This window comes from Neolamprologus multifasciatus, chromosome 14, assembly GCF_963576455.1.
Source record: "Neolamprologus multifasciatus chromosome 14, fNeoMul1.2, whole genome shotgun sequence".
Classification (NCBI taxonomy): domain Eukaryota; kingdom Metazoa; phylum Chordata; class Actinopteri; order Cichliformes; family Cichlidae; genus Neolamprologus; species Neolamprologus multifasciatus.
In genome coordinates, this window is record NC_140452.1 from 39666042 (window position 1) to 39922859 (window position 256818).

Here is a 256818-nt window from a genome sequence, read left to right on the forward strand (position 1 = left end):
GTGTTAAACATGAAACAGGAAGTGTTGATCTGAAATATGCTCAGAATGCAGGCGTGTCACAGGTTCATCTGGCTGGACTGTCAAAGTGACAGTGTAGCATGCGCGGACTAACATCCAATCTGAGTGCAGATAACATAAAGTGTGAGCTGTAGTTAGGCTGACAATCCTCACATCACAGAAAGGTTTATGTGAAGAATAATAACGATGCCAAGAAGATTTACTGAACAGTTTCATGTTGGCAAAATTATGAGTGCAGACACCTGTCTGGTGGGTTAGGATTAGCGGGAGTTCAAAGCAGCCACTCCACTGCAAAAGATCAGCGACTCCATCTATTCATTTTCTGCTATTTATTTGTGTTGTGGGCTTCGACAAAGATAACCTTTCAGAAATCTCAACTAAATCTGGTAAAAGCAACAAAAATTATTAGTCACTACAACTTCTCTCATCTAGATGATCTGCATCACTCCAGAAATTTATCTTGAATGAGTACTGAAATTCCTCTGTATGAGACGGTCCACAAACAAGTTTGATTCTTTTCTTTTATTTAAACAAATTAAAATAAAAGGCACATAAAACATTGGAAATATGTTTACATAATTATTCTCAATGGACATACATTTAAAAAAATGTAGGAATGTTTTACCTTTCTGCTAATCAGAAAGCCTAATCTTCATATATACAAAAATTACCACTGTTAATGTTCTAATACAAAAAGGATTTATAAAAGTTTTTTTTCCTTGTGTGTCATAACTAACATGTCTTCTGAACTAAATGGTTTATACAAAGATATACATTCATTTGCCTTCACATCTGCCAAATTACAAACTTCACCAAAAAACAAAGCAAAATGAAACGCAAATAATTATTTGGCCAAACAAATTGTTTTTCCTATTAGGCTGGATTACAAAGTGAAACCACACAGAGAAATGTCAATGATACGTTAACAGGAGCATGCGCTTTTAAAGATCAATCACTTTGTGTTTCAAGATTAGTCCTTAAGTAGAAAACATTAAGTTCATTATTGTTAGCTTTAAAGAACAAAGCCAAAAACTGGCCATGCAGGACCCTAGGCCGTTTGAACTAATGAAGGATTCCTTCACAAGGCTATTCTCTTGCACAGCTTAACTAGAAGAGGAAGTATCAATGTGTGAGAAAAGTCTTGTAAAGTATTTTAGGCACACTTGTTAACCAGCCACTAAAGAAGGACAAATGACACCACATACTAAGCTTTCATCCTGTATTTTTTTTTTTTTTTTTAGTGTTTTTGTTTTTATAAAAAGTCTTCACCCTTCTAATTACCTTCTAATCAACTCATCATCCACAGGCAACATAAAACAAACAAACAAAAGAACCAGGAAATATATTTTCAACAAATAATGCCATTCAAAATTAAAAGCACCTTCCCTTGTGGACTGTTAGCATACATAAAATGAAATTAATGAGCTAAACAACTGAGTTGCCAACATACAGATGAGCCAGGTGAAGTGGGACTGACAGTCATTGTCCAGTTGAACCAAACTGGAATGCCGCTCTATGTACCATTGTCCTGTAGTCCCTATATCTTACCATTTACTGCAGGTGCTACGGAGTTCCTACACTGTAAAAGGGTGAAAAACTACAAAATCCAAGTATCAAAAAACTGTATATTCATGTTGCTCAAGACACTCACAGCCAGGAAACATGTTCACCCTTTCAAACAATCAAGCAGACATCTCCAGATGTAATGTGCTCTGTAAACCTATTCCTGCTCAAGAGAGCAGCAGAATATGTGCAAGCTCACAAGTCTTAACTGAAGGGGGCACAAATGAAAATGAAATGGCTGAAACAGCAGGAAAAGGTATGTAAACATTTAGAGTCATGAGCCTGTAACTTCTAAGGGCAACTTAGTGGATGCTGCATGCACATGGTTGCAAATTGTCAAAACCACTAAGTAATAACATCAGTAACACAACACCCATCCTTTAGCATCTTGATCTTTTAGTTACACCTAGGCAAATGTTCTTTATTAATTATCCCAATTATCTAGGTTGCTAGAGTGACAAGAAAACAATAACAACAACAATAAAATAAATAAAATAAGGAAGCATATGAAACCTACAGAGAAAACTCTGCTTTTGCACAGAATAAGGCTGTAGTTTATTTCTCTCTTTCTAGCAACAGATAACTTTCCTAAACAAATTACAAACATCAAGAACATTTCTCTGCTGACAGGTTTGATCTGTGCTGCTATAGTTTGATATTACTAACACTGTGCCACAGCTAATGGAAATACAAGCAAGACCTAATGTCCTACTATACTATTGCACTGAGGATTATTCTAGAAGTAATTAATGGCTTCATGTTCAATCTCTAATTAGTAGCACCATTTGGAGTGGACAACATGTAGATAACTTTGTACTATGACCATTTTCTTATTTTGGTAATCTTAGAGGACAGACAACACTCAGTATTCAGTATTGGAGGGATAAGGTCTAGTTAAAGCCACAAGCATTTGAATAACGTTTTTATTATGTTGTGCTTAAAGCACCACACTGGCAATTTTAATTTTGAAACCAAAAAATTAAAAACCAATATAATTAAATTAGAAAAATAACCAAGATGTGATTAAGATGCACATTTTCTGCCTTAAGTCAATAGTTTAGCAAAAGTATTGCTTTATTTACTAATGTTTAGCAACGGTAATAAAAATGATTATCTTTTGCAGTCAATGACTGCTGGAAGTCTTCAACCCATGGACATCACCAAGATGTGGACATCTGCCTAGGTCTCCAGTTTTGTCTTTACTAACTGAAAATATGAATTGACACCAGGTGACTGGTTTGGCCAATGAACATATCTCACTTCTTTTTCTCTTGGACTGGTTTTGCAGTCTACCTTGCAACATTATCTATTTGCCATTAATAGAAACAAAGTATAGTTGTACACTTCAGAATTCATCCTACTAATCCTATCAGAAGCCACGTCATCAATAAACATTTGTGGAAGCCATACATGCCCGTGCCAAGGCTTTGTTTGACAAATTATGTAGTATGCTTCGGATCTCTTCCTACTATTCTGGTAAATGAAAACATTGGTTTTATTTATCCAAGACAAAACCAAAATGTTTTCTAACCTGGTCTTCTTTTTCTTGAGTGTAACCAATGGTTTGACTCCCACTCATATTGAGGTTAATAACTACCACATGCAAATTCAACATTTGTAATGATGTCCAGATAATTTACCAGCTAAAAATAATAAAAGAAGAGGTGTCACTTTGCCATGAAACTGTTTGTCAGCTGTCTAATTGGGGCCTGTAAAAAAGCTGCTGTAATTCATAATAGTTAATACAGAATTTATGTAAAACCTCTTAAATTAAAATTGAAAGTCTGCATTTTAATCACATCCTAATTATTTGTCTTAAAATCCAGTGAGATGGTGTACAAATGTTTTTGGACATTTGCGGCTGTATAAAAACTGCAGCAAGTAAAACATGTTTTCCTTTTTAGTGGGATTTTTCTCATAATAAAAATAAAGTGACACCAGGCTTATGTATAAGACTCCTTATTCTCCTTTCTCTCCAGGCTGGACGGCCACATCAGTGTTGATGAAGGTTTTGCACCAATAACATGTAGTTAATAGAAAGGCTTTATCTACCGTGGGTAAAGGCAATAAAATAGTGTTTTACATTATTGGTTTGAAAGAAAAAAAAAGAAAAAGAAAAAAAGGTCAGTGTAAAATGTCTGACATGTTGACACAAATGATGGACAGTGATGGGATCCACTATCTGCTAAATTAAAAATCTAACCAACTGAACACACCACAGAAACTTTGGGACTGCGCCACTTAAATTTAATGTCTTCTCTTTTGGCTTTCACGTTTAAAAAGTCTTAAAAAAAGCTAAATTTAATGTTTGACTTTTGATAATACCAGGATTTTAACAGGCAAAGCCTAAGTGACATTTTTCAGGAAGCAATACTTTCACCTGTCACGTTCAAATACAAAATAATACAACCCCCCCAAACTTAGTTCCACATAAACTTGTCTCCAGCAGTAAGGAATGATTGTGCTTCCAGCAACTTTAACTGTAGAAATTCTGCTGGGGAGGGGCGCAAAATTTATCAAAACATACTCTAAATAAACATATCTTGTTTTAACTTTAAAACATATCAAATATAAAATACTGAGAAGTCCACTAAAATAAAAATCAGCTAAAAAGGACAAAAAAAACATTTCCTTAAGAAGAAGCAACACAAATATTAAGACATTTCCTAAATATCAGTATAGCATCACACATTATCCATATTTTAAGATGTCCAGTTGCACAATATAATTTTTACTTCTCACTCTGATAAGATCAACAGTGTCTTGTCAAATAACTTGACAATAACGATCTTAAATGGTTTGTCTCCCTACAGTATATTGCGTTTACGGTAAAGACTCCTGCACTGAGTTTGCTCAATGTCAACCATTACAGCAAAATTATACATATTTGTAAAAGGGTAAAATGCAAATACAAAGTAGTTTAACATAGAACAGCTGGAAGTGTAATAACTGCCCAATAATTTAAAACCATGTTTAAGTGAAAGAACCTACTTTTTGGTTCGAGTCTATTGGTGTAATTAAAACTGTTCACATGATCAACTGTGAGTAATACAATTGACTAATAGATCAATATTAGCATTATCAAACATTAAAATGGTACAAAAAGTAGAATTCATATTTGAGCAATATATTGGGTCCTGGAAACATTTGAGCGTAATCGTGTGATGACCAGGACACGTTAGCATCTACTGTGTTCGTCTCTTTAAAGGCAACAATTTATTCTCTCTGGTTTTCAGATGAAAAAAAAAATCTCCATACTGGTTAAAAGATTTCCCCCCTTCTTTCTGAAAATATCATTCATGGGCAAAATTACATTTATAAAATTCTTTGGCTTAAACCTATTTCCACTTCTCCCAAACTATGAAATCACATGTTATCTGGTTAAATGATGACGATGTAACAAATTGGAATTACCTGAGCATGAGAGCTCATTCGTGACGTTGAAAGCAAGCAATGACAGCTCTTTAAAACATGGACATGTAAGACTGGCTCTGCCTTCAGGGATCCAACTAATAGGTTTGACAACTATTTATCAATATTATTGGACATATTATTGGATTTACAGATTTTGCATCAATATGATGTAGGACTGTGGTTTTTCAGGTTCACTGAATTAGGCAAAAAAAACAAAAACAACTCACAATCAACAAAGTCTTCCCCTATTAAAACATTTCTACTAATGTCCTAAGGTAAAATGCATAAAACAAAATGCATATATATTCTATAAAAGAACAATTTATGTACATGCTAGTACTCTAATTAATTAATTTCTGACCATTGCTAAGTTACAAAAATATGTATTTTCTGTATTAACTAAAAATAAAATTCATAATTACCACATAATGTTGTAATAATGTTGACCTCTGTAAGTAACAATCATTGGTTACCATCTACGTGACACATTAGTTCACCTTTTTATGCCCAGTACACTATCAACTCATTTAGAGGGAGATTTTACTAATATCTAATGGCTTTGTCCGTTATTAGGCAGTTAAAACATCACTAACTGTTACATGAGGAACAAACGTTCTACCAAGGAGGGGAGGATGGCAGAACCTGGGAAAGAAAAGGCATAGACTCCATGGGCCTCATAGCAATATTGAGTGGCCCAGTTATATTCATGGGCATAGGAGTGGTGATAGCTACCGGGTGGGCAATATTCATGTGTGCTGTTGTAGGGATTCCAACAGAGGTCAGGTTCACAGGGCCAGTGATGGTGACAGGGTGCTGCAGGTTAACTGGCGATGTAATGTTAACGGTGCTGGTGGCAGTATTAATCTGAGCTGTGATGGTAACAGCATTGCTGGAATTGACAATGCGGTTCATAGCAGAGGTGTTGGCTGCAGAGTTGGTGACAGGTGTCGTAGCCGCAGAGCTGTTGTGTAAGTTGTTGGCATCTGTATTAGAAAAGAAAAAAAACAAACAAACAACACATTTAGGGCTGGTCAGCCTTATAGATACATATTACCCTTTCAAAACAAGGAGACAACAGCCCTCTCAGCTCCTCGGCTGTGGGTGACTGAAAATATCAATACATCATTATCACATAGTGTCAACTGTGGTAATATATTTGAAGAAACCTACCTTTATGAGAGTTGTCAATTAGGACTTGGAAGGAGTTATTTAAAATCTCTCCTACCGTCAACTCACCTGAGGGGTAAATTCAAAAAGCAGGATCAATAGACTAACCAGTTAATTATTGTTAATGGTATAATTAAAAAATTGAAACAGAAACATATTAAGGACATCTTAAGTTCTGCATATTCTTAAGGTTGGACACACACTGCAGTGTAGGTCTTAGATCAGTAAGCTTAGGATCACTGACTAGTTTCACTCTTGCCCACAGATAACTGGCACATTGCTGGGTCATTTGTGATCCATTCTCAAAAAGAAAATCTAAATTTCAAAGTCCAGACAGAAATGACAGCTCGGTAATAGCAGATGGCCTGTGATGAAATGTAAAGGAGTGCACATCTACCCCGAGTGCTATGGTCCTTTTTGTGGTTAATTTAATTGATCTACTGATCCTGCTTCATGAAATTTAACCTTACATTAGCAAAATATCTATTATCTACACATGAGAATAGCCTCAACTGTACCAGTGCTTCAAGAAAAAAAAAATCTCTTTGTACTTAGGTGACATGGTACAACATGAATTAAAACTGGCCACTAATGCTTTGCAGAGGTTATGCTTAAATAATTAGGGATTTCTGCTATTTCTGCTACGGGATTACCTTTTCGTGGCCCTGAGTGGTTCCACTGCCAGTCACTTATGCCTATTCAGAAATACAGACACATATTGGGTTACATAAACAAGGGGAGCACTGCCATTATTCTTGGAGTCAACTTGATCAATTAGTCAAGTTGTGTGTAGGTGGGAATGGGGTACAACACCTCGACCAGGGTTTTAGCCTTTCTAGTATAAAATAAAACCAAAATGTCAGTCTCTCAAATTAAACTTTGTGTGTGTGTTTTTTTCTATTAGGGTAAGCAAGGCCAAATATATGATTTTCAAATAAATTATAAATGTCTGGGTCTTAGGGTGATGGATTAGCTAGGGCTAAAGAGGCTAACATTCCTCCATCTTGGCCTGTGCTTCGAGGATTCTGACAGTATGACTCATGGGTATAAAGTTAAATATGTTGCAAGAATGTCAGTGCTTCTAGAATAAAATTTGGAAACATGTACAAAACATTTATATTTACTTGTAATTTTTTTCCACACTTGTGTTTTAAATTTACAGTTACAGAACAAAAATATTGACAAATGTGTAGGTTGACATTTAAATCATGGCTTCTCTCTCATTTGACTCAGTTACTTTAAACCTACACTGAATTTTGTTACTACAATACACACATGGTGCATGCTTGTACACCTTTAATCTGTCTATAGAAAGTAGAAGTAAAGAAAGTTTTTCCACACTTAAGCTTTAAGTTCCTTTCTATGGCGTTATTTTTGTGCCACTATTCTGAGCGCACGTAAAAAAAATTTGAGCGCGCGTAAAAGAGGTTTGCAGGTGCAAGTGTTGTATTTCGAGAAGAAATTTATTTTGAAGAAAAGCTGAATTTGAGTAAACAAAATTCATTGCTGCGTGCCAAAAATGTATTACCGTGTTTGCTATTATCCACACAAACACACACACACACACACACACAATAGCAGCCCCTCTCGCTCAGTTTTTGCATTTGCGCTCGCTCGCAATGTGTTGCTCACGCTCTCAACATTTCTGCCCGTGCGCGCTCAACTCTTTCTCTACACCGTTATATTTGCGCCACAAAACCAGCCAATCACAGACTTGGATGCAAAAAAAAACTCTGATTGGCTGTTCTGGTCTCCAATCAGCTCGAAATGAAGAAATGCAATATCCCAGAATCCATTTCGTCCAAAACTCAAACGAGGCAGTGGCGGAGGAACACAGAGTGGTGGAGTTTGAAACATTACTCTGTCTGGGTCACAAAATAAACTTTTAAGATATTTTCATGCAAGAATGGTGCTGTGTAAACTTCTAATACCTGCTCGATTTATGAAGATATCACATATTTGCATAAGTGCTCCAACGTTTTTGGAGATGCCGGTTACCCACCAGCTGACCGGGTGGTCACTCGGGTTAAACATAATATATAAAGCTGAACTGACAAAAAAATCACCGACTACACCACCAGGTGTTATAGGAAAAACCATAAAGCCTTTGAACTAAAACAAACGCTGTTGTGACAGTGACGTACAGTCTTGTTGGTATATATGTATGATTTGTATCACCTTCATGTTTCCAAACCGATATCATGAGCAGCAGCTTTTACGGCTGTGGCTCCAGCAAACATCAGCTGATACTAGATATTAATTTTAAATAAATTCTAACAACAGCTGATCAAGCTTGAACGTGCTGCTGTTGTTGTTTAGCGCGACATCCGCTGGTTTCGTTTCTGGCGCAAAGTGGGAGATAAACAAACAAGAGAGATTGAAGTAGCAACAGGAGAGGGAGGGGGAGAATGAGGGGAGAAGAGGCAGCTGTGCAACGTAAAGACAGAATAACTCCAGCTTTGTGTCTTTTTTTTCATCGTTGCTGAAGTTTGGGACGAATAGCAATCCTTTTCCTCTCAATACGGATGTATTGTAATTGGTCCAGCCCAGAGTTGATCATGACCAATTGGCTAATCTACCACCTTTCATTGTTTATACCGTAACAAAAACAAACAAACATAAAAATGAAAAATCACCATCGGCCCACCGGGCAAATGCCCAATGACCAGTCCAGCTATGCGGTCAGCTGGTGGGTAACAGGCATCTCCGAAAACGTCAGAGCAGTTATGCAAATATGTGATTTCTTCATAAATCGAGCAGGTATTAGAAGTTTACACAGCACCATTCTCGCATGAAAATATCTTAAAAGTTTATTTTGTGACCCAGACAGAGTAATTTTCAAACTCCGCCACTCTGTGCTGTGTGTGTGTGGATAATAGCAAACACTGAAATACATTTTTTGCACGAAACAGTGAATTTTGTTCACTCAAATTCAGCTTTTCTTCGCTCAAAATAAATTTCTCCTCAAAATGCAACACTTGCACCTGCAAACCTTTTTTACGTGCGCTCAGAATAGTGGCACAGAAATAACGCCATACCTTTCTTGCCCTTTTTATATCCCGTCTCTGGAAATCAAACCATGTTCCACCATTACTGGACAGTATGAAGTGAAAAACAAATTATTAATATATATACTCATTATTTACAAAAACCATTATTTCAGACATGCCCTTGTTTTGACTGTACAACATGGTAACAGCCACAGTTTCTAAATGGATCAGTAAGTATTTAAAAGTGCAATGGAAGTCAGAGCCTTCACCTTTCAGGCTCCTCTTCTGTGGAACCAGTTTAATTTGGATTTGGGAGACAGACAGTCTCTACTTTTAAGATTTGGCTTCAAACATTCCCTTTTGCTAAAGCATATAATTAGGTCTAGATCAGGAGACCCTAAATCCTCCCTTAGTTATGCTGCAATAGGCCAATGGTGCTGGAGACCAGGACCATTTCTTCTTCACTCACCTTTTTCACTCAGCATTCTGCATTAAATTAGTAGTTATCAATAATGTCTGTCTCTCTTCCACAGTGTGTCTTTATGTTGTTTTCCTCCCATCACACCCAACTGGTCATGGAGGTTTCTGCCCTTTCCTTCCCACTGTTGACAAATGTTCACTCAAAGAGGTAATTTAATTGCTGGGTCCATTAAGCGTCTTTACCTTATAATATAAAGCGCTTGAGGCTGATTTGGCCCTATATAAATAAAATTTAATTAACTAACAGTCCTCTTTAACTGACAATGCTGGTAGAAACTAAGTGAGAAGACACTGCTGGCATGTGGACTGAACGCTTGTCAAATATCTGAGCAAATACTAATGTCACAGAAGCATACTGGTCACTGCATTTATGCTGGATAACTCGTTAGCAGTTGCAGATATACAAAATTCTCTTTCAACTTCATTTTTGCTGGTTGAAAGAATGAGGGATTTTGTGTTTGCAGTGATTTGCTCATAAATCACAGGTGCTTTGTGGTTACAAATCCATGTGGTGGACAGAGGACAGCTGAGAATGAGACATCTTGGTCCTCTGCTTTGTAATAAACTGCTCGTTCAGCGGGTTTTGCAACATGTTTACCACAAAAAAATATTTTTTATTTTTACTTTTAGGTAACTGTAAATTTAAAACACAAGTGAAAACATCTTAAAAGTAAAAATGTGAAAATACAAGGTCAAATTTTTATCCTAAAAACTTTCCCATTATGTAACATTTCTCAATTGGTGTTGATACATTTACACTAACATTTTCTTCTCCTGGAAGCAGGTTTCTTTGAGACACTTCGTTGGTCTACGAGCAGACAGTCTTTGGGATAGGATTTTGGAAATCTGGGTGGTCACATTTTGGAAGCTTTAATAAATACTATAAATATCTAGAAATGAAACCTACCATCTAAGGTTAGAGATATGCTATTTCCCCTAATAAGACCAGGTTTTCCTCTGAAAGCTTTTCTCTATAATCCACACGCTTTGTAGACATCACCTAAACAGACCAACTTCTAACATTTTCCCTTTCATGTGATGTGTGCAGTTTAGTAGTTAGGGATTACTTATAAGAAATATGTAAACAAACAAACACACAAAAAAAAGGTGATCTCAAATTCCACCAGTACTTAAACCTGCACAACCACAGTAAGAAAATATAATTATAACATGATATTGTACAGTTCTGTGGAGTCCATTATCTCACAAGAAAACAAAAAAATCATTAAAGACTATTTCAAGTATACAGTACAGTGCAAATGTCTTGAGCCAGCTTTCATTTCTTTATGACTTTCCAGGAAAACTGAAAATGGGTGTAGTCATTTTTTAATGCAAGAAAATAAATGGAAATGCAGTATATAAGGGGAAAATTGAGTTTTTACAATTTTAACAGGCTTGAAAGTCAATATACAAGTCAATATTGCTACCTTTACAGTTTAACACAGCCTGAACTCTCTTAGGCAAGCTTTCTTTAAATTACTTTAAGTAGTCTTCAGGAATATTGTTGGCCGTTGGCTGCCTTTTGTTCTTTTCTCTGTCAAGATGATACCACAGTCAAATTAAAGTTGAGGTCCAGGCTCTGGGGAGGTCAATCCATAACTGTGTCCGTTTTTCAATTGAAGTATGCTTAAGCAATGATGCCAAAAGGACTGGCTATTTTGGCATCATTGTTGAAGAATAAGAGAAGCCATTTCCAATCAAATACGTTTTTAGATGGTAATGCACGGTGGATCGAAATCTCTCAGTACTTTTCAACATTTATAATTCTCTTCATTTTGATAAGATCCCCAATACCAATGGCTGAAATGGAGCTGCAAACCATAACAGTGCCTCCACCTTGTGGTACAGATTGCATTAGACTATCACTCCTGACCTCCACTCTACATACTGATGACAAATTAAACCAAAAATCTGAAATTGTGTATCACTTCATAAGACCTGATGTCACTAATTATTAGTCCAGTTCTTGTGTAATTTAGCATACCTCCACCTTTCCCGTTTCCCCTTTCTTAAGAATAGTTTTTTGAAAGTTACCCTTCAAATTAGACCATTTCTGATGAAGCTTCAGTGAATAATAGATGGATAGATGGAATGATCAGCTGAAGAGTCAGATGCATTTTTCAGGTCTCGTGTTAGGTAATAATCTTATAATGATGCATTTTTAAGTAAGTATGTAATAAAAAAGAAAAGAAAAAAATAGTATCTTCTAGCTGTTTAATTGCTATGTTTGGCATTTTCCAAAGATTCAACTGGAGAACTGGGAACAAATTATGTGTTTTTGTCACAGGCTACTAAGGGTGGGTGGTATAAACGGTATACGGTAGAAATTATATAAATTTGGCCAACGGTAGAGATTTTGACTATACCGCTCTATCGCGATAACGCATGTTGATGGTGTCATCAAGCTGCGCCTGTTTTGGTCGAAAGCATTGCAGCGGCTGCAAACAACATCATCTGCAAATTATGCTGGGCGACAGTCATAGCAAAGAGTCAAAGCACTTTTGGAATATGGGGAAAGCCAAAAACTGTGCTTCCTCCACTTCCGTACCATTGATTCATTAATGCTGAATTCTTTCGCAGCTGCTCTATTCCCATGTTGTTGCAGTATATTAATGACTAACCTCGTATTGTGGATGGATTACCTCAGTTGTTCTCCTGACTGAATTTTGGTCCGTTTATAGCATAGGTGTCAAACTCTGGCCCGCGGGCCAATTTTGGTCATGTTTTTTCAGCAAAACGTGTTTGAGTCCATAAGAAAAGATTCATTCTTATATCTGGAGGAATAAATATATTTCAATAAATATTAACGTTAGCCCGCGACTTTGTTCCAGTTTTGAATTTTGGCCCACTGTGTATTTGAGTTTGACACCCCTGGTTTATAGCATCCTGCCATGCAATTGCATTTGTCCCTGACCACCAGAAACCCTCACGTTAACTTTTATCGAGTAAAAAAAAGTTTGCGTTCATCCTCCAGCTTCACTGTGCTAATGTTATGCTAACATAGCTGTTTTGCTAGCAATCACGTAGGACATCATTGTATACCAGCTAGTCAAACTTCAGTAACCCTACAAACGTCACTGCTGTTTAGTTTTCTGTCTTCATTCCACTTCATGTTGGAAGTGATAGCAGAGCTGTACGTTTTAATTTTTTCAGAAATCTCTCAGTCAGAACATGCTATATCATGTTTAGGTGGAAACTAGCGAGCTAACTTCCTGCTAACTTCTAACTCTGTTGAATTTAATAAATTCTGTTTTCATGGATGCCTGGATGTTAAACTTAATTGTTACACCTGGTAAAGCAGCAACGCTGATAATTTTATTAAAGATGAAAGAATTTAGACAGTTGTTAACTATCAGTAATGCCGTAGTGTTTGTTTGACTTTGGGACCTGAAGCCGACAGAGTTTTGGACCCAGATTACTCCGCAAGGCTCCTGACTATGGCAGCTGTAATGCTCCGACAATCCATCAAGCGGTGCGCCTTCATAGCTTACCAAAGTCGTACTAAAGACAGATTTCTGTGCACACTGTCAATTTTTGAAAAAAATTAAAGGATTTTAAGTGTGCCTACGAGATATGAGATGTGACAATATCGTTTATATGATATAGTCTATGTTACGTTATAATTATACTTGTGGAACTGCAAGTTTGCCTCTCTTTCGTCCACTTTTATCTCTACGCAACGTTACTCTGCCTCGGCTCTCTCCTTCACTGAACACAACTCCCACTCCCCCATCGCTTCACATGCAGGCAACGACAAGATGGACACAGCAGCTATCAAAGAGGAGCTGGTTGGTAAAAAGAAAACATTTGGAGATTACCATTTTAGTGCTGTCAGCGTGATGTTAACGCCATAGCTGCATTAACGGGGCAAATCTCCGTTAACGAGTTACCGCAGATGACCCCGTGCGTAGGGCTGGAGGCATCAACGAGCTGCGCTAATGCGTTGACGCCTAAAATCCTTTAATTTTCTCAAAAATCGACAGTGTGCCATATGTATGAATTCTGGTTGTGCTTACTGACCGCGAACCGATTTTATGTGGTACACAGCGCTCAGAAACCTTTCATAAAATGTTTTGGTACGACTTTGGTAAGCTACGAAGCTGCACTGCTTGATGGATTGTCGGAGCATTACGGCTACCGAGGAGCCTCGTGGAGTGATACGTGCTCTGCTTCAACGTAATATTACCGTACTGTGTGTGTATAAGGACCACAAATGGCACCTGTAAGAGACATGGTTACAAAAAGGATTTCAAACTCTATGGGCTCAAATTGTGGTCATAAATATTTTGTACTTGTAAATCAGGATTTGTATGTGTAAAAATAATTTTTGTGCTTGTAAAAAAGATTTGTGTGTGGACTTGTGAGCCCAAAAATACGTGTGAAACTCTGCACTCAAGTTTCAAGTTACAAGTACAAATTTTGACCCTGTTTTTCTTCCTTTCATCTGATTGGCCAATGTCATGTCAATCACAAATTTAACTATCCAATCAGAGAACAGATGGGTTTGAAATGAAATAAACATTTCATTGTTTGTAATGATTATCTTCTCTGTGATTACAGATGCTGCCCTGAGATTCAGACCTCAGCACCCCCAAGTGGCAACAAATGATCCTATATATTCACTCTTTGTAGTAACTCCAAAATTAACTGATGAAAACAGTACTAAGACTAAAAAGTACCACATGAGATGCTGTCAGTGAAAGCTGCAGCCGTTTTATTGATAAAAGTCTAACATCCAGGTGACTGGTTTCACTATACAGGAGCATAAACAGTAACTCAGCAGAAACCTGCTGATCTCAGACCTGCACAGCCTCTGCTTTTAACACAGACTGTAGTCAGCTGCATGAAAAGGACATGATTTGGAACATCAAAGGTCTTTACTTGTATATTGAACTAAAAACTTTCACACTGTGTTTTGCTAATAGTGTGTTATTTATCATAAATTAATTAAGAGCCATTCATACAAGAGTAACAAGAGACAATAATATGTATTTTAAATTTTAATATCTTTCTACTGGACTGAATACAACATTGTTATGTCAAAGTCCAGGTCCTCTGTGCTTTATCTGAGGATGATGTGCACTACTGCTAACATTACACAAGGCAAAGGTCGCCATCACATTGTTTATGAAGTGCTGGGTTTAAAGATGTTCTGTGATGGGTCTACGATGGAGATCTGAAGAAGATATCCCTCTGAGGGAGCTGCTAGTGAAGATAATGAGTCCTGCTTCATTCCTCCTGATGTTTCTGAAATAATGTCTCTCTCAGTGGGACAACCGAAAATCTGGCATAGGACAGCAGTGATGAAAGAAAGGGAGAAAGTTTCTGGAAACCTCTGGCTCCACAACACCTAGCTTGGTCCTGATGGTATCCTTCACTCATTTTCCCCAGGTGAAATGTGTCTGTGAATAATAAGGTGAACTCTGGATCCTGGTATTAAATGAAAAGAACAAATTACACTTCCACTGCTGTGTTTTTGAATCTAATATTTTATTTTAAAGTTTCCATGTTACCAGACTGCAGAGTGCTCTGTGAGTGCTATGGATCTAAAACTGCTTAAATCTTCATTTTTATATCATCCTCAGGCTTACGTTAAAATCTCAAAGGACAATATTTAAAAATCTAAGTAGTGCTGTATCATTCAAACCAAGTCTATGAAAGTAACATAGGCGTGTAGCATCACTAACTAGCTAGCAACAAGCCTCTAACACGGTGCATACACTAAAGGCTAATCTAGCTAACACATTAACAATAGGGGCTACAGAGTGATGCCAGATGTTGTAGAACTATAAGATGTTAAGCTGTGTCTTTTTTAAATTATAGCAACATGGTTGTATTCACCTTCATTTAACGAACCATCAGTCGTGGTAAACCCATCAGCAGATATCCTCAAAATTGGGGCAGCTGGGCTATATAAAAAGTGTAGGTGGGTTTGTTCGCGGTTACGTCCAGCGGGTGTGTGGGTGGGAGTGTGATGCAGCAACTCCACTTGAAGTCACTACTGTTCATACTTGGGCTCCAAAAGTGCAATATGGCAGCCCCCACAAAAAGGTCATTTTGACTTCATTTTGAGAGGAATTGGAGCCACGTTGTCCGTCTAAACGCTCCACATCTGTAATCATTACCGCAGCAATATTATTACAAATGCAAAAGTGAGCAAATAAGGGAAGGAGATATGCGCCTACCTTTATTGTTACATGGGCTGTTGAAGCTAGCTTGCCCATGGGTCTTGAGGTGACTTGTGATGTAGGCGGCACTTAGCATTTTGCCACAGATGTTGCAGGTCACTTTGCCTTCATGTCTGATCATGTGAGATCGCAGGCGGTCTTTGGTAGCAAAAGCAGACGTACAAGCCTGAGAAAAATGAAAAATCAGGAAATCAATTTTTCTTTTTCAACTTGTATTGTAGTTTCACTTCATTAACAAAACACTTTGCAAAAAGGGCACTCTAGATAACTAGTGCAGCTTGTGCTGCATTGGTTGCTATTTTCTGTGATCAACCTCAAGATCGTTCATGTTACTTTCATGAGCAGCATGACTGATCAGAAATGTGTTTTGCCAAAAACCATGGACTACCAGCCACTACATTTCAGAAAATGCATATTTGAAGCACAGAGAACTCAGTTATTATAATATACAAAGTAACCATAAGACATGATACAAATGGAAATTAACAGTTTCTGAGTGGCAGATAATCTCTAAACAAAACTGCCCTTTATTGGCCTGTGATGAAGACACATGACCAAAATGTAAACTTAAAGTAAACATGAAAGCAAGAGACCCAGTCACAACTCTTACCGTTACTTGGCACTTAAATGGCCTCTCTGAGGAATGGACGTGCTTGACATGACAGCTTAGATGATCAGGTCTGAAAGGTGAGATATATACATACCAATTTAAGGCTGGGTAATGTGGTAGTTACAGTAACTGAAAAATCCAGGCTAAGTTTTAACACAAGAATCCCTTATACTATTAGATTTCCCTTTATATAAAACCCAAATAACACAAAACAGATCACAAAAACAATTCCAAACATTATTTTGCTTGTCAGGAGGCCAGAAATATAGATGCATGGTTTTCTATGAAGAAGGTAACACAAACTTAATATCTATCTTGGACGAATCACCTAATTTTATTGAGAAGTTTTATCATTTAATTAAAATTAGTAAAATACTCACACAATGAAATATTATGTAATTTAGGATTGAGAAATGCTACACTGCATAAATAGGTAGATACTTATGGAACGCCAGGACTGCCATAATGAATTAATTAAATACACCATTAAATAATTAATTAAATGTGGCAATAATTAATTAAATGTGGCAATAATTAATTAAATGTGGCAATAATTAATTAAAATCAGAAATAATTAATTACATAAATATTTATGCAATTAATTAATTAATGACACATTTAATTAATTATTTATTTCACATTTTAATTAATTATTGCCACATTTAAATATTTATTTAATGGTGTATTTAATTAATTCATTTTGGCACAGTTGACTCCTTCAGGTCTCACCATGAAATAATTTTATCTGTCAACCTCACCCATCAAACTCAGGGGGCGTGGTTAACGCTGGTCGAGTCAAAATCATTGCTTTGGCCTGGTGGCCATTGTTTTTAGCACACAACAACCGGCATGTGGAAACTAACAGAACTGAACTTTGAAAAGCCCTGTTTGTGTGTCACCAAATACAGTTTTAATATTTTTTTAGCCGAGAATGTAGTGGTTTAATCTTCATATGTCTGGTCGGTTTCTCAAGATAGAGCCTCTTCGCAAAAGTGCTTCGATGATTTCGGAGATGTCTGCCCAGTCTCACGGCAAAGCGTGGGATAGACCCGCGCGCCTCGCAAACAATCGAGCTGTTATTACCACCGACAAAGCGTACACAGCTGTAATAACCCCCGCTGACACTGACTTCTTTTACTGAGGTTATATTTATCGGGTTTTTATTTCCTGATGTTCTTATGTGTCCTACGTGTTTCAGTCGCCAATTCTGAATTATAACTAACATTAAAAACATGTTTAAGGAGGAGAGAGAGCAAATAAATTCGATTAACAGCTGATCTTTGGGTTTTGTTCAGTAATCAGCGTGACCTGCGTATAAACGCATAAAAGAGATAACGTTGGTGTTTCCGTCATGTAGTAACTGCTGGCTTTAACTGTACAAAGGTTGTTCGACACTATGAAACACATGCAGACTTCATGATGTTCGGCTAATATTTTTATTGTGAATATTAATCATGAGGGTAAACGGACCTGTACACCACGGAGCAAGATCAGCATATCCACGAGATCTTCAGCTCTATGAGTTGACACGGAGTTTCCCAGCTGACTAATCTTACGGTCATCTACGAATATGTCACGGGTCATATCGATATGATTTTACAGAAAATCATCCTTATTACTGCCAACTATTCCAGAGACGTGAAAATCTACAGCATAAAGAACAAGAAAATATAGCAGTCTAACGCAACACTGTAACAGAGATGAACCGTCAGTTCGTCGCAGATCAAAGTGAAATGAAAGTGATTGGTTGAACAGGTGTTCGTGATCTGTGTTTTCATCAGCGTAAGAGACTCAACAGCAGATTAGAATAACATTTATACATTTAATAAATCACCAAATGAATTTTTTGAGTCATTTTTTGAGTTTGTATTCCCTCAGCTGCAGACTCGCTGCTGTTTAAATGTTTGAGAGGAAGATTAGATATAAAGCAAACGTCAAACATAGACTCAGTCTGCGTTCACATTTGATATGAGGCCAGGACGGATTATTGCTGTGTCCTGTTTTAAGATCATACATGTAGAATTGTTGTCTGACCTGCGTCGATCCAGCCTCTCAGAGTCCGTTGTTACCATGGTTACTGCATAAGCAGCTGTAATGTAAACAGCTGGCACAGCGGGAACCTACCGGGAGCATGGGTGTTTATGTTTTTCATTCCAAAAGAACTGTCTGAATGAACAGTCAGAACTGTCTGACTGTCTGAATGGTTATCTGACGTTAACTTGGATAAATTATAGTTAAGGAGTATCACAGATAACGCCCACGTGAGCTGTGTGACTGTTCACCACTACACTGAAATAAGTAGGCTATTACTGAAATACACGTGCGATATCATAAACTATGATATAAATAGGGAGGTCCTATTAACATGTTTAGTTTTAAAGGACACCTTCCTGCCTTTAGTCTTAGGAAATGCGCCTTCTCTTTCCTTTTTGTATAAAACATTTTAAAAGTCAGTTTAATCTCAAATTAAATCTAAAACACACCAGATAAAGAAAAGCGAATGGTTCAGTCTAACACATGTGCCAGTGAACCATTAAACGTCTCAGTTATGAAACGTAACTTTAACCTCAGCCAAACCGATTTGCTCAGTTGTAAATAAAACAGCAAAGTAAACGTGACCCGACAGACAAAACCTGAGTGAATTAAGTCCAGCGTTTAACACTGAGAGCTAAAACTCAGGTGAGGTTTCAAAGCTGTGTGCCGGTGATTGGACATCAGACGTGGGCGTGTTTCTTGAATTAGCAGCAGGTGTTAAACAACCGCTGACAGGTGAGGAGGAGGATGCATGCAGGTAAACTGAGGGCCTGTTGAGCTGATTGCTGGTGTCGTGAGAAAAATGTCAGCTCGTTCTTTATGTTACAGAAGCAAAGAGACACAAGACCAGTCGGTGAAAATGAGAATCTGCAAATGTGGAACACGGAGAGTGGAATATGTAAACAACCCGGTTAACGTTAACAACTAACAAACAAACTAAAAAACAAAACAAAAACCAAAACAGTTAAGCTGGAACACCGGGGCTGTGAGCTCGGTGCACTCTGTCAGCTGACTGTTAGCAGAGCTAGTGAAATCTCTGAAAACACCTGAGCACTTTTGCAAACATGTTCTATGTCGACAACCTGACCAGACATGTGAAGATTATGCCGCAACATTCGCGGCTAAAACACTATTAAAAGTGTAGTTGGTGACAGAAAAATGGGGTATTTTAAGTTTTATGGGGTAAAACTTTACACCACCACCATTGCTGCCTGTGATCTGAAATGCATTCTGGGATACCTGGCTGCCCCAAGTCCACACAAGCAATCGATTATCTAGGATTGACCTGTCTTGACTTACTTTGCATGGCAACCAGTCAAATGTTAGAGAAGCTGCATGGGCAGCGTTAACCCCGCCCACTTAATTTGATGGGTGAGGCTGGCAGATAAAATTATTTCAAGGAGAGAGATGAAGGGGACAAAAGTGCCAAAATGAATTAAATAAATCAATCATTAAATAATTAATTAAAACTGTCAATAATTATTTAAATGTGTTATTAATAATTTAATTAAATGTGTCAATAATGAATTAAATGTGTCAATAATTAATTACATGCATCGTAAATATTTATGTAATTAATTATTTCTGTGTAATTATTTATAATTAATGAATTATTTAATGGTGTATTTAATTAATTCATTATGGCAGCCCTGGCGTTCCATAGATACTGGTAGTGTTACAGGCCATTTATAACTTCTGACAGCAGTGTCAGAGAACCTCAGAGCTGAGCTTATGAAGTCATCACACTAGTTTTGGTCAGTTTTCGTTTTTAAACCACAATTAAACTAATTAAACCACATTTATTTTATACAAACAAACAAAGCCTTTGATGTTTTGTGACAACATCTTGCAAGGCTGAGATTAGGGCTGAAACAATTCATTTTATTAGAATAACTATTATAAAAAGTCTTCGACACAAATGTTTTGCTTTCATGCTTCATTTATAACATGGCTCAGTAGCACTCAGTTGTTACCAAGTAAATTCAAGTGTTTCACCCACATTTGCAACTAAAAATATACCTGCAATAAAAAAAATATTTAGGAGCAGGCATGTGAATAAAAAGCATGACAACATTAAGCCCACGCAGCCCCAGTATTTCAAAGAAAAGACTGATAACACAACAGCTGATGATGATGTTGTTATTGTTTCATGTGGAGTCGGTCTGCACACAGCAAAGAGCAAAGAGGTGAAGCCATTATAGATAGGGATGGGTATTGATAAGATTTTCACGATTCCGATTCCATTTTCGATTCTGTTTAACGATTCGATTCTTTATCGATTCTCTTATCGATTCTTTTTTTTTAAAAAAAAAAGGAGAACATTAAGTTCGATTAGCTTAGAACTTTGTTTTATATCTTCTCTTTGAACAAGATAGAAATTTAGGAGTAACATGGCCTTACAAACCCAACAGTGAGATCTTAAGAGATCCACAGCCTACGGCTCTTCAATGGGGCGTCACAGGGTCCCCAGGAAAAAAAACTGTAAATGTAAAATAATAAAATAAATATTCTCCTGTAGCAATAACAAAGTATAACATAAATTATTCTGTAGCAATTACACAAGAATATCCAGTAATGTCCCTGCCTACAATTAAACACATTCACTTACTGAAAATCATCTGCTGTGGCAAACAGCTGCAAACCTTTGACCACAAACTGAGTCACTGCTCGGTGACATTCGTCTATCCTGCCTGAAAGGAGACGCTACGGTAGACTGCAGCGAGAACTGCCAGCATCTGAGCCAGACTCTGTCTCTCTCATCATGGTCATCTAAACGCACAGTAATGGCAGGTTTGTAATAAGGCAGATCGCGCTAACATAATCTGCACTGTTGTTGATTATTTACCTGCCGCATTAACGGGAGAGGACGTGCAAACGTTACCGCTGCTGCTGGGTTGAGATTCACGAGTCCGGAGCAGAATTAAAAACACGACATTCATTTAAGGTCATCGCGTGTTTTGTGAGCAAATGCTTTTGCATATTCGTAGAGTTTCCTTCCTTAAATGAAATCTCTACTTTGCAAGTATTGCAAGTTGTCCTGTTGTCATCCGTTCTCGTAAAGTATAACCAAACTTTTGAGCGTTTGAGCCGCTTACGCGCCATGCTTCCTGCCAGGTAAATGACGCTCCGCAACGTGGTGACGTCATTCGGGGCGACTGGAATCGATAAGGGAATCGTTTGCAAAAATGGCAAACAATTCCAAGGAATTGAAACAGTGGGAACCGGTTCTCAACAAGAACCGGTTTTCGATACCCACCCCTAATTATAGACATGGTGACCTTGGATAGAGTGAAAGAAAACGTTTTTTCCAGTGTCATCCGTTCCTAACAGGAACAGCATCCTCTCCATAAGCTCGAGAGCAGTACCATCACCGAGGCCTGGGAGAGAGCATTGGCGTTTGTAGGGTTACTAAAGTTGGGCTAACTGGTATATAATGATGTGCTACACAGCTATGGTTAACATAAAAAACATAAACAGTGAAGATGGAGGATGAACGCTAACTGACCTCTGAGCCCAGTGTTCTTCCAGTGGTGCTAGTTTCAGTCATTATGTAAATGTAATGTTTTTTAAGATTGGGGAAACCTGCAGTCACCTGAGACTGAAGACCTGGATTAGTGACAAAACATTTCTTCCACTGAAAACGCTACATCCAGATGAACAGAATCAACCTTTGGGGAGTTATTCTTTGATGAGAATTATTATTATTATTTTTTTTTTAACCTTGATGGTCCTGATGGTTTTCCAACATTATTGGCATGACAAGCACCTGAGATGTTTTCTATGCACCACAGTGGAGGAGGCGCCATAATAGTCTGGGGTGCTTTTTCCTTCAGTGGAACAATGGAGCTTCAGGGGCGTCAAACGGCCACAGGCTATGTCCACTGGGTTTTTCCAACAGGACGACACTACAGTACACAATGCCCGCAAGACAAGGGACTTCTTCCAGGAGAATACGATCACTCTTTTGGATCACCATCCTGCGTGTTCCCCTGATCTAAATCCAATTGAGAACCTTAGGGGATAGACGGCAAGGGAAGTTTACAAAAATGGACAACAGTTCCAGACAGTAGATGCCTTTCGTGCAGCCGTCTTCACCACTTGGAGAAATGTTTCCACTCACCTCATGGAAACGCTTGCATCAGGCATGCCAAAATGAATTTTTGAAGTGATCAACAATAAGGTTGGAGCTACTCATTACTGAGTTCATGTTTGAAACTCTAATTTCTGTGGGGGTTTTTTTTTGGAGGTGTGGTCCTAAATTTTTGATCAGCAGTTTCAGTCTTGTTTTCAATAAATTGCATGCTCCTAAAAATGTTTTGTCTCACTCCCATTTCTTCTTGTTGCATGTTGGAGCTCAACTTGGAACTAGAGCAGGGCCAAAAATATTTATCACGATATATATTTGAAAATTTGCAATAACGATATAACTGATGATATAATTGATGCGAGACAAAATACAACTCCACAACTTTACTAGTGCACAAAACCCCCCCATTCATTTATTTTCACTTAAACAAGCAGCTGTTTTTATGTGTATTAAAGCTATATAAAAATGTAACAGTGCAAATGCAAATTCCTTGCTCAAAGTTTAACCAAAAGGCATTTCCAGTAGAAATGGGCTGATATATCCTGAGCATAACTATGTATAATATCCACTGAAGTTAAAAAGAGGTGCTTTGCAACATTAAACTGCAGTGTGCCAAATGAAAAAAGTCAAATACGCATTTTTCGGACCATAAGGTGCACAGGATTATAAGGCACATTAAGCGAAACACAGCAGTCAGATAAATAAAACTTTATTCAACTCATTCTTCTTGCTTCCTCCACTTCTGTACCATTGATTTATTAATGCTGTATTCTATCACAGCTGCTCTATTCTCATGTTGTTGCAGTATATTAATGCCTAACCTCGTATTGTGGATTGATTATCTCAGTTGTTCTTCTAACTGAAGTTTGGTCCGTTTACAGCATCCTGCCATGAGATTGCATTTGTCTCTAACCATCAGGAACCGTCATGTTAAGTTTTATCGAGTGGAAAAGTGTTAGCGTTCATCCTCCAGCTTCACTGTGTTTGTTATGCTAACATAGCTGTGTCGCTAGCGATCACGTAGCACATCATTATATACACCACCTAGCCCAACTTCAGTAACCCTACAAATGTCACTGCTGTTTAGTTTCCTGTCTTCATTTATGTTGGAAGTGATAGCAGAGCTGTACGTTTGAATTTTTTCAGAAATCTCTCAGTCAGAACATCGTATATCATGCTTAGGTAACTAGCGAAACTAGCGAGCTAACTTCTGGTAACTTCCTGCTAACTTCTAACTCCGTTAAATGTAATAAATTCTGTTTTCATGGATGCCTGGATGTTAAACTTCATAGTTACACCTGGTAAAGCAGCAATGCTGATCATTTTATTAAAGATGAAAGAATTTAGACAGTTTTTAAACTCTCAGTGATGCTGCAGTGTTCGTTTGACTTTGGGACCTGAAGAAGACGGAGTTTAGGACCCAGATTACTCCCAGATTGACGAGCACCTTAGTCTGACAAATACGGCAATAACAACGCCCGCTTGCATGTTCTACAAAAAAAAAAGGGGAAAAAAAGTGCTTTGGTGGGTATCTGATGGACAAACGCCAAACCAGTTCCACATCACTGAAGTGGCACCATTTTTACAAACCAATTCTGGTTCATCCGTTTCACTCAACGATCTGCTTTCTCCCTTCTCATTCTCCGTTGCCACCATGCGTTTTCGTTCATGTGTGTATGAAAACAAAGGCACTGCGCATGCGCGTTTACCCATATTCTATCGCGATATTTCATTTTCTTATCGTTGCCTAACATTGTACCGGTATTTCTGTGAACGGTATAATATGGCCCAGCACTAGATTGGAACCATGTTAAGATCTAACCATGCAAATTATTATTTTTTTGGCCATTTTCAAGTAGTTTTAAACTGGTATTCGGGACTGTATATCCTCCAAGATGACAATGCTCGTCCACACAAAACAGGGCTTATCAGAGAATTTTGAGTTGGAGAGGCTGGAATAGCCTGTTTGCAGTGCTGACCTCAACCCCACTGAACACTTGTGGAATGAGCTTGGATGTGCTGTTCATGCGAGTGTAACATACACAACAATGTTGACTGACTTGTGAAAAATTCTGGTTGAAGAATGAGATGCCATCCCCAAGCAGGAACTAAGCTGATGACAAGAATGAAGAGGTGGTGCCAGGCTGTTATGGATATATTATGGTTCTTCCACATGCTTCTGACCATTGTTTGTTAAATGAATAAATTGTTAAATTGCCAATATGTCTTTCTTTAGACTTCAATTATTCAATCCAAGAAATGACACCAAAGAAGAGTCCATAGCAGAATAGGTTGTTTAGCATTGGCAGTGGAGATCTGTTAATGTTTTTTTTTTTTTGTGCGCAACCCACATACTCAACTCTGCTTCTTAACCCACAAATGTATTTTCCTTACAAATGTGGCACCATTTAAGGGGAAATAAATATGCTTTTCTTGCCAAGAAGCATTGTCACAACTAAGAAATTATCAGCCATATACAAAATCTTACTTTCTGTGCCAAGTTTAGTTTGAGTCCTTACTGAGGAAACACCAAAGGCACAAGTGCTAAACTGGCATCCAACATCTGTCAGCAAGATGTCAGGCCCTTGCTGACTCCTGACCCCTGCAGAAGTGGTCAAGTTGACCTCTCCCCCTCCTCTCCCACACACCACTGGAAGTTGCGTCCCTTCCTTGGGATGTAGGTACTTATTGGTTCCATGTGCCGGATGTCTTTGCATGGTTGTTGCCCTGTTCCCTTGGAGGTTGTAGTTTGGTGTGGCTTGTAGTGATGGGAATTCCGGCTCTTTTTAGAGAACTGGCTCTTTCGGCTCCATTCACTAAAAAGAGCAGAGTCTTTTGGATCCCAACCGGCTCTTCAGGTTTTGTTGCTTTGTTAATTCATTTATTATCAGCAACAATATAAAGTTATGCACAAAATGAATTACTAATGTAAAAAAAAATTGTTTTTTTTTTATTTATATATGTTTATACATAAATATGCTTTTATTTATCCCTTTAAGACCTACCATAGAGCCAAGTCCGCCAGAGCTTATTTTTATGTTTTTACATGCTCTAGTACCATTTTTGGGAGCATTTCAAGTTGCTAAACATCAATACAATTGTTATATCCCAAATGTTAATAATATGTATGCATTAAGTCTATAGTAACTACATAAATTACAAGAAAGTGCAATTACCTACAAAAAAAACTGAAAATCTTTTTTTTTTTTTTTAAACATATATTTCTAGTTAGAGAAATTTAAGTGGTTTATCCCTCAAAACTGTAAATACAAAAAAGTTACAAAACATAGTTTCCCACCACAGGAAATTTATTTTGAGTGTCTTCATAGTTTTATTTTTGAGACACATCAACTTTAATATACTGCAGGAAAATCAAAAATAAATATTATAATGTAAATTTGCAAAAAAAAACCCAAAAAACAAAACAAAAACCAGCATGTGCATCAAAATAAACTATTTCCAGCAGTGCAATTTGAGTTCTAAGCATCCCAGAAACGATACAGAAAAGCATAAAGTCAACATGATTTAAAAGCACCAGTATAGGCTTATGCGGCCCTGAAGGTAAGAAACTACATTTTCTGCGATAATTACATTTACATAACTTCAGGTTTTGGGCAGGCAATGGCGGACATGCGATAGTTCACACTGATGTCTATTCCAACGTAGGAAGTGTTATGAACAGCTGATTGGATCGGCAAAGCATGTTTCTAGAATATTATGTTTTTGTTGCTGCAAATGCTTTTTAGAAAACTTTTGCAAGGCCATATGTGGAAGGAAACCATGACTTGGGACAAGGTGATGGCATGAAATGTAAGTACAATTCCTCCGGTTTCATATGCCAAAAAAATTATTGCTCTAGCTTAGTGGTTGCTGTTTTACAGGGATTTAAAAATAGTTGCGCAAAATGAAAAGTGCCCGCTCTGACCCGTCACTCCACATAAAATGTAAAAAATTAATTATAAAATACAAAAAACAACTATTTACATTTCAACTTTTAACTATTTAAATTTTCAGCTTTTTCCTTTTAAACAAATTTAAAGTGAAACAACACAAAACACTGCAAACCACAACACAATAAAATATAAATTAAAATATGCAAAACAAAAAGAAGATGCACGTTCTCTATCATATAGGCCTGGGATGATTTTTTTGGAAGAGTGTTTTCCTGCTTGGAATTGCACACATAGGATTCCCTGCATGAATAAACTTTCTGAATCCTTTATCATCCACAACTGAAAATAGTTGTGGATGATACAACTAGTTGTGGATTACTATACCTTTCTAATGTGATGATGTTGTCTCTCGTTGCTGCCCCTGGCTCTCTTTCTCTCTCTCTCTCTCTCTCCCACCTGCTCTGTTCCTCCCCCCATTTTTTGGGGGGCTAGCTATTAGTGTGATCCCTCAAAAACAGTGTAGTGTAACAATTATGATTCCTTATATTGTACAAATTTAGAAGAACTATAATAATAGAGAAATCAGATCCACATACCTAGAGAAGCCCTTCCCACAGACCGAACAGATGTAGGGCTTGTGAACTCCCCCATCATGGGAGCGGACATGGTATGTCATGCGATCCTTCCTTTTAAACCTCTGCTGACAGATGGGACATTCAAACGGCTTTTCGTCTGAGTGTGACAGCTTGTGGCGATTGAGGTGATACACATCTCTGAAGGCCTTACCACACATGTCACAACCATGGTTCTTTTTCACTGGCTTGGGAGGCTTTTTAGGGATGCTCTGTAGTTGTTGGTGTTGCATTGGGGTCATGCTGCTAGTGCCTGTGGATGCTGATGTTGTTGCTGTAGTCAGGACACCTGTGGCTACAGTAGTTATGTATGACGGATTTCCACTATTCTCACGTGGTACAGTGGATATGAGTGGCACCATGGTAGGAGCAGTCTGAGCCTTCTTAGGCCGTGACACCATCTTAACGCCAGTGTGGCAAGACTCGTGCCGCCGTAGATGGTAGCTGTCCCGGAAAGCTTTGTTGCAGTAGCCACAGATAAAGGGAGTCTTTGACTTAGGTTCCTTTTTAACCACAGCAACTGGAGCCACTTCACCACCTCCTCCAACAGCCCCAGTAGCCACATTGTCTTTAAGAAGTTCTATAGCACTGACAGGTGGTTTCTGGTCCAACGGGATTGGCAACACTGGTTTCTGATCAGGTGGCTCTGTCCCAGAATTAAGAAGAGGCAACAGGCTGTTTCCAGCTACTTGATGTTGGTGATGCAGAGCCTCATTGGCCTGCTGTAATAACAAAATAAAACAAAATAAAAATCAAGAAGAGGACCTTTGAAAATTATGTTAATAGATACACATATCATCAAGGATTAGTAAAGTTAAGAAAGTACTGTGAATCTACTCTAATGGTCATGAGGATCATAGAAATGCTACAAATTAAAAAACATTAATAAATAGAATTTCAAAAAATAAAAAAAATACTGATGACCACCAGTGCTACCCTATAGCCTCCTTGTAGACATACCTATTGGTATTCATTTCAAAATCCTACGCTGCCTTGTTCTCGAGTTATCACATTCACGAGATTCTCAGAAAATGTGACTTCTAACCTTAACTTTGGGGTCAAGGTCACCGGGATTCGAATTCATTTGAGACTTAGTAAATGCAGCAATGGCAGGGGTGGGCAACTCCAGGCCTCAAGGGATGGTGTCCTGCAGGTTTTAGATGTGTCCTTGATCCAACACATGAACTAATCATGTGATTCGGGTGTGTTGATCCAGGGTGATATCTAAAGCCTGCAGGACACTGGCCCTCGAGGCCTGGAGTTGCCCACCCCTGACATATGGTGAAAAACCTAGGTGACTTCATTCTTGAGTATTCGCATTCACAAACTTGGGTGCTCATGCCGCCCGCCTAGTAGGGCGACGACAATACCCCATCAGTCTTTTACGGCTGAGGAGTAAAAGGTTCATTAAATATGTTTGTGGTTTTCACAGTAAAAGACTTTTTTTACTACTTTACTACTACTGATTTTTAAGGTGACATATTAATACAGTATGTGGGGAAAAACAAACAAAAACAAAAGCCATACATGTGCCATTGTACTGAAATAAAGGACACCAGGGGGTAATTTTAAATTGGGTTGGAGTTTTTTTTAGAGACAGGAAGGAGTTTGTGAAATTAAATGGTTGTTGCTCCTTATGTATGGACATTGCTTGTGTTGTACTGCAGGGGTGAGTTTTAGGCCCCATAATCTTAAACTTATACATTAATGACATTTGTAAAGTGTTCAAAGCGGTAAAAATGGTACCATTTGCTGATGATACAAACATTTTCTGCTTTGGTAATTATCTGCAGCACTTATGGGATGAGATGACAAATGAAATAATTAAACTGAAGCTTCAAAAGTGCAACATGGCAGCTTCCACAAACAGGACATTTTGGCTTCATTTTTGTATAATGGGAAGAAGTGCAACCAAGTCGGCAATCTTTTCTACAGTCACTGGTACATATTTGCCACAGGTTTCAGGTTTTTCTAATTAGGTCATAGTACCTGGTACGAGGTACAAAAATAGTACCTGCTCGAATGGGTGTTCCAAGCAATCTGAGCAGGTACTAAAATGTGATGTAGGGCTGCCACGATTAGTCGACTAGTCATGATTACGTCGACTATCAAAATCGTCGACGACTGATTTAATAGTCGACGCGTCGTTTGAAGCTTTGTACGATCACAAAAGACGCAGGAATAAGTAGTAGGATTTAAGAGTGTAATAACGGACTGAAACAGCAGATGGCAGCACTACATGTACAAGGATGCCAGCTGCCGTTACACCCCGAAGAAGAAGCAGTGTCCCAGAATTCATAGCGCGGCCCTGCTCAGTTTCCAACAATGGCGGCAGCTAGTTAGTTTTAATATTACTCTTATTATTCTTCCTGGGTCACAAAATAAACGTTTAACATATTTCAGGCGAGAATGTAACTGTGTAAACCTCAAATATCTGCTCAGTTTATCAAGACACCACATATTTTCAAAAGCGCTCCGACGTCTGTTACCCACTAGCTCAGGGGTGTCGGACTCCAGGCCTCGAGGGCCAGTGTCCTGCAGGTTTTAGATTTCACCCTGGGTCAACACACCTGAATAAAAGGATTAGTTCATTACCAGGCCTCTGCAGAACTTCAAGACATGCTGAGGAGGTAATTTAGGCATTTAAATCAGCTGTGTTGGATCAAGGACACATCTAAAACCTGCAGAACACCGGCCCTCGAGGCCTGGAGTTTGACACATGTGCATTAGCTCGATAGCTAGCTGGGGGCAAAGCTCACTAGACCCGCTGAGAACACCGGACTCCGGGCAAATCGTTTTCAAACCCACCGCCATCTTTCGCTGCTCAGGTTAAACATATACAAGTCACTTAGATAACTTAAAAATGTTATTGTTTGTTTGTTTTTTAGTATTTTATTTATTCCTGAGTAAATCGGTTTGGCTGAGATTAAAGTTATAGTTTTTACACAGCTGAATGAACCTCAAGCAGACAACTGATTATCAGAAGTGTGAGTTGCTCGAGAATATACTCCTTGTTATCTAAAAACGGGACACCGGAGTTTATTAAAATCCACCGAAACAATCTGCAAATTTCATTAAAATTTAATAAACTATCATCTTGTCTTTATTTTTAGTTAGCACATACCTTAAACACTTAAAGCTGTAAGCTAATGATAGTTATATAAGAGCAGATGCATGCTGATGCAATAAGCTGTACGTTTTATGTCCAATGGATGATGATCTGATTAGTCGACTAATCGCAAAAATAATCGGTGACTAGTCGACTATCAAAATAATCGTTTGTGGCAGCCCTAGTTGTCAGACTGCATGCCCTGCACTGGTGTGCCTAACTTTTTTTTCTTAGGTGCACCCAAATTTTTCAACTGCATCGTTTAACACCGTAGATTTAAATGTACACTTTTTTTTTTTTAAATTGCTGTCCATAGAGGCAATATTGACTTGTATATGATTAACTAACAATCTTGTCAACAAACTTCTTTATTTGGAGCATATTTTTACAAGAAAGATAAGTTACCATATTTTTTGGATCATAAGGCGCATTAAGCAAAACCAAACAGTCAGATAAGTCAAACTTTACTCAACTCATTCTTCTTGCTTCCTCCACTTCCGTACCATTGATTCATTAATGTTGAATTCTCTTGCAGCTGCTCTATTCCCATGTTCTAATGCGTGACTGATAGAGTTTGAAATCCGCTTTGTAAGCATGTCTCTTAAAAGGTGCCATTTTGGGGTCCTTACATACACACAATACAGTAATTAGAGCAGGGAGATATGGCCAAAAATATTTATCACTATATACATTTGAAAATTTGCGATAACGATATAACTGACGATATAATTAATGCGAGACAAAATACAAAATGTAACTCCACAACTTTACTAGCGCAAAACCCCCCCAAAAAAAACATCAATTTATTTTCACTTAAACAAGCAGCTGTTTTTTTGTTTTTTTTTTATGTGCAAATGCAAATTCCTTGCTCAAAGTTTAACCAAAAGGCATTTCTAGTGGAAATGGGCTGAAATATCCTGAGCATAACCATGTATAATATCCACTAAAGTTAAAAAGAGGTGCTTTGCAACATTAAACTGCAGTGTGCCAAATAAAAAAGTATTTTTCGGACCATAAAGTGCACGGCAGATTAAGCGAAACAAAGCAGTCAGATAAGTCCAACTTTATTCAACTCATTCTTCTTCCTTCCTGCACTTCTGTACCATTGATTCATTAATGCTATATTCTATCACAGCTGCTCTATTCCCGTGTTGTTTCTGACGGACAGACACCAAACCAGTTTCACATCACTGAAGTTGCACCATTTTTACAAACCAATTCTGGGTCATCTGTTTCACTCAACAATCCGCTTTTCCCCTTCTCATTCTCCGTTGCCACCATACTTTTTTGGCAATGTGCGTATGAAAACAAAGGCACTGCGCATTTTATTTTCTTATCGTTGTGTATCATTGTACTGGTATTACCGTGAACGGTATAATATGTCCCAGCCCTAATGGTAATATTATGTTGAGGCACAGTACATATTACTCTGTGAGACTACTGTAGCCATAATGCGTGAACAACCCATCAAGTGGTGCGGTTTCAAAGCTTACCAAAGTCGCATTTAAAACATTTTGACAGATTTTTGAGTGCCGATTACCACATAAAATCATTTCGCGGTTAGTAAGCACAACCGGAATTCATACATAAAGACACATTTGTATGAAGTCTGTATTTTAAGTGCACCTTACAGTCCAAAAAAATATGGTACTGAAAAAGTTCCTGTGATTAAAGTTCTTTGCTGAGCTGAAATTTTAACTTAAAATATGATATGATATAATGTGTCTGTTGTTGACCACACAGAGACTTTCAGAGTTGCGGAGATTTTTTCTTTTTTACTCGAACGGCTGGTTGCACTGGCGCTCCCAGCCATGTTTTTTTTTTTTTTTTTTACAAAAAAGGAAGGAACCATCAACACTGACATTTCGACCCTGTGTCAAGCTTATAAAGCACAGATGTTTTGAAACACTGTTCCAAAGTGCGGTCCAAAACCCCACATCATGTGATTACAGCTAACTCAGATTTTGGTGCAATTCATCCCGGTGGCTTACCTGCTGCTTCGTGGCTGTTTTTGACAATGTAGAGCAAAACCTGATGACACTGCAAACTCACAGAAAGCCAACCCAGCCTGAAAGCAACTTGAAAACTAATATTTTTCTATACAAACATTTACATATGACAAATATAGCCATTGATACTTTTCTTATTCATTTTAAATTTCTGTAAGCATTATCAGCATCAAACATCTTCCACACTGATTGCTGTGGCCTATGCTTAACTTACCTAATAAAGTAGGCAACATTCAAATCCTCAAAACTTATCAAAATATAAATAGAAATTAGCAACCTTTTCTCAATATATTTTATTTTATGAACTGGATGCACTGAATTAATTAACACAATACGAGGGGGTAGTATTGGCATTACATTATTTAACTATTTTAACTCTTTCAATATTTGAACACTTTTCTTACTGTGCTGTATATACATACATTGATCATAATTATTGATATTGAAAAAGCAGGTTCAAATTATCTTTATTCTACAAGCCATCAGATTTCTCAACATGACCAACAAGTTGCCAAGTTTGGGGGGGGGGGGGGGGGAGGGGGGGGGGGAGCTGTAGCTCAGGAGGTAGAGCCGGTCATCAATGATGCCTGGCTCCTACAGTCTGCATGCCAAATATCCTTGGGAAAGTTACTAACCCAAAGTTGGTCTCCGATGCATCCCTCAGAGTATGTGTGTAAATGTTAGCTAATAAGAACTAAAAGCAAAGAACAAAGTGCAATGAAGGATGCAAGTGTCTGCATATTGTGTGCTCATGTTTTTTATGTTGATGTGATTTTGTTGTGGTGTGAACGAATGTCAGGTGACTTCTGCTGCAACCCTGGTATAGTATATAGCTTTGTTTAGAATTTTGCAATGCTCACCAAATATAATTTTCAATATGTGATCATAGCCACAATGGCCAGCAGGTGTCCATGTCAAGATGGCTGTAGAACCGATTTAAAACCTTGGCACAATTGCAGCGTAATTGCTTTGACTATTTCAGTGATTCACAAAGGCTCACTTTACCTATCATGACTATTTAGTACTGCATTTGTATTAGCATTTTAGTAATTGGCATGGGTCGGCCAAATTCCTCCTTTCGGAGCAACAACAAGTAGAGTAGACTGCTGGATAGTGTAGTGGTAAGACTACACACCTTTGGAGCGGGATTCCCTCCCAGTATCCAGTAAGGGTCCTGGATAGACCCATGCTAAAACCAAGCCCTACGTCTGCAGCCTGTCCGCAGCTCGGACAAAAGCATTTCACTACGTGTTGTACTCTGTATGATTGTGTATGTGACAAATAAAGCTTGCTTGCCAGCTGCTCTATCATATGCTGCTCAAAAAAAAAAAAATTTATTCAAATCTTCTAAGCTAAACATCATTAAATAAGATAATGAAAAAAAAATTGTACAACTGCTACTGTTAATGCAATGTATAGATTAATTACGGTAAGACTCCTATTTGACAAACTGTTGGCATGTCTACAAATCTTATATCGATGCAGGTAAATATTGTCTTGCTGTTTATATTCAGATCTCATGAAAAGACTAGAAAAAAAAATCAGGTTATGGCGCAGGGTTTCTTAAGGTTTTGCAGTTAAGATGTACACAAAGTGTAGATTTAATACCAGTTGTTCAGAGAACATGAGACACTATAAAAAAAAAAAATAGTGTGTGTCAGTTATACTTAAACAGATACAAAGTTGACTGCGGACAGTAAAAATTAAGCAAAAATTAAATACGGACCTTCTATAATATGGGATTATATCATAAAACTTAATTTATTCGGCATATAGACTATATACAATTTACAACCTCCTTTTCGTTTCTCAAAACAAGATTAAATGATCAAACGGCATGTGAATGGATTCTGATTCTGAACTTACTTACAAAACTAATGAACCAGATGACTATATAGTTTATTTTTCTAGTTTGTATGTCGTGGCTATTGATAAGATAAAGGGTAACGTTTGGAGCCTTGGATGTGATTTAATCACTTCTCTTAGCGTGCTAAGTAGCCCCTTAGTTATAGTGCTAGGGTTAGCTAACTTCTTGTTAACGGAGCCAGTCAAGAGCTTAAGCTCCCCACCGCTTTCTTGCTTTGTTAACCCTCTGTACTGTTGCAATAGCCACGGTGCACACGGGAAAAGTGTGTGGTTAGCGAATCCGTTAGCCTATTAGCTTAGCTTACCTATATACAATAGCAAAAGCTTTGCTTAAAGCTAATTTGATAGCGCGCGCATCACCAACATCCGAGCTACAAATTAGCTTTATAGTCACATAATGCTTTATAGTCACATTAAGCTGTAAATGGTACAAATTGCAAATCATGAACCGACACAGATTTCTGGCTATTTAACTGATACCAAGACTATACCGTATCTAAGTTGGCAACACAAAGTCCGGAGCTCTCGACAAAGCTAGTTAGCAGTTCGTTACAGGAAACCACTCAGCGGAGCTATCTAGCAGGGTATCGCTAACACCTTTGTTTTTCTTGGCTAACTCTTAGTAATTTCAGAAACGGATAAAACCCATTTAGCAAACAATATTTACGCTTTATGGCAAACGTTTATGGAGACTGTGCCACTTACTTGAAATAAAAACGTACTCCAGCTCGGTTCCATTGCAACACTTGGGCTAAAATCTGAAGGAAGCCTATAAGGAATCTACAACAAAGCAGCTAAATATGGCAGCGACAACTTCCTGTAACCCCAAGGACTAAATCAAGTCCAATATACTTTTTTTTAAACTTTACTTTAAATATTTCCCCTTTCATATAGTTCACATATATTTTGTCACTAGAGACTGAAAAAAATGTTACAAGACAGATGTACTTAAACATGTAACATATGTGCTGCTGAATCAAACTGTGCTGTTTGTACTATTTCGTTATATCTCTCTCTCCTTCTCTCTCAGTTAGTCAGTCTTTATATGTACTGTTAATAGTAACAAATAACAAGTTATCTATCCCTTATCTATCCCTTATTTATATAATCCAATATCTCTGTCCCCTGCACAACTGCACCATAAACATAAATATGCAATATATGTTTCTATTGTAAATATTGTCTGTTTTCTATTATGTTACATTGAGAACTAATAAGTAACCAGGTCAGTATCAGCTTTACTGACCATAAATATCTACACATATTCTTGGTCGGTAAAGCTAGTTCTGATAGATGTTGAGGGCAATTTTCTTTTTTATTCCTAAAAAATTCCCAAGTGAGTGAAGTAGGTAATTCACTCACTTGGGAATTGAGTGAACCCAGAATCTTCATTTCTAGCTTTTCTTGTTTACAAGCATCAGGACCAACTCATCTTGATTGATGTTGACTTCATTCTTTTTTTCACAGTGCGTTTTTTGAGGATCAACTTTTCACAAAAGCGCGACATTCAGCGACGGATTCAGATCCAGAAAATTTGGAAGTTCATGTTGTTTTTTTGTTACACACTCAGTGTGTAAAGGCCTTTAATCCAAAATTGATAGTTGAGTCTGAAATCAAACATGGCACAAATTCCTCCAATTAATCAACCATTTACTTGCCAAATGCTAAAAACTTATAAAAGTTCTTTGCACTGCACTCCAAAGGCCATTAAAGGCCAAGAGTGTTGCGAAAAAGCGATACAAAATTCATAATTTTCCAGATCTGAACTTACTGTGTAACGTATATACAGAACTTAAGTCATTCTGTGATTTACTATAATAAATCACAGAATGCTCACTTACATGTTTAGCTTTTTTCACAGGACTCACAGAGAGTAACCGGTCTCAGAGCAGTGAAATCAGAAACAACCCAATAGATCCAAACCCAGGATTTTCATGTGAGGCAGCAGTGCTGACCACCTCACCAACAAATCAGCCAAATTTAAATCAGGCAATCTTCTGTTTTATTAGCTATAAGGTCACTTATCAAAAAATTATTTTTGAATAAATGTACTCAGTTCATTTTATTTTACTTTGATTTATCATGTTGTTCACATTTAGCTAACTGGGTATTTTAGTTTTATCCTGCTTTGCTGAAGCTAAATCAGGCTTTTTCTAAATCGGTATAAAATCGTAAGTTAGTAACAAATTTGAGAACAAGACATAATTCATCGGAGAAGCTGCTCCTAAACACTTCTCCAGCACAATTATTTCTGCTGTTAAGGCCCATGTGACAAGAGAAGAGAGTCTGTGTTATGATCTACAGAGTCTGGGACTTGATTACATATGCAAAAACCAAAACATTTTTTTCCCTTTTGAACTCCGCTGCTGCATGCTATCAAAGGATACAACAGATGTGAACATACTGACTCCAGCTGAAACCTGCTATAGTCTAGAAAGTAACAAAATTTGTCTGTAACTTGTACTGTTCGAGGTGGTTCAAGCAGAGCCTTTGCAAAGACCTGCATTATGTTTACTTTCCAGCCTGTTCCATATGCTTTTTGTTTTACAGTTCCCGGGTGTTCAGAAAATGAGCCCACTCATTGTGCTTTGTTGTATTGTACATTGCCAGCCTTTTTGTAAAATAGCACAATGTCAGCTTCAGATAGACTGGCTTAATGTGTGTGATCGGTCTATTCTCTCTTTCCACACTCAGCGGGATTCAATTCATCAACATTTTAAATCAAAAATAGCCATGCAAATGGTGCAGTAAAGGCTACATTATGAGGATTTATGCTGCAAACCTTAAGGTTAGGTGAGTTCAAATGGGATTCTTTTGAGTTCAAATGCTGCTTTTTCATGGTTGTATTTTTTAACACTTCTCCGAGTCTACTAAAAATGCACTACAAAGTATGTTATTGTCCAGGAAGAAAATTGAAAATGACCAAAATTTGGGTATCCTAAGGTAAAGTTTTCTCTATATGATTTGTTGTTATTCATATAAAGATTTTCAGTGAGACCTTTCAGTAGATTATAAATAATTTAAACATTTTAGAAAAAAATAACCACCATCAGAGTTAAGATAAATATGTAAATAGCTTTTTCTACAATAATGATAATGAGCTAAATACTGTAAAAATAAATAAATAAATAAATAAAAAAGAAAACTGAAATGAGTTCCTGTAAAATCCACTGTTTTAGGGTTGAGAATGGACCTCTTGATATATTTCTTTTGAAGGGGGGGGGGGGGGGGGGGGTTAGCACCATTACTATACAACAATAATATTACCAGTGTCAGACATTAGGTTTCACAATACTTCATTTGCTATAATGCTTTATTGATTTGCCTGAGCATGCATGATCAGTAATGTGGTTAAGCTGCTGAATACGCTGAATGAACCAGTCCTATATTTTAACAAGTAAAAAGTGTTTTGGGTGAAGATGTAAAACAGATAAAACAAAAACCTTTGGCCATTTGATTTTATTTTAAATTTTTGTCTGTTTGTACATTTTAATTTCCAAAAACCCCTAACCCTAGCCCTAAACTAATAAAACTGAGAGTTTTATACAAAGATTCTAGGTTTGACAGCCGCAGTTAAGAGCAAAGATGATAGACAGAAAATTGTAAAATATAAAACAATAGTCACATCACTGAGATCAATGAAAAATACTCCCAGGTACTATATTCATCACATAAAAGTTGGGGAATGAAACAGTTCAGTGTCCCACTTGCAAAACGGAATAAAAAATACAGTCCAAATTTCAACAGGGAACAGCAGTTGTCCCCCCAGACTCAACACCCTGTACGTAATAGGCTTACAGTCACCAATATTAATTATATATTTCACAGAATAACAGCAAATGCTTACTATAAACTGTTTTAATCTAAACCATCTTGAGTCTGGGGCACATACCTGCAGACAGAAAAATATGACAGCACTGTTTTCAGTGTGGAATATAAACAGTGTAGATTATGAGTACAGTCAGATACACCTGCCCTCAATTAACTCAAGCCAATCACAGCGATTGACTGACCAATTGTGAAACACACAAAGCCATTTCCCACAGCAAATATGGAGATGAGTTTATGAAGGTGAGTTACTATATAGGCTGCACTGTAGTCGACCATGTTACAAGAGAAATGGACAACATTTCCCTCTGAAATGAAGTGCAGCAGAAGTAGAAATTAACACATTAAGTACATATTTAAGACGTATTTAGATATTTTCATATTTAAGTGTAAGTTCTTCAAATTTGTACCTAAATGCAGTTTTCAATAAATGAACTTAGTTACGGTGACAAACCACTCAGAACTGTTGAAAGGTCTCTTTCTGCTCTCTAAAACAGTTAGATGTTTCTAAAAGCATAATTGTGATCCTGAGATGCTTCAACAAACTTGACTGTAACAAATATATTTATATATTTTAATTGTTAAGTGATAACAAAAAAGTGTTTTTACATGGCAAATGCTTTATTGTATATCTAATGTATTTAAAATGTAATATATAATATATTATAATGTAATATATACAGTAGTGAGTTAATATAAGTTTATATATTTTCCAGAGTTTTCAGCTACATATCAGAGTCTTCATCAGTGAGTAATATTACTGCTTATCATTTTACCAAGAAATTGGCAATAGGTTTAAGCTAGTATATATTACTTCAGTCAGTTGAGCCTAGTCTGAGTACACCCTAAGTTGTCCTATTATTAATAGCCCCTTTTACTTTCTGTCTAAGATTAAGCCATGGGTGACTGGTCCATACTTGGTCGCTTTCTGTCTGAGGTCCAGAACCACTCTACAGTGATAGGCAAGATCTGGCTCACTATGCTGCTCATTTTCCGTATTCTGCTGGTAGCCTTGGTGGGTGATGCTGTCTACAGTGACGAGCAGTCCAAATTCACCTGTAACACCCAACAGCCTGGATGCAACAACGTCTGTTATGACACATTTGCTCCTGTTTCACATCTACGGTTCTGGGTCTTCCAAATTGTACTTGTCTCTACTCCATCTATTTTCTACATAGTTTTTGTACTGCATAAGATTGCCAAGGATGAGAAGCTTGATGGCCAGAGGACACAGCTGCTATCCCAGAGAGTTCCCAAACAAAGGTCCGGGGAAATTAGGAAAGATGGCATGGAAGCACTAAAGGTCAACATCCCCACTTACTACCCTCATTACAGTGGGGAATGGAATACAAGTGAGAGGGAAGATGTAAAGAAAAGCCTTCTGGAAGAAGCTTATGAAGAAATGGGAGAGGACCCCACCCAGCAGTCCAACCAGGTTCTTCTTATTTACATTCTTCATGTATTACTACGATCTGTACTGGAGATCACCTTCCTGGTCGGCCAGTACTTCTTGTTTGGGTTTGAAGTGCCTCACCTGTATCGCTGTGACTCGTATCCTTGCCCTACTCGTACAGACTGCTTTGTATCACGTGCCACTGAGAAGACCATCTTCCTGAACTTTATGTTCAGCATCAGCTTGGGCTGTTTCATCCTTAACATTGCAGAGCTCCACTACCTGGGGTGGATTTATATTTTTCGCATACTCTGCTCAGCTTGCTCCACCTGCTGCCGTCAGGAGCAGAATCCTGTCAAATTATACTCAAACCATAACCCCCTGATGCTGCAACTCAGGCATTCTGTGAGGGGTCAGGTGTTTCTGCAGACTCAAACAACCATGGCCCAGGAAAAGAAAGGAAGCCTACTTGGACATGCCCCAGCTATCTCGTTTGAAACAGACTCAACTGTGGAATGCACCTCCAAGAGAAGTCCAGACAGCAAAGACAAAGTAAAAGTTAAACTGGCTAATATGGCCAGGCTGGGATGGACTAGGAAGTCTTGGCTATGAGAGAGAAATTTTTTGTATTTGTATTATCTTTGTAAAAAAAAAAAAAAAAAAAAAACAGACTGAAAAGGGAACTAAGGCCTAGCGTACCCCTGTTTTTAAAAATTGCTTTTCATTTAAACAATTGAATATATTATGGGAGGGACTTTCTGTGTGGGGCTCTACTATTAGTTTTAGCTATTGTGAAATCTAGTGCTCTAAAGTAACCCGGCTAATACCTCTTAAACACCAAAAGTACATCATTATGCAAAGAACACTTTGTTTGGAAACCTGGAGTCATGGAATGATATTACTAGACATGTAATAACTCATAACTGGACCAGGGAAATTTCATTTGCAGTATCTTGTATCTAAAACTTTATTATTTTAACATTTTGAGATCCAAGAGTTCAAAAACTATGAAAAAAAAAATAATCACAATGCAAATGATTCAATCACTATATACAATTGACAGTTGCAAGTTTCACAAAGACATGTATAAAAAGTTAAAAATTTGAAATTTGGTGAATTGCTAATGCTAATTTAAATCTGTATGTACAACTTTGCTCCACTTTGGCTTTAAAGCGTGTGTAGATTTTTATTATTGGAGTGTATAGTAGGTGAATGTTGAGGGGGCTGTAATCTGCATTGTCAGTGGGCTTCTTAGAATTGTTATAGATTGCCTTGTGTTGCTCCTTATATGTATTTATTTAAGTATGTTTCTGTTGCGCTATCCAGTGAAACGTCACTTATTCCTTTTGCACTTTGTAAACCTTGACAATCACCAGAAATAAAATGTTGCTTTATGTTACTTCTGTCTTCAGTGTCCTGCATTTGGGTGCACAATTAAACCCTACATTCCACACAACAGTTCATGTCAATATCTAATGGTTGTCTAATTTGGGCCTTCAGGCACTACTGCATTACACACATGCATCTGAACTGAAATTCACTATCGTAACTCAGGAACACCTAAAAATTGTGGTCAGTGTAATAGTTTGTTGCTGCATGTAGAAATTTAATTTTAAAATTTAAAAAAATAACTTTTAGCTGCTCCCTTTTGACAGTGGGTTGCCACAGAAGGTAGTGTCACATGCTAGATTTTCTTTTTTAGACGAAATGCCCTTCCTGACAAACATGGACTGAAGTACTGTGGCAGTCCAGATGAGTCATGAAATAAAGAGTTTTGTGCTTTCATCATGAATTGTACAATAAAGTACATTAGTAAATTCATTTAAATTCAAAATTAATCTCTTAATTTTTTATTTTTCTAATTTTTTATTAAAAAGCTGATTTTCAAAGTCTTTTGAAAATGCAATTTAAAAAGAGAAAATAATAAATGGATATAAAAAAATTAAATCATGAATACAGATTTATTTCTGACATTTAAAATGGGGATTTCACTTCTCATTTTCAAAACCATTTCCTTACTGCATTTTCCTTTCTTGTTAGCTCGTTATGTTAGCTAATGTATAGCTTTGAGATCAATTAGGATTAGCTAACAGATTACCTATCAGATTAGCTAAACTATTTAGAATTTCTGTAGTTCTTTTGGTCCCTAGAAAAAAACTAATGCAAATTAAGGAGCTCTCTGACGGGTTAGAAAGACACACTGCCTGTATTTTTCTACAGTGCTGTTTGTGCCGATAGTTTTACAATGTTAAGAAGTGTGTGGGCTTTTACAAAGGGTATTTTGTCTCAATGTTCACACTTTGTCCAACACAAATATATCAGAATCAGAATCAGACAGACTTCATTAATCCCTGAGGGAAGTTGAGTTGTCAAAGCAGCATACATACAACAAAAGTCAAGAACCCCTATAAAATGAAGTAATAAAACATTTATCAATAGATAAATGTTATAAACTGGACTGGACTCATAATTCAGACGCCTTCTACAGGCAAGGGCAGAGCAGGCTGTACCTGCTGCGGAGACTCAGGTCTTTTGGAGTGAAGGGCCCTCTCCTGAAGACCTTCTATTACTCTGTGGTGACCTCAGCCATCTTTTACGGTGTGGTCTGCTGGGGCAGCAGTATTTCTGCTGGGGACAGGAAGAGACTGAACAGGCTGATCAGAAGGACCAGCTCTGTTCTAGGATGCCCTCTGGACCCAGTGGAGGTGGTGAGTGACAGGAGAATGGTGGCTAAGCTGTCATCCCTGTTGGACAACATCTCCCACCCCATGCAGGAGACTCTGACAGCACTGGGCAGCTCCTTCAGTGGCTGCAGCACCCACGATGTGGGACGGAGAGATTTCGCAGGTCTTTCCTCCCCACTGCTGTCAGACTCCACAACAAAGACTTTAACTGATCAAACACACACATCCACACTAAGTGCAATACTCTTTTCTGGCATCGTTGTATTATACTCAATTGTATATAGCATTTATTCAAATGTATATAGTATTTTATCTTATTCTATTCTATTGTGTACAGTTGTGTACAGTATCTTATTGATATCTTATTCCAATGTTTTTTTCCCCTAATTTTTCTATGTAACTTTGCACTGTCCACTGCTGTAACAAAACAAATTTCTTAAGATAAATATAGATATAGTTAACCTTCCTGTCGTGTTCGGGTCAAATCTGACTGATTTACAAATGAAAAAACTCATAAATATTGTGTTTTACATCCGATTACCTCGAGTCCTTATGACATCCTCCACACTATGCACTTGAACATATAAAAGTGATGAGCACCTCTTTCGTTGAATTCGGAATGGCTAACCGAAGCCCGGACGGTCCTGATCCCCAAGAACCTCCGGAAGGGGCCCATCCAACTACCGGCCACTAACCTGCCTCAGTACAATATGGAAGCTCCTGTCAGGCATCATAGGAGCTAAGATGAACTTGCACATGGTTCAATACATGAGCGGGGCACAGAAAGGAATTGCCAATACCAGCTACTGGTAGACTGAGCAGTCAGCTGAGACTACAAGACTAGACTGACCAACCTGTGCACTGCTTGGATTGATTACAATTCAATTCAATTCAATTCAATTCAATTCAATTCAATTCAATTCAATTCAATTCAATTTATATAGCGCCAAATCACAATAACAGCCGCCTCAAGGCGCTTTATATTGTACAGTAGATTGTACAATAATAGATACAGAGAACAACCCAACAATCATGTGACCCCCTATGATCAAGCACTTTGGCGACAGTGGGAAGGAAAAACTCACTTTTAACAAGAAGAAACGTCGGGCAGAACCAGGCTCAGGGAGGGGCGGCCATCTGCTGCGACCGGTTGGGGTGAGAGAAGGAAAACAGGATAAAGACATGCTGTGTTTAATGCACATATTAAACAAATATGTAAGACTGCGTTCTTCCATTTGCGCAACATCTGTAAAATTAGACATATCCTGTCTCAGAGTGATGCTGAATAACTAGTTCATGCATTTATTACTTCCAGGCTGGACGACTGTAATTCATTATTATCAGGATGTCCTAAAAACTCCCTGAAAAGCCTTCAATTAATCCAAAATGCTGCAGCAAGAGTACTGACAGGGACTAGAAAGAGAGAGCAGATTTCTCCTGTTTTGGCTTCCCTTCATTCGCTTCTTGTTAAATCCAGAATTGAATTTAAAATCCTGCTCCTCAAATACAAGGTCTTAAATAATCAAATAATCTTATCTTAATGACCTTGTAGTACCATATCACCCTATTAGAGCACTTCGCTCTCGCTCTGCAGGCCTACTTGTTGTTCCTAGAGTATTTAAAAGTAGAATGGGAGGGAGAGCCTTCAGTTTTCAGGCCCCTCTTCTGTGGAACCAGCTTCCAGTTTGGATTCAGGAGACAGACACTATCTCTACTTTTAAGATTAGGCTTAAAACTTTCCTTTTTGCTAACGCATATAGTTAGGGCTGGACCAGGTGACCCTGAATCCTCCCTTAGTTATGCTGTAATAGACGTAGGCCGCCGGGGGATTCCCATGATGCATTGAGTTTTTCCTTTCCAGTCACCTTTCTCACTCACTATGTGTTAACAGACCTCTCTGTATTGAATCATATCTGTTATTAATCTCTGTCTCTCTTCCACAGCATGTCTTTTATCCTGTCTTCCTTCTCTCACCCCAACCGGTCGCAGCAGATGGCCCCGCCCCTCCTGAGCCTGGTTCTGATGGAGGTTTCTTCCTGTTAAAAGGGAGTTTTTCCTTCCCACTGTCGCCAAAGTGCTTGCTCATAGGGGATCATATGATTGTCGGGTTGTTCTCTGTATCTATTATTGTATGATCTACTGTACAATATAAAGCGCCCCGAGGCGACTGTTGTTGTGATTTGGCGCTATATAAATAAAATTGAATTGAATTGTGAGATTAATAACAAGTATGATTCAGTGCAGAGAGGTCTATTAACACATAGTGAGTGAGAAAGGTAAATTCATTCAGTAAAAGGTTTCAATGTTACAATCCTTGATAATGCATTGCTTTAAATGGAGAAAATCTTGATGGATGGCTGTTATGAGGAAAGGCAGCCCAGAAACTTTACCAGTGGAAGAAGGCCTATGACTCGATGCCCCACACCTGGATCCTGGAATGCCTAGACCTATACAAGCTCAACAGGACCCTAAGAACCTTCATCAGGAACTCAATGGAGAAATGGTGTACAACACCAGAGGCCAACTTCAAGCCAATAGCACAAGTCACCATTAAGTGTGGGATCAACCAAGAAGATGCTCTGCCCCCACTGCAGTGCTGCATAGGTCTGAACCCCTCAGTGAGATCGTTGACAAGACTGGCTACGGATACCGACTACGGAATGGAGCAATTCTCAGCCACGTCGATGCAGTTCCTCCGGTACCAACACCAGAGGTGGTGGGAGTCCTCCAAATCACTGGCAATGCAGGGGAGGATCAGCATTGAGTCACGGATATTAACCTCCTAGGACCTGGCATCCACCTATGTGGACATCACATTTTGGGCCTGGTACCCACTTACGAGGACGTCATACTGCCACTGTTCTATCAAAATTTAAAATGAATGTCCTCATATGTGGATCTATTTTTTCTCAGGAACAAAAATCAGGTAAAAAAAAATCAGGTAATTCTTTGTTTTTACATTCATCAGGTCCCAATCAGACGAATTGGCAAATAGAAATTAAAAATGAACCGAGAGATGGCACCATATTGCACTTTTAAATATTACCAATACTTTTGGAAAAGCTAGCTTGTCATTTTTCATATTGTCCCTGCTCAACCTGATGTTTATCCATTTTCATGTGATCAGTGACTTGTGGTACATCCTGACATTTGATTTTCACCCAGGTGTCATCCATGTACCCAAACCAATGCTTTTTTTGGTTTTCTAGAATAGGACAACAGAGCCCTGTTTTCCACTGAGAAGCTGAACAGGTATATCTAATAAAGTGGCTATTGGTTTTTGTTTTGTTTTTTTGTTTTTGTTTTGTTTTTGGTTTGATATGTTTATTGATTAGCATTCAAATATCTCAGTGAAGACAGAACAAAGATTTACCACAAAGCAAGAAAGCATGAGACAAGGCTAATCAAAAGGTATTGGCTGAAGCATTTGCTTATTACGCCAACCCTTTTAACAAAAGATCTTTTAGCATGCAGCTCCTGTACACAGGGCTCGAAGCAAATAATAAAATTCAATTCAATTCAATTTCATTTATATAGTGCCAAATCACAACAAATGTCGCCTCAAGGCGCTTCATAGATACAGAGAGAAAAGCCCAACAATCATATGACCCCCTATGAGCAAGCACTTTGGCGACAGTGGGAAGGAAAAACTCCCTTTTAACAGGAAGAAACCTCCGGCAGAACCCGGCTCAAGGAGGGGCGGCCATCTGCTGCGACCGGTTGGGGTGAGAGAAGGCAAACAAGGCAAAAACAAAACAAACAAACAAACAAACAAGAAAAAACACCACCACCTTAGTAAGTAACTACATCAAAGCAAAAGAATCAAGAGGTTTTCTGTTTTTGGTTTTTGGTTTTTTTGTTTGTTTTTTTTTGCTCTTTTCATTCTTGATATATATATTTTTCTAATACTCTATTTTTAAACATATTTTTAAACAAGGAAAATGAACTACACCTTTTTAAATCACTGTCATAACTATTCCACAGGTTAACTCCTCTAACAGAAACACATCTCTGCTTTATATTTGTCCTTATCTTGTTTTTTTTTAAGAAATCTGTTCCCCTTAAGTCATATTGACTCTCTCTGACTTTGAACAGCTTCTGAGTACTGGGGCAAAGCAAGCTATTTTGTGCGTTATACATTATCTGTGCCATTTTATATTCAACTAAATCATAAAATTTCAGGGTATTCAGATTAATAAACAAAATGTTAGTTGGTTCTATATAGTTTGATTGGTTTATAATTCTTATAGCTCTTTTTTGCAACTTGAAAATAGGAAGAGTGTTCGTTTTATATGCATTACCCCATATCTCCAGACAGTAAGTCATATATGGAAGCAACAGAGTACAATAGAGTGTGTATAATGATTTTTTGTTCAGGACATGCTTTGTTTTATAGAGAATAGCAATGGTTTTTGACATTTTTGTTTTCACATGGTTTATATGAGACTTCCAACTCAGCTTATCATCAATTATCACTCCAAGAAATTTATTTTCGTACACTCTTTCAATTTCAATTCCATTAACCCTGATTTTAGATACATTTTTCATTTGTCTAGTGCCAAAAATAATCAATTTTGTTTTCTTTATATTTAATGATAACTTATTTACATCAAACCAGTTTTTTAATATATTTAACTCCTTTTCCGCTGTAGTCAGAAGCTGTTCCAGGTTTTTACCTGAGCAAGTTTATATCAGGCTAAAACCAGCAGTAGTTTACAAACAGTGGACAAACATTCTATGTCCCCAAATAAAGACAGGTCCGGCCAAGTGAGTGCGTGAAGTTCAAACTGTTTTCCTTTTTCAGTCTGTACATCCTCGATTTCTTTCCTTGTAACTTGTCCCTCTCCTCGAGGTTTGGAAGGTGCAAAGAAGACATAAGAAACGGGCAGAGTTAACAGGAATTAATGCCATCCTTTTGTTGCAGCTAAATTATGTCAAAAGAAGAATGGCACAGCTGCATTAAAACTATTGCATTGTTTCTCTGCATTTCGTGTTTTTTGGCATAACTGAACTGATGATATGATTTATTTTAAGGGCAACTTTTAATTAAATTCTCAGTGTAGTACCATCTTACAAAAGACCACACACACTTTCTCTCACACACAAAATGAAGGCCAAAGTTTAAAGGCAGTTGATCATCTTAACAACCAAAACAACTTATGATAAAGTAGCTGTTGGCATAGTTCTCCCGAATTCGAGCTGTAAGACTATTTTATATATTTAAAGTTATTGTGCATACTCGCTTCCTCCTCTGTCCACGTGATGCTTGTAGGTATTGAGGCATCATTCAACATGTTACGCAGAAATTAATTTCCAGGTCAGCAAGAAGGCAAGATAGATGAGGTGCAAACCACAAAAACTAAAAAAAAACTTGGGAAATTTCAGATCAGAAAAGTTCAAAACTATTACAAAAATTTCACAACAATTCTACATGTTATAACAATGTGTTTTATTGCCAGACATAAGACCTCTAAATACTTATATAACATTCTTTTCTGTTTTAGTTTTTTTGTAACTTTTCACCTGCACTGACATATGTTTTATAGTGCCATTGAATCTTTAATGGCAACATGCTGCCGCTGGTCCAGTGAGCAATGGGCTTTCAAGAAATCAAAAACAGACATAATTGTTGGGTGTCAGAGACAGCGCAAAAACAGAAATAAATTGATCATAACAGCTGGTAAGAGAGAAAATATGCAGTTCAAATGATTCTTGAGCTACTGTGATCTATGAATTTTTATCTTCTGTTGTCTTCGTTGTGTCAGTCCCAGCGGACTGCTGCTCTGACAACATGTCTGTCAGTTTCAGGCCAAGCACAGGATCCCTGGACTCGGCCAAAACCTGCAGAATAAAAGCAACACAATGATAATGAATATGCAATAATCAAAACAAAACTGTGTTTGTACTTGTTGTGAATTAGTAACCAGATTTATTCTCTCTCTCTCTCACTCACTCTCTCTCTCTCTCTCTCTCTCTCTCTCACTCACGAAAAAAAAAAAGTATTTATGTGACACCCAAAATAGGTGTGACAAGCTTGTAGCATCATAGATCATACTGTGATTGTTTCCAAGGGTGCTTCAACAAAGTATTGAGCAAAGCTGTGAATACTTGTTTTTATTTTTTAATAAAAAAAAGGGTGTAAGGGTACATTTGTCACCATCTTACAACGTAAAGCGTAGGGTAGCTGTTATGTATTATTATTGTTGTATAACAGCTTAAGAATTTATTTGTCTAGACAGTGTTTCTAGTTAAAAATGGCAACAGTATTAGAAGCTTCAAGGTGAAGGAATATTAAATCCCATGGAAGGTGGGTAATCGGGACCGTGTGAGACTAAAAACAATATTAATATTAATACTGATATTATATCCAATATAACTATATAATATCAGCCAAGGTTGTGTTCACAGTCACTAAGAGAATTCATTAGGTGAAAGGTAAGAGAACAGGGAAATACATTTAGTACACATGTAGTAGGGAAGAAGTCCTCCCTTCTAAGTGCTGTTCCCCAGGGTTGGATGAGACAGTGCTGAGAGGCTGGAACCAGCTTGGGGTACCAACGAAGGGAGAATTATGTCAAACTATTAGTTTCAATCAATTAAACAGATGCAGTCTCATATAAAACTTTGTATACTGTTAAGTTGAGGTACTTTTTTGTTTTTGAAAGATTGACTGCAGCAAACTGTTTTACAGCCAGGGGTGCACATAAGTGGTCCGCAGGTGCGCATTCGCTGTCAAAATTAAAGACGCGCACCAGATAAGAAGTTGCAACGCGTGTTTGCGTACATAAGATTCCCTGGAGGAGGACAGACTCTTGTTTAGAACTCTTAAAGATGTCGAAGAAGCAAACTCCTTTAAGCAATTACTTTGGTGTTCCTCCAACTCCAAAGAAATGTCAGGAGTCCAAACCGCAAAAAAGTGCGTATTCTCGGAAAAGTGGTTGCAGGAGGTGAGCTGGCTTCAAACAAATGATGAACGCACAGAGATGTGGTGCAGAATATGCCGTGAAAATCCCACTCTAGCGGACAAAAACAGTGCCTTTTATATGTACGCGAACGTGCGTTGCAACTTCTTATCAAGTGTTTTGACTGGTGATTTTTCAAAGTAGATAAACAAACACATTATCATAACAGAGGACTCTTTTCCACTTCTTCTATGCACAAGTTAGCCTCAATGTGTGAAACTCGGGAACCCATTGCACACCCATTTTTCTGCTGTAGCATTGACCCGTATACATGAATTATATGGAATGAAGACACAGTTCCAAGAGCAAACACACTTGGCCAGTGCTGACAGTGGTCATCCCATAATCTCTGACAAACTATCCCCACTGCTTCACTGAATGGAACACAAGTAAGAGATGTAACATGTGAGACCATTGTTTAATCTGCCTCCATAGTGACATCTCTCACCTTCTCAACAAAATCCAAACTGTTCTGGATGTGGTGTTCAGAGCTGCCTACCAATGGGTTGAGGATCGAAGCCAGAAACGTGATTTTATAGGTGACCCAGCTGATCATACAGACAATTGGTCTTAAAGGCACACCCTGTTTAACCTTCTTCAGTAAACAATACAGACTTGGTGTAGCTTCCCCTGGGTGTAGCCTGTGGTAGGAGGTCTGGTCAAGGGGTTTGTCTTGTTGTAACTGCTTCAGACAATCTCTCACCCTCTTCTTGTAGTCACTTCCTGGGTATCATTTCAGGGGCTCCTAAGCATTTTTTTTCACCAAGCATGGACAAAATTGTCCATAACCTCTTTAAGATCACCATTTAATATTGTGAACAGCAGATGAGACAGTGACATTTTACTCTGATTAATTTATCCTCAGCAGCAGAGGTGACTCTTGGTTGTCCTTGGTTGTCCTTTCGTGAGCCAGTTTTGTCGTAGCGCTTGATGGCTTTTGCGACTGCACTTGGGGACACGTTCAAAGTTTTAGCAATTTTCCAGACTGACTGACCTTCAGTTCTTAAAGTAATGATGGACTGTCATTTCTCTTTACTTAGAATTCATATTATGGAAAGAACCAATCAGCTAACAGTTGTCAAATAGGGCTCTAAGCTGTGTACGACCCTGACCTCTGCACAACACAACTGATGGTCCCAACCCCATTAAGAAGGCAAGAAATTCCAAAAATGAACACTGACAAGGCACATCTGTGAAGTGAAAACCATTTCAGGTGACTACATCATGAAGCTCATTGAGAAAATGCCAGGGGTTTGCAGCAACGCCAACAAAGAGTGGCTGCTTTCAGGAATCTAAAATATACCACATATTTAGAGTTATTTATCCTTTTCCCCTTTGCTCCATAATTCTATATATCTTGCTTCATATATTTGATTTCTTTAGTATGTTTCTAAAATGTAAAAGTGGTAAAAATAAAGAAAAACTATTAAATGAGATGGTGTGACCAAACTTTTGACTGGTTAGATGAATCTTTGGATGTACTTGGCACCTTTTTCTTAAGTAAAACCTTTCGTTTTCACACGACTACATAATTTAGCTGACTGGCATAACATAGTTTGCAGCTTGCAAAAATGTGACCATGTCAAAACAGGACAAACAACATTTTTGTAGGATCCCAAAGTAATAATTATAACAAGAGTCTTACAGGAGGAGCTCCTCGCCTTCTCAGGATGATACCTTCTTTAAGTAAAGCCTTCCCAGTCTCTTCAAACAAAGAGGAGTTATCCAGCATGCCATGGCTTTCTAACTCTCTGTACTTGTCAACAAACCTGCGGGATTAAAAAGATAAGAGGAAGAGTGTGAAAATTGCCTGTCAAACTGTTATCATTGTATTTTTCATAGATTTAACTTAACTTTTGAATGGTAGGTGTATGTGTAGTAAAAATGATTCATGGCGTTACTTCCATTTGCTTTTGACACAGTTGCAATGTATGCTAAAACTGGTTCTTCACACTACTGAATTCCTCTGACCCTTCTTTTCAACAATGTCCTTGTCTTTGAGCCTTGTTTGTTGGGGTCTCATATTCAGTAACGTCACTCAAGTATTCCTTAAAAGTTTCTGTTGTCATTTTGTCTTTTATTGTCCTCACATTCCTAATGTACTGATGTGTACAACTGCAGTAGCCTAAGATTTAACACATGCTCTGCTGGTGGCTGCCCCCTTCTAAGATCTGTGTATCAACCTAACATGATGTGATCAAACTTTATTCCAACTACATGATTGCTTTGGCATTGTGCTATTTTCATTGTCACTGGTTTGTTGTGTTCTCTGTCAAAACATGGATGTCGAATTTCTACTGGCCATGAACCATTTGTCACCAAGCTCTACTTGAATGAGTCATAGATTATTGATAAATTGCTAAACAAAAATGCAAGTACTAGATTGAAAATGAGTTTAAAAGCATCTAATATCCAGAGACAATTTTTTAAAAGGTTTTCAGAAAGACTGGAGTACTGTGTGTGTTATTCTGAACTAGGGGTGGGCGATATAAATGGTATACGGTAGAAACGATATAAATTTGGCCAACAATAGAGATTTTGATTATACCGCTCTACCGCGATGGCGCATGTTGATGGTGTCATCAAGCTATCAACTATTTGGGTCGAAAGCATTGCCGCGGCTGCAAACAACATCATCATCTGCAAATTATGGCGGGCGACAGTAATAGCAAAGAGATGAAGCACTTTTTGGAAGATGGGGAAAGCCAAAAACTGCCTTCCCTACCATTGATTCATTAATGCTGAATTCTCTTGCAGCTGCTCTATTCCCATGTTGTTGCAGTATATTAATAACTAACCTCGTATTGTGGATGGATTATCTCAGTTGTTCTCCTGACTGACGTTTGGTCCGTTTATAGCATCCTGCCATGCAATAGCATTTGTCCCTGACCACCAGAAACCCTCACGTTAACGTTTATCGAGTGGAAAAGGGTTAGCGGCCATCCTTCAGCTTCACTGTGCTAATGTTATGCTAACGTAGCTGTTTTGGTAGCAATCACGTAGCACATCATTATATACCAGCTAGCTCAACTTCAGTGACCCTACAAACGTCACTGCTGTTTAGTTTTCTGTCTTCATTTATGTTGGAAGTGATAGCAGAGCTGTACGTTTTAATTTTTTCAGAAATCTCTCAGTCAGAACATGGTATATCATGTTTAGGTGGAAACTAGCGAGCTAACTTCCTGCTAACTTCTAACTCTGTTGAATTTAATAAATTCTGTTTTCATGAATGCCTGGATGTTAAACTTAATCGTTACACCTGGTGAAGCAGCAACGCTGATCATTTTATTAAAGATGAAAGAATTTAGACACTTTTTAACTCTCAGTGATGCTGCAGTGTTCGTTTGACTTTGGGACCTGAAGGGGAAGGAGTTTTGGACCCAGATTCCTCCGCGAGGCTCCTGACTACGGCAGCGTAATGCTCCGGCAATCCATCAAGCGGTGCGGCTTCATAGCTTACTACTATGAAGCCGCACGTCGTACTAAAGCATTTTTGACAGATTTCTGCGCGCCATGTACTGCATAAAATCAGTTTGAGGTCAGTAAGCACAACCAGAAGTCACACATAAGGCGCACTGTCAATTTTTGAGAAAATTAAAGGATTTTAAGTGTGCCTTATAGTGTGTAAAATACGTTATACAGAAGAAAAGAATATATCGCGATATATATCGTTACCGCATATGCTTCAAATTATACCGTGATATGGATTTTAGGCCATATCGCCCAGCCCTATTCTGAACACAGTCAAACATACCTCTGACATGTAGAAACAAAGTTTGATTTGGAGAGATCAAGAGCCCGCAAACCTCTCCCATACTGCTCATAGAATCCCCTAGCAAAAACAAAAATCAAACAAAAAAAAACAAAAACAACACAAGTTAGAAGTTAGCGAAGCCTACAAAAATATTTCATTTAGTATCAACACTTAGTTATCACTGTTTAAAATGTAAAATTGTTCCAAACCAAGACTAAATCCCCAAAACATGTGTCCAATCTGTGCTGATCAGAATTATGGTTTTGGTAGAAAAAAAAGGAAGAAGAATATGCAAACTACATGTATTTTGTCTATATTCCTGTATTTATATAAGAAAAAAAAATCTGGGTTAACATCTGAAGAATATTTCTCCCATTTCTGTGTAGTGCTATTTATTTAGGAAACAAAGTGGACCTATGGCATATTCATATTCATTTTTTGTGACAAATAACCATTCATTTCTCCTCTCTCAGTCGAGACATTTAACATTTTATTTTACAGAACAGAGTTTTTTTTTCTTCTTTTTTACAGTGCCCATTCAAAAGGCAACAAGTAGGTATTAGCAATGTTTCAGGTGATTTTTTTCCCTTTCTTGTTGCATAATTTGATGACTTATCAATCTTCAGTGAACTGGCTCATCTAGCACTTGAAGGAGCTATATATAATCAAAATGAAATAAATTTTTAATTATAATAATATAAATGAACCTAGCCTATGGTCCAAGTTGCATATGGAATAATGTAACATGCATTTCAGGATAATGTATGAAGTATAATACTTTGCATGTTGTTACTGTGAACTGAAACCTATTTTCAAAAAATTCAAATAGAGTATCTGAATACCAGTCTCTTAGATGCTCTTTTAACTTTTAAATGACAGAATGCTATCAATCTGAGAGACTGATAAAGCCAGAAATGTATATTATGTGTGTGCTAAGGTGCCGTTTTCACAATATTTATAAAGGAGCCTTCAGATATAGGGAAAAAAGTTATTTTCGTTGCCATGAGTGTGCCATGAACTTACGTTCTAATTTTATCCTCACTGTAGAAGATTTCAGGCACAATTTCCTGTTTCTTAGCAGAACGGCTGGTAACTGGTTTCACATGAAGTGGGGCCCTCTTTGGTGGAAAAGTCTTGTACACATCATACCAGAGAGGTTTTTCCTTTGGCTTTATGACTCCAGAGCGTATCAGGTCTCTAACCCTGTTGATAATGTGAAAACACACAATTCCTTATCATTAACTGTACAGGAAAATGCTTTACAAAGGATGGCATTACAACTTCTAAAACTGAAACTCTTTTTGCACAAGTTGTTTATGCTTTAAAAATAAAATAAAATAAAGTCAGATATTTTTTACCAAGTCATCTCTCACATCCCATGATTTTTAATGTTTGCTGCTTGTGACTGGCTACAGGACTTTGACTGGCAGGCCCCAGTCCATCAGGATTGGCAACAGGACTAAAGCCAGCATTATTACAAACACTGGCATTCCACAAGGTTGCGTCCTCAGTCTCATCCTCTACACCCTGTACACCCACGACTTTGTCACCTCCAACAAAGTAACATCATTTTGAAGTTCGCAGACAACACTGCAGTGATCAGTCGCATCACTGGGGGGGACGAAGCGGCTTACAGGAGAGACACCGGTCTGATGTCATGGTGTGAGGACAACAACCTCACACTCAACACTGACAAGACAAAGGAGATAATAGTGGACACGGGGAAGAAGAGGAGGCCTCACCAGCCGCTGTTTATCCAGGGCCTTGAAGTGGAGAGGGTGAGCAGCTTTAGGTACCTGGGCGTCTACATCGCTGAGGACCTCACCTGGTCACTGAACACCACACAGCTGGTCAAGAAGGCTCAGCAGCGGCTGTATTTCCTGAGAAGGCTGAGGAATTTTGGTATGTTGGCCAAGATCCTCAGCAGGTTCTACAGCTGCATTGTAGAGAGCATACTGACCAGCTGCATCATTGCATGGTATGGCAGCACTACTGCTATGGACCACAAATGCCTGCAGAGAGTGATAACAACTGCGGAGAAGATCATCAGGACTCCGCTGTCCTGTCTGCAGAGCATCTACCATCGCAGAGTCCAGAGGAGAGCTGCCTCCATCCTCAAAGACCCCACACACCCCCAACACAGACTGTTCACACTTCTGCCCTCAGGGCGGAGGTTCAGAAGTGAAAGATCCAGAACATCCAGACTCAACAACTCCTTGTTCCCCACTGCCATCAGACTCCCGAACAGCTGACCTATTTTTGACAGTAATAATAACAATAATAATAATAATTATTATATTTTTTTTCTTTTTTTTTGCACATCAGGTCATCCTACATATTAAGCCAGCATAATAAATTATAGCTCGTTTGCACACATCCCTGTTTCAAATCTCCATATTTTGTCTCCCTTTCTGTCTTCATTTATTTATTTGTATTTGTTATTTTGTTTGTTTTTTATTTGTTAAAATACTCAAACTCCCACATTATTATTTAATGATCACATTATTTCAAGAATGTAATAAATATGTTTGTAAGAATTTCAACGCTAACTAGGTACACGTATTTGCAGTATTTATCAGGATCCAGCAAGCGCTGTTTCGGCGCATCAGATAGAGAGCAGAGCTTTTAATGTCGCAAAACTGGTCGCATGCCGATGACGTCACCACATCGCCCCTTTTTTAAAAACCTTTAACCTTCAGTACGTTCTCGCTTTTTTTTTTTTTTTTTTTTTTTTTGGGGGGGGGGGGGTGTTTACGTATGATAGCAATTGTCTTTATCATGACAGTTCCCGTGACTAATGTTTCTTAATTAATTAAATTATTTTAATAGTTGTAAACCCCTGTGTTGCCTGAATAAAACACGTATTACTGCCCAAGGCTAGCACCAACTAACGACTCTTTGTAGTGCCGGAAATAGTATCACCATCATTGACATTGTGGATACAGCTAAAAGCCACATTAGCTTCATCATTACTTGAATAAAAAGCGTAAACATTGGTCTTACCTTGTGAATACCGTTCCAAATCTCTCTAGTCTACTACCTGCCATGTGGAGCTTTTCGTCGACAGCTCTAGCTATATAATCCCCCTTTTCTAGCAAAAATCTGCATTAAAGTTGACCATTGTTTGCAACACTGTCGAAACAACCCATTCGGATGCTGTCATGTGATTATAGTACGGGTGCTTTGAATGGTCAAATTGTGCGCATTGATACTGAAATATTGGTTCTTCCGATGCCAGACATTTATGTTCCAGAATCGACTTTCGTATTACATTATCGATATTATACTAATTTAGGGTAAATTTGTAGCTTATAATTTACAAGAACACAGGGGAAAGTAAACTATATTATCGGATTGTCTGAATAGGAACTACTTCTTCTGCCGATCACAGTGAGTTGGGAAATACGACTGTATAAATGCATCACGGCTCACGTGTGCGCGCTAGTTCAGTTTTCTATCATAAGCAGAGTTACGTATGGGGCTATTTGAGCTCCACAAAAAGCAAAGATGCGGTTTGTGACACATGTGGCAAGGCCACAAACCTTGTCAAACACAAACAACAGTAAATTGTAACAGAATATGATAAGGCGAACTGGAGGAGGAGGAGAGACTGTGTCTAGGCTTTGTGTTCAAATGACGAGAATTCGCCGCATTCTTAAAACTGCAGAATCCCATTTGTTTAAATTGCAGAGTATTTACAGTGTATTATATAGACTAGGTATATATATATAAATAAAATATACAGTAAAACGGCCATTGTATGCTTTAAAAAACTAGAATAGACAATGACATGTATCTATAATGTTTTTCTCAGCTTTACTATTTTCAATCAGTCACATTTGTTTTGGAATGGAAAGGGAATATTTAAAATGTAGGTATAGATTTCAGGGGGTTTTTTTTGTTGGTTTTTTTTTACTTCTTGTGTGAGTTCTTCATAATTAAACAAGAAGAACAATAGTCTGATGTCTTGTAGTCATTATACAGTTGTATTTCCGAATACAGTTTGAAATACACTACTTTTCCTTTTTATTTACCAAACACATCAAGTTTTTACACAAATGGTAAATGACCTGAATTTGTATAGCGCACTTAGGCCCTATGGACCCCAAAGCGCTTTACACTACATACAGCCATCCACCCATTCACACACTGGTGTTGTAGCCACAGCTACCCTGGGGCGCACTGACAGAGGCGAGGCTGCCGGAGACTGGGGCCACCGGGCCCCCTGACCAATGCCAACAACTCTATCGAAAACGTTGTACTTATGCAAAGTATCTGTATCGATACCAGCCTGAATTTTACTTGGTATTGGATCCCAACAATGCTGGATCATTTTCCAACCTGATCTCTCTAACTGTGGAGGTATTGTACAGACGACACAGGAGCTGTAACTTTCCATTCCGACTTTATTCATCTCCAAACTACAACTGGACACATTGCGCTAAAAACCAGCAGAACCCCTCCCTCCGACCTGGGTGTGAGTGGAGCCCTCTGCTGGGCCACCACACAACCATTCATTATGGAGGTGGATGCCTTGGATCCTGGGGTCAGGGCTGTGGTTTCTCAGCAGTCTGAAGGTAAAATACATCTGTGTGCTCCAGAAGGAAACTATGATTTTGGTAAACAGGAATATCTCTCTATTTAGCTGGCAATGGAAGAATTGAGGCATTGGTTGGAGGGGACAGGGTATCCACTGGTTGTTTGGACAGACACAAAATTCTCTCTTAACTGTTGCCAGAGAAGAAAGAAACCGTCCTCTTCCATTATTATGTACATGGTGGTAAGGTGTCTTGTGGGAACTGATGAATTGAAACAAAGGAGTGTGCTGTGTGCACAACAGTGTGACAAACATTACCTGTCCTTTTATTAACTGCAATAGTGGTGATCATTAGCCCCTAACTAACTGGGTAAGGGTGTCATGGGCCTGTAGCACTGTCCACTGTTTTAGGGAACATATTTAGTTTTACAGTAAGATACGGGGCTGTTCCCTGCCTTTCTGGGGGGCTTATATTTCACTCTTAACAATAACAACAACAAACAAACTATCCAGAATGAATTTTGACATAATTATGGATTATTATAATAATGATATTTAAAAACAGCACAGTTTAAAAAAAAAAAAATATTAAGATGCCGATTAAATATATTAGATTTATATTTCAAATATGATAAAAATGCTGATTTTACAGCAGCAAAATTATTGTATCTCTACAGTTTAAATGTGTAATAAGCTCACCCATCTGCCTTGCACAGAGTGGATAGTGAAACTAATTGAATCATTATAAATACAGTATTTTATATTTATTACTTAAAAAAATTCTCATTACTTAATTATTATAGCACTAGGAATAAATAATAAGGGAAGGATGTGGATCAGCGCTATGATGCCAACCTGTGGCCATACATATAGTCTTCTGGAGAAGGGAAAAATGTCATTGTGTGTGCATGTGTGTGTGTGTTATGTATATAGATTTTTAAAAAATTATTACTCATTGACCAGATATGCCCTGTAAGGACAGGAGGAGGAAACAGCTACAAAAGGAGCTATGTGAGGCTCCTAAAGGTATTGGATCCCTCACCAGCTGGATTAAAATAGCACAGGTAACATTAACACATGTACCAGTTGTTGAATTGCAGAGGTATTCAAAAATGAAATCATTAATAAACACAACTGCAATGTTATGGTTCTATAACATGTTTCTATCATTACTTTATTAAGGATTAGGTGCAAGAGTCGTTAAGTGTGGACAATTAAATAATAGATTAATGCAACAGCAAATTGTGCCTTGTTCTCAGATGGACCACAAGTGGAGAGTGATAGATCAGACGAGGAGATGGAAGGAGGAAGAGAGTGAGTCACAGGCAGAGGCAAGTTTATTTTTCACAGTTTTTTTCATCAGTTTCATCACCATATGGTTCCAAGTGCTGTCACCAATCTTTGCATTATATATATATATTTTTTTATCTCATAACACTTGTTTAATCAGCTACCATCTGTCCTATGGACTTTTTAGTGTCTACAGTCTCAGATCAACACAGTCCCGCCCTCCAGCACTATCAGCATGAGCACCACCAGCAACCCTTTAACAGCAACATTGTATGCCATCAGCTAAAACATAGGCTAGGTTTGCTTTGCATTGTCTCCATGTGATCACAAAGATATAGTATGATGCGATTCCATATTAGACTCTTCATGCATGTTGGTTGTTGTTATTCAGCCTGGTTCTATGTGCCCCTTTTTAACTTTTGAGCACCTTTCACCCTTCAAACATCTCTGCACGACCCTTGCCACTCCTGTATGGTCCTTCCAAGGTCAGAGGAAAGTGATTCACTGGGCTCATACTGCCAGATTCACTTGCTATCAGGTTGAGAATCTAACTGCTTCTTTCATGCAACATTGGTTTTGGTGGTGATCTTTGGCCAAAGATGTCAAAGAGTATGTTTCTTCTTGTTCTACAAAACCTCCAGTTCTCCACCTACCAGGTTATTAAGGCTATTACCCACATTGGGTCATTCTTGGGAACATATTGTGTTTCATTTTGTCACACAACTACCACCCTCATGTAATACTGTAATATTAACTATTATTGATAGTTTTTCCAAAGCTGTCCATTTCATAGTTCTCCTTAAAACTTGAGACTGCTCAACTTCAAAGTGTTTTTCGCTTGCATGCATTCGCTAAGGATATTGTCTCCGACCTCCGAGCCTCAGTTCAAAGCTCGTGTCTGGAAGGAGTTGTGTTCCAAACTTGGGGCCCAGGTCAGCCTCTCTTCTGGTTTTCAACTGCAGACTAATCGACAGGTGGCGCTGGCTAATCTAGAGCATGAGGGCACTCTTTGCTGTATTACATCTACTAAGCTATCTCTTTGGCGTTTCTAGCTTTTCTGGGTGGAATATGCCCATAACTACATGACCTACAAACTCAAAAGTACTCTGTTCCCTCTGTCCAGCACCACATTTGTTGTTGCCGCTGTCTTTGAAGGTGCACATGTGCCAGAACAGTATAAGGAACAGAATAAATGCATTGCTGACTGCCATGCTATGAACCAGACCAGAGAGTGGTTGTCCAATAAATATCCCTCTATGAACAGAATCTAAAAAGCTTGCACCTAGTCTTTTTCTCTTTTTCTCTTTCCATGCCTCCCAGCTCAAAGTGGTCTGGACCAGTCAACTGCCCTTTCCTCCAGTCATAAGAAATATAGATTTTCTTTCCCTTATTTAAGTCATAGCTCAAAACATACTTGTTTAACCTGGCTTACTCACTTTAATACAGATCTTGTTGTCAAATCTTGTTTATTTGTTTTTTGTGTCTTAATTTATTTTAATCTACTGTTTTATTGATATGTTTTTCTCTCTTTGTAAGGTAACTTTGGTTTTTAGAAGAGCACCCTCCAAATAAAATGTATTATTATTATTATTATTATTATTATTATTATTATTATTATTATTATTATTGTGTGTAAAGTGATTCTGACGGGTGAATCTGTAAAAGAAAATTTACCTTTATTTTCTTTGTTAAGAGATGAGATGAGATAGCCTTTATTTGTCAGTTGCAGTTTTTTTGCCCACCCATCCGTGGTCTTGTCATTCTTGTGCTCAAAGAGCAGATTCTGGGACCTCACGACCGCAGTCAGCTGCTCCAGGATGTAATCCAACTTCCGCTCAGAGGTCTTATTCTGAGTATTCACTGCAGCCGTAAGCTCCTCCAAGCTCTTAACCATGCTGCATTCAGTGAGCCCTTTCTGAGAAGTCACGCCTCGTTCCATCGTTTCAATCCCAGCGGGCAGTCTTGTGGGGGTTTGAACAGCCGGTTCCACTTTCTTAATTCTCCAATAAGCCAGGGCCAAGCCAGCTCCGATCAGCAAAAATCCTGTTATCATGGTTCCGAATAGGTAGATATCTTCAGCGTCCTCGATCGACAGTCCCGCCAGGCACACGATCCTCCATTTCTGCCACCCGTCCATCGTGTATCCGGCAGGGAAAGTCCCTCCAGGGCACTCGGGTTCTCCCGAGCCCAGACTTCTCGTTAAAGGGTGTCAATAGCATTCAGAGACCAGTTGATCAAATCCATAATTCTCTTTTAGGTTTTAGACACAGACTGTGAGAGACTGTTCCAGGGAAAGTAATACAAAAAAGACACGAGACTAGACAAGGACATAAGAGCTAAGCAGGGAAGATAAGGGAGAGGAGAGAGAGCCAAAGAGAAGAGGAAACCTGTGGAACGGTTTTGGGGAACCCTTGGTGCACCCATGTTGCTGCTTATAGTGCTGACCCTTGTATGTGAAACACTTGGTTGGTGCTGACAGTGGTCCTGTTGCTGAGGTTGGGGTCAACCTGTAAACTCTTAAACGACCTCCACTGCTTCGGTGACTGGAACACGAGTAAGAGAGATGACCCTGATTTTGTCACTAAGCAGTGACAAAATTCTCAAGATAGTCTCATTTTAGAAAACCACCAGGATTTGTCTCAGCATCACAGTAAAGTTCATCCCTTTTGCAAGGATGTTTTTCTCTGCTTGGGTGAGTTAGTCAGACACAGTTTCCCCCCACTTGTCCATGTCCCTGGTGTGACATCCTGTCTCTGTCCACTGAGGACACACTCTGTATTTTGTTGGTATTTCCAATGCACAACAAGTACGTCAAACGTCTTTTGTTGCCTGGTATTAGACTTTTCATGTTGTGGTACATGAACCTTCTCAGTGAATCCAGAACTCTTTTCAGAGTATTCTCATCTGAAAGAATTGTAAGTCTCTGTCTTGATCTGCCCCTCTTTTGATTTTAGCACACAATGGTAAAATTTGTTTGTCTGACCCATTCATTGAGCAGCTGGCTGTGTGTTCTGGATGATTTTTGTTGCTTGGAGGCCCTTAACTCAAGAGCTCATTTGCAGACAAATTAGATTTAAATAAATATTTTAGACTAGATTTAAGGGTTTTATTCACTTTACGGATTTATGTTTATATATCTTGGGGGTTTTTTTTAAATGAGAGAAGACAAATTTGCTCAAATTATAAGTTTAATTTGTATGTTATTTATTTCAACTTCATCATCATCATCATCATCATCATCAGTTTCTTTCTCTCATTACTTTTTTTTTTTTTTTTTTTTAATTTGTCTGTTTTAGTTTATGCTTAATTATTACTGTGGTCATTTTTAATCCGTTAATTAATTTCTTGTTTTCTCAATCCTTAAATTATATTTCTTAATTTTTTAATTAATCAATCTTATTTTTCCATTCTACCCATGTCTACCAGGGGCTGGGGAGTGGCCTGCACTATCACCCTCCTTCTACTGGATGGTGGCGCTTTAGCTCAGTCCTACTACTAGTTAGCACTGTTGCATTTTTTTTATGTGTAATACCCTCTTTTGAACACACAATGTCACACTCTGTTGAATAGACCCGTGCTTACTATTTCTTCTCAGTTTCTCTTTCGGTTTTACACGAAGTCGTGCATCTTTTAAACAAAACAAAGACACGACATAGAACAATAACAAACATTCACACCACTTTCTTTTTTTAAAAAAATGGAAGTACGTTACCCAAATGACTTAAAAACCATGTGGATATATCAACACAATTGTCACCATGTTGCTTTCATAACATTTTTTTTAATTAAACGACTCAAAAAGCAGTGACCACTATTGTACCGGCCTTAATTTTTTCCACAGTTTCAAATCCTGTGATTACTTGTTGCTTTAACCGGACCTCAATTTTCCCTGCAAACATCTTTATATGATATCTTTTATGCCGATTATGTGTAGTCGTTGCTTTTCTAATGATTTAGCTTACACTGCTTTAAATGCTATACAAAGTTTATAAGGTCCTCGTGCTTCTGAGAGGAAAATCTCAACACATATGTTGTCGCTTTTCTCCTTAAGGCAGGGGACTTTAAAGTTTCTATATTTAAACTGAAAATATTATATCATATATACATTAAGTTCTAAAAAAAATATGGTTAGAATTTCAAATTGTTTTACATGATGTGATGGACCTCCGTCTCTCTGGCTCAGAGACAAAAGCTGGTGCACCCCGGCAGTAAACACTTTTATTGCATGTGGTAAAAACAGAATGTTAACATGATTGATCAAAAAGTTGAAGGGAAGCCCTTAGACCCCATGTCCGACTCGAGTTTCATCTCCTACACCTTTTGGATATCTCCCTATAAGGAGATGACACTTCTCACATCACCATGGCAACCAGCTCCTATCCTCCGCTCAGGGCTGTAGAGAAAAGTGTCCATTCCATAACACCTGATTTATGGCCCTGCTTTTTCTCTAGGAGTCAGCCTTAAAGTTTGTACCTTCTGGTGCCATCTTTAGTGCAGGCAGACTAGACAGGTCAAAGGCATTAATCATCCATGAATAGGGATGGGAATCGAGAACCTGTTCTCTACAGGAAATGTTTTCTAGTAGTCTAACTTTCTTGTAATCGCAAGTCTGCTTGCCTATTGATTCAGCCTATCTGTTCATACTCTTACATTACATTTAGTTGATTTCAGTTGTCGGAGGAGCAAAATACTAGTGCAGTCTACAGCATGGGTATGGACATAACATATTTTAATTGCACAAAAGGACAAGTGTAACAATGGTTGTATTCAGTTGTTTAAAGGAGGTGGCAGAAACACTCAGGACAGTCAAAAAGTCATGACCACACCATCAGTTCATCAGTAGGATGAACAAATTAAAGGTTTTCAGGCCACACTAACAGTAATGTTCAGTGATAAGCACAACTGAATTATTCATGATTTTCATAAATTCAAGATCTTCTATAGACATTTGAGGTTTCTCATTGAAGTCACGTTTGTATTGCTTTACCAATGGCTCCTCTATGTGAGCAATGGAGATTTGGTTAACTTGAATGGTGGGAATGCTGCTCCCCAACTTATAGACTTCTCTATAAGGTAGCGAGAATTAAAATCCGCACTATTGTCCAACATCAGTAACAACACACTTACCATTTCAGTAGCAAGACACCCTTGCAGAAAACAATAAAAAGTGGGAAATCTTGCTGCATGCTTTAGATGTTAAAAAGTACTACCACCTGGTGGACAAATATAGAAAGAAAATTCAAAGTAAATAGTACAAGAGCAAAATATTCCTTGATGTTAAGATAAATGTGGGAGCAAATGTTGGTTATTGGCCAGCCTAGCTACTTCAAGCTAATCCAAGGAAGTGAGATGGTGCATTGGTTAGCAATGTTGCCTGAGTTCAATGCCACCATCTGTGTGGAGTTTGCATGTTCTCCCTATGCTTGTGTGTGTTCTCTCCAGGTACTCCAGCTTACTCCCACAGTCCAAAGACATGTGATTGTGATTCTAAATTGCCATAGTTGTGAATGGTTATGTTTTTGTGTATTAGCTCTACGTCAGATTGGTGACCTACCCAGGGAGAAGCTCGCCCCTTGCCCTATAGGATAGGCTCCAGCAACCTGCAAACCTGATAAGAGAATGGATGGATAGGTGATAATTATTCATTCATCCATCCATTCTATTCGGTCTATTCCACATTCTTTATTTAGTTATATGATAATTATTAACATAATCGTTCTGTTTTCCTTTAAGAGTAAATAAAGCAGGAATCATGTAGGTTAGTGAATTCCACAGTAAACCATCTTCTGTTTGTAGAAACTGTGCAGGATCTTTATTTTACAGTAGAGGTTATTCCAGTAAACAAATTCTTTGCACTTCCTTTTTTGGTTGGTACTGTTCAAAGGCAGAGAAAGCAACTTTATTGCACGTTGAAAAAAAGAAAAGATGAACTTTAAACTCTCCTTGTCAGCTGACTAGAGATAAAACTATTATGTGGGACAACGGCTCAACAGGGTCAGAAACTCTTGAAGAACAAAGGCCAAGAACAAAAACATGACTTGATTTCATGAAGGGATCTGAGAAATGTAGAGGGCACAGACATTTATAAGCATTTCCAAGTGGCTTTTCTGGTTCTGCAACAGAGAAAGTTTTAGAGCAGAAAGGCATTATAAGCTGGTAAGACTAGGTTGAGTTCAGGAATGTTGGCACATAACAGGGTGGTGCAGGGAGGGAGAAAGAGGGAGGGACACAAACAGAGGAGGGACAAAGAACAGGGGAGAGTCATAAATGTAATAATTACACTGTAGTCATAAATAAGCGTCAAGCACTCTTTCCACAGGTTACCCAAGTAGTTAACAACATTATTGCTGTACGGATAGGAGCAAGAGAGGGCTGAAGATTCCCTTTTTTCCCTGTATTCTTTTTTTTCCTTTTAATTTTTCACGTGAATTTCTGATTCCAAGTGATGGATTTATTCCTGGATTCTGGCTAACTGGCAAATTTCTTTCCACTCATTTCCTCAACACCAAACAACATTTTCCAGTCTTAGTTTTTCAGTAAATTGAGCAATAGATTTCACTATGTCTGTAGCTACCCTGTTCAGGGGTAAGTGGGGACAGAAACCAAAAGACGTCACAAAGCAACCAGTTGTGGTTCAACCAAGCCAAGAGGAACATGATGATGATGACTCCAGCACTGGATTTAGTAGAGAAACTATTCGCAGGAACTCACGCTTTTACCGGTCAATGAGGAAGAAGAGACTGATCTCATCTGACCAATCTGAAAGTAAGACAAGAAGACTAGCACAGAATTTGGCTGTGACCACAATTTAACAATGAATTTTCTGTTAAGTTAATTTTAGCTGGGCTTTTAGCTGAGCTAAAATCTTTTTTTTACTTAGATGCTAGATGTATAGTTAACTTTAAATTAATCATTTATATATAACTGTGCTAAGCTAGGTTATGAATTCATTTCTCACACGTTGTTATCAAAGGCATCGTGTTAGGGACTGCTGTAGTTAATGGTGCAGTTGTTATTGAAAGTACAACAAAGGAAATTTCTATCCTTCAGTAGAAATCTACATGAATACAACCTGAGAAACTGGTTCTGTTTGAACCGCATACAGCGGTGAATAATGTATTTCCCACGGGTAAATGGATCAAAGCAAGAACAACCTTGAGTTTAAATGTTAAAATGAACCTACCTGATAACAATATACTTAATGTCTTGCTATATATATACATATAACCCCAATATAAAACCCCAATTTTGAACAAACAAACAAACAAACATGCTGTTTAAATGCTGTGTAAATAAGACTGGGATTTATCTCTGCCTGATTTCCCCAATGACTTTCATGTCTGCTTCAATGAGCCCCTCTAGGACTACACTCACTTCAACACCAGGTGAACTACGACTCAGCTTGACCTCAGCAGAAGTGGCCCACATGAAGTTGCAGGCCCTGACAGTATACTAGAATGGACACTGAGAGATTGTGCCAGTCAGCTGTCAGATAATGGGATCTCATCAGTGTTTCATACAGCCTGCAAACCTTGAGAATAAGGACTTGTATATATGTCTCCTATTCTTGGACCACTTACGCCCTCAGTACAATAATTCAACAAACTCAGCAGCAAAAACTTGCAAAGCCTGACCTGAGCTTCTCCCTCTTCAGTTTGTTCCTGGACTTCTTAATCACTAGATCCCCCTAGGTTGTGTATGAGACCTCTCATACACTGCTCGGTAGAATATCAAAGCTCTCACATTGTGACGTTTGTAGATGACACAACAGTGGTGAGATGGAGAACCAACAGTGATGCGTCTGACTACAGACAGGAATTACAAAACAACCAGCAAGCTGGTGCTCTAGAAAACCAAGGACATGATTGTGGATTTCAGGAAGTGTAGAATCCCCCCGTCACACTCCTATACATCGAGGGAGAAGCTGTTGAAGAGGACTCCAGCTGTAAGGATCTCAGTGTACATCTTTAAGAGGACCTTTTCTGGAGTCACAAGACATCCTTCCTTGTTCAGAAGACGTACCACCGTCACTGCTTTCTTAGAAAGTTTAGGTTCACTGTATTTTGGGGCTAAGTCTTGACCACAACAGGAAAAGACTCAGCTGTGTTTTAGAAGAAAGAAAAGAAGCCAAGTAAGTCCACTGTGACCAACCATTATTGAACACAAGGGGTGGATTATGACACCAGCTATTAGTCAGCTATACTCCTACTTCTACTACACCTTGCTCCAAGTCACCATCAGTAATTCACATGATTGTGTGTTGGAGTAATGTCATACAGAGGTTTTACACCTTGGTTCCTTACAGTCAAAATTATTTTTTCCCACATCTCAGCTCATGTGACAGCCAAGATGGTTACTAGTGGCTTGTGACTACAACGACCAGAATGAATGAAAACCTAATGAAAATCTATCTATCTATCTATCTATCTATCTATCTATCTATCTATCTATCTATCTATCTATCTATCTATCTATCTATCTATCTATCTATCTATCTATCTATCTATCTATATGTATATGGACGGAGCAATACTGGAAGAGCATATGGGAGAAGGGTGCAACACATAACGGCAATGCTCAGTGGCTAGTGGATCTGAGGGCAGACCATAGCAACCTCCCTGGACAGGGTCCAGTAACCATCACGGTGGGAGACATCCAAGCAAGGGTGTCTAGTATGAAGAGTTGGACAGCACCAGGCCCTGACATGGTTCACGCCTACTGGCTGAAGAAGCTGACTGCACTCCACGAGCGTCTGGCAGCACAAATGAACCAGCTGCTAGTTGACGAGACACCCGGAATGGCTAACCGAAGGTCGGACGGTCCTGATCCCCAAGGACCCCAAGAAGGGACTAGTCCCATCCAACTACCGACCAATAACCTGCCTCAATACTACATGGAAGCTCCTGTCAGGCATCATATCGGCTAAGATGAACAGGCACATGGGTTAATACATGAGCGGGGCACAGAAGGGGATTGGCAAGAATACCAGAGGCGCAAAACACCAGCTACTGGTAGACAGAACAGTCAGCCGAGACTCCTGTACATGGATGACATCAAGCTGTATGCCAAGAGTGAACGAGACATTGATTCACTGATCCACACCACCAGGATATGCAGCAATGACATCGGGATGTCATTCGGGCTGGAGAAGTGTAGTCGGATGATAACAAAGAGAGGGAAGGTAGTCAGAACTGAGGGGATCGAGCTACCAGAAGGCAACATTGTGGACATAGAGCACAGTTACAAGTACCTGGGGATCCCAAAGGCGAATGGGAACCATGAAGAGGCCACTAGGAAAGCTGCAACCACCAAGTACCTGCAGAGGGTCAGGCAAGTCCTGAGGAGTCAGTTGAACTGTAAGAACAAGATCCGGGCTATCAACACCTACGCCCTGCCCGTGATCAGGTACCCTGCTGGGGTAATAGGCTGGCCAAAGGAGGAGATAGAAGCCACTGACATCAAGACACGAAAGCTCCTTACCATGCATGGAGGGTTTCACCCCAAGTCCAGCACCCTGAGACTGTAGGCTAAGCGGAAGAAGGAGGCCAGGGACTGGTGAGTGTCAGCACCACAATCCAGGATGAGACAACGAACATCCAAGAATACATTGGGAAGATGGCCCCAACTGACCAAGTGCTCAGTGAATACCTCAGGCAGAAGAAACCCAAGAAAGAGGAGGGAGACGAGGAACCATCATGGAAGGACAGGCCCCTGCACGGTATGTACCACCGGCAGATAGAGGAGGTGGCTGATATCCAGAAATCCTTCCAGTGGCTGGACAAAGCTGGACTGAAAGATAGCACAGAGGCACTAATCATGGCAGCACAAGAACAAGGTCTGAGTACAAGATCCATAGAGGCTGGGGTCTATCACACCAGGCAAGACCCCAGGTGCAGGCTGTGTAAAGATGCTCCTGAGACAATCCAGCACATAACAGCAGGGTGCAAGATGCTAGCAGGCAGGGCGTACATGGAACGCCATAACCAAGTGGCCGGCATAGTGTACAGGAACATCTGTGCCGAATATGGCCTGGAAGTTCCGAGGTCAAAATGGGAGACGCCCCCAAGGGTGGTGGAGAATGACCGAGCTAAGATCCCGTGGGACTTCCAGATACAGACGGACAAAATGGTGGTGGCTAACCAACCGGACATAGTGGTGGTAGACAAACAGAAGAAGACGGCCGTAGATTGATGTAGCGGTTCCGAATGACAGCAATATCAGGAAGAAGGAACACGAGAAGCTGGAGAAATACCAAGGGCTCAGAGAAGAGCTCGAGAGGATGTGGAGGGTGAAGGTGAAGGTGGTCCCCGTGGTAATCAGAGCACTAGGTGTGGTGACTCCCAAGCTAGGAGAGTGGCTCCAGCAGATCTCTGTCCAGAAGAGCACAGTCCTGGGAACAGCTAAGATACTGCGCAGGACCCTCAAGCTCCCAGGCCTCTGGTAGAGGACCCAAGCTTGAAGGATAAACCGCCCGCAGGGGCGACCTGGGTGTTTAAAAAAAAAAAAAAAAAAAAAAAAAAAAAAATATATATATATATATATATATATATATATATATATTTCATTTATTTATTTTTTTAAAATGACTACTATGTATTTCTTCTGACAGCCTCTTAGGTGTGTTCTGTTTAGTAGCTTGTGACTGAGCTCTCATTGTTTTTTCATAAAGCCTCATTTTTGCTGATCAATGTGAGAGTATTCACTAAGGGGGTTTTTTTGTGTGTGAAAATGGTGTAGATCTCAGTAAGTGTTCAGCTACAGTGTGTAAATTTAACATTATTTCACATGGAGTGTAAGGACCCTTGTTCTCCCTGGACTGTGCCTTTCTCCATGTATTGTAGATGTTAATACTATTCCGGAATAAAATACCCCTCAAAAAACAAAACAAAAAACCCAAAACAGTTTGTATATAATGATTTTGGATGCTTGTAAGTACTGAAATAGTTATATCATTGGACTACTGATTGATACTATTTGATTACTTATTTGATTGTTTTTAAGAATAGAAATCAATAGGAAAAGTATCTAGTTTTTCATACCTTTAAGAATTCCTTCCTAGAGTACTTATTTGGTATCTTGGTAGAGTCTGGTAGAGTCTGACTTTCTGGTGCTTCTGCAAAATGTATTCTTTAACTGGGAAGCCTTGTACATGAGAAGCGGTAAATAAAATATCAGCTCCCTAGCTGCAAAACTGTGGTTAATACAGGCTTTGGAATCTGATGCAAGTAACTGGACATCTAAATATTTTAAGGACTTCAAGCATCAATCATTCTATACTAACTTGAAGTATTCTGTATTCATAGAGCCATAGTACCAGTTATTTAACCTAAAAACAATTACAGACCTAGATAATGGAATTTTAATATAAACCTTCAAAACATGTCTAAAAGCACTCTTACCTTAAGCTATGTTTCTTTCCTCTTGCAATTTTTATAGCAAATCTCTGATGTTCAAGTGGAATGGCCTTTAATCCACCCATTCTCTTCCACTTATCCTTATCAGGGTTGTGGGGGGACTGGAATTTATCCCAGCTATCATATGATGATAGGCAGGTACACCCTGGACAGGTTGCCAATCTAACACAGGGCTGAAATGCTATAAAGCCAGAAGAAAAAATGGAGATTGATTCATTCAGTCGTCATCCAACTACTGGTCCCAGTGAGATTTCTTGAATCCTTGTTGTTGAATTACACTTAGTCTAGCCCCTCACCAATTTGTCTTTGGAGAGCCTATCAGGCACAAATTGCCTCTGAAGACATAGGTCCTTGGATCACTTTGGCACCTAAATCACTTTAACACAAGACAGTTACTCATAGCGGAGGGATGTTTACATTCAAGTGATAAAGTACTTTAGTGATAACTGAATAGCAGAGTTACAGGTCAACAAAGAGGGCTTAGTATTCTTTTCATTTCCTATTACCAGTAGACACCTTTTACTCTGACAAAATACTTTACCACCCATCCATCCATCCATCTTCATCCGCTTTATCCGGGGCCGGGTCGCGGGGGCAGCAGCCTAAGCAAAGAGGCCCAGACCTCCCTCTCCCCAGCCACCTCCTCCAGCTCGTCCGGGGGAACACCAAGGCGTTCCCAGGCCAGCCGAGAGATATAATCTCTCCAGCGTGTCCTGGGTCTGCCCCGGGGCCTCCTCCCGGTGGGACATGCCTGGAACACCTCACCCAGGAGGCGCCCAGGGGGCATCAAGCCACCTCAGCTGGCTCCTTTCGATGTGGAGCAGCAGCGGCTCTACTCTGAGTCCCTCCCGGATGGCCGAACTTCTCACCCTATCTCTAAGGGAGAGGCCAGCCACCCTGCGGATGAAGCTCATTTCCGCCGCTTGTATCCGCGATCTCGTCCTTTCGGTCACTACCCACAGCTCGTGGCCATAGGTGAGGGTAGGGACGTAGATCGACCGGTAAATTGAGAGCTTCGCTTTTACACTCAGCTCCCTCTTCACCACGACGGACCGGTGCAGCGTCTGCATTACTGCAGCTGCAGCCCCAATCCGTCTGTCGATCTCCGGCTCCCTTCTCCCATCACTCGCGAACAAGACCCCGAGATACTTGAACTCCTCCACTTGGGGCAGGAACTCATCCCCGACCCGGAGTGGGCACTCCACCCTTTTCCGGCTGAGAACCATGGCCTCAGATTTGGAGGTGCTGATCCTCATTCCCGCTGCTTCACACTCGGCTGCGAACCGCTCCAGTGCGAGCTGGAGGCCCTCACCCGATGAAGCCAACAGAACCACATCATCCGCAAAGATCAGAGATGAGATTCTGAGGCCACCAAAGCGAAAGCCCTCCGCCACTTGGCTGCGCCTAGAAATCCTGTCCATAAAAATTATGAACAGAACCGGTGACAAAGGGCAGCCCTGGCGGAGCCCATCACCCACCGGGAACGAGTCCGACTTATTGCCGGCAATGCGAACCAAGCTCTTGCAACGGTTGTATAGGGATCGAATGGCCCGTAGCAATGGGCCAGACACCCCATACTCCCGCAACACCTCCCACAGGACACCCCCAGGGACACGGTCGAATGCCTTCTCCAAGTCCACAAAACACATGTAGACTGGTTGGGCAAACTCCCATGCACCCTCAAGTATCCTCGAGAGGATGAAGAGCTGGTCCAGTGTTCCGCAACCAGGACGAAAACCGCATTGTTCCTCCTGCATCAGAGGTTCGACTAGCGGACGAACTCTCCTTTCCAGCACCCTGGCATAGACTTTCCTGGGGAGGCTGAGGAGTGTGATCCCCCTGTAGTTGGAACACACCCTCCGGTCCCCCTTCTTAAAGATGGGGACCACCACCCCAAAATACTTTACCCCAAAATGTAAACGTTTATCTTATGGCTGCTGGCAGTGACCTGTGTCTGTACAGTAATAAGTAGAAGTAATTAAAGTAGAGTAGTAGTAGACAAAAATTCATAAAAACAAACAAACAAACTACTTCACATAGGAAACAGGTGTGAGTGAAAGAGAAAGACAGAAGAACAGATAGATTTTTTGTAACCCACTATAAGTGATTAAAATGTAGCCATTTTAACTACTGTGTAATTTTCAAATTCCTCCCTATTATATCTATAAATACACTCTCTACCTTTCTAACTTTCCAGATTCCACCAGGCCTACTTTGGACCACAGCCCATCCAGTAGTGCAGGATCTTCCTCCTCTCATTCTCCCTTACCCCACAAGTCACCTTTGTTGCCAGGGCCTAGACGGTGAGTCTGCATGCCTTCACTGCCCAACCCTGTAACCAAACACACCCAGAAAACAAACAATCACATAACAATGCTTGCTTGAACATGGCATACTGCTTTATAATTAACACCTGGCACTCTTAGTGGCTTATCATATCTGCGATAAGCACACAAGTCTCTGTGAAAGTTAAGTCTTTGTTCCTCTCGTGGTTCTAGGTCATTAACCAAGAGTTTCCTGTTTTGACTTTTGAATAGTATTAATTCATTATTGTTTTGATTGAAGAAGTGGGATTTGTTTCTAGATTCTATTAATTATCTTTGCACTTATGAGTTTTCTTATCTCTGTTTGTTTCCAATTGTATTATTTTATGTAACTGATATAGCCATAAATTACATTTATGGCTATAACAAACCCTTCTAAGAGACCAGAAGGGTTTGTTAGTTCCCTTCTGGTCTCTTAGTTTCATCTCTGTGTTTTGCCTTTATTATCTCCCATGTTCAGTCGGTCTTGTCTTGCGTCTGTTTACTCTTTTGTGTGTCTTAGTCTTGGTATTAGTTCCTGTTTTATTTTGATAGTTCTTTGCCTCATGTGCTTTATGTTCAGTTTTACTTTCCCCAGTTTCTTTACCCTGATTAGCTTCAGCTCTCTTCCCTTAAAATATAAGAGACAAAAATACCCATCAAGTCAAGTAAATTTATAATATTTGAAATTACTAATAAGAACAGAGGATTTATGTGGTGAAAGGTGTAAGATAATCTGAGTAAGTATGTCTAAAGTGGTGCATTTTAAGAAAGGATTTGAAAATGCAAAGATGTTAAACTGACTGGATCTTATATACCCCTTTTCTAATGAGCTCTGAGCTCTACCTGAGCACTCATTGTGCTTTATACAACTTGCCTCAACTTGGGCGATCGTGGCTCAAGAGTTGGGAGTTCACCTTATAATCAGAAGGTTGCCAGTTTGAGCCCCAGTTTGGACAGTCTCGTTTGTTGTGTCTTTGGGCAAGACACTTCACCCGTTGCCTACTGGTGGTGGTCAGAGGGCCCGGTGGCACCAGTGTCCGGCAGCCTCGCTTCTGTCAGTGCGCCCCAGGGTGGCTGTGGCTACAATGTAGCTTGCCATCACCAGTGTGTGGATGGGTGGATGACTGGATATGTAAAGCGCTTTGGGGTCCTTAGGGACTAGTAAAGCGCTATATAAATACAGGCCATTTACCATTTGCCTCATTCATCCATTCATATAGAGAGCAACTTGGGATTAGTATCTTGCCTAGTGATATTTGCCATGCTGGAGCATCCAGGGTCAAATCACCAACCTTCTGATTAGTAGATTACCTGCCAGATATGCTGGCTTGACCTAAAAAGTCACATTTGACTTTTTAGTAACATTTGACATTTGACAACCAGACATATGACAGTAAAAAGGCCTGTAATTTAACTTGCCTCTAAAGGGTCACCCTCGCTGCCCCACAGCGCCGCGCTAAATCATCAGAGGGGTCATGCAGGGGCAAGAGGGCATCCTTTTTCATCAGCTACCTCTGTCCAACCCACCTGAGGGTCTTCGGATTGCTGACGTGTACCATTGACTCTGGCTTCCAAGGAATCACCTCCTCAGCCATTGGCAAGCTCTAGCTAAACCATGGGATTAGTCACATTTACAAAACATTGTTTGAGGCTGGACCAGCCAAAATACCAGACAAGTAGATGTGGCAAAAGTAAAGGTACTGTTAAAAAATACTTTGGTAAAAATTGAAGTTCTGATTCAATTTCTTTACTTAAGTAAAACTGAAAAAAAAAAAAAAGTTTCTGAAATGTACTCAAAGTAAGAAAATAAAAAATAGCTCTTAGGAGGACATTTCAACCAGCTATTTTTATGCGAAGCTAACTGAACATTGCAATTAGGGCTGCCACGATTAGTCGACTATTAAAATCGTCGACGACTAATTTAATAGTCGACGCGTCGTTTGAAGCTTTGTAAGATCCCAAAAGACGCAGGAATAATAATAGTAGGATTTAAGAGTGTAATAACGGACTGAAACAGAAGATGGCAGCTCTGCATGTACAAGGATGCCAGCTGCCGTTAAACCCCGAAGAAGAAGAAGTAGCTCTGTCCCAGAATTCATAGCGCAGCCCAGCTCAGTTTCCAACAATGGCGGCAGCTACTTAGTTTTAATATTACTCTTATTATTCTTTCTGGGTCACAAAATAAACGTTTAACATATTTTTAAGCGAGAATGTAGCTGTGTAAACCTCAAATATCTGTTCAGTTTATCAAGACACCACATATTTTCAAAAGCGCTCCGATGTTTTCGGAGACGTCTGTTACCCACTAGCTCGATAGCTAGCCGGGGGCTAGGCTAACTAGAGCCGTGAGAACACCGGACTCCCGGCAAATCGTTTTCAAACCCACTGGCGTCTTTCGCTACTCAGGTTAAACATGATATATAAGTCACTTAGATAACTTAAAAATGTTATTGTTTGGCTTTTTTTTTGGTATTTTATTTGTTCCTGAGTAAATCGGTTTGGTTGAGATTAAAGTTATAGTTTTTACACAGCTGAATAAACGTCAAGCAGACAGCTGATTATCAGAAGTGTGAGATGCTGGAGAATTTACTCCGGTGTCCTGTTATATTTTAGATAACAAGGAGTTTATTAAACTTCACCAAAACAATCTGCAAATTTCATTAAAATTTAATAAACTATCATTTTGTCTTTATTTTTAGTTAGCACATACCTTAAACACTTAAAGCTGTAAGTTAATGATAGTTATATAAGAGCAGATGCTGCTGGTGCAATAAGCTGTACGTTTTACGTCCAATTGATGATCTGATTAGTCGACTAATCGCAAAAATAATCGGTGACTAGTCGACTATCAAAATAATAATTTGTGGCAGCCCTAATTGCAATATATTAATATAATAAACTATATGTACATGGGAATACAAACTTTGTTTCGGTGTATTTTATTTTTAATAAATGCACTCAGCTTGAATCAGATATTTAGCATAGGAAAAGAAGGAGAATCTTTAAAAAAGGCTCTATTTTCTGTCTAACACATTGTAGATGGTGACTTTGCCTCCACACCTAAACAGAAACATGAGTACATTCCGGGTTTAAACTGGGATTCAGCAGGTGGGAGAATCCTAAATTTGGTTGTAGCAGCTCAGGGTGGGGAAAAAAATAACAACTCACAATAATTTCTTTTGTGGGCTCTATCGGGTTTTCAGTGTATTGGCTGTGATCAGCTGACAATTCAGCAAGATGTGAGCACATTTATGAGCAGTCTTCACTAATTTCCCTCCCCTACATTGACAGCATACTGTTTATACTGTATTAATAGTAGGTGGTATAACTTTGGTATGAAGGTGAAACTCAGTGAATGAATCTTAGCATCATCAATTTTAACTTAATTCTGATTCTTTGTAAGGAGCTTGGAAAGTAAAGGACTTCTTTAAATTTCTTGAAGATGTTTCACCTCTCATCCGACAAGCTTCTTTAGTTCCAAAACTAAAGTGTCCCAGTGGAGTGTCCCAATCCCATCTGTACTCCACCATTTCGTTTTAAAACTAGAAACTTAAACCACCACTCTCCTTAGATTACCATAACCTGGATGACTGAGAACCTACACAGATACTCTGATTCTTTGTTTAACGCACAGCTCTGTAACACTTAGTTGTCACCATGTAAACGTGAGCATTTCACCTACATTTGTGACTAAAAATAGACCTGCAATATAAACATGTATAAGACGAACGTGAATAAAAAGTAAAATAATCTAAGGAGCTTGAAAAGAAAGCGACTGGTCCTTTTGAAGTTTCTTCACAAAACGTAAAGAAATGACATGAAATGTCATTTACATCATGGAGCCTTGCTCTTAAAAAACTGACAGAGATGTAACACTGTCTGTGAAGCTGGATTTAAGAAATAAGTGCTTAAAGTTAAAGTTTTAAAAACATGTTTAGCACCATCTTCTGTCAATAAGTGATGTCATGTGCTTGGTTGGTTGGCTAATAGACTTAAATTAATTTATGCTAGCTGGTTAAGGAGAAAATTGATAACTCAGAAGAAAATAAGGACACTAACAAACAAAGATTTTTATGATAAGAAAACAAGTGTCCACTTTCACTTTACTGGCTGTTGAAGACACTCTCTGTATTTTGCTGTGGTTTCTGACGCACAACAAATAAGTCAAACTTCCTTTGTTGCCTAGTCTTAGACTTCTCATGCTGTGCTGAACGAGCCTTCTCCATGAATTCAAACACCTTTTTAAGAGTATTCTCATCTAGAAGCATAGAAAGTCTCGGATCCGCTCTTCTTTAGCACTTCTTTGGTAAAATTTGTTTCACCTGTTCATTGAGCAGCTGGTGCTGTGCCTTCTGGAGGATTTTTGTTGCCCGGAAGTCCTTAACTGAAGAGCTCATTTGCAGACTTTTAGAAGTAATCCTGTTTTGTCTTCATCTGAGGCTGAATCTCAGTTCCTGCAATTAGCCATCTTATGTGCTGTTTGCTCATACTGATGTACAAGCTTTAGGCGGTCCTTGCCAAAGTGGGTTAAAATTGTAAAATTGTAAGAGGGCTTTGTTATCCTACCCTGGAACACCACCAAGTCATTGGTTCAGGTATGTAATGGCACCTGGGTGAAAATCAAATCTCAGGACCTACCACAATTCACTGATCACATTAACTCAGTGGACCAACACATAAAATTCACCAGGGAGAATATGAAAAGTGGCAGGTTACCCTTCTTAGACTGTGAGATTTCCATCTGTAATGGGGGACATTTAAACGTTGATGTGTACCATAAACCTACGCATACGGATTAGTATTTAACGTTTGACTCTCATCATCCACTGGAGCATGCACACCATCCCCACAGACACAGCGGCCAGGGAAGCAGAAGAACGTCACATCAAGAAGGCCCTGAGAATATGTGGTTATCCCAGCTGGACTTTTGTTGAAGCTGGGAAGGCACATAAAGAAAGCTCCAGTCGATCCAGGGGAGAAGGACAACCACTGCCTAAGCGAGAAAAAAAAAACCCTGGTGATGCCATATGTGTCAGGAGTATCAGAACAGTTGAGATGCATTTATCCCTCTGTGGTGTGTAAACCCCAAAACACGCTGCACCAAGAATTGGTCCACCCCAAGGATCGGGTCCCCCAACACAAACAGAGTAATATAGCGTACGCTGTTAAGTGCCATGATTTATGTATCGGGGAAACCAAGCAGCCTTCGGATGGCACAACACAGAAGAACTACCTACCAACTCTGCAGTCTATTTGCACCTACAGGCCAGCGGGCAGTCTTTCAATGATGAGGATGTACACATCCTGGACAGGGAGGAACGCTGGTTTGAGCTTCGAGTCAAGGAGGCCATTTACGGGAAAAAGGAAAGACCATCTCTGAATCGAGGAGGGGGCTTAAGGGTACATCTTTCACCATCTTACAATGCTGTGATTGCAGCCATGTCCCAACCCTCTGTGAATGGTACTCAGGGCCATTGATCAGTGGTCTTTGATCAGTGGTTGTTGATCAATGGTCATGATAATTTGCATATTAATGATCAAGGAACTGATCTCATTCAGTGGTGCTAGTTTCAGTCATTGGGCACTTCTCATCATTCAACATTGTCAGAATATGTCTTTTTCCCCTTTTCAATTCAATTGTTTTATGTAAACTGTGAAACTTTGTTATTTTTTACTGTAGATGAAGTGCAAAAGGGTGTAACTATTGCAGTGTGTACTTTGCATTAGATGGAAGAGTTGTACAGGGAGGCATAGGCAGGAATGATTTCCTGTGTCATTCAGTGGTGCATTTGGGTAATCTCAGTCTCACACTGAACTCCTTTGACTGGTCAGCACGTAATGGAGTGGGTGGTCCAGCATTGTACTTATCTTGGACATCATCTGCCTCTCCAACAGCACCTTAAGGGAGTCCATCTCCATCCCCACAACATTACCAGCCTTGCGGATCAGTTTATTGAGTCTCTTCGCATCTGCGACCCTTAACCTGATGTCCCAGTGTGGAACAGCATAGAGGACAGCACTGGCCACAACAGACTAATAGAAAATCCTGAGCATTGTCCAACGTCAAAGATGTCTCAGCCGCCTTAGAAAATAGACAGAACTCTGTCCCTTCCTGTACAGTGCAGTGGTATTTTTTTTAACCCAGTCCAGTTTATTATCTATGTGTACTCCGAGGTATTTATGGTCCTCTACAATATCGACTCCCTGGATTGAAACAGGGGTCACAGGTTTCCTGGTCCTCCTAAAGTCCACAATCAGTTCTTTGGTCTTTGTCATGTTGAGCTACAGATGATTCTGCTCACACCACGTTACAAAGGAGCCAACCACAGCCCGGTACTCTGTCTCACCACCCTCTCTGATGCATTCAGTCACTGCAGAGTCATCAGAAAACTTCTGAAGACGGCAGGTCTCTGTGCAGTGGCTGAAGTATGTGGTGTAGTGGGTGAAGAGGAAAGGGGAGAGCAGCAGTATATTAATGACTAACCTCGTATTGTGGATGGATTATCTCTGTGGTTCTCCTGACTGACGTTTGGTCCGTTTACAGCATCCTGCCATGCGATTGCATTTGCCCCTAACCATTGGGAACCCTCACATTAACTTTCATCAATTGGGAAAAAGTCCTCTGTTCGTTAGCGTTCGTCCTCCAGCTTTACTGTTTATGTTATACTAGCATAGCTTTGTCATGCTAGCATAGCTTTGTCACGCTAGCGATCACGTAGCACATCATTATATACCAACTAGCCCAACTTCAGTAACCCTACAAACGTTGCTGCTGTTTACTTTCCTGTCTTCATTTATGTTGGAAGTGATAGTAGAGCTGTATGTTTTAATTTGTTTCATAAATCCCTCACTGTATATTATTATTTAGAGGGAAGCTAGCAAGCGAACTCCCTGCTAACTTCTAACTCTGCTAAATGTCATAAATTCCATTTTCATGGATGCCTGGATGTTAAACTTAATTGTTACACCTGATAGAGCAGAACGTTGATCATTTTATTACAGATGAAAGAATTTAGACAGTTTTTAACTCTCAGTAATGCTGCAGTGTTCGTTTGACTTATGGACCTGCAGCGGAGTTTGGGCCCAGACATGGCTAATGACATCAGACTTACAGACCGGATAGGTCGGGGCTGGTCAAGGATAAGTCTTTCAAGGGTTTTCATGATGTGGGAAGTCAGTGCCACAGGTCTCTAACCATGGGGGGCACTGGGACATGGCGGTTTTGGTACAGAAATAAGGGATGATGTCTTCCACAACACTGGACCCTCTGCGGACTTAGACTCATCATGAACAGTTTATGAAAGACTCCACAAAGCTGGAGGGCACAGGGACTCACCCTGTCTGGTCCAGCAGACTTGCCCGAGTGGAGTCTTCTCATTTTTCTCTGAACCTGGTCATGAGTGAAAGTGACAGGTGGGGGAGGGATGTCAGGACTTTCACAGGAGGTTTATGGTGGAATGTGGAGACAGAGAGAGAGCGGCTGTGGATTGCAGGCTGACTACAGGTCAGGTCACAGGGGTGAGCATTTACCTCAGTTTTGAATCTGTTAAAAAACACATTCATCTCATTGGCTTTGTCTTCACTGCCCCAGCTTCTTTGCTGTTGGATGACCTGGATCCAGTGATTGTCGTCATAGCCACACCTGTTGTCATGCTATTCTGCTGGAGTTTCCACTCCAGCTTTCTCCAGTAATTGTCCTTAGCCTCTCTCATCTTGCCCTTCAATAATGCCTGAACCATTCTCACCTCGCTTATTAATTAACAATACGTTGACCAAGTTAACCCAAGTCTTTCTCCAAGTTTCTTCACTTACATCTACATGAAACTAGTTATATAAACTAGCAGCTAATTTAAAGATTTCTCATGCACAAGGGCAATATATTTTCCTGTGATAATGAAAAAACCTAATTAAAATATCCAGTAAATATGCACACAAATTTAAGAATTTGCTGTTGTCAGTTAAGCTTTAGATGATGTGAATGGCTTCTGTATATGTATTTCTAAGGTGTGTTTCTTGTTTTTCTTCTGTCAGATGTAGTCCTCAGCTCTTGCGACAGCCTCATCATTCCAGAGATTTGTTGCCAAGCAATGGTGAGTTCAGTAGCACACATGCTCTGTACAACCAGAATGCTGCGGAAAAGAGAAGAGGAGGAGTGGGAGGAAAGAGGACTGTGGAAATATCAGCTGCTTCATACAGCAAGCGAAGAGATTTTACAGCAGAAATGAGCACGAACTGGACTGACAACAGTGGCAGTGAAGTCATAGAAGAGCTTTCTGAGCAAACAGCTAAAGCTTGCACTGTGAAGGATATCAGAAGGAAGACCATGAACTCACAACAGCCTAATTCTGAAGGAGACCAGGATATCCACATGAACCACAGGTCAGATCAAATTACTTTAGAAATAGAGATATAAATATTTTAGAAATAGAGATATAAATTTATAAAAAAATTTTTTTTAAAAAGGACTCTTTTTAAAAATGCCTAATCATTTGAATTCTGATGAAAACAAATAATATGATGCTTATTGTTTTTTCACAAAATAAAATTACACATTGTAAGAATGTATATTATGAATTATATTATATTATCTTATGAAAAGATTTGAAATGTAGTAGTGATGACACACACACAGAGAAAGCGAGAGATAAGCGCTCTCTTCACAAAGGTATGTCCTTTTTTATCTTCGTAGGGTGCTGAGAAATGGAGAATGCTCACAGACAATCTGCCACAGTCTCAAAATCATCAAAAATATTGGTGAGTTTGACAAAGGGTGAGAGTAGTGCATATATTACACCCACCATCAGAGCTATTGCTAGAAAACCCTTTTGTATTTGTTTCTATATTATGGCTAATATAAGCAGTGGTAAGTCACACCATTCATGTAAGCTCTCTAACACTTTACTAACTCAATAATATGCATGATAAAATCTTCCTGCATGTAGATTCAGATCGCTGACTGGTTAAGCAATTTTGTGCCTCTTTTAGAGTTTCCTGGATTGATAGACTACTCCACACAGTCTAATTCACTTTGGTTGATTTTTACAGGGATTAGTAGAAACTTACTCATGATGGCAGCATTTAAGAATATAATAAACAACTCTAAATCTTAAATGAAGAAGAGGAAGCCTGAAAATTGAACAATACAGTACACATAGACTATATGTTTCTCCAAAGTCTGTGCATTTTTTTTTGCTATGTGTGAGACTGTACTTTCACCCTGCTCTTATGTAATTCAAGTCCAGTTCTACACCCACAAAAATAATCTGCAGTATATGACTGAGGAAGATTACACAACATGTTCCAATTTCTGCACCAGCAAACTTTCAGCCCACCTGTGAGAAGCGCAGTTTAGCTGTGTTGGGGTGTCTGTAGCTCAGGATGTGGAGAGGTTCATCTTATAATTTGAAGGTTGGTAGTTTATATCCCTGGCTGCTCCAGTCTCCAGTCTGCATGCCTAAGTATACTTGGGCAAGATACTTAATCTCAAGGTGGTCTCTGAAGATATGCTCCTCAAGTATAAATGTGTGTAAATGTTAGATAGAAAGCACTTGGGTGTAGGAAAAATAGTGCTTAAATGATTGCTTGGGTTTGGGATTGATTGTGTGTGAATGTGTGAATTTGTAAAGGGCTTTGAATGCTCAAGCAGAATAGAAACGAGCTATATAAGAATCAACCAGTCCAATTATTAATAACAAATTTTAATTATCCCGAGTTTCTATTAATATTTTGTTAGTATATATTTAAGTTTTTCTAAGGAGCTTGAAAAGTAAGTAAATGGACTTCTTTACATTTTGTGAAGACGTCTCACCTCTAAATGTTTTCTCCAGTTCTAAAACTTGTCCATGGAATGAACCAGTTTTTCTACTTCTTCGGTTTTGATTGCGACCCAGGTATCACCACATATCATATCAACTCAGTAGATAGAAACATAGTTCACCAGGAAAGATACAGGGAAGACTCAAAAGATAATGCACTGAGGAGCATATAAGCCTTAACACTGTTTAACGAGTTTACCAGAAGCCCCCCACACAGTCTGGTATCTAGTGTTTCACTCCCATCACCACCAGGAACAACAACTTGTGATGAATCAGAAAAGATGAACAGGAAAAAAGGTCAGACCCCAAGTAGGGAGAAAAACAGAATAACATAATATAACATGACATAACATAACACTGTTGTCACTCATGTAGCAGGATACTCAGACAAACTGATCCAGCCACACTCTCAGAGAAAAACTGGTTCAATCCAAAGACAAAACTACAAAATATGAACTAAGCAACATAGCGTATTCTGTGCAGTGCAGCACATTTGCACTACATTTCTTTAATGCAGAAACCAAACAGCCACTCTATAAATGCATGATGTAACATAGAAGAGCCACCTCAATAGGACAAGACTTAGCTGTACATCTGCAACTAAAGGATAAAGGTCATTCTTTTGAGGATACCAGTGTTTACATTTTGGACTGAAAACTAAAAGGAGCCATCTATGTCCACTGTGAACAACCATCATTAAACAGCGAGGGTTTGTTATGACACCAACTGTCAGCCACTTACAATGCAGTTTTGAGATCATTTCCCAGGCGCCTCAAACCGCACTCACATATTGGGTCAGGTGTCCTCAATAGGTCACAAAAAAGGTGGAGACAATATCTCACAATGGTTTCACTTGAAACTTCTGGTGATAATGACCCGCGCCGTTTTTCACACATTGGCTCGTGTGATGAGGCATATGATTAGGATGGTGGGTCAACGACCCTCTTAAGGAACAACACCCAGTATGGGTTTAAATACCTGGGACTCTCCACCATTTGATTTAGAACTGAATAAGCCTCCTGGATGAGAGGTGTCTTCTCAAAACTTAAAGAAGTCCAGTCACTTTCTTCCAAACTCCTTAGACTATCAAGGCTAAGGATGACTGGATGACTGAGAACCTACACAGAAATTAAAAAATGTCATGAGAGTTTGATAATATAACAATACAAAGAGCATGCACACAAAGTAATTTAGACACCTCATTCTCAATAAATATTTAAATTCTGGATCGTGGTTCTATTGATTATTTGGCAACACCGACACATACTAATACCAAAAACAATTCCTGTATATTTTGGTTTTATTTTTATTTAATCTGTAAGTATCTTTGGTGGAATGGTGATTAGCACTGGCACCTCACAACCAGTGAATTGATCGATAGACTATATGACAGTTAATTTTGAGATAACTGCTAAAATAGACAAATTACCACAGGGGAACAACTTACTGTAAATTAGCCACTGTTAGCCATCCCAACCAGATGGGACATTAGGCCAGCTGGGTGACAGTGAAGTGTAGCCCTAAGCAGAAGCCCCTGATACACCACCAGTCTCACATTTCAAATTGATTTTCCCCATTCACACATCTGCTGAGGAAAAAACTCTTTAGCATGTTTTCTATAAACAGCTTTCTGGACTTTCTGGACACCACTCGGGTACCTGAGTGTCTAGTCTCATAAGGGAATCGTTTGCAAAAATGGCAAACAATTCCAAGGGATTGAAACAGTGGGAACCGGTTCTCTTTTCTTTGGCTCTCGGAGGAGGCGGACGCACTTTTTCTCCTCTCCCTTATCTTCCCTGCTAGTTCTTATGTCCTTGTCTAGTCTCGTGTCTTTTTTGTATTACTTTCCCTGGAACACTCTCTCACAGTCTGTGTCTAAAACCTAAAAGAGAATTATGGATTTGATCAGCTGGTCTCTGAATGCTATTGACACTCTTTAACGAGAAGTCTGGGCCCGGGAGAACCCGAGTGCCCTGGAGCAACTTTCCCTGCCGGATACACGATGGATGGGTGGCAGAGGATCATGTGCCTGGCGGGACTGTCAATCGAGGACGCTGAAGATATCTACCTATTGGGAACTGTGATAACAGGGTTCTTGCTGATCGGAGCTGGCTTGGCCCTGGCTTATCGGAGAATTAAGAGAGCGGAACCGGCTGTTCAAACCCCCACAAGGCTGCCTGCTGGGATTGGAACGACAGGTGCGACTTCTCAGAAAGGGCTCACTGAAGGCAGCATGGTTAAGAGCTTGGAGGCGCTTACGACTGCAGTGAATGCTCAGAATAACACCTTTGAGCGTATGTATGTTGGATTACATCAGGAAAGAATCAACTCAGAACAACATCTCTGGGCGGAAGCTACATCTCGGATCAGTTGGCTGCGGTCGTGAGGTCTCAGAATCTGCTATGTGAGCAAAAAGAGTGACAAGACCACAGAATCGACGGCTAATAACATCACGGAGAAGCTCGCAGCTATTAACGGGAGATTGAGAGACCAGTGTCGGAGTGTTAAAAACAGCTTGAAATTCTCATGAGTTGTTTGCAAAAGAAAAATTACCATCATAATGCGGCTACCCCTTCAGCGCCAGCTGTGGGCTCAAGGCCGGATAACGACTGTGTTTAATCTGTTCCTTCCCATTCCCTACAAGGCCACCTGGGTTGGCTGGAAGACTGTTTACTTAGCCTGGCAGGGCGAAGGACACTGTCTCAGCTGAACTATGGACACGCACACACATACATATACTGATACTGATAAGCACTCACTGACGCATCACCTTCCCTATCCAACGCCACCTCCAACGCTTACCTCCCCTCTGATGTGGACATCGGGTCAGTTGGAGGCGCAGTCCAAAGATTGCAGCGGTCCCAGATCAGATGTACACACTGGAACACTTTCCCATGTTGCTGTCTGTGTTTATTGTGCTATGGTGTGTTGATATTTGTGCATTCCTGTATTATCCTTTTGTGTTACACATTTCGATGTTTTTTTCCTCGCTACCTGGCCTGACCTGTCTCCCCAATGTGATGTTTGTATTGTATGTACGGTCGGCAAGGTCTGTCATCTCAGTTGTGGGCAAAAGACCTGCAACTGACAAATAAAGGCTATCTCATCATCTCATCTCATCTCAACAAGAACCGGGTTTCGATACCCATCCCTATCCTCAACTGTACCTAAAAGTGAAATGTGGATTATTAAACACAAGGTCTCTCTTCTAAATGACTGTTTGTAAATTATATAAATGCCCCCAAACTCCCAAGTGTTAACTCATTTGATCCTGAATTAACACGCTTACCCTTGTCCACCTTAAATGGAAAACTCTAAAGTCAGTTTTATTTGTTGCTATCTATCCTCACTGTTTCTATCTGATTTCGCAGACCTTTTATCTGATTTAGTGGTCAGTTAAGCTAAAACTGAATTATAGTATAGGTTTTGTGGTTTCTAACCAATTTCATTTTACAATGACTTCTAGAAGTGATGGAATTTTAACTTGTTCTAACAGTGGCATACTATTATAGCACCACACTCAAATTCAGTGAACTCTTTAAAACAACCCTATAACAAATGTTTGTGAAGGCAGACTAAATGGTTAGGTGCTTGATTTTATACACTTGTGGCAATGGGACTAAAGAAACATTACATACATTTTCAGTTTAACTGACTAACCCAGAACTTTTATCCATATACAATAGTGTATGCCTTCTGTCTAGACACCGTATGAAAGAATGGTAATTGAAGCCACTGAAAAAATAAGTTGTATATGCATACTTTATGCTCACTAATCATTTTTTGACTCTTTAGCCTTCCTGTACCAGGAATACCGAGACACCTCCAAGCAGCAGGAGATTGAGCAGCGGCGTCAGCGTGACAACCTTTTTCCTGGGGTCAAGGCAGGGACTGTGGGGACAGACTCTGGTGTAATGTCTCCACCAGTGTTACAGCTGCAGCTGAGGAATAGTGCTCAGTCACTGACCTTGTGGCAGAACCTGGAAGCTGTGCAGGCAAGCGGTCTGCTTACTCAGTTACCGCACAAAGAAATTATAATGCAAGAGGTGAGCAATTTTGTGAGGCCAAAGAGTTATTTGGATTGAGTAACGTTATTTATTACAGTAACATGTTTGATTTCAATGACGTCTTTAGAACAACTCCTTATTTCACAAATGTTTGTAAAGGCAGACTGTATGGTGAGGGTCCTTTATTGCAAAATGGGTTAAGTGTAACTAGATTATGTCTCTGTTATCTGAATTCACTTACCCTACAATGACAATCAGGATAAACAGTCATATGAAGCTGGTTATGAACTCGCTATATTAATCCAAGGTTTTGATTTTATTCACCTGTGGCAATGGGACTGAAAACACCTGCATTTAAAATTTAAGAGGACTGGCCCACTATGTTTGTCTATATAGTGTACTTTATTAATCATAAATTTGGGAAATCCTTTAGAAAAAATACACTAAGCTCCAGGAAGTGTACGCTTGACCTTAGTAGACTCAATCACAACAGGCACTTAATAAAGAGATCTTAGCATATGTGTGCATGCAAAACATATAAATGGCATGCAAATAGACGAATGTACCAAGTGATACTAAAATATTTCAGTGTAGACCATAGCTTATGTGATAAGGTGGATAATCAATTAATTGTGGTGTTGGTCATTTGGTATTTGATCCTTCTACAAGTTAAAATTGCCCTGGGCAAGACACTGAACCCAAAAGTTGCTCCCAAGCAAACCACTAGAACTGGTGTGTGAATGGTTAGATAGTAAAAACACACTGTAAAGTGCAATGGTTAGAAGGGACTAAGTAAAGACTATTTTCCCAACTGGTAGACAGACTGACAATGCTGCTGAGAAACAAATTAAAAGACAGCTGTCCTGGTAGTGATTTGTTTATACTGTATTGAAATTTCCTTTTGTCCCTAGGCCATGTTTGAGCTGGTCACTTCAGAGGCATCCTACTACAAGAGTTTGGAAATTTTAGAGACACATTTCCTACGTAACCCTGTTTTAGTGAACACTCTAAGCCAGTCCGACATGCATTTTCTGTTTTCCAACATCGAGGAAGTGATGAAAGCCAGTGAAAGGTGGGATATGTTAGTATATGTTAACCAAAATCAGTTTATTAAGTCTTAACTGTGAAGTTTAGTTATAGAAATCTCATAATTTTTTCAGGTTCCTGATGGATCTTGAACACCGAATTGAGAAGTCTATTTTGATTCCTGATGTGTGTGACATTGTTTATCACCATGCAGCAAAACACTTCAATGTGTTTATCACATACGTCATTAATCAGGCGTACCAGGAGAAGAACTACAGACGCATTTTGTGAGTATTATATTTTATATGCCTTCTTCATACACAGATAGTTAAATTATGGAGTGTTGTATGAGTCATTTTTTTTGTCGTTGTTAGAAAAATATGAATGATCATAATTTATAGTTATTTACACTTTTTTCATAGTGTTTTTATTTCTGTTAAAACAACACAATATAGTTCCTGCTATTTTTGTATACATTGCTGTTAATGATAAATACATGCTTGGAATTAGAGAAAGTTTTAAAATAAATATCATCTGTTAATGTTTTAAGTCTCTGTTAAGCAAGTTTTTGTAATGACAAATGTTGAGAAAATGCAGTGTTGTTGGGTATGACCAGTACAATGGGAGAAATAATTATTTGATTCCTGAAGAATTTTGTAAGTTTGCTTATAAATGAAATCTGTTAATAAATTTTAATAGAGACAGACAAAATATCAACAAAAAAAAGATGCTTTTACATAAAAGTTATACATTTATTTGCACGCCATTGACTGAAATAAGTATTTAATCTCTAAGCAAAACATGACTGGATCAACTTTGGTTGCCAAGTACAACAGAAAGAAATTTCTTGTAGTTGGTCACCAGGTTTCAGGAGGGATTTTGGCTTACTTTAAGGAAAGTCTTTAACAAACTCAATTTAACCTAACCTAACCTAACCAAACCCCTAACCCAATTTATAAAGCCCAGATTATTGGCTTAATCCCTTTCTAGCTTCTATTTTTTTTCCTTTATTTTCCCTTCTTTCCAGGTAATTGGGAATTTTTTAAGGGGATTCTGGTTTCTTTTTTGCTTTTTTGAAAGTGTTTTTACATTGTCTTAATTAATGGGGTTCATATGTATGTCATTGTAGTGATTTTCAAAATGTGCTCTCCAAATGTTGTCAGTTTGGATAGGTAATGATTGTGGGTTGTTTGTATTGTAGCTTTTCCGCCTATCTCATATCTAATTTTGGTTTCATTTCATATACAAGTTTTATGGGAAAATAATTTTATTTGCTTTATTCATGCAAAAGGCAGTTCATATTTAATTGCATGTAAGACCGTTTTTTTTTTCTTCACAATGTTTGGTGTTAGCCATGTATTTTTATTTTTTATTTTGCATTCTTGTTCAAACTTTTAGTATTTTGCATTTAAAGGCTGCAGTTATTGATTTTATGTAGGTGGACACTAAAGGTTTGATGTCATTAGTGACCATATAGGGACCTTATTTGTATCATCTTTGGTAGGGCCATATTGCTTTTGGCTATATATGACTAAAAAGAGACAGGAAAAAGAGCTAGAGGTGGCAGAGATGTTAAAATTTTTATTGGGAGTGATGAGAATGGACAAGATTGGAAATGAATACATCAGAGGGGCACCTCATATCGAATGATTTGGAAAGATGCTTTGCAATGAGGAAGGGTGAAAAGCAGAAGACGAGAGAGGAGATATATGTATGTAGTAAAGAAGGATATGCAGAAAGTGGGTATGCAAAAAAGGATACTAGGAACAGATTGAGATGGAGGCTAATGATTTGCTTTTATGAACCCTAAAGGGTGCAGCTGATTGCTCTTGATTCTAGTATGAATCTCCCTGAAGAACCTCCTTTTAACCTACCATTAAATATGTACAGGCCAAAGACATGTCATAGACATACTGCTGCACTGCCACTTTCCTTATCTCTCAACTAGGGATGGGTATCGTTTAGGTTTTATCCGATACCGGTGCCAAACCGGTACTTTTGAAACGGTGCCGGTGCTTAAACGGTGCCCAAACCGGTGCTTAAAGAATGGAAAACACAAAATTGGTCCAAAAACCTCTCATGTTCAGCTGTTTTTTTGTAAAAAGATAACAATGTTAGTCTTTTCTGCAGGTATAGGGCATATATGGTATCACTCTGGGCTGGAAGCAGTGCTTAAACAATGGAAAAAACACAAACTTTGTCCAAAAACCTCTCATGTTTAGCTGTTTTCCACTTTTTCTTCGGTCATTTTAGCCTTTTTGGCCAGGGTGAAGGGAGTATCTGCCATCAAACAAGAAGACAGCCGCATGTAGCTATGATGGTGTTTGCTAGTTCACGTTACATGCATTAATTTAATAACGCGGTTAGCTTACTCAACGTAAATTACACACGAACAACATTAAGCTACTCACGCAGAGAAGAACGGCTGCTGCTGCCATCATCATTTCTGCTACACTGGCAGGGCTAGGTTCATCGGATTTAAAGTGTGACCTCCTTTGACAGTATCAGCTTAAAGCACTTGTTGCAGGCTGCTGAGTTTGCATCTTTTGCTGTGAAGTACAGCCAGACTTTTGACCGCTTTGCCTTGGGCATTTTTAATCTGTAGCTCTGCTCTAAAAGAACGTACGTACCTGGACCCGCCTACTATCCTCGAAACGTAAAATGATTGGCTAGAATCTAAAGTGTATCATTCCATACCAGTTGGTGGCGGTAATGCACCTTTCAGTTGTTTGCCAACCGCCAATAGAAATGTAAGGAAGAAGAAAGTATATCACAGCTCAGGAAAAAAAAGCACCGAAATAAAGCACCGAAATGCGCGCTGCTTTTCGGTCTGGTTACTACCGTTTATGTCAGAACCGGTGCCATGATGGCACCGGATACCGGTACCCATCCCTACTCTCAACACATATAGAGATAAGGAGAAGAACATATAGTATATGGAGAACATATAGTATTCAAATAAGCAATGTGTTTGAATGTCCAAGTTCTGATTATGACTGTCTGTCCAGAGACGGAAACCAGCAATTTCGGGACACTATGGCTGCACTAGAAAACCATTCATGTGTCAGGGGCCTGTCCTTTACATCTTTCCTCATCCTTCCTTTTCAAAGGATTACAAGGCTCAAGCTTCTTGTTCAGGTGAGTTTACCAACACTGTTCTATCTATCTATCTATCTATCTATCTATCTATCTATCTATCTATCTATCCATCCATCCATCCATCCATCCATCCATCCATCCATCCATCCAATACCATACATACGTAAGGATGGAAATCGAGAATTGTTTCCAGTAGTTCAGTTCCTTGGAATTATTAGCCTGCTAGACAAAGCGTCAGAAAGAATTGGCTGAAATGCTAAAATTGGGAGTAAAACAAGTCACATAGCATGTTGTGTAGCCACCATGGTGGTCAAGACAGATACGTCTATACAGTTCTGTGTAGACTACTGGTAGGTGAATGAGGTGTCAGTCAGGGTGTTGGGTCTTTGACCCAGCATTTTTAGTTTATTTTGTATTCGTGATTCTTTCCGTTGCATCATGAAGATGTTTTAAGTTCAAGTTTATACAGATTAGTCTTGAGTTAGTTCTTTCATCCCTCAGAGATTATTTTTATTTCTGGTTCATGTTTTCATGTCTTTGTCTCATCCCTGTGTCTCCTCTGAGAGTCTGTCATGTCCTATGTGTATGTTTTCCCTGTCATGTCTCTGTTTATTCCCTCTCCGTCTCATGTTTGTGTTCCCTATTTGTTTCTCGGTTCCTTAATTGTGTCTCTGTGTTTCATCTCCCTCACCTGTTCCCATTTTCCTCACCTTGTGTTTCATCCTTTATCTCCCTGAGTCTGTTATATGCCTCCATGTTTTGTAGATCCCCATTTCTACTGTCAAGCTTGTGTGTCCTTGTCGATGTTCGTGTGTTCATGTACTTCCTGTTTTATTTTGACAGTCACTCGTCCTGTGCTCAATGTGTTCAGTAATGCTTCCCCTGTCTCATTATGTCTAATTTGTTCCCGTTGTGTTCCCACGTATTTCCACTTCCTTCATCACCCAGTGATATATATTGTCTCTGTCTTCCTCACCCCTTTGTCAGATCATCTGTTCATCTTCCTCACGTGTTCCAGGTTTTCATGTTTCTAGGTTTATGTTCCTTGCTTCATGTGTCACATCCTTAATGATTTAGTTCATGCCCAGTTAATGTTTCCTAGTGACCTCTTGTCATTGTTTTGCATCTTTATTTAGCCTCAATAGCCTTAAAACCTAGTTTTGCCCTCAGAATGTCTGCATTTGGGTCCTTACTACAGCAATGACAGCAGCTGCAGCCAGTGACACTGTCACAGTTTGACGTTTACTCCATGCCCCAGGTCCTGGATCGGTTTGGCACTGCTTGTTTTTTCACAACATTGGATTTAACTAAGGACTACTGGTAGATTACCTTGCCTCTATAGTTCAAGGAAAAACCAGCCTTCTGCACTCTGTACGGTTTGTAAAAATAAGTCACAGTTCTGTTCGGCTCTTTTGAAGCCCCAACCACCCTTCAATGCCTTATGGGTGTTGTGTCATGCTGCATATCCTTCCATCTACTTGGATGACGTTATCATCACCAGTGGAATCTGACCAGAGTATGTGAGTAGCCGCAGTCCTGGAGTCTCTGAGGCTCGCAGCCAACCCAAAGAAGAGTGCAGTAGGATGGCCAGATTTACAGTATCTGGAGTACCACTTAAGAAGTGGTCAGATACACCCTCAGATAGAAATAACAGCAGCCTTCACATTCTGTCTGCATCCCAAGACCAAAAAAGAGGTGAGACGGCTCTTGGGGCTGGCTGGTTACTATTGGTGGTTCATGCCCGACTTAGTTGACCAGGCCCTCACAGATCTGGTCCGGTGAACAGAGCAGTGGCAGGCAGGGTTTGTGCAAGTAAAGAAGGCTCTTTATGGGGAACGCTTGCTCCACAGTCCTAATGTTTCCCTACCTTTCATTCTGCCTACTGCCTACAGTGGAAAAAGAGTGCTTGGCCATGCAATGGGCAGTCGCCTATCTTCATTATTGCCTCCTGGGCAACCCTTTTACCCTCTGTTCAGATCCTGGCTGCATTCACTCCATCGCATGAAGAATGCCAATACCTGGATCAACCAGTGATATCTGGCTCTCCAGTCTTTTAAGTTCAAGGTGATCCATAGGCCATGGGCGCAGATGGTTGTGGCTGATTTCCTAAGAGAGGTTATTTGAATATCTGAATTTAAGTAGGATGCAGGAACTGGGGTGTGTAGAGCAGCAAAAGGCAGCTGTCCCCAGTTTGGAGAGTTTCCTGTCTGACAACAACCTAAACCTTGCCAATGGAGCGATAGACATTGTTGCATACTTTGTCTCTTTCAGAGAACAGTTCAGTAAATATTTTCCAGGGACAGCAGAAGTGAATAGCTGGATGAGAAACGGCATCAGCATCAAAGCATCTGACATGTCTGAAGATTTTACAGTTGTTCAGCAGGAGAGTTTAATAGAACTGTCTTGTGACGAGACACTGAAGTCCCCTTTCAGAAATCAGACATGGTTGGACTTTTGGCCACAGCTGCCCAGTAAATACTTTAGGGAAAGCCATGCACTTTCTTTTTCCATTTGTGACAAGCATGTTGAATGCTAAATCAAATCTCAGACTGAAGCTGACCTCAACTGACCTTTATATCACAGAACTGTCTGGAGCCATGCCTATCCTTTTCATTTGGTATGTAGGCTGTTTCCAGGAGCCAGGAGCATAAACCAGCTGTACTGCACTGAACCATCCACGATGTGCTCTCAGTGGCAGGGGAACAATATGAGAACAGTCCCACCAAGGGTGGTGACAGAGCATATCGGAGAAGGTGGCAACTTATAATAACAATGCTCAGTGGCCCGTGGAGCTAATAACAGACCAAAGTAACCTCCCTAAACAGGATTAAGTAACCATCATAATGAGAAGACATCCAAGAAATAGACTCAAGCATGAAGAGCTGGACAGCTTGAAGAGTTGGACAGTTCTTACATGTACATCTACGGTCTAAAGAAGTTAACTGCACCTGGTAGCACAAATTAACCAGCTGTTAATGGATGAGACATACCCAGACTGGTTAAGTGAAGGCAGGACAGTCCTAAACCCTAAAGACCTGCTTCAACACTACATGAAAGATCCTGTCATTGTAGCAGCTAAGATGAACAGCTATATGGCTCAGAAAGGAATAGACAGAAAAACCAGAGGGGCAAAGCTATATCTACTGGTAGATAAAGTAGTCACTCGAGACTACTTTAAAACCAGACCAACCTGTGCACTGCCTGGATGGACTATAAAAAAGCCAGTGGCTCAGCCTATATTGGTCTATATTAGCCTATATTTATTTACTTCTATTTATTTATTTATTTATTTAATCGTTTGCAAAAATGGCAAACAATTCCAAGGAATTGAAACAGTGGGAACCGGTTCTCAACCGGTTTTTGATACCCATCCCTAAAGAGGAGGAACCATCATGGAAGGATAGGCCCCTGCACAGTATGTACCACCGGCAGATAGAGGAATTGGCTGACATCCAGAAATCCTACCAGTGGCTGGACAAAGCTGGACTCCTAGACGAAATCAAGCTGTATGCCTGGAGTGAAGGAGACATCACTCCAGGCCAGCTGGAGTGCTGTAGTGCGCAGAGGCACTAATCATGGTAGGAGAGGAACAAGTTTTCAAGTTTTCAAGTTTTATTTGTCATATGCAAGTTAGCACAGGGTCAACATTGCAATGAAATGTGTTTGACGAGCAGCAGTCACTCAGCAGCATGATACAGTACAGAAAATATAATAAAATATAATAAAATAAAATATAAAAATATGAAAATAGTAAGGAGCTAAATATTAGAGAGACATGGTAAAAGAGAAAAGATGACTAAATATATACAGTGGGGCAAAAAAGTATTTAGTCAGCCACCGATTGTGCAAGTTCCCCCACTTAAAATGATGACAGAGGTCAGTAATTTGCACCAGAGGTACACTTCAACTGTGAGAGACAGAATGTGAAAAAAAAATCCATGAATTCACATGGTAGGATTTGTAAAGAATTTATTCGTAAATCAGGGTGGAAAATAAGTATTTGGTCACCTCAAGCAAGGAAAATCCCTGGCTCTCACAGACCTGTAACGTCTTCTGTAAGAAGCTTTTCTGTCCCCCACTCGTTACCTGTATGAATGGCACCTGTTTGACCTCATCATCTGTATAAAAGACACCTGTCCACAGCCTCAACCAGTCAGACTCCAAACTCCGCCATGGCCAAGACCAAAGAGCTTTCGAAGGACACCAGGAAAAGAATTGTAGACCTGCACCAGACTGGGAAGAGTGAATCTACAATAGGCAAGCAGCTTGGTGTGAAAAAATCAACTGTGGGAGCAATCATCAGAAAATGGAAGACATACAAGACCACTGATAATCTCCCTCGATCTGGGGCTCCACGCAAGATCTCATCCCGTGGGGTCAAAATGATCATGAGAACGGTGAGCAAAGATCCCAGAACCACACGGGGGGACCTGGTGAATGACCTGCAGAGAGCTGGGACCAAAGTAACAAAGGTCACCATCAGTAACACACTACAACGGCAGGGAATCAAATCCCGCAGTGCCAGACGTGTTCCGCTGCTGAAGCCAGTGCATGTCCAGGCCCGTCTGAAGTTTGCCAGAGAGCACATGGATGATACAGCAGAGGATTGGGAGAATGTCATGTGGTCAGATGAAACCAAAGTAGAACTTTTTGGTATAAACTCAACTCGTCGTGTTTGGAGGAAGAAGAATACTGAGTTGCATCCCAAGAACACCATACCTACTGTGAAGCATGGGGGTGGAAACATCATGTTATGGGGCTGTTTTTCTGCCAAGGGGACAGGACGACTGATCCGTGTTAAGGACAGAATGAATGGGGCCAAGTATCGTGAGATTTTGAGCCAAAACCTCCTTCCATCAGTGAGAACTTTGAAGATGAAACGAGGCTGGGTCTTCCAACATGACAATGATCCAAAACACACCGCCCGGGCAACAAAGGAGTGGCTCCGTAAGAAGCATTTGAAAGTCCTGGAGTGGCCTAGCCAGTCTCCAGACCTCAACCCCATAGAAAATCTGTGGCGGGAGTTGAAAGTCCGTGTTGCTCGGCGACAGCCCCAAAACATCACTGCTCTTGAGAAGATCTGCATGGAGGAATGGGCCAAAATACCAGCTACTGTGTGTGCAAACCTGGTAAAGACCTGTAGTAAATGTTTGACCTCTGTTATTGCCAACAAAGGTTATGTTACAAAGTATTGAGTTGTATTTTTGTTATTGACCAAATACTTATTTTCCACCCTGATTTACGAATAAATTCTTTACAAATCCTACCATGTGAATTCATGGATTTTTTTTTCACATTCTGTCTCTCACAGTTGAAGTGTACCTCTGGTGCAAATTACTGACCTCTGTCATCATTTTAAGTGGGGGAACTTGCACAATCGGTGGCTGACTAAATACTTTTTTGCCCCACTGTATGTATCTATAAATATAAATATATGTACACTAGTGATTAAATAAGAAAATCTTGAAAAGAAATATGACGGGAGGGCAGATGGGATATTGCACAGGAATGAGCAGCAGAAAATTACAGTATTGCACTTTAAATATAAATATCAATGACAATAAAGTGAAGAAGTGAAGTGAAGTTCTGAGCACAAGATCCATAGAGGCTGGGGTCTATCACACCAGGCAAGAACCCAGGCTGTGTAAAGATGCTCCTGAAACAATCCAGCACATAACAGCAGGGTCCAAGATACTAGCAGGCAGGAACATACATGGAACGACATAACCAAGTGGCCGGCATAGTGTACAGAAACATCTGTGCCGAATATGGCCTGGAAGTCCCGAGGTCAAAATGTGAGACACCCCAGGGGTGGTGGAGAATGGCCGAGCTAAGATCCCGTGAGACTTCCAGATACAGGCGGACAAAATGGTGGTGGCTAACCACTGGACATAGTAGTGGTAGACATGCAGAATAAGACGGCTGTAGTGATAGACGTAGTAATACCAAGTGAGAGCAACATTAGGAAGAAGGAACACACTGAGTTGGACTGATTGACGCTGTTTGGTTATTTCTAACCAAACATTTCTAACCAAACAGTGATCCAGGAGCAGGTGGCAGTGGGGCTTAGGTGCAATTTGGTGGTAAGGTCTGGAATTTTAGTGTTAAACACTAGGCTGTAGTCCATGAACAGCATCCTCACCAGTGTTGGGCAAGTTACTTTGAAAAAGTAATTAATTATAGTTACTAGTTACTTCTTTAAAAAAGTAACTGAGTTAGTAACTGAGTTACAAGATTCTAAAAGTAATTAATTACTTGAAAAGTAACTATTGCGTTACTTTAAAAAAATGTTTAACCCTCTGGGGTCCAGGGTATAATTGGCCATTTTTGACTACTTTTGATTTGACCTCTACATTTCACCTTTAAAAGCTACTTACTTTGCCTTGTTTGGTATCATTGTTTTCAGCACAACCTCACATGTCTGAATTTACAGTTATGTTTTCATTTTGACATACTGTATTAATACAATTGATCTAAAATCAGACAAAAAACATAAAATTAGAGTAGAAAAAGTTATATTTTTTACTGTAACAACCACAAACATGTTTATTGAATCATATTTCATAACTTTAAATGCAAATATAAATTGTCAGTTTTAAAATAATACGCACAAGTTTTGCAAACAACAAAGTTATTTGCATCCATTTACCTTTTACCCCCTTTTTAAATAACCACTTCAAACTATTTACATAACAATCAGCTGGAGAACATCACAGCCTGATACCTGCAGGTCTGACAGCAGCAGGTGTATCACTCCTGTTTCTACCTGGAGTCATTTGACCCAGCATTTTGAGTTTATGGTGTTTTCTGCTTTCTTTGTGTTGTAATGTTTTAGTTTTTTTATTATGTTGATTAGTTCAGTCATGGTTTATCCGTCTAAGTTAATTATGCTCTCCCTGTGTCATTCCGTTTCCTGTTTGAGTCCATGACGTCCTCTGTGTTGCGCCGTTGTGTCTCGTCTCCCTTTCCTGTTTAACCCTCATAATGTCCCCCCGATTTCCATACAACTGGGGTGATCAGGGGTCAAAACTGTCCCCGCTTCATTTGAGTGTTTTTTAAAGTATAAAGTATAAATTGTCAATCAATTCAGTGTTACATCTTAGTTTTACTTAAGACCAACACATTAACACAAAATTTACCCAACATTTTACATTTTAGGGCCACCACACCTTGTTTACAAAAAATACACCCTGTTTTTTAAGCGAAAATAAAACAAGAAAATTAAATATTTAATTGTTTAGATAATTTTGACTATCTGACTAACTACAGAGTGCTGTATGTTGAACTTTAGTGAGAATTTTTTTTTGAACCATTTAAATTTTTTAAATGGCAGCACATAATCACACCTGTGGTCCTCAGGGGTCAAAAATGTCCCCACTTCATTTGACTGTTTTTTAAAGTATAAAGTATAAATTGTCAATCAATTCAGTGTTACATCTTAGTTTTACTTAAGACCAACACATTAACACAAAATTTACCCAACATTTTACATTTTAGGGCCACCACACCTTGTTTACATAAAGTACACTGTGTTTTCGAGTGTAAATAAAACAAGAAAATAAAATATTTAATTGTTTAGATAATTTTGACTATTTGTCTAACTAAAGAGTGCTGTATGTTGAACTTTAGTGAGAAAGTTTTTTTTCAAGCGTTTATAAATTTTAAATGGCAGCACATAATAACACCCGTGGTCCTCAGGGGTCAAAAATGTCCCCACTTCATTTGACTGTTTTTTCAAGTATAAATTATAAATTGTCAATCAATTCAGTGTTACACCTTAGTTTTATTTAAGACCAACACATTAACACAAAATTTACCCAACATTTTACATTTTAGGGCCACCACACCTTGTTTACATAAAGTACACTGTGTTTTTGAGCAAAAACAAATTGAGAAAATAAAATATTTAAATGTTCAGATAATTTTGACTATCTGAATAACTACAGAGTGCTGTATGTTGAACTTTAGTGAGAAAGTTTTTTTTGAACCATTTATAAATTTTATATGGCAGCACATAATCACACCTGTGGTCCTCAGGGGTCAAAAATGTCCCCATCTGGTTTGATTGATACTTAATTAATATGAAGTCGATTTTTTCCCCCACTTTTAATTAAAACTTAATTCAAACATTTTTAAACATTTTTTTTATTCCATTTCAAATTTAAGTCTGATAAAAACCTCATAAAAATGATTTTTTTTCTTTGTTTTTGGGTAAAAAATAAATTAAATCATCAGTTATCGTGATTATCGTTTCACAACCAGAGTCGGTTGCTTTAACAGATGATCACAGACGGGTTTATGTCAAAGTTAATTTAGAAAGCTGTTTTTAAACTACTTAAAGTTTTTTACTGGCAGCAAATAATCACATCTGTTGTCCTCTGGGCTCAAAAATGACCCCGTTTGCTTTGACTGTTTATAAAGCAAGAAGCATAAAATATCATCCATCTCTGTGTTTCAAGGTTTTATTCAACTTTATTCCAACTCATTACCTGACAGTTTTCTATATTTTGGCATGATAGGACACCAGGGCATGAGTCTGAGTGAACACATGAGAGCCTGAAGCAAGAACAAAGGCGTGTCCATGTTTTACCCAAGTGCAGGAGGAAGCTCAGGTTCATTCCTCTGTACTGGTCCCATCAGGAGGAAGCTCAGGTTTATTCCTCTGCACTGGTCCCATCATGGACAGCTTTCTTTCTGCACTTGCAGGCCAAGGGTCATATACAGTAAACAAGTTGTTACAGGTGATTGTTTTCTTTTGGAAACCTTCTGCAATGTTAGGGACAACTGGCGTGTCCTGACTGCAGGAGACGGTTTGCCATCGTACACTAGCATGTTCCATGTACAGCTGGACCTGCATCACATGCTGCCCATGTTTTTATCTCATCCCTGGTTTACTTGGATGTTCTGTTGGACAGAGTCCTCTGAAGGGGACTTGGTGCTCATACAGTCAGATCAGTACCAGGGTCTGACATCACAGCAGGAGACACGCCCACTTGCTCCATACACCTCAAATGGGAGCACGTTTGTGTCATGAACGATGATCATCTATTGTGTCTTTATCAAGAAATGATATCCTTTTTGTGCTTCTATGATTAATCTTGTGTCACCTTTAAAACTACTCTACCAGACTCAGGATGTCATAAACTGGCCGTAGCGACTCTACTGGATGCTCGGCAGTAAGAATCAACACACACACATACGCCTACAGCTGCATTCGGTCCATTTTTCTTCCTCTCTCGTTGTCCCTCCTTGTTCGTCATTGAGTTGGCTGTAGAGCAGGTCATCTGCTGATTGGATGGTTGTTGGTTCAATCTCTGTGTGCTCTAGTCTGGAGTTCTTACCAAGGTGTCCTTGGGCAAGTTACTGAACCCCAACTTGGTCTCTGATGCATCCATTGGCATGTAAACGTTCAAAGGCAGAATACAAGCAGAATACACTGTGTGTAATGCTTTCAGTACTCGAGTAGAAAAGTAACTGAAGGAGTATGGGACCTGGCACATGTGCTTGGACTGTGGTAGATCGTCTTTCTCTGAGGCCCATGAGAGAGTCATGCATCGTCTGACACTGGGAAGGATAGAAGACCAGATCAATGTTTCCTCACATTACTGCAAATATTCCTCTGTCTCAGCTGACTCCTCTTTCCTGCTTGATTCTTTGTCTTCATCATAATTAAAATAGAAGATGTGCAGTCCTCTGACACATCTTCTATTTCAGTTTCACATCCTGAAAATTCAAGAAACTTCAAGAAGCCCAGTCACTTTCTTTCCAAGCTCCTCAGACTACCAAGCCCTGGAGGCCTGAGAACCTACTTGAACATAGTTCAGATTCTTCATCACTTTCCTTCACTTCATAGCCTTCTTCCACTTCTGCAGGTGGGTGATGTGCTTTTTCAGAGAAAGGTTAACATGTGCTCTAAATATTGGCTATATTTTCATTATCTTCTAACCCTGGATCTTCCTGAACATTGATTCTCCCTCCTCATTATACTAGAGGACAATATGTGCTTTGTCCTGCTGGTCATTGCTTTGCACAACATGGTAAAAAAATGTATGCTCATCAAAGTATGCAAATCTCTAGTGCAATGGAGGCTTGTGAGCTACTTTCTGTGTATGTATTATTGTAGGGTCGACCTTACAATACGAAGCACTTTGATGCGACTGTTGTTGTGATTCGGTGCTGTGTAAATAAACTTTCATTGAATATAGAGCACCTGCCTCCTCATTGTGCTGCCTGTTGTTGTTGTTGTTTTGGTTGTTATGACCAGTGCTTGACCCCACACATCAGTGATCCAAGATCAAAGATGTTTGAAAGCAGTATGTTGTGAAAATACGGCTCTTTGCAACACTTTGTACTTTGGGGTCATTTTTGACCCCTGAGGACAGCAGCTGTTATAAAATCCAATAAAAACCCCATAAATAAATCAAATTACTTAAAACTTATTCCAATCACGCATAGTATAGTAATGAATAACTTCTGTTATTTTCAGACCATTTAATGAATAAAAAACACATTTTTGATAGCAAAAGATTTCTTTAGAGGACAAAAATGACCCGTGGACATCACAAGGGTTAAAATGTTCCCCTCCTTGTATTGCATTTCTTGTCTCCCCTGTCTGTATTGTGCTTTCATGTTTCTACCCATTTTCTCTCTTGATCTCCCCCCCCCCCCCCCCCCCATGTCCCTTACTCTTTCTCTCTCTCTCTCCCTCTCTCAGTTAAGGGAGCCTCATCTCCCTTAAATGTTTCTGCATTTCCCCTCTTTGTGTCTCCTCCCGTTGTCTCCCAAGTCCCGTCTAGTTTCCCTGAGCATTCCTTCCTCCAGGCTCCTGTGTCAAGTTGTGTGCACTGTCTGCGTCTTAATGTTTCCAGTTTTACTTTGACAGTCTCTCATCTCCTGTTCAGTGTGTTCACTTTTGCTTCACTTTTGTGTCTTTATGTCTGTTTATCCCAGCTGTGTTCCAGTGTATTTTCACTTCCCTCCTCACCCCTCTGTGTATTTAGTGAGTGGATTTTTCCTTTATTTATTGTCAGGTTGTCTGTTTGTCTCACATCATGTTTCCAGGTACTCATGTTCTAGTCCCATGTTCAAGGTTTAGTGTTTTAGTCTTCCCAGTGTAGTTTACTGCTAGCTCTGTCTTCGTTCCCTTCTGCCTTTTGTTTTTCATGTTTTCCATCAGCCACAATAAAGGCTCGCTTTTTGTTAAGTTCAGTCCCGCCTTTGTTTGTCTGCATTTTGGTCCACACACATCACAACTTAGGGAACTGCTATCACAGACAGGACAGGACCATAATGAGGAATGCTGGTTCTCACTTCATCCACAGTTCCCATATGCGTTGTAAATAACCGCCCTCAGTGGGTTTGCTGGCATAGTAACAACCAATCCATTCTGTGTTATCAGTTATGTATGGTTTGTTCCAGTATCCCTATCCCACTACTCATCAGTATGTCCTGTTTCCTGAAAACTTGATGTGGACCTTGTTAATCTGGGCAATATCTGAGTCAGTTAGACTTCAGTTTGTCTCTCGTTCATACTTTGAGGTAGGCTTAGGTACCATGGGGGACCATGATTTTGTTCCAAAGACAGTGTTGCATAAACACACACCCCAAACAAACAAACACACACACAAACAAGGGGTTCTTAAACAGTTTAAGTTGCTTTGGTGTTAATCAAATTAACAACAGGTTCACTAGATGCGTAACAAGACAATTCCTCAAAAGGTGAAAGCCACTGACATTTTTTTCCTGATTGTTTTTTCACTATTTTTTGCATTTTGCCAGTGCCACTACTTGTAGCATAAGAAAATAGAAAGTTACTCTAGGTCAGGGGTGGCCAACTCCGGGCCTCGAGAGCTGGTGTCCTGCAGGTTTTAGATGTGTCGTAGCTGATTTAAATGCCTAAATTGCCTCCTCAACATTTCTTGAAGTTCTCCAGAGGCCTAGTAATGAACTAATCATTTGATTCAGGTTTGTTGATCCAGGGTGATATCTAAAACCTGCAGGACACCGGCTCTCGAGGCCTGGAGTTGGCCACCCCTGCTCTAGGTCTTCAACCTATCAGCAGGACCGGTATCTGCTCCTCTGTGCAAGGAGGCACAGGATGAGTTCAAGGATAAGCCAGCAAGTCAGTGGTGTGAATGTCTCTAAACAATCAGAAACAGACTTCATGAATGTGGCCTGATGGCCCCACATCCTGTAGTAGACCCTTCTACTCTCTACCCAGAATTCTGGATCCCAGTTGATATTGCCAGGTCCCCCACTGGTGCCCTGTGGTTTTTACATATGAGAACAGGTTTGTTCAGAGCACATGTTACAGATGTGAAAGGGTCTGGAGAAGCTGGGGAGAACATTATACTGCCTATAACATCATTCAGTATGACCACTTTGATGGGTCAATGATGGTCTGGGGTGGCATATCATTGAAGGGACGTACAGACCCCTACAGGCTAGGCAAAAGCACCTTCAGAGCCAGGGTTATCAGGATCCTTGGACCCATTGTCAGACTCTACACTAGTGTAGTGGTTCATGGGTTTCTCCTGATGCACAACAATGCCTCGTCTTATGATGCTAGAGTATGCGGGCAGTTCCTGGAGGATGAAGGAATTGATACTATTGACTGGCCCCCACACTTACTTGAATACAGTAGAACACCTCTAGGACATTATCTTTCACTCCATCCAATGCCTCCAGGTTAGACCTCAGAATCTTTCATTTTGAATGCACACAGAACAAGGGACTATCAAAATAAAACAGGAAGTAATGAACACAGAGACCAAGACTAAGAGACAAGAGACAAGACTGAGGGGACAGAATGGGGATACAGAAAGGAAATAAAAACAACCTTGCAGTAACTCAATGCAGAAATAACTGGGACGTAACAATGACACTATAATAAAAAGTCAGAATGACAACAGTACAAAATGTAAAAACTATAATACAAAGATAATCAAAACTAGAAACCACTAAGCATCCCAAAAACTCAAAACGGACCATCACAAGTAGCCTGCTGTTTTCTTGTTTCAGTTTGACTTTTTATAGGTGAATAGTTTTACATTCCATCAAATGATGTGGTCCTTTCTATCCTAACTAACTTTAAATTTCAACATTATCTACCATGCTGTTTTTTTCCAGTCAAATCTGATGTGATTTTGAAGTGTTCCTTTAGCGTTTTAAGCAGTGAACGTTTGCAAAGAAAATGTATATGATGATGATGATGATGATGATGACCACTTTGTCTTCGACAGAACATTCTGAAAAAAGCTGAAGAAAACTCAGAGAGGGAAGCAAATGCCATAAAAGCACATCATGAACTGGAGAAGGTGAGCAACATTTTTCTTTTTATTTCCTTTTTCAGTGTTTGATTTTCTAATAATTAATTGATTTATGACACAATTACTACTGCCCCATTTTAAAAACATTTTTAGTTGAACTTGAATTTGGTGGCAGCAACATGTCTCGAAAAAGTTGTGACAAGGTTTATTACTGTGTAGCGTCATCGACTTTTCTTTTAACAACAGTCTGGAAATGTATGGGAACTGAGGAGAAGAATGCTTTCCCATTCTTGTCTGATATAAAATCCTAAGAGATACAATCAAAAGGTCTTATTTCCCATTTTGTTTCATTATATGTTTAGTGTTTTCAGTTAGTGAGAAGTCTTGACTGCAGGCAGGTAAATCTAGACTCTTATACGATGAAACCTTGATTTTTAAAAATATCTACAGTAAGCAGTTCAGCATTTTTAAAATGCAATTCACATAAGGCATTATCTGGATGAGCGCATATGTTGTTGTATATACCTTGGTGTGCAAGGTGGCCAGTATCACTAATGAGGCCTCATATTGTCAGAGATGCAGGCTTTTGAAGCAAGCTGCCATTAGTCAGATGATCGCTCTTGTTTTTAGACTGAAGGATACAATGAATATCATTTAAAAAACAAATTTCAAATTTTGATTCATAATGCTCTTTTACGATAGAACTTTTAGGTCAAACTAGTACGGTAACTTTTGTACCACTGGTGCAATAGTAAAATTCCAATGGTTCCTGAAAGCAACAACTGATATTTGGGTCATTACAGTAATCCCAGTCAAGGTGCCACATTAAAATCATTACAGATGTTTTAAAAAAATGTTGCAAAATAACTGTCTGACACCAGCGACATGTTAGGCTTTAGAGTATTAAACTGTATTTTTGGACGGCCAGTTTTGTGGAAACTGGTGAACCACTACTTATCTTTACTTTTGCTAACTTGTCTACAGCAAGTTAAACTAATAAGCTGCAAAATGTTCCTCCTCTTGTTTCTTTTTAGCATTAGTTTTTCAGGCTTTTGTCAACTTTTTAGAGAATGTAACAAATTCAAAGTGGTTAAATATTTTCATGAAATAGTCAAATGGTTTATTTTATACTTATTTCATTCCTTGTGTTGTATTGTAGCTAAAATATTGGTTTATGAGATCTGCAGGTATTTGAATTCTGTTTAATTCCATTAAAATGTTATAGAGTTGGGGTTGCAATATATACAACATCACATAATAATATAACACTATGGACAGTTTGAATTTATGTTTAGTCTTTTCCTGTTTTATGGGATAAAGCATTTTTTTCTTTGTCTCTAATTTTTGTTTCTTTCTCAGATTGTAAAAGAGTGTAATGAAGGGGTGCGAAAAATGAGTCGCACCGAGGAGCTTATCAGCATTGAAAAGACACTTGAGTTTAAATCCAAGGTAAAATACATGTTATTGTAACAAGCTTTTTCAATCAAGAGCGCGTATGTTGGTTTTTGGACCAAAGTGCAGACTCATTAGACAGAGTGAATAAACAAAAACCGGTGTAGTTGGTCACCAGGTTTGCACACATCTCAGGAAGGATGCTGGCCCATGTCTTTTTATAGAAACTCACAGCACAATGACTTTCTTGCCTGCCTCTTGGCAACTCAAAGGTTCAGCTAACTCCACAGGTTTTCTTTAGGATTGAGATCCTCGTTTAGGTGGCACTCTCACTTGGTGTTGACTTTCTGCAGTACAGTATCACTTTTAGTCAATTGGTGTGTAACTTGGCCAAAACAATGTCGGACTCTATAGTTTTCTCTGCTCCCCTTCCCAGTAGTGGAGTGACATGTTAGGCCACATGTTCCCCTTCAATCGCTCTCTGTCTGTCTGAGTGGTGTCCAAAACTGATGTGGACTTTAAAGTTAATTGAGAAACTTTCTGGGGAAAACCTGGTCTTGTTAGAAGAGACATCCATCGCACTTTGAATGGAGCTGTTTATGTGTATTATTTCATAATAATATTTAAATTTACAATAATGAGGAACACATTTCATCAACAGTAGATGTCTTTCTGAAAGTGCTGTAGCTAAGGGTTCTCTTTAGCATTATAGCCAGGGTTCTGTTGAGTCAAAGCACAGCAGCAATCATCATTGGAGTTAATTATTGCTTGGGCCACATTGAGTGCTCTGCCTCTCACCAGACTGAAACACAATAGGACTCTAATGGGATACGTGGAGATGATAATTACTTCCTGTTTGGAAGTGAGGTGGTAGAGAACCATCATCTCTGCTTTTCCAGCTGAGCTCCATGTGTGGAGAGGGGTTTCTGGAGGGAGTCTGAATCCAGTGAGTTCATAATGGCCATAATCATTCTGTCACCAAGCCAATGCTAGGCCAAGATGCACTTGCTGGACACAAAAGGTCAGCATTAAGGGTCAGTCTGCGCTAAGATAAAAAGATTTCATACCAGGAAGCAGATACAAAACTAAGAACTGTTTTAGACCATTAAATTGGGACTGGGACTGTAACAATCTGGTTGTGACTGTGGAGAAACGTCAGCCTTAAGATGACAGCTGTGAATGACGGCATGGGCTACAGGTTAGATAGCAAGGGAGGACCAGGGGACTGTGAAAAACACTTTTTTCTCCCCAATATTTTTAGTTGAATCTATGATCATCACATATTTATCAATGATAACACAGTTTGAAGGGCATAGAATATAATATTTTTTCTCCCAAAAGGTGATTACCAAATAGCTATTAGCTGAAAACTTGGGATATTTTGGCATTATGTGGAACACATTTGAAATTTGAGGAAACTAGCAAGTGGATGGTAAAAGAAGAAGTGGCATAAAAACTGATCTGCAGTAGATGAACAGTACCTGAAAGTACCTAAAAGTCATGTCCTTAAAAATAGGAAACAAAAAACATTCAGCAGAGACCTGACACAGGAGAAGAGAGATGCATGTCCACTAAAGCCTCATCAGACATGGTCTTAATGGTAGGGTACTTCTGGTAATGAGGATACAATTACCATCCTAATCATCAATGCTTCACAGAGGTCAAGTAGCAGACTCCTTTTAACATCAGGAGTTAGGTTTTCTTGCTCAAATTGCAGCAAAGAAAACACCTAACGGAGATCAAGAACTGTTTGACCTTCATTTGTTAATTTGTTGCAAGACATGCAGCAAATGAGAAGTCTGAGGAGAATTCTGGTCAAGTTCTGGTTCCAACATGTACCTGTTTCATTTTGACACACAGAGAAAATGTATTGTTTCAGATAATTGATTTAGATTTGTGGACATCTTGAGCTGGCTATTATTCTCATTGTTAATTAAACATTAATTAATAAACAGTTGTGTTTATCTCTGTGACTGAGATGTTTTCCATATCACCCAAAGCAACTGCTTGCTCTTTGCTTGTGGGTAAATGGCCACTGCTAGGTTCATTGAATTTCCAAATGTATTCTGTTTTGGAACAGTTCAGTAAGTCTGTACCCCTTTTTGTTTGTTATTTCTCTTAACCTTGTAGTCTGTGCCCATCATTTCCCACTCGCGCTGGTTGCTAAAGAAGGGCGACGTACAGCAAATGGGTGGACCAAAGAGTACTAGGACCATGCGAAGCCGTAAGCTCTACCAGCCTGTCTACCTGTTCCTTTTCAATAATCTGTTGCTGGTCACCAAACCCAGGTAAGCATTTAGTAAAGTACTCTAACACAATAGTTTTGTCAATTTTTTGAATAGATATTTAATTGGCACCTGACATGGATTTAGGTTCAGTTCTGAATTTCAGTCTTTTGACAAAAACCTTTATTTGCTTGGTCAAATATAACACTTCTTAAAAATCTCATCAACCAAATTAAACATCCGGGGTATACCCACAGCCGAGTGTGGGTATACCCCGGACCCCCATCAAGCCAGACCAATATATAAAGTCTATAAAATCTATAAATAATTATACAATATATACACATTAAGTGTGTCCTTCAATTTCCTAATTGGGAACATCTATACATTTTTAAAGTTAATCAATTAGGTTTTCCAATTGCCTGATTGGATTTTTTTCTACTGATTGGTGGAGCCTCTCCTTATTACCATAAAAAATACATTACATGTTACATGCTTAATATTATTTTACACACATATCCAACATACAGTGGGGCAAAAAAGTATTTAGTCAGCCACCGATTGTGCAAGTTCCCCCACTTAAAATGATGACAGAGGTCAGTAATTTGCACCAGAGGTACACTTCAACTGTGAGAGACAGAATGTGAAAAAAAAATCCATGAATTCACATGGTAGGATTTGTAAAGAATTTATTCGTAAATCAGGGTGGAAAATAAGTATTTGGTCAATAACAAAAATACAACTCAATACTTTGTAACATAACCTTTGTTGGCAATAACAGAGGTCAAACGTTTACTATAGGTCTTTACCAGGTTTGCACACACAGTAGCTGGTATTTTGGCCCATTCCTCCATGCAGATCTTCTCAAGAGCAGTGATGTTTTGGGGCTGTCGCCGAGCAACACGGACTTTCAACTCCCGCCACAGATTTTCTATGGGGTTGAGGTCTGGAGACTGGCTAGGCCACTCCAGGACTTTCAAATGCTTCTTACGGAGCCACTCCTTTGTTGCCCGGGCGGTGTGTTTTGGATCATTGTCATGTTGGAAGACCCAGCCTCGTTTCATCTTCAAAGTTCTCACTGATGGAAGGAGGTTTTGGCTCAAAATCTCACGATACTTGGCCCCATTCATTCTGTCTTTAACACGGATCAGTCGTCCTGTCCCCTTGGCAGAAAAACAGCCCCATAGCATGATGTTTCCACCCCCATGCTTCACAGTAGGTATGGTGTTCTTGGGATGCAACTCAGTATTCTTCTTCCTCCAAACACGACGAGTTGAGTTTATACCAAAAAGTTCTACTTTGGTTTCATCTGACCACATGACATTCTCCCAATCCTCTGCTGTATCATCCATGTGCTCTCTGGCAAACTTCAGACGGGCCTGGACATGCACTGGCTTCAGCAGCGGAACACGTCTGGCACTGCGGGATTTGATTCCCTGCCGTTGTAGTGTGTTACTGATGGTGACCTTTGTTACTTTGGTCCCAGCTCTCTGCAGGTCATTCACCAGGTCCCCCCGTGTGGTTCTGGGATCTTTGCTCACCGTTCTCATGATCATTTTGACCCCACGGGATGAGATCTTGCGTGGAGCCCCAGCTCGAGGGAGATTATCAGTGGTCTTGTATGTCTTCCATTTTCTGATGATTGCTCCCACAGTTGATTTTTTCACACCAAGCTGCTTGCCTATTGTAGATTCACTCTTCCCAGTCTGGTGCAGGTCTACAATTCTTTTCCTGGTGTCCTTCGAAAGCTCTTTGGTCTTGGCCATGGCGGAGTTTGGAGTCTGACTGGTTGAGGCTGTGGACAGGTGTCTTTTATACAGATGATGAGGTCAAACAGGTGCCATTCATACAGGTAACGAGTGGGGGACAGAAAAGCTTCTTACAGAAGACGTTACAGGTCTGTGAGAGCCAGGGATTTTCCTTGTTTGAGGTGACCAAATACTTATTTTCCACCCTGATTTACGAATAAATTCTTTACAAATCCTACCATGTGAATTCATGGATTTTTTTTTCACATACTGTCTCTCACAGTTGAAATGTACCTCTGGTGCAAATTACTGACCTCTGTCATCATTTTAAGTGGGGGAACTTGCACAATCGGTGGCTGACTAAATACTTTTTTGCCCCACTGTATATCCAAATGTTTAGATTGAATTGATATAATTGTTGAAGATGAAGATGTGTTTGAGAAACTGCAGCAAGAGCTATGCAATTGCAAGACACAGTGAACAGATTGAACACCAAAATGTCAGCATGAGAGAGGGCTATCCTGTGGATACAGTGAGACAAAGAACGCAGAACCAAACACATGCAAGATGAAGCAGTAAGGCTTACAACCAAAACACAAGCAAAATACACCTTGTACACATTGTTTGTACAGACAAAGAATGTGGACAAGGTGTAACAGGATGAGAAAAAATCATCACTGCCCTGCTTACAACAAAAGATTCAATTGAATTTTATTCATACAACGCCAAATCACAACAACAGTTCCCTCAAGGCACTAAAAAAGTTGATTCTGTTCATCTGGACATTTCTCCCATTGGAAAAAAAAGAAAAGGAAGAGATGGCATACTTTTTAGAGATCTTTTTTCTTATTTCAAGTCACTCACTGTATTACTTCTTATCAGAAGTGAGGAAAAGCAAATCCCAAATGTAAGTGAAGAACAGTGTAACATGGAGATCCTTTTCCTTCTCATGGATGGTAGGATTCATAACATAACATAACATAACATAACATAACATAATTTCCTTAGGGATTATTAAGGTATTCTGATTCTGATTCCGGATCATGTTCAGTAAGACACTTAGTTATGTTTGTGGTGTGATATACATGTAGTAAATTGTTTGGCTGTGCTTGGTAGGGCATATATGTTGATGTCCACTGGATCGTTGTGTTGTAGCTTGTATTTTGCCCCTCTGGTGCTCCTGCTAATTTCTTTCTGGAACAGGAGGGTCGAACCTACAACACGCTAGTTTAAGATTAGCTAGTCTAGACTTCAGATAAGCGGAAGAAAATGTATCGATGAGTTATTGTTTTGTTATTTTAGATTTTAACTCTTATTTAAGTGATTTTTGTGAATTTTTGAACAGCTTGCATCATTCATAAACGGTTTTCAAATTTTCTTAGCTTCTTAGTTTTAGACTAGTCAATTAGTCTACCTTTTTTGCTAGTTTAGTCAATTATATAATTATATAATAAACTGATATTCCCTCCTACTGTACTGACGATAAATTAAATAATGTGTTTAAAACAGCTTCACTAAAAACTAAAAGCTATCTTTACTAAGGATTACTGTTTAGACTACTTTACTAAAGTGTGCCAAATAAAGCGGAAACTGCGAAATGTTTAGAGTACAACAGATCATTTTACTGTTGCTCTGTAAAACAGGGGATATTAATTCTGTTACACTGTTACCAGTGGGGACAAGTTCCAGGTTATTGACTCCTGTACACGGGCCATGTTGAGAACAGAAGATCTTGAAGACCAAGGTCAGCAGCTGGCCAATGTTTTTAATCTAAAGCTGCTTGAGAACCAAGATGAGCGTGAGGTCAACTATATGCTCAAGACCTCCAGTATGTGAGTATTCAGAGAGGAATCCTCTTAGGATTCCATTAAGCAGTTTCTATCATGTCTTCTATTTCCATTATTTGTAAAATACAGTGTAAAGACAGGAAAAGTATGACAAGGCAAGAAAAATTTTGCGACAGTCAAGAAACCTAAAGGACTGGGCCTTCCTTTGTATGTGAGCAAACTTTGCAAAATTGTTTAAGTAAAGCAATTTAGTCCTTCTGAAGCTTTTTAGCACTTCTGAAATGTCTCCAGTTATGCCACAGAATGGGTGAAATCATGAACTTCATTGTAGTTTGAAGAAATTTCCATAAGTTCATGTAGGAAACAAGTCATGATATTGATAGGCTGAACTACTGAGACAAACTAAAGTGTACATTTGCCTGGATCATTAAATGCAGAGTAAGTGCAGGTCAGTGGGGAGCAGGAATAATCATGCTCCAAGTATGGTCCAAGAAATCACGTTCTACGATTCCCTCTATGGAAGGAGTCATGGCATTGGCTTGGATCTTACAGGTTTAAACTGTTTTATATGGACTGTCTGCTTGCAAAAAAGGTGAAAATACCATAAAGCAATGTGGTAGTCTGTTTTCTTTAAATGATTATTAATCAGTACTATCATGTGGGCAGGAGTGATAAGCTTCGATGGATATGTGCACTCACTCCTAACCGGCGCACACGCTTTATGTCTACTAGTGCCCACCAACCAGGTGAGACAGAATACAGAACCCACAAGTGAATTTCTTTGTCTGTGTAGACATGAATTTAAGTTGTCTATGACTTTTATCAGATTCTCCACAGGTGCAGTGTATTCAGTCATACTCAGCTCAGGAACCAGATGAACTCTCTACTGAAATGGCTGATGTTCTGAACCTCCTAGAGAGAACAGATGATGGTGTGTAGATACAAAATCTGCTTATGTTTGTTATCAAAAACAATTGCTTTTTCTACCTGATACGTTTTGGTTTCTGCATTATTTTCTGTAATTTTGTCTTTGGTCACCTTGGGTCTGGTCTTCTTTATTCCAGGCTGGATGATGGGTGAACGGCTCCATGATGGTGAAAGGGGATGGTTCCCTAGTCGAGTAGCAGAGGAAATCCAGAACAAGGAAGTCCGAGCTCAGAACTTGAGAGAAGCCATCAGGATCCAACAGGCCCATGAAGGTGGCCTTCATGCTGGAGCCAAGATTGGCGTAAGGGCAGGAAGACATGCACCAAAAGGCTCCATCTTCTCCAAATCATGAACTAATCAAATGGGGGCAGCAGTGAAGAATAGCAGTTAATTTATAACAGTAATGTAACTTTATTTTTAGACAATTGCATCATATGCCCTCACAACAATAAATAATTTTGAAACTCCACAATTGTAGCGTGAAAAGGGAAAAAAAATATAGTACTTGAGTCAAAAACTCAAACCAGTGATATTGTTTCAGGGCAAGCAAGGCAGATAAAACTAAAACTAAAACTCACCATGTACAACTGGTGCAAGAAATGCTTCATATTGCATAAATGTTTACATGTGTTTGCAGGACCGCACATTTGTGTGCAATGGATTAATAAGTTAAATGTTGTCAAACCCCCTTATTGAGAAGGTTTTAAAACTGTAACGCTGTAGTCATTTCATTATAAAGTTACTTTCATTACACTTACATAAAAAGACCCAACACACTACAAATGGACAAAATGATGAAAAGATCTTTATCAATTTACAGAATTTACGGAAACTATAACAATAAAAACAAAGAACGCTTTGTTTTGTTTCTCTTTGGCGGTCAAGCACAAACACAGGGTGAAACACAGTCAATTGTTTTCTATCACTGTATATTATAAAGTAATGAAGTTTTCAATTATTAAATTAAATCTTGTATCAGCAACCAAGAAGGAGGACCTAATGCTGACTTCAGTTTAATGAGTTCAACAGAATGCATTCAAGAACTAAAATGTACTCAGAAAGTTTCACATACAATAAGCTCTACCCTCTTTAGACTGACAACCAATGAACAAGAAATTTGACAACTTCTGATTACAACATTGCCAGTGATTTGTATGTCAAGACCACTCTGCTGCTCTCCATTTCTCTATAACCATCATTATCTGCTTGATACGTTGCAGACCTGTACTATAATTGTGATAAACCTTTTCTGCACTTTAAATGTATATATATATATATATATATATATATATATATATATATATATATATATATATATATATATATATATATATATATATATGTACAAATACAAGTAATTGCATGGCTTTTGTTGTACAAAAAGGGGCTATTTTGTTTCTAGTGTGTGTTGAACACACACAGTTCTCCTGATTTTCTCCTGATTTCTGGTCTACCACAATAACCTCAAGCTGCAACTCTTGTTTGCTGTCAAAGAAAAAACTATTCGGTGTGAAATAGCACATAAAACACAAAATTTCATGAAAACAAACACAAAAGGGTAAAAAAAAAAAAAGCAAACGCAATTAATTTTAAATTAACTGTCTAGAATGTAACTATGTACAGCTATTCACTATGCATGACTCCAAAATTCTGTTATAATATAATGTTTGTGCACAGTAATGAAGCATTTTCAACCTTGGATCTAAAGGATTACAATTAGCAATTTGTAAGATGTATACTAATGTTAATAAAAACAGATGTGTGAAACTTGCTGATATCAACTGAATTTAGATATCTGAAAGTTTGTTTTTGTCTACCCATTGCAAGGAACAATACACACTTCCAGAAGCCCTTGTTGATTTGATATATGCCAGTGGAACTAATGGCGTGCTTAGAGTAGAAAATATAATTGGTTTAGAAAATATTAAAAATCCTTTTTGGTTTTTTTTTTCCACTCTCTGGTTGCATTCTTGCACTTGCAGCCATTGTCATGTGTCACAGAGATGGACCCGTGCTGTTTCCAGAACGTGTTGGAATTCTCCCAATTGAGCAAATGGTTCAGGAGTTACAGTAGTTACAGATGCTTAGTTAAACTTTGCAAATACCTGTCTGATGCCAGCAAAAGGTTAGGCTTTAGAGTTAATCACACACTTCTTTGAAATATTTATTTACAGTGTAAATCACAATGCAAAAATAACAAGGCATAGGAGCTAATCAGGCTGAAGATCTCAGGCAATCTAAGAAGAGAGGGAAACGACAGTGGCTGAAAAAACATATTCATCCTTAGGCAGCAGTTTCAGGGTTCCTTCTGTGTCGCCTGGTCTGGCTCCTGGAAGAAAACTAACAGTGGTTGCTGGTGTCTCTAACTTCACATCTCAAAACAATATCGGTTGGTGTTTTACCGAGTGGGGAAGAACAAAATGATGTGAACAGGTTGGGGGCTTCTGTTGATTGAGCGCCTGCACCACATTTGCCTTGTAATGATAGAAAAAGTAATTAGTTAGATTACCCATTACTAAAAAAAGTAACAGTGTTAGTAATGCCGTTTATTTTAACGTCACTTTTCCCATCACTGACTGCCTGGTTCTGAGGAAACAAGAACTTACAGGGAAATATAACATTCACAGCAGTTCACATCTTCCAGATTTTGTCAGTTTTCAGCCTTATTCATAAGTAGAGATGGCACGATACCACTTTTTTATGTCCGATACCGATACCGATATCATAAATTTGGATATCTGCCGATACCGATATGAATCCGATATAGTGTTTTTTAATCAATAAAACGTTTTTTTTAATATCTTGCTGCATTTTGTATAAGTTTATACTCAAGTTTAAATAAATAACAACACTAAAGCTATTCTGTTATACCTGTATGTAAAAAATACACTGCGCCCAAAATATTTCATAGTTCAGCAACACTGATCAATCTAATAAACGTAAACCTGCTCCATCCTCCCTATTCTGGTATTTTAAAGAGTACTTAGCAGAAATATCAAGCAACCTAACTAATAGGGTTGCAAACTCCCAGCAAAAAAAAAAATAGGGAACCACCCCCCACCCTCCAGCTCATGATGCTTAATCGATGTAATCAAATTAAATTTGATGCAGGGGGAAAATGCACAGAAAGAAATTATTTTTCAAGAATAATTAAATAGATTCAACATCTTTCTTCAACAGAATTGCAGACTGCACAGATGGTATCTTCCCAAAGGAAAAAGTACTATAGCTTACTAGGGTATATTAGACTTAACAGTTACTATATACAGTAATGGACTTCTATGTATTTTACATCAGATTAAAACTTTGGGTGTAAGAGTCAGATAATTATTTATTAAAAGCTAGACATTTTAAATGAGAACAAGAAAGAAAAGTATGTCTTTGTGCCCCCTTTTCCCTGTTCATGCCCTATCGGCCCCCCTGGCTAAACTTTGCTAGATCCGCCCCTGCACAGTTACCAGCCGTCAGCTACGTAGAAAACGATCCTGGTCTAGAAAGTAATATTAAATAAATTCTAACAACAGCTTATCAAGCTTAAACATGCTGCTGTTGTTCAGCCGCTGGTTTCCTCTTTCTGGTGCAAAGTGGGCCAAAAACAAAGAAGAGAGACAGACTCGCGACAGAAAAGCCGATCAGCTGATCATTAAGCAGTTTCACGATTGAAGTAGCAGCAGGAGAGAGAGAGAGAGAGAGAGAGAGAGAGAGGCAGTCGCTCCATATATCTGTTGTTAAGCTTAACATGGGAATGCTTTACAAACATTCAGAGATGAACTTACACACTTGCTTTACTTCTCTCTGGGAAAACTTCCTCGGAGATGAAATGCTGGTTTGGTAGCGAGGCTATAAATACACACAGCGGCTCTATCACGTGATGCACACTGCTGCGACGTGAGCCGAGTTACTCCGTGTAGCAAGTTTTGTGAGGTGCTTTTTTGATATTTAATGGATCGGATTACATTTTTTATTTCTCGCCGATATCCGATCCAGTAATTTGGGTCAGTATCGGACCGATACCAATACGTAATATCGGATCGGTCCATCTCTATTCATAAGTGGATTCAGTTCACTTATTTCACCTTGAAGTTCTACACAGAAGTTGTAAGCAATTTGAATCTTATGAAGCACCTCTCAACGTCACATGCTTCAACAAAACTAGTCACCAAACATCTGTACAGCAAATAATAAAAGCGATTTTGGTGTAAAATTACATAATATTGCTGTTGAGTTGGACAAGATTCACTCACACTACGGCATATCCCACAAAATAACATCAACTGTGATGGACAATGGCCTTAATTTTGTCAAGGCCTTCAAAAAGTACCAGCCAGTTGAGGAGGATGACTCTAAGAATGATGAGGATGAGGCAACTTCTGTGAACTTTTGGTGATAATGACAATGATGATAATGTTGGTGTGGTGATCACTTTGCGACCACATCAGAGATGTGCATCACACACATTAAACCTTGTTTCTTGAAATGATGTTGATAAGCAGTTACTATCACGACCAGAAGTAAAAGTGGTATATAGAAGTGCTACCACAAAGTGCACAGGGTTATGGAACAAGGCCAGTCATTCAAAAGTGGCCGCAGAGACAGTGGATGGCATTGTTAGAAAGAAACTGCTAGTTCCTTGCACTACCAGATGGAATTCATTTTATGACTCCATGGCTAAAATCTGAGAGATTTCTCTGGTTGAGCTGAACACCATCTTCTCCAAGTTTGGGTTGACAGCCATGACAGAGCGGGAACATGAGTCCTAAAGGGAGTACTGCACTGTCATGAGGCCATTTACAGTGGCCCTCGACATTCTTCAGGGAGAGGACAACACGTTTCGTGGGACACTCCTACCCACACTGGAGACAATGATGTTTAAGAACCTGGAATTGAGCAGTAGTCTCCAAATTCTTGATAATATTCCAGAGGTTCACCTCCCCTGTGGTGTCATTATGTTTATTTCAGTCAGCTGTTTCCCCATGTCTTCCCACTTCCCCTGATCACCTCCTGTGTGTATTAAGTCCTCTGTTTTCCTTTGTTCACTGTCAGGTCATCTGTTATGCTCACCATAGTTGTCACAGTTTTTTCATAGTTATCATAATTTTTTCACAATTTTCATGTTTGAAAACAGCAAAAAATGTGTATGGTCGTTGTGAGCTTGTTCACCCTTGATGGCAGAGCACGCTTGCTCAAGGATGAGCATTGGTTAATGGTCGTCATGTGACTAACACAAGCCAGATCCTTTTATTTAGCAAAATTGTAATTAATAATAAAATGTTATTGTTGAGGGGTACAGGCAGGACTGCATACGCACACACACATTAAAAATAAATAAATAAATAAATGCCTCAAGAAAAGGGCACTTAGGGCACCCTTCTGGAAAGGGGCAGGTGCTCAAACCCCTTCTGCCACCCCCTCTGCACAGGCATGGAGGAGGTACAGAATTTGTCACCAGAAAACAATCTGAAGCTGAAAGTCCTTAAAATGAAAGAACTTCTCATGGATGTCAGGAGGCACAGACAGATCCACTCTCATCATAAATGGAGAAAAGTTGGAATCTGCCTCCACCTTCAGGTTTCGGGGCACCCACTTCTCTGCTGATCTCACCTGGACCCACAACACCAATACCCTGGTAAAGAAAACCCAGCAGTGGCTGCACTTCCTCCATGTCCTGAGGAAAAATAACCTGGATGGAAGCTGCTGCTGGCAGCACTGCTCCTCAGTGGAGAGCATGCTCTCCTACTGCCTGGGTGCAGTGTACTTAGGGGCCACTAGTGAGAACAGGTAAGCTACACAGAGGGTAATAAACACTTCCCAAAAATCATTGGCTGACACTATTCAGACCAAGTCTTTTTTCCTATGATTATTTACAGGTAATAAATAAATAAAGGGCTAAAGATTATTAGAAGATTAGGATTATTTTAAAAACAAACAAAAAAAAACAACATTTATTGTCTGAGGTGGCTGTAGAGATTTGCTAAAACAACTCTTATTCTCCAAATTAAATTCTCAGTAACCTGAACTCATTTATTGAATAAACTTATAATAAAATATTACAAGTACACTTATTCAGCAATGGCGATGGTTGACATTTTCCCATGATGTTCCCCATAACACCTGGGATTGATTATATAAACATGACTTATTTTTCACAATGACCATCGACTGTGGGTGTGGTTTCCAAATCAGCAGTAGGTGTTAAACAGCTGACAGGTGAACACGATGTATACAGTAAACTTGAGGGTTTGTCTAGCTCAGGGGTGGGCAACTCCAGGCCTCGAGGGCCGGTGTCCCTGCAGGTTTTACACGTGTCCTTGAACCAACACAGCTGATTTAAATGGCTAAATTAGCTCCTCAACATGTCCTGAAGTTCTCCAGAGGCCTGGTAATGAACTAATCATGTGATTCAGGTGTGTTGACCCAAGGTGAGATCTAAAACCTGCAGGACACCGGCCCTCGAGGCCTGGAATTGCCTACCCCTGGTCTAGCTGATTGGTGAAAATGTCAGCTCGTTATTTATGTTATAGAAAGACAGGGGTAAGAGACCAGGTGGATAACTTGATAGTCACATTTTTTTATTAAAATAATTTCATTGTTATCTGAGGCTAATATTATTTGTTGCGGAGGTTTTTAATTTTGTCAAACCACATGACACCATTCAGTGAAAATGACAAATCTGCAGATGTAACATCTGCACCACAGAGAGTGAAATATGTAAACAAGTCTAACCAGTTAATATAAAAACCAGTTAACCTAACTGGGCCTTAACTGGGCTCACTTCCTTGTTTTGCTTTATGGTGGCTGGAAACCCAAAGTAAAGAGTTTCATGTGTGTGACTGTTTTGAAGGAACAGGGAAGGAAGTGAGAAAAAAAATCCTGGAGTGGATTCTTTGTCTTTGTTTTGTGAATGAACTCAAGCAACTCCTATAAACTGGGATTATAGCTCATAGGAGTAACTTGAGTTGGATAGTGGACTCAATTTACTGGTTGATGGGATTTTGTATTGTTTTTGGGTGTTTTGTGTGTGTATGTGTATATATATATATATATATATATATATATATATATATATATATGTATTTTTTATTTTTTTTTGCCTGTCCCGTTTGGTTCTTTTGCCATCAGAATTGTTGTCTAAAGGCAAAGAAAGATGCCCAACGGATTTACTTGACCAAATGGACCATCCCAACCTTGCCGTATTGGTCTATTTGATTCACCTTTGCTTTTATTGTTTATTTTATTTTCATTTGGTGAACACGGGACAGACTTGACTGGGGAAAAGAAAAGGGAGAAAGAAAGAGGGAAAGAAAAAGAGCGGGGAAGAGGGACGGTGATAAAGGGCAAAAACCAAAAACAAACAAAACAAACAGACAAAAAATACATATATCAATCACCTGGATCACCTGTTGAGAAAGAAAAAAGAGAAAACAAGCAAAAAAGAGAGCAATATAATAAACAACATCATCGCGATGATCTATGTGAATATAACAGTAAATACTAAATATTAAATATTATTGTGCAGCACATAAGATCGACAGCGCACAGTGTGCTTTGAGGTAGGAGCCAAAAAGGGTGTAGTTTGTGTGTGTGAGCACCCGTGTGTACACCTGTGAGCATGAGCGAGCTTGTATTTAAAAGGTTCCTTCATATGATGATCTGCTAGAGGCTAGAGGGTGTGGAGAGCCAAAGCCCCATCCTCCTGGGCATGAAGCAGGTATGAAGAAGATCAAGGCTCCAAACCATAATATTGTCTCTTGATGCAGAAAAGGCATTTGACAGAGTTAACTGGATCCCCGGCAGCCTACGTCTATTGCAGCATAACTAAGGGAGGATACAGGGTCACCTGGTCCAGCCCTAACTATATGCTTTAGCAAAAAGGAAAGTTTGAAGCCTAATCTTAAAAGTAGAGATAGTGTCTGTCTCCCGAATCCAAACTGCAAGCTGGTTCCACAGAAGAGGGGCCTGAAAACTGAAGGCTCTCCCTCCCATTCTACTTTTAAATACTCTAGGAACAACAAGTAGGCCTGCAGAGCGAGAGCGAAGTGCTCTAATAGGGTGATATGGTACTACAAGGTCATTAAGATAAGATGGGGCCTGATTATTTAAGACCTTGTATGTGAGGAGCAAGATTTTGAATTCAATTCTGGATTTAACAGGAAGCCAATGAAGGGAAGCCAAAACAGGAGAAATATGCTCTCTCTTTCTAGTCCCTGTCAGTACTCTTGCTGCAGCATTTTGGATTAGCTGAAGGCTTTTCAGTGAGTTTTTTGGACATCCTGATAATAATGAATTACAGTCGTCCAGCCTGGAAGTAATAAATGCATGAACTAGTTTTTCAGCATCACTCTGAGACAGGATATTTCTAACTTTAGAGATGTTGCACAAATGGAAGAAAGCAGTCTTACATATTTGTTTAATATGTGCGTTGAAGGACATATCCTGGTCAAAAATGACTCCAAGGTTCCTCACAGTGTTACTGGAGGCCAAGGTAATGCCATCCAGAGTAACAATCTGGTTAGACACCATATTTCTACAATTTTCAGGGCCGAGTACAATAACCTCAGTTTTATCTGAATTAAGAAGCAGAAAGTTAGCGGCCATCCAGGTCTTTATGTCTTTAAGACATTCCTGCAGTTCAACTAATTGGTGTGTGTTATCTGGCTTCATGGACAGATAGAGCTGGGTGTCATCTGCATAGCAGTGAAAATGTATGCTATGTCTTCTAATGATGCTGCCTAGGGGAAGCATGTATAATGTAAACAGAATTGGTCCTAGCACTGAACCCTGTGGAACTCCATAATTAACCTCAGCATGTGAAGAGGACTCTCCATTTACATGCACAAATTGGAGTCTATTAGATAGATATGATACAAACCACTGCAGCACAGTACCTGTAATACCTACAGCATGTTCTAATCGCTCTAATAGGATATTATGGTCGACAGTATCGAACGCTGCACTGAGGTCTAGCACTACAAGCACAGAGATGAGTCCACTGTCAGAGGCCATAAGAAGATCATTTGTAACCTTCACTAAAGCTGTTTCTGTGCTGTGATGAACTCTGAAACCTGACTGAAACTCTTCAAAAAAGCCATTCCTCTGCAGATGATCTGTTAGCTGTTTGACAACTACTCTTTCAAGGATTTTTGAGATGAAAGGAAGGTTGGAGATTGGCCTATAATTAGCTAAGACTGCTGGGTCTAGAGATGGCTTTTTAAGTAAAGGTTTAACTACAGCCAGCTTGAAGGCCTGTGGTACATAGCCGATTATTAGAGATAGGTTGATCATATTTAAGATCGAAGAATTAATCAATGGCAGGACTTCTTTGAGCAGTTTTGTAGGAATGGGGTCTAAGAGACACGTTGATGGTTTGGAGGAAGAAATTATTGAAGTTAACTCAGAAAGATCAATTGGAGAAAACGAGTCTAACTTAACATCAATGGTACTAAGAGTAGCTGTAGATAATATTACATCTGTAGGATGATTATTGGTAATTTTTTCTCTAATGATTAAAATTTTATTTGTGAAGAAGTTCATGAAGTCATTACTAGGTAACGTTAAAGGGATGGTTGGCTCAAAAGAGCTCTGACTTTTTGTCAGCCTGGCTACAGTGCTGAAGAGAAACCTGGGGTTGTTCTTATTTTCTTCAATCAGTGATGAGTAGTAAGCTGTTCTGGCTTTGCGGAGGGCTTTCTTATAAAGCAACAAACTATTTCTCCAGGCTAAATGATGATCCTCTAAATTTGTGACACGCCATTTCCTCTCCCGCTTACGAGTCATCTGCTTTAGGGTACGTGTTTGAGAATTATACCACGGAGTCAGGTACTTCTGATTTGAGGCCTTAGTTTTCACAGGAGCTACAGTATCCAGAGTCGTACGTAGTGAGGAGGTGAAATTATTAACAAGATAATCGACCTCTGTTGGAGTAGCGTTCAGATAGCTGCTCTGCTCTATGTTGGTACAGGGCATTGAAGATGATAACAGTGGGTGGATTATATTCTAAAACTTAGTTACAGCGCTTTCAGAAAGACATCTACTGTGATAAAGTCTACTCTCCACTGCTGTGTAATCAATTATTGTAAATGTAATTTGGGGTGGCTGTAGCTCAGGAGGTAGAGCAGGTCACCTGCTGATCGGAAGGTTGGAGGTTTGATCCCAGGCTCCTCCAGTCTGCATGGCAAGTATCCTTGGGCAAGATACTAACCCCAAGTTGCTCTCCGATGCCTCCATCGGAGTATGAATGTGTGTGAGTGTAGTTAGAAAGCACTCAGTATAGAGGTAGTGCTTGTGAGAAGGGGTGTGACTGGGTGAATGTGGCGTGTTGTATAGAGCACTTTGAGTACTCCGGGAGAGTAGAAAAGCGCTATATAAGAATCAGTCCATTTACCATTTAAATGTTATCAGGAAATGATCAGACAGGAGAGGGTTTTCAGGAAACACTGTTAAATGTTCAGTTTCTATGCCATATGTTAAAACAAGATCTAGAGTGTGATTAAAGTGGTAAGGGTGGGTTCTTTTACAGTTTGAGAGAAGCCAATTGAGTCTAATAACAGATTAAATGCCATGTTGAGGCTGTCATTTTTAGCATCTACATCACCCACAATAATTATTTTATCTGAGCTGAGAACTAAATCAGATAAAAAGTCTGAGAAATCAGACAGAAACTCTGTGTAAGGCCCAGGTGGACAATAGATGATAACAAGACTGGTTTCTGAGTTTTACAACTGGGGTGGACAAGGCTAAGCATCAGGCTTTGAAATTAATTAAAAGTCTGTCTTGGTCTTTCATTAATTAATAGGCTGGTGTGAAAAATTGCTGCCACACCGCCCCCTCGGCCTGTGCTTCGAGGTTTCTGGTAGTTAGAATGACTCGGGGGTGTTGATTCATTTAAACTAACATAATCATCCGGCTTTAACCAGGTTTCTGTAAGGCAAAGTAAATCGATTTGTTGATCAATTATTAAGTCATGTACTAACAGAGACTTGGAGGAGAGAGACCTACTATTTAATAATCCACATTTCACTGTTTTACTCTTTGGTTCAGATGTGGATACTGTATTGTTTTTTCTTTTTGATTTTTTATGTTTAAATTGTTTATTGCTGGTTTTTAGTTTGTTTTTTGTCTGTTTGGGAGCTGACACAGTCTCTATGGAGATGGGTTTGGGGTTTGTTTTTTTTGGGGTGGGGGGGTGTAGAAGGAGGAGAGAAGCTGCAGAGAGGCGTGTTTAAGAGACTGTTTATGTTTGCATGCTTTTATTTTTGAAAGTTAGCTGCTTCCTAATCACATATACCCAGTTAAAAGAATTACTTGCCTGTACAGTGCAGTAAAAAACTCGAGTTGTCTTTGTCCTGTCTTCCTCCCCTCATCAGTCACAGCAGTTAGCCGCCAAGTCTGGTTCTCCTTGAGGTTTCTTCCTGTCAAAAATTAGTTTTTCCTTCCCACTGTCAGCAGTTGTTCAAAGGGGTCATTTGATTGTTGGGTGTGAGAAAAGAACTGCATTACAAAGTAAATGAATGTTTATTCACAGCTGGGTTCTTAATAAGTTCATTATTATTATTGTCTCATAGACTATAGAGTGCTTCAATTTTTTGTTTGTTACAGCTTTAGTCCAAAATGTATTCAATTTATTTTTCACCTAAAAATTCTACAAATAATACCCCCTCACCCCCCCAAGAAAATGAAGACAAAAAGTTTACTATTCTTGCAAATATTAGAAATTATTATGATATCTATATGTATCATCATATATGCACATCTTACATCCAGTATTCACATCCTTTGACATGACATTCAAAATTGACCACAGGTCAAGACAGATCTGGGCAAGGGTACAGAACCTGTGAAGCTGCTTTCAGGCATATAATGCATCATTAACTAGAAATCCACTTTTTTTTCTTTTCTTTTACGGAGCAGTGTCCTTTGTATAGAGAAGTAGTAAGTCTGAAGTCATATCATATTTTATTATTTTAAAATTATTTTCAATTCAATCAGTTAATTTTAATCCCTGGTTTGGATTCTGAATATTTTCCTGCAATGAAGTGAGTGTTTTTCACTGCATCTATGTGGAGATCATTGGGCTTTTCGGTCAGCTATCAACCCCGCTGTCACCCCAGCTAACACGCGCCACTGGCTGCTCGTTGTGACAATCAAGGAGGTTACAATTACGTCATTGCCGTGCGGAAGACGATTGGTTGGCTACCCTGCCTAATCTCAGCGCTGAGCGGCTAAGGTTTTGTTCACCATGTTGGATGAACAGCTCATTTCAGTTACCTCGTGACCAATACTTTTATCATGTCACATAAGCGTCGTGAGCTTGAAGTGTAGAGGATCAGCCGAGTGACGTTTTTTTCCTCAACTGACAGCGTCAAGGCCCAGCGGAACCAACGGAGGGACTGCTGTTTTTATGTGGAGATACAGATACCCATTAGCTAGCTCTGAGTTGTCAGATTGAATAAGGCTGTCTAGCTCCTGGCGGTAGATTTTGTCCCACAACAAACGGATTTAACTTGTTAGTCTGTTTGGATGCGCGCTTCTGAGCCGTATTAGGACAGAGTAGAATATAGATACACACACAAAGCTGTCGATGGGGGAATTACTTTGTCTGCCAGCCGTCTGTGAGGATTTCTCTTCTCGTGTTTTGAGTCATGGTCGAAGCTTCGTCACCCTGTCAAACTGATGGGGGTTTCTTTGGAAGCACGCGGCTCGGTGAATTGCTATAATAATATGTGAATAGGGTGGATTGCCGAGGCCCGGGCCTGCCTGCCTCTCTGCGCTGCTGTATTGTAGCCTTGGCTGGGTTACACCTCCTCTGCACCGGATCAGCAGCGTTAATTACGACTCTGAGATTACCTCTGCCATCAGAGTAGCTGTCTGGCCTGTGCACACATCTGAAGGAGAATTCAGTTTGGAATAACAGATGCGATTTTAAGCCGTGTGGTGAGAAAAGCAACGGCGCCAGACCCGAGTGTGTGGCAAACTTGGAACACTTATAAGATGAATGCTCTGCTTCCCATGTGACCTGCTTTAGATCGCACTGTTTTATTAAGAGGGGAAGGTGAATTTTTCCCAGGAGGAGAGGTAGAACCGTCTCTGTGAAGTGCATATAAGTTTTTTTTTTCTATTGAATATTTTCGGTTTGTCACTGACAGCAGTGGCACTGTTAAAGCTGCATAGATTGTATGTTTGGGTGGTCCATTGCCCATAATATGCTCTCCGTCACTAGTTTCAGACTTCAGTAGTCTAATGGTGTACCTAATAGAAAATTAATTTAGGGGAAGTGGGGCAGAGCCTAGTTAGTATTATGCTAAAACGCCATACCAGATATCGGATAATTTCTGTCAAAGTGATTGACTTTGGACGCTTAAAGGACAAAATATATTTTCTCTATGTTTGCCATAAGTTGTATTAACCGTGGGGTTGCTGTCTGGTTGCCATTAGTATCATTTTGAGAAGCAGTTTGAAAAGGAGGCATTTAAGTATCATTGGATGGCTCTTTGCGGTACAACTGCTGCAAATGTTACAAAAATGATGGCTGCTTACAACGGTGGCTCCTCAGCAGTAGCTGCCCATCACCCCCATCACCACCACCACCAGCTCCAGCACCTACCGCCTCCCCACATGCATCACCACCACCACCACGCGGGCCAGCACCACTTACAGCACCCAGGCTCAGCCGCTGCTGTGCACACGGTCCAGCAGCACACATCAACGGCTGCCGCTGCGGCGGTGATGCTAAACCCCGGACAGCAGCAGCCCTACTTTCCGTCTCCAGCCCCCGGGCAAGCTCCCGGGCCGGCGGCGGCCGCGGCTCCCGCACAGGTCCAAGCGGCTGCAGCAGCCGCTGTCAAAGCTCACCACCACCACCACCATCAGCAGCAGCAACACACGCACCATTTACAGCAGCAGCTGGATATTGAGCCTGACAGACCCATCGGCTACGGGGCGTTTGGAGTTGTCTGGTAAGTGCAGTGCACTGCGCGCTCATAATGTATCTCTGTATCCACTAATACTACTAACACGCCATAGCTTAAAGTCGTTTATTAGTGTTTCGCATCCCTCTCCAGCAACAGTGTTTTTTCTTTTCTTTTTTTCTTTTCTGTCTCAACCCATAGTCTCTAAACTTGAGCCTGTTGTCATTTACACTGACTTCTGCTAAGTGTTTTTGTTTTGTAAACATTTGCACGTGAGTAAATGTTTACAGTTTTTTTTCATGACTTTTTGTATATTGTTTACAAAGACTAATTGTATTATGCGTAATGAGTACTAATGATCAAAGACAACACATGTCCTGAAGTCCGGGGATAATTCGAGGAAATTTCCAGTTGGTGTCTTGGTGTTAGTAATCTTAGTTTGACTCGATAAAAGTGTCAGAAAATGGGCTTCTTGAGTTTTTAATAATGTGAATGTTTGTCCCATGGAAGATTGTAAGCAGCATTATGGACTTAAATTTATCACTAACGTCAGAATGTCTTGGCCCAGAACACCAACGTAATAATTTCACCTGCATTCTGCACTGAAGAGAAGCCTGACGTTGGCAGTGATAACTGTGGGTGGCTGTAGTACAGCAGGTAGAGCAGGTCATCTACTAACTGGAACGTTAGTCATTTTCCCCGAGGCATCCACTGAAGTGTGAGTGCGTGTGTAGTAAATGTTAGGAAGCGCTTTTATGAATGTGAAATATGTGAATGGCGCATGTAATTGAACGCGCTTTGAGCGCTCAAATTGAGTAGTGGTAATATGCATATAGTTTTTTTTTTTTTTTTTGCAATTTAGCAATAATAATAATAAAAAGATAATCATCTGCTTCTTCAATTTAGCCTCACATTCTGTGGATTGATTTCACTGTCTTCAGTTGATATGTGTGTATGTACTAGACACTTGTAGACATGTAATTGTTAACCTCCCCACCATCACCAAAATAAAAGTTTATTCCCGACTATGATGGTGGACTTAATAGTAATAAACTAAGATCTAGTCTTTCATCCGAACATGCTGACATGTTGAGTTCACTGAACAAAAATGGTACTTCAGTTGTGTATGTACACTTACGATGCATTAGCCATGCAGTGTTTAAACTGTAGCTGATGTAGAAGTTTAACTAAGCCTCATCTTTTCTTTTCTTTTCTTTTTTTTTAAAATACGTCTGCCAGGGATGTATGTGACTAATCTTTGATATTTTCATTAGTCTGTACCAGATGTACTAGCCAATGTTGTACATTTTAATTGATGCCCAATGGGGGTAAATAGTTTTCAAAACCATCATTGTTAATAAAATCTGTGCCTGATCATTTTATTAACACTATTATTGTTATCTCCAAAAGTTGATTCTGTTCATCTGGACGTAGCGTTTTTTGGGAGAAACGTTTTGTCACTCATCCAAGTGACTTCTTCAGTCTCAGCTGTTAGATTTTTTTTTTTTTTTTATTAAAGGCGAAAGAATGAGATTCTGGATGCAAACGGTGGAATGGAAAAAGCTTATTCCCATTCCACCGTTTGCATCCGCAAAGGGTGGATGTGCTCTTTATTAGCAATAGGGTGAGGAGTTCAGTCATTTAGGAGGGTCAGAGTAGAGCCGCTACTCCTCCACATCGAAATGAGCCTCTGAAGCAGTCACTACCCTGGTAAGGTGTTCTGGCCGGGCATGTCCTACCAGCAGGACGTTGTAACATGGAGGCAGTGAACAAAGTATCAGGGCCACACTTGCTTGTGTAGTTGTTAGTCTGTGAGCTGCGAAGGAGAGCAGTGTCCTAACATACAATGAGCTGAAGTGAAACAGAGTGTTTTATTTTTGGGTGAACAGTACACAGTCTGAGGGAACGAGAGAGAATGTAGTCAAGACCAGCCAAAAAATTATATAGCTGTACACAAAATCACCAATGTGAAATTGACACTGTTAAATGTAACACTTTTCAAAGTGTCTGTGTCCACTCTTTTTAGTGTTAAATCAGCACTTTTCAAAGTGTTATTTTAACGCTGTACAGAGTTAAAGATTAACCCTGACTAATACTAAGCAGTGTCAACAATATTCTACACTGGTGTTAAGTGTTTAAAAAAAATGGCACAGAATTGGCTGAATTAAATGGCTAATGAACTAATCATTTTATTCAGATGTGTTGGCCCAGGGTGATATCTAAAACTTGCAGGACTCTGGCCCTGGAGGCCTGGAGTTCCCCCACCCCTGCCTTAGATGTTGGAGTCTCATACTACAGAATAAGAATTAAGACACAGGTGTCGAACTCCAGGCCTTGAGGGCCGGTGTCCTGCAGGTTTTAAATGTGTCCTTGATCCAACACAGCTGATTTAGATGGCTGTCCAGACATTGGGTCACATAGTTAAGACTGAAGCATTAATTATTGGTAGGACTTCTTTGAACAGTCTTGTATGAATAGGGTCTAAAAGACACTTTGATGGTTTGGAGGAAGCAATTACCTCCTTTATTTATAATTACCTCCAATTATTCTTGAAAAGGTAGTTTACAGCTAAATAATGGTCTTCCTGGAAAAGCAAAATGTGTTAGAGGTTTTCCAATCTGGTTTTAAACCCTTTCATAGCACTGAATCAGCCCTTTTAAAAGTTTTTAATGACATATTTTTAGCGACTGATGCTGGGGACTGTGTTGTTCTTGTGCTTTTAGATTTGACAGCTGCGTTTGATACCGTGGATTATGCCATTTCATTCTCTCGTTTGGAGCACTGGGTGGGCATTAGGGGCACAGCACTGGAGTGGTTCAGGTCCTACTTGGCGGGGCGAACTTTTTGTGTCAGCCTCGGTGACTATGTGTCGTCCTCCGCTCTCCTCTTGTGTGGTGTCCCACAGGGCTCAGTTCTAGGCCCCCTCCTCTTCTCTTTATATCTGCTTCCTCTTGGTTCTGTACTGAGAAAGCACGGCATTGCTTTCCACTTTTATGCTGATGACTGTCAGATCTATGTCCCTCTAAAGAAAAAAAGGCAGATACCTTACACAGCCATTATTATTTTAGTGTCTCGATGACATTAAGGCTTGGATGTCTGTTAACTTTTCAAAATTCAATGATAAAAAGACCGAGGTGGTGGTTTTTGGTAGCCCCACTGAGACCCCCAATGTGTATGTAGATTCCCTGGCCCAGTATGTTAAGCCAACTGTCACAAACCTGGGGGTCAAAGTGGACTGTGATCTGAAGTTTAACAATCAAATTAAGGCAGTGGTAAAATCTAGCTTCTTTCACCTCAGGCAGCTGGCAAAAATAAAGCCAATTCTTTCACGGCAGCACTTTGAGACAGTGATCCACGCCTTTGTTAGCACTTGGCTGGATTACTGTAATGCACTTTATATTGGGGTCAGTGCATCATATATTAGTCATCTACAGAGGGTGCAAAATGCCGTAGCTCGTCTTTTAACTGGCACTCGAAAGTTTGAGCACATTTCCCCTGTTTTAGCTTCACTTCACTGGCTGCACATTTCTTTTAGGATTCATTTTAAAATTATTTTATTTACTTTTAAAGCTCTCCATGGCCTAGCCCCATCTTATCTCTCTGAGCTGCTACAGCCTTATACACCCACCCGCTCTCTCAGGTCAGCTGATCAGCTGGTCCTGAAGATACCCAGGGCTGGGTGTAAACTTAGAGGAGATTGTGCTTTTGCTGTAGCAGCTCCAAAACTGTGGAACGAGCTTCCTTTAGAGATTAGACAGGCCAGTTCTTTATCTGTTTTTAAGTCACTCTTGAAAACCCACCTCTTTACCCTGGCCTTTGACGCCACGTGACGCCATGTTGGTTTTTATTTTTATTTTTATTTCAGTTGTTTTTAGGTGATTTGATGCTGTTTTATCTTGTTTTTGTTTTAATATAGGGCTGTTTTAATTTGATGTTTTATGTGTTTTATTTATTTATTTTGCTGTCTTCTGTTATTCTATTGTTTTAACTTATTTTCTGTACAGCACTTTGTTCCTGTGCTGGGTATTTTAAAGTGCTTTATAAATAAAATTGGATTGGATATAAGAATTCTATAAAAATAACAATAGTAGCAAATAGAAAAACAATATATTTTTGTTAAACTGACCAGAGGTCAAGTCAGTGGGTAAGCATATTGGAAGTTCTGAGGGTTTTTCTAATTGAAAATTTTCTAATTGATTGTACTAACAATTTAAAAGAAATTTAGAGCTACTTCCCTAGCCAATCATAAGTAACTATGAATGTTAGGCATGATGTGCATTGCAGTACTTTGATTTTGGCTACCTCTGCTAAGGAAAAACTCTGATTATTCTGATAATAATTTTCGACACAAACTCAATTAAATGGTATATGGACTAGAGAGCAACTTGGGGTTAGTATCTTGCCCGAGGGTATTTGGCATGCAGACTGGAGTAGCCAGGGATTGCAACACAAATCTTTCGATTACTAGATGCTCTGCTCTACATATACTATTATTATACTATTATATACTTAGTTATGTTATGGAGAGTCAAGTGGCACCACAATGAATGGCCCAGTAAAATGCTAAAATGCACAATTTAAATGCACAACAGCTGCTGGCAAAGACAACAACGTTATAACATTCACACATAGCTCCTTTAAATATTTCTAAGTGGTGCTTCTGAAAAAAGGTAATGCAATAAATTACAGAAGGTGTGTTTTTGGAAATCCTTATTTCTAAAAGTCTGTTTCTGGATCGGTTTTACTGGATTACTGATGGACTGTTGGTAGCTAGACTTAAGTGTAACAAAAGTCATTATACTAAAACTTATCTGCACACAATAGTCTTGAGGCATTGTGTATGTGTGTACTCTGTGCACTGCTGAAAGAAGTGTGGGCTGCCTCCTCCACTGATCCTTGTTAGCAAAGGTTGAATAGCCATAGCCCATACTGTGTTATATCCACTCTTTGTCTCCTCTTCCATCAAAATGAGTGAGTAGGGGGAGGTAGTGCAATGGCCATTATCCACCAAGGGAAAAGTTTTACCCAGACAGTTTTCTCTCCCTGGCGCTGTCTGCAATAGTGTAATATCTAAGATGGATAAGTTTGTCAAAGTCCTTGCAAGTTGAGCATGCGGACATGACTGGATCACAGAAGTGTCTATTTTTTTTTTTTCTTTATTCATTTTTTTTCTTCATTGTTTCATTGGCTTGAGATGATTCCTTTTGGCATAAGAACACATGCCTCTTTTGTACTCACTGTACTAAAGTCTAGAAAGAAATCGGTTGGTGCAGCTTCCCATGTGCTGGTTCATATTTATGGCTCTTAACTGTTTTGTTTTTAAGCATACTGTCAGACTGTGAATGCTTTCATTTGTGGGGTGACCGTGGTTCAGGGGGTTGGGAAGCTCATCTTGTAACCGGAAGGTTGCCGGTTCGATCCCCAGCTCTGTCTGTCTTGGTTGTTGTGTCCTTGGGCAAGACACTTCACCTACCGCCTACTGGTGATCGCCAGAAGGGCCGATGGTGCGATATAGCAGCCTCGCTTCTGTCAGTCTGCCTCAGGGCAGCTGTGGCTACAACTATAGCTTGCCTCTACCAGTGTGTGAGAGTGAATGAATAGTGGCATTGTAAAGCGCTTTGAGGGTCTCGAAAAGCGCTATATAAATGCAATCCATTATTATTATTATTATTATTCCTCAATTTCAGTTAAATTCAGTTTTAACCTGAAGAAACCTCTGGCAGAACCAGGCTGAGTCAGGGGCAGCCATCTACCATGACCGGTTGGTGCTATAGGAAGGGAGACAGGACAAAGATATGCTATGGAAGAGAGCCAGAGATTAATGATAACTAATGATTAAATGCAGAGAAGTGTGTAACCAAACGGTGAGTGAAACAGAAGCAATCAGTGCATCATGGGAAGTCTCCCAGGAACCTAGGTTTATTGCAGCACAACTAAGGATTGAGTGTCAACTAAATTATATGCTTTTTCTATAAGTGGAGATATTTTATCTGAATTTCACTCACTCCTCATTCACGCCCCTTTTAGTCTTCAGTGTATATATATGCCCCCTTCACTAATACCTGCTGTTCTCATTTTCATGCGAACACTATACGATGTCAAACAACTCTAAAAGCGTTTCTAAGAGCATAGATCCTACTCACCTGTTCAGCTGGTCATCATGAATTTCTTGTCCCTCACCCCATCAGACTAAGATCTCAGTCCTTCTTTATCAGATATCTTTCAAGCAGTCCAGGAATCCCAAACTCCCATTTCTAAATGTCATAGTGGAGCCACCGCAGAGAGACTGATCGCTGCTCGCTGCATAGGGAACCTTCCAGTAGTCATTCTTGCCACTTGGCAATCCAGTCTACTATATCCAAACCTCAGAATTCCTCTCTCCGCTCCATTTAGCAATACAGCAACTCTGGTCGCTCGCTATCCCTGTGAAATCATAACCTCCCAACTTCGATTAGAGGAAGATCAACCACCAGCAAAACTTCACGGCGCAGCTCCACTCTTTATCACTCTAAGATGGGTCTCCAGCCCTGTAGAGCTTCCCAAAAATCTGATCCATCACAAAGCCTAACTCCAAAGATATGCAGCTGTTTCCACACCCCAGAAGGGTCTCCCGAAGACGTCCTCCCCCCAGATTTCAGACTGGACTGTAGCCTGTCTTAAATAAGTTTAAAAGAGAAAGGTATTCAATTTTACTGGTCCGACAAGAAGACGAAGCTTATTACAATTCTTTTTAACGTCTCAATGCTCCAACATCAATACAACAAACATAAATAATCCACTTTTGGGCATAAATGAAGACAACGCCTCCAACAGTGAAGCTTTCCGCACCTTGCACTCCCACCCATCAGCCAGCAAAAGCAACATCCAGCCACCATTTCGCATGTTCCCGGAAGGGAAATACCAGTTCCTATTTAGTGCTTCTCCGCGCTAGGCACTGGGTTGCCAGTTCTGCGGTCTTCCATCCCTCCTTTGCAAGTCACCTCAGCAAATCTTCATGGCACCGGGTTGCCAGTTCCACTCACCTCGGCTTCTCTTTACAATACTTTAGCTAAAATTCATGCAACTGGGTATTCAACTATTCATGCTTCTAACCCAGAACCTTTTCTTCCTCCTTGTCGGAGCAGCACATGGCCAAGTTTTATAGCCCAGGCCCCTTCTTTTCTCTTCCACTCTAATATTGCTCAGTTTTGCTGGCCTCAGCAATTCCTCCTCCTAACCCACCAGCTCCAAAACCTTCCCCAGTATCCACTCACCTTCGGCAACAAATCATTGCTGCAATCAAAATACTTCACAGCCCATACACGGTACATCTGCTCTTACCTGGTTGGCTTCAGCCTCCACACCAGAAATGTCTAAACCTACAGCATCTATTCCTTGCATGCCTTTGCCACATGGTACACAAGGACAGACCCATTATGCAGCTAGGTGGCCGCACTATTTGCAACAATTACAGCGATTCCTTTTGCCTCATGTCTCAGTGCCACTATCTCCACTCCTTCTCCTTCCTTCTTGTGGCGGCGGTCATTCCCACCCAGCATGCCCCCACAACCACCGCAAGAAATGACTAGCATTAAAAGAAGCCTTAGTAAATCACCCTAACCCAGATTTTGTCAACTTTTTAGTAAAAGATTTTTTTCAGGTTTTCACCCAGGATTGTCACCCAGCCATCAGTCTCTTGTACCTGTAAAAATCTCTAGTCAGCTCTCAAAGACCCAGATGCTGTTGACAACCTGCTCGCCAAAGAAGTCTGGGAGGGTTTCATAATTGGACTATAACCCCTTTCCCCCTTTTTTGTATCAGCCCACTGGGCATCACTGAGCATTCAGGGAAAAAACACATCATCATAGATTTGTCTGCAACTCAAGGTAGTCTTATTCCAGACATAAATTGCCTCATTCCCCGATTTTTCTCTTAAATGCTCAACAGTGAACCATGCCATTTCCCTTGTTAAAATGCAGAGGTGCATGTCTTTCAAAAGCCGACATCACAAGTGCCTTCAAAGTTCTGCTGTTCTTCTGTTCTCATCAAAGGTCTCTAACATCAGGCTCCCATTTTAACCTTTTAGCCTTCTTCAGGTTCCTGTGCTATTCAGAATTGACCTCTTCTTCAAGGAGATTGTCATCCCTACTTAAGCGACTTCCACCCAGTCTTTGAAGACTGGCTCATCTTCTCCTCAAACAGAGGAAAACCAACCAATTGGGCAGCCCCCTTTTGATATTTTAATTCAAAATAATCTTGCCTTTAAGCCACTTTGACTTGTTGACACATTTCCTCTACCTTAGAAAATCCCAGCACGCATTACCTTCAGACCCTCTCTTCGAGGGAATCCGGCCACATCCCAACATATCATGGTTTCTTTCACACTTTTGCCAAGTTCTCTCGTTGTCTGGAATTTCTCCTAATCTCGTCTCTGGCCACTCCTTTCACATCAGCGTCATTCTTTGTTCCATCCATCCATTCTCTCCCGCTTATCCTTGTCAGTGCCCCGGGTCTGGAGCCTAACCCAGCTACCATAGGGTGAGAGGCAGGATACACTGTACAGGTCGCCAGTCTGTCGCAGGACTAACACATAGAGACAGACAACCATTCACATTCACACCCGCATAGAGAGAACCTACACCAGCATGGGGAGAACATGCAAAGCCCTCAGGCAGGTGGTAGAATCAAACTCAGGACCTTCTCACTGTGAGGCAACAGTCCTTATCACTGTGCAACCGTGCTGCCCATGAATTCTTTGTTGTTAAAAAAAAAAACTACATTAAAAAGTTAGTTTGACTGCAGAAATTACAAGGGGAAGATGAGCCTGGAAGATGGTGGTCGTAAATTTAGATTAAAAGGACGCGTTTCATATAGTGTAACTTGTTTTGACCAGCCACTTGTCTCAGATGATATAACCCTTGCATGTATACACAAAATGCACTTTTTGAGATTTGATAATAGTGATGCTTAAAGTTGGTTGTGGGAAATAGTCCTTTAAAAAACAAAAACAAACCAAATCTCAAAAATGTGATGAAAAAATACTGAAATATTTTTATAATTTAATCCAATCCATGACATGATTTGTTCTGCTGATCTATTTATCTAACTTTTCATCCAATGTTATAATTTTTGTGACTTTCTTTTTCATATTCACCCAGGTCAGTGACAGACCCCAGAGACGGAAAGCGAGTTGCTCTCAAAAAGATGCCTAATGTCTTCCAAAACCTTGTTTCTTGTAAGAGGGTATTTCGTGAGCTGAAGATGCTGTGCTTCTTCAAACATGAGAATGTAAGTACATGACAATGGAGCTTATAGTTTCCTCTAGAAAGGAAAAAGAAATGTGTTTGCCTGCATGATTGCATTCAGCCTGAAAACAGACCACAGCTTTATCTCTGTTCTCAGGTGCTCTCTGCGCTGGATATACTACAACCTCCACACATTGACTACTTTGAAGAAATGTATCCTTTACTATTGATTTATTCAAAGATTATAACAAGATGCAGGGCCTACAGGAATTATTTTAAAATCAAGTGTATGAAATTGCCGAGAATTGCATAAGAAATTTTCTTTAGGTCACATTGGGGGTGGCTGTAGCTCAGGTAGGGCAGGTCACTTACTAACCGGAAGGTTGGTGGTTCGATCCATGTCTGCCTGCCAAATTATTTTGGGCAAGATACTGTTAAGAGATATATTCTAAAACACTTCTTCAGCAGAGAATCAGAGAGGAGAAACACAGATTTTCTTGCTAGCAAGGGCAGCCTCCTGAGCTCACACCAAGAGTGAGGCTCCAAGATTCGCAAATGAGAGACTGCCCCGGTCTTTATTTATACTTCAGTGTGTGTGTGTCAGAGTGTGACCCCATAAACGACTTCCCTTGACCTGCTGGTCTGGAAAGTCCAACAGTTCATCTAAACAAAAGGCACTTAGACTAAAACTGGCATAGCTACGTTAATCCTACCGTAAAACAATAAAACAAGGTACGACCTTTTCCCATGCTCCTAGGATGTGGGTGTGAACGCCAGAACACCCTGGAATGTTACAGACTTCCTAGGATGCGACATTCCTTCAATATGCCACCAACTATATACTTCTAAACACAAGTAATTACATGCAGTATTCTACCATATGCAAACTTATATCATTAAAAGATTATACTGACTACTAAGTACAATTTTCCATTGACAGATACTAATCCCAAATTGCTCTTTTATGCACCCATAAGAGTATGAATGCGTGTGAGTGTTAAAAAGCACTTGTAGAAAAAGAGCAAAGAAAAAAATGTAAATGGGTGAATGAGACAAGTTGTGAAAAGTTATAAAAAGCACTTTGATTGCTCATAGTAGAGAAGTGCTCTATAAGAACCAGTCCATTTACCATTAAATAAAACAAATTATGACTGAGGGTGTATTGAGTGCTGGCCTGATAGATAGCATCATGGCTAAACTGGAAACCTGGACCCTCAATGGCTGATTGCCAAGGTGAGATACCCTCTGTAGGTCTAGTAGAAGGTGTGAATGTAGCACAATCCCTACTGCAACCATCACTGAATCAGCTGATCTACACCACAGCTGCAGTGATCACAGAGCTTCTTGGCTATAAAATGAACAGTTACAAGGAGCATTACTCTCCGTGGAGAAGGTGACTAGAAGCCAAGAATAAGGTAGCACAGAGCCTGTAAAGAAAGGGGTGCCTAAGAAGTACAGCAAGCTGTCTTGGATACTGCCAAGTAGAGGTATACCAGAGAAACAGAAGGCAGGAGAATAAACCAGCTGTACTGTACTGAACCATCCAAGTGGCAGTGTAACAATGTGAGAACAGGCCCACCAAGAGTGGAGACGGAGCAAGACTGGAAGAGCATATGGGAGAAGGATGCAACCCATAACAATAAGGCTCAGTTGATAGTGAATCTTAAAGCCGACCACAGCAATCTCCCTGAACAAGGTCTGGTAGTCATCACAGGAAAGGGTCTCCAGTATGTAGATATGAACAGCACCTGGTCCTGACATGATTCACACCTACTGGCTGAAGAAGCTGACTGCACTCCATGAGCATCTGACAGCACTAATGGACCAGCTGCTAATAGATGAGATATGTGGATTGGCTAACTGAAGCCCAGTCAGTCCAGATCCCCACAGTTGGATATTTTACAAGAAAGCCTACAAATAAATCACGGAACTATATAAAATCAACAGGGCCATAAGAGCCTTCGTCAGGAATTCAATGGGGATGTGGCAAACGCTAGAGGCCAACTTCAAGCCAGTGGCACAAGTCAACATTAAGTGCGGGATTTACAAAGGAGATGCTCTGTCCCTATTGCTGTTCTGCATAGGCTTGAAGCCCCTCAGTGAGATCACTGACAAGACTGGCTATGGATACCAACTACACAATCCACCAGTCACCAGGTAGCTCCGCTGCATGGATGACATCAACCTTTATGCCAGGTATGGACAGACAAACTGGTGATGGTTAACTAACCAGATATAGTAGTGGTGGAAAAGCAGAAGAAGATGGCCATAGTGATAGATGTAGCTATACCGAATAATGGTAACATCGGGAACAGGGAATACGAGAAGCTCAAAGTACTAAAGGTTGAGGGAAGGACTTGAGAAGATGTGAAGGAAACAGTGGTCCCAGTGGTAACTGGAGCACTGATTGCAGTGACCCCCACACTGGGCGGGAGGCTCCAGCAAATCACAGGAACAACATCCATGATCTCTGTCTACAATAGCGCAGTCCTAGGAACAGCAAGGAACTGTAGAGGACCCTGAAGCTCCCAGGCCTCTGGTAGAAGACCTGAGTTTGAAGGATAATGACCGTCCAGAGGGCGAAAGAGGAATCACAATCACAGTGGTCACTGAGATGCCAAGTAACGACTCTCAGCCTTCGAAAGCCGCTTGAAGAGGTATACCAGAGAGATAAAATCAGCTGTACTCCCCTAAACCATCCAAGGTGCATTCTCAGTGGCAGGGGGAAAGCCCGACCAAGTCTGGAAAAGCAGCAATACTGGAAGAGCATATGAGAGGAGGATGCAATCCATAACAGCAATGCTCAGTGGCTAGTGGAGCTAAGAACAGACAGCAGCAGTGGAAGAGCATATTAACTTGAAGGGTGGTGGTTCAATTCCCATCTGCTCCAGTCTGCCTGCCAAATTATTTTGGGCAAAATACTAACCGCAAGTTGCTCTCATAGGAGTATGAAAGTGTTTGAGTGTTAGAAAGCACTTACAGAAAAAGAGCAAAGAAAAATCATGACGAGTCGGACTGCACCGGGCCCTGACATGATTAGTGCCTACAGGATAAAGAAGCTAACTGTACACCATAAGCTGTTAACAGCACAAATGAACCAGCTGCTAATAATGGTACACACCCAGAATGGCTAATTGAAGGTCTGACAGTCCTGAATCTCATGGATCCCCAGAAGGGACTGGTCCTGTCTAACTACTGGTCAATAACCAGCCTCAGCACAAGATGTAAAGTGCTGGTCCTCATAGTGGCTAAGATGAACGGGCACATAAAGTCACACAGGATCTTAGCTTGCCCATTCTCAACCAATCTCAGGGGCATATTCCATTTGGACTTTGGGACTTCCAGGCCATACTAAGCACAGATATTCCTGTATACTATGTCAGCATATATGCCCTGCGTACTAGCATCTTGTACCATGCTGTTATGTGCTGGATTGTCTCTTTTGCGCTGCCTGCACCTAGTGTCTTGCCTGGTGTGGTAGAGCACCAACACTGTGGATCTTGTGCTCAGAGCTTATTCCTGTGCTGCCATTATTAGTGCCTCTGTGCTGTCTTTCAGTCCAGCTTTGTCAAGGCATTGATGTTACTTGATATCAGCCACTTTTTCTATTTTACAGTGGTACATGCTGTGCAGGGGCCTGTCCTTCTTTGATGGTCCCACTTCTTGCTCCTCTTCTTTTTCGGGTTTCTGTTGTCTCAGATACTGACTCACATGAGCAGTTTTGCCCATCTTCCTGACTCATGGATCTTTGTTGTTTCATCCTGGATAGTGGTTCTGACATTCACTAAACCTCAGCCTCCTTCCTTACGCTTAGCATATAGTCTCAGGGTGCTGGATTTGGGGTAAAATGCTCCATGCATGGTAAGGAGCTTTCTTTTGCCTTTGCCCTTGGCTTCTATCTCTTTCTTTGGTCAGCTTATTTTCCCAATTGGGGTATCTGATCAAAGGCAGGATCTTGTTTTTGCCATTCTGCTGACTCATCAGGACTTGTCTTACTTTCTGCAGGTACTTGGTGGTTGCAGATTTTGTAGTGGCCTCTTCATGGCTCCTATTTGCCTGTGGGATTAGGTACTTGTAGCTGTCCTTGATGTCTGCAATGTTGCCTCCTGGTACTACAATCCCCTCAGTTTTGACTACTATCCCTTTCTTTGTTACATTTTGTTTCACTGACTACACTTCTCCAGTCCTAATGACACTGGAATGTCATTGCTGCAGATCCTAGTGGTATGGATCAGTGAATCAATGTCTTGTTCACTCCTGGCATGCAGCTTGAGGTCATCCATGTGGAGCAGGTGGCTGATGATTGCTCAATTTCTTAATCAGTATCCATAGCCAGTCTTGTCAAATATTGCACTGAGGGGTTTCAGGCCTATGTAGAACGGCAGTGGTGACAGATCATCTCTTGTGCTATTGTGTTGTTTGCCACTTCTTGATGAACGTTCTTAGGGGTTTATTGATCTTATATATTTCTAGGCATTCTGGGATCCATGTGTAGGGCATTGAATCATAGGCTTTCTTGTAACGAGTCCAGGAGGTGCACAGATTGTTCAGTCTAGTCTTACAATCTTGAGTGACTGCTCCATCTACCAGTAGCTGTTACCCCTCTGATGTTCCTGCCAGTTCCATTCTGTGCCCCACTCATGTATTGAACTATGTGCCTGTTCATCTTAGCCGCTATGATGCCTGACAGTTGCTTCTATGTTGTACCGAGGCAGGTTATTGGCCGATAGTTGTACTAGACCGGTGCCTTCTGGGGATGCTTGGGCATCAGGATTGTCCAGGCTTCAGTTAGCCATTCTGAGTGCATTTCGCCCATTTGCAGCTGCTTAATTTATGTTGCCAGACGCTCAGAGGCCCCTTCTATGACGTCTGCCACTGTTACTGGATGTTGTTCATTGGGGGGGTGCTGTAGTCTACTCTTGGCTCCACCAGCCTCTGAGCATTGTTGATATGGGTTATGTCTTTCTCCCACATGCATTTTCAGTTACTGAGTTACTGTCTCCAGAGTTACTGTCTCCAGCCTTAGTGGGGCTGTTCTCATATTGTTACCCTGCTACTGAGAATACACCTTGGATGGAGTGGAGTATACCAGCTGTACTCCACTCCATGGAGTACAGCTGGTTTATTCTCCTGGCTTCTAGCTCTCTGGTATGCCACTTCAAATGCACCTTGAAGAGATAGTATACCTTGCCAGCAGCAGGCCAAAGCCCGTGAGTCTTTGTTTGGCAGGTTCTAAGGCCTGAGTTATGGGCAGCTTGCAGTACTTCTTAAGCATCCCTTTCTTCATAATAATTTTCTGCATCTTATTTATATTTAAACCAGTGTCTGACCCTGTATGTGTGGGGCCATTAACATGTTCCCTAACGTTAAAAGACTCTGTAAAGCTGTGTTACAGGATACGTCATCATCAATCAACTTGTACGTTTGAAATTAGGAGGAGACACAATTCCTAGGAGGCTTGCACCAGGAAAGGTATCCAGCGTAAAAATCTACTAAATCAAAATACCCGTGGTAACCCCCTTTAAAAAAATTTTTTTTTTTTTTTTTTGGTTATTCTGATTTCTGGGATTCATGGGAATTCTTTTTGCCCATCTCCCCAAGATGGAAATATGGTAAGGCCTTAAGGCTACGCAGAAAACAAGTGTGAATTAAGTTTAGTGAATTTTAACAAGTTTTGATAACTGAAGGTATTTACACTCTGCAATGATCTGTTGTGTAATGCTTTTTCATTCCCATGCTCAATACCCATACTTTATGTGAAAGAAGATGCCAGTTTACATTTTCATTTCTAGAATGCTGCTAGTGATTAACATAAGATAACTGGAAAGGTAAGAAAACAATGCAGTGATGCTGATGCCCAAACTCTATCTTAGAAAATAAAGCACATCTTTGTTATAACTATACTGTCTTTCTCAGGTTCTCATTGAGATTTACTGTTTATGTTCTTGCACATATTTGTTTTTCTTTTAACCTTAATTCCTCTTGATCAGCTATGTAGTAACTGAACTGATGCAAAGTGACCTCCATAAGATCATTGTATCACCGCAGCCTCTGAGCTCAGACCATGCCAAAGTTTTTCTTTATCAGATTCTGCGAGGTAGGTCTTCTTTTCTTTCAGATATCTCTATGGTTACATTTATCCAAGTTCAGCCCATAGAATGGTCTCAAGCGTTGGTACTGATGAAGTTATACAGATATACTCAAGATTGAACAATAATACAGGACTCTTCAGAATTCTGCATCTCTTGACTACAACAGATTTGAAAACTAAATTAGTAATGAAATGTGACTAATTCAATGACCTTCAGTTTTAATTTAAGATTTTTATATGGGAAATCCTTATATTGTATTTTTTACCATTATAGCTGTTTTTACATGGCTGAAAAAATTATCAAAGTCTAGTCATGAATGGAAACAGTTTGGCCTTGTTGGTAAAGACTTTTGGAGTTTGAGGATTGGGTTTACACTAGGAAATTCCATAATAAAAGGAAAACCTTTACAGCCTAAAGAGTTTAAGGCACTCAAATTACATAGGGGTGGGTTTACCATTTTTTTTTATAGCTTTTTTGGGTCTCATAGCTTAAGAATGAGTACTGGGGATATTCACATTAACATTTCACAGTTGAGGAAAAAAGTACATTTACCATCTGTTTAAAAACTGCAATAAAAGCTACAAACCTATTTCCAAAAAAGTTGAGATGTTGTATAAAATGCAATGACTTACAAACCTTATAAATTTATATTTTATTCACAACGGAACACGGAAAATATCACATGCAAAACTGCAGAAAATGTACAATTTTAACAAAAAATATTAGCTCATTTTAAATTTGACAGTTGTGGTCAAATGTTTACATGCACTCATGAGGATGGAGAATTCTGATATTGATTTCTGTAAACATCTTTTGTGTTTTTTGCAGGGTGAAGTGAATATACACTATACATCTTTTTTTGAATTAAAAAAAAAAAAAAAGAAAAGAAAACTGGGTGCACAAGTTTGACTTTATTTTTGATTTTCTCTAATCCACATACAATATAGAGGAACAAGTTGGTATGCCTTGACTGTTAAAGTTAAGACACTTTAGAACCTTCAGTGGAACGTATTAAAAGGTTTGAGTGTATGTATATATTTGAGCATGCACGTATATACTTCACAGTATCTTTCCTGTTCCGAGGACTGTGCTCTTCTGGACAGATGTCTCAGGTGTTGTTTCTGAGATCTGAAAAATATGACCTAGAGCCACTCACACAACTTGGGTGTCTCTACACCGAGTGCTCAGATTACCACAGGGACAGCTGTTCACTTCACCTTCCACATCTTCTCAGTTCTTGGTCCTTCTTGAGCTTCTCGTGTTCCTTTTTCCTGATGTTGCTATCACTCAGCGTAGCTATATCTATCACTATGGCTGTCTTAATCTGCTTGCACACCGCTAGAGTGTCTGGTTACCCATCACCAGTTTGTCTCTCTGTACCTGGAAGTCCCTAAGGATCTTGGCTTATTCCTATGCTGCCATTATTAGTGCCTCTCTGCTGTTTTTCAGACCAGCTTTTTCATCCAGAAATCTGATCTGCCCGTGGTACATTAGCAGCCTAGTACTAGTGTACCTCCATGATGATTTTTCCTCTTCTTTCTCGGATTTCTATAGGCTCAGGCATTTCCTAAGCACATGAGCAGTTTTGCCCATCTTCCTGACTTTCGATCTTTTGATCTTTGTTGTTTTGTCCTGGATAGTGGTTGTGACATTCACTAGGCCTCAGCCTCCTTCTTTCCACTTAGCATACAGTCTCAGGGTCCTGGACTTGGAGTAAAATGCTCAATGCATGGTAAGAAACTTTCTTTTGTCTTTTTTCTTGGCTTCTATCTCTTCCTTTGGTCAGCTTATTTTCCCAACAGGGTATCTGATCACAGGCAGGACATTGGTGTTAATTGCCCTGGATCTTGTTCTTGCCATTCTGCTGACTCCTCAGGACTTGCTTTACTTTCTGCAGGTATTTGGAGGTTGCAGATTTCCTAGCGGCCTCTTCATGGCTCCCATTTGCCTGTGGGATTAGGTACTTGTAGCTGTCCTTGATGTCTGCAATGTTGCCTCCTGGTAGTACAATTCTCTCTGTAACAAATAAGGGGATAGTAGTCAGAACTGACTACACTTTTCCCAGTCCTAACGGCATTAGAATTTCGTTGCTGTAGATCCTACTGGTATGAATCAGTGTATCTATAGGGGTGTCCAAATTCATAGGCTGCATCCTCCTGAGGACCCGGCCTGCGCGGTTGTCCTCCAGAGGCCTTCAGTTTCACATCACCAGCTGTCTCGGTGGAGTTTAATAAACTTGGCTTTCTGCTCCTTTCTGTCTATAATATAACAGGACACTGGCATAAATTCTCGATCATCTCACACTTCTGTTTAATCAGTTCTCTGTTTGGCGTTTATTTAGCTGTGTGAAAACTATAACTTTAATCTCAGCCAAACCGATTTACTCATGAACAAATAAAACACTGAAAAAGCCAAACAATAACACTGTTAAGTTATCTAAGTGACTTATATATCATGTTTAACCTGAGTAGCGAAAGACCGCGGGTGGGTTGTGCGGGGAGTTCGCTGTTATCACCTAGCAGCTATCGAGCTGCTGGGTGACACGTCTCCGAAAATGTCAGAGCACTTTTGCAAATATGTGATGTCTTGATAAACCCAGCAGATATTTGAAGTTTGCACAGCTACATTCTTGCCTGAAATATCTTAAAAGTTTAATTTGTGACCCAGAAAGAGTAATAAGAGTAATATTAAAACTTAGTAGCAGCTGCCATTGTTAGAAACTGGAATTGGCTGGGCCACGCTATAAATTCTGGGATATGGTGGGCCACAAAGGATACACCCAACCCATCCTTCAAATTCGGGGAAAAGGAGGACATGTTTGTCGGCTGCATTCGGAGGAGTCTACAAATTTGGACAGCCTTGGCGCGTCACTGAGGTAATCGGTCTACAAATGCGGCCTCAGGAGGATGCAGCGGATGAATTTGGACACCCCCTTTGTCTTGTTTACTCCTGGGATGCAGCTTGATGTCATTCATTTGGAGCAGGTGGCTGATGATTGCTCAGTTCCATAGTCAGTGTCTGTAGCTTGTAGGTCTTGTCAATGATCTCACTAAGGGGTCTTGCCTATGTAGAACAGCAGTTGGGACAGATCATTTCCTTGGTAGCTCCTACACCTGATGTTGACATGTTCTGTGGGTTGACCTCTAGTGTTGTTCGCCACATCCCCATTGAATTCCTGATATTGTATAGTTCTAGGCATTCCAGGATCCATGTGTGGGGCATTGAATCATAACACCTTTCTGCAGCTCCAATAGTTTTGCTAACTTCCCTCTGCACTACATTGATCTTCGCCCCTAGTCTCCTTCACCATAGGGGATGGTGATCCTTGTGGCCGTTCATCTTATAGCCAAACAAAAAAGTGATCACTGTTGTCGTGGTGTAGATCTGCTGATTTGTTTTGGTAATGGCCATTTTAAGGATTTTCTGTAATGCTGCATTCACATCTTCTAGTAGACCTTCAGAGCGTATTTCATATAGTCTTGGTAATTGGCCATCAGGGGTCAGGTTTTCCAGGTTCACCATGATCCTATCTCTCAGGTCAGCTGCTCTCGCACTCAATGCACCTTCAGTCATATTTTTGGGTCTTGGTATGTAATTTTGGGTCGGGGTGATGATGATGGGTAGGAGGCCCTGGGGGTAGACCCAGGACACGCTGGAGAGATTTGGGCTGGCCTGGGAACGCCTTGGTGTTCTAGCAACATAAGCTAGAGGAGGTGGCTGGGGAGAGGGAGGTCTGGGCTTTTCTGCTTAGGCTGCTGCCCCCGCGACCCGGCCCCGGATAAAGTGGAAGAAGATGGATGGATGGATGGATGGGTGATGATGATAGCAGTTGCATCTTCCGAATATGAGCAGTTTTTCTCTGGGAAGACAACACTAGATGCAGAACTGTGTCTAAGATTACATGCTTGTGATCAGTAGGGCTGGATAACATCACTGATTTCTAGAATCGATTCGATTCAGATTCACAAGGTCCCGAATCGATTCGATCCACGATTCGGTTTGATTCGATTTTAATCTGGGAAATTTTTCCTCAGTCAGAAATATTATAATTTTGATCACATATCAGTACATTTCCATATTTTTATATCTATAAAAAGAAAGCTGACACTTGCAAGACTTTATCAAAAGTGTGAGCATCACAGCAGATGCCTTTGTGTCAAAGTAACTGAGGATAAAACACAGAAAAACATGAAGGCGACTTTTATAGCAGATAACCTTAAAAATGTTCTGCAGTAGATCAAAAATGAAAGAAAGTCATTAATCAAAATATGAACATTAATTAATTAAATGCCTTTGCAATGTTAAGAAATTCTGTCACAGTGCAGTTAGAGGGATCATCAATATGTAAATTAAAGTCGCCCACCAAATTGATTTTATCTAAATTAACAGTAACAGATGAGAGGAGATTAGGGAATTCATTAATTCAAGAAATTATTGCAGGATTTGGAGGTCGATAAATTACAATATAGCAACCTGGATATTCACATCGAATTTTATAAGATAGTAATTTAAAGGAATTAAAATAACCAGGATTAAACTGCACACAATATAGATAATTCTTATAATTATCTAAATGGTGCTATTCCCCCCACCACAGCCTGAGCACCTCAGGGGATTCAAGTTGTACTTGGTGGACAAAGTTTTGAGGGGTAACAGGCAACAGTTGCCTGGTTTGAAAATGTCTAATTTTTTTAAGGAATGACAAAATTGTAGGAATGATTTGTTAGATAAGGATGTACTGTTAAAGGGGGTAATAATTGCAGGAGAGACAGGCTTAAGAGGAAGAGGCTTACAGCGCATAGTAATTAGATTACTGAGTCTGGTTGTACAAATACTGGCAAAGACTTTTTTTTTTTTTTTAACTTATGCGTTATAATCAATGGAATTGGTAAAGATGAATACTTTAGAACTGAGAAAACAGGTGAAGTAGCAGTATAATAGTGGTTATGCAGTTTAGTAGTGAAAAGCTTGTTTAGTAGTGATGGCAAGAAAATATCAGTTCTAGTGATGGAGTCGCAGATAGCGAGATTTTCCCTCATGCTTTAGGGGTCCTACATGAGTGAAGGATTAATTCAGTACTTGAACCTCAGTGGTTCTGGATGAAGGTGATCTTGTTTAAAAAGTTCAATGTGTAGCTGACCCAGACTGTTGAACTTTACGTCACCATAACAGGGGGGCAGCAGCGGACCACAGTTAATGGATTGCTTTCTGGTGTTCTGCAGACTTTCCACAAGGTGCATAAAGTCTTGTTTGAGGGTCTCTGACTGACGTTGTTTCAAGTCATTAGTGGCGACATTGAAGAGACGCTGTGGTGAGTTTCAACGGCTGAAGAGAGGTCAGAGTAATATCCTTCATACCGGCTCTTAGGATAGCAAAAGATATGGTCGCCAAGTGTTGAACCATAAAGGTGCCAACAACGATCACTTTAGGTAGACACGGCCTTGAGGAGGTGGTGATGGGTAGCTTGGGGGCATGACCACATGTGGGCTCTGAGATGCAGCTGTGGGGGCAGCAGGAGCAGCATCAGCAGCACCTGGCAGTGAAAAACGCTGATGCCTGAATTCTAGAAGAGGGAGACATCTAGGTGTCTGTGCGCAGTCGTGGTTCCTTTACCAGGAACCACAACTGTGACTTGCAGTGTGTGAAGCAGACTTCAGACTTTGGCTTTGCCCCAAGGACATGCTACATTTCATCAGCCAGAGCCAGGAGATTGGCTGAGATGACTGGCTGTCCTCCAGTGGTGGCAGAACCAGACCAGGGGAATGTGGCATCACAGTGAGCTCCCGAGACAGAGCACTGGGTGGAGTTGCACGTGTCGATGTTGGCACAGCAGGAGATCCATAGAGAAGCCAGTGCTTTGCTTGTGTGGTGGCCACAGATGAAATCTGTGAAGCTCATCCTTCATAAGTTCCTGCTTCAGTTGGCAGATATCCTTTTGTAACTGTAAGTATGCTGGTAGGAGATGACGGTGATGATGGTAGCAAACAGTTGACAGACAGGGTAAAAACAGGAAATGAACCAATTCAGCATGCTTCAGTGTGTGTGGGTCAGCAGTGGTGGCACTGTAAGAGGTGAAAGGGTGCCAACCAGAAATTTCAGTTTCAAAAAGAATTCACCATTCAAGATTTTGTGAATCCAAAAAACTATGCAACAGTGCTTTTGAAATGGCCAGCTGGTTCACCAGCTGACACTCAGGGCAGGACACACCATCGGCACACGTCCCCCCTGGCCAATAAAATCGGAGCACTATTCACCTCAGTTTTTCCATATCTCATATGCCCCACCTTGGAGTTCTGAGTTGGCTTTTTGACACCAGCAACTGGGTGTGTTCTTCTTCTGTGTGAGTGTCACGACTCACTTTAGTCTCTAATAAACACAAAATGCAAGTAGATCAGTGTTATGTCAGGGTCATGTTCTTGACAGTTTTCATCATTTGGTCAATGGCTGACCAGAGTGTCATCACAATATTGCTCTAGTAGAAAATCTCTCTTGGAGTGAACTATTGGAGCCAGTGGGGCCTCCTGAGAAGCCCCCGCTGTCTCATCCTCCCCAGAGTCGGCGACGTACGCCTAGCGTCACCACTGAGCGCAGACACTACACACCCCTATCAGTGGTGAACGTATCTCCACACACTGCCCCAACAGAGTATTAAACCCTGGCCAATCTGTCTTCCCAGTTAAGGGATGCGTTAGGCGAGAGCTAATCCCGACTTTGACTCTGTTATATTTTAGTTGTAGCGGCACTATCCATTCTGGACCGGGGAAAAGTGTTTGAGGGTTAGCAATATAGAACACCTGTACCACCTCTTAGCAAGCATACTGACGCAAGTGTCTCGGCTGCCTCCGACAACAACTGTGCCAGCAGCTGGGTTGGCTGCAGAGACTTTGGCTCTACCATGCCTGGTTTGGTATGGCACCACTATAAAAAGGAGTGGAGGCACACGTACATATACGAATATATATGTACAGTTGGTGAAAAAGTGTTTGCCCCCTTCCTGATTTCCTAGGGTTTTGCATATTTGTCACACTTTTACATGTTTCAGATCATCAAACAAATGTTAATATTAGACAAACATAACCCAGGGTAATACAAAATGCAGGTTTTTAAATGATTTCATTGATTAAGGCAGAAAAGTTATTCAAACCTACTTGGTCATGTTTTTTTTGTTTTTTTTTTAAATAATTGCCCCTCTTGTTAAATCATTAAATAACTGTTATTAACTACTGTGACACAGGACCCACATACAGACACTTCTGGGTTGTGCTTATAATTGTGCTTTATTCAAAACAATGTCTCTTCTCCTGCGGTTTCTGGCACCAGCCTCAGACGCTGTCATTCCGTCGCTCCCAGTGTGTGTGTCCTCTTCTTCTCACTGCGAAAGGCATAAGACAGGTCTCCCTCATTAAACAGTCCTGTGCACCTGTTCCCTCCCCGCCTCCGTGCCGCCCTGTGAGCTCACTGCATCATCCCTTCTCTGCAGCAGGCCAAAGACCACACCCCCACCACACCACGTTTTGGAAAGCTAAGCTCAGCTTCACAAAGCACACTCAGGTCTGATTGAATGAAGAATGAAGAAATCACTTACATAGAACGTGTCTGACAAAGTGAAGAAGGCTAAAACATTTCAAAAAGTAACACATTGTGCCATGATCTAACGAAACACCTGAGGTACAAAGTTACTGACGTCTGGAAAGGGTTACAAAGCCATTTCTAATGCTATGGGACTCCAGTATACCGTAGTGAGAGCCATTATACCAAATGGAGAAAACTTGGAACGGTGGCAAAGTTTCCCAGGAGTGACTGGCCTACCAAAATTAGTCCAAGAGCACATTGACGAGGTCCAGGCCACAACAACTGCGGTTTTTTTATTGAACAACAATAAAAGAAAACGCAGGCTTTACATGTCTCAACTAAGGTCAGAGTTTATGATTCAGAAAAAAAAAGACTGGGCAAGGAGAAAACCACTGCTGCCCAAAAACAACACAAATGCTCGTCTTTTATTTGCCAAAAACCTCTTATTGATCCCCAGGACTTTTGGGAAATTACTCTGTGGACTGACAAAGTAAAAGTTGAACATTTTGGAACGTTTGAGTCCCATTACATCTGTAATAAAAAAACACAGCATTTTAGAAAAAGAACTTCATAGCAACAGTAAAATGTGTTGGTCATAGTATAATGGCCTGGGGCTGTTTTGCTGCCTTAGCACCTGGAAAACCTGCTGCAGTAAATAATCCATGAATTCTGCTGTGTACCAAAACAAACTGAAGGAGAATGTCCAGCTATCTATTCATGACCTCAGGCTGAAGTGGACTTGGGTTATGCAGTGGGACAATAATCAGCATCAGCATCAGCAAGTTCACCGCCGAATAGCTTAAGAAAAACAAAATGAAGAGCGGCCTAGTCAAAGTCTTGACCTGAATCTGATTGAAATGCTGAGGAATGACCTTAAAAAGGAACTTCATGCTTGAATACCCTCCAGTGTGGCTCAGTTACAACAATTCTGCAAAGATGAGCGGGCCAAAATTTCTCCACAGCACTGTAAAAGACTCATTGCCACTTATCATAAATGCCTGATTGCGGTTGTTACTACTAAGGGTGGCCCAACCAGTTATTAGGTTTTACATAGCATCACTGGTTCACACGGGGCCTTTTTCCCCCCTCAATTAACAATGGAAGAGAGACAGACCATCATAACAGTTAAAAATGTAGGTCTTTCCTACACAGAAAGTGCACAGAAAGTCAAGGCGTCAGTAAGTACAGTTTCCTTCAAAAGGCACTTGAAAACTGGGGCAATTCTGACAGGAAGAGGTCTGGCAGCCCCAAAGCCGCAACTGAATCACAGGACAAGTTTCTGAGAGTTAACAGCTTGCATGACTGGTGGCTCATAGGACAACAGCTTCAAGCACAGCTTAATAGTGGTCGTAGAAAACAAGTCTCAGTTTCAACCATGAAGAGAAGACTTCGAGCTGCAGGTTTGACAGGACGAGTTGAGGCAAGAAAGCTGTTGCTAAGATGTCAGAATAAGACAAAGAGGCTTGCCTGGGCCATGAAACACCGCCATTGGATTACTGAAGAATGAAAGAAGGTATTGATGAATCAAAACTTTAAATGCACGATCTTTGCACATCATTGAGTAGGCAAAAGGATGGTTCCACAGTGTGTAGCATCAACTGTCAAACATGGAGGGGGAAGGTGTGATGATCTGGCGCTGTTTTGCTGAATCCAGGGTCGGTCACCTGTACAGAGTGAGAGGCACCCTGAAACAAAACGGCTACCATAGCATTTTGCAGCCCCCAAAGGTGGCTAATTAGATGAGTCAAAAGTTTAGAACACATTTTGGTCTATAAATTCATTCTTTTTTTGACTCCAACTGCTTATTTGTACTATGCTTTTATTTCAGAGTGCAATGACACATTAAGCCGCATAATTTTCAATAAAAAAAATAGAAAAATTGGGGTGTTCTAAAACTTTTGGCAGGTTTTGTCTGGCTACTTTTAGCTTTTTTATTTTGGGTGTTGTTTATAGCAAAGTCCAATCTAACCTTTCTATTCTTGAGGCTAACAGCTTGCACCTTGGAGGTGAACCCTCTGCATTTACTTTCATGCAGTCTTCTCTTTACAGTAGACTTGGATACTCCTATCTCCTTTAGTGTTGTTCACTTTTTTGGCTGTTGTGAAGGGGTTTCTCTTCACCATGGAAATGATTCTGCGGTCATCCATCACTGTTGTCTTCCGTGGACGTCCGATACTTTTTGCTTGCTGAGTTCACCAGTGCTTTCTTTGGTTTTCAGGATGTACCAATCTGTAGATTTTGTCACTCGTAATATTGTAGCAATTTTTTAATGTTTTTTTTTCTTTCCTCTTTGCACCTTAAGGGACGGCTTGTTTCAAATGCATGGAGAGTTCATTTGACCACATGTTGTCTGTTCACAGCAAATCATCCAAAAATCATCCAATTTCAATATGGATGCCCTCAAATGAAAGCTCAGAGGTTACACATTATGTCCATCTCTATTATATACCTATATTTGAAATATGTTTCAATAAACTGGTTAAAAAACAAAGTTTGTGTCAGTGTCCAAATATATGGACCTAACTGTGTGTGCGCGCGTATATATGTGTATAAAATTGCTTTTGACTTTGTGTGGATTAGAGAAAAAAAAAAAAACAGATCAATTCACACCCCACCCCAAGTCAAGTAAAAATGTTTGCTATGTACACATTCCACCCTTTAAAATAAACAGTTCACTGGAGTCATCAAAATGAGTTTATGTGGCTCAGGAGATGGAGCAAGTCATCTACTACTTGGAAGGTTGTTGGTTTGATCCCTGGCTGGTCCAATCTGCGTGCCAAATATCCTTGGGCAAGATGCAAACTTACCCTTTGATGCATCCACCAGAGTGTGAATGTTAGATTTAAAAAAAAAAACTCCACTTAAGCATATAAAAAAGTTTTGAGTGCTCACATAAAGTACAAAAGTACTATAGAAGGACCAGTCCACATGTACACTTTTGACCACAATTATATGTTGCTTTAAAACCTGTATATCTTTCAGGTTTTTAGATGCTTCCCATCTCATAGGCACTAATGCCATCAGAGATGTAGACTGTGAACTGAGGAGTGATTTGTTTCTTCTTCTGTGTGTTAAAAGCCGGTCAGCCTCTTCCCTCTTTAGTCTGGAGGATGCGGTGTGCATATTCTCCAAAAATAATTCCAAAAAGCATCCAGTATCGGTGTTTAGCCATGTCCCTTAAGCACATATTTCTTTACTTCTAAGAAACTCTGCTAGCCTTTCATGTTACTAATCAGTTGCTAGTTGACCTAATTAATTGTAAAATTTTCCTCAAGCTATTTTTTTTAGTATCAGATGCTTTTCCAGCTTTTTGTTCCTTACTGTTGCAGCTTTTGATGGAAGTTGCTGCCATCAAATTCAAAATTTGGTAATATTTTCATAAAATTGTGCATGTATGTCTTTTTAAATATTTGCTGTTCTATTGTGAATAAAATGTGTTTCCAAGTTGCAAATAATTGCATCTTTTACTTTTTAAATAGTTTTGACATAACTCAAAAAAGACATCGCCTAGCATTTTGAAATTGATACCATAGGTACATCTCCAAAAAGTCGCAGATGAGTTTGAATCTCAGATGACAAAACTTGTGAATTTGATAGCTTAAGAAGCCTTTTCACATTTATAACATAGGTCAATCTACTAGGAGCCTGAAAGCTTTCAGTATTTTTGCAATTTTGTTTATTTAACACCCAGTCCAAGTGTCACAATCTAAAGCCAAGATGTTGCTTTGTCTTAATGATTTTTCTGTAAGCAATGTTGAGCACTGATATTATCAATATCAGAAGGAATCCTGGCTGGCAATTATAAAATATAGGTAATATAAAGATTTTTCATATGCTATAATGAATTAAAAAACAAATAAACATCTATCCCACATTGTTATATTTCTCTTAAAACTTTAGCAAGTTTTTCAGAACAATAATCACCATCCTTTGGGTGGCGCTCACACTTGGTGTTGGCTCTTTCTCTGGTAGAGTATCACTTCTTGTTCCTGTTCCAGTGCACAGTGGTATTTTTGTGTATATCACTCTTTTGATTCATTCTCTAATTGTTTTCACAGTATTCACTCACTATGTCTTTAAGGATTGCTTAGCTTAGCTTAGCTTGCAGTGGACTTGTTAGCAGCATGGCCTCTTCACCTGTCCCTCCTACACTTTCCTTCTCATTGTGTCAGATGTTTAGTTACTATTCGGTCTCCTTTGGTAATAACGATCCTTGTAATAAATATAACCTTTTTGCAGCTCTGGAGGCCAGGATCACTGAATTGGAGACCCGGCTTCACAACCTTGAAAAACAAATAGCTAGCCAGGGCCCTGTAGTCGGTTCAGCCGAAGGTAGTGTAGGCCCCGTTAGCTCTCCCCCGGCAGATTATTCCAAGCAGCTGGGAAAACGGGTTTTCTGGGTGACATCACCCATTCATGTGTCTAATTGTTGTTCCCCACTCAATGACACACCCAACTGTCTTCCAGCGTCCAGGCTAAGGGTAAATGTAAATTCCATAAAATTATACTTCATGTCGACAATAGCACCCAGTTACATCAATCGGAGCTCACTAAAATTAATATTGAGTCCGTGTGTAACTTTGCAAAACAATGTCGAACTATTAATTTTTTGTGGTTCCCTCCCCAATTGGAATTACATGTTTAGCACATGTTTCGTCTTAAACTGACGGCTGCCTGAGAGGTGTCCAAAAAAGACGTAGGCTTTATAGATAATTGGATAACATTTTAGGGGAAACCTAGTTTTATTAGGAGAGAAGACATTCATCCCACTTTGGATGGAACAGCTCTCATTTCTCAAAATCTGGCCATATTTGAGCCAAACATTCCTTTAACATTAACTAGTAATGACTTCATAACTTCTTCACAAATAAAATTTTAACCATTAAAAAAATTACTCATAACCATTTTACAGACATACAACTGCTTTGATATTTATTTAGACTCTTTTTCTCCAATTAATATTTCAATTCAATCTTTAACTTCAGCAATTATTTCCTCCAAACCATAAAGGTGTATTTTACACCTCATTCTTACAAGACTGCTCAAAAAAGTCACAGAGGTCCTACCATTAATCAATGTTTAAATCTTAAATATGATCAACCTATCTCTTTTAATCAGCTATATACCACAGGCCTTAACGCTGGCAGTGGTTAACCATTACTTAACAAAGCTGTCTTGGCTCCAACCTTCTTTTTATCTCAGAAATTCTTGAAAGAGTAGTGGTAAAACAGATAATTGATATTCTGCAGACCAATGGCTAATTAGTAGAGTTTCAATCAAGTTGTAAAGCTCATCAAAGTATAGAAAGGTTTTGTGAAGGTTATAAATGATCTTTTATGGCCTCTGACAGTGGACTTATCTCTGTGCTTGTTCTGCTAGACCTCAGTGTTTGATACTGTTTACAACAGTATTTTATTACAGCGTAATAGAGCATGCTATAGATATTAAAGATGCTACAGTGCAGTGCTTTGAATCATATCTATCTAATAGACTCAAATTTGTTTATGTAAATGAAGAGTTCTCTTCACACACTCAGGTTAATTATGGAGTTCTACAGGGTTCTGTGCTAGGACCAATTCTGTTTCCCTTAGGCTGTATTATGATGCTTACTCTGGATGGCGTTACAATGTCCTCCAGTAACACTGTCAGGAATCTTGGAGTCATTTTTGACCAGGATATGCTCCTCAATGCGCAGATTCAGCAGATATGTAGGACTGCTTTCTTCCATTTGCGCAATATCTTTAAAATTAGAAACATCATATCATAGAGTGGTGTGGAAAGGCTTATTCATTCATTTATTACTTCTAGGCTTGACTACTGTAATTCATTATTATTAGGATGTCCTAAAAAATCCCTGCCTTAAATTAATCCAAAATGCTGCAGCAAGAGTACTGACAGGGACTAGAAAGAGAGAGCATATCTCTCGTATATTGGCATCTCTTCATTGGCTCCCTGTTAAATCCGAAATCTAATTTAAAATCCTGTTCCTCACATACAGGGTCTTAAACAGTCAGGCCACATCTTATCTTAACAACCCTATACCATATGGTACCTATTAGAGCACTTCACTCTCCAACTGCGGCCTTACTTGTGGTTCCTAGAGTATTTAAAAGTACAACGGGAGCCAGAGCCTTCAGTTTTCAGGCCCCTCTTCTGTGGAACCAGCTTCCAGTTTGGATTCAGAAGACAGGCACCCTCTCTACTAATAAGATTAGGCTTAAAACTTTCCTTTTTGCTAAATCATGTAGTTAGGGGCTGGAACAGGTAACCCTGAGTCTTCCCTTAATTATGCTGCAATAGGTGTAGGCAGCTGGGGGATTTCCATAATCCACTGAGTGTTTCTTCTTCAGTCACCTTTTTTACTCACTGTGTGTTTATAGCTCTTTGCATTTAATCATTAGTTATTATTAATATCTGGCTCTCTTCCACGTCATGTCTTTGTCCTGTCTTCATCCGCTCACCCCCAACTGGTTAGGGTTTAGGGTGGCTTCAGCAGATGGCAGCTCCTCCCTGAGCCTGCTTCTGCTGGAGGTTTCTTCCTGTTAAAAGTGGTTTTTTCCTTCCCACTGTCACCAAAGTTCTTGCTTATAGGGAGTCATTGTTGGGGATTTCTCTGTTTTCTTTGTATTATTGTAGGGTATTTAACTTAACTTAATTAAAGTGCCTTGAGGCAACTGTTGTTGTGTTTTGGTGTTATACTAAAAAAATGAATTTAACTGAACTGAAAACAATACTTCATACTTTCCAGTTCTGTTTCTGTATATGCCGTCCCGCACTATAGGTCATTTTGGTCTGACTTTTGTGTAAATTCCCACAAACAAGGAAACCCCCTCACAAGATAACACAGAATCATACTTGCCCTTTCAGCATGTATCACCATGGCATCTTGTCCCACGGTTCATCCAGCTAAGAACTTTACAGCCCAATTTCAGTGACTGCTCTTCATACCTAGGAACTTTCAGAGAATCATTCTCACTGTCCTTCGATCTGTCGTATCTATTCTTCTGAACTGTTTGCTTCACTCTATTCAGTTGTACAGCGAGTTCAGCCTCTCACTATAGCCTTGAAATTTCAAACTTCACGCCCAGAATATCACCCACAAGCAACAGTTCCCAGTCTACTCCTGCTCACTCCAAAACTATCCTTCAGGACTGAAGTGAGTCCCCCAAAACTCTTACTCACCTCAGTCCTCAAATCTGGATTCAGAAGTTAAGTCACTGTTCCCCCACAGTCAGGTGTTCCAAAAATAATTATACATCAAAAATTTCGATTGGACCATATCATGGGTACATTTGTATTTTTACCTTTGTGGAACTGTAAATGATTAAAAAGGCAATGTCCACATTTTAGACTTTTTTGAATGCAGGATATATTTTTAAATCCAATTTAACAGGAGGCAAGTATAAGCAGAATCTAATAATAATGACAATAATGAGAATAATAATAATAATGATAATAATCATCAAAAAATCATATCAGTTGAATTATACTTATCTAATTAACATACTCAGAACAAAGTCAGCATTGCTTTCGCTCTTTCACAGTGATAATGTTCGAGAGGATGATGAGCATGCCTTTGCCACTGACTAAGGCAAATCTAGGTTCAAACTTTCAACTATTAGCTCATCTCGCAATTATAATGTCATTCATGCAGTGCCTTATCACCATATCAGTGCCTTAACTCTTTTCACATTTGCAGACCTCAGTTCAATTGGATAAACATTGCAATGTCACCTTCAAAAGCAACCTAATTAGCTGGATAACCCCAGGTTGCTCTCCGATGCATGCATTGGAGTATAAATTTGTGTGAGTGCTTTGATACTTTCTGCTTGCACTTTCTTCTTTGCTTTAAGCAAGGGCCAGTGTCCCGCAGGTTTTAGATGTGTCCTCGATCCAACACAGCTGATTTAAATGGCTAAATTACCTCTTCAGCGTGTCTTGAAGTTCTCAAGATGTAATGAACTAATCCTTTGTTTCATTTGTGTTGGCCCAGGGTGATATCTAAAACCTGTAGGACACCGGCCCTTGAAGCCTGGAGTTGGACACCCCTGACACATACCATATCATAGCACCTTTATTTATAAAGCACTTTAAAATAAAGCCAGGCTTCACAAAGTGTACATATACAAGAAGCATAAACAGAAAATAATATTAAACATAGAGTTAAAAATAGAGAATTGGAAAAATAGGAAAAAAATAGATTCAACCTTTTAAAAAGCACCAAAGGCTTAAGCAAATAAATATGTTTTAAGAAGAGTTTTAAACTCCCCACAAAAATAGGAAAGTCAACTGTGTGTGTGTGTGTGCTTCTACGGTTAAGGGGACACCTTCTCAGATGATAAAACATAGGTATGATCCTTCATGTCTTGAATCTGAAGGTGTAGGCACAAGTTAAAATTTGCCTCCATGCACGTGAATGCTTACAATTTCTTTTCTCTTTGGCTCTTGGCATGATACACGTGTGGTCAGTCTTTAGCCACATAAAACATGATGGAATAACAAAATCCATCTCAACCACTATATTCAAGATGGCAGGCCAACATGGCTGAAAGATAATTATACATTAAAATATACTGTATGTATGATTACAGTATTCTTGTTTTCTATTAAACTAAAGAAAACTTTTGCTAGGTTTAAATATAGTAAACTAATTTAAGGGGAAAAACCCAGCTGATTCTGAGGCAGCCAGTAGGAATTGATTGATTTTTTTACATGAAACTGTTGTAACAATTTTGAGTATTTTAACACTGTATAATTTTTTTTTAAATATCAAACATCCTTATTTGTAAATGAGCAGATACCTGTGAATTTCTGTGTAAGAACATGTAGCTCAGCCTGTTTGCACAAGTGATATCATGATTCATGAATTTGTCTGTTTCTACTCCACCATCACCAGGACTTAAGTACCTTCACTCTGCTGGAATTCTACATCGAGACATCAAACCTGGCAACCTCCTAGTCAACAGCAACTGTGTGCTCAAGGTGTGTGGGACAGGCAAGCATTAATCCTAACCCTATCTCTATGGCAAGGATTCTTTATGTGAGTTGTACGACAGGCATGTGACAGATAAAGAAATAAAAACTATGAATATTTATTGACAGTATAGATGATGATGTTTGTAGAGGAATGAAAAAAAAAATGAAAAAAACAGATCACAGTTGATGGTAAAAATAAAATGGTAAATGGCCTGTATTTGTATAGCGCTTTACTAGTCCCTAAGGACCCCAAAGTGCTTTACACATCCATTCATCCACACATTCACACACTGGTGATGGCAAGCTACATTGTAGCCACAGCCGACCTGGGGCGCACTGACAGAGGCGAGGCTGCCGAACACTGGCGCCACCGGGCCCTCTGACCACCACCAGTAGGCAACGGGTGAAGTGTCTTGCCCAAGGACACAACGACCGAGACTGTCCAAGCCAGGGCTCGAGCCGGCAACCTTCCGATTACAAGGCGAATTCCCAACTCTTGAGCCACGATCGCCCCAGTTGATGCCTAAAAGAACAGACCAGAGGGAAAAACAAAGTAGCACTTGGATCATACAGTTCTTTCCTGATGCAAGAACCACAGGATCTTCCAGCCCACTTACAGCAAGTATCTAGACTTTGGGAAGAAGCCAGAGTACCCGGAGAGAAGCAGACACCATAAAGATCATGAGTTCAAACGCAGCACCTTCTTGCTGTGAGGCAGTAATGCTGCCTCCTCATATTCTATTCTTTTTCAGTTGTCTCTTCATAGACAACCTTGTCTACCTCAAATAAGGATAGTTTAATTCAAGCTCCAACAGATCTTCTTCACAATGACCTATTATACAAAACCCTGGTTTTATCAAAGACCATGACCCGGTTGCCTCAGAGATGCCACCTTAAGTTCCTGTTCCTGTTCACCACTAGGAGAACAGAAACTTAAGGTATCAAAATTACATGCAGTCCATTAAGTTGGACAGTTCTATCTGCTACCCAAACATTCTCTGTTTCATTTTTTCTCCTTTATCTTCACTCTTCCTGAAGTGACTTTGTAGGAATCCTAAAAGGTTGATTCTGTTCATCTGGATGTAGCGTTTTCAGTGGGAGAAACGTTTCGTCACTTACCTGTAGTCAGCTGAGACTTCTTAAGTCTCAGCTGCTGTGAAGTGCCAGGAGGTTTGCCATGATGTATATCGGGGGAAACCAAACAACCTCTGGCGAAGCGGATGGCACAACACAGAAGAAGTAACTCATCAGGCGAGGACTCGGCAGTCTGTTTACACCTACAGGCCAGTGGACACTCTTTCAGTGATGAGGATGTACACATCCTGGACAGGGAGGAACGCTGGTTTGAGTGGGGAGTCAAGGAGGCCATTTACATGAAAAAGGAAAGACGATCTTTGAATCAAGGAGGGAGCCTAAGGGTACATCTTTCACCATCTTACAATGCTGTAATTGCAGCCAATCCCCATCATGACAATTTGCAAATCAATGATCAAGGAACTGACCTCACAGCCCATTGCTCATCAGTGGGCTAGTTTCAGTCATTGTGCAAAGGTACTGTCTATAAATTTGGGGAAACCTGCAGTCAGCTGAGACTGAAGAAGTTACTTCTCCCAAATGCTACGTCCAGATGAACAGAATCAACCTTTTGGGATTTACTTACCTGGTTGATTGAGCATGCATCAAAACATTTTTCAGGAATGCTAACTCGCTGCAAGTCATTGCAGTCTCCAGAGGTTGTTTAAAAAGTTTAAGATTAGGGCTTTGATTTGTGAGCAGTGAAAACCTTTCCAGCTCTAACTGCAAAAGGCAAAAGTTGCCAGCACCATCATTTCTTTTCTTCCTCATTCGCTCTTCTTTTCTCCATTTATACTTGCAGCAAGATGCCAGATTCATTTTCCTCTGTCCGTCAAATGGCAGTGACTCTTTTTTCTCTGTCTTTCTTTTTTTTAACGTTTTTGGGTTCCCGTTTCTGGCACTGGGAAGTTTAGATTTTCTCTGTCCCACTTACTAATTTTGTTGGTTTACAGTTCCTGGCACTGAGTTGCCAGATACACGTTTCTTCGCCAGAAGACATCTCTTCGAATAAGAGATGTGTTATTCCTGGCTTCAACCTAGTGTACTTTTTCCAAAGTTTCCATGTTTCTATTTCATTTCTCACATCTATCGCTACCAGTGAATTAAAATGTGTATGGCAAAGGTCCTGTCCACCATCTTCACTCAGTCATCGTTAATTATTTAGAGTGGAACTTAGTTAGGGGTTTCTAACATGTTAGAGTTTATTCACTGTCAATTCAGTTTACAAAGATACAAGTTAATTGAGAGTATTTGAAGAAACTGCATGTGCTTTTCAGGGTAGAAAAAAGTATGATTGCAAACCTCAAAAGTAATCTTCTGTCATTGTTTATTTGGGACCAAATAAGAAACGTTAACCATTAATATACACACATAGACTATGAAAGTATATGTTTATGCATGAGAAAGAAAACATCAGTGAAACTCTACTACAGTCATGGCCAAAAGTTTTGAGAATGACACAAATATTTGTTTTCACAAAGTTTGCTGCTTCAGTGTTTTTAGATCTTTGTGTCAGTTGTATCTGTGATGTACTTAAGTATAATTACAAACACTTCATAAGTTTCAAAGGCTTTTATTGACAATTACATCAACTTTGTACAAAGAGTCAATATTTGCAGTGTTAGCTCTTCTTTTCCAGACTTCTGCAATTCACCTTTGTATGCTATCAACCAACTTCTGGGCCAAATCCTGACTGATGCCAACTCATTCTTTCATAATCAATGCTTGGAGTTTGTCATAATAAGTGGGTTTTTGTTTGTCCACCTGACTCTTGAGGATTGACCACAAGCTCTCAATTGGATTGAGGTCTGTGGAGTTTCCTGGCCATGGACCCAACATTTCAATATTTTGTTCTCCAAGCCACTTAGTTATCACTTTGGCCTTATGGCACGGTGCTCCATCAGGCTGGAAAAGGCATTGTTCTCCACCAAATTGTTCTTGGATGGTTGGAAGAAGTTGCTGTTGGAGGATGTTTTGGTACCATTCTTTATTCATGGCTGTGTTTTTTGGCAAAATTGTGAGTGAGCCCACTCCCTTGGATGAGAAGCAGCCCCACAGATGAATGCGTGCTTCACTGTTGGCATGAGACAAGACTGATGGTAGCACTCACCTTTTCTTCTACGGACAATCCTTCTTCTTGATGCCCCAAACAATTGGAAAGAGGCTTTGTCAAAGAAAACGACTTTACCCCAGTCCTCAGCAGTCCACTTGCTGTACTTTTTGCAGAATATCAGTCTGTCCCTGATGGGTTTTTTTGTTTTTTTTTTAGAGAAGTGGCTTCTTTACTGCTCTTCTTGACACCTAGCCATCTTCCAAAAGTCTTCACCTCATTGTGCGTGCAGATGCACTCACACCTGCCTGCTGCCATTCCTGAGCAAGCTCTGCACTGGTGGCACTCTGATTCTGTGGTTAAATCATCTTTAGGAGACAATCCCTGTGCTTGCTGGCGCCCTGAAGCCTTCTTCACAACAATTGAACATATTTCCTTGAAGTTCTTGATGATCCAATAAATGGTTGATTTAAGTGCAATCTTAATAGCAACAACGTCCTTGCATGTGAAGCCCTTTTTATGTAACATAATGATGGCTGCACGTTTCTTTGCAGGTAACCATGGTTAAGAGGAAGGACAATGATTTCAAGCATCACACTCCTTTTAACACATCCAGTCTGCTGTTCTAACTGAACCAGCATGACATAATGATCATAATGATTTCCAGCCTTGTGCTCATCAACTTTCTTACTTGAGTTAACAAGAAGATTATTGAAATGATCTCAGTGGGTCCTTTTGTGGCAGCGATGCAATGCAGTTGAAATGGGTTTCGGGCAATTAAGTTCATTTTCGTGGCAAAGAAGGACTTTGCTTCATAAAAACTGAAGCAGCAAACTTTCTGAAAACCATTATTTGTGTCATTCTCAAATCTTTTGGCCATGACTGTACATGCTGGAGCACAGTGGGTGAGGGAGGCAGAGAGGAGACAAGAAATCTTGGCAAGATTGATGGGTTTCAGAAGAAAGATGAATAAAAATAAATCAGAAGATTAAAAAGAGCTGCAGCAATCTCTGAATGTCTCTGTCTTTCAGATCTGTGATTTTGGCCTGGCTCGAGTGGAGGAGTCGGATGAATCAAGACACATGACTCAGGAAGTGGTGACACAGTACTACCGAGCTCCAGAAATCCTCATGGGGAGCCGCCACTACTCCAACTCAATTGATATCTGGTCTGTAGGCTGCATCTTTGCTGAGTTGCTAGGGCGACGCATCCTCTTCCAAGCCCAAAGTCCTATTCAGCAGGTAGGCATGAGAAAGGCAAGGCATGAGAAATTTTTTGTCTGGAAAGATTTTGATACATAAAAGTAACAGTGTGTCCTTTTTTCCCATTTTTTGTGTTAAAATGTTAAAAACAGAATCATTACCAGTCACCACCAGGATTAGATGAAAACCTCCTCCTTAAAAGAAAAACAGTCATGCAACAAACTGTTGTGTCTCAGTATACTGTGATGTGTGTGCTTTTGTGTAGCTGGATTTAATCACTGACCTGTTGGGGACACCTTCTATGGAGGCGATGAGGACGGCATGTGAAGGCGCTCGTGCACATATTCTCAGAGGACCTCACAAACAGGTCAAATAGTGCTTTTTTGCATCTGTTCTATGTGAAAAGACAAAACAATACAGATGAAACTGAAAGATCAGGTTAATTAAATGTTATTTTTTGTTGCAATTCCTCCTGTCATAGAAACAGCACTATGGACTTGACTTGACTGCAAAAGGGACAGGGTTTCTAGCCTGTAATCACAATTACAAGTAAATAAGAATGTAATAATATGGTAATTAAATTTATTTCCACGTAATTACCAAAGTAATCATTAAATTTGAATTAAACTAAAATTATGTTATTTGGAAATAGTATTTTAAATACAAATGCTAAGATTCAAATAAATGGTGAAAATCCAGTGAAAATAAATTTCTGGGGGTAATAATAGATGAAAAACTTAACTGGAGAGCTCACGTAAGACATATTCATACATATGTATGAATATGCATAAATAGTGAACAAACTCACTATTTTTTGCAGTCTGAAATATTGAAAATTGCTGATCTAATGAAATTCCAAACAGCACAAATTCTATTCAAAGCAAACAACAACGAACTGCCAGGTAATATTCAGAGTGGGTTTTTTTTTTTAAGAAGTTATAATTTAAGGGGTTTTTGTAACTTCAAAACAGGGAAGGTACGCACTACAAGAAAAAGCTTTTGTGTTTCTGTGTGAAACTGTGGAACACTTTGAATATGGAATTGAAGCGATGTCCAAACATAAAACAGTTCAAAAAGAGTTATAAAGATATGATTTTCTTCAACTACAAAGAAAGGCAAAATGTTAAAATTAAGTGAATGTCTCTATTTAGAAAATTTCAGGATGTGATATTGTAGTATTATATCAGAATCTAATAATATTAGTATAATAGTATAATATAGTATAATATTATATCAGAAATCTCTTCACTATTTTTATTACAGATTATATCGGTAAGGAAGGTGACTAAATATTTACCGATAACTTATGGCAAAAGGATGGAATTAAATAAGTGTGTACTTCTTCCCACTCCCTTTCGAAATGTAAATGAATCAGAACAGAAACAATATTGAAATGTATTGACCATATTTTGTATAGTATTTTTTCTCTCTCTTATTTTCTTTACTAAATGTACCTGTATATTGTTTACATGTTCGAAATAAATTAACAAACAAACAAACAAATAATACGACCTAATATTCAAGTAATGCACTGATATTTATTTATTGGATACTACGGGCCCAAAAACAAGGGGTAATAATGTGGAAACACAGCTCTGTAATGAAGTGGTAATAGCAGGGTAACAAGGCCGAAACAAGAATGTAATAATGTGGTAATTAATAAGTTATTACCACTCAATTGCCTGTGGTAGTTTCTGTTTAATAAACAGGAAACAGAGCTGCAAAATGCAAAACTGCCTGTTTTTATTTAATAACATATTAATAACCTGTTAAAGCTAACTTAAACAGTATGTAATTATTACCTGGAAACAACTATGGAGGTTTCTGTGTAATAAGCAGGAAATAGCTTCACGATGCAAACCTGCCTGTTTAATAACATATTAATAACCATGTTAGTAACCTTTTAAAACAAACTTAAACTAGTGACTACCAGTACATACCTGTGGCAGTTTCTGTGTTATGAGTAGGAATTTAATACCATGGTAATGATAACTGATTAAAACAAGCATTAGGAAGTCTGGAATGAACTGGAACGGTACAAAATCCTACTAGTTATCTCGCTTGTCCAGTTGTGGTGAGGGCAACACCACCGTCCTGCACTGCCTTCATTATTGACTGATCTCTTACCATCTAAGGATCCAGCTTCTCCTTCAGCAAATTTCACAAATACAGACTGTCCTATTCCCCCCCAAAAAGGAAAAAAAGGCACCATTATGATTTCTGTCTAAAGTTAAATAATGAAGTCATCCTTTTCTTTTTCTGCCCAAAAAAGCATATTGGAACTCACTGGAATATTTAGTATCTATCTTTAGAAATAAATCACTACAAAATTCACTGGGCGTGGATAGCTGTATTTTGAGTAGACCACACCTTTCAACGGCCTAATTTTGGGGCGAATACGATAAATATCATCTAAAATATCATAACATATATATATGTAACTAACCACATTCAGGTTCCTATCCATATTTGCAATAATAGTGGTCAGCTTATTTCAAGACAACCTTACTTCTGTGCAACCTTGGTTTCTATAACTACTCCTTATATTGTGTCTACTATTAATCAATACTTATACTACTACTGCTTATAACTATGGTAACTTACCCCACCTTTTCCTATTGGTGGAAAAATGTACCATGTCAACCAATCAAAAAATGATATGGCAACATGGCATTTAGTTGTTTAGGAAGGGGGAAGTTTTAGGAGTGATGGCGGTGTTTTGAGATGTGAGAGATTTGCGACGTTTAGCACAAATCTTGTGTAGTTAGTGTGTAGTGTAGTCAATAGTTTTGTTGTGTGTGTCAGAACAATGAGGCGACTGCTGAATGTTACAGGAGTTACAGCAGTGATACATCTGCTGTTGTCAGGCCTGCAGGTATCAGGCTGTTGTTCTACTTTATGTCATAGTGGACAGAAATTATTTTTTGGAGTGGCACAAATAATTTGTGTGGCATCAAATTTGATGCAGAACACCTGATTGATTGTTCTGTAAATAGTGTGAAATGTTTATTTTAAAAAAACGCCCTGGCTGCATTTTTAGGTAAACAGCTGCAAAAAAAACTTGTTGTTTGCATAACTCAGTTACTTTTTTGGAAAAGTAACTATATAATTAATTGCCCAGCATTGGTCATTATATACTGTAGACAGAGAGTTAGACAGAGAGTTACAGGACTCTCTCCCAGACCACAGACTCATACTCTTGGGGTGGCTGTAGCTCAGGTGGCAGAGCAGGTCAGCCACTAACCAGAAGGTCGGTGGTTTGATCCCAGGCTGCTCCAGTCTGCATGCCAAATATCCTTGGGCAAGATACTAACCCCGCATTGCTCTCCGATGCATCCATCGGAGTGTGAATGTGTATGAATGGTAGATTACTTAGCACTTAGGTCAGATAAAAAGTGCTTGTGTGAATGGGTGTGATTGGGTGAATGAATTAGTTGTATAAAGCGCTTTGAGTGCTCAGACAGAGTAGAAAAGCGCTATATAAGAACAAGTCCATTTACCATTTACCATACTCATAATACAAGTCAGAGCTTTATTTAAAAAAGAAAGAAAGAAAGAAAGAAAAAGAAAGTTGTGTTTTCAAAATTGGAGTTCAAGTTATTTTTACTTCCGAAACTACAGGTCATGAACAAGATTGTTTTACATTTTCATTGTAAGTGGGCTAAAGCAGTTAATTAAAAGCAGTCTGACATAAATGTAAATGCTGTAATTTGATTATTTTAATAAACATGTAACTTGGATGGATTAGATGCTGGTGTGACCACAGTGCACACATCTGCTGTTGCTCACAGTGGTCCAAGGGACCGCTCAGGGAATTTGTGTGTTCGCTCAGACACATGAAAAATTAGAGGGAACATTAGGGCTGTTTGATATGACCAAAATCTCATATCCCGATATAAGACATCTACCGTCCCGATAACGATATAAATCACAAAAATGTTAACATTTTCTGTAAATTCTGTGAATCTCGGGCAGCTCGACTTGCGTGAAGTGTTTCCAGGGTGTCGTGTGCCTGGAGTCGAGTGTTTTAACCGATGCATGAAACGATACATTTTTAGACATAAGTTGTAACAGCCGCTGTTTTCTTTGTGAGTATTTATTACACGGTGTGCTGTGGGGAAAAGCGTGTTCTAACGTTTGAGTCTAATGGTTTATTTTTTTAGCACCTGGCGTCTTTTTTGCTTCTCATCTGTAAATACTCTGCATACTCTTTCACGTGATTCAGTTTATTTTGAAAAGTCTCAACAGGATCTTGAGCTTTATTGTGAAAGGTTTATGTGGAAAATAAACAAGCAGACACGCGATGGTTTTACCATCGTTGTTGCTAATGACAACGCATAAAAACAGGCGCTTGTCCGTCCATAGTGTGGCTATGGTAAATATAAGAGAAAGAGAGAACTTAAGAAATTAATATAGCCACTACAGTGACCATCAAAACGATGAAAAAATATTGCCGTAAACAGTTTATTTTGTGACACCACGAAACAACGATAGCGTAAAATGAAACAATAGATGTTTTTATATCATTATCCGATATATATCGTTATATTGAACAGCCCTTGGGAACATTGCTCTTGGGTGAGGTTTTCCAGGCATGTCCCACTGGGAGGAGGCCCCGGGGCAGACCCAGGACACGCTGGAGAGATTATATCTCTTGGCTGGCCTGGGAATGCCTTGGTGTTCCCCCGGACAAGCTGGAAGAGGTGGCTGGGGAGAGGGAGGTCTGGGCTTCTCTGCTTGGGCTACTGCCGCCGCGACCTGGCCCTGGATAAGCGGAAGAAAATGGATGGATGGTTGGATAGATGGATGTTATAATCCATTGGTTTATGCAAGCATATCTACGAGGACATACAGATCTACGAGAGAACCCAAAAAGCAGGGAAATGGTGGCTAAAGTTAGCAGGCGATGCCTCACTTCTTTGCCTTTATCAAGGGATAACATTGAAAGTGCAGACTCCCAGTAGGTAGCAATCTGCCTCCTACTGGCATTCACTCTGTTTCCATGGCAGTAAAAATGAAAAACAAGAGAAAAAAAAGTACACAGAATATTTTTATGTATTATGATGAAAATTTAGAGGAAATTAAGTTAATTAGGGCAATAGTGAGTGTGGATCACTTTAAATTGCCAGTTTAAGTTTGCTTTAATAGGTTATTAATATGTTTTTAAATAGAAACAGGCAGTTTTACATATGTGGTCCCAAAACTCCTCCGTAATTGTCAGATTGCCTAATTTTTCCCACTTCACTTTAACAGAAGCAGTCCTGTCATTTTTATACCACAGGATGCTGTTTTCAATCTGGAAATAATTTTATTGTGCACTCCAGGTTTAGTTAATGATACAAATGTTTCTACAAGTCGGATGTAGCACTTACCATCCTGTTCTTTTTTCCTGAGGTAGCTCTGACATAGCCTGGACTTATGTTTTGGGTCATTATCTTGCTGTAGAATGAACTCTTGACCAACTAGGTGCATACCAGAGAGTATTGGATGGGGCTACAGAAGCAGTAGCGGTTTTTGATACGGGCAACACGAGCGGTTGCCCAGGGCGGTATCACGGCATCGGGGAAAAAAAAAAAATTACTCGTACTCATGCTGCCCCGACATCAGCCAGCGCATATCAGGAATGGCGTAGGCACCGATCGGTTTTCTATCGCCCATTTGCTGGGAGTAAGGGCGCCCTCCGTTTGCGAGGTGCGCCTGCTGCTTGCGGCACAGGGAGGAGAGGGCGGCGGGGGATTCTCTGGCTGGCTGGAGCAGCATCTAATAACCAACTTGCAAAATAAAACAAAATTAAAACAAACCAACAAACACAAAAACACCAGATATTATGATACAGACTTATAATTTGCACCGATGTTTTTTCGAAATTCTATATGCGAAAAGTGAGCGCGAGAGCCCTCGGTGCGCCTGCTCGCTGCTGAAGTCAAAGTAAACTTTATTGTCATCTCTGCTACATACAGTCCAGTATATAGAGAGACGAGACGACGAAGCTCCAGTTACAGCAGTGCAAGTAAACAAACAATAAATATAAGAAGAGTAAGAAAATAAATACACACTTTAGGACTCGGGGTAAAGGGATCAATAACAATTTAAAATGTATAATTTACAGTTTGATGATTTAAAGTCTCACACACAACCCATCAAAAGGGGAGAGGGGGGCCGGCTGCTTCCAAATAGAGCACATTTCATTCATAATGTTGTAAATCCAAGCCCATTATGTATTCATGATTTGAACCCTGGGCTGTGAGAGAGGGTTAGGGCACAGAGGGAGTGTTCGCCCGGGGCGCCAAACAGGCTAGGACCGCCACTGTACAGAAGCCTGTGGTAGCGGTTTTGTTTCAGGGCGCCTCTCACTTTGTACAAGTCACCGACCCCGGATCCAGCAAAACAGCCCCAGAGACTTTCTTTTTACTCTGGTCACACTGGTGTGACCTAGGATTTTTTTGGCGGAACATTAGCACATTGGCGAAATGTGCAGGTGTCGGCGTGCGCTATTGGATTATTGTGGGAATTCCCTATATCATTTCCTCTTTCTGCGCGTCTGTGCAGAGATCCGCGTGACACACAAATCGATTGAACAGCAGCAGCACGGAGTTGGTGCTGCAGCGCTTTAGCGGCGCGTTCATGATTGATTTAGGCCACGATATGGGCATAATGTTGTCAGCTTTTGGCGGAGACTTTCTTTCTTTTTTTTTCACTTGAATGGCTGGTCGCACTCCCACGACCTAGGATTTTTTTTAGTCGCACCATTGAGAAATTAGGTCGCATTTGCGACCAAATTGGTTGCACTCTAGAGCCCTGATATGACAACTAATAAGCTGTGCTTGAAGCTGTTGTCCTATGAGCTGTGTATCACACAAACTCTCAGAAACTTGTCCTCTGATTCAGTTGTAGCTTTGGGGCTGCCAGACGTCTTCCTTTCAGAGCTTGCTCCAGTTTTTTTTAGTGTCTTTTGATGGTGAAGGAAAATGTGCTCACTGACACCATGACTGTCTTTGCAATTTCTCTGCAGGATGGACCTACATTTTTAAGTGTTATGATGGTCTGTCTCTCTAACATTGTTAAGTGCCTTTTGGTAGTAACACACTACTTTCTGCAGTACTGTTCAACTGATGCTCACAAGGCTATGGTACCACAGTGTGTTCCAACACTGTTTCTATGCAGACCGAGGGGGTTTTAAGTAATCTAGAAAAGTTGGAACACCTGTAGGAATTAGTAGCACCAGCTTTCAAGGCTTGATCAACCTCCATTGCTGCAGAAGACCTTTAAATTTTGTACCCATTTTGTGTTCTCTGAAAAAAGGCCTTTTTGTATAATTCTGAAAAGTACATTATTTTTCAGTTTTGGGTAACCTTACCTTTTTTAACCTCTGGCAGTTCACCACTTACCTTCAGAACACCTGCATAGTTTTTTTCATGTTTTTTTAAATGAATTGTTTGATTTGAGTACTAGTAGGACAGAAATGCTGTTAGACAGCTCTGGTTTCCACAGATAAGTGTCAACCACACAAATATGATTTGCTTTCATTTCTTAAGACATTAAAGGCTTCATGAATTTCAAATGTGAATTGGTGCAGTTAAAAGGACAATTTCAACTATATTCTGCCTCGCATCCAAACCGACCTGAAATTCTACAAAGAGATTCTTTCCATAATGCAGTGCCTGCTTTTCAAACTCTGTTAAATGAAAACAGGGTCAACATATGGGTTCATGATATAAAACTACATGACATTTCATTTCAAATGACTTGAATTGCAATAAAGAACTGGAAAAATTGAGATGTTCTAAAACTTTTGACCGATAGTATACATGTTTAAGAGACTGGTCATAGTGCCATCAATCTTACCTGTTATCATTATATATCTCCCTTCCTTGACTTTATACTGTGATATATGGTAATAATATGGTATATGATAATTCAGAGCTCCAGATAACAAGATTGCCAACCCTCTTCGCCTCCCCGATCTGTGGGAAGAATATGTTTAAAACTCAGCTTGTTCAATTTTGCCTGATCTTTATCGCCTAGATGTGTTTCCTGCATTAAAACAATTTGGGCTTTGTCTCTTTTAAACTTTCCACCTTTTCACTTGACTATGTAAGCCATTAATGTTGATTGTTACCAGTTTTATTAATCTGCTATTCATCTAAATTATAGTCCTTGTAGTTGTTACACACAGTTTAATGGACTCCCTGCTCACCCTTGTAAACACTAACATAGAACATATGAAAAAGTTAACAAAAAAGAAACAAAAATCAAAGGTCCTAGCTTCCAAGGTAGAGGCTTCCGGGGCAGACCCTGCTTCACCTCCAAGGAAGCCCTTGATGGCTAAGGCCTTAATGTAGAAAGTACCTGCAAGAAACCTTACTTTATTGCTTATTATGCACCATAAATCAAATATAATAGTCTTAAGTATCAAAAACAGGGTGCATAAACGTCAATTTCCCAAGAGTGTAGGTGATTTCCTTTTGAAGGCTCTGAATTTTTCTTTGTAGCTGGAGTCTTGCTTCTTGTTCACCACACCGCTCCTTGGTCCTCTGCCCACCTTGCTCCAGCACAGCTGCTTTAGTTGCTCCAGGGCCATTTCTTTAACAACTTCACAGCATAGCCTCTACTGGACATGTCTATCGGCTTCTACCACTGTGTTGTACATTTTTGTTTTGTCGGTATATTTCACCCTCAGCTGAACCGGAAAGCTGCTGCTGTTTCAGAATCTTGCGCATGTGTACATATTCTCTTCGTATTGCTAGAAATCCTCTGTTCTGCCATGCCTAATGAAGCAGAAATTATTCGGTTTTGAAGCTGAGGAAGCCTTTAAAAAGCCTTAAAAAATGTAATGACATTAAGACACAAAATGTATTGGATGTTATCATAAGTCAGTTAGCACATGAAACAATATTTCTAAAAGATAAAAATAAAGTTCCAATAATTACAAAAATAAAGGCATCTGGATTAACACTGAATAAATGTGAACTTGCTATAGATCAGGGGTCGGCAACCTTTCTGATGGCGAGTGCCATTTAAAATTTCCTCAGAGATCAATGTGCCATATGATTGCATTAGCAATAAATTTAATAACGCTCTATACTAACAGTTACACACTATATAGAACCAATTTATAGAATTATATTTGTTTGCAGATGTTGGCAGCTATCAGCGAATAGTTATCAGCTATTTTGAAACAAAAGAAAGACACTTTTTATCCATAACAAGAACTTCATAACAGCAAATGAACTGTACAACAGAAAATGCAAATGCTATTTATGGTCTCCTCACAACAATGATAAGAAAAATAAACTGGGCCAATATGGCATGTCTGTTAATACAGAGACACACATGTTAATATGATCTCTGGTCTCCCACCTGAGGACTCATGTAAGAGAAAATCTGCTCACACAGATATGTAGAGCCAAATACTGTCAATAAGGCCTCTGCAATGTTCTGAAGACAGTTAAACTAGTCAGGTAGTGATGTCCAGCAGGTGAAAATGCAGCTCCATGAACACGCACAGCTGTGGATTCCAGCTGCTTCGATTTTGCATTAACTGGCATTAACTCAGCCAGTTAATGCGAGACAAATCCAGCTGCTCATTAAAGATTTCTGGTTTGATCAGAAAATAAAACATTGGTCCATATGCCTGAAAGTCCCAAAATTGCATTGTGTCTCGAGTCTACGGATGTATCCGTGTATCTCCGTGGTGCTGATGCTGTGCTGAGCGGAGAGCTCCTGAAGCTTTTGAAGTGTTGGAATGTGGAAAGCTAACAACGTCCCTCTTACCAGTAGGCTAAGTTATTTTTAGCCAATTACAAGTTGAATCTGGTAGTTGGGGTTGTTAGTTAAGATACCGTCATTAAGAAGAGGCACAACTAATGTGTGTATGCGAGCTGATTTGTGATGTGCACCGCTGGCGCGGCCATTTATTTTTTGATGCAACTTCTCAGATTAATTCACTGCGTGTAGAGCCCAGGGCTGGACTGGGACAAAAAACAGCTGATACTAGAAATTAATATTAAATAAATTCTAACAACAGCTGATCAAGCTTAAACGTGCTGCTGTTGTTTAGTGCGACATCCGCCGGTTTCCTCTTTCTGGCGCAAACAAAAGAGAAAAGCCGATCATTGTTCAGTTTCATGGTTGAAGTAGCAACAGGAGAGAGAGGGGAGAGAATGAGAGAAGAGGCAGCTGTGCAGCAAAGACACAGAATAACTCCACCTTTGTGTCTTTTTCATTCTAGCTGAAGTCCGGGACAAACTGCGTCCCCTCTCAGCTCAACACGAAATGCGTAATAATTTCTCTGAATGCGGGATGATTCCGTCTTTTTACGGGACGGTTGGCAACTCTACTAACTAACCTTATGAATTAAATAAAGTTCATTATCAGTAACATAGCACCCACCCAGCTGTATAGAAACTCATGCTAGCTAGTACGCAGTACGAGTTATTGTAACTGACTGTAAAAACTCAGCACAACGAAAATAAACTACCCCTAAATTTGGTTTATATCTGACCCAGATAGACTGCAGGTCATAACTTCTTACCTGAAGTTCAGTTCACCCGACGCTCGGACCAGCGGCCGCCTCGGGTCTCTCCTCGTCCTGCCGCCGATCTCTCTCATCCACGTGCTGGCCTCCACCACTTGTTAATTTTACCGAATCTGTGGAAGCTCTGCGATGCCACCACCAAACAACTGAGTTATTTTTACACACCGGCCAGCATCTGGCCAATCCACCACCTTTCATTGTTTATACCGTTACAAAAAAAAAAAATCATTGGGCCACCGAGCAAATGCCCGGTATGCCCGATGGCCAGTCCAGCTATGGCCGTGCCATCAGTTAACCCTTCGCGTGCCAACTGTGGCATGCGTGCCTAGGGTTGCCGACCCCTGCTATAGATGATAAACTGGAAAATATATTTGTAACATTGCTGTTAAATCTAAAATTGTACTGTTGGCTTGTTGTTCACTTATTCCTCTTGTACTTGTAAGAAACATATGAATGTAAGATGTGCCAGAAGCTGAAAGAGAGGGCAACATTCTAAATGGTGTGATGTTTGGTCTACAGCCATCCCTTCCTGTTCTGTACACACTGTCCAGCCAAGCAACCCACGAAGCAGTGCACCTTCTCTGCAGGATGCTGGTGTTTGATCCGGTGAGGCATTCTGATATATATTGATTTACATTATGTTTTGTAAATGAATCCCTTTCACTAAGTAGCTTGTGTACAATAATACACACATGTCTTAATGTATACTCAATTACTCAGGTAAGGAAATCCCAAAAAGTTGATTCAACTTGCAGGTTGGGGAAAATCTGCTGTCTGGTGAGACTGAGGAAGTCACTTGGATGAGTGACAAAACGTTTCTCTCACTGAAAACGCTATGGCCAGATGAACAGAATCAACAACATGGGAATAATAAACATAGTTTGAACCATAATAATGAAAGCCCACTTCAATTACTTGAGCTCTCAAAGCAGGAGCATCCTTAATGAGTTCAGGCCATCATTGATCCTGTAATTTCCATCATTGTCCAGTTTCATCAAACCCATCCTTGACACTGATGAAACCAGGTTACTGTGGCTACACACAGTCTGCTTTTAGATAATGATATGGTCATGTAAGTCTATTTGAGGTAGTATTAGTGTTCTCACAGTCCAGTAGGGATGTGACAGTTTAATCTGTGCCTTTTCTAAAAGGGCCATTCAGTGATTTTCACACCAGTCCTTTACTTATTGTTTCTTGCCTGTATTTAAAGAGTAACAGTTTAAAATTTAACACATTTAACTTTTGTATCTGGTCTCCAGTCAAAGAGGATTTCAGCCAAAGATGCCCTGGCTCATCCTTATCTAGACGAGGGTCGACTTCGCTACCACACGTGCATGTGCAAATGCTGCTATACCACATCCTCGGGTCGCGTGTACACCAGTGACTTTGAGCCCATCACTAACACCAAGTTTGATGATGGCTTTGAGAAGAATCTGAGCTCTGTAAGACAAGTCAAAGGTAAATTTGTTTGCTCTTTTTGTTTCTATTTGCAAGGCGCATAAACATCAACAAAAATAAACCCTGCAGCCCTGGCTTTGATAAATGAAAATAAGTTAATAGAACTAACAGACACTTGGGTTAAAAATAAAAAAGTCTGCTTCTTCCTTACAAACATTTTAACCCAACTGTCATATTAACAATGGAGATCATTATCAATTCAATTTTATTGGCATAGCAGCAAATCGCAGCTGTCGCCCCAAGGTGCTTAGTATTGTAAAGACTCTACAATAGTGCAAATCTAGCCTTGGGCTTGTTGTGTACCTTGAATTTGCTGCTTTACTGCTATTTTGATGAGATATCATTGCAGGAGCTCAGAGATTCCCAAATATAAAGAGGGACATGCTGCTACAGCTTGAAATATTAGACTTTCAGGATAAAACGTTGAAACTCCTTGACTTCTGTGCATCCTGTTTTATCTCTTCTACTCCAATACCAGTGCTAAGGCAATGGTTTTCTTTTTTCTGAGTGGTAACACTGGTAACAAGACTGCAGCAAGATAATAAAGAAAAGAAAACATAATTCTGATCTTTATGTAAGCATGGGAAATATATTTAAAAAAAACTTCACAATGGCATTAGGATCATTAATAATGAATGATGATTTGCGTGTTTCTCTTACAGAAATTATCCATCAATTCATTTTGGAACAGCAAAAGGGAAGTAGAGTACCACTCTGCATTAATCCTCAATCAGCTGCTTTCAAAAGCTTCATCAGGTAGGAGAATCTGTAATTTTTAGCAGTATGAACACACACTAATACTAAATATTGTGTACATGAGTTACAGATACTGTACTGTGCCAAAGTCTTGATCCACCCTGCTTTCTGGGAGCCAGACTTTTTTTTTTCTTGAGCAACAGTCCTATAGACTTGCTGAAGGTCTTTCTAAAGGTTTTCTCTGGACATTGGTTGCTTTTTTGTCCCATTTTCAGGCCAGTTCTTGTACCTGAGCATTTTGGAGGAATATTTCTTTTGCTAAGTGACCTGACTAACTGAATATATCAAGCAATACAAAGGCATCGGATGAACCAGTGTTAGACACTTAGTTACTAGCAAACTGTTACCAAATGGGGAAAAAAACATTATCTACAGCAGATGAATGATACAGGAACAACACAGGACGTGATAGATGCATCTGTTGTTCACTTAATCTTCAACAGAAATGCAAGTCAAGGAGACATTTTAGGGAGAAAAATTACAAAATTACACAAGAACTGGACTTAAAATCAGGAATAACAGGTCTTGTGAATGAATCCAAATTTGAAATTTATGCTTGAAATTGTCATCAGTATGCACAGAGAATGTCAGGAGAGAGATACAGTGAGTGTCTACAGAAATCTGAGCCTGTCAGCCTGTGCTGTTGGAGATCTTGTCAAATTTAATTGAATTATGACCACAGAAAAGTACCATCAGCATTTGATCCACCATACACTACCATCTGGAAACACCTAATTGGCAATGACTTCTTTTTTAGCATGGCAAGGATCCCAAACACACTGCCAATGTCATAAAATCCCGGATGAACACACACATACACACACTCACATAAAATCTGTAAAATACCTTTTTCTGGTGTAATAAGCCATTTCCAGTGAGGCCACCATCACATTTAAAAAAACAGCAAATAAGTTAATGTCACGTGGTTAGTGGCCATATTCCATATTTTGCGCATCATTTTACAGATGAATGAACACAAATGTTTGTACATGAGGCCTAAAGAAGGTAATGATGATAAGCCTGTCTGAATTTTTAAACCTTCCCCACTTATCATGGAAAGAGTCAGACATCCTATTGAGAAGATCAGCAACATGCCATTGTGAACTAGCATGCATGTGGCTCCTCTAAGTAGTACACTACTATCATTAACTCTAGCAGTTAACATTGGTGGTATTAAACCTTTGTGTCCAACTAACAAATGTTTTACTCTTAACTAAATATTGCTAATATTAACTCCTTTCACTTAATGCCCTGTTTTTTGAACAGCTCCACAGTGGCTCAGCCCTCTGAAATGCCTCCATCTCCGCTGGTGTGGGAATAGCTACTGTTTTGTGTCGTTATTTTTCCTGACTGACAAGCTGCTAAACTGGGAACAAGAAAGGGTCTCAGTGTCTTCTATCATCTGTGTAGCATTTCACTGGAGAGCAGGACTCACAGGTCTGCTGGGTTTATGCTGAAAAATGGAATCAAAGAAAGGTCCACTGATAATTGCTTTATGGAAATTAATGACAGAAAAGCTCTGTATAATGCTTTGTACAGAATTTTTCTAAACAAACGGAGAACATACACACATCATATATATATTTATATATCTATATATATAGATATATATATATATTTGTGTGTATGTGTGTGTGTGTGTGTATATAGTGTTTGTGCACAAATTATATATAAAATGTATATTTTACAAATTCTGCAATCACCATCTCATTAATTTAGAAAACTAGGCTACTTTGCACCCGTCATTTCTGTCATTTCTGCATTATTTCCAACCACACTTTTTATTCTGACAATCAACTGTAACATTATTATTATGGGCAACTGAAAATTTCCCATATTTTTGAATTTTTACAAATTTGCTCTCTGTAGCATTATTGTTTTATTTATTCTTAATCATTTGTATTAAAAAGAAATGTCGCCTTGTGGCCCCACTGCATATTTGACAGTTTTCATTTATTCATTCTTTTGACAGAAGGGGTGCTAATTGATTTTGAACAATTTTGCCTATTTAACATCTGATAAAAAAAAATCAAAACCTAAGACCAACATATTCTAAATAGTTCTATTGAAAACACAGGGAACAACCAAACATGGAGAGATTTGGATTTAAATACAGGCAACTATATGATCCATCTATTTATGCTGTGAAAGTTCTTTTGTTTTACTTATGTCTTGTTCCAGCACATCAAAATTGTGATAGCTTGTCACACAGCCAATTTAGACCAAATGTTTCCTGATTAATTACTCATCATCTTCTCATAGCGTCCTTCTATGTGGAATTAGTTCACCTTTTGTCATTTGCTTACAAAACATACAGCATGGGATATCTGTTGTCCAAGAAAGATACAAAAGTTTCCTCCCTTTTAGTAAGTTTCAGTTAAATTAAATTGCTACAGTGGATTTTGAAACTATCTGTAGTTTTCACAGAAAATTCATTGAAATGTTTAAAATGGAAAAATGGAAAATGCTTACAGGAAAGTAATTATTACTGATAATGTTTATGTCAAGTTTTCCATTCACATATTAAGGTTTTTCATTCACACACTGCTGCAGTTGCCAGCCATATTGGATGTGATACAACAGCCAGTTGCTAGTGACTGGATGACAGTGGTCTCTGGAGTTTCATGGCTCCTGCTGGGTTAAATATGACAAAGAAAAGAAAATGCTGCACCAAAAACTTCCCAGTGATTGTTTTATTTGCTAGCAACCATATTGCTGTGGTTGACTGTAGTTTTTCATATTTGTCTGTAAATACTTGCTTACTACTAGCTGAGCAGTAGGCAAATGGTTTATTGTCGTCACTGGCCAGGCCGGCAGTGTGGACTCACAAGTTTGTGAATGGGACAACTCGAGAATGAGGTGACATGGGAAGTTTAAAATTGATAGGTGCTGATATTAAAAGTTAGGCTCTCAGTTTTTTTGAAAATCTTGTAAGTGCGATAACTTAGGATTTTGAATAAGGCAACATAGGATTTTGAAAATGTTACCACAGGTATCTAATAGGAGGCTGGCAGGTGGCACTGGCAGTCACAAATATTTTTTTCTATGTTTTGTCTACATGACAGTTTAACAGTCACACTTATTCATCCAGTGAATACATCGGTATCGGTGCTTTGAGTGCTCAGAAGAGTAGAAAAGCGCTATATAAGAACCAGTCCATTTACCATCGGTAGCAGCTTGGGATTTAGTATCTTGCCCAAGGATACCTTGGCATGCAGGCTTGAGCAGTCAATGAAAGAACCACCAACCTTTCGAGTAATAGATAACCTACTCTACCTCCTAAGCTAAAACTACTACCTTCACAGCTTCACAGTAATAGTTGTGTTTAAATAGGCAAACCTTTTACTTTGAAGACAAACAGCCTCCTTTTCCAGTTTGTGTCGCACTTCTGGTTTCACTGCAGTGCAGACAGTAGGTGGAAAGTGTTTCTATAAGTCGGTCACATCCATTCAAAAAAAATATACAATATCATCATAGTGACCAAAGCAATCATTAAGTTTTTGGGGAATACACATTTTTCCTTAGCAGGGGGGTCACCAACAGGTCTTTCAGCTAGTGTGACTGGGCCTTCAGTGATCATTTTCCCAGGGACTGCTGTCAACCTCCTACAACTCACGATCAGTCAGGGAACACCTTTTCCTTTATTACTGGTTGTAAACTAGTCTTTCGCCCTGTGTAAATAGACTATTAGCCAAATGTAAGACAATGTAGACCTTGAGTCTGCATTGTCACCATATACCATGATTGTCACATTTCCAAAATAGCAAATAAGTTAATTTAAATGGTTAGTGGTCATATTTCATATTTTGCGCATCATTTTACAGATGAATGAACACAAATGTTTGTACATGAGGCCTAAAGAAGGTAATGACGATAAGCCTGTCTGAATTTGGAAACTTTTTCCACTTATCATGGAAAGAGTCAGACATCCTACTGAGAAGATCAGCAACACACCATTTCTGATTGGTAACATGAACTTGGGTAAAGTGTTCAGTTCCATTTAATTTCTGTGCAAAATTAAATGGAATTTGCAGTTGAAAATATATATGAAGAGATCATTTTGGTGGCGCTGGTGAATGCTCACTTGCATGCTTCATGAAGACAAGCTTTTTAATGAATAGGAAATAACTTTAAGAATGAATTTGCCTAAAACCCTGCTTCTAGACTAGACAATAAAATAAACTCCTCTGATGCATACAACGAGTGACTGTAATGATAAAAAGAACAAACAATTCTACAGTAATATTTCTACCCCCTCGTTTGACCAACCATATCAGTTATACTACTTATAACGAGTTCAGTAATCACATATAATTTAAGAAGTCCCATCAGACTGACTGAAAAACTGTTGTATAATGAAGGAATGTGTTTTATCTACATATGTGCCTCCTAAAGTTCCCCTCTTGGACATTCTCAGTCAAGGTGAGCTATTTTTTTTTCCAAAAGAGTCTGAAGAGAATTATTTCTTATTAAAAATAACCTAGAAGCTTGCACTGAGCTGAAATATATCAGGTTTCCATTGTTCTCTGTAACCTTTGCTGGACTTGCTGTGTACTGTACACTTTCTGCACTGAAACAGAGCTGATGCAAGTCCGAGTGTTTATGGTTCTTCATAGTCTGGGTCCTATTTAAGTGGACTTGGCTATTCATTATTTTCCATGAGCACATTAAAAGTATAGCTTTTCTGTTGGGACATTAGCAAGCTCACAAGTCTCACAAGTGAGACTGTAAGTTAATCTAACCAAAGCCATGTGAGCCACATTTTTTATCCTACCTTTTAACATCCTTACCCCGCCAGCAAGAAGAAAAGAGCAGAGGGTAAATACTGTCATGTAATTAACTTTAACAGTTAACAAACACAGTGACACTTTTTAGAAAGTTTTTGCAGGCAAGAAATTGTCGTTGTCATCAATAGGCTGTTGTCTGCAGCAAGACTGCAATATGACAAGGTCTGGTGACAATACAATAACAAAATGCAAAATACATTTCAGAGACTTCATGTCAGAAATGGCATGAATATATATATGAATTGGGTCAGTAAAAAGAAAATGTGCAGAAAAATAATTAAAATTTTAATTTTTCGGTGAGCCACTGACTTTTTGGGTGGTTGTTGGTTAGCCAAAGCAAAGCGTTGTTTGTGTGTTATCACATATAGATGGTTGGAATGGAACAGCAACGGAAGAATCAGACTTAGACTGGGAAATACATATTCAAAGAACTAAAATCATAGTGAGCTAAAGTAGCTTTCTTCTGGTGAGACGAAAGCTTTTTCATTAGAAGGACCAATCGGAACCTGTCTAAATACAAAGTAACTGATCTGGTGAAAATGAGTGACTGGCAGTTAAACCAGCAGTATATTTTGTTTTAACCTTGTTCTTTCTACTTGAATCTGTCATCACATACTATAGACATTCTTCAAGAATTGTACTGAGCAGCTCTTCTCAGACAGGAGAAAAGTAGCACATGAACATCTCAAAAATGACACGGTCTTTTCTACATGTTTTTCCCTAGATGGGAGTGCCCCTGCTCTTTCTCATGTGTGTACACTGTTTTCAGGAGAAACAAAGTTTTTGACGTAATTTATTTAATATATTTTTAGACTTGTTATCAATTTCTGTTCTTGTGTCCTATGGTATGCATTCTTTTCACACCTCAGAAAATAACTATGTATATATATGTTATATAGAGAAGCAAATCTACAACAACCTACAAAAAAACACTGTATAGGGATTGTATTAGCCTGTACATTTCTAAGGCTGTGAAATTTTTTTTTTAAAACTTGCATACAAATGTATATATTTTCTTGATTTCTACCCTGCAACTAGGATGTGGACAGCAAATCCTGTAACAATTAAAAGAAATGCAGTCATCTTAACTATAACTTGTGTGTACAGCAGTTGTAGATATGTCTAAGGAAAATGCATTTTTTGTTATTATTTTTAATTATTTTGTCACGGCAACACTGTGAATATGTATATTAAGAATTCACCGTGTTGGTCTCTACCTCTTGAGCTCAATAACTTGGCATTGTTTACCTCCACACATTTCTGATCATGTGGGGATGAAATAAAAAAACAATAACAAAAAAACACTTGAATGTCCATTCATGCTTTTATACTGAAATAATAAAATATTCTGCCCCTCCACATACATCTTCCGACAGACCTTTCTTGCACTCTGTAATACAAAACCTACGAGTAGCCAAGGGTTACCTGACTGTTAGATGTTCTGAACATGATGGTTGCATTCAAAGCTCAGTGTCAGGGACAGCAGTGTCTGCAGTTGAGGTTCCATCATCCATAATTTAACTAAGAGGTGCCCTTATGCCCTGTAAAATCTAATTAGTTCCCAGAACTAAAGTAAAGCTCACTTAAGATAACTAAGGACAGCTTATTCATTGCGAGTACACAGTACTAAGAATAACTTGATATTTTTGAGTGAGCAATACTAATTGTTTACCCCACTGACAAACAGCACGGTGGCACGGTGGTTAGCACTGTTGCCGCACAGCAAGAAGGTCCTGAGTTCAATTCCACCATCAGGCCGGGGTCTTTCTGTGTGGAGTTTGCATGTTCTCCCCATGTTTGCGTGGGTTCCCTCCGGGCACTCCGGCTTCCTCCCACCGTCCAAAGACATGCAGCTTGTGGGGATAGGTTAATTGGATAATCTAAATTGCCACTAGGTGTGAATGTGAGTGTGAATGGTTGTCCGTCTCTGTGTGTTGGCCCTGCGACAGACTGGCGACCTGTCCAGGGTGTACCCCGCCTCTCGCCCTATGACAGCTGGGATAGGCTCCAGCGCCCCCCGCGACCCTGAAAAGGATAAGCGGAAGCGAATGGATGGATGGATGGACATACAAACAAATGCAGCTAAATCACATTATGTTTTATCATCCTTAAACTTAAGAGATTTCTAGTACAAGTATGATTCAAAAACAAAAATTTAAAGCACTTGCAATGCAGTTAAAATTATCCCAGCCTTTTTTTTTCAAATGCAAAAAGTATGTCAGCCAACATACTGGACACTGTTATGTTTAACAACAAACAAGTATATTCCCATTCCCCCATTAGATTTTAAATATTAGTACAATTAAATTGTATGTTTATTTGTTAAGACAATTTAAACCTTTAATAACCTTACACTGAGACAAATTCTCAGATTTAATTATTCTGAAACTAAGTTAAAGCTTCCCATAACTTTGTATTGCAAGTTACATTGCTGATATAATCAGTATAAAATGTATTTATTGTTCAGCTCAAACAACACATTTGTTTTGCATTCAAACACAGGAGCTTTGTGTCTTGTAACATTTTAAGGATGGTTTGTTTCCATTCCTGGCATTACAGCCTGAATGACTGCCATGGATTTAGACGATCCAAATGTAAGTGCCTCAATGAAGTCTTTGACATTGTTGCAACTTCCCTTAAGTACAGTGGTAGTGGATGTGGGTTGGAAGTGCAATGACCTCAAACCTGCAGGTGACCATCTTCACTGACCACACCTTCTGTGACGGAGGGCTTATCACTACTGGTGTCCTGGAAGGAAACAATCGTATTATTGTATGGTCTACCTTACAATATAAAGCACCTTGAGGCAACTGTTGTTGTGATTTTGCACTGTATAAATAAAATTGAATTGAATTGAATTTAGAACACCAACTTATTTGGCTTTTTAAAAAATGTATTTCTGCATTTCCTATAGAACAGATCTCAAGTTAGACAAACTAGCTGTGTGATTACATTATTAGTAAAAAATACTGTAAATTTGATATAAACAATTGTGACACCTCAACTTGCTTCTTTCGATGTGGACGAGTAACAACTCTACTCTACCCCTCTTGAATGACTCTTCACCACAACAGAGTGGTATAGCGTCCACATCACTGCAGCTGCAGCAACATCCGTCTGTCGATCTCTCATTCCTCTCTTCGTTCACTCGTGAACAAGACCCTGCGATAAATAAACTCCTTCAACCGGGGCAGCAACTCATCCCTGATGCAGAGTAGGCACTTCACCCTTACAGCTGAGGACCATGGCCACAGATTTTGAGGGGGTGATGTAGGTAGAGTGTTCGCCCCATGATCGGAAGGCCGGGGATTCAAATCCACCGAATTACTAGCCTGAGGTACTCCTGAGCAAGGTACCGTCTCTACACACTGCTCCCCTGGCGCTGGATTGATGGCTGCCCACTGCGTCACTGAGTGAATGGGTTAAATGCAGAGGACTAATTTCCTACTGGATTAATAAAGTATGCATTGTACATTGTCATTCCCACCATTCCACACTCAGCCATCAACTGATGTCTAACCAATCCTGACAGTACCCCTCTTCAACTTGATGTGATTATCACCACGACAGGCACCAACCATCTTGCAGCCTCAGCTCCTTGCAGGAGTCTCAACATTGCCCATTCTAATTCAATGTTCCCAGCTTCCCTCAGAATGCTTTCAGGTGTGCTAGGTCTGTCTGGCATGCGCCCCTGGCACCTGATCCAACTCACCACAAGGTGAAAGATCAGTAAAAAATAAAATTTCCCAAGCCAAAGCACAAATCAAAATTGAAGTAAAACAGGTTGGTTTAAAGTATGATAAAAGTTTAGCACGATCAATGATGATTATTAATATTTTGGAAACCAAAACACTTACCACTCAGTTGATGTCTTCTTGCAAGTGTTTGATGTAATGTGGGGAGTGCTGGTCCAGAGCCTCAAAGAAAGCAAGCAGAGGGAGAAAAAAAAAGAAAATTGTTTGGAAGCTGATATTGCTTCTTATTGACTTTGCAACCATTATAGCTTAAAATATAGAAAAACAATGTACACCTCATACTAACTAATTAGACTAGCACATATACTTATTAATAAAAATAATAGAAAAAAATAGTAATTTAAAACACTATCTACTACTATGTCTGAATGTGTGGTATTGCCAATGTCAGTTTAGGCCTAAAGAGATGTGTGTTATTTAAAAAAAGAGACCACCTAAATTAAATGAAATCATTACATGCTTGTTAAAAGCTAACTTCCAATATATAGTTTCTCAAAAGCACAATAACCATTGTATGTATATTTATATTTAACATAGTTAAATGTTTCTGATGATTCAATGGTAGAGTTTAACTAATTTGTTTAGAAGAAGCTGAATTACTTTATTTTCAGCTATGAAGCCCAATTAGATTGTAACCCTAATCTGGTTTATAGCTTTTGAATTTCACAACAAAACATGAATCTAAAATATCTTTTTACAAAACAAATACTATTAAAACTAACAAATACTAGTATTATTTAAAATGAAATTAAACAGAAATGTTGGTTAAATGTAAAAACAGCTTGCTAAAGAATGGCTAGATTTGACATTAACAGATGCCACAGATATTCAAAAGCAGCAACAAAGCATTAGAATAAATGCGGGGTCTAAGAATATACAGTTAATATGTTATAAAAGTTCATATGAATTAAAAACAAGCCAAACCCCTAAGGGCTGCACCCTCTGGAAATGTTTCGTCTTGGTTTCTGCAACGCTTACTTTTCTATTTCAAATGAGCAACAGTAATTTTGCTCAGTCTTTTATATAAGGCTTTTAAAGCTGTGGGGTTAATTTTTTAACCAACATGAGCCGAGAGGCAGCAGTGAGCATCGGTGATACAAAAGCTAGGCTAACACTGGCTAGCTAGCAAGTTCATAAACCAAAGTGCTAAACTGCAAGAAGGCACAAAAACAGTTTGAATGAGAATAAACATTTACTCACTAACTGATACGCTGATTGACATATAAGAAATGTCAACAATACAGGTTTGCTCAGCATATTTCAGAGAAAGAAAAGCAGGCTATGAACATGTGGACTGATCTGTGCAAGGGTGAGGAAAGCAGTGACATGGCATTTTCAAACCATATCATTTTATCCTTCCGCTGAAGAGAGACTGCCTCCAGACGCGAAGAAATAAAAGCATGGATGACTGTTTTGAGGTGCCTTGAAAGAAAAGATTTCACTCTTGCCAGTTGCCTTAAATAAAAACTGGACTTCACCACTGCTCTAATTTGGCTGTCCAATTTAAAATCCCTGTCCAACTTAAAACCAAGGTTCAGTAATAACAGGTTTAAAATAAACTTCCAGGGGTCCCAAATCAACAGAGGACTCACAGTGCCCACTAGGTCCAAACACCAACACCTCTGTTTTCTTTTCATTAAAATTTTAAAAGTTTAAAGCCAACCACACTTTAATGTCATCTAGACATGCCAAAAGAGGTTTAATGGCGATGCCATCCTTCTGCTTTAGTGGCAAATAAGTTTGGCATTCATCAGCATAATGATGAAAAGCAATCCCTTCCCGTCTAAGGATGGAACCCAGAGGCAATAAATGTAATAATAATTATTGTTAATAATAAATAATAATGAAATAAAAGAAAAGAAAATGACCATACCATATGGTTTCATTTTCAATTTTGAGGGCATTTGTATGAGCTAAGATGTAGTCTCTCAATCTAGTCCTTTGTTTTTGTCTAAAAACAAAAACAAAAAGCAAATCAAAAGTTGATTAACTAATTAATACTTTTAGTTGTACTAAGCACAACTGGGTGACTTATTTTTTATATACAAAGGTCCAAAAGTAGTATAAACTGTCAGATAATGAAGTAAAATATAAAGCATAGTGAAGCAACAATAGAGAGCGGTGTAAAAAGGGAAGCTCAAGTAAAGTAGGTAACTGTGAATTTAACCTACTTAAGTTATTATTTATTAGATCTTTTATTAGATATTTGCACACAAAGAAGGCAACAGCACCACAAAAACATTCAGGGGGTTTTGTGACTTGAATTAACTGAGGTGACAAAACAAAAATCTGTGGACTGAATGAATAAAACACAGAATCTCTATGCGCCGATGGCACACAGTACAATAATATATTTTGAGATCGTATATGAAATATCTAGGAGTATACCCATCCACAGTGCATTCTAAAGTTTGTCATATTATATAGATAGCACAGCATGGGGATTTAAAAAGAATGGGCCTGCAGGTCAGAAGTGGATGCAGTTTGGTCCACTCAGCTTTGCCAAGTGTGACAATTGCAGAGAAGTAATTATTCAGTTTTCAGTAAACATGATGACACCATTACTACACAGGAAATGAGTAATTTGTGATTTTATAACTACAAGGATGTAAAATACTGCTGTTTTGTTGCAAATCTTGTGTTCAGTGTCCAAAAATCACATTATATGATCAAATCAAAAGGGAGGCTGCCCATAACCAAGCAGGCCTGAATCCAGATGAAGACATTGTCTTCAGTCACATCTTCATCAGCTGTTAAATCTTTACTTTCTTTAAAGTTAAGCTCTGTCCACAGGATGGCCTTGGTCACTTCTATTTTTGTTCATTTCCATCACAAGTAAACATAATGTGTTCTCTCAGAAATCTGTAAAATATAGCAAATGTCATAAAACACAATGCAATGCAAACCACAATTAATTTTGTAAATTGTCTATATTTATATGCTAGAACATCTCATTAACAACATAAATAATGACTTGAGCTTGGCAAGAAGACAATTCTTCAGCCAGAAAGGAGTATAAAAGTGAAGTGAGACAGCCATCACAAATGGTATGTTTTAAACGTGGTCTTTAATATGAATATAATTTTGTCAAAAAAAAATAAATGTATCTTGTTAACAAAATTGTTAGCAATTAACAATTTAAGATATATTGTTCATTATCACCAGGCTGTCACCTGGTAAGAATGAACCACCAGAGCATTTAGTCACAAGAATACATTGTAGACATTATGCATACAAAGACATAATGAGGGGAGCAGTCCATGAAGGACTTAATATACCTTGGTCAATGGACCTAAATCTTCAGAGAGTTCTCTTGTGAAGTAACTAGATTCCGTGCAGCATTCACTGTGGCCAGTAGGGTACTACAAGACAAACCCAGAGTCAAATCTAGATTCCTTTTGATTTTTGAATGCACTTGAACTGAATTGAATTAGAGATAAACTGTTGAACTGGGCAGCCTACTAGCAACTTCAAATAATGTCAATCCAAAGACAGTGAATCATTGAAATCATATAAATAGGTATCTTTTATCTATCTATCTATCTATCTATCTATCTATCTATATATATATATATATATATATATATATATATATATATATATATATATATATATATATATATATATATATATATACATACACATATATGTCCTGGAGAAACATTTGCCCAAACACCCTGGAGAGGACACGGGCACAGGAAAGAAAGGTGAGTAATCACATCTTAGTCACTTCTTTGCACCACATTACTTTTAGATTTTCACACACTTGCATTAGTTCTCCTTTCTGGTAAACCTTATTTGCTCTCAATCCTAATTCCTTTCTCCTCACAGACAACCACCACATTCCTTGATGAAGAGCAGCTGTGCGGGACCTGGAACAAAGGCTACCAACTGATTTTAAAATACGCAATAAATATTCAATAAATAATTAAACTTCTTGTGTGCAAATGTTCTTCATGTGCAAATCTATGCTTACAGTGCGATGCTAAATAAAGTGCTAGATAATGTGCTTTTAATAAAGTGAAAGGTGTGCTCCTAAAGTGCTATACAAATTATAATATAAACAGTAGTAAGGGAGTCCTCTTCCTTACAGAGGCCAATGACTAAAGAGTGATAGAACCACTATCCGGGATGAAATGACAAAGATCCATGAGTACATCAGGAAGATGGCAACAACTGATCGTCTGCTTAGTGAATACCTCAGGCAGCAGAAACCCAAGACAGAAGACAAGCAAGCACAAGAACCATCATAGAAAAACATGCCCCTGCATGGTATGTACCACTAGCAGATAGAAAATATAGCTGATATTGATATTGAAATATAGCTTATTTGAGGAGGACTGTAGAAAGAGGTCTAATACACATGGACGCTTTGATTGAAGCCCTTAATTAAGTTGACTCACGAAGATTGGAGATAACTAGTTTGAAAATGTATCTGCAGTATACTTATTCAAGTAACCATCTGCATTAATAATACCTCTACAGATGGTTATGAATAATTTTTTCTCTAATGGTTAAAAATTTATTTGTGAAGAAATTCATGGAATGCTTGGCTGACTCTTGGTGACCCTGGCTACAGTACTGAAAGGAAAGCTGGGGTTGTTCTCATTTTTTTTCAATCAGTGATGAATGAGATGCCACAGCTTTACAGAAGGCTTTTCTCTAGTAGAGCAAACTATGGTTCCAGGCTATCTAAAGATCTTGCGGGACACCATTTCAACTCAAGCTTACTTACATCTACTTTCAACCACACATTTGAGAGTTCAGTTCTTTCAGTATAAACAGAAAAAAATATAGGATGTATATACAAATGTGTCCATAACAGCAAATACAATTGTTTTTATGTTGATATAAATATCAATTGTAACTGCAGTTGTAAACATGAGATGACTAGAGGGAGGGAGAGTACCACTGAATATCATTTAAATTCAGATCCTTCTGCATTTCCTGTTAAAGTAAGGCATTTCTCAGTAGTGATACATTTAGTCTCCAATACTTGAAATGCTCATCTGTTCCCAAGCTTATTTTGTGTGTTACGGTAAATTTCGAAGTAAATTCTCCTGGGATACATGGGACAAAAACAAACAAACAAACAAACAAACAAAAATTGCTTTCTCTGGGATGACAGTACAACTACCAGTGTTTCTCCCTCACCCCCCAAAATGGCTTACTTTTTCTGGATATGTGTTCTTTGTCTACAGGTAGTCTATTCAGTTCTTGTCCACTTTTAGAGTTAAAGCCTGTCTGTATTAGAATTATCCCTTTACGTTACTCAGCTAAAAGAGCAGTGAGTTTTTGAAAGAATTGTGGGTAACCTTTGTTAGGTACATATAGGTTAAATGTAGCCACTCTTACATTCTCTACTGAGTCCACTACAGATCCTTCACTTTGCCAGTATACTGATTTGTTAAAAGGAAATACATCAGTAGATAATCTAATCCAAATACACAAAATCATGGGGTTTCTAAGATGGCATAAGAAATTATAATATTAAGAAAATAATTTTGGTAAATATATTAATATTTTCATGTGTTAGAATGTTACGGGGCGTGGTCTGTGGCACCGCTGCGGGGAGGCTCACACACTGGAGCTGCATCAGCTTACCACGCCTTCCCTGCATTAAAGTCTGTACTGGATCCTGGGTGTTTGTTGTTGTTGTTGTTGGGGTGTGTGGCTGGCAGCTGAAAAACTGCAGCCGTGTGCGTGTAGTTACAACAACCGTAATAAAGAAAAGTGTTAAAAGTGTGCAATATGTGGTCGGGTCTGCCATGTGTTGTCTACATAGAACCAAAAATTATTTTAGACGCATTAGAGGTTTAACAGAAAATGCTCTAAAATTTTGACTAACGGGAACATTTGAGGAACATTTGAATAACTTAGTCAAGTTTGTGGACACAAACTTAAGTAGAGTAGGTCCTGAAAATGAAAAATGTTCATATTTAGTTAATCTACTGGAATTTTTGTTTTGTTCAATGCAATAAAAAATTTAAATGACAACAACCTTTTTCTTTAATTGATGCATATCCATGCATCTACTTTGGGCAACTAAGGTGTGAGTGTGTGAATGTTGAAAAGTGTTTAGGCATAGATGCATGAATGTGTGTGTGATTGGGTGAATGAGGGACTGCTTTGAGTGCCTTAGTAGAAAGGCACAATGTGAGTAGGGTCTGTTAAACATGTATTGCAAGCAAAATTGCACATTTAGAAACATCTAAATATTCACAAAGCATTACTAGCTTTGCAAATCCCATTAAATACCACCTTTCTAGACATTATGATGACTCAACATTTTACACTGCATGCCATGTTCTCGCATATTCATGTCGAACTGCAGTAAAACAGTGAGGTCCTACCTGTATCCTTACGGTTTCTGGCATTTCTGGGACATAACCTGAGTGGAAACCAGAGTCAGCCTCCTCTCTGTCCTGATTATACTTTGTGGGTTTTCTTAGAGGAGCGTCCTCCCAGTTCTTTATGCAGTGGTGAGAACAATCTTCATGGAATAACAGAGGAGAAATGCCTAACTGCAGGAGAACAGAAAACAGTTCACCCCTTACACACTACGTGTTATACTATATTTGTGTGACTGTATTGATATGATTGTACTTGCCTCTCTGTAAAAACCTCTTCCTGGAATAGATATAGCTGTAAGCGAGACTTTATCCCCACTCTGTCTAATCTTTCTAACAATGTCTTCATGCTCCATGGACTCAATAGGTTCCCCATTGACAGCAAGCAGCAGCTCTCCATCCTCCATTCCTGCACCCTGAGCTGGACTCCCCACATCCACTTCTCTCAGCACATGAACTGCAGGGTTACAGAAGATTATTATTAGATTTATTACTAATATTTCCTGAAATATATTTATATATTCCTGACTTTGAGAAATATATGAATTGATTACATCTGGATTACATCTTGATATACTTTGTATAGATAGTTAAGCCTGGACAAGGCTTAGCTCCATCTTCCAAACAGCCTGTCTCGCCCACCCAGCAGTGAATTACAGTAAAGGAAACAAAAGTATGACTTCTAATTCTGATTAGTTGGGCAGCTGACAGTCTGCCCTCCAAGTGTCCCACTACACACTGTCCTAATGAGATCGAAGATCAGTCATCAGAGGCACAAAGGCAAGCAACTTTTTTGTAAAGCACTTAGGTTAGCGTTTTCTGTTTTTAAAGTGTTGAACGTAAGAATAAAAGCATTACAATAATTGCAATATTAAATAAAAGTACCGGACAAAATAAAAGCATGAATAATAGTACAAAACACAATTAAACATGAGTTAATAAAATCAACATGTCACAGTGGGTTGAAAGCCAAGTAGAAGTGGGTCTTAACAAGTCAGTCTAATGTGTAATTTCCGCAATTTGTGAGCTGCAATGGGAAAAGACCCGTCCCTCTTGAACGCCCACTGTGTACTTGCAGATGGTGAGAACTGAACTAAGGGAACAGGACGGGAATACAAGTGCATTAGCTCAGAGAAGTAGGATGAATTTAAGGGCTTTAAGAACCAGAGTAATATAGTCTCTCTTATATGTTCCAGTTAAAAGTCATGTGGCACCAGCTGCAGGGAGGACTGGCTAGCACCAAATGGACTGGTTCTTGTATAGCGCTGTTCTACTCTTTGTAAGCATTCAAAACCCTATAGATGGCCCTGGTAGATGACCTGCTCTTCCTCCTGTGCTACAGCAACCTCCCAAACACAAAGAGATGCAGTAATCCAACCGAGCTGTGATAAAGGCATTATTTTAAAGTGATCTTTCAACACAATGTTTTTGTTTTATCTTTATCAGTTGCCTCAGCTGAAAGAAACTGCATTTCACCACTGCACAGAAATCCACAGTAATTTTAGACTGACAGTAATTTTAGACTGTCACATCTAAAATTACTGTCTAGGGTCCATGTGTACAGGAAAGGACCCAACAGTGCAACAGCAGGACCAAATACAATAACCTATGTTTTCATTAAAATTCAGGAAGTTCAGAGCTGTCAGTGCTTTTAGTTCCTCAAGACACTCAGTTTGTATCCAAGTCTGTATAAAGTAGACATCCTTCCATATTCAGATGAAGAGGGGACAAAGGAAAGCAGTTTTGTGCTTTCTAAGAATGGAACTGAAGAGCATCAGAGAAAAAATAACAGAAAAAATGGCAGACGCCCAACTACTGAGCCCTAATTATATTCACAGTATTCATTTACTGTGTCTAGGTATTTGCTAGTTTAGCTTAGCTCGTAGCTGGCTTGCTAGCAGCATGGCTTCTTCAACTGTTCTTCCTGCATCTTCCTGCTCAGTCTGTGAGATGTTTAGCTACTCTTTGGCCTCCTTGTACAATACGTGAATTAAATAAAGCCTGTTTACTGCTCTGAAGGTCAGGATCACTGAATTGGAAACCTGGCTCCGCACCCTTGAAAAACCCTATAGCCAATCTAACTTAAGGCCAGGAACAAACTCTGTTTATTGGCAATTCTGTTCCAGGTGCCAGAGCAGGTGAGACTGAAGGAACCCTGAAAATGCTGGCTAAATGTAAAGGTAGATTTTGTAAAATTAGAATTCATGTTAGCAGTTATGACACCTGGTTACATCAATCGTAGATCACTAAAACTAATATTAAATTGGTGTGTAACTTTGCTAAAACAATCTCAGACTATGTATTTTTCTCTGGTCCCCTCCCCAATCAGATCAGGAGTGACATGTTTAGCTGCATGTTCTCCTTAACTGCTGTCTGTCTGAGTCGTTTCCAAGAAACAATTTGGGCTTTATAGGTAAGACCATTAGGTTCAACAGTATCCTTCCCACAGAGCAGCTCTAGGTTTCTCAAAATATGGCCAAATTTATTAAACCTGCCAAAACGTGACTATCCAGAATTGGGACCAGGAAGCAGACTTACAGTCTTACACATCTCTCTGCAGCTTCTCTTCTTCTGTCATCAAACAATTTAAGCATAAAAAAATCACAAAGAAAGAACAATAGAATATCCACAGCTGCGCCAAAGAGTAAAACAGTTGAATGTGGATTATTAAACATTAGGCCTCTCTCTTCTAACTCTTCTAAGCTTTTGACGGAGGGTTGGAAAGCTTGAAAAGTCACTAAATATGGCACACACCTCCAATGTAGTGATGTGTTGATCACGAACGAAATGGATCTTGGAGCCGGATCTTTGACGTGAACGACACGAGCCGGCCCCTTATCGCGAGCCGTGGTTTTGTTTTGTTTTTTCTTTCTCGCACTTTTTTTCCGCTTCACTTCGCATGCAAGCCTTGTGCTTTACGCTGGGCAGAGGGGGGAGGGGCGGTAGTTACACTCAGTAGCACAGGAACAGAGCGGGAGGGAGAGACAGAGAAAGAGCCAGGGACAACAAGGTCACATTAGAAAGGTATAGTAATCATCCACAACTATTTTCAGTTGCAGATGATAAAGAATTCAGAAAGTTTATTCATGCAGGTCCATATGACAGAGAATATGCATGTTCTTTTTGTTTTCATATTTTAATTTATATTTAATTGTGTTGTGGTTTGCAGTGTTTTGTGTTGTTTCACTTTAAATTTTTTAAAGGAAAAAGCTGAAAATTTAAATAGTTAAAAGTTGAAATGTGAATAGTTGTTTTTTGTATTATATGATTTATTTATTACATTTTATGTGGAGTGAATAAATAAAAGCATATTTACGGTGGCCCCTACAGACAAAGCACATCCAAACTTCAAATCACGTATGAACTCTGAAGCACGTACAAACTCCAAAACACGTAAAAACTCCAAAGCACATAAAAACTCAGAAGCACATAAAAACTCAAAACACGTACAAAAGACAACAGAAGTGCTCCAGGATGCTGGGCGCAGTGTTGAGCTTTTGTCACCTAGTGGCTACACAAGCCAGCAAGTACCAACAACCGGATTTGATGTGTGGTAGTAACAGGTAAATTAACTTTTTTTTTAAATTTATTATTTGAATATATATGAGTGATTGTGTATAAATACACAAACAATACAAATATGCTTTCAATTGTGTAATTTAAGTGATCTAGGTAGCTCTGTTTTGGAAGTTCAGTTCATGCTAGAAATGTGTTTTGTCTCTAGGGGCCACCACATATATTTATATATAAACATATATAAATAAAACCACTTTTTTGTACATTAGTAATTCCTTTTGTGCATAATTTTATATTATTGTTAATAATAAATTAATTAAAGCAACAAAACAACCTGAAGAGCTGGTTCAGAGCCGGTTCAGAGCCGGCTCTTTTTAGTGAGCCGAACCGAAAGAGCCGGTTCTCTAAAAAGAGCCGGAAATCCCATCACTACTCCAATGTGAAGAAGGCTTTCTTGTTATGTGATTCTTTTCATGGAATATTGCAAAATGACGCCGCAGCGCCCCCTACAAAATTTCTGAGTCTAAAATTTAGCAGCCTGATGTAAGATATCAAGATGTACAAAAAAGTCTCTTGGAGCAGTGTTTCCCATCCAACAGAAAGCCAGCCATTTTCAATTGAACATGTCAACGTTTGTTCACAGTTTTAAGGCCTCGTACTCTAATGAACATATCCTTGGAATTTCACCAGATCAACATAATCTGCGCTGAGTGGAATCAAGACACCTCAGTCATGTTAAAATGCGAAGCTTTTCACGTTTCGTGAAACGGGTGGTCGTGGCTGCACGTCGACTTTCAATCATTCGCCAAGAAGCACAAAACTGCTATAACTCAAAGACACATTGTCCAATCCCTCTCACACTTCACAGACACTATGACAGTCGTGCCTCAAACGGACTGATGTGCCATTTGTCAGCAATGGTTAGAGCGCCACTTTGTGGAAAGAGGAAGTGTACAAAAAGCTAAAATCGTCATTGATCTAGATCAGCGGTCCCCAACCCCCGGGCCTCGGACCGGTACCGGTCCGTGAGTCGTTTGGTACCGGGCTTGTACCGAGTTGAGGCTCAGGTGTGAAATGTATAGTTTTCAGGGTTTTTATCAGTTTTCAGCGTTATTTTGTTATCGTTTTTATCGTTTACTCGGTTTTCCTGGGTCTTTTCACGTGTGTTATGAATAAATCTTTTCTTTTTTCGGTACCGGTACTAGTTTTATTTTGTTGTATTTATCTGCGACACCTTAAAGGCCAGTCCATGAAAATATTGTCGGGCATAAACCGGTCCGTGGCGCAAAAAAGGTTGGGGACCTCTGATCTAGATGACATTTTGACTGGTGGTGCAATACATTATATGCTTGAGTGTGACATTAGATCGAACGGTAATCTCCATCGCCACCTGTTGGGCATGGCTGGGTGCGAGGGCCCTTCCAAAGCTGCTTGCAGCTTTAATTGGATTTAGGATTTTTGTTTTTTTTCTCTGCTCATTTTTGTCTTGTTAGAGTATATATTTTTGAAGATTTCGATTTCCATTGTATCCTACTGGACTTGGCTTTCTCCTATTGGGTTATAGCAACACGGAAGAGATAAGGACAGCGGTGGCAAAGGTGTCCTCATATTCTCCAGTGTTTTTCTTCTCAAAGATTAGAACAAAATCAGCATTAGCTTAGAGTAGGTTAGTTAGATAAGTATCATTTAAGTGCCCACCCCCGCCCGGTTCAGCTTCACAAACCTTATGAGCCAGTCAGGCCCTGCCATCTGTTTCTCATCCCATGGTGTTTGATATTATCTGTTACTGCGACTTGACAAGCAAGCTTTCTGACGTCCTGATGCATGCTCAATCATCCAGGTAAGTAAATCCCCAAAAGGTGATTCTGTTCATCTGGACATAGCAATTTCAGTGGGAGAAAGGTTTTATCACTGATCCAAGTGACTTCATCAGTCTCAGCTGACTGCAGGTTTCCCCAGCCTTATACACAGTACCTTTGCACAATGACTGAAACCGTCAGTCAGTTTCTTGATCATTAATATGCAAATTGTCATGACCATTGATCAACAAGACCATTGATCATTGATCAATGGCCATGAGTACCATTCACAGAGAGTTGAAGAATGGCTGCAAGCAAAGCATTGTGAGATGGTGACAGATGTATCCTTACGCCTCCCTTTTCACATAAATGGCCTCCTTGATTCCCTGCTCAAACCAGCGTTTTTCCCTGTCCATGATGTCTACATCCTCATTATTGAAAAAGTGTCCACTGGCCCGCAAAAGTTTTGCAGGATCTCGCAAAACAAACTCGGGATCTCGCAAAACTTTTGCGAGTTCTCGCAAAAGTCCGTCTTAATTTTTTTTTCTCCCATGTCCCCTGCGGGGCTCCGTACTATATCAATAAAGCTGAATTGAAATCAGTTCAATTGAAAATAAAGTGGGACCCTTTATCCTTTCATACACTTAAGAAGCTTTGTCTAAATAGTATGTGTTTGTCTCTGTAAGGATGTAATCTTTCCATTAATATGTCTCTCACCTTTTTGTTGTGTGCTTGCCAGCTTTTCTTGTTTCAACAGGAAGCCATATCCATCACTTCCCTTCACGAGATTCATGGTCTTAGCATTGTGGGGGAGGCTGCAGCTTTGTGCCACCACAGGCATGATGGGCATTTTCCTTCTGATATAGCATGACTCACTGTCACTGTCAATAACAAGCACTGTCACTGAATCCCCACTCTTCTTCACCTGAGGGCCAAACACACCAGACAGTAATGCACATTCAGTGTAACAGAGCACACACATCAATTCTGACTGAGAGAAGAGGATCCGTACAGTTCTGGTGAGAGCTGAGTATCTGAGAGTGGACACCATCAGTCCATTAATCCAGATCAGTCTGTCACCACTGAAGATACCCGCTTTCTCTGCTGGACCATCAATAACTGTTCTCACCATATATTGATTCTTTTCACCTGTTGACACATCCACAGTCTGTCCACAGTCAAAATCTACTCAATAATGCTTGATGAAAGAAAAAACAAAACTGTTGTATATTATAAGTAATCAGCAGAAATAATTAAATAGTTGCACATTTTGGGAACCATTAGATCACTTTTGTGATTTGATGGTTCTGGTCTATGTCCTAATGGTTAATACATAGACTAGAACCAGGGGAAACTGTTTATCTAAACTGAGTTTGAACTTTAGCACTGGAACTTCATGGCTTTCTTGTAAAATAGAAGGTACAGTGACTTCAGGGGAGCTGTTTGTGAGTAGTTAGCACTTGTCACAGATAGTGACAGCAAAATAAATACCATCGATTGAGACAATAGTCAATCCTAGGCCATGCTTTGGGTGTTTTTGGATGTGACATAGCCTGGGTCGAGACCAGCGATCCCCTTTGGTGGCTTTGGCCAGGAATTTTAGGTCCACGCCCATAGACACTGCCTGGAAAAAGGAGAAAGGAGACATCTGCAAGATTCTGTGACCTGAAATATGTGGTTCTGGATTCATTCTTCCAGAATCTAAAATTCTCAATTCTGGTGGTGGTGGTTGTAAACAAAAACCCTTCAAAGATACATACCTGAGTTAAATAAAATGGCGTCAGTGGCTTGCTAGCCTCACGTTAACCATAACCATTGTTATCTAAACAACATGTAACTGTGCAATGGTGGGACCACTGTTTCAATTTGTGTTTGTTTTGTTTTTTCATGTTATCCTTCATTGTTAAGCACCTTGTAAAATTTCTTCTGATAACAGAGCTATAACCCTAATGGAATAGCCAGGAATCAAATCTCCAATCTTTCAATTGGTGGAGGACTAATTGTTACCTCCTGAGCTAAGCTGCCAGAGATGAAATGTTGAAAATTTGGGAGGGGAGGGGGGCTAAAGTAAAATATAGGACTAAAATATAGATTTTCGGAAGCCTCAACCTGTAGTTGATAGTAAATATGACATGTGAGCCAAGAAGCGCTCACCCTTTATTTCTTTTCTGAGGCTGTCTCTCAAAAAAAAAAAGAAAATAAATTGCCTTTGTGCAAAGGTTTAAAAAAATATATATCATGCACTTATACACACATCTGCAATGTTAACTTTAATTCCTCAGCAATCAACAACTATTTCTGGAGAGGTTGGAAAGTTCCTCATCGTCAGTATTGACGATGAGGAATACTACATACTACACATCAGTATGCTACTACACATACTGATGTGTAGTAGCATTAGAACATGAGATTGTTGCTGGCTGTCACTGTTTTAAGAATAGCTGCATTTAGTCTTGATCTAAATGCTAATCACTGAGCATTATGATCACTGGTTACCAATAAGACATCCGATTTGAATAAAACATAGTTGTGTGAAAGATCAGTTCTCATACCCATTCATACTCTTCCCTCTTCAGCACCAGAAGAAATAGGTGTAAGCCACATGACTGGATCTGTCTCACAACCTGTTAGATAATTGCAGAGAGATAATCATAGACACATGATAAACTTACTCTTTCATCCATTAAAACAGTTTAAGCCTGTCCTAATAATGTTTTTATCAATTATTCCATTTTACTTCAGACTGAATTTCAAGTGTTTCCATGAAATCAGTTTTCCCACAAAAAGCACAGAAGACTGGAAGGCCCCAAATGGTTAGCATGAACCTTTTCAACTAAAATTCATTCTCTGTGAAACTTTATGAAGTCGTAAACTTACCAGGCATTTAATTAATTACATCTTACTAGTAGTAGGTTGGACTGCTAATTCCCCCAATCAGTCATGGCATAGATTCAAGAAGATCCTAAAAACATTCTTCAGAGACTTTGAAACATATTGGAATGAATTCAGTTCAATTCAGTTTTATTTATACAGCGCCAAATCACAGCAACAGTTGCCTCAAGGTGCTTTATATTGTAAGGTAGACCCTACAATAATACATAAAGAGAAAAACCCAACAATCATATGACACCTTATGAGCAAGCACTTTGGCGACAGTGTGAAGGAAAAACTCCCTTTTAAGAAGGAAGAAACCTCCAGCAGAACCAGGCTTAGAGAGGGGTGGCCATCACCCAACCGGTGAGAGAAGGAAGAAAGGATAGAAGACATGCTGTGGAAGACAGCCAGAGATTAATAACCTTGTGTTGCTATAACTCAGGGGGTGGAGCAGGGTATCACCTAATTGGAAACCTGTTGGTTCAATTATTCGCTACACCAGTATGTGTCCAAAGTATCCTTGGGCACATGTTTTATACACATATCTATCTACACATATCACTTATACCTAAGTGGTTTCTAAAGTATCTAGCATTCACATTCCCTTTACATCCACCCCCCAAAGCGTCTCAATTGGATTTACATCAGGGGAACATGCAAGATGGTCCAAAAGAGTGATGGTATTCTACTGGAAGAAGTCCCTTGTCCTGCGGGCATTGTGTACTGTATCATTGTCCTGTTGAAAAGCCCAGTTGTTACCACACAGATGAGAGCCCTCAGTTATGAGGGATGTTCTCTTCAACATCTGGACATAGCCAGCAGCTGTTTGACGCCCCTGCACCTCTTGAAGCTCCATTGTTCCACTGAAGGAAAAAAAGCACCCCAGACCATTATGCTGCCCCCTCCACTGTGGTGCATAGAAAACATCTCTATCTGTTTGTCGTGCCAGTAATGTTGGAAATCAGGACCATCAAGGTTAAATTTTTTCTCATCAGAGAATGAAACTTTCTTCCACCTTTTAATGTACCATGTTTGGTGTGAAGTCCAAACGGTCAGTTCTGTGGCGTTCAAGGAGACAAGGCCTTTGAAGACGTTTTTTGTTTTTGAAGCCTTTCAGTCTCAGATGCCGTCTGATGGTTATGAGGCTGCAGTCGGCACCAGTACCAGCCTTAATTTGGGTCCAGGTCCAGTGTCTTGACAGACAGACAATTGGATCCTCCAGCTCAGTGCTGGTGAAATCTTCTACTTGACTTTTTTGTTCCATAACCCTCAGGATCATTTAAGAAATTCCAAACGACTGTCTTACAGCGTCCCACCTAAGCAGCGATGACGCACTGTAAGACACCCTGCTTCTGCAGTTCGACAACCTGGCCACGTTCAAAAAGGGAACTTTTTTTGTTTTGCTTTTGCCATTGGAACATCCTGACAGTGTGACTACCTGAGAATGTGACAATGAATCCACATTTTTGCACAGAATTGGCCTTTTAAAGGCATGTGGTCCTAAACTTTTGATCAGCTGTAAAACAGGCTGTTTCAATTTAATTCTTGTTTTCAATATATTGCATGGTCAAAAAATGTTTCTTCTTGTTGCTGAAGCTCAACTTGGAACCTTGTTAAGATCCAACCTTGAAAAATATGATTTTCTGCCATTTTTCAAGTGGTCTTAAACTTTTGATTGGGATTAACTAATATTGACCTCTTACATACCCATATGGAAAAGATATATATATACATCTTATAAAGTTTGTGTCTGTCTTGTGTGAAACTTATATGAGTGAAAACAGATATAAGATCCCTTGAAAAATTATATAAATGAAACTTCTATGTTTTGGATACTTACTACAACAATATATGAAAGTAATGAGAAAGTGGCCACTTTCATGAGTAAATCATATAAGCCTTATAAGATTCACTATATGAAGTAGGCCACATCTTATGCAAGTCTTTTATAAGTTTTTACTATTTCTTTTCCATGTGGGATAGTATGTAACAATGTCAAACAATGTCAAATAATATAGAATTTATCTCATTCTAAAGGATGGAAAGTCAAGAAAAAATGTAATTGCAGTACAGTAAGTATGCACTGTAAGAAAGGACAAGCTGTTTTGCAGAATGTCTGTTGTTTTAAAAAAAAATGCAACACACAATGCAAAAACCTCACCATGAAACCATCCTTCCATTTTCTTGAAAGCAAAATTATGGTTTCAGCCACTCATAACCCTATCTAGCCAGGCGAGGCAAGGAGGTTGTCAATACTCAGGTTTCACATCTAAACAGTTGGACAATTCAGAATCACTAACGATACTAAAATCCATGCCTTTGGCAAAAGGAGAGCATGCTAACTCTACAGAAGGCCCCTAGGAGGCTACAAACACCTGCTTGCTGTGAGTAAACACTGCTTGCTTTGAGTAACACCACTAACCACCATTGTACCCACTATCATATTGCACAAATTCTAGATACTAACCCTGCTAAAATCCATGTTGACCACATATTCCTCATTCACCTCCAGTACTCGATCTCCATCCTTCAGGCCACTGTGCTCTGCAGGACTCCATGGATCCAGATCTGTGATCTCAAAACCCTGGCTGTACATACACAGATGAAAGCCAAAGCTTTGGCCCTCTGAACGCTTCAGGTGGCACAGTCTCGGCACCACGCTTGGATCTGGTTTTGCAAACACAGGAAAAGAAATCAACAACTAGTAGGAAGCGGGAGGGTATTATGAAATGTTTTGTCTGTAAAGATGTGTACATCTCACCAGGATCATCAGTCATGACCAGAGCTGGGTTGTCAATCCCTTCCTTTGGATTAAAGGTAAAACTGATGTAAGGAGATATTAGAGTCAATTTAAAACTCCAATTTTAAAAGCATACAATTCATTTTCATATAAAAAAACTAGCACAGAGAAGGCCTGTTTACAGCAGAACATGCTCTCATTGTACAGATATTTTACAGAAGGTATATATGCATTTTCTTATGTTGACTATTTAACATAAGAAACACATCTAGTTACACTGATTAACAACAAGATTTATCATGTATAATATTCCTGTTCACTCCCAATTATAATATTGCTATACCAAATTGGACAATTCTGCATTGAAGTCCAATAGTGTCACCCATTGCAATGGTTAATGGACTGGTTCTTATATACAGCTATTCTAATCTACCTGAGCAGTCAAAGACCTTTATACAACTTGCCTCATTCACCCAAACAGTTTATTATGCTTTTCCTACATAAGTGTTTTCTATCTAACATTCACACACTTGCATGGGAGAACAACTTGGAGCTAGTGTAGCAACCCAGTGATATTTAGCATGCTGGAGCAGCCAGGGATCAAACCATCAACCTTCTGATCAGTAGATGACTTGCTCTATCTCCTGAGCTACAGCCACCCTTCACAGTCAATCTTTACATAGAGAAAGTGAAAAGTGAATCTTTGGGCTCCTCAGAGGAACAAAACAAAATCACTTCAATTGATTTCAGTTCCATTTTGTTTGTGTTTCTCCAAATCACAACAACAACCACCTAAAGGTGCTTGAACCCAGTAGACAAAGGTATCCTTTGAATATACGTTACCACTCCTGGACTGTGCTGAGGAGAACCCCAGCCTCAGCATTCAAGTTTACCAAAAACCCACAGACACAGCTCAGTAGTCTTTGACTCACATCAAACACTACAACACAAACTTGGGGTGGTCAGGACTCTAACGCACCAACAGAGAACATTCCCTCAAAGGCAGAAGAAATAAATTAAGAAAGCACTTAACACATGGCACAACAAGACAAAACTCAGCAGAAAGGAGAAAGGCCAATCCTTTGAGGATGCCAGTGTTTATATTTTGAACACTGATGGTTTGAAAGCGGTAAAGTAAAGGAGTCTATCTATGTCCATGATGAATGACCAACATCGAACACAGGTGGTGGCTTACAACACTAGCTGTCAGCCAACTACAATGTTATCTTGACATCACTGCCCTGTCATTTCAATCCACACCTTACCTCACGTGATCTTGATGGCTCACATAATGGGGGACTGGGGCAATGTTTCACAGATGGTAATCCATGATTTATTTTACACACTGGCTCATGTGATAATTTGCATATTAACCCTTGGAACCACCTCCAATGAGACATCTCCCAATGGAGCTTAAATACATGGGACTATTCATCAGTTGTTTTGAGAGTAGAGATGGCTCTGATGAAATATCTTGAAAATGTTTTTAGAGATTTTAGGGTAAGACTGAGGATGATATGAAAAAATCTGAAATGTTTAAGTTTTATTACACACTCACACACATTAACTCTACATGACGGTAAAATTAAAATAAAATATTACCTTTGGTTATTACTGCGTTAAGTACTGTGTTTAATAATGGACTGTTGAAGTTTAACAGCAGCAACATTATTTATTCCAAATTTTATTTTAGTGTTACTGTCCATTAACTTGTGGAGAGAGATAGAAACACATTGTTACTAAATAATCATATAAGCTCAAGAAGGTGTCCGCCCTGTTACTGTTATAGTATAATACTCATAGTAAAATTACAGTAATGATAACTCTTTGAACCCATAACAGCATGTTAAGAAGTAATGGCAAAAAAGGAATTTTGCAAAAACGTATCTGAGGAGAACTCACTCACTCACATTCACTTTTTTTTAGTTTAACAACTCTTGCCTCCACTAACATAGGAGGGGCCAGCCAGATACCAGTGGGGGATAGAGATGCTTTGGCTTCACTTGGCTCAGGAGGTAGAGCGTCTACTAGTTGGAAGGTTAGTGCTTCAATCCCTGGCTGCTCAATTCACACGTTAGGCAGAAGAAGCATAGAAAAAGTCCTCAGGTGTTGTATAAAAACGAGTCAGAGTACTGCTATTCAAGAGACAGTCTATTTATCATTACCATTTGACAATCTTTAGTCTCAGCAGGTGGACTGGTATTTATTTAGAGACAAATAGACAAATTTATTTAATTGCTGCATGATATTAAGGGTTTTCTGAATTGCAACAAGCAATCAAGTTGGAGACAAAAATCAGAAATAATGTATTTATTTAAGCACAACCTACAACAACATTTTGAAAAAAAAAGGCAGCTCATGTTCATCGCAAGGCATAAAAGATTCTAGTGGGTCAAAAGGAGAACTTACTGTGGATTTCTGTGCATTCTGGCCACCTGAAGGAGAAACAATGACACAACATGTAGATACATCTGTCTTAGTTTGTGGATATAATTAATTCTCATTATATTATTCACTTTTCAGGACAACCATGGCAAGCAGTACTTACCTTGTCATATCTAAAAACAGACATAAATAAAGAGGGACCAAAGTCCCTCCTTTCATATCATACATTGCATTACATTACATTACCGCCATCCTGTGGTCGCACTTTGCTATTGTTGCTGTTTCAATCTGACTAGTGACTCTAGCTCTGTTATATGAGTGTGCCTGTCACCTGTTAACATTGACTGGAGCTGATTAAGCTGAAGGGCCAGCTGCTTTTTTCTGGTGTTTTCAACATGTGCATTGTGAAAACCTCTGTCCTTTCACAGTAAACTGGTAGAAGTTGGTTTCAGTTGGTTGGTAAAAGTAGAATGGGAGGCAGACACTTCAGCTTTCAGGCCCCTCTTCTGTGGAACCAGCTCCCAGTTTGGTTTCGGGAGGCAGACACCTTCTCTACTAATTAGACTTAAAACTTATGATAAAGCTTTGATACTGATAAATATAGTTTATCAATATTTGATGTTGATAAATAGAGTTCGCATTTTTGCTCATCTGATTGCTAAAATTTCTCTCTATTAGTGTAAAACTTGAATTGAATTGAATTAAATCACAAAAAGAAAAAGAAAAAACACTCAGGCACTGGGAGAGCATGTAGTGCCACTCAAAAAAAAAAAAAGAAAAGAAAAAAAGCCTCAACTACGAACCTTCAAGCAGCAGCACTAACCACTCCACCACCATGGCTATTCTGGCTGTATGAGGTGGCCAAACAAGGCCACACATTATATTATATATGGTTTATTTTTTTTTCATCTATCACCTGCTATAGAAAGGATAACACAACTTAACTCAACTTAACTCTTTTTTTTAATCACTAATAAAAACCCATCATCAATCATTATAAAGTTAGATTCATGATAATTAGTGAATACGATTTTTGTCTACCCTCTCCTGTCTGCCCGTTTTGACATGTACATGCTGTACTTGTTTTGCCACTGCATAGCTGGAAAACTGCATAGTTTCAACTGCATAGTAGCAAAACTTAATTCAAAAAGGAAAAAATGCAATATATGTCAGTTGTGTCCGTTGCATTGTGGCATATGAAAGCATAATAAACAAATTTTTAATAACAATGCAAGTTATTTCTCACATAAACATTGATTAAGCCAGTCACTGATTCTGGATATAGCATAAAGTGTGAAGGACGGAATGTTGCTTGAACCCTTAAAACATTAACTTTTTTAATGTGCAAATGAGTACATTCTCATTCTCCGTTCTCTTTAATGCAATTCATTCATTATGTTTAAAGAAAGGGTAGTGGAAATGACCTCCCAGAAACATGGTCTTTTGTGTCAACATTTCACAATACTCTTCAATACTCTTCAAATCCAACTTTGTGTGTGCAGGTGTGTGCACACACATGCGTGTGTGTGTGTGTGTGTGCTCAAAAATATCCTGCCTGTGGATTTATTTTTTCAAATAGTGAAAGGCAATGTTTAACCAGGAAGAACATAGCTGAAGTTAGTGTGTGGTTTTATATTGACAGCAATATATACCATAGCATTTTGAAAAACACAATCCACCACAATCATAATTATGCATAAAACACTTACCATAAAAAACAAAAGTAAACTGGCTTACCATCACTGCTATGACATTTCACACAGAGGAATTATGCCGTAACTAAGGAGTGCATGTGTACACATTTGAATATTCAAATCACGAACAGTCATATGTTTGAGAAGCAGAAAATAAACCCTACCTTTTAAGGACCTCGTGAAGTTCTGTGTGCTTGGCATTTATATCTGCTCAGACTAAGGCACTGTGGACGGACAAGGTTCACAACAGACAGATAATAAAAACCTAAGATACTGACTGCTTTCTGCTTAGCCATGATGGTTAAACATTTACTCCATGACACGCCTCAAGAGGTCTGTGTGCAGAGTGTGATACATTGCAATGGAAAAGACAACATAATGCACCTTTACCACTCTATGACACTGCTGTTCACTGTGGAGGACCAAATAAATAAATAACTCAAACCAAATAAATAAATTTGAGTATTCCAGAGCAATACATCCTGCAACATGTTTTCAAATAAATTCTTGATTATCATTATATTTTATTATTTATAAATATATAAAATAATAGATAGATAGATAGATAGATAGATAGATAGATAGATAGATAGATAGATAGATAGATAGATAGATAGATAGATAGATAGATAGATAGATAGATAGATAGATAGTGTCGGATTATAATATTATTTTATGCCATGTTAGACCCCTAAGTAAAGATTGTGAATTATTATGTAGTTTTAGTTTGCATTATGCTCCTGAATTAGAAGAAGGGGATAACTATTACATTTGGTAAACTGATTTGCATTACATTAGACTGCTGATTTATTGTGAATGAATGATATTGTTTTATGATGCATTATACTGCTGAGTTATATATATAAGTAACTGAGTTATAAGAAATACTGTTCACAGAAAGTCATCGTCTCATTTGTCTGGTTAGAAGAGAACAGAGCATACTGCCCCATCTTAGCAGGAGCAGATAAACAGGGAGCCAAGGTCGTAGCTTAGGCGCTGTGTGTGAGAAAGAATGTGAATGTTTAGGCTTTTATGATTAGGTGGGGGCCACTAGAGGCTATAAGAGTTTGATCAAGGCTCCACCATTTTGAGATCTGATGCTGTCTGCTGTATGGTGTCCATCTCCCACGCGTGTGTTCATTAAATCAACGTTTGAATCCGTAACAATAGATAGATAGATAGATAGATAGATAGATAGATAGATAGATAGATAGATAGATAGATAGATAGATAGATAGATAGATAGATAGATAGATAGATAGATAGATAGATAGATAGATAGAGCCCTCACCATGTTCCAGTGCCTCGTGGACCATGTGCTACGGCCGCATACTGCATATGCTGCAGCCTACCTGAATGATGCCATCATCCACTGTAACACCTGGGCAGAACATGTGCAAGGAGTGGCCGTGGTCCTAGAGTCACCGAGGGAGGCGGGGCCCATGGCCAACCCGAAGAACTGTGCATTTGTACTGGGGGTACCACTTGGGATAAAACAGATGGATAAAACAGCAAATGACATTTGTGCAGGCAAAAAAGGCCCTCTGTGTGTGAGGGTGAATGCGAGAGAGAGAGTGAGTGTCTGTGTACATGTCTTTGTCACAAATGTACTTGATAATGAGGGTGGGAAGCCATTTTTCATCAGGCTGTCAAAATTGAGGTGATCAACAGATTTTTGAAATAGTCTTGGCATTTAATTTAAAGCAGTAACAAGGGCAGGTCCGAAAGCTTAAAATTACAATCCATGATGAAATACTTCCTGTACTGAGTTTGTAGGTTAGTAAGGTAATACTGTCTGTTTTTAGAATTTCTATCTGCGATGTTTCTGTTGACATGAAAAATCTGAGTGTAACGTTGTTCTTGCCTATTTTATTGTGTGTGGAATCAAATCTTGCTTCATAACCTTTTGCCCTGGCTCCATTGTTGGACTGTCCATTGTTCAACAATGGAGGACATCAAAGTATCAAATGCAATGCAAAAATTATATATAAATATATTTTGAAAAAACACATCATACACAACATGATATAGAAAAAAAAAGTTGATTTTGTTATAACGGTTATTAAACATCTCCTTTCCAAAAAATCTGAATTTTCTGGCTATTTATTGATGGGTTTGGTCTTACAGGGTTAATGACCTTATACTACCATATGACCCTATTAAAGAGTGCAGGTGTACAAGTACATCAAGGTCCTAGAGTGTTTAAATGTAGAATGGGAGGCAGAGCCTTCCGTTTTCAGGCCCCTCTTCTTTGGAACCAGCTTCCAGTTTGGATTCAGGAGACAGACACTATCTCTACTTTCAAGTTTAAGTTTAAAACTTTCCTTTTTGTTAAAGCATATAGTTAGGGTTGGATCAGCTAACTCTGAATCCTCCCTTAGTTATGCTGCAATAGGTGTAGGCTTCTGGGGGATCCCCATGATGCATTGAGCATTTCTTCTTCAGTCACCTTTCTCACTCACTTTGTGTTAATAGACCTCTCTGCATTTAATCATTATTTGTTATTAATCTCTTGCTGTCTTCCACAGCATGTCACAGCACGACATGCTCACCCCAACCGCCACAGATGGACATTTCATGGATGTTTCATTGGTTCTTTTCCTACAGCAATGGTTTACAAATTCCTCGACCACTTGTCATTTTGAGCTGATAGTAAATTTAACAATAGACTTTTTCATCCAGGAAGGAGTGCAAAAACTACATGTATATGGATATGTATTTACAGTATTCATTTTAATTATCTGTCTTTTGAACCAGCATATTTGTGAAATGATGTTAAGTGATTGGGGAATTGATGGTGATTCTGAGTGTATTTTACAGTGTTTTCTTCCTTTAAAGAATAGGCAATGTTATGTTTATTAATAATTAAAATGTTATTTTACATTAGACGTGTTAATTCATATGCTGATTTTGCAATGTATCAATATTTTATTATCTATCTATCTATCTATCTATCTATCTATCTATCTATCTATCTATCTATCTATCTATCTATCTATTGTTACGGATTCAAATATTGGGGATGGATACAAGAGGAAAACCAAAAATAACCACACTGGTCCGGCCGGGTCAAGTCCGAAAGGAAGTTTGATGAATTGATACAAACCGTACGGAGTGGAGAAGGTTTTCTCCTTGGACTCTACAGACAAAGGAATCTTCCAGTAGCCCTTGGTAAAAACCAGTGCTCTGAAAAACTGAGCCATTCCTAACCAGTGCAGGAGCTTGTTAACCCGGGACATGGGATACGCATCAAACTGTGACAACTTTTTGACCTTGAGGTAGTTGACACAGAACCGTATAGACCCATCTTTCTCTACCTATAAGAACTATAAGAACTATGGGGCTATGGGGCAACACCACACGCTGTGTGACTCTTCTATTACTCACACCAGGCCGCGTTTCAAAATGGTGCTCTATGAGATTCGTACAGTCCAGCAGGGGGAGAACACGTCTGCAAAATGCTGTTGCAATGCAGCAACATCTGCTCTCTGGGCCTGTGCCAGATGGTTATCGTAATGGAGGGAGACCGGAATGGCGGAATTTGGTAACTCTGGCCCCAAATCATCTCTCATTCTGTTCTGTGTCTCTGTGCTCCCTCCCTGTTGCCTTATCTGATGTCTTAGTGTCAAGCTCGTGCCTGTGCATACCTGTTGTATTTCCTGTTTTTATTTTGATAGACCCTGTCCTGTGTGTATTGTGTCTAGTTTTCCGAGCTGGGGAAATCAGAGCTGATTTCCCCAGCTGTGTTTTCCTCCTGTCTCCCATTCCCTGATTGCTCCTTTCTTCCGCTTGTTATTGGTCCATCTGTGTTTCTCTGCGAAGTCATCCTGTGAGTTATGGTTTCAGATTTGTTAGATTTTCCAAGTTTAGGTTTTTTCCTTAGTTTCTGTCCTTCCCATCTCTGCTCTGTCTGTATTTACCCCATGTGTAAATAAAGCTCATTCATCCCATGTAAGCCAGTGGCTGCATTTGGGTCTCTCTCTCTCCACTTCAACATCCTGCCAAGCTGCCCCAGTCTCACTGTGACTGGGAGGAAGGGAGGGTGGACCAGAGGACTGCCCACATAGCAAATAAAGGTTCAACAGCTGCTTCATTCATTCTGAGAGAACAACACAGGCTACAGATTGCGTTTTTAAAAACCCCATCACAGCAATTATGACAGTTAAACCAGTTTGTGTGTCTATATGTGAAATTGGAAATGCTATTCTTTTTTTGTAATTAAAGTTTTTTTTTTTATTATTTTGAACATTTAAGAAAAACATACCAACCCAAAACAACAAAAACCACACTCAGTGAATAAATAAATAAATAAACTAACTAACTAACTAACTAACTGTTGCACACACAGTTAATTCTTAATTCAGACTGTATCTCACATTGTCATGTGAAAGAAAACTGTCCCATTGTTCTGTTAGAGTCTCTGTCTTGCTGCTCAGTCTTCCCAGGATTTTCTCGCATGCAGCATTTTCAGTCATTTTCTCTTGGAAATGCCGCTAAATAAATGCTATGCTTTTTTTTTTTATTTTTTTTTTATAAAAATTAGATTTTGGTTTATTTAACTATAAACTTTTTCAAAAGTATACAATTATATTTTTTACAAAGGTTTTCAATGTAACATAAACTTTAATGAACTTTACTTTTACCATAGTTCAGCCAGTGCATTTATCATCTTGTACAAATAAATTTGTCTGCAATGCTATGAAAAAATATATATATACACAATATATTTGAAACACATTGTGCTGTATTTTAAAGTTTGTTCTACAGAATGTTTGATCAACTTAAGTTAATGTTAACACATTTATTTTTACATTACATTACAAGTTATTTAAAGCAGATGAGCTTTCGATATTCATTCTGATTTTAACTGTGCCTAACAGAAACACACCTGCAGGAGTCTTTTGTTGCAGAGAGTCTTAAAGAGTCCTTTTTAACTGCATGGATCCGAGTCTAGGGAGTACCTTCTAAACTGACCAATAGAGATACATTGTATTTTCAGTGAGGAGTTTGTCTCAGCAGCAGGAAAGACCCCACTTTTAAATCACTCCTGTGGCCACAATTTTGACAGTGGGAACATAAAGAACACACTGTTGTGTAGTGCTTAAGACCCTCACAGTTCAAAAAGTATTTTCATAAGAGTTACAGTATTGGATTTAGAAGCAGTTTTTCAACACGTGCACCGGGACAAATTTGACAGTGATTTGCCACAGAGAAACAGAATCAGTCAGTAGTTAGTGCAGGCACACTGGATAGAGCATTCTGACTGGCCCGTTAACTTCAGGCTTGTTCTCCATTGGTGGATTTGTCTTCAGCAGACAGGTGGTTTAAATCTGGGCAGTTTGAGTCAGTTGATGACTTTTGGAATCATCTTTTGTGACTGGATGATCAGAACGGAAACTATTTACAGTTGTGTTTTAAAGCACACTGCTATTATTTTGAACACGAATAAAGCTCAAAATCCGTATAATATTTTTGTCCATTCATTGGGAACACTGCAGATTATATTTTACTCTTTTCTTCATCTTTTGATGTATCAATATTTCAATTACTTTACAGCAAATGAAGGAAAACATGATATGGGGCAATTCAAAAAATAAGAGTGTCTGCATTTTTCCATTACAAATTCAAATATTTACTCAAACTAAAAAAAAAAAGTTAAGATTTAGCATTCCTGTGAATCACTAAACTAATATTTAGTTGTATAACCACTGTGTTTGAGAACTGCTTCACATCTGTGCTGCACGGAGTCGACCAACTTCTGGCACGTGTAAACAAGTATGCCTGCCCAGGATGATTTGACAGCCTTCCACAATTCCTCTGCATTTCTTGGTTTTGCTTCAGAAGCAGCATTTTTGATGTCACCCCACAAGTTTTCTGTTGGATTAAGGTCCAGGGATTGGGCTGGCCACTCCATAACCTTAATTCTGTTGGTCTGGAACCAACATACTGCTCGCTTACTGGTGTGTTTGGGGTCATTGTCTTGTTGAAACACCCATTTAAAGGGCATTTTCTCTTCAGCACAAGGCAGCATGACCTCTTCAAGTATTTTGTTATAAGCAAATTGATCCATCATCCCTGGTATGGAATAAGTAGGCCTGCCCCATATCATGATGCTTGGACCACCATGCTTCACGGTCTTCAGGTGTACTGTTGCTTGAATTCAGCGTTTTGGAGTCGTCTGACAAACTGTCTGTGGCCCTTGGACCCAAAAAGAACAATCTTACTTTCATCAGTCCACAAAATGTTTCTCCATTTCTCTTTAGGCCAGTCGATATGTTCTTTGGCAAATTGTATCCTCTTCAGCACGTTTTTTTTTTTTTTTTAAACAGTGGGATTTTCTGGGGGCTTCTTGCCGATAGACTCAGACAAGCTTCTTCTAATTGTCATAGTACTCACAGGTAACTTCAGACCATCTCCCTGGAGCTGATCATTGGCTGAGTCTTTGCCATTCTGTCTATTGTTTGATCCATTCGAATGGTAGTCTTCCATTTTTCTTGCACGTCTCTCTGGTTTGGCTTTTCATTTTAAAGTATTGGAGATCATTTTAGCTGAGCAGCCTGTCATTTTCTGCACTTCTTTATGTTTTCCCATCTCCAATCAACATTTTGATTAAAGCACGCTATTCTTCTGAGCAATGTCTGGCATGGCCCACCTTTGTCAGGTTTTCAGAGAGAATTCCATGTACAACATCTTCTTCTTCTTTCATGTTTAACAGCAGCTTGCATCCAAAGATGTTGCACTACTGCCATCTTCTGGCTTTTATCCTTACTTCACTTCGGAATCCTTAGATCCTCATGATGAGACCCCTATTTTTTCACAAAAAACGAAAAACCACTCCTTTCCCTTCATCATGACTTAACTGATTGATCACCTTTTCAAACGTAAGTTCCATTACACCACCCATTTCTACCCTCAACACCCTCCTTTGACTTACATGCATGTACAACATGTGCTAGCTTCATCCTTAAATAAGGGCCACATGAATGACACCTGTTTCTTCACATAATGAATGACCTGATTGGACTCCACACTGCTATTTGATTTACAGAAATGAATGATTTACACAAACAGTGTTTTTCTGAGGTTGTAACTTTGCAAAATCAAATTAAAGAAACAAATTATTAGAAACAAGTTGTCTGCCTATCATGTTCACATAAGCAACCAGAACAATTAATACAAAAAACACTTTTATATTCAAGAAGAACTGTAGAAAGCTAAAATATGATACTATTCCATTCAGCTAGGGCAGCTTAACAATCACTTGGGATGAGCTTATTTAGAAGCATCAGATGTATGCTGACAAGTAAAGACATGGCCATCTATGTAGGCGCCCCCCATCCAGGTCAGTCAGCAGTTGGAGGACGAGCGAGGCAACTTCTGGGGCCACCCACAAGCCCAAGACCTCGGTACCCTCTAACCTCCTCCAACTTCTGGGTAGCTGGTCGTAAATTCGACCCTGTTCCTGATTGGCTGGTTCGAAACCGTCCCACACCATTTTATTGGTAATGGTTGAAGGTAGCCAGACCTCTGGGCGAAGTCCTGCTCGCAATCTTTCGACTCAGGCTGGCAAAAACTTGTTGAGTTGAGCGAAGGTGGGGTCCGTGCCTCCCCAAAAAGCTGTTTCACAGGGATCAGGTTAAACCCGGCCTCCTCCACTCTATTATATATTGGTCAGGCCCTTCTGAAATTGCTTTATTGATCAGTGCTTTTTCTCATTGGTAAAAGCTAGATTTTAAATTGTTTTACTGGTGGACCCCATCTCGGGGTCGCACCAGGAGACAGAGAGAATGTCATTTTTGCCCACACTGGCTGCTGACGTGAAGACCCACCTGATTCTCTCAGGGACGCTCGCTCCTGTATGACTGTCTCCCACCGAAGGGGAGCGTTTGTAAAAGATCTGGCCGAGCAGCCACCAACTCTCCCCATCCTCACTGTTATGGTAAATGGCCTGTATTTTGTATAGCGCTTTATTAGTCCCTTAGGACCCCAAAGCGCTTTACACATTCATTCATCCACCCATTCACACACTGGTGATGGCAGCTACATTGTAGCCACAACCACCCTGGGGCGCACGGACAGAGGCGAGGCTGCCGGACACTGGCGCCACCGGGCCCTCTGACCACCACCAGTAGGCAATGGGTGAAGTGTCTTGCCCAAGGACACAACGACTGAGACTGTTCAAGCCGGGGCTCAAACTGGCAACCTTCCGATTACAAGAGGAACTCCCAACTCTTGAGCCACGATCGCCCCACAAAGCACTGGTTTAACTAAGAATAACCTTTTTATTTTAGTTTACCACATTTACACACACACAGACATACATGTTTACACATGCCGATACACACACATGCACACTCACACACAACGCAGATATTCTGCAAACATTCTGTTTTTACATTTGTCATCCTCGAGTTAAGACATTAAAAATACTTCATTCCACTTTTCCAATTCCACTCTTTAAGTGGTTTAGAAGATGAGCTTTTAATATTCATTCAGATGTTTTCTGACTCTATATTTTCTTTTGTCATCAGTTGGCTTTTCTAATGTGGATTTTAAAGATGTTCAGCTACTTTCCAACTTTGAAACTTCCTCTGCGTGAACTTCAGCTTTCAACAGGTCTGCACTTTGGTGAAAAAGTCAGTCTGCCCCAGGGCAGCTGTGGCTACAATCGTAGCTTGCCTCCACCAGTGTGTGAATGGAAGAGTGAATGAATAGTGGCATTGTAAAGCACTTTGGGTGCCTTGAAAAAAAGCGCTATATAAATCCAATCCATTAAAAAATGTTGAATGAGTTGAAATCCACTGAATCATTCACCTGAAGGCCAAAGATTCAGTAGTTATTACATTTCAGCTCAAACCATTCAGCTATCAGCATTCACACTGCATTTCGATCAGGAAATGCATTCTCTCTCTCTCTCTCTTTTTTTACTACATACAATATATACAGTACTGTATGTATTTTGGCCATTTATCAAGTCTTGTATATATCAAGAAATCCTTTACTTAACATACACGTGTTTTCAAAATATTCCTTTTTGTTCTTAATCATATGTAAATTACACATGCAGACATTCTGTTTGATGCTGATAGTTGTTTGTTTTACTGCAGTTTACTTTGTTGGCTTCCCATATGGAAAAGATGTATATAAATCTTATAAAGTTTGTATCTGTCTTGTCTGAAACTTGTATGAAAAGCATACAAGAGTAAAAACAGATATAAGATCCCTTGAAAAATTATATAATGAAACTTGTATGTTTTGGATACTTACTAAAACAATATATGAAAGTAATGAGAAAGTGGCCACTTTCATGAGTAAATCATGTAAGCCTTATATGATTTACTCATTAAAGTGGCCACTTTCATGAGTTAAGTCATATAATTTTTTACTATTTCTTTTCCATATGGGTTATTTTGTGCAAAAAAGACTCATTTCATGAAGATGATATATAAAAACAGACTTTCACTCAAGGCAACCAAATGTCTCAATGCTTCGGCCTCATATGACAATGACAAAACCGCATGTCCTTTACCTCTCTCTTTCTTGTGCCTGCTAATACAAGGAAATTCATTTCAATTATTAATGTGAAATAAATCAAAAATGTGCTCTTTAAAAGCAACTTTAAATGACAAACTATTCAACTGAAAATTCACAATCCAGTCACATGTGGAGCGCCTCACACATTAAAGCCATACAGTTTGATTGTGTTTGGGTCTTTTAAATGGTTATGAATAGTGCAGTGTAGTTTTTACTGAAGAATCAAGAGCAAAATCTCTTCTACAGTGATGAAACTATATCTCCTAGACCAGAGGTGTCAAAACTATTTTACATCAAGGGTCACATACAGCCCACTTTGATCTTAAGTAGCCGGACCAGTGAAACTGTCTTTCCGTCAGTGTAAAGAAGTTAAATCTTTAACTGTTTTTCTACATAATCAAGAAAAAAACAGCTGTGACATAGAAAGAAATCTGTCAGCATGAGTCTTTGGACTTTAACTGTACAAAATAAATGTGTAAGATTACAGAAAAGGTTTGGGTAGCTCATTGCCTGGACTGTGATTGATTGATTGATTGATTGATTAATTGGTAATTTATTTCAACATGTGAACAATATACAAGTACATTTAGAAAAGAAAATAAGAGAGAAAAAACTACTATACAAATTACATACAAAAAAAACGTTCTGATTAATTTACATGTTGAAAGGGAGTGGGAAGAAGTAAACACTGTCAGTTTTTTGTTGTTGTTGTTTCTTAAATTAAACTGTAATTGTAAAAAAAAAACCACACACAAACATTTCTATTTTAGAAAGTGAAAATCAGAAACTATTTTGTCATTTAATTGTTTATTGCTTAATTACTTTGCATAGTATGAATGGCCTCCCTATCTTCTTTTTTCAACCTGGACAACTTTTATTACTTTCCCTCATCCCCTGGACCTTTAAGGGGAATGTAACACATGATTGTCTGCATGGTGTACCTATCATAATAAAGCCCAACCCCTGTCTGCATGAATTCTCAGCAGGGCTGAAGATTCAGCTCCCACATACAGACCACATCAATAACTGACAAATGAAATTATTTTGCTGGCTAGAAAGAATTGCATTGTGGGCCTGATATAGTCCGCTGGCCTGTTCTAAAACCCCTGTCCTACACTCTTAGTCGTTGCTGTTTGAAGATTCTCCTATTTGGATTCATCCTATTCAAACTTGAACACTCATTTCCTAATCACCTCCTGGGTTACTTTTTGGAGGAAGGTAAATTGTCCTCAAACATCTTTAGAATTTTCCGGACTCCCTTCTCAACTCTGCGGAAATGTAGCCTCTTCCAGAGGCTCTGCTGCTGTTGACGCCCCCCCTCCAGATCCTCGAGAAAGACCTGCAAAAAAGAACAAAGGGCCACTGGTTTTACTGACACACACCTGACAATCAATCTTTTTTGTGCATTTCCCCTCATCAATTTTAAGTTGGGTGTTTGTGCATGTAAAATGACACAAATTTAATTCTGCAAATCTAATTCATATCTTAAGGTCACTAATCCAATTATCCCTGTTCTCTGACAACATGAGTGAGGTGTCTCACTAGGAAAAAATGCTGCTCAATGCCATCTTCAGAAGCATATATGTCATAACACTAACAAAAACTTTCTGGCAGTCAGGATGCTTTTCTGTAAAACACAAACAAACAAACAAACAAAAAAAACATCTAAACCTGGATCTCTAATATTTCAAATTCCTACATTCCTACATTATAAATGCAACAGGAGTGCCAGCTTAACAGTACTGGTAAGTGAGTTAAAGACAGACCTTGGTCATCATATCACAGCTCATGTCTGCCAGACACCTATTCAGGTGCTAATGCTCAGGAGGGAAAACAGAGGGGAATAAAATGCCCTTAAAGCCAAGGGGTAGAAATGTGTGTCACTAACTGGATGTCATGATCCTGGGTCTTTGACCCACTGTCTTGTGTTTTCAAGGTTGCTTTTTTAATGAAATATTTTCTGTTTGAATCTTGGCTTGCTTGCTGTTTCTTCCCTAGAACGGTGATACTGTTTATTTAGACATTGAGTTTTCTTGAGTCTTGAGACTAAAGAAGTCACTTGGGTGAGTGGGAAAATGTTTCTTCCTTTGAAAAGACAATATCTAGATGAATTAACTTGGGGTTTATGGATGGCAAGTATCATAACACTTGTTTATTAACTTATTGAGGATATCCTGAACCGTTGTTTTTGATACTGTTAGCTGGTGTAAGCAAAACTGGAATCTAACAGACTTGTTAAGACTTAAACACTATCCAAATAAACCCTTATATGATGTGAATAAGTAAGCATGCTTACGTGGGTTTTCATGTTTCAGAAACTCCAGTTTAGAAGGTAGGCTTGAGGTAATAATGAAAATATATGCATACAAATGTGGAATTGCTACATATAAACTTAAAACATAAAGCAAAGATTTTTTTATTTGGTTACTTGTTTGTTATAATAATGCTTCTTAGCAATATATCATATACCGTTGGTGTCAAACTCATTTTAGTTGTGGGTAACATACAGCCCACTTTGATCTTAAGCAGCCAGACCAGTAAATTCTCCATTCTGTCAGTGTAAAGAAGTTACATATTTAACTGTTATTCTACATGATAAAGAAAAAGCTGCTGTAAAAAACAAAGAAAGCTGTCAGCACGACTCGTTGGACTTAAATCGTAAGAAATAAATGTGTAGAATGTCAGAAAAACTTGTGGTAGCTCATTGCCCAGACTCTCCAGTTTTTGTGTTTGTTTGTTTTGGGGTTTTTTTTTTTTTTTTTTATAAACTGTAGCTGTAACCCTCCCCCAGAAATGTCTGTAATAGAAAAAAAATTTTATTAGAAATATAGCATTTTGTATATTTATTATAAGTGTTTGCAATTTGGCATAATTTGTGAAAGGTTACATTTCTTCATTATTAAATTTATTATTATAGTGGTCTGTGACACTCAGACACTGAGCCATGGCTCTGCAGACATTTCTGCATCTCTGCCATTCAAAGATACTTTGTAAAATTTATTTTATGCAAAATTTAATAGTCAACTATAAATTGAGTCTTTCTCAAGAAAGCAATTTTGTATTCAGTGTTTTCATAAAAGCCTTATTTTTATGGATATGCAACTACTAGGAAGAATGCACATGAGGTTTAAGGCCTGGACAAGTTTGAAACCTTTTGTCCTCCTCTACGGTGGCCCCGAGAGGCCAAACTGACTGCAACTTAAGAAAACACCAGCAATAAGAAAAATGCTGCAAAAGCACACAAAACACAACAGAAATAGGAAAAAAAGAAAACAGAAATAGGAAAAACGACAACGGAAATGGGGGAAAAAAAACAGATTTCCACAAGCACGAGGGAAGTGTTTCTGGGGAGACAATAACCCAATGTTTTTGTGTTGTCTTTGGATTGGATAGTTGAGTTGAGTGCCAAGGGGTACACGCTGGGCACGCTGGGTGGACTCAGGTTGTATGCAGACCCTGGTCCACCAAAACGTGGTTCAGCCTGGAGCATTGTTGGAAGCAGAACTACATGTGTAGTTGGTGCCTTTAAAAAATATTATGTGGTGCTAGTAGAAATTAAAATAAAAAGCAAAACATCGGCTGCTGTTAGATTCTGCCTTATACAACCTATAAATGTGGAATGGATTGGCCTAGATTTAATAAAGTGGTGGGACGATGTTTGCAGGTGAAAAACACCAGCTGGCTGGTCTCTCATGTCTTGTTTATAAACACTTAAACACAAGTATCTTAAAAATACTGAGCTTAACCTATTATTTAAAAAAAATAACAGGCTTTTAAAAACCCACACAGTATGAATCCTTTTTTAAATGACATGTTTTATGTACATTTTTACATTTACATTGTACTGTATGTATATACCTTTAGTTGCTGTATGACATGCTGCTGATCCCAGGATGAGGAGTTCTCTCGTATAACACTGAGAATGTTCCGCCAGTTCTCAGAGAGGTCTGTCCCTTCAGTGACAGAAGCCAGGACCTTGACCCGTTGGCCACTGTGGCTACGGGGAACACCTCGGGCATACAGGGACTGCTTCGCCACTTTACTGAGAGGGTTCAAATATAAACTGCACAAAGACATGGACAAAAAAAAATTCTGTAGGGCTTGCATGAAAGACTGCATGCTTTTAGTGCGTCTATGAGGCCTTTTGCATTTCACCATATGTAGTCCATTTTAAAATGTTCTTGGTCTCACTCACAGGAGTAATAAATTGATAAATTCTATCAATTATCTGATGACACAATATCAGGATTCCCAAAAGGTTGATTCTGTTCATCTGGACGTAGCGTTTTCAGTGGGAGAAATGTTTTGTCACTCATCCAAATGACTTCTTCTGTCTGAAGAAGACAAAATGTTTCTCCCACTGAAAACGCTACGTCCAGATGAACAGAATCAGCCTATTGGGATTTACTTACCTGGACTTACAACTTACATTACGCATGCATCAAAACAATATCAGGGTTTATAATTCAATATATGCCAAACTGTAAGTAAGGTGCTTTTTTCATGTAACGAAAACTTTCAGTGTTCTATGAAAAAAATAAAAATAAAAAAATATTTATAATGCAAAAGGGACAGTGGAATCAGAATTTATTTATAATGTAGTCTATGCAATACAACATTATAGCACAACTAAACCTCAAAGAAATGTTGAGCTTCGGATATAGTGAGAAGTTTCTTACTGTACAGTCTGAATGCTGGGATGTTCTCTACAGGCATCTACCAGAAGTAGAGCTGCGTCGTCTCCAATATTGTTATAGGCCACGTTGAGCTCCTGGAGTCTTCTGTGTTTTTGGAGCCTCTTAGCCAGATCCAGGACACCCTCATCCCCCAGTCCAGTGTGCATCAGGGACAAGTTTGTCAGGGACTGATTCTCTGGCAGGGCTTCCACCAGGATTTGGACTCCAGACTCCAGAAGAGGGTTGTCGCACAATCTGAAGAACACAATGGAATAATATGGCATTTCTGGTTTGGTCTAGGACTAAGAATAAACTCCATGTGCAAATAAAGGTGTTAACCAGGGCTTTGTAGCAAAAATATAGGCTAAGGACTGTAACTCTGGTCAGTAGCTAATTGATGATCAGAAAAAAGTAATAATAAATAAACCACAATCCAATGGCCAGGTCATTCGAATTGACACTGAAAGTAACAATAAATGAATGTGAATAAAATAGCACAATCAATTCTCTAGAAGCAACCGTACAGGCAGAACAGTATGTGACTTTCCTCTGATTTAGATGACTTTGCTCAATGTTGAGTGAAACACTGTTGTCAAAAGAAGAGGGGATGCTACACAGTGATAAATCTTTCCCATATATAATTAATGTGGAAGAAAGACATTTAGCAAACTGATGTCAATTGAGATGTTAGTTTGCTCTTTTAAACCATTATGTCATAAAAAAGAGAAAAAAAGAACAACATGTTCAGAGTAAATTTGATTAATAACCATTGACATGTCAAACATAAGTCCAAAGATATAAAATTTCATAGACTGACAAATTTGACTCTTTTTGGAAGGTGAAGTTCAACTTTAGTATTACACTGTAGAGCACCCTTGAACTGTGGATCAAGGTCCAGCTTGTGTGCCATTATATTGTTTTGAGGAAGAAAAAAAGAAGAAATCAAAACAAAAAGAAAATGAACACGGTGCTTGTCATTATCGAGACTTTTCCCAGCAAATGTCTGTTAACACATCAAACAACTCAGAAAGATTACACTTAAACCTGTGGTGAGTCACAGGTTTAAGTGTAATCTTACAGGTGAGTCTCTTTACGGTCTTCAGACTTTCCTTAGACAACAAGGAAAAACATGGATTCACTAAATTTATGACTCTGTTATTAAGCTTAGCTGAGCTGAATTCTTAATTCTGTCTGTTATTTCGACTGTCTCCCAGATTAGGCTGGTAGCTTTTAGTTCGTCTATGAGACTCCATGTCTGTTTGGGTTTTCCCAACATTTTCTTCATGTTCCTGGTAGCTTTTAGTTTTATGTGTGCCAAATAAGAAGCATCATTTGATATACCCCCCCCCCCACCCACCCCCAAAAAAACAAAAAACAAAACAAAACAAAACAAAACATAATGAACAGCTGTCAAACAAAGCATAAGACACCTTAACAAAGGTTGACCTATTCAGTCCTGATCAAAAGTTTAAAACCACCATATTTTGCATGGTTGGATCTTAACAAGGTTCCAAGTAGGGCTGCAAGATGCTACAAGAAGAAATGGGAGAGAGACAAAACATTTCTTTCAGCATGCAAATTTATTAAAGAACCAGACAAAAGCGCGTTGCTAGGACTGATCTGAGGCAAATTTCATTTCAAAAGACTACCCAACAGAAGCCTTGATAAAAGCGTGGTTTTGTGCAAAGTGTACAAAAAAGAATTTGTATACCACCAAAGTACTTCAACCTTATGGTACCATCTAAACGCAAAACACGTTGCCGCGAGCACAGAAACTGTGGGAGCTGTTAGCGCTAGCAGTCCCAGTTTGAGTACCAACAAAAGGTGTCGGCAGCCCAAACGTGATGAAATGACTCGTTTCAGGAACAAAATTAGTAAGTCAACATCGGACAAACTTACAAATTCTCTTCCAAAATGGATTACTCTGGACTGTAGACCACTATCAGTGGTAGAACATAGGAGGTTAGAAAATGTGCTACTGTTAGCGTCATGAGATCCAACTTTCCGACTAACTATTTCAAGTAAAAATCAGCAGCTTTATGACACTGAAAAGCAAGCAAAATAGATGCATTACAGACAGCCCTGCTCATATGGAGGAACTACACCAGGAGCAAACAAGACTGGGGCAACAGAAAGAGCCACTCATACAGGATTTTTCCACACGGTGGAATTCAATGCTGGATACGGTTTATGGTCTACTAAAGAATCAAGAGGCTGTTTTTGCTGCTTTAGACAAACAAAGCACAAGCTAGTCATTTTAACTCCATCAAAGCTGGTAAAACTCCAAAAGCTGGTAACTGTTCTTGAGCCATGCAGGTAAATAAAACTAGTTTTTAACTTATTGTTACCGTTTCTTCAAAAAGCTCTATAGTTGACAGTTATTGTGTAGATTAATAATTACTTTCTTGTACTGTCTGATTGAGCTTCTTGGAGGTGAGACATATGTCTCATGTTCAGTGGTTTTATCTTCTGCCACCTGCATCACACCATGGAGGTCTCCAATGATGACTCAAACACATGGTGAAATTTATTCTGCCTTTGTAAAAGACCTATCTCAACTTGTAGCTACACGCAACCATCAGTGGCCCTATTTTGGCTAGTGATATTATTTTTGTTTCTCTGTTTTATCAATTGAAATGCAGTTTAAAGAGCTTGAGTTTATAATATTCATGACCATGTCCATGATTCTGTCACCCACTAAAACCCTTTTTAATTTAAAAAAAAAAACATATGCGCTTTGGGGCATATTTTCTTGTCCAATTAATTTATTACTATGCCCATAATTATTTGGCTTAATTTTTTTTTTAATAAAGTCCCACCCCTAAACTCCTTGGAATTCAAGTTTCAATTGATGTTCTGACATTCTGGTAGTGTCTTACTTGTACCGTGTTTGCAGTTGCAATGTAAAACCAAGTTGTGCAACTTTTTCCTAATTTTTCCAATACTTATGCATTTTCCTATTATGCAATCAAATTCTGAAATCTATTTCTTTTAATTTTATAATTTAATGTCAGTGCCAAAGTAAAGACATGACTCATTTGGTTACATACATTTGGGCTAAAAACATCAAAACTGGAATAAAAGTAGAGTCTTACTTCAGAGATCTAATAACACTCCTGGGATCTAGCAGTAGGTCTCTCAGCAGACTGCAGGACTCAGGACCAAGGGTGTTAAACTGCAGACTGAAGACAACAGAGACAATTACATGCGCGCACACACACACACACACACACACACACACACATACATATATATATATATATATATATATATATATATATATATAGATAGATAGATAGATATAGATAAATAGATATAAATTCTAATTAAAATTAGAATTTATATATTAAATTAGAATTTAGAAATAAATGTTGTATTCCAATGTACTAGTATAATTTATTACAATGTTATAAAAATATTTCAATTTATTCATTTATTTAATTTTATTTATTTATTTTAATTATTTATTAATTTTTTCAAACCACTACTACAGTATAGTATCTATTATTCTACTTAATATACAGAGAGTCTGTTCTTTTGCCAACCCTGCTCATTGATGGTATGTATAATGTTGGTATGTGTATGGGTCAGTGTAATGCTGGACCCATTCATAACCCATTTTTGTCTTCTAGCTGACGGAACAAGGTCAAGATTTTACAGTTAATAACGCCATCTATTGTGCCCTCAATGCAGTCAACTCATCCTGTACCCTTAGAAGAGAAACAGTACCACACAGGCAGGGCACCCTGAGGGGAGCTGGGTTGTAGGGGATCAAATATTTCAAACTTTTTAGCAGCATGTTTTTCTGAATCTGATGCTAGATTATAATGAAACAACCATAACTACCATTGGGTAAGTGCATCATGCCATTGTAACATCCAACACAAAATAAAAGCAGTTCTAGTAGCTATAATAGTACCATCTTTAACATTCACCATCATGCAATATGCATCATGCATCATGAACTCAGGTTGCTTTTTATTTTGCAAGCAACAAGATCATATATTAAGTTTCAAGTCTCACTTGAGGTTGTATGTGTGTCTGAAGGCAGGGCACAGCATCTGAAGCATGTCATTAGTCAGGAGACAGGAGGATAGGTCCAGTTCTTCAAGGTAGTAACTGTAACAAAGCACCACAAGATGGTTAAAAAAAATCAATAACGAAAAACAAATAGACAGCTCCTTTGTATCCACATACACAGTCTCATATCAGCAGTATATATACAATATACACTATTAAAATTGAAGTAATAACTATGACCCCAATGGCAAACATTTTGGGATGCTGTGTAGTGACTCTATTGTCGAATAATTGCACTCTTCACCCTTTCCTTATGGCAGATAGGGCCAAGAGCTTTATAGAAACCTTTTTTCTGCTGCTTATATTAGAAATCTCATTCTTTTGCCGTCTACCCAAAATGTCTCTGCATAAGTGAGTGTTGAGTCAGACTCAGGAATTCCAGAAATCACTGTCTGTGATAACAGTTTGCAATGTCATCAACAGATGTAGGTTAGAGGCTAAAAAATACAAAACCAATTTTTAGGTCCACAGTTTTGGGAAATGGTTGTTTCTCTGCCATTACTTGCCAGAATTTGTAGACTGTAGACTCCCTAGGCCGAATCTTCAGATGAAGTCTGCTATTCATCGCAAGAACTACAGGAAGTAACTTTCAGTGAGAGGCCTATTCTAGGCCTATATTCTCTTATTTGTTATATTAGTTAAAGTTATACCCGATTATACTCTGATCATTATTCAGCAATTAACCATAATTAACTATCAGCAAAATTACATATGAATTATGTTTCTGTGGTCACAAATTACAACACTTAATACCATTTCTCTTATTCGGAATTATGCATAATGATGGGTTGGTGACACATTTTTTGTCTTTCACATTCCTGCAACCACAGAGACACTAATCTGCCAAGGTTGAAGTTGGATCATGTCTATGCACATAAAATCCAGATATGATAATAATTTCCATTACACAAGTCTCGTCTCATTTAATATATTAATGAGACTTTTACATTGGTTGATATCTTTGATTAACAACACAAATTATTTACTGTTAGCAAAAGCACAAATAGAGACCTTTTGCCTGCATTTCACCTGTATTTATGTATACATCTATCTGCCTAGCACTTTTACTTTGAGTTTTTATGTTCATTTAAGTGTTTGTTTTACAGTATGTTTCACATTAAGTACCAAAGCAATTTCCTAATGTTGTATACCTTCTCAACATTTGGCAATAAAACCCTTTCTGATTCTGATTCTTTTACCATCTCTCGGATGTAAAAGATGTATTTCCACCTCTTTTGACATAACATACACAGTCAGTCAATCTCTAATCCTTCAAATAATAATTTACCTTGCGGGGGTGCAGGAAAGCACAGAACTCAGTATGAAACATTTAAGTGAAGTCATACGAATGTTGGTGAGGCGGATAGCTCTGATTGAAGCTACAACCTCTGCAGTCAGTCTGGGGTTCTGGAACTCATATAGAAGGACCAACAGATCCATCAGCTCTTCTGGTGGTTGTGGCTTGTTAAGCTCTAGTATCAAAAGAACACATACTACATGAAAATATGCAATATGGTTGCCATACACCAATTACAGACACAATTTCTATCTTTAGAGTTCATTTATCCCATATCACATAAATGTTTACAAGTAAATCTGAGTTTTATGTTCAGTTTCTTGTTTTCTAATACTTTTGTAAAGTTCTAACGATAAATATTAGTTTTGTAACTGTTAAAGCTTTAGCAATTACAGAACATTACTCTGTAGGCAGATTAAGTACTTTGTTTCACAAAAGAACGTTTTGGGTTTTTTTTACCTCTAACAAGGTATTTCCTAATGGCACGGGTGATCTGGGCCACAGTGGTGCTTTGAATGCTGCAGCCAAGTTGTTGGAGAAGCACACGGTTACCATAGTGCAATAGCCCACCCATGAAGATAGGGTACAGCTCAAAAGTTTGACGTTCACTGTCCTGCTGTTGCTTTGGGCCATGGACTCCTACAAGGTTTTGCTCTACCTGGTCAAGGACATCATCGTTGTAGCTATCCTCAGTGTGGAACTGCTCAGCTGCCATTGTTCTGGCTATACTGCCTTTGTTGAGACTGCTGATTTTCTCAAAGAGCTTTGGAAAAAGCTTAAGAAGATTGAATACTGCAAAAATTCGGAGGGGAATTAACTTAGAAAAGATGTTAACAAGGGCATTGACATCCTCACTTGCCTGACCAATGGCTACAGACACTTTCTTGGTGAGCTTCTCAAGAGCGGATTTGTTCTCTCCTAGAACTACATAGAGTGCTGCCAGGTATTCTTGCATGGCTGGGACAGCAAACACATACTGCCTCTCATTGTTTTCCCTTAGGTCTTGTGATATAGATTTACCACTTTCTATGGAAGGAGCCAAAAAGAAGTCTAGTACATCGGTGCGGAACATGGCCAGCTGATGAAGCTCCTCATCTGTCTTTGTCTTCCCTCCTATCCACTGCTCTAGTTCTGCTTCTGAGAAGGATGTGCGTTTGTATGTCACACCTTCAAATGCAAGCTTACCTACTGTACGGACAACATATAACATCAGAGAACTTTGGCGTTCCTGAATGGGCATGTTCGTCCCTGCTCCTGTACCGAGCACTTCACCCCCAAAATTGAGCCTGAGGAAACTTGTGTATATGCCAGTTAGAGTGCGGATGGGGGCTTTGGTATTGGTAAAACGCAGAAAGTGTAAGGTTGCACAGGTGAGCCAGCAGTACGATGGAAGGAAACATGCAGCAGCAAGTTGGCTTTCTCTCTGGAGGTTGAGGTAAAGCATTTCTACAAGATCCTGGGCCTCTTGGTTATGTGCAGTATCACTCTGCTTTAGAAGACGACTGGTGAAGTACGCCCGCTGGCGTGATGGGTCATTAAAACCACGTATCTGTGCGTAACGAGTAACATACTTCTGAGGGATACAGTCCAAAGCAGACAGTCTTGTCGTAATCAAGATGCTGGCCTGTGAAACATATAAAGTAGACAATAAGTGCCATTTACAAACAGTGGGACTTACAATCTAACAAACAAGGCTGAAAATTCACACCACACTTCAGTTCAATTAAATTTTATTTATACAGCGCCAAATCACAATAGTTGCCTCAAGGCATTTGGAACGACAAAGCTATCTGGATCTAAATTACTCGTTATACTTTCTTAAGAACATGATGTATTTGAAGTGTTTTTAGTTTTTATTTTCAACGGGTTTGAAATAGAGATGGCACGATACCACTTTTTTGTGTCCGATACCGATATCATAAATTTGGATATCTGCCGATACCGATATGAATCCGATATAGTGTGTTTTTTAATCAACAAAAATGTTTTTTTAATATCTTGCTGCTTTTTGTATAAGTTCATACTCAAGTTAAAAAACAACAACAACACTAAAGCTATTCTGTTATACCTGTATGTAAAAAAACACACACACTGCACCCAAAATATTTCATAGATCAGCAACACTGATCAATCTAATAAAGTTAAACCTGCACCATCCTTCCTATTCTGGTATTTTAAAGAGTACTTAGCAGAAATATTAAGCAACCTAACTAATAGGGTTGCAAACTCCCAGCAAAAGAAAATAGGGAACCACCCTCTTCCTCATGATGCTTAATCAATGTAATCAACTTTAATTTGATGCAGGGTGAAAAAAATTCACAGAAATAAATTATTTTTCAAGAATAATTAAATAGATTCAACATCTTTCTTCAACAGAATTGCAGAATTCACAGATGGTACTTTCCCAAAGGAAAAAGTACTATAGCTTACTCGGGTATATTAGACTTAACAGTTATTATATACAGTAATGGACTTCTATACATTTTACATCAGATTAAAACTTTGGGTGTAAAATTCAGATAATTATTAAATAATTAAAAGCTAGATATTTTAAATGAGAATAAAAAAGAAAAGTATGTCTTTGTGCCCCCTTTTCCCTGTTCATGCCCTATCGGCCCCCCTGGCTAAACTTTGCTAGATCCGCCCCTGCACAGTTACCAGCCGTCAGCTGCATAGAAAAAGATCCTGGTCTAGAAAGTAATATTAAATAAATTCTAACAACAGCTTAATAGTGCTGCTGTTGTTCAGCCGCTGGTTTCCTCTTTCTGGTGCAAAGTGGGCCAAAAACAAAGAAGAGAGACGGACTCGCGACAGAAAGGCCGATCAGCTGATCATTAAGCAGTTTCACGATTGAAGTAGCAGAGGGAGGAAGAGAGAGGCAGTTGCTCTTTAAATCGGTTGTTAAGCTTAACGCGGGAATGCTTTAGAAACATTCAGAGATGAACTTACACACTTGCTTTACTTCTATCTGAGATAACTTCCTCGGAGATAAAATGTTTGCTAGCAGGCTACAAATACACACAGCCGCTCTATCACGTGACCACACTGCTCCGACGTGCTACGGTTATGAGCCGAGTTACGCCATGTCGCAAGTTTTTTGAGGTGCTTTTTTGATATTTAATGGATCGGATTACATTTTTTATTTCTCTCCGATATCCGATCCAGTAATTTAGGTCAGTATCGGACCGATACCGATACGTAATATCGGATCGGTCCATCTCTAGTTTGAAATCACAATCCTCTGCCCAATAATCCTGCGCTTCTATATTCCAGTACTAGACAGAAGTGATTAACTTTTTAAGTCAAAGTTGGACTTAAGGCCACGACTGGTCAAATTTTCCAATCCTAACTGTTTGATTAATCCAAACAGACACATGCCGCCAGTAACATAACATCTCAAGCATAAGTCATAACAGTCAGGGTGCAGCCTCCGTGTCTACCTGTTCATGTTTCTAAAGTAGAATTACTCTGGTAATCGATTTAAAGTCGCTTTGCGCTTGTTTTCATCTTTATTTTGTGTTCACACCTAAATACTAAGAGAATGATCACAGGATGTAAAACGTAGTAGAACAAATCTCTCCTAGGATTAACTAACGTACTGCATTAAAAACTGCATGTGTTCAGTGTAATATGTGTAATATTAAAAAGAAATATGATTTTTTTTTTCATTATTAGCATACTTTTCTAAACTCACTCTTTTGCTAAATATTACTTTTATTCATTTTGCTTGTAGTTTTAAATAAAAGACAAGAACCTGGTTAGATTTGAAATGAAACAAAAACCTGGAGTGGGGGTACATATTAGCTTTAGCCATTTTTTGTTTAATCACTACCTTTAGTTAACCCCTTTTAGTTTTTTCTTACCTCAGGCAACAGATACTTTCTTAGCAGGTTTACCACAACTACACTCGGAGGCAGTCCCTCATTAGGATCACTGCAAAGCTCTGAGGCTCCAATTCGGAAATCCAGTTGCATCTTTTCCATTCCGTTGAAAAGGAAGAGCACATCCTTGGCCTGTTTTCCCTCCCCACTTAGAAGGGGGTGTTTTTTCAGGTGTAGGTACTTCCTGCTCACCAGGTCTCTTAGAGACGTAACCCTGTGTAAAAGAGAATCTGAGTCTTTAGAATCATAAAATAACAATGTGACACTTTGGGTTGCTAAATTTATCAATCAAATGAAATTATAGAAGAATACAAAAAAAATGATTGATATTGCAATATTTTCAGATTATTTTGGTACTAGCACACTCCCAGTAACGCTGTTAGAAAATTAAAAAAAAAAAAAAAGCATTCTTTTAATTCAAGGTTAGAGATAGTAAAGGCCAACATTTTGCTTCTTTTGCCGAAATGACCGCCTTCTCATAAAAGTTGACACTTGAAATTATGCAGCAAAACTGCTTTAACATGCAAGCACAATCATTCAGCTGATTTTGAAGTTGAATTTGTTGTTGAAGTTTATCTCAACATAGCATTTACAGGCAGAAGAAACATTTTGCCACACATTATTTAGATGATGTCCACCCACAAAAGCCTATCCAGCAGGCCTGGATGAAAAGGCATTAGGCCAGGTCATCAACTAATTAGAAGGTTGTTGGACAATTGTTTCTGTTGAGCATTTGTGCAAAAATCACTAAGAATAGATTAGTGTATTGTCTGTGATCATCTAGCCTGCTTCTGCTTGTAGTGCTCTGAGGTTTACTTTTTGTGGTTTTAAAAACCTGAATTCAACATAAGATGTTTAATGAGTTGTGCTGGCTTATTTCTATCCACGACTACACTGACATTATACTGTCAATGAATCTGAGCATTATCAGCTTAAATTCAAATTATTCTCTACCACAGTTGATTTAACTTAAGTCTTAACATAAGCACTGCACTGTGCACCAGTCCAACACAGTGCTTCATTGTAAATCTGTTAGAGTACAGTAAGCCAACGTGTTTGTCCTGCACTAAACTGAAGAATATTTTCATTTAGCATATGAAAAACACAAAGTTAGTATAATTCAGTTCGTTTTGCAGGACGTTTCTCAATATCAAAAAGCAAAACTTCAAATTATATTCAGATCCAATATCTAATTTAACAAATGAGAACTTACAGTTTATCTGGCAAACTGTAGATAAATGACCTTAACAGATACTTGTTAAGCTCATAGAAATTTTCGTTTTGGAATTTTTCTGCCACTTAAAAGTAAATGATACTTGTATATAGTTGTTCCTCTTCAGTAGGACCGACTTTCATGTGTTACTATTGATTGGGGCAAATTACTTTAACGTTTGAACGCTCAGTGACATGAAATAATAGCTCCCCCAGAAAGGGGTGGAGTGCCAACTCTGGGTCACAGACAAGTTGTTACCCCAACTGGCGGAATTTAAGAATATTGGGATTGCGGATACAGGTGGCAGAAATGAGCTTTTTCTCAAGGGTGGGTGGCTTCCTCCTTAGAGATGGTGTAAGGACCTCAGCCATTCAGGGGATGCATTTCCTGCCAGAGTGCCAGCTGGTGAACCAGCCAGCCATTCCAAAACTGCCCTTGCACCTACTACCTTTAATGGACATCCTGTTTGAGCGCATCAGTATGCACAACATCGGATATAATTTCACCAGAGTACACGTCTATATTGCTTTGTATTAGTTCCGGTGGATTACGCAATGTAAGCTCCAGAAGCAGTGCCACGACACACCATTTCTGCAAAGAGTGTAGCGCAGGCACTGTTTCAGTTAATTTCGCAAGTTAGCATTCTGAAAGAGATACTGACTGACTAGGACACATTATTCATGTCTAGCATACTAAAGGAGCTGTACAGGACTGACAGGGTGGTGGAACGGCCGAATAAGACTTCCAGTCCATGATTTTTAAGTTCATTCAAAAGGATGTTTACAGTGCAGGAGTCAACTCAGGTATCCACGGGACTTTCTCCCTTTGAATTACGGCTATTAGCAGGAAGCTACAAGGGCTGCTGGACCTAATTAGAAAAGACGGGGGGGGGGGGGGGGCGGGGGGGGGTATAGTCTAAACCCAGGGAAGAATTCAATTCGCGTTTTGGACCTGAGTGCAAAGCTACGCGAATTGGGGAGGTTATCATTTATTAGTCCTTTATTTATCCAGGTAAAAATTCTCATTGAGATTAAAATCTCATTTCCAAGAGAGACCTGGCATCATGGCAACAAAAGTCACATACCACATAGGTATATAACATTTAAAACAAATACAATATCCCATACCAACATGTGTAAAATATACAATAACAGATCAAATTAAGAGTACATTAAAAACAATCACACTGAGTAAAAGACCTGTTCTCTCATTCCTTTAAGACAGACTTAAACTCTCCCAAGGTAACCAATTCTGATAATTTCAGTTCCTTCTGCAGATTATTCCAGGAAGCAAGGGCAGCATATTTAAAAGCCTTTTCCCCCAATTCTGTTCTGATTTTTGGGACAATCAATTGTATGATATTGTGCGAACGAAGGCTATATTGGTTGTGGTTTTTACACATATAAACACATAAATAAGATGGAACCAGCCCAAGGAGAGATTTATAGATAAAGATCAACCAATGGGAGAGTCTGCGAATATGCAAAGATGGACATTTAGCAGCAGCATACAAAGAACAATGATGTACACGATTTCCATAGCCAGTAATAAAACGTAAAGCACAATGGTACACAGTATCCAACCTCGTAGGTTAGGTTAGGTAGTGGGCAGGTGCATTCATAAAAAGCAGGTCACCATAATCCAATAAAGGTAAAAAGATTGCACGAATCAAATTTTTTCTCACTTGGAGGGAGAAACAGGATTGGTTTCTAAAAAAGTAACCTAGTTTTAGTTTTAACTTCGACACAAGCCTTTAAATGTGAGTCTTAAATGACAAATTCTGATCTATAATGATCCCTAGATACTTGTAAGATGTGACCATTTCAATTTCAGTTCCTTGAATTGTTTTAATCTTAGGAGACGTAGCTAACAACTCTTTGCCATTTAAGAATAACATGAACTTGGATTTCTCTGGATTTAACACCAACTTAAGTTGAGTTAAATGGGACTGAACGACATCAAAGGCAGACTGCAGAAATTGCAGGGTTTGTGCTACTGAAGGGGATGAACTAGAGCTGGGCGATATATCGAGTTTTTAAAAAATATCGATATATTTTTATACGAGATATAAGATGTGACAATATCCTTTATATCGATATAGTCTATGTTACGTTATAACTATACTTGTGGAGCCGCAAGTTTGTCTCTCTTTCGTCCACTTTTGTCTTTACGCAACATTACTCGGCCTCGCCTCTCCTTCACTGAACACAACTCCCCCTCCTCCCCCATCGCTTCACCTGCAGGAAGCGGCAAGATGGACACGGCAAATCTCCGTTAACGAGTTACTGCGCATTGCCCCGTGCGTGGGGCTGGACGCCGTCAACGTGTTAGCTAGCTAACCACGCTAACGAGCTAACCACGCTAACGCCATGCAGCCCAGAGACGCTGCACAGCCTAAAATCCTTTCATTTTCTCAAAAGTTGACAGCGCGCCTTATGTATGAATTCTGGTTGTGCTTGATGGCCGCGAACTGATTTTATGTGGTACACAGCGCTCAGCAATCTATCAAAAAATGTTTTAGTACGACTTTGGTAAGCTACGGTGCTGCGCCGGTTGATGGATTGTCAGAGCATTACGGCTACCGAGGAGCCTCGCGGAGTGATACGTACTGTGCTTCAACGTAATATTACCCTACTGTGTATAAGGACCATAAATGGCACCTGTTAAGAGACGTGGTTACGAAGAGGATTTCAAACTCAATGCTGTCAGTCACACAGTAGAAGTTGGGAACAGAGCAGCTGTGAAATCTGTCTTTGTTACTATGCTCTGCGTCTTTTAGTTTACATTTTGACTGCACAATTGTGAGCTTTTTGTTATGCACAAAAACAACATTGTTTTCTTTTATTTATGGAGCATTATTATTTAATAAATGCTCATAATTTATTTTTGAGTAAATTTTATGTACATCTATGCTCTATGTTAATAAAAGTGCCTGTGTGACATCCGGGACACAGCTTTGACTAAGAACTCTCTTTTTGTTCTTACTTTATGTCAAAAATCGAGATATATATCTTATATCGCCGTCCAGGTAAAAAATATCGAGATATGAATTTTGGGTCATATCGCCCAGCCCTAGGATGAACAATAAATAATTGTATCATCTGCATAAAGATGAAATGCTGCATTTGACAAATTATCACAAAGGTTGTTTATGTAAAATGAAAATAGCAATGGCCCTAATATGGAGCCCTGCGGAACTCCTTTGGATACTGGGAGAAAAGAGGAAGAAGACCCGGCAGCATGGACACACTGTTTTCTTGCTGACAAGTAATTTGAAAACCAACTTACAGCATTTACAGATAGACCAATATTGTTTAGTCTATTTAATAAAATAGCATGGTCAACTGTATCAAAAACCTTTGACAAGTCAAGAAAAAGAGCAGCACAGGATTTTTTGCAGTCTATTGAATCAACAATGTCATTAACCACTTTAATAGCAGCAGTTATTGTGCTGTGTTGTTTTCTGAATCCTGACGGATGTTGGGAAAGAACTGAATTTTTGTCCAAAACGTCTTTCAGTTGTTCACTAATGAACTTTTCTAGAACTTTTGCTAGAACACACAATTTAGATATGGGCCTGTAATTATTAACATCTGAAGGATCACCTCCTTTCAGCAAAGGGAGAACATAGGCAGATTTCCATATTACAGGGATCTCACTGTTCGAGAGGCTAAGATTAAAAATGTAAGTTATTGGTTCTGCTATAAAATCTGCAGCCAACTTAAGAAAATAGGGATCAAGTTGATCTGGTCCTGCAGATTTATTTAGATCCAACAGATTTAAAGCCCGGTGGACCTCAAAAACATCATGAGAAAACGTGCTCCAGGCCCAGTAACATCAGCAGCTCCTGTACAACAGAGTAGGGCTGTTCGATATAACGGTATATATCAGATGATGATATAAAAACGTCTATCATTTCATTTTACGCTATCGTTTGGTGTCGCAAAATAAACTGTTTACGGCAATATTTTTTCATCATTTTGATGGTCACTGTAGTGGCTATATTAATTTCTCTTTCTCTTATATTTAATATAGCCACGCTACAGACGGACAAGCGCCTGTTTTTATGCATTGTCGTTAGTAACAACGACGGTAAAACCATTGCGTGTCCGCTTGTTTATTTTCCATATAAACCTTTCACAATAAAGCTCAAGATCCTGTTAAGACTTTTCAAAATAAACTGAATCACGTGAAAGAGCAGATTAGAAGTAAAAAAAGACCCGTCAGGTGCTAAAAAATAAACCTTAGACTCAAACGTTAGAACGGGCAACCCGCAGCACGCCGTGTAATAAATACAAAGAAAATGGCAGCCGTTACAACTTATGTCTAAAAATGTATCGTTTCATGCATCGGTCAAAACACTCGACTCCGGGTAAAGGCAGCTGGAAACACTTCCCGCAAGTCGAGCTGCCCGAGATTCACAGAATTTACAGAAAATTTTAAATTTTTGTGATCTATATCGTTATCGGGACGATAGAATTCTTATATTGGGATATGAGATTTTGGTCATATCACACAGCCCTATGTGGGATTGTGTGTGTGTGTGTGTGTGTGTGTGTGTGGGAGGGGGGGGAGGGAGGGGGGTGTCAGAAATGACTGAAAGATTAATAGGCTCTGTTTTGAGTTTTGTTCAAAAAGGAATGACTTCATATAGGGAAAAATATATATCACATATGCAGGACACCTTAAACTAGTTTTTTAAATAAGCAGAACAAAGTCGGGGCTGTATCAAGACACGAGGACTAAACCCCAATTCAACCAGACCCAGAACTGATCTGGAAATAAAACAGGACTACAACAGTTCAAAATCAGCACTACTTAGGATTTAACCAAGACAGGACCAGAATCAAAACTAGATGACAGTAGCACTAAAAATCATCATAGACCTGCACTACACTTATTTTTTAATTCTACCAAAGTCCACTATTTAGATTCAGAAACGTTTATATAATTATTTATCCTTGTTGTGCAAACAAGCCTGCATAACTTAATAAATATAGAATTTGAAAAATAACAAACCTAAAAAGAAACACTAGGTACGAGTAGGGATGGGTATCGAAAACCGGTTCTTGTTGAGAACCGGTTCCCACTGTTTCAATTCCTTGGAATCGTTTGCCATTTTTGCAAACGATTCCCTTATCAATTCCAGTCGCCCCGAATGACGTCACCACGTTGCGGAGCGTCGCTTACCTGGCAGGAAACATGGCGGCTCAAACGCTAAAAAGTTTGGTTATACTTTACGAGAACGGATGACAACAGGGCAACTTGCAATACTTGCAAAGTAGATATTTAATTTAAGGGAGGAAACACTACGAATATGCAAAAGCATTTGCTCACAAAACACGCGATAACCTTAAATGAATGTCGTGTTTTTAATTCCGCTCCGGACTCGTGAATCTCAACCCAGCAGCGGTGGTAACGTTTGCACGTCCTCTCCCGTTAATACGGCAGGTAAATAATCAACTAACAGTGCATATTATGTTAGCGCGATCTGCCTTATTACAAAACCTGCCATTACTGTGCATTTAGGTGACCACGATGAGACAGACAGACAGAGTCTGGCTCAGATGCTGGCAGTTCTCGCTGCAGTCTACCGGTAGCGTCTCCTTTCAGGCCAGGATAGACGAATGTCACCGAGCAGTGACTAAGTTTGTGGTCAAAGGCTTGCACCCATTTGCCACAGCAGATGCCCCCGATTTTCGGTAAGTGAATGTGTTTAATTGTAGGCAGGGACATTATTGGATATTCTTGTGTAATTGCTACAGAATAATTTATGTTATACTTTGTTATTGCTACAGAAGAATATTTATTTTATTATTTTACATTCACAATTTTTTTTCCTGGGGACCCTGTGACACCCCATTGAAGAGCCGTAGGTTGGATCTGTTAAGATCTCACTGTTGGGTTTGTAAGGCCATGTTACTCCTAAATTTCTATCTTGTTCAAAGAGAAGATATAAAACAAAGATCTAAGCTAATTGACCTTAGTGTTCTCCTTTTTAAAAAAAAAAAAATCGATAAGAGAATCGATAAAGAATCGAATCGTTAAACAGAATCGAAAATGGAATCGGAATCGTGAAAATCTTATCAATACCCATCCCTAGGTACGAGATACATGAGTACCTATGATACAGTGATACTTTTGGTAAACAACCATTTGACTAACATGTTCGGTGCGAACTGTGAGGAGGCGCTATCTAACCTCTGAAGTGGCTGCAAATTATACCAGGGTTTTAGATGAATGCCCCCCCTGTGATTTTAACTGCACCCTGCGATTTTATTTTTAATCATTTTAACAGCAAACTGAAGAAAAGCCTTGACTCCGTTGCTCCACTCACCACCAAAAAGATTAACGTAAAACATGCATCACCATGGAGAAACGAAGAAGTCAAAAAACTCAAGGGCAGCAGAAAGGAGATGGAGGAAAAATAAAAATGCAATCAACCGTCAAATACTTTGCGAGCAACTTAAAATGTACAATAATACACTAAGGAATTCAAGAAATTCATACTTTGCCAAAATAATTAGTAATAACAAAAATAATCCCAAGGTCGTCTTTTCTACCACAGATTATACCCAGATTTTACCAGCTCCCAAAGAACCCCCACAGACTCACTCTGCGAACAGTTTGCAGACCACTTCGGGGGAAAAATCAGCGCCATCAGATCTGATATTTTATCTTCTCGCGATATGATTTTAAACATATCTGAGGGCTCGATTGTATCTGAGGAGACACTGGACAGGTTTGTCGTGGTTAATGCTGAGAACCTTAAGAAAGTTTTCTCCACAGTGAGACCCACCACATGTCTTTTAGATCCAATCCCCTCTTTACTTTTTAAAACACTTTATGGATTTTTTGAAGTTGAGCTTGATGAATTGCTCTCTTCAGTTGGGTGTCTTCCCTGCTGCCTTTAAAACGGCGGTGGTGAGGCCCCTTCTGAAGAAGAGCAATTTGGATTGTAATGATTTTAATAATTACAGACCTGTATCCAACTTACCATTTTTAAGTAAAATTTTAGAAAAACTTGTTTTTATTCAGATTAATGATTTTTTGAATGATAGACAGATCCCGGAGATATTCCAGTCTGGATTTAGGGTGAACCACAGCACAGAGACTGCTCTCCTAAAGGTTTTAAATGATCGTAGATGTAACTGGGACTCCCAAAAGCTCTCAGTCCTGGTGCTACTGGATCTAAGCGCAGCCTTTAATACAGTAGACCACGCTATTATTTTAAACAGACTGAAACACATGGTGGGCCTCTCTGGTGCTGTACACAACTGGTTCACTTCCTGTCTCTCAGACAGAACTTTTATGGTGAGTATGGATATATGCTCCTCTAAGATCCATAAAATGACTTGTGGTGTGCCCCGAGGGTCGGTTTTAGGCCCTGTACTTTTTAATTAGTATAAGCTCCCTCTTGGCGGTGTCATCAGGAGGCATGGAGTCTTGAGGCGACATTTGTTGTGATTTGGCGCTATATAAATAAAATTGAATTGAATTGAATTGAATGGAGTGAACTTCCACAGTTACGCCGATGATACTCAGCTGTACATCTCCGTGTCTCCTGATGACACCAGACCAATGGATGCCCTTTTTAACTGTATTCTAGATATAAAATCTTGGATGGCAGAAAACTTTTTACAGCTTAACCAGGACAAAACTGAAGTTTTAATCGTCGGTCCTGAGGCTCAGAGAGATACTCTTGTCTAAATTACAGGCATTTTCACTATGCCCTTCACTACAAGTGAAAAACCTGGGTGTTATTTTCAACTCTGAGCTTGGCTTTATCCCACATATTAAACATGTAACCAAACTTGGATTTTATCATCTAAAAAATATAGCCAGAGTCCGCCCTATTCTCTCTCAGGCCAACATGGAGATGTTGATGCATGCTTTTATTACCAGTCGCATTGATTACTGTAATGCCCTGCTCTCTGGTCTCCCCAAAAAGAATATTTCACCTTTACAACTTTTACAAAACTCTCCAGCTCGTGTGCTGACGAAGACCAGAGGGCGGGCCCACATTACACCGGTTTTAGAATCGCTGCACTGGCTCCCCGTGTGTTTCAGGATCGATTTTAAAGTTCTTTTATTGGTTTTTAAATGTCTTAATGGTCTTGGGCCTTCTTATCTTTCAGATCTGCTTCTACCATATGAACCCTCGCGGACCCTGAGGTCCTCTGGTACTGGCCTTTTGATCGTTCCTAAAGTCAGGACACATACTCACGGAGAGGCAGCTTTTCAGTGGTATGGTCCTCGTCTGTGGAACAGCCTGCCGGAGGAGCTCAGGGCCGCAGTGAACGTACATGTTTTTAAGAACAGGCTCAAGACCCACCTTTTTAATTTAGCTTTTACTTAACGTTTATTTATTCTATGTTATTCTATTTATATTATTAAATTAGGTCCTACATAATATTTATGTAGGGGGGGGGGGTGCTCTCTGCACCGGGGTTGTGATCGACCGTGGCTGCTGCGGCTCTGTGGGTCTTCTCAGTCTGGCTGGAGGGCTTCTTTGCCTCCCTCCAGCTGTGTGCCCGGCCTGGAGGCTGCGGTCTGTGACCAGCTCCCAGTGCAGACGGCTCCGTGTGATAGTGTTCCCTCACCTGGCTCATGTGTGCCCAGCCCAGTTTTACTTTTCAAGTGTGTGTGTGTGTGTGTGGGGGGGGGGGGGGGGGGAGGAATGTGTGTGTTTGTATCCATGACCGTTTATGTTAATGAGAGTGTGGGGAGTGAATTGGAGGGCGGGATGGGGTGGGGTAGGCTGCTTTTAACCATGTAAAGCACGTTATGCTACATTTCTGTATGAAAAGTGCTTAATAAATAAAGATTGATTGATTGATGTCTGTCTCACCTGCTCTTGTTCCCTCTCTGTTCTGTCCTCATTCTCCTCTCTCTCTCCCTCTCTGTTCCTCTCTCTCCCTCTTTGTGCTGACAATCAAACCAAACACCAACATCATCAAATATACAGTTGAAACCAGATATATACAAACTCTTCAGATAAAAACAAACACTTTTTTAATTGTAACATCAAATCAGACTAAATGTTTATTTTTTTTAGATTGATAAATATAAAAAACATATTTGTTAACTTTAAGAGTAAAGAGAGAAACTATCTGTATTTCTTAATTGTAAATGGCACCAAATTGTATTCAAAACTGAGCCACACTTATGGAGCTCCACAATTCTTTTCCTGGAGTTTTGGTTGACATCTCTTGATTTTCCCATGTCAAAGAAACAGGCTCTGTGTTTTGCCTTATATGCATCCACAGGTGTGCCACCAATTTACTCACATGGACTCTACTAACCAATCAGAAGCTTCTTCAGCTCAGAATGGAATCGTCTGCAGTTTTCTTATTAATTAACAATAAACTTAGTGTATATGTACTCCTAAATTTGATGAAAGTGATAAAAATAGACAGCTCTGTCTCTCTTTATTCTGACATTTAACTAATTCAAAAGATATTTCAATATTTATTTATCCAAAACAAAACAAATTTACTCTAAATTGATGAAAAAATGTTCTTGTGTTTTGCTTGTTTTGCATAGGAATATACTGAACAACATACAAAGCATAATGTATAAAATAACATCTACCAGAGTTTTTTGAGGGGTTTGAAAGAAACCCCTTATGTCCATTCTTGTATATCAGTACATTACTGAAACCGATTTATTTAGCCGTGGAGGGAAACAACTGAAAATATGAAATAAACACACGTAAGCTAAGACTCTCTAAAGAAACAGCATTGTTGTTGTTCGGCTTTTCATTTCGCCATTTGTTGATTCACTTGAAGAGCAAGTAACGTAATATGGGTCAAGTGATCAGTTTGACATCAATCTTTTGTGATACACCGTCATATTTACATTATTTGTATTGGTACCTGGTGGAACTTCAGTTCTCCTCTGTCTGCCTGGCTCCGTTTCTCCAACTGGCAGCAGCTGTCCCCGCCCCCTCGCTCAGTCGCTTAGTGTCTGAGCTCGAATCATACCAATATTAGGGGGGATTTACGCACAGTCGTAAATTCCCACAGTGTGCGCTATGTACTTCGAATATTGTGTGTAATTTTTGTTTTATACAGTTGTCAGCCAGGCATCTAACTATGAAAAATTACACTCCAAAGACCCCGGGCTTCTGAAAAAACAACCCTAAAGTCAACCCTAAAGTGGCTTACTGGGCTTAAAAACTTAAGCCCAGTAAGCCACCCCCCCGCTCCGCCAATGATGACAACCCGTTTAATATTATCTTAGGTAATACAACAAAAAAATAAAAACAAAAAGGATTTATGAGGTCGTGCTATGCTTGCAGTGACTTGGTATTTACTGAATAAATAGTAGCAGAAGGTAGGCTAACACTTATATATCTTGGAAAACCAAAATGCATTTGGCACAGTGCATTCAGATCATAATTCTGATTGCAAAAGCTGCCAGACAGGACAGAATGAAAAAAATATATATAAAAATGAAAATGTACTTACATCTCCCCATTCCTTATAAAGTGTTCAGTGTTGTGAACTACTTCATCTGCTAGCAAGGGTATGGGCTGTGTTAATCCCATAGTAATTTGTAATATGCATCAGTATACAGGTATCAATTTTACTGACAACCCTAGTAATTGTAGGGGAGAGCGGGGTAAGTTGTCACACTTTTCACACTGACTAACTTTTACTGAGCACCATACATCACAACGTAATAAATGTTTCACCAAATGAAAGAAGGAAGTCTCGGGCACATATGATGTATTCATTACATTTTCATAGCTTATCTCATTACGGAGTTGTAGACTGTTGAATGGAGAATGTGCACTTGTGACAATTTGCCCCATCGGCAGGTAAGTTGTCACACTAGATTATCTTAAAATAAGAACACAAATACTTAATTGTGATTATTGATTTTAATTGTTAAATTCAAACCAAAACTGGAAATTTGAACAATTATGCCAAGAGAATTTGGAAAAAAAACAATTATTTCAATCCAATACACATTTTAATCAAAACATTAAGTAGAAAGAAAACTTTAGTTTGAACTTTAAACTCAAATGTTCTCTGGCTTGCACATAAATCCATCATAACTGAATGGAATGCTGCAAATAACTTGCTTTACTTGACATGTTTATCCTCTGAACAAAACAGATGCCCTATTTCTGATTAATCAGACTCAACTTCAGAGTCACAATTCTGGCACACATAAATTGCCTGGCCTGATTGCAAGCATCATGGGCCCATTTGTTGCATTTTACGCATTTTACCCAGGTCTCTTTTGGACGACTGTTTGAAAATGGCTCCACACAGACAAGGCAGAAGCACTTTTCATCATCTGATGATGGCTCTTGAATTATTTTTCTTCTTTTAGCTGCGTTGTTCTTCATAGGTCCAGATGTTTTCCCCCCTCGCGTCCCTCTCTTTTGAAACAGCTTTTTGCTAGATTCAGCCTTATTCTTTTCTTTTTCTAGTTGCTGCTTCACTGGTGTGTCGGTTAGAATTGCTGATTTGCGTCGTTTTCTTCCTTTGCTGGATGGTTTTCGGCGGCCAGCTTTTGGATATGGCCGGATGTCCTCTGGAGTTGGTAGTCCGCTGTCAGTAATTGCAGTGCTGGGTAAGGGTGAGCTCGTGATAGAGATGGTGCTGCAGTTTGGCAGTTCAGAGTTGGTGCTGGGGCCTAGCAGTGCAGAGTTGATGCTGGGGCCTGGCAGTGCAGAGGTAGTGCTGGGGCCTGGCAGGTCAGAGTTGGTGCTGGGGCCTGGCAGTGCAGAGTTGGTGCTGGGGCCTGGCAGGGCAGGGTCCGGAATAGGGCGATCTGTGACGTAGGATGGTGCAAACTCGGCTTCCAGAAATACATTTCTGTTGTAAGGTTGAATCCCAGCCACCCTAAAACCAGCCTGAATGTTCAATGGGGTTGCAGCCAGAGGATATGCAATTGCCACAATCCCAGGAATGTCATAAATAGACATTGTCTTCCCAGGGTTGTTCCTCATCCAGGCATCACACGTGCTGTTGATGTGCCTCTTTAGTGGCCCGTAGACAGACCTGTCTAATGGTTGGAGCCGATGTGAGCAGTGGGGTGGGAATGACAGCATGATTATGCCATTTTCTTTGGCATAATTGAGTCCATCAATGGACAGATGAGACTCGTGGTTGTCCAAAAGGAGTAAACAGGGCTTCTCCTTTGAACACTTTGTATGTTCATTGAAATGTTGCAGGAAGTCAACAAAGTGTGTGTCTTTCATCCATCCAGAGGAATTTGCCCCTTCTTTCCTGCCGGGTGGCCCGTTGATCAGGAAATGGTCACGGAAGTGGACACGCGGGAAAATAAAGTATGGAGGTAAACTATTCCCTATGGCTGAGACAGCACAGGCCAGTTTGACAAGGGTTCCCCTTTCAGCAGAGGTCAATGACCCTACTTGTTTGAATCCACGTCTGGCCAACACTTTGTCTGGTTTATGTACAGTGGTGACCCCAGTTTCATCAACATTCCAAATGTCTCCTGGTCCAAACTCATATTTGCATAACACTTTCTCTAAATTGTCAAAGAAAGCATTGACATTCTCTCTGTTGAAGCTACTTGCTCTGGCAAGGCTAGTTGCTTCTGGCTTTCTCAGTGACAATGTTGTATGCCGCTTTAAAAAGCCTGTAAACCACTCTTTGCTGGCCTTTTCTTTTTCTGCCCACAAAGGCACAAACTTCAGTTCGTGTGCCACAGCAAACTGGTAGGCAAGCTTTCTGACCTCACTTGGTGACAGACCAAAATAAATGTCAGCTGACCTAGTAATATACTCAACAAGCTGCTTTTCCAAATCAGGGGAAAAAATCTTCCTTGGCGTTGTATAACCAACCATTGTTGTTGGCATGGCTGTCTGACTTTCAATTTCTTCTCTGGTAATCTTTTGACAATACCGAGTTAGAGTACGGTAATTTATGTCAAAATCCTTTGCTGTACTTCTGATTGATTTGTTCTGCATCTTTACCTGCCTGACTGCCTTTAACATAATGTCAGGTGGTGTTCTGCCACGCTCTGTCTTTCGTTGATAATTTTGAACCATCTTACTTTCTTCCTTCCTTCCTTAATTCCTACCTCTCCTTCCTTTCTTCAAAAACCTTATTACAAATACAAATGAATTACAATATCACAATTTTTTGGAGCATTTATTTGTACTGGGGCAAGTTGTCACATGTGACGACTTGCCCCAAAGTTAATGAGACAACTTGCCCCAAACTGACATTTATGCTAATTTTGGCTAAATGTCAGGGTTAGCTCAACATAGCACATCAGCTGAAGTATCAAAAGACACGTTAATGTCTCCTCTATTTTGTGTAAAATAATAATTTGTAACATCTATACCTAACAAAGTTGTACTGAAGAAAATGTAAAGTGATTTATTTTTCCTTTTAGGTCAAAAAAATAAAAAAGATGTGCTCACCTCAGATTAGAGCAGTCTTGACCACATGTGAACAGGAGGTTGACTATAGAAGAAGAAGTCACACAAAGTGGCTATTTCATTTTTGAGATAGAGCCTCTAGTGTTGGAGTTATGAACAGTGTGACAACTTACCCGTGTGACAACTTACCCCGCTCTCCCCTACTATTGTTTGTTGTAATTTTTATCTCCTGAAGTCAATGTGTATGTGTGCGTGTGTACAGGAGTGCGGAGGATAATTCAGAATAATGCATGAGGGTTAACAAAGAAACAATTTGGTGGTCATTTGTTAGCCTGCTATGAATGTAATAAAATCTTTGCAACAAGTTTAAATGAGTCTAAAACCATAAATTTGCTGATGCTGGCATGTCCCAAATATGATTACATGGAAAGCTAATAGTGGATAGAGAACTTGTTTTCCTGCTGAGTTCTCCTGCACTTTAACTGAAAGGTGATTAAGGCAGAGTTAAAAGCATTCATAATGTTAAACTAAATAAAAGAAAATAGATGTAATGTGCAAACTAAAACACTGTTTGTCAGATATTTGAAATGTATATTAGGACCTATACATTTATTAGGAAGTATAACAACCAGTACATTAAATCCCAATCAATAAAGTTGTGCCTCTATAAGAGAAACATCTTACTTTGACAGTTGACTGAGGTCCTCACAAGAGAAAGGAATCAGCAGCTGAAAGTGTCTCAGAGTGGTGCCAGCACACCAATCTAGCACCAGCTTTTGGACCACTGTACTTTTCCCTGTTCCCACAGCACCATAGATGAGGACATTGACCCCCCGGCCCTCACTCCAGGTATCAGTGTGCTGAAACAGCTGTTCCACAGTTACAGAGCGATTACAGTGTGTTTGGGTTTGGAATGGAGAGCAGAGTAGTCCTGCCCTCTCCTCAGCATCAGTTTCAAGGATCAGTGGGTCGACATGCATGGTTTCAGGGCTGAAGAAACCTCCAAACTGTTTTTCCTCCTGAGGAAGGTGGCTAAACCATAGGAGGAGCTTTCTCTTGTGGATCTCTATTGGGTCTATAGAGAGAAAGAAAAAGAAGGTGTTTTTATTCTTTAAGTGGTGGATTTTCTCAGATGTGATGAAACCTTATTAAAGTGGAAATGTAATGCAATAATTAATTTAATACAATGATCACACATGTATTATGTACAGTGCTGTGAAAAAGTATTTTCCCCCTTCCTTTTTGGACTCTGACCTTGAGTTTGAGATCACTGAGATCCACACTACTCAAATGGTTTAGTATACACAGTACTGTGCAAAAGTTTAAAGCAGGCGTGAAAAAATGCTGTAAATAAAGAATGCTTTCAGAAATATAAATGATTGTTTATTGGCCCCAAATGTATTCTTGCAGCAGGACAATGACCCCAAACATACAGCCAAAGTCATTAAGAGCTATCTTCAGTGTGAAGAAGAACAAAAAGTACTGGAAGTGACGGTATGGCCCCCACAGAGCCCTGATCTCAACATCATCGAGTATGTCTGGGATTACATGAAGAGACAGAAGGGTGCGAGGAAACCTACATCCACAGAAGATCTGTGCTTAGTTCTCCAAGATGTTTGGAACAACCTACCGGCCGTGTTCCTTCAAAAGCTGTTTGCAAGTGTACCTAGAAGAATTGATGCTGTTTTGAAGGCATTCACTGCATTTTGTTGATTAGTCAAAGTCAAATTAAACTTTGTCATCTCCTCTATATACAGTACAGTACATAGAGAGACGAGATGACAAGGCTCCAGGTGCATCAGTGTAAAAACAAACAAATATAACAAGAGTAGAAAATAAATATACAATTCAGGACTAGGGGCAAAGGGATCAGTAACAATTTATTTGAAATTTACAATTTACAGTTTGATGCTTAAGGTCACCTTGAAGAGATTTAAAGTGACCAGTGTAGCAACTTGTAAACATGAGCAGAATTCTTGAGAGTAATGACTGTCCATAAGCAGCATCTGCATTACAAAAGCAGGATCGGGACCCGATGCTGTGATAGCGTCTGCTGGATGGAAGCATCGGCAGCATTAACGAAAATGAATGATTAACACAGCATTCTTTGTTTACAGCATTTTTTCTCACCTGCCTAAAACTTTTGCACAGTGCTGTATACCTAGGGTATCCATTTGAAACTCTACCCGAGTTATTGTATTCATAAACTTGGGTGTTCATGTCGCCCTCCCACCCAGTAGGCTAACGAGAACACCCCAGTCTTTTACGGCTAAGTGATGTACAACAACAATGTACAATGTAAAACAACTTTGTAAAAAATGAAAGGGCAAAAGGCCCATATTGAAGGCCTTATTTTGTAACAAGGAAATACCATCATTGTACTGTTCTACAAAGTACTGTGACATTACTACCAAACAATTGACTGATATTGCATTTAAGAGACAATAACTGAGAAAATGAACTGAAGTGTGGACCTGGTTCTAAAGAGTTTGAGGTAGTAAACTTCCTGCAGTAAAAACCAGAGACTGGCCAGGGTGCAGCCTCCATTCCAATCTGCCAAATCCTCCTTTTGAGTAGATGACTCATCTGTCTGGAAAAAATAATGCATCATGCCGATTAGTTCAGCTGTTGCTTACAATCTTAATAAAATACAAATGCACAGAGAACAACATTTCTCTTATCTCAAAGGGCACAACTTGCTTTCATTACTTTACTTAATCTGATAATCACGCTAAGGAATAACATGTAGGAACAAGCTGCTGTTTGCATATTGCAGCAGATATAAGTTATTACACCTCCAAAGCACTGACTTTTATGCAACTGCACACAATTAATATAAACACAAATGAAACCTGTCTACTTTTGCTCTGAGAAACTTCCTGCAAGGTTCCTAAGAATTCTGTTGGGTCTTTATTACAAACAAAGAAAACAATGGAAATATGAACCAGTTTAAATGAATGACACCAGTCGTTGTTTACAAAAAAGTGAAATTCATAAAACGATTAACAGCATATTAATATTATTCTGCATATTACTTTGCATTTGCATTAACAGTAAAGAACCGCCACAAGTAGATGGCGGTTCTTTACTACATCCCATTGTGGAAAATATTCACATCAACCATTGTATGGACAATGTCTCTACACAGCCTAATATACCTCAACTTCTTGCACATTTTTCACACACTTAACAGAAACATTTAGTAAAGCCTGTTTCTATGAGTGCTGACATAAAGATTGTAACATGTAGTCACTGGTCCTAAGTTATGACATGTCCTAGCAGTTTACACACCTTCCACTACTTATTTAACACACACACACACACACACACACACAGAGTGAGGTGCTGTTTGATCAGTGATATTACACACTGACTAAGGGGGGTGCTGTTGCTACTATAATAAATACAGTTATAATAAATACAGTTTATAGAAGTAGGAATGTTGGTTGCATTACAGTATAAATAAAAATACAGTTTATAAATAAAGTGTAATGTCCACGAATGTTGGCAGTGCAGTTACCCCCAATCGGGGTGGATGTAGGGCATGTTTGACAGCCTATGGGTAGAGGTTTCTATCGAGTCCGTTTGCCTTTGACCTGATGGACCTGTAGCGTTTACCATAGGGAAGGTGCGAAGGGTCCTTGATGATGATACTGCTTTTCCGCTGAAGTCTGCCACTATAAATGTCTCTAAGGGTGATTAGTGAAGTGCCAATTGCCCGCTCTGCTGCCCTCACCACCCACTGGAGTTTCCTCTTGTCCTCTATAGTGCAGCAGTTGAACCAGAGTGTGCAGCAGTAAGTCAGAAGGCTCTTGATGGTGGAGCGGTAGACGTTTCCTAGCAGTCTCGGGGGTAACTGGGCCTGACGCAGCTTCCTGAGAAAGTACAGCCTTTGCTGTGCGTTCCCTACCTGGTTGGGAAATGTTTGTGGACCAGGTAAGGTCGGCCAAGATGTGGATTCCGAGAAACTTAAAGCTTTCTACCTCCTCCCCATCAATGTAGAGGGTAGAGTGCTCAGATCGCCTTGTTCTCCTGAACTCGATTACCATCTGCTTGGTCTTGGCTGTGTTCAGAAGCAGGTTGTTGTTGTCACACCATTGCTTCAGATGCTGAACCTCCTGTCTGTAGGTTGAGTCATTGTTGTTGTCGATCACTCCTATGACAGTGATGCCATCAGGAAATTTTATAATGGTGTTAGTGGTGTGGATTGGAGAACAGTCATGGGTTGTATGAAGAGCTGTTATTATAGTGTCCTCTGTCGACCTGTTTGCCCTGTATGCAAACTGGTATGGATCGAGGTTTGCAGGGATGGCAGCTTTAATGTGCAAAATGATGAGTTTCTCAAAGCATTTGGTAATTATGGGTGTTAAAGCAACTGGACAGTAATCATTCAATCAGCTCACTGTGTTCTACACCGACGACTTCACCGTCAGCACCAGCTGCTTTCCTCGCGTTGAGCGCAATTCATAGTACTGTTACATTTAGCAGTGAATCCAAACGACAGTGAGTGTCATTCCCTCGCTCTGAAACTCCCGCTATCGCCATATTTTTCCCTATATGGTAGTATATAAAAAGGCATAGTATATAAACAGTGTGCCGGGTAAAAAAAATTTCCAGTTGGGAGGGGGGAGAAAAATACCTCACAGTGAATTATCTGCAGGACAGCTTAAGATATGCCATTTTAACCATCGTACATAGAAATATATCAAGTATATTCGATATATCGTACATCCCTACTACTATGCCAGGGCCTTTAAGTCACTAGGCATCAAGGTTCAGTTAATCACCAACCTGTGCGGGAGGAGATTCATCCTTTTCTGCTGCTTCTTTGTCTCGCGAAGTTTTCTGTTAACAGTTAAAGCATAAAGTCACACAACTGATGCAAAAACAATCTTACATCCGCATACATCTACATGCATTTGTTTTCTTAAGACTCAAGACTAGTGATGGCCAAATGAAGCTTTCTGAAGCATTGAAGCTTGTATTGAAAAACGGTTCATTACTTGAAGCTTTTCAACACAGTCCTCTCTGGTGACATCTGGTGGCCAAAAATATGAGGAGCAGCTTGAATCCACAAAATAAAACCAGCTGCTTCATTATGATTGCCCACTCTACAGAGTAGAATTCTGTCTGATATTGGGCCGCTGTTGTGTTGCTTTGAACGTGTATTCTTTGGTGGTTAAAAAAATGTGTTTTATTTGTTTAATAAATAATTTTGACCGGTAAACTCTCCTTGTTTAAACATGCACCATGGTTTGGTCTTTCTTTGCTTGTGACTTCTTGATGTTGGTAAATACAATAATTGAAAAATACCACATTACATATAACATACATATAATAATGTACAACACATTATGGAGTATGCTTCTGCTGTGAGGTCCTGCCTCCATGCACTTATGCAATTAACCGCTAGACGGGTATATTTATAAATAATATTATATTAGTGAAATTTTCCAAGACACATTTTTGACCTGGGAGTAGAATTGATTGTGAACTGGAAAGGGAAAATGCTTATGAACTTGTAAATTAAAAACATGATGCATTTAAAGTAGCCCTTTTTCATTTTTATTTAAGAAGAGAATTTGTTCCACTGTGCGATGACCGAACCTGTTCCTTTTCGTGGAGATAATTACTCCTGCCTTAAGGAAAATCCCTTCACATGGCACAGAGGAGGCTGGAGTGCAGAAAAACTGGTAGAGACAGGCACGTGCAGAGGGGGGAGCTAGAGGGGCTTGAGCACCCGCCCCTTTCCTGATGGGTGCCCAAAGTGCCCTTTTGTTGAGGCAACTTTTTTTTTTTTTTAATTATTATTATTTTTATTTTTTTTATGTGTGTGTGCGTGCGGAGTCCTGTCTGTGCCCCTCAACAATAATATTTAACTATTAATCACAGTTTTGCTAAATAAAAGGATCTGGCTTGCATCAGTCACATGATCACATTTAACCAATGATCGCCCTTGACGGCAGAACGCGCTGGTTATGAGCCGGGAACGAGCTCACAAAGAGCACGCGCATTGTTAGCGGTCCGGAGCTGTAGGAGAAACACAAGTTAACTCAGAGACACAGACTGATGTGACAAAACCAGTAAGCAGGTGTACAGCGTACACTGTAGTGTATAGCACACAGGAGTATTGGCTTATTACGTACACGTTGGTAAGTTGTCTTGTGGCAACTGACGAACTGAAACAAACGAGCGTGCTGTGTTTGCAACAGCGCGACAAACATTACCTGTCCTTTTATTAACTGCACAAGTAGTGCTGGTCATAGCTGCTGGCTACCTGTGTAAGGCTGTCATGGGTCTGTAGCTCTGTCACCGTTTTAGGGAACATATTTAGTTTTAAAGTAAGTTTCCGGGCTTTTCCTGCCTTTCTGGAAGGATTATATTTCACTAAAAAACGATCTAATATGCATGTCCACATAATTATGCAGTATTATAATTATAATATATTAAAAAAACACGCTGTATTTTAAAGAACATACATTAAGAAGCAGATTATATTAGATTTATATTTTAAATAAGACAAAATTTGGATTTTACTGCAGTAAAATTATTGTATCTCTACAGTTTAAAAATGTAATAAGCTTTGCCCCTGCACAGAGTAGTTAGTGAAACAAATGGAATAATCATAAATACATTATTTCATATTTATTACTTCTCCCTCCTCATTGCTTTATTATTGTAGCTCTAGTAATAAATAATAATGTAAGGATTCTGGATCAGCACCGTGATGCCCATAGTATATACAGTATTCTGAAGAAGGTCTAAAATGTCACTGTGCGTGCGTGCATGTGTGTGTTTTATGTATATGGATTTTTTAAAATTATTACTCATGATATAACATTGTCCAGACATGTCTGGTAAGGACATGAGGAGGAAACAGTAGAGCTGTGTGAGGCTACTAAAGGCAGTGCTATAACATTTTTCTGTCATCATTTTATTATAGATTAAGTGCAAGAGTTGTTAGGTGTGGATAATTAGATTATAGTTTATTGCAATAGCAAGTTGTGCCTTGTTCTCACATAGACAGCAAGTGGAGAGTGATATATGAAATGATGGGATGGAAGGAAGAAGCAAAGAGTGATTCACAGGCAGAGCCTACATTATTTCTCACAGTTTTTTGTTGCCATATGGTTCCAAATGCTGTCCCCAATCTTTGCATTTTGTTATTATCTCATGACACTTGTTTAATCAGCTACCATCTCTCCTATGGACTTTTTAATGTCTACAGTCTCAGATCAACACAGCCCTGCCCTTCCCATATTAGATTCTTGATGAATGTGTGTTGTTGTTATTCAGCCTGGTTCAATGTGCCCCTTTTTAACTTTGAGCACCTGCCCCTTTAAACCTCTCTGCACGGCCCTGGGTAGAGATGCAGTTATACATTCTACCTGGGCCCCACAAACTATCAGATAAAGAGAATAAATAAATTCAATTGCTGCACATTTGGCAGACTAACATTTTCAGATTAATTAAACAATAAAATATATATATTTTTACAACATTACATGTAAAGAGTCAAGTGGAAGTTTTTCTAAAGTTATTTAATGATATTTATATTATGGAAGCAGATTTTTTGACATTTTACCTTTTTCCCGTTTTCAGATAAAATAAACACGCACAAAACAAAAGCAAACGGCCAGAACACAAAGCTGGAAAAAAAAAACCCGATTGACGAATATCAACTCAAAAAAATTCTCCCACACAACAGAACCTCCTCTATTCCTCGCTGGCTCAAAATCTCTCAGTGGAATGATCAGTGGTTCGCTAGCGGTCACCATCAAAACACTCCACAAATCCCGCGAATGATTCATTTCCTTATAAACCATTAACTCAGACACCGAAGCAGTTAGCTTCAAACGGGCCATCACTACTCAAGACGTTTATTGTCATTTCGTATGGTGTTACCCAGCCTGAAACGAAATACTGTTTCTCGCCAAATTCCACAAGATGTCTTTATTTAACACGTTACCAGCCCCCTTTGTGATAGCCTTCATATTTATTTAGACATATTTTGGTATTTCTAAGAATATAATAACTCGACTACATATAGCGTCTGCGTCTCTTCTGCAAATGCCACTGTCTCATAGCTAACAATCATGCAAACTACACATAAAATACAATAAGACATACCACCGTCTTATCATTCGTCTCCCGACCACACGTTGTCCAGGAAAGTAGCTTAACGCATGCAGTATGCCGTTTCCTTTTAGGTTTTCAAATGTTCAAATTTGTCCAGTATGATTAAGGACTTGACACACAGAAACATATGTATCACACCGACCGTTATTCTTCCGCTTCACTGTCGATGAGTTTCATGTTTCAAATTCCGGTAGTGCTGACGACAAGCAGTCCAAAACGTAACTCTAATCCACCTTTCCATAACCTCGATCGAAAACAAGGAAGATCAAGGTCGAGGAAATGTGTGTCGGAAAAATCACAAAGGCTAAGAAGTGCAACGTAATAAAAATCTCAGCTAAAGTACGCAATTTCCCTATTTGCTAGTTTGCACTTGGTAAGTTCACTCGGGAGTCCAGACTTCCATGGGAGGACGCAGCTCAGTCATTCTGCGGCGCGGGCGTGATGACATCACAGCTCAGCTCCAGCTGGTGGCTGCAGTGGCTGTAGTTACAATGGAAACACGGGTAACTACTAGAAGTATTTAAAAACATTCATAGATAGATGGCTATTTCTCTATATATCTATATATCTTGTCTTTAGAAAACCTCCTTGCCATTATTCATATTCATGACCATTATTAGTTAAAAAAAATCTTTCACTATGTCAACAGGCTTCATACAGTTGAGCAAATCACTAAGTGATTAAAGCACCAACTTTATTTCTCTTAATGAAAACATGCATGTTCAATCATCCAGGTAAGCAAAACCCCAAAAAATTAAGTCTAAATTTTAATTCTAATGAATTCATTCAGCGAAAAATAAGGAGAAAAAAAGGGCTCTGTTTTCTGTTGCCTATATTGTAGATGCTGACTTTGCCTCCTAATTGAAACAGCAAATGAGTACAGTCAGGGGTTACAATGGGATTCAGGAGGTGGAAAAACCCTAAAATTGGTTGTATTGGTTGACTAAGCATGGGGAAAAGAATGGCAGCTGACAAGAATTTCTATTTTGAGCTCCAGTAGGTTTTCTTTCTGTACAGGCTGTGATCAACCTATTTGCGCTGCTGCTGTTCATTGTGGACTTGGATGTCTGAATTTAAAGAGGTGTAAGAAGATGTTCCATGAGCTGTCTTGGCTGATTTCCCTCCCCTACACTGACAGTACACTGTTGCTGTCTTTATACTAGATCATATAAAGTTGGTATGAAGGTGGAATTTAGTGAATGGATCTAAGCATCATCAAATCAATCTTTGATACCCTTTTTGCAACAGGAACACTACAGCTGCTGCTGTACACCAACCCAGCACACTATTCTTTACTTTAAATCCATCACAACAACCTAACCTGTTTATCCCAAATGAAAATCATGTTCAAACTGAACATGATTTTCAAAATATGAAAAAACATAACTAAACTTCATAGTCAGATGGCAAATGGTAAATGGCCTGTATTTATATAGCGCTTTACATATCCATTCATCCACCCATTCACACACACATTCACACACTGGTGATGGCAAGCTACATTGTAGCCACAGCCGCCCTGGGGCGCACTGACAGAGGCGAGGCTGCCGGACACTGGCGCCACCGGGCCCTCAGATCCAATATCTGATTTAAAAATGAGAACTTACAAACTTTAAATTTCCAGTTTATTAACTACCACTGAGCAGTCCTTCCTTTAAAGATTACCTCTCCTCTCTGTGATGTAGCATAACTTAAGCAGCAAGGAAGGTGATAAGTAAATAGCATTAGCAGACGATTGAAGTTCTTTTAAGCATATTTTATTGCTAGCATCTCCCTTTTACCATAAAGCAAAAATCCCACTGGCTTTATACAGGACTTTGCCCACACCTGACCTCGTTAGTCCCTACCATTGAAACAAATAGGTCAAACCAAATAATACAATTCTAAACAAAGAACAGGAATAAGGTCATGCATGAAACTGACAAACTCATTTATTCAACTAAATGGTTTGTAAAGTAAAACACTGCATACAATATAACTCAAAAGGCTACTTTAAAGAAAACAAATAATACTATACAAAATGAAAAACCCTCCATTTGGTTACACCCAGTGATGCAGTCATTGACCTCATGACCCTATATAAACAGGAAGTAGTGGGCGGCCCTTCCCATACACTTGTCTCACATATAGGACCTGAATACACAACATGGACACCATGGTAAGTATAACCAAAGCAACATAAAGAAACATAATTTACCAGACATTTGCCTGTAAACAGAAGAAAATTCAGATGATCTGATGGTTAGTAGTAGTGATGGGCAGATGAAGCTTCATGAAGCACTGAAGCTTTTCATCCAATTGGTTCACCCCAGCGCAAAGCTTCTTGAAGCTTCATTTGCTCTAGTAGGACATCTACTGGACGTAAAAATATTAGTTGGCATGAATTTGAAGAGTGTGGCCTTCTGCACACAGCCTGTAAATATCAACAACAAAAGGAGTGTGTAAAACATGTATATTGTAGTGATGCAGTATACTGTGTATATTTATACTGGCAGTATGGAAAATGATCATTTGGAAATGCTTAAAATGGAAATGATCATTTACTGTGAGGTGAGGTGTGGTTGGGGTGTGGACAGTGGTTGTGCTTTTGTAACGTTCAGGTATGGACAGCTACACACTGAGGCTTTGAGCCTCAGTCCTGCCCACATTTTATTCTGTAAAAACTAAATTTTCACTGCTTTTATGACCTTTTTAGTGGGGAGAACATAGCTAGGATTTAATGATTTAACAAATCTTTTAAATCCTTTGTCCTCCACAATGCTAAATGGCTGGGAGTCCTCAATCACCATGCTAACCAGGTCTTCATCTATTTGAGATTGTTCTCCTGAGGAAAGACAATAAAAACAAAGCACAAATATAAATATCACACACGTCACTTATTGCATTGTATAATATTGTTATATCATTTAGTAACATTACTGCATGCTATATTATCATGGCATTTGAAGGCTCACCTGGTCTTGCTCCACAATCGGTTCAATTCAATTCAATTCAATTTTATTTATATAGCGCCAAATCACAACAAATGTCGCCTCAAGGCGCTTATCGGTGTTCCCCTTATTCTCATGCAAAGCTCTGTGGTGCCTAAGCATGGATGAGGTGTTGTTGTTATATCCCAGCTCCCTGGCACATAGCAAACACTTCACCTTGTACAAAAGTAAAACAGCTTAACATATGTTTTATTGCACCATCAGTATTATGAAAATACATCTTCTGTAGAAATTTACACACCTTGTTGGGAGGAATAAAATCAAAATGTTCCCACACAGGGGAGGACATCCTCCTCTTCTTAGCTGGCTCCATTCTCTCCTGACTTTCTCTCCTCACTCTCATAAACCTCCAAACTGTCTCTAACTCTCACTAACTGCAACTCTCCATCAAACACCTACATTTTTGAATGAAGTCTGAGGGGTTCATATCGCTGTCATATCTCGCGGCAAAGTTCGAACCGCTTCATGAACCAGTCACGTGGTACAGCCGGGCAGCGAGGCTTCGGACGTCATCATTTTCAGCTCCTCCCATAAATGAAGCAAGCCTCGATACGCGCTTCGCGGAAATGTCCCCTCAATTACTCAACACACGCTTCGAAGCCTCGATACAGAACGTCACATCACTAGATGTAACTACTGCTACCACAAACAAAACCCGGGATAGTGTGTGTTAAGAGAAGTTACACCAGCAATGTCTAAATTAAAGCATTATGGCTGACTGTAAAATAACAGAACACAAAATAACAATATATGCAAGTGACAAATGGCAAATTAATTCTGTCCTAGCCACTTTGTCACACTCCCCTCTTCCATCTTTCTCCATCTCTGAGTGAAGTTAGCTTGTACTCTTTTTCTCTCTCTAGGAAGCAGCTCTACCTGAGCTAGCAAACGCAGAGTGCGACAAACTGCGCAAAAACAGTTTGTGTGTTTGCTGATATTTGCTAAACTGATAGAACCATTGCATTTGAAATTATTTGTCATTTAAAAAAAGGTTACTCCGCTTATGCTCCTTCTGTGGGGCTAGGTAGAAGCTGAAATACTGCAACTACAGATTATGAGCATCTAATTAACGCTCATAACATGAGTAGTAATTAGGCCGACACTGAACATGGATTATTTTAGGGGCTTGTTCATACCCATATGAACAAGTATGCCTGCCTCTGAGGAGAAAACAAAACAAAAAACTGACCACAATAATTAGTGGTGACCCAGGAGAAGAAAAAGGTCCCAAATTTGTATTTATTTATTTATTTTTTGTCAACTGGTAAAGTATGTGAAACATTGGGACAAACCATCTACAGTGGGGCAAAAAAGTATTTAGTCAGCCACCGATTGTGCAAGTTCCCCCACTTAAAATGATGACAGAGGTCAGTAATTTGCACCAGAGGTACACTTCAACTGTGAGAGACAGAATGTGAAAAAAAAATCCATGAATTCACATGGTAGGATTTGTAAAGAATTTATTCGTAAATCAGGGTGGAAAATAAGTATTTGGTCACCTCAAACAAGGAAAATCCCTGGCTCTCACAGACCTGTAACGTCTTCTGTAAGAAACTTTTCTGTCCCCCACTCGTTACCTGTATGAATGGCACCTGTTTGACCTCATCATCTGTATAAAAGACACCTGTCCACAGCCTCAACCAGTCAGACTCCAAACTCCGCCATGGCCAAGACCAAAGAGCTTTCGAAGGACACCAGGAAAAGAATTGTAGACCTGCACCAGACTGGGAAGAGTGAATCTACAATAGGCAAGCAGCTTGGTGTGAAAAAATCAACTGTGGGAGCAATCATCAGAAAATGGAAGACATACAAGACCACTGATAATCTCCCTCGATCTGGGGCTCCACGCAAGATCTCATCCCGTGGGGTCAAAATGATCATGAGAACGGTGAGCAAAGATCCCAGAACCACACGGGGGGACCTGGTGAATGACCTGCAGAGAGCTGGGACCAAAGTAACAAAGGTCACCATCAGTAACACACTACAACGGCAGGGAATCAAATCCCGCAGTGCCAGACGTGTTCCGCTGCTGAAGCCAGTGCATGTCCAGGCCCGTCTGAAGTTTGCCAGAGAGCACATGGATGATACAGCAGAGGATTGGGAGAATGTCATGTGGTCAGATGAAACCAAAGTAGAATTTTTTGGTATAAACTCAACTCGTCGTGTTTGGAGGAAGAAGAATACTGAGTTGCATCCCAAGAACACCATACCTACTGTGAAGCATGGGGGTGGAAACATCATGCTATGGGGCTGTTTTTCTGCCAAGGGGACAGGATGACTGATCCGTGTTAAGGACAGAATGAATGGGGCCAAGTATCGTGAGATTTTGAGCCAAAACCTCCTTCCATCAGTGAGAACTTTGAAGATGAAACGAGGCTGGGTCTTCCAACATGACAATGATCCAAAACACACCGCCCGGGCAACAAAGGAGTGGCTCCGTAAGAAGCATTTGAAAGTCCTGGAGTGGCCTAGCCAGTCTCCAGACCTCAACCCCATAGAAAATCTGTGGCGGGAGTTGAAAGTCCGTGTTGCTCGGCGACAGCCCCAAAAGATCACTGCTCTTGAGAAGATCTGCATGGAGGAATGGGCCAAAATACCAGCTACTGTGTGTGCAAACCTGGTAAAGACCTATAGTAAACGTTTGACCTCTGTTATTGCCAACAAAGGTTATGTTACAAAGTATTGAGTTGTATTTTTGTTATTGACCAAATACTTATTTTCCACCCTGATTTACGAATAAATTCTTTACAAATCCTACCATGTGAATTCATGGATTTTTTTTTTTCACATTCTGTCTCTCACAGTTGAAGTGTACTTCTGGTGCAAATTACTGACCTCTGTCATCATTTTAAGTGGGGGAACTTGCACAATCGGTGGCTGACTAAATACTTTTTTGCCCCACTGTATACTCAGGTTGCCTAGCAAACATGACACTAATGGCGAGGAACATTTACAGTGTGCTTCACTGTTTGACAGAACTGAAGATGAAAATATTAAAATAAATATTTTTTCTTATTTTTACTAAGATATTTTTCAGTTATTATTTTATTTTCAGTTGTTACATACAGGACAGACATGACTGGGTGTAAATACTATGTGTAAATACTAAATATTGACTATTATTGTGCAACATGTAAGATCGACAGCGCACAGTGTGCTTTGAGGTAGCATCCCAAAAGGGTGTAGCTTGTATCTGTGAGCACCCGTGTGAACACCTGTGCTTGTATTCAAAAGGTTCCTTCATGTAATGATCTGCTAGTGGGTGTGGGGAGCCATTGCCCCGTCCCCCAGGGCATGAAGCAGGTATGGAGGAGATCCAGGCTCCAGACATCTAGAGACCCCCAGAGCGCAAGAGTCCAAGGAAGACCAACG

At 39.4% G+C, this 256818-nt stretch overlaps 7 protein-coding genes and 3 long non-coding RNA genes across 16 annotated transcripts; 5 read left to right on the forward strand and 5 right to left on the reverse strand.

Annotated features, from left to right (window-relative positions):
* Positions 1-525: 525 nt before the first annotated feature.
* Positions 526-34891, reverse strand: LOC146504652 (vascular endothelial zinc finger 1-like). 3 transcript variants are annotated; one of them, XM_085130408.1, is made up of 7 exons: positions 34766-34891; positions 27041-27798; positions 16431-16500; positions 15818-15986; positions 6816-6857; positions 6166-6231; positions 526-5978 (listed from the first exon to the last, which is right to left on the reverse strand). In XM_085130408.1, exons 1-7 carry the CDS (start codon positions 34796-34798, stop codon positions 5611-5613), a joined length of 1506 nt encoding a protein of 501 aa, XP_084986534.1. In that variant the 5' UTR covers positions 34799-34891; the 3' UTR covers positions 526-5610. The 3 variants fall into 3 exon arrangements, with proteins under 3 accessions (XP_084986534.1, XP_084986535.1, XP_084986536.1); XM_085130409.1 differs by lacking the exon at positions 6166-6231; XM_085130410.1 differs by lacking the exons at positions 6166-6231; positions 6816-6857.
* Positions 20773-26822, reverse strand: LOC146504653 (uncharacterized). The gene is made up of 2 exons (XR_014868644.1): positions 24608-26822; positions 20773-24570 (listed from the first exon to the last, which is right to left on the reverse strand). It is a non-coding gene; the product is annotated as an uncharacterized LOC146504653 (long non-coding RNA).
* A 3710-nt stretch (positions 34892-38601) lies between the features above and the next one.
* On the forward strand, positions 38602-40830 carry LOC146504654 (gap junction delta-2 protein). The gene has a single exon (XM_085130833.1). The coding sequence runs from the start codon at positions 38787-38789 to the stop codon at positions 39891-39893; it is 1107 nt and encodes a 368-aa protein (XP_084986959.1). The 5' UTR covers positions 38602-38786; the 3' UTR covers positions 39894-40830.
* Positions 40831-47390: 6560 nt separating this feature from the next.
* mrps23 (mitochondrial ribosomal protein S23) lies at positions 47391-55872 on the reverse strand. Its single transcript, XM_085130834.1, has 5 exons — positions 55685-55872; positions 53705-53884; positions 52682-52759; positions 50573-50696; positions 47391-47806 (listed from the first exon to the last, which is right to left on the reverse strand). The coding sequence occupies exons 1-5, from the start codon at positions 55726-55728 to the stop codon at positions 47693-47695; spliced, it is 540 nt and encodes a 179-aa protein (XP_084986960.1). The 5' UTR covers positions 55729-55872; the 3' UTR covers positions 47391-47692.
* An 8872-nt stretch (positions 55873-64744) lies between these two features.
* Positions 64745-114883, forward strand: ngef (neuronal guanine nucleotide exchange factor). The gene is made up of 15 exons (XM_085130385.1): positions 64745-65273; positions 72120-72225; positions 80260-80607; positions 80918-80982; positions 85839-86089; positions 86962-87122; positions 87211-87363; positions 90085-90214; positions 103417-103491; positions 104803-104892; positions 106966-107123; positions 110482-110640; positions 111262-111341; positions 111422-111526; positions 111660-114883. The coding sequence occupies exons 1-15, from the start codon at positions 65069-65071 to the stop codon at positions 111872-111874; spliced, it is 2301 nt and encodes a 766-aa protein (XP_084986511.1). The 5' UTR covers positions 64745-65068; the 3' UTR covers positions 111875-114883.
* LOC146504657 (uncharacterized) lies at positions 90221-103015 on the forward strand. The gene is made up of 3 exons (XR_014868642.1): positions 90221-93776; positions 95767-97145; positions 100742-103015. It is a non-coding gene; the product is annotated as an uncharacterized LOC146504657 (long non-coding RNA).
* Positions 114884-123708: 8825 nt separating the features above from the next.
* Positions 123709-175799, forward strand: nlk2 (nemo-like kinase, type 2). Its single transcript, XM_085130767.1, has 11 exons — positions 123709-125474; positions 134564-134693; positions 134808-134863; positions 140641-140747; positions 157211-157296; positions 161446-161655; positions 161882-161983; positions 172673-172759; positions 173413-173611; positions 174274-174367; positions 175634-175799. The coding sequence occupies exons 1-11, from the start codon at positions 125002-125004 to the stop codon at positions 175686-175688; spliced, it is 1599 nt and encodes a 532-aa protein (XP_084986893.1). The 5' UTR covers positions 123709-125001; the 3' UTR covers positions 175689-175799.
* A 25-nt stretch (positions 175800-175824) lies between these two features.
* Positions 175825-178537, forward strand: LOC146504659 (uncharacterized). Its single transcript, XR_014868702.1, has 2 exons — positions 175825-177110; positions 177556-178537. It is a non-coding gene; the product is annotated as an uncharacterized LOC146504659 (long non-coding RNA).
* Positions 178538-180228: 1691 nt separating this feature from the next.
* On the reverse strand, positions 180229-204801 carry LOC146504660 (Na(+)/H(+) exchange regulatory cofactor NHE-RF3-like). 2 transcript variants are annotated; one of them, XM_085130783.1, is made up of 11 exons: positions 202598-204799; positions 200210-200271; positions 199916-200115; positions 197127-197198; positions 196066-196198; positions 195587-195723; positions 195292-195499; positions 189520-189716; positions 189263-189433; positions 186188-186271; positions 180229-185771 (listed from the first exon to the last, which is right to left on the reverse strand). In XM_085130783.1, exons 1-11 carry the CDS (start codon positions 202690-202692, stop codon positions 185739-185741), a joined length of 1392 nt encoding a protein of 463 aa, XP_084986909.1. In that variant the 5' UTR covers positions 202693-204799; the 3' UTR covers positions 180229-185738. The 2 variants fall into 2 exon arrangements, with proteins under 2 accessions (XP_084986909.1, XP_084986908.1); XM_085130782.1 differs by lacking the exons at positions 180229-185771; positions 186188-186271 and having other exon boundaries at positions 187923-189716; positions 195292-195723; positions 202598-202623; positions 204432-204801.
* A 9790-nt stretch (positions 204802-214591) lies between these two features.
* nlrx1 (NLR family member X1) lies at positions 214592-250954 on the reverse strand. Of its 4 annotated transcripts, none has more exons than XM_085130395.1 (12): positions 250599-250954; positions 247109-247162; positions 244792-244907; positions 243002-243392; positions 227718-227949; positions 224314-225478; positions 223846-224029; positions 222501-222596; positions 221573-221659; positions 218481-218732; positions 217660-217864; positions 214592-215140 (listed from the first exon to the last, which is right to left on the reverse strand). In XM_085130395.1, the coding sequence occupies exons 2-12, from the start codon at positions 247126-247128 to the stop codon at positions 215003-215005; spliced, it is 2886 nt and encodes a 961-aa protein (XP_084986521.1). In that variant the 5' UTR covers positions 247129-247162; positions 250599-250954; the 3' UTR covers positions 214592-215002. The 4 variants fall into 4 exon arrangements, with proteins under 4 accessions (XP_084986521.1, XP_084986520.1, XP_084986522.1 ...); XM_085130394.1 differs by having other exon boundaries at positions 250448-250954; XM_085130396.1 differs by lacking the exon at positions 250599-250954 and adding an exon at positions 247925-248729.
* Positions 250955-256818: the final 5864 nt, after the last annotated feature.

Excerpts from the sequence above, each read along its gene's own strand:
- LOC146504652 (XM_085130408.1), bottom strand. The coding sequence starts at position 34,798 with ATGGAACCGAGCTGGAGTACGTTTTTATTTCAA. Across the intron at positions 6,232-6,815 it reads CCACTCAGGGCCACGAAAAG|GTGAGTTGACGGTAGGAGAG; the intron begins GTAATCCCGTAG and ends TTTACCCCTCAG. Across the intron at positions 5,979-6,165 it reads AATTGACAACTCTCATAAAG|ATGCCAACAACTTACACAAC; the intron begins GTAGGTTTCTTC and ends TTTCTAATACAG.
- LOC146504654 (XM_085130833.1), top strand. The coding sequence starts at position 38,787 with ATGGGTGACTGGTCCATACTTGGTCGCTTTCTGTCTGAGGTCCAGAAC.
- mrps23 (XM_085130834.1), bottom strand. The coding sequence starts at position 55,728 with ATGGCAGGTAGTAGACTAGAGAGATTTGGAACGGTATTCACAAG. Across the intron at positions 52,760-53,704 it reads AGTGAGGATAAAATTAGAAC|GGGATTCTATGAGCAGTATG; the intron begins GTAAGTTCATGG and ends TGTTTTTGCTAG. Across the intron at positions 47,807-50,572 it reads GAAGGCGAGGAGCTCCTCCT|GTTTTGGCCGAGTCCAGGGA; the intron begins GTAAGACTCTTG and ends TTTATTCTGCAG.
- ngef (XM_085130385.1), top strand. The coding sequence starts at position 65,069 with ATGTCTGTAGCTACCCTGTTCAGGGGTAAGTGGGGACAGAAACCAAAA. Across the intron at positions 72,226-80,259 it reads TTGTTGCCAGGGCCTAGACG|ATGTAGTCCTCAGCTCTTGC; the intron begins GTGAGTCTGCAT and ends TTCTTCTGTCAG. Across the intron at positions 80,983-85,838 it reads CAAAATCATCAAAAATATTG|CCTTCCTGTACCAGGAATAC; the intron begins GTGAGTTTGACA and ends TTGACTCTTTAG.
- nlk2 (XM_085130767.1), top strand. The coding sequence starts at position 125,002 with ATGGCTCTTTGCGGTACAACTGCTGCAAATGTTACAAAAATGATGGCT. Across the intron at positions 140,748-157,210 it reads TCTTTATCAGATTCTGCGAG|GACTTAAGTACCTTCACTCT; the intron begins GTAGGTCTTCTT and ends CACCATCACCAG. Across the intron at positions 157,297-161,445 it reads ACAGCAACTGTGTGCTCAAG|ATCTGTGATTTTGGCCTGGC; the intron begins GTGTGTGGGACA and ends TCTGTCTTTCAG.
- LOC146504660 (XM_085130783.1), bottom strand. The coding sequence starts at position 202,692 with ATGAGAATTAATTATATCCACAAACTAAGACAGATGTATCTACATGTT. Across the intron at positions 195,500-195,586 it reads ACTCAGCTCTCACCAGAACT|GTGAAGAAGAGTGGGGATTC; the intron begins GTACGGATCCTC and ends TTTGGCCCTCAG. Across the intron at positions 186,272-189,262 it reads CAGAAACCGTAAGGATACAG|TACCCTACTGGCCACAGTGA; the intron begins GTAGGACCTCAC and ends TTTGTCTTGTAG.
- nlrx1 (XM_085130395.1), bottom strand. The coding sequence starts at position 247,128 with ATGAATCTCCTCCCGCACAG. Across the intron at positions 227,950-243,001 it reads GACCTCAGTCAACTGTCAAA|GGTTACGTCTCTAAGAGACC; the intron begins GTAAGATGTTTC and ends TCTTTTACACAG. Across the intron at positions 221,660-222,500 it reads AGACACACATACAACCTCAA|TCTGCAGTTTAACACCCTTG; the intron begins GTGAGACTTGAA and ends TGTTGTCTTCAG.